The 260,924-nt window shown below is 42.7% G+C and overlaps 1 protein-coding gene across 1 annotated transcript; it reads left to right on the top strand.

Annotated features, from left to right (window-relative positions):
• Nucleotides 1–80,546: 80,546 nt before the first annotated feature.
• On the top strand, nucleotides 80,547–222,019 carry CLRN1 (clarin 1). Its single transcript, XM_078666494.1, has 3 exons — nucleotides 80,547–80,799; nucleotides 197,979–198,158; nucleotides 221,754–222,019. The coding sequence occupies exons 1-3, from the start codon at nucleotides 80,547–80,549 to the stop codon at nucleotides 222,017–222,019; spliced, it is 699 nt and encodes a 232-aa protein (XP_078522620.1).
• The last annotated feature ends 38,905 nt before the right edge of the window (nucleotides 222,020–260,924 follow it).

The following is a 260,924-nucleotide window of genomic DNA, read 5'->3' as shown; positions in this document are numbered from 1 at the left end:
ATGCGGAGGGAGGAAATCAATTTCCGTTACAATTGGGACGTGGTAAGAGATAACCATGGGTTCAATGGAGGAAGCCAGTAAATGTTGACACAAAGATTGAGAAAGAAATATATAGTCTAGACGAGAGAGTGATGCATGAGGAGGAGAGCAAAAAGAATAGTCAAGAGTATCAGGGTGAGAAAGTCTCCAAGAGCCAACGAGATGTGTTTGAGAAATAGTATCAAGGAATTGTTTGTGAGTCTTATGGGAAATGAAACCGACTGTAGACTCGCGATCAAGAAACTGGTCTACAATTTGGTTGCAGTCACCACCTAGAATAAATAAATCATCCCGAAATTGAATACATTTTTATGTAATCACAGGCCAAAAAGAACAAACAGGTTGTGTAGGACCATATATATTAAAGACAGTTAAAAGCACAGAATTAATTGACAACTTGGCTAATATCCATCTACCTTTCTTGCAATAAGACTTTGCATTTCAATTTCTTATGACATAGAATGACAACACCATTTTTTTATTAGTAGATGGCGAGAATAAAACCGTACCCGCCCGGCTTCTTTTTAACTTAAGTGACTCAGCTTCTGTAAGATGAGTCTTCTGTGAAAGAGCTATGTCAGGGTTATACGAAGCGAGGTGGAAAGGATTCTCTGTCGTTTAGTAAGGTTGAAACAGCCCTTTACATTCCAAGAGATAACCCTGAATGTAAAAACCGTAAACATTTAAAAGAAATAGAATCTGCAAAATCTATAATGATAAAGAGATAAACGAGAATGCCAATGAATAAAAGAAAAAAAGGATAATGAAGGAGGACTAAAAGTTAGAAGGAGAAAAAAAAACATGAGGAGAAACAGGTTAAAGAATTATACATGGAATAAGATGGATCTTTTTAATCTGTCTCCAAATTGCTGAAGCCGCTATCAAGATTTTAAATTTGGTTTTTTTATAATAGCTGGGCTCTAATATCCTTAGTAGGCATTGAGGAGTTTCTTCTCCTAGAATCATTTCAAAGATCGAAGGGCTAGTCGTTTCTTCCGTAATAATGTCTGGAAATATTAATATGCCCATATATCCAAGTGATATAACTCAATAGTACAATCGGAAATTGGGAATCCCCCAGCCTCCCTTCATTCTTGGAAGAGTACACCACTTCAGAGCTTGTCTAGTTCGATGATAACCCCACAGAAACCTAGATGCCATTCTATCTATCTTAGAGAAATAAAAAGCTGAAAACAAAAGAGGTATTGTACGAAATAAGTACAAAAATTTTCGGAAGATCATCATTTTTAATATATTTGCGCGGTCATAAAGTGAGAAGTGTGAGTTATTTAACTTTTCCAAAGCTCCAATATTTTAAACTCATTTTGTGAAATAATGACCGGGGCAATATCAACTTCTCTTTCCAATTTGCTGAGATAGGGGCCCAAGTATAAAGCAAACAACAAGGGAGAACAAGGGCAACCTTGCCTTGTTCCCCTTGTTATCCTAAAGCTCTCCGATAGTGCACCTGTTATCTGAATAGCAGCTTTCGGATGAAGATAAAGCGCCTTAATTGCCACAATATATTCCTTAGGTAGTCCCATCCAAGCCATTACAGACCACAGGAATCCCCAGGTGACCCTTTCGAACGCTTTTTCAGCGTCCAACAGGGCCACCGCAAACTGAGATTCCGTAGCCCAATCCAGGAGTGCTATGATTTTCTTCACATGGTCCGTAGTATCTCTCTTCGAGATAAATCCGTGTTGTCTTATTGAAACAAGAGTTGGCATAAGCTCGTTCAATCTGTTTGCCAGGATTTTGGAAAAAATCTTGCTATCGGCTGTAATAAGAGAAATTGGTATATATGACCCCAGCTCCTCACCAGCCTTTCCTTTCTTTTTAAAAACAACAATAGTCAGTCAAGAGGTCTTTATTCGATTTGCATCATAAAAGACAAATACATATACATAAAAATAGCATTTTACATATAAGATAATAAATACTTTACAATACAATTTAAAACCATGATAAGAAAGTATTTAATTTATAAACAATGATGGGCGAAAAGACCCCTTGCTACATAAGAACATCTTACTTTAAAAACAGTACAATGGAGAGTTCATTTGCCAAGGTTACGGGTTCGGATAGACCATGCCCAATCACAAATTTTGCTACACCAATAGCAATGGAAGGGGAGGTATCAGTTTTGAGAATTCTAAACGCTTCAAGAGCAGATCTGGTCCCTAGTAACCGACAAACTGGAATAAGCCAAACTTTCCTGGGTAGCAAGTACATGGGGCAGCAGAAAAAAAAATGTTCGATATTCTCTACTGCTGTTACACAGAAAGGACACTTATCACTGCCTCCAGCCAACCAAGAGTGCGTTAGCCCCCGCACGGGTAGCGAGCCCACTCGTAGTTGGTGGTACAGTTTGCGATCATTTGGCTTGGTGATCAGGTCCCAATAAGCTTCGTATTTAGGAACATCTTTTACAACCAAAAATTCCAGTGTCATGGTCTGACCATTGGACATAGCAGATCTCCTCTCAGCGATCCAGTGCCAGTAGATATCCTTGAGTGCCTTTTTTGTAGGAAAAGTCGCACTTGCTGGATCAACCCATAGTGCCTCCAGGTTTACATTTTTCAGGAGTGTCCTGAGGTGGCAAAACCAAGGTACCCTGTGAGACCCTTCAAGACCCCTCACATCTTCGATGGCTTCAGCAAACAAGGATAGTTCCGGTGTAGTCCACAGACGCCGCCAAAACGCCAGTGGTCTAAACCGTACCATATCCTCAATGGACTTGACACCTAGGTCTAACTGCAGGGGTAAACAGGGAGTCGATTGTGGGAGGCCAGTTGCCATTCTCAGGAACCTATTCTGGGCCACCCTCAAGGAGGAAAGTTCACTATACCCCCACAGCTCAGCCCCATAGATAGTTGCAGGAATTACCTTGGAACCATAAATTTTAACTAGCGGTGCCATGGGTTTAGTGAGGGATTTAGCATACTCCTTCAATAAGGCTCCCCCAAGTTGCCCATGTTTCAAGGTCATAAGATCCATTTGTGGTTTCCAGCTCAAATTCTCACTTAGTGTGACACCCAAGTATGTGAAGACCTCAGTTTGATCCAGAATGGCACCACACATTGACACCTTGGCCTTCACGGCCTTGGGGCCTCGCAGAACCATAAATTTGGTCTTATTAACATTCACCTCTAACTCATGATCGCTGCAAAAACACTCAAACCGAGCCAGGGCGGACTGCAATCCCTGCCTCGTTTTCGAAATAATCAGAGTGTCGTCCGCGAACATGAGTAGGGGAATTTTCCTTCCTGCAAGTGTGGGCGCGTCCGTTGGAAAGTTTATAAAATACTTGGTCACCCCATTAATAAATAAAGAAAACAGGGTCGGGGCCAACACACACCCTTGTCTGACCCCCTTGGCAACTTTAAAGCTGTCAGTAACTTCCCCTGGGCCACCCCATCTTACTTTGGCGTAAGTATTTGTATGCAAATTAATCAGCAACACCACCAACTCTTTGGGCATACCAAGATCCAGCAGAACTTCCCATAGCTTAGCCCTGGGTACAAGGTCGAAGGCTGACCTGAGGTCCACAAATGCCGCAAACAACAGGCCTCCCCCAAGAAGGACCACCTTCCAATATAATAGCACAAATCTAAAAACTTGCTCCAGGGTCCCCATATGTTGCCGAAAACCCGCCTGTAGAGGGCTTAAAACATCATAGTCGGAAATCCAAGTCTGGATCCTGCCCAAAAGGAGGCGGGCCATAATTGTTTGTACTGCATCGATGAGGCTTATGGGTCGGTAATTGGCCGTTACTGAGCGGTCCCCCTTCTTATGAATGGGGAGGATCTCCGCCCCAAGCCATGAATCGGGAACTTTCGCACCCCTTGCCAGTGCATTCGCCAAGAGAACAATATATGGGACCCAGAGGTCCGGTTCCTGCTTAAAGATGTCAGCTGGTATGCAGTCAGGACCTGGCGCTTTGCCTCCCGGGATAACCCTTAGCACCGCCCTCACTTCGGTAGGCGTAAAAACCAAGGCTTCATTGGTGGTGATGTGCATCGGATAGGCGGGACTGAAACCATTCGCTTTGAATTGGTTCCCATAGTACTCAACCCATTCCCTTGGCTCAACACTATTTGCGGGGGAACTATCTTGTGGGCGGTTGCCCCATTTGAGCTGCCGCCAGAATTTGGTCATATTATTACTCTGGCAAGCCTCCAGCAGTTCCTTCCAGCGGGTCTCATCCCAATTCTTCTTAGCAGCGGCCTGCACAACTTTATAGGTGGCCCTGCAACAGCGAATTAGGGTCTGGTCTCTTGACCTTAAAGCCGCATGTAGCGCCTTTTGTGATTCCCTACAGGCGCTATCAAACCAAGTTAGGGGCTTTTGCTTATTCTTACTGGGGTCCATGGGTTTAATGAAAAAGGTTTTAAGATTTAAGAAGAAATCCCTGTGTAGTAATGTAATATTATCCAGAAGGGCCGACTCCTGGGTAAGCCCGCTGATTTGGGTCAATGTATCCCTCACCATGCTTCTAATCCTTAACAAGACCTCCTCATCCAGGGCTATTTTGGGCCAACTAACCCTTCTTCCATTGTTGTTTATTACGACCTGTGGCGGGAGCGCCTCTGCCGCCATGGGGGCTGCAAAGGCACCTTCTTCAATTGATAGAACCAATGGGTTATGGTCACTTTCAGCTCTATTAACAACCACCATATCCAGCAAACTGGGCCACATTTCCACGTTCACCAGGATATAATCAATGCGCGAGCCGGATCTGCCATTATCAAAAGTCATTGCCCCCATCCTATCAGACTTCAGACGCCCATTGACTGCACGCATTCCCTGGTTCAAACAAAGACCCTTTAGAAAAATGGCTGATTGAGACCATTTCTTAATTGGTTGCAATTCCAGACCAGGGATACCCCACAGGGAGTCCTCATCCTCGGTAAGCAGACCGTCGTCCAACCCAATGGGTTCAAAACAGGTAAAATCACCCAGTACCACCCTATTTGTGTTCACCGGTAGTGAGCTTAGGAATCCGTCCAAAACCAAAGCAACAGGGGAGCATTTTCCCCCTTGGACACCCCGCATATAAATATTTACAATTACCATATTTAATCCAGAAGACGAGGTTACCCGTATGGCCAACATGTCGGGATTAACCAATGGGAACTCCTCCACCATTACACCTGCGTGTTGGCGCACCCAGATAGCTAGGCCACCCACTGGTCTACCCCTTGCACCCTTCGTAGCGGGTCTAGAATAATTCAAGTACCCAGCACGAAAAATTGGCCCAGAAGCCCAAGTTTCCTGAAAGGTCCAAATATCAGAGAGGTCAATAAAGGTCCCCCAATCCGACAAGTCTAGCTTTGATTCGAGACCCGCAATGTTCCAAGAACTTATCCGTAGCTTTGACAAACACAAGTTGGATGCCTCCAGCCCCACTCCTGCCGGGCCAGAAGTGGCAAGGTGTGGCGTACAAGGAGTGAGGCTGGCATCAGGGCGAGGAAGTAGAAAACTTGCAGGCGGGACTGGAGGAAGTAAATCACCAGGGGTGGCTTTAGCCTCGTTTAAACCAACCAATGGCCCCTGTTTGGCTCCCTCGGCAAATAAGCAACAATCAACAGAAGGGAGATCAGATATGGGGTCAGTAGGAAAGCCAGATAAGGGCCAGTCATATACTATTTCTGTTAATGGGTTTAATCTGGGGGTGAACGTACCCGAAGGACTATCAACAGATTCCCCCAGCTGTCAATCACACCCACCGAAACAGGAGAAGATATTAAATCTGTTAGATGTTTCTAGCGGGGTGAAAGGAATCAGATGGTCCATTCTCCTGTCCCCATGCTCTTGTTCCAACCTCCCTGGTGGCATACCATAGTTTCTTGCAGGCACTGTATTCCACCCAAGGTCTATCCTGGTGGGCAAGGGTCTAATGGCCTGTCCCATGTAACTGTTAATGGATGGCATGTACATATTGTGTTGTGTATCAGCTAAGCCTCCTGGAAAGAAAGGGGGGCACACAAGTGATCTTGGATAAAAGAAGGTTAAGTCATGTGGAACTATGGCACTGCTCGATTTCCCCGAAGACCCATTCAATATGAATCTGACTGCCTCAGGATCGCTAAAGTTTATAACTATGAGGTCTCATTTTAAGTTTTTTTCCTTACTACCCAACCAAGAGATACGCCTAACGTGAACGATCTCTCCATTGACGTAGTATGGGAGTGGTCTATTTAGTCCCAGCCAATGCAGTGTTTTGTTTTTTAGTTGGGAGTATCCCTCCCTTTTTCCATCCTCCAGGGTTGGGACACCAGTAAGCACGACCACAAAGGGCACAGAATCAGGGGGCAACTCAACATTGGGGCCCTGCGTTTTATCTTTAGTAGGTCGACTCGGCCTGCCCCATCCCGCATGTCGGTTAGGGGGTAACAGACTATCCCCAACCCTCACAGGTTCTCTAGCCACCAATACAGCTGATGTTTCTGCTGTCACCAACGGGACCTGTTGAACGGCTTGCTGGGTAGCTGGTACTCCCGAGTAAATGTAATCTGGGAGAATGTTAACTCCAGCAATGCCCTTGGCAGGGCCCTTGTTGACAGCCGGGGGCTGGACTGGGGCTGTTTGGGCCTGAACTGAGACCTTCGATGGAGGGGCTGGCTTAGCATTAATCTGTAGAGGCCCTACCTCTACTTTGTCAATAAACAAAGACTCAATGTTCCCCAGCCTTTGTTCCACCCTCTTCAGAATGTCCAGAATTGGATGCATAAAGGATCTAAGAAGGTGCTCAAATGGTTCACATGATATATTGGGCATTAAATCTTTCTCTTGAGAGGGGAGGGGTGAACTCATTTCACATACTAGATCAATAGCAGACTTTGATACTGGTGTGTCTAGGACCTCTATGGTCGGTGGTGCCAGCACCACAGGGGCAGGAGAAACTACCACAGGGCTATCTTTGGCCTTAGGCTTGGATCCAACTGAAACATTAGATTTTAATGATTTGCCAAACTCTAAGTGGCTAAGCTCACTTCTCTGGGGTCCCCCCCCTTCTCCGTTTAGCCGGAGGGGGACCATAGGCTTTGGGCACATTGGGCAACTTGCCCTTCTTTTTGGGTAGCTCTCTGGCTGAAAGAAAAGGCATGTTAGATACATTTGAACCTGGTTTGGAAATACTTTGGAGCCCCGCAAAAGGTGTAAGAGTGGTATTCACAACGACTGGGTTGGGAGAAATGTCTCTTAAGAGTAATAGAAATGTGTCCAGGGACAGTGGGTCCTCACTAGAGGGAACAGAGGCAAAATCCTGCAGAGTGGAAACAGGCATCAGTTCCAACAGGGGTCTAGTTTTCAGTGTTTCGATGGAGCGACGTCGCTCAGACCTACGCTCAGCCATCTCTATATCCTTATCCAACTCCGTGGATGTTCTCGTAAAATAGCCCTCTAGTGTTCCTTTACTGCTACTCCCCGCTGAAGACGGTTTGTCACATATGGAAGTCATGGTGAAAGTGTCCTACCTTCCCGTCAGCCTGGGTAGCTATCGAAGGTGAAAGAAGGGTGTCCCGTCCCGTCCTCCTCTGTCCCCGGACGGCCACAGACGGTCCCTCCCTTGTCCCGGGCTTCTCCCGGCACCCTCCCGCTCGCTCCCGCGAAGCGGAAGGACCAGACACCTTTGTACAAGACCTGCAGGTTGCTGATAGGCGGGTGGGCGTGGCCAGCGGGGAGAGCAGCCCAGGTGTGTTCAATCGGGCGCGCAGGGACTCCTGGACACTGGAGTCCCTGCCTGTAGGCTCGCAGCCCCGCCGACGCTGTCACCGGCCCGCGTTCCTTCTCCCACACAAACAGCAGCTTCCAGGAATTAGAGCGCTGCGGGACCCGCGAAGCGGGTCCGGCGAGGCGCTGAGGGCTTTCTGAAAATGCAGGGAGTCACTGGGTGATTGTAGATGACCGGATAGCCAGGTAAGGAGCAAAAACGATTCAACACTGCTGAAATGGTCCCGCTGACTCGGAGGGAATCACTGGTTTTCAGTCCGTTGGCGGGGGCGTGGCCAGCGGGGAGAGCAGCCCAGGTGTGTTCAATCGGGCGCGCAGGGACTCCTGGACACTGGAGTCCCTGCCTGTAGGCTCGCAGCCCCGCCGACGCTGTCACCGGCCCGCGTTCCTTCTCCCACACAAACAGCAGCTTCCAGGAATTAGAGATCTGCGGGACCCGCGAAGCGGGTCCGGCGAGGCGCTGAGGGCTTTCTGAAAATGCAGGGAGTCACTGGGTGATTGTAGATGACCGGATAGCCAGGTAAAGAGCAAAAACGATTCAACACTGCTGAAATGGTCCCCAAAATGGACAACAATAGTGACTAGCGACCATGAATCAGGAGGATTGCCTACAAACGCTTGTTGAAATACTTTTATTAATTCTGGCTTAAGGATATTCCTAAATACATGATAAAATTCTAAAGGTACACTATCTGGTCCAATTGCCTTCCCGGTAGCCAAGCCCAAAATTGCTATCTCGATTTCATCCCATACAATAGGAGCACTCAGTATGCTTTTCTGCACCTCTGATAGACCAGTTTTATTTATGCTTTCTAAGTATTGCATCTTTTTAATTTCTATGTCCGAATCGTTATCAGGTTGGTGATATAATACCTGGTAAAACTCACTGAACGCCTTTGGTATGCCTTCTTTAGACGTCCTCATGGCCCCACTCATATCTCGAATTTTTAATATTTCGTTAGATGCTGCTTTTTGCCATAACCTATGGGCTAGAACTTTGCCAGTTTGTTCATTTAGTTCATAACTTGTTGTCCTATATTGTCTAAACTTACAAGCTACTTGCTCAGCTATATGGGAATAAACTTTACTACGTTTAATGGACAGATCTAGTTGGGCTTCTTCTATACACTGGCAAGATTTTATATTATCAGCTAGTTTTCTCTCTGCCCTTAGTACCATATCACAGTCCTTTTTAAATTATTCGGTTTGGCGATTTAAATTATTATTCTCCAGTGCTGAACAACCATATGTTATCGGATATCTTTAGGGACCAAATAATGACTAGATGGCATTCTGCCAGGATCCGCCTGATAGGCGATCTCTATCAAGGTACTCAAATACCTTCTCTTTCTTTTTTACAACAGGAATATAATTTACCTAGAAACTATTTCTTTAAATATCTCCAAGTACGGAGTTTCTTAGAATCTAAGGGTCTACTTGATCATATCAATATGAGTAAAAATAATATTTTAGAAACTAGCAGAAGGGTAAAAAAATTGGTGTAGTTTATCAGATGATGTTAAATCAAATTCATAATGATTTATGTATTGTTGAGAGTAAATGGCAGCGGAAACTTGATTTAGAAAATGTTGACGTATGTAGAGCAATTGAATTATCTGACAGAATGTTATTTAATGGCTCACTTCAGAGCCAACACTACATGGCTATTTTTGATTTATATTACTAACCTGCTAAGTTGGCAAAATGGAAAGTTAGAAACGGTGACAAGTGCAAGCGATGTGATCATGTAGCTGCTGATTCGATACATATGTTTTTTAATTGTCCGAAACTTTTTCAATTTATTAAGGACATTGAATATTTTTTAAATAACAGTTTGGGGATCACTATAAAATTAACTGCTGAAATGATTATTCGGAGTCTTCAAACGAATCAAATTGGAAACAAATCAGCTGCTGAAGAAGGTTTTTTATTTATTTGTATGTATGTTTTCCGTTTTTGTGTTACTTCTCGCTGGCTAGATTCTGAGCCACCAGTTTTTAGGTTTCGCCTGGCGTCCACTGCGCAGCAGTGTTCGCGGAGGCGAAATCTTTTGTTTAGCAGTACGGGGCTTTGTCCCGCCTGTCTCTTCCATTGGCTAGCTCCATAAATGGAGGCTAGCCATTGGAAGAGAGATCTGTCCGTTATTCTCCGAGCAGATTCGTGGGCGTTCCGTAGATTTGTTCTCATTCCGCCCCTTTTAGAACGTCATGCGGCGGTGGGCGGTAGTTATTATTATTTGTTTTTACGCCATGTTTTTCTCATTTCCAATGTGTCTGTTGCCGGGATGGACTGCGCGATTTTACTGGTCCTGCCCCACGCTGCAGAGCAATGTTCCAAGGTCTCCCGTATTGGCCAATGTCAAATGACCACTGGCCATTATGAAAGAATGGTGGCCCAGTAGCATTTTAGCCACACTACAAGGTCATGACGGCATTTAAGAGTGTTCCGGCGAGCCTGAGAAAACATCCGACGAACCGCGGCCCTCTCCGTCCCCATGAGGCCGAAGGCAATGTGAAAAGTACAGTGGGAGTCACTGCTCCCCAAACAGCTTGCCTTACAAATGGACACAAGCGGCCACAATCCCTAGAGTAAGGGCCTGTCTTACCCCCCTCGCTTATGGGGGCAGCTGCCTCGCAGCGATGATCCTCATGATGCGCGAATGCGCTATTAAATGTTTAGCACCCAATAGGTCTGCTCCACGCGCCATAATTACCGGGGCTGGAGAGCGGCGTAGGAGGCAGAAACAATTCAAGGGGGGAGAGGGTTGGAGCGCTGTGGTCGCGGCTTAACCTCCCTCTTCCCCATTAGTGGCGTGGTCGTGTAGTCTGCACCCACCAGGCTCCCCAGGAACTGCCGAGGGTCACCGGAGGGTTCATCAGATCCGGCCACCCGCCCCCACTACTGCTGGGGCACCCCACCTCCCTGTGGACTGCGTTTCGCCCGCAGGGGCATCCCTGTCCTGCTGGGGGGGTTTGTGCAGTGTTAGTTGGCAAGTGGCTCACAGTGCTCTGGTCGTTCCGCCCCCCTCCCTCCACATCCTAGTGTCGGGTCAAAGCATTTAGCCAACCCGCGCCTGAACGTGTATGCTAATAAGGTGCTCAGGCGAAGCGCTCCAATGCCTGTGGATTGCCTGAGGGACCCGACCATGGGAGCAGTTATGGCCACCCGCCGAGGTTACCGCTGGCGGGGGCCGCGGGCAGCCGCAGACCTCACATTGCGGACCCCCCACCTGATGAAATGGTCTCCTCATGTATCAGTTCTGTTCCTATTATGTAGCGCTCTGACACCTTCGGGAAAAGTCTGCGCTATAGAAAAACACGTAAAATTAATAAATATTGGTGTGGAGGAACTTGGAGTCTTGCGAGGCCTAGGAGCTCCAAACATGTAAATATCTTGACTGACACAGACCAGGAAATATTTCAACAAAATCCCTACATGTCGCAAATTCACAGCGAACGTTCTAAAGTATGCGGGAACCATCCGATCAGAATGTTAGATTTATGGGTAGACTCAGGATTTATGTTAAAAACATATTTCAAAGCTTCAAATGGGAATGTACTTTCAGCAGCATCCACCGCGGAGTTAAACATGCGGCACAATCGGGCTTTCAACGACGAGCCCCCGCCGCCCCCCACTGGCGGCTAAAAATGGCTTGTTGTTTGAAGTGGGCAACAAAAGCCAGTTAGTTTGCATCTTCTCGAGCGCACTGATATTCAGCGGGATCTTGTCGCGCTATATAAATAATGGGATGAGGGTGCCCACCCGCAAGCCATAATTAAAATCCCAATCCGGCCGTGTGCGTGTCTGAGGGTGTTCGCGGGCCCCACTTCTGCAGCCGTTGTTTGATCTTCAGACACGAGTAATACGGAGAGCTTGTCTCACCAGGCAGTTGCCTCTCACGTCCCACATCAGTGTTAGTTTGCATTGGCTTTTTCTGAATGGCTCTGTTTGTTTGTGCTACTTGGAATGCTTCAAGCGTGGGAATTGTGCAGCACAGTTTCATAATATTACCCTTATCTGTTTTGTTCAATGAAAGTCATTATTTTACCTGCTTCAAAAAGTCACTACTATCTCGTTGAAAGCATAGCGGCCCCGGTGCATCCCATTGGTAAAAGCAGGAGTTTTCCTATCAAACGTGGGAAAACGTTACCGACTTTTGTCTGCACTGTCGCTATTAAAGTGTAATAGTTCTTGTCTGCTCCTTTTAAAATGTTAATAATAGCCTACCAACTTTACCAGAAAAACCGAGTACGTGTGAACTATGTGGCAGTACTGCGAGCCAGCCACCCACTCTCCATGTCCAGCACTGTCTTGACCCCTCCCCCAACCACCACCTCCCTGCACCGACGGTCCGCTGCACTGTGCATTCCCATCATCTCACCCCCGCTGCAGTTTAGCCCCCCCTCCCGATGAGTCAGAATGTGACTCCCATACTCGAGCCCGTGTTGCTCTGTTATCTTGTTAAGACATGTTTGCCTTCATCACCTGATCTCATCCGTGCATTCCTGAATTTACTGCCTTTAAATAACTCTTTTCGTCTGATCAGGGAGGCTAATGGATGAGTCTCTTTCACATGGCTGGTCCTTTTGCAAGCAGTAAACAAGATCAGAGAACTCTTTTGAACGTATGCAAATCGTAACTGTGTGAGCAATTGAAACTCATTTGTACAAAGTGTTGTAATGGGCTTATTGTAGAGTTAGAGAAACATGCTCACAAGTTACATGTTGATGCAAATCATCTGAGTAAATAAACAATAGCATGGTGCCGTTTGCGTCCTTGACTTGATCTCGTTTTTATTTTTATTTTGCTAGGATTCTCACAAAGGCTAAGGTCTGCCTACTTTAGTAATAAGTGCTATACGCTAACTGAATTGTACCTAGACAATATCCTGTATCTGCTTTGCCACACAATGCAAACACTGTCATGTATATAATATGACTGATTGTTGTTTGCGTCCCTGCAGCGCAGTGTTCTATCGGTATGACGTCACATTTTGTTGTCTAGGTGTGACTTTCCCGCTGCTGATTGCAGACTGATTAGGCTAAATTAGGTGCTTCAAGTAGTATTTCTCATATTAGGCGAATGTGTCCACTTCTGTGGCAGTGAATGAATGGGTGAATGCAGGGCTTTGAGTGGGATGAAAAAACTGGAGGGTCTCTCAAAGGGGCGTGGCCAGTGTAATTAAGAGCGTGGCTTAGCATAGTGGTCCGCCGAACTTGTATTTTGCTGTTTGTCATTGCATCTAGATACACGATACAAGAAGTCAGGACTTTTGGCTTTGTCTATCGTTGTTAGTTGCATGTGACACCACGACGTGTGTGTGTGTGGCTCTGTGTGTGTGTGGGTGCAAATGTAATAGGTCTCACAAATTTCGAGAGATTATGTTATTGGGATTGTAAATGACAATGCCATTTATTTATCTGTTTTCAAAACCAACGCATAAATAAAAATGTGTCATTTACAATGCCAATAGCTCTAACTTTTGCAAAGGCGAGACCGTTGCATTGTAAATGCTTGTTAATCACTGGCAATCAAAATTGCTATCCATATACCAACAAGAAATGGCGATTTATAGATCTAAGGGGAAAAAAAATAAGTTATTTGGTCAAAATGTATGGGCCCCTATTTCAAATTGGATTTGATTTTGTATGTTTAAATGCTTTCTGTAAAGATTTTGTTGTCATTATCAATTTATTCACTGTATACATTTTTTTTCTCTGCTATGTACTGTGTAACATTTACAACTGATTGCTGAAATAAAATAAATAAATAAATCAATAAATAAAAAAGGAATGAGATGGATCAGACATGAGAAGAAAAGGGAAGATTAAATCCATTTGGAGAATGGAAGAAGGAAGGAAAAGAGGGAAAGGGAAAGAGAAGAAAAATACAAGAATAGACAGTACATACCCAAAAAGGATGACTGAGAATAACATACCTGAAGGGAACAAAAAAAAGACAATGGGGCAATGACGACACACGACAAGACGAAGCACCCGAAATTGGGAGTCCGGACTGCATCGGGACGTGAAGGAAATAGGGAGGGAACCATATGGATTGAAGGAACATAAACGGATCTGAATGAGATAAACAAAAGAGACGATTAACATTAGAATAATACATAGAGAAAAAGAAAAATACGCCCAGCTTACGTGCAACAACAAATATGATAAACATGAACATATGCTGCTTAAAATTAGCAAATACAAGAAGAAGTGAACAATAAAAACAACATTGCTAAATCTATAGAAGAAACATCAAAAGGCAGAACTGCTTTATAACAAATAGAAAAGAAAAGATGAGAAGATATCAACAGGAACCCTGTAAAGAAAAGAGGTTAAATGTCAACCACTTGGAGAACTAGTAGTATCCATACCATTGGTAGTGTGGCTGTGAAAAAAGTTCTTAAGTTCAGCAGGTTCTTGAAAGGTCCATGTTTGGTTTTGGTTTGTCACTTTGAAGATACATGCGTGAAATAAACCATATCTAGCACCAAGAGCCCGGAGAGGAGCACAAAGATTCAAGAACTCTTTTCTTCTGGATGCAGTAGCATTAGAGATATCTTGAGACAAAAATACCTTCTGACCCAGCCAGGATATTTGTTGTTTAGATCTAGCTGCAGAGAGGACTGAGAGCAGATCCGTAAACTTCAAAAAGAGGATGATGTCACCTTGTGGTTTAGCTGGAGCTGTTGAAAGTGATGAACGAGGACCGGGCCTGTGGGCTCTTTGGATGCTGAGGAAGGTAGTAGATGGCATATACAGGAGTTTCGGAAGAAAGGAGGAGAAGAAGGATACAGGGTCGTCACCCTCCAAGGATTCCAGCAATTCATACATTTGTAGGTTATTCCTCCTATTTCTATTTTCTAAATCCTCAGTGTGTTGTTGAAGGCTGAGGACCGTTTTTTTTTTAAAGATGAAATTCATTGAGAATTAACCTGTATCTCTGAAACTTGCTGTTCCACTGAAGCCACTCTATTATCCATTGTAGATCATTTTCCCTCCAGAAATTGCATTTTGCTGTTGTTGTCCTCCACAAACGGGCGCAAAGTGCATATTTCCTCTAAAAGCAACTCCGTAGAAATGGGAGATGACGTTTTGTCAGGAGACGGAGGATCAAGTTTCAAGCGTTTAGATGAGGAAGTAGGTGGAGAAGATTTGTTTGAAGTAGATTGTATCGAGGAATTGCGGTTAGAAGCTACTCCAGCCATCTGACCTGTATTAGAGGAAGAGTCTGATATTGAGGAAGATGGATGTGTTACCAATGGAGTGTGTTGCGACGGTACAAAAACAAATTTGGGTTTGCGCAGCCTTCCCATAAATATCCGTCATTCAGTGAGCACAATAAACGTTGCACAAACTTATTGGAAGTCGTGGATTAAAAACTCACCAAAAGAACTACCAATTGACGTGAATGACAGAGTCCTTAGAAGAAAAGAGTCACAAAAACGTATGCAGCAGCAGCAAATTATAAGATAGGCAATAAAAGAGTTAAAGTGTTGACCTTGTGGCGAAAAAACAGAAATGAAGCTGTATTGATGGAGGAAGACAATGAAGGCTTGAATTATGTCACATAAAACCAGGTGTTATTTTGAAAAAGCAAGACTTCAGACAAGTGAAGAGATGTGCTGGCCACAGACAATGACAGGCATCCCGAGCAGCATATTGAAGCAGGGATAAATAGCCAAGCATCGCGCTGCATATAACAAATAAATTCCTCATTTGAAGAAAATAGTATACATAATTAAGTAGTCTAACTTGTTGAAGTGGGACTGTCGGCAAAGCCGGGGTTTAGTTAGCATTCCTGCCAGTGCGCGGGAAACAATGCTGCCGAAGCGCGCGTTTAAAATGGCGGGCGCCCTGAGGTAAAGAATGTGGCAGTGACAAGAAGATTAAGCACGACGCACTTAAATCCAAAAATTGTCTCACCGGAGTCCCCACACATTCCGGTTAATGATGCGGGCAAATTCCATTTGGGGGCTGTACGCGAAGCGGGCCTGTGAGTACAGAATAAGTCCCGGTGCGGCGGATCGGATCCTTTAGACGGCCATCTCGTCCGGCGCCTTAGCCACGCCCCCTCCCCCCCAAAGGATTCTATCTCTGCATTTTCTCCCTCCCATTCATTGGGGGGGGGGGTGGCGGGGGATATTGCAAGTTGCATTTTGTTACTCTGCCACAGTTATTTTAATGAGCAGAAGGTTGGTTTTACACCCTCCTACAAATATCGCTTTTGTGAAGTAACAGATTTGTACATGGGTCACAGCACAAAATAAAGACCAGTTCACAAGCTTGTTTGCACACTCTACTTCGAACTTCGGCCCAAGATTTCTTTCAGGTTACTGACAACATAAGAATTTCTGTCACAACTCGCCACTTTTTGTGGTACTGGAAAAATAATTTCAGATTCCTAGAAATGAGACCATCTTTTTTACTGTACGCAAAGGTCATAGCATATGCTTTTGGTTTGTCGGTTTACCAGATTCATACTTAGCTATTGTGTGAGGGGCACGCCCATTGATAATGAATCTACGCAAACATTCTTTAAAAATACATTTTGGGAAACTGCTTTATCTTTTTGTAGGTGTTAACATTTGATAACAATTCTGTAGAGGAAATTGTGATGCAATAAAAATTATAATGTTGCTACAAACAAGAGCATATGTTTTAGGATTTTAAAAATATGAAAACCAGCATATTTATGTGATACGTTTAATGCTAGCATACTATAAATGCGAAGTCTGATGTCTTCAGTCAATATAGGTTATATCTGTAATAGCGGAAATGTTCATGCTATGATACAAACATTATGAAGAAACTGTTTTATGCACTTCATTGAGTGTGACAAATTTCTCATCTTGTAAACCTGCTGAGAAAACCTATCATGACTGCAGGAAATAACAAGTTGCCATATGTGAGCAAAGAGTGGTTTCATTCTTTCCTGTTCAAACTCATCATCAAAATCTGGCTTAGAAATTCTAGACACTGAAAAAAACAAGTATTTCTATTCTCAGAATTTAAAAACTTAAGCACCAACCTCAGGTTATATTTAAGGTCCCCACATGTATGCAAAGTGAGGGAGAAAATGAATCTCTACCTTATCCCTCGTTAGTTATCTCGTTAGTGTGGCGATGGTGTAGAACAGCCCACTAACCTCCATTCTCTATTCGCCATCAGTTGGACACCATTTCCATACCCAAATGCAGAAGGCTCCATCACCTGGGTGTGTTTGGTTCACTTGGAAAAGGCTGTCTAAAACAAATTAGTTCAGAAGTATAAAGATTCAATTGTGGTTTTAGGAACTACACGCATGAGATTGTGATATTTATTTTTCATTTTATTATCTATCCCTGCCCTGATTTTAAGTTTTCTCTTGTTTGTTAGCTTTTCTGTCCTCTTTCCCTTTTAATTGTTTTTTGAAGTCTTCCATTTCGGTGCAACCTGCTTCTTGTAGGCTGCAACTCTCAGAGACCAGTTAATGCCACGCTATCTACTTTGTTATTTAGTATTTATATGTCCTATTTATTCTATGCCTGCACTCTGTTGGAACATGAATAGCAGTATAAAGTTTGTTAAAACAAGAATTTGGGAGTCACTATAAAACCCTCTTCTAGTACTTTAATTCAGTGATATCTGTAGTGTCTTGTGAGTTAGAGATGACGGGACCTGTTTGATTTCCGAAGGACTCCGGAGAACAGTAACATAAGTGCGTGGGTGTGGGTAATAGAATTCATGATATAGAATGTTCAGTTCACGGTTACACGCTGATGAATAAAGACGTGTTATAAATACTAAGCTCCTTGTGTGGTGTGATTATTCACAAGTACCCGGGATGAGGTAGGAGTATACAACTGGAAATGTGTCCACTGAGGATTGTGACAGGTAAATGACACATGGTGACTGCTCACTCTCCTGAAATGTCTATTACGTGAGCTTCTTCATATTTCAAGCACCTCCAGATGTCAGACGTGACCCTTTTCCTCCTCAGAGTCCAGAGAGCCCAATACTGTAACACTGTCTCTAACACAGATGCAAGTCATGGACCCTTCTCTGGTATGTCCGCAGCCTCACTGAACCTGATCTGGGTGATTAGTTCGAGCGCCAAAAGGCTTATTGTAGAGTTGTAATGTATATATGTATTATTGGTTCTTTTTATTTAACAAAAAGGGAGATGTAGTGTCTTGTGAGTTGTGAGTTAGAGATGACACGACCCTTTTGGTTCCTGACAGTTTCCATTGAACAGTGGCGTAAGTGCGTGGATGTGGGTAAGAGAATGTTCATTTCATGGTTACATGCTGATGAATAAAGGTGTTTAAAACCAAGCTCCTTGTGTGTCGCGATCATTTACAAGTAACCAGGTTGGGGTGGGATGATACAATATCTACCAGATTCCTCTGCACAACAACACAACTCTACCCTCTTACCCTCCTATGATTACAAAAATATGACACAACTTTACCTCTCATGCTTACGAAAATATGCTTTATTAAATGTTTTAAGTATTTATTTATTAATGAGCATGGTTAATTCAAACCTTTGCATCAATAAAAACACAATATTACCAACATGTAAAATAGTTCCATAGAACGAAGTACAGTGGATAAAATTTAGGAGTATCACTACAAATAGATTAAAAAAGGATTCTTATGTACACAGTAGTGACAGGTCCACAGTATAGGGTTCAAAACACACACTAAATGACATTGTCATTACAGAATCGGTTAAAAATACTTATATGCAGAGCAATATATTTCTCAGAATAAAAAGAAGAGTAGATCAAGGAGGTGACTCAACACTTAAGGTTCTATTTGTGGATGTATAATTAGTTGTTAATCAGGTTCAAAGTATGCAGGGTATACCCTGTTTCAAGTCTTATATGCACAAGTATGCAACCATTTGTTCTTTGCCCTTCTGTATCTCGGCCATGGGAAATTCAGAAGACTGCAGTTCAATTGTGTGAAACAGGACAATAATGTATGTCAGCATGATCTAATTCCTCTTTGGTTGAAGAGTGGGCATAGTATTATTTTTTCTCTCCCAACAGTTCCTTACAAGTGCATACCAAGAGCAACATGTCTTCTTTCCCCATTCCACATAGCTGGCAGTCGGTTGGGGTGGAATTGTGTTTCAATGGAAGTAGGTTTAGGAGTGATGGTAGGATGCCCAGTCAATATCTCAGTAATTTTTCTTTTAGAAAGTTTGAAAAGCCTGTATGAAAGTAGGGTTGGAGTGAGACTTTGTCATAGCTTTGCAGCACAAGCTAAGCATGTGCTGTGGCCGCCATCGCTGCCTTGTCTTAGGTTAGCAAGACAAGTTTGATGGTTTTGTTTACCTTTTTTTTAAGCTGGCATGGGTGGAGCATGTTGCTCAGAGATCTTGTAGGCCAAGTTGCGTTATGGATTTGATGAGGTAGGCCTGGGTGGGTGGACTGCTTCTAGATGTAAGTTCCAGCCATAAATGCAAATTTAATGTGTTTGGTTCGGGGTTCTTAAATTTGTGGCATCAGGTAATGTACACACTGTTCCTGACAAAGGATTTTTTCTGAAGCCCAAACTCCAGTCTTATCTGAGATGAAGAGGTGTATTTGGGGAGGTCAAAGATCATTCTATATGTGCTAGACGCAATCCCGTCCAGTGTTGATGGGTTCCTTCCACGTAGCCGCTCACTAGCAAAAGTTACTGTAGGGATCAATTTTTCATGAATTACTCCAAGCAGAGGAGTTAGGTTAGGGCCTGCCACTTTTCTTTTTAGATTTGTGGTACTGAAAATTTTGGACCTGTGTCAACAAAATCGTCGTATGATGACGATGTTGGTATCAGCAGACCGAGAATGACGAGTACACTACATACTCCAATTTTTGTCATATTTGGGCGGCGAAGTCACCATTAAATCAGGGACTCCGTCCTGAACCCTCGGGTTCCATTTTGTATACGGCATCCATTTTGTGATTGCCCTCACATAGGCCGGTGACTAAGGCCAAAACCGAGTCTGAAGGGCACGTACACCTTCGCTGACTCCTGCACGACCTGGGCAAGCTGACTCCACTGCCCAAGGCAAAACCTGTTTGGTCAGTTTCTCTCCCAGTGGCCGGTCGAGATAGTATCAAGGCACAACATGTCATAAACCCTCCATCGCACACAAACCCTTCCTAATCTTACACACACCTGCCTCTGTTTCTTTCTTTATGACTTGCTTTACGAGGAGGAGGCGCCCGTTTTTATTGGGGTTTCGTCGATATCTGATGAAAATACTGGGCCTTGCCGGGTAATTGATTGTGGGCTGAACAAACTGAAATATGGGCTTGTCATCATGACTCTGCTTTTTCATTGTATTGAAAATATGTGAATGGTCAACTGTAAAATAAGGAATGTTTGCCTGAAGCATAATATTTTGTATAAAAGGAGAAGGCTGGCTTTGTAAGATTGAGCAGTCTCCTGAGAATATACACCGTGTTGTACTTCTAGGACGCCTGTTACTTGGTTGCAGCCAATAAAATCGATCTTTGACTTCACCTAGAAGACTCTGAGTTTCTGTAGTCTGGAACAGGAAGAACCCGAAGTCCTAGGGTGTGTCCCTGGCACCGCTGGGTTCTGAAAAACCCAGTACTTCAGATTCCTTAATGCCAAACCTAGGGCAATGCCCTTTCTCTTCAGGACATTATTCTGCAGTTTGAATGACCCCTTTTTATCAATGATAATTCCTAAGAATTTTTATTCGGACACTGACTCTAAGTGTTGAGAGGTGATGCACCAGGTTGATATTTATCTTTTTGCGCTGTTAACAGACATTGCTTTTGTTTTATCAAAGTTGATTTGTAAGCCATTCTATATCGAATAGGCATGGGTGGTGTCAAGAAAGCATTGCATATTGACCAGTGTGCAGCTTATTAGGACCAGATAATATGCATGGAGGAGATGGGAGAGGGCGAGTCCTCCTTGCTTCAGTGCAAGAGAATTGCAACAGTCCAATTTTATCATTAAGTCAGCGAGAAAGAGGTTGAATAACATGGGGGCTTCAGGTCTTTAGCTGTTGGTATGCGTCTCCAGAGATGCGTCCCCGTCCCTAACTTAACCTGCACCTAGGTGTCTGTGTGCATTGTGATCGCTATCTTCAAGAGGATTGGTAGAATATTCTGTTTGGCCAATTTTGTCCATAATTTGCTGCGATCGATGTGGTCAAATGTGGCCCGGGAATCAATAAAGCAACAGTATAGGGCAGTCTTAGCTCCTTTGGCCCCATCTACTAGCAAAGACAGGGCCTTTTGTTAGTTGTAGTCCCCACATGCTTGCCGAAACCAAACTTATTTAAAGAGATGCTGTGGTTGGCAGAGGTCCAGGATGTTAACTCTTCTTAAAGAGGGCCAGAAAAAAATGTGGTCGCATTGTCAATTTATTTATATTTATTTATATAAAATGTATAATGCGCTCAGTTACCCAGGGGCATCCCGGCGCAGTACAGAACAAGAAGAAGCGCACTTTATCACTACACTGGAAACAGATAGGTCTTCAGAAGTTTCCTAAAAGGTAGGATCTTAGGCTCTGAACGGATCTTAAAAGGAAGCAATTCCACAGTGCCGCCACTTGCACTGAGAACCGCCTCCCCCCAGAGCGAGCTCTCTTTATTCTGGTTGACTGCAAGAGATGTCTTTGGTCTGACCGCAGTAGACGTGTGGGCTTATAGGGGCGAACCATGGGGGCAAGGAGCGGAGGGCCCTTACCATGCAGAATTTTATGGGCCGTACACAGCGCCTTAAATTTCACCCGTTCCCTAACGGGAAGCCAATGAAGCATTTTCAAGGCCGGGGCAGCTGAATGTCTTCTGGGGACATCCATCAACACTCTAGCAGCTGCATTTTGTACCTGTTGGAGGGTCTTCAGAGTTGCTTCGGGGGCGCCAAGAAACACCACGTTCCCATCATCACCATAAGCTGATAGTTTTTTTCGCTGCTGTTGCCACTGTTTGTGAATCAGTGATATGATGGTCCCTGTCCAAGAGGCCGGAATTACAGCATCTTTTGAAATCTTCTGGAATAACAGCTCCAGTTCCTCTGACCAGTAGCCGACATCCTGCTTGAAGAGTGCTGGGGGTATGCCATTGGGGCCCAGAGCCTCCTCCCATCTCCCCTTCATAATCTGTCTCTCTTTATCCTGTCTAGTTGCTGTAACGGCATCCATGGTCAGATCCTGTGGAGACCGATGACCTTAGGCTGGCCTTTCCTCTTCCTTCTTTTATGTTCTTTTGAAAGGGACTGGTGAGGTTTTCTCTGCCGCACTCGTATGGCTTTTCCCCTCCTTGAGGAGATTGAAGTACTCATGCAGAAAAGTTACCCAGGTTTCCTATGTAAGAGGGAAGCTTTGCTAAGAGCATGTCTTTTCCTTCTTTTTTAAATGTCCAGATTAGCTATTTTGGTGCTGCCTTATTTTATCTAAGTTCTTGTTGCAGGTATTGTCACGCGGGTGTCAACTAAGTTTCCTGAGGGTTAAATTTATGACTCTCTTCTGTGACTTTACTTGCTCTAGTTGTGGAAGAGTGAGGTAGCCCCTCCCTTGTGGTTGCTTGTTCCTCCAAGTCACTGTAGTAGCAAATGTGTCTCCCAGTTCTTTAATGAAGGCCTCCATTGTGACTAATGGATTTGAGGTCCTGTTTTGCTGTCATTGTAGGATGATCTTAGAGGATGCCAATTGTCCATCTGTGGAAGTGATTTTACATTTAATTATTTTGTTGTTGTTGGTATAGGCAGAGCATGATACTTCGGTCGTGTTACGGGTGACTGCAAGCCTTGTTTTAAGCGTGATCACCCATGGGAGATGATCCCTGTATTCTTCCTCTACCAGTTAGTATGCTGAAACTTTATGAATCATTTCACAGTAGTAAAGGTATAGTCTAGGGTTGAGATGGCCCTCGTGCAGTGAAACGTTGCTGCAGGGAGGGTTATCTACAAGGGAGAGGCCATTTACGGCCCGAAAGCCAAGAAACTCTAGCTCTCTCAACAACTGCTTGCCTGTTTTGTTTTCCTAGCTTGTCCTGTTCTCCCTCTGCTCTGGAATATCCCAATGCAATGATTGAGCTACTATGAGTTCTACCTCCTCCGATATGCCCAGTTGGCATAGATTGAAATCCCCCAAAAGAACAAAGTTAGGGTATTGGTCTTCTCTCAGAAGTCTTTTTATTTCACTAGTCATTAGTACCATGCCCTTTGCCTTGACATTGGGATGTAAATATGCGTTTAGGACCAATTTCCTTCAATTTGTTTTTTCTCAGCACACTGTCATACTCATTGTCTTCAGCTCAATATATTCTGATGACTGCGCCTTCAATTCCTTGACTGTGCTGGATCTTGTTGAGGTGTAGATTGACATGCCTCCCTTCAGATGGCTGAACCTGGCTCCTTTGTGGGCTGGGACGTGGTCTCCCACAAAGCTCTCCATTGGAAATAGCTGTTCCAGCCACATTTAGTGCAATAGGCTAATGTCAAACGCTTGTGAAAAGTGTAGTACATGACCATCTGTTATTTTGTTTCCTAGTACTTTAATGTTCCAGGAACAAATGTGGGGGAGCTTGAGTTGAGCAACCAGTTTACCAAGGCTTGTGAGCTTGATTTGATCAGCAGTCTTTTTGTAGCTTTTGAGCTTGGTCATGAGGTTTTGTTTTCACCATTTATTGTACTTGATAACCAGTTCCAGTTTTGAGAGGAGGTGACAGTTATTTGTATCTTTGGACTATGTTGGGAGTTTTGCCTTGCTCTGCTCATGGGGGATGTGCACCTTGTCCCCTTAAGAACTGAGAAGGTGGTTTTAGGGATTTGAGGGCCCTGCTTGGGCTGCTTTGTAACTAGCAGAGGTTGCAGGTAGCCAGGGGGTGTAGTGAGCATTCCCCAGGCTTCAAACAGAGCCTATTCTTTCACACTCTTCCTGACTATCTCTGCTGTTGCCCATGTGGCCTTGGTTGCCTCATTTCCCGTTGGGCTGCCGGCGTGTATAAATTCAATAGCCGCCAAATCAGATGAATTTAAGTGATCCATGCTGCCAGTTGCTGCTAGTACCCTTACAATGTTCCACCTGTTTAATATGTCTTGTCTCCCATGTGATTTGTATTCATGTAGAAGAGTGTGACATTTGTATCAGGCTGCGCATTGGGAGTAGGTTTCAGACCGTCTTGCACAATGCTCTGTTGCTCAGTATGAAAGTTTGCACAGGCTCTGCTGTTGGATTCCCTGTTAGGGTAGTTTGAGAGGAGTAAAGGTCACATATCTGATCATGTTGCTGCTGTCTGGACTGCCCACAGGAACTTCCTCTCCACTGGGGTGGCAGGTGGGTGGTCATTGCCCGGTCATAAGGCCTCCACGTCTACAATCGGGGTCATGGTTGTAGCTTGTGGGGACTCTTGTTCTGGCATTAAGTTCCCCCTGGAAGGGGGGACCACTTTATTACCTATTATTGATACCCTGCCAATTGGCCCATCCTCTGCCTCTTCTGACTCTGTTGATGTACCTGTTATGTTGCCGTCCTGTGGCTCCCTAATGATGTTCCTAGTTGAAGTATCAGCTCTAAAATATTCAGTGATTTCATTCTGTTTCTGCCTTTCCTTTTTTGCTAGCTATGGGGGAACCTGTGTTGGTGATACTTCTGTGCCGAACGCTGGTGCTGCAGCTGCCTCAGCAGCTCCTTCAGCATTTCACTTGTTTTGGGCTATGGAGTGCTCCTTTGAACCACTAGCTGCCTTGTTTTCTTCTGTGCCACTGGTCTCTATAAGTTTAGTCGGGCTGTTGGTGTGATGTGGAGGAGCACAGCCTGAATATCCCACCAGTGTTAAGTCTATCACTTCGGGCTACAGTGATGATGGGAGCCCTGTAATCCCATCATTACTAGAATTAAACACTGATCCGGTATTCTTTAAGAACGTACACTTTGTGTATATTTTTGGTTGGTGACTGCAAGTCATGGCTTTTAGCGTTCCCCCTTCTGTGCTGATTTCGACCGTTTTTCTTTGTGCCCCGGGTTCTGTATGGTCACCACTAGGGGAACTTCACCCTTTTGGCCCCTTATTTCATTGGCAGCATTAGTTCTCTGTCGACTTCAGTTCTTTTTACTGGTTGTAGTGGAGGTCAAACGACTCTCCTTGCCTGACCTCATGTCCTGGGTGTCGCTGGGTTCTGCTTGGCATCTATTGGCTGCAGGGTGTGTAGGAATCAGCCGGCCATCAGTCAATACTCTGGCACCTTAGTCTATTTTACTCTTTGCTGTTATGCCTCTGTATCGGTTAATGAGAGGCAATCATAATTAACAATAGACCTCAATAAACCTGCTGACTCCCTCTGTGTGCTGCCTCACCCCCTTTGGCTGACCTGTAGCCTTGGGGGGCATGAGCAAGCACACATGTGTCTGTTCTGCTCTTAGCTGTTGATTCTGTGGCCCTCTACTGTCCGTCAATTTTCGATTGGGCCTGCGGGCTCCAGGTACGAGCCACCTCACCCCTTGTTTCCAACCTAAAGCCAAGAGGGGTACGCACAACTTGTTGGCCGAAGAGCAAGTGTGGGCCCAAGGAAGCTTTGACTGTTAGTCCTGGAGGGTGCGATGGCAGCAGCTGCGCCAAGTTCTGACATGATCGCCTCAGCTGTCACTGGGCACCCCACCAGAAGTGCCCTCTACAGGGCTTGCCTTCCATGAGAGTTTGCCTCATTAACCAGTTTTTCCTTTTCTAGTGGCCAGACTTTTCAAGCTAGTTCTGCATGTGGTCTTGTTGATTGGGCCAGAGTAGAGCAATGAACCTAAGAGCCAGTGGACCAGAATGCAGGAGCTGCAGGTGCAGGTGCGTGCGGTGTGGCAAGGTGGGGGGGGGGGGCTCAACTGACAATAACGAGGTAAAATAATATAAAAAAATAAAATCTTGTGCTCACCACATCGCCGATATGCCGACTTCAGGTGGCGCTGCAGGTAGCTTGCAGCGGAATGCAGGGAAGCCTCTGTACGGCTCTGTGAGCCTCCTTGAGCTGTGTGCTTCTGTGTGATTTCGCAGTAGGAAAGAGCCCATTCATCTCCAAGCTTCCAGCTCGCCGCACTTCTCAATGGTGTCGAGTGTATGCTTCCAGCATCGGGAGGAACACTCGCCCAGACAACAACAGAAAAATATCACTACTCTACTGTCTTATATTCACAAAATTATCACACAATTCTATTCTTTGGAGTTACAAGGTATTCCCCAGTTGCTGACTCACACTTACTAAACTATATAATTCACCAGGTAGGGCTATGGATGTACTACTTAGCTAACATTGGGGACAAGTAAAAAACTCACACGTACTGGTAAGAGGTAACAAATTGGGAGCTAATTCTGAGGATAGAAATAACAGGCAAAATATTGGCAGAATACCTCCATGACATTCCACTACTAAATTGTGAGCTCAAGGAGGAGAGCTTCCTGTGTTGATGTGCCTCAAATGACCTTGCCATTGCTAGCTTTATTAGGGTAGTGGACAGAATATCTAACATGGTATTGAATAAGCGTCCCAATTTAGGTTGGCTGGCATGAACTACTTTTGGAGGTACCTACTTCATGAAAGACTGCCATGTAAACAATGTTGGTCTGTCATATGGTGTTTCCCATGCAAGAGTGCCTAACATTCTGAAAGAATCCTGGCAGAATTTCAAGAATGCAGGCAATGCGGGTTGTGGCAATGCACTACCACATTGGGGTTACCTTTCCAAATCCCACATATCTCGGTGGGAATTCCACCATGACCTACAAGTATACTTTGAATTACCCGTCATTGCCTTTTCCCTAGTTTGCTCTGCCACTATGTATGAAAGAACTCAACACCCTTCCCTTCTTTTCTCCATACTCCACACCATTAGATCTAATATTCCCCCACTTGTTCTGCCTGTGTATATCAAGTAATGGTTTGCCCAAATTATGGTCACCAAGGGCCTGACTCACAAAGGTAAACTTACACTTTTGTGTAAATTTATGATTGTTTGCTATTCACAAAGGGATTTAATAGTAGTATCTTTACGAGTGCAGAGTCTCCACACATAAAAAAATAGGACAGTCCTACAGTTAAAGTATCGGTTCCCGCTCAGATTAAGAGAAACCATGGCACTCCAGAAACTGCTATATCCAGTTAACGCTTTATTAGGAGGAAGCATCAAAGCATTTCGGTGCCATTGCACCTTGGTCATGATGTAGATCTTGTGTACTGGTATTGTATTTATCTCATAGGTCACTTGATTAACAAATACATAAATATTAAGGAAGGACAGCAAACAGGCTATTATACACAATGCAAGTATTTTTGGCTGCCATTTTGAACATGTTTAATTTCACATAATTTTAATGCACCAGATTAAGGGCTAGATGAGGTGGGCTAATACCGGTCGGTAACGGACGAAAATCGGTAAATTTGCCGTTACCGACCGGTATTTAGCCCTTTGCGATGTAGGAGGCTGGATTTAAGGATTCGGTAATTTACCGATTCCTTAAATTAAGGAATCAGTAAAATACCGATTCCTTAATTTAAGAAATCCGTAAATTACCGAATCCTTAAATCCTATGTAGGGAGCACTCAAGTGAGTGCATTTTTAGGTTAAGGATTCGTTATTTACCACCAACTACAAGTTGGTGGTAAATACCGAATACCTTTTAAAAAGCAATTTTGTGCCTTTTTAAAAGTGCCATGTGGCAGACAGGGCATGTATGTGCTCCACATGTGCACACATGCACGATTCAGGGGTGCAACAGGGTCTCAATGTGACACCCTGCCACCATTGAATATGCTCCCCCTATTACCGATTCGGTATTTACCGAATCGGTAATAGTGAATGGCTTCCCATTCATTCCTATGGGCCTCCAGGCCCATAGGAATGAATGGGAAGGTGATTTCTTATTAAGGAATCTTACCGAATCGGTAAAATTTACCGAATTATTTCCTACATCACAATTATCGATTCTTGAAAACCGAATCGGTAAAATTCGGTATTTAAGAATCGGTAATTTGTGATTATCTACATCTAGCCCCTAAATTGTTTACAGTGTGGATAAAAACTTGCCAGTATAAGTACTTTTCTAAAAAAACACTCTAAGTAAATTTGAATATACAAGATATATTCATCAAACAGTATGCTCAAATGGGCTATACTGGCATCTAAACTAGTTTACACTGGATTCATACTCTTTCGAACAGGAATTTCTGTAAACACTACAAATATATTAGAATAATCATTCTGTAATTTCCCTGTTCTATAAAATAAACTTGACAATACAGTACAAGAAAAGCCATATGTTAACTTTAAAGGGTGATATGTTTCTCCTTCAGCAACTGAAGTAGGTAATTTCATACAAACATAACAATCACTTATCTCCATTGTGTCTACATACTGAAATAATAACTTTGTGAAAACATTTAATGATCTATCATCGTCAGTTACTGTGCGATGTAAATCTATCTCATCTGATGCTTCTAATTCTACTCTATCTCCCTTTATGTTAGCTCTTTTCTCATTAACATTAGTGTCATTCTTTGTATCTGTTATTAACAAATAAGGGACTGCTATTGTTAGAAATAACCAAACTAATGCCACTAACAATAGACTACATATACAAACTCTGCAACATCTTTTTATACAACTTCTTTTCGGTCTTTCAGTAACTCTGGTGTCAGCCATTTTGATTCAAGAAGATTTCTCTTCTTTCTTTTACTTTGGAATCAGTATTTTAAGTATTTCAAGGAGGTCTCACTTCCTTTTCGTTAATCTGCTCTACATTTACTTATTCTTCATATTCTCCATTCATGTAAAAATTCTCAAATTCTTCAAGAATCACATAGGTCCACTCGGGTCCTTTGAACTTATTACTTAACACTTTCAATCTTGGACTTCTACGGATATTTTTAGCAATCAACTGTTCACCCTGTGTCTGACTTGTAACTTCGTTTACTTATTCTGGATCTTCATTTCTTGTTTTTAAACAATATTTTAACCTTTTGACCCCACCTGGCCAATTGTGACCTTTTCTGAACCTTTTGATTTGCACTGCACTTTCACTTTCTTGGTCTCTTTCAAGAGCCCTTTTATTTTCGTTCTGTTGTGGCACAACTTTATTTTCTTCATTTTCTCTCTCTAACTTTCCTTGTTCAGGACTTGTCTGTGTTGCTTTCTCAGCCTGAACTCGTTCTTCTACTTCTACCTGTTCCTGTTCGGGTATTCTGTCAGATTGTTTTTTCACTTCTTCTTCCCGAACGTGTTTTTCCATTCCTAACTGGTCCTGTTCAGGTCTTCTTGCACCTTTGTCTTTTGCTGCCTAAACATGTTCTTCTAAACCTTTCTGTCCCTGCTCAGGTCTTTTGATTTCTTTACTTGCCTGAGTGCTTTCTTCTGTCCCTATCTGGTCCTGCCCAGAATTTTCAGTTTCTTTGTTCAATTCCTCCTGAGCATGCTCTTCTATACCTATCTGGTCCTCACTATTCTCCTGTTCTTCTAACCTTGCCCTTCTCTGTGTTTTGATGTCGACCTCAGGTATGTCAACTCTTGGTACCCAGTCCTCCTGACTTGTGCTTGGTTGTTCGTTGTCGAACTCTCTGGAATCTCTTGTTCCAGGCTCTTCGACAGTACAACCTTCAGCAGCCTCAACTGTTTGTGTCAGTTGTGGACTTTCTTCATCAGGGGCTGGCACCCTTTTTGTATGATTAGCATGAACCCAGTTTGGCAAACCTGCACACTTCACTGCACTGCTGTGATTGTAACCAGTATGATTTGTCGTGGCTCATCCCATCTTGCTGCTAGGCAAAACTCTCTGGTGTGGTTCTTTAGGACCACCCAATCTCCAGGACTGAAATCATGAACTTGATCCGGATGCCTGGTCACTTCGTCTTCTCCAATTGGTGAGAGATAGACGCACTAGGTCAGCCAATCCTTTGAAATAATCTAATCCCAGATCATCAGTTATACTCAAAAATCTATTTCCTGGTATAAATGCCTGTCTCATTGCTCTTCCCATGATAATTTCATGGGGACTCAACCCTGCTTTCCTGTCAGGAATACTCCTGACTCCCATCAGAAGAAGAGACAATGCATCTGGGCAATTCATTGAAGTGGAGGTACACATCTTTGCCAGTCTCTATTTTATTGTGCCATTCAATTGTTCCACCACTCCAGAAGCCTCTGGGCAGTATGCTCAGTGCAGTTTTTTGTTCAATCTTAAATGTTTCACAGATTATTCAAATCATTTTATTGTTAAAGTGAGTTCCTCTATCTGATTCCAAAGTTACTGGAAAACCAAATCTAGGGATGAGTTCCCTCAGCAATAACCTGGCAACAGTTATGATGTCATTTCTTTTTGTAGGATATTCCTCCACCCACCGTGAAAACAAGCAAACAATTACAAGAACGTACTTCAAACCCTACAGGGTGGTAATGTTATGAAATCGAGTTGTAACCTCACAAATGGTCCTTCTGCTTTTCCAATTTTTCCCCAACTGACCACTGTCTTTCTTCCTGGATTTATCTGCTGACAGGTTAAACATCTCTGGGAAAGACTCTCTGCAACCGCCCTAAATCTTGGATTATACCAATCTTGTCTGAATAATCAAATCATTGCGTCCCTGCCTACATGTGTGTCTCCATGGTACATTCTTGCCATTTGTGAGAGTAAACAATCTGGCATTGCTGGTCTGCCATCATAATACACCCACACACCATCTGCTTCCCTTCTTTCGCAACCCTGTTTTATCCAATTTTCTCTTTTACTTTCTTCCAATTGTTCCTGCAACTGTCTCACCTCCTCACACGTTTTCAAAATTGAAAATTACATAAGATGGCAGCTGATTCCACTAGTTTCCATTTTCCTATTTATTGACATGTTGTTTCTAGCACAATACTGAGCAATTCGGTCAGCGTAATGATTACCAGCTGTCACTTTGTCATTTCCTGACTGGTGAGCAGCACACTTGACCACTGCAATTTCTTTTGGCAATTGTATCACTTCCAGCAATTCTTTCACACATTGTCCATTTCTAATAGGGGATCCTGAGGAAGTCATGTATCCCCTTTGAGGCCACAATTGTCCATAATCATGCACAACCCTGTAACCATATTGGCTATCAGTAAATATGGTCACTCTCCAAATTTTCCCCATTTTACATGTCATAATTAACCCTGGGCGGAGGAATCGGCTACGCCCACGGAGTAGGTGTAGTGTTGCCTCCTACGCATTTTGCGTAGACAGCGTAGCCGGCAACACTACGCCCACTCCGTGAGCGTAGCCGAGTCGGCCGCACCCGCCTCCCTCCCGCCCTCCCCTACATACAGTATTTTAGCAACTACCCTTAATGAAACTATTTTAAGGCACTTACCGTGTCCGGGGGCTCGTCCGGGGCTGCCTCTGGGAATAGCGTCCTTTCCTGGATGCCAATGCGCATGCGCCCGCGCATGCGCATTTCTCGGGAGAAATGCGCATGCGCGGCCGCCCGCGCATGCGCATTGGTATCCAGGACAACGCTATTCACAGAGGGAGCCCCGGACGAGCCCCCGGACACGGTAAGTGCCTTAAAATAGTTTCATTAAGGGTAGTTGGTTAAATAATGGATGTAGGGGAGAGCGGGAGGGAGGTGCGTAGTGGGGCTACGCGGAGTGCGGGAGTGGGCGTAGCTTCTCGCCCTCTCCGCGTAGCTCCGCGGAGCCCCACTACGCCCACTACGCCCACTACGCCCAGGGTTAGTCATAATTTAAGTCTATCAATTCAGCTACGTGTGCAGATTTTACTCCAGGTAAACAAGATGCTTCTACAACCCCAGTTAATTTGCATACAGCATAGGCTGCACTCAGTCCGCCTTCCACAAGCCCAAGGCAGGAACCATCAACTAATAATTTGTGTTCTGGTTCTTTCAGTGGTTCTTCTTAAATGTCAGGAAGTGGTTTGGTGCACATGTCGGTAACATTTAAGCAGTCATGTTGTACCTCATCTTTTACTTCTTCACATTTGGGATCTGGTAATAGAGTGGCTGGGTTCATCACCGTACATCTGATTACTGTCACATTTTCTGCTCCTAGTATGATCTCTCATACTTTGTCATCCGACTAGGGGTAAGATGCTGTGCTCGGCTTCTTGTTAACAAAATTTCTACTGAATGTGAAACATACACCTTTACTGGATGTCCCATCACAATTGATTCACTCTGTTCTATGCTCATACAATCAGTAGCAACTGCTTTTAAGCAGCCTGGTAATGTTGAAGCCACAGGATCCAAAGTAGCAGAAAAATATGCTACTGGACGTCGGCTTAATCCATGTCTCCATGTCTATGTGTTAAGATTGCACAACCTGCTCTTTCACAACGGAACAGTGCAAATTCTTTTGAATAATCGGCATTCCTAGGGCTGGGGCTTCACATAAACAGCTTCGCAATTTCACAAAGTCTTTTACACTTTCATCATCCCAAACTATTGGATCTTTCGCTCTTTTCCGTGTCATTTGGATAAAAGGATTCGCCAGTAAGGATAACCCAACAATACATTATTTACAGTATCCTACCACCCACAAAAACATCCAGATCTCTCTATGTGTTTGGGGTAGTTGCATCTGTCTAATTATTCTGATTCTCTCTGTGGTCACTTTCCTCACTCCTCTTTCTATTTGATGTCCTAAATATTTAACTCCTTGTTTGCAAAATTTTAATTTTGTGGGAGATACCTTGTGTCCTCCATCAGCCAAATGATTTAATAGTGCAATTGAATCAGTGACACAATCATCTCTGCATTTTGTTGCCACAAGCAGGTCGTCAATGTACTGCACTAAGATGGAATTTCGGGGCATTACTAACTTTTCTAGACACTTTTTCAAAATCTGATTAAAAATAGATGGACTTTCAGTATACCCTTGAGGAACGTGATTCCATGCTAAAATACGATACACAAATTTAAAGGCAAAAAGGTATTGCCTGTCAGGGTGTAAAGGAATTGAGAAAAATGCTTGACACAAATCAATTACAGTGAATGAGCCAGCATTCCAAGGTATGTGATACAAAATTACTGCTGGATTTGGCACCACTGGACAACATGGTACTACAATTTTATTGATTTTCCTTAAATCCTGCACTCTACTGTATTCCCACTAGGCTTTTTAAGACCTATTATAGGCGAGTTAAAAGGACTACTCATTATTTCTTTTAGAATGACTTGCTTAATCATTCGATCAATTTCAGAAGCTACTCCTGCTTTAACTTCTGAACTCATTTTGTATTGTCGAATATTTGGATAAACTGCACCTTCTTTTACAGTCACTTTCACTGGGTCTACATTTGCCATTAGACCTATTTCTTTTCCTGTGAAATCCCATACTTCTGGATTTACTGTAGTCTTCAGCTCTTCTGGTAAGTCATTTTCTGTCATTAATGAGTACATCTCGTCAACTTCTGTACCTTGCTTAGCTAGCATTATTTTATAAATCATGTCTTCATCAGGAGTTTGGAAAGCAACACCATCCGGTGTGCAATAAATTACGCAATTCATTTTGCACAAAAGGTCTGTGCCTAACAAATTCACTGGACTTGAATCGCAGACTACAAACTTATGCATATCTTTGAAGGTTCCAATTTGTACCTCCATAGGCTTTGTAATTGGGGTTCTGTTCTGCTGATTAGTAACTCCAACCACTTGGATTGAGTCTCCCTAGAGGGATAGGTTTGGGATGTCTGCTGTTCTCACAGTAGAATGGGTAGCACCAGTATCCAAAGGAAAAGTTATGTTAATACCTTCCACTTTCCCATCTACAAATGGACCTGACTGATTTACCTGTAAGAATGCTCAAGTACGCATTCCTCTTCCTCCCCCCTCAGGCACCGTCATTGCATACATACATCAGCTTTCTGGTAATCTGGTGTCCGCACTGTAAAGTGCCTGATTCACAAAATTTGGCATAGGGGCAGGTGGCAACTGATAATCCTGATTAACTACCAGTTGCTGTTGTTTCACAAAACCCTTATTCTGCATCTGTGGATTTAAGTTTGAATTTGGGCAGTAATTATTCTGGATATTTTTACACTCGTTTTTCCAATGTCCAAGCTTTCCGCATCCATGGCAAGGAAACGTTTTCTTTGCATCCTCTCTGCTCATTCGTCCCTTTTGTTTACCATTACTTGCCACATTCTCACTCTGACTCTGTTCCTTAGTCTGTCTGCTGGTTTGACCATCTACCTTTAGTCATTGCTGCTCTGCCAACTTTACTTGTACCCACATCATCTTTTCTTTCAGTTTCTTATGTCTATCCTCAATATTATCCCCATAATACTTAGCATATCTCATATATGGTCTTACTTTGCCAACAAATCTTATGCTGTTGAATCATCTGGCTAATTTCTGGTTTCAGTCCGGTAACAAATCAATACACAAAATGTCCCATATCCTTGTCTTCAATACTTTCAAATCCACTGTACTGCTTAAATACTTGCAATAGCCTTTCGTAATAGGCATGAACAGATTCATTTGGTTCTTGAGTAGTTCTATCTATTTTTATCAATCTGTTTATTTTGGCTGTATCTTTCCTTTCAAAAATTTAATTACATGATGATATTTCTTCATCACACAATCTGAGGGTCATCCTGTTTTTGATTCTCTCGGGAATTTTTCACTAGGCCAATCAACTGTGATCTTACATTCTGTCCACAAATCTACAGGTACCACTAGACATCTAAATCTTTCAACAAAACTTTTGAAACTTTAATGAATCTTTCAACTTGCCAATACCATTCAACTGGTTCCTCCATCAACTTTGAAAACTCGTTTGTAAACAACAAAATTTCCTGTTGAGTCCATGTAACATGCATGTATCCTCCACCAGGCACCTCCCTCATACGACACCGTCTTTCTACTTTCCCTGTTTCTTTCATTAAATATGCAGTAGATGCTTCCTTTGCCTGAGCTTCTTCCTTTTTCTTTTGCCATCTCACTCTCCACTAATCAATGTCTCTCCATTTCTGCAAGATATTCAACAACTTTTTCACTTGCGTTCCTTCCTTTTGAACAAGTAATTAATTGACGAGGATAAATCCTTATTGTCAAATATTTCGCTGATCAAGGGCTATTTTCCATTTTCAGTAGTTTGCCACTTAGTTAATCCATTTCACCCTTTATTTATTTCATATGTTTTTATTGACAGTGTGGAAAACAGCCAGTTTTTATTGACAATGAGGAAAGCAGCTGACACATATTTCGCCCTATGTGGCAGGTCACGCCAGGGCTTTCTCAAGGTTTCATCAATCTTATACTTAAGTCGCGTGAACAGCATTTCAATAGCTAGAGTTGAACATCCACATTTTATTAAGAATAGATCTGCAGAAGTCCTCGGGTAAATGCGATTAGGCAAAGGTCCACTGTTTTCTTCAATGTCAATAAAAACTGTCTCATCGATTAATTTCTTGTTCAAAAGGAAGGAAGATAAGCTCCTACATATATAACCCTACTTGACTTTGTGAAGCTATCACGGTCCAGAGCTTCGAGCATAGTTCCTTCACCTCCTAATTCTTTAGGAATCATTATCTAGACCTAGGATCCCTGGACCTGTTGCCTTTGTTCCAACTTTTTCACTTGCAACTTTCTTCCAGACACATTCATATTTTCCAAATCCTTGTCAGTAAACTCCACTCGGTAAGGCTTCTGTAATTCCTTTGATCTCCCTATATCCATTCCCATTTCAGAGGATATTTCTGTCAATTTCTCATGAAACAGCCTTGCATTTCTGGTTATGCTCCTGCAGACAAACAACAATTCTTCTTCATCATAAGTGTTTAGTCAATCTATTCCCACATTTCCAGCAGTCAATTCTTCCAATTCTACTTTTAATTTGTTAATATCTAATATTTTAGGAGGGGAACTCTGATTTTCAATCCCTTGGGCCCATCTCTCTAGATCTTCTTGGGTTACTGATGTGGCACTCCTTATCCCTGAGGATGTCGCTGTCCTTCCTTCCTTTGAACTGTTAGGTATAACTCTCTTTTGGGTTTAGCTTATATTGTCTCTTATTGGTAGATCCATTGGTCATCAGTTATTATGATTTCATTTCTGGGATTATTTAAAGGAGTCGCTGCAACTTGTGGCTTTAGACAAATTACTGTGTCTCCAAACAAAGGAACAACTGGTCCTATATTTACAGACATTGTCAATGCTTCAGGATTCACATTTAATTGGGTTATTTTCTGTATTAATTCTTCTCTATTTGTATTCAAAGCTTCTTTTTCCTTGTCATACAGTACTCTATTAACTGTTGGGTCATGTACAATCTTTGGAATCAATGGAGTTCCTAATACTGGAGCACTTGGGATAATTTTACTTGCTCCCTCTTGATACGGTGGAGGGTTTTTATTCAAAATATCCTCTAATAACTCATCCTCTGATTCTCCATACCCATTTGTACTCAAATGTTTTGATTTCTCTTTACACTTACTCCCTGTTTGTTCTTCAGCCATCAATACAGGATCCAACTCTTCTGATACCATTGTTCTTCTCCATTGTTTCATTTGTTCTTCACGCGTCCCATGCATACCTCTGTTATAATATCCTGAAAATGTTCACCTGAGACCCCTTTCTCTCTCAATTCTATTAATGCCTCATACTGGGTTAATCTAGGTCCTGGCTCCAATTCATACATCAGCATTCTCAAATTCTGTAAAATTCTGCCATTAAAAGTATCATCCTCTAGAAAAGCTAGAACACCATCATCTTTTGTGTATTCCATTCAATTCTCCATCCATACACATGTATGATAACCTCTCTCCATCATCATAAATGAAGCAGGCGTTTTAGGTGGCGGAATAGAAATTCCCTCCCTAGTTAAAATGGGGTTATCTTTCTTGAAGAAATTCTTAATTTTCTGAATAAATGACTTTTTCCTCTTTTTACCATACATTTTTCTAGACACTCGGTGAATAAAACAATAATCCGCGAAACCTCGATTTCTCCTGACAGGGCTCCTCGCACCGACAGACAAATGTGAATCGAGCATACACATTTTCACTAGCCAATTAAAATTTTGTTCCAATCAGGCTTCAGGTCACGCTCGTAATCTGACCAATGCTAGCGCGGCCTTTCGAATGACGTTAGTTCTGCTCCTTACTACTGACCCCTCCTTTACAATCTGTGTTTGTCACACACCCACTGTTTCCACCAATCCCAGCTCTGCTCACTGTGACGTCAGTGCAACCTCCGGCAACTGACCCTCCCTTCACAAGGTAATGCGTAAAACTTCTTTTCTTTATTTCTCTCAAATTAAATCCATTAAAGACAACATATAAACATTCGCTACTCTGTCTGCTTCACTAAACCATAGGATAGATTATTCTTTCAACTGCAAGTAAAACCTTCCGCTCACTCTTCTTTGAGTAAGACCTTCTATTTACTTTTCATACACTGCGAGTAAAACTTTCCATTTACCCTTCAATCAAGCTCAGAAGAACCTGCTACTCCTTCAATGTTACCCCTACTAGGTAATATAACACAAAGTTTCACCAATGAACTCTTCGCTATCAATCACTCTCAATTTTCACACAAAATAGTCCGTAGTTCAACACTGCCAGCCCTACCTAGCTTCTCAGTGTTATTCCAACAGATGAGTAACCTCACTGCAATGTGGTTTCTATCGCCACCCGCTATTCAGTTCCCCTGGAGTTCTGGACAACATAAAACAAAACGTAACACAAACAATTTTTCAAGAATCAATATTTGTCACCAAACTAGTCAATAATACCCATAGCTCTGCTACCAGAAAACTGATCCAGTGGGTTACCAGCAACAGGTAATCTAACACCACGTACTGACCTGGGCCTATAAATTCATTCACAACACACTGGCAATGTCAGCTTGGGTCATGTTTTGTAATTCACTTGATTAGTTATCTTTTTAGTCCCTAACTAGTCCCTAATGATGGTGAAATGACTTATGATTTCAATATACTTGCACTTTTGGAAATGAGTCGGGATGTCTTTTAAATTTTTATCCGAGATTAAATTCATGTGAACCACTTACACAGTACAGAGCAAACTCGGTTTCTCACAGGAAGGAAGATTCAAATAATCAATCAAATTTTTATTCAATTATACTTTGCAATGACACTGCATGAGAGAGAGTGAGGATAGAGAGAAAAGTACATAAGTGCATATACAGATATAGATATATTTACCAAGTATGGTATGGAAACCAACTCCCAGGCCTAGGAATTGGAAAGGGTCCCCAAGGAAAGGTCTGGTGAACAAAAACTTCAGGACAGGATTCTGGACAGGATAGATGACCTCTCTATCACCGACGCTTGCGTAGCACCCCTCTCTGACACTCTCTTCCTCCTCGAGATTCCTCCGCGATCTTCTTCTAAATTAATTTTCTCAAGATAATTGGTTCAGCAATTCAGCATCTAGGACTTCTTCATGTTCTAGGACAGCATCCCGGTCTCCCGAGCTCTCTGGAATCTCATCTCTCTAACTAATTAAAAACGACCTCAATTATACCTTTCTGTATGCTAGTGCCACCCATAAAAGTTTCAAATTTATGAACCTCCTAACTCTGATTGGTCAGGCAAGGGGAGGTGATCATCACATCATGCTTATTTTCTAATATTTGCTTTCGATTCTTTGTTTGAAATTCCACCCCTTTAGGTTTATACTTCAGTCCGTATTCCCACCCGTATTCACAATGTAATTGTCACATATTAGAAGAAAAAAACAGTAGTTCTCATGCATTTCAGTGGACTGTCATTCCGGTTCCCATGAAAGTTGCAACTTGCAACCTTGGACGAAGTTCAAGTTGACATTGCGTCTTTTAATTTGGGTTCACTGCGCATGTTCAGTAAAATGAGAGGGAACAGACTATAGTTCAAGACATAAGGCCCATAACATGCACTATTGTAAGAGTCAAAAAGACAAATGTTAAAATCAAAAATAAACGATTTCACTGTATACCACCTATCTCTACTCTAAGCCCAATTACTTATTTTTATTCTTCCTGCATTAGCATTAGTACAATAGCAGAGTTTAGTTTTCCAGCAAGCAGGTGGCAAGCATGTGAGTTTCAAGCGGCCATCCTATTAGCTACAGAGCAAGTGCAAAAAGTTTCCATCCAAGCATAGTTACATCATACTACGTAGATGCAGTTGACGCATGCGCACTAAAGAATTTTGGTTAGCGGCCATTATAGCATTACTCTTGACTTACTGGCTAGTAAGACATATATGCAATCTTCGATCTTATACTGAAGTGTCATGTAAATGCATGTTATTTCCACAATACAAAATATGATACAGGGATAGCAGTTATCGGGGAGGATTGTTTCCAAGCACGTCTATTTTTCACGAGTCCTTGCTCCATCACTATCACAAAAAAGGGTCTTGGGAGCCAGGAGAAAGGGGTTTAGGCCAATTTTTGGAAGAGGAAAGGTAATGTTATCTTCCTGGATAGAGCATGTTATGACACTTTAATTAGTAGGTTGGGAAATTAGCAAAATGTCTAAAGGGCATTGGAATGGAGAGGTGAGATTTTTTTCTTATCATGCTGAGGGGTAGGTGTGACTTGGACAGGAAAGTCCGTGCATTTGGCAATATCTCTATGTCACTTTGATGGGATAATAAAAGGGCAGTGGGGAGGTGGTTTGAAACAGAGGAGGGCACAATCCCACAGTGGGGAAGCTGAAAGAATGAATGACTGATATGATATAGTAGAAGGAAAAGGGAGAGCAGTCAAGGTCTGAGAGTTGGATGTTGAGATTTCCAGATTATTGCTGGTTGCTTATGCTACATGGGAGGATAGTGATGAAGATTATGACTAGTTTGCATCTGCCGAATGGGTACATTTATGTGGGAGAGAGAACAGGACTTCTAAATTTGGTGTTTAAAAGGGTAAGAGAGGAGAGATCTTCTTAACATGATTATGTGAGTCTGACCTGTTCTCATCTTTCTTCAATATGAAGCTCAGTTAAGAGGGAAGGCAAGTATTCGATGCAGAGAAAGGCTTGTAAGTGTGGAGGTTAAGAACAGAGATAAACACATGCCTAATTACATATTTCTTTTGTATTCTTGATAGTATTATGCTATGTCTTAGAAGCAACTTGGATAAAATATTCATTCTGTGTTAAATACTGCACAGTTTCTGGTACACATTTTCTTTAGATGAAAGGTATGTTTCCTTTCAGCTGTTTTTAAGTCTGTCACTGTACGAGCATTTATTTTAGTCAAGAAAATTACATATCAGAAGACATTTAAAAAAGCACATGGCTGCGGGACCTCTAATTGCATCTGTACTTCCAATTTATATTTAAAAAAATCAAATGCGCAAAATACCATGACCATTAAAAAAGTGTGTTCTCTTTGTCATGCAAGAAACATCTTAATTATCTTTATTGCAATATATGGATGTTGGGTTAGCTGTTAAAGCTAATATGTTTAAGCCCTGTTGCTAAATATTACTTTAATAAAAGAAAAACAGTACCCTGTTCTTGTTTTCCATATAATTTGCTGTTACCGGAAATGCAAACTATTGATTCTGAACTTGAACATCCTGTGATCAAGCTGACAATTATGATCCACTTCTCTGAAAATGGCATGCAGCACAGATTTCTGTCATGAAACTGGATTTCACTCAGTTGATATCATAGATAATAATCTCTTTAAAAGTCAAGCTGTGTTTTCAGGTGTCTATCTTCCAGCTACTCCAACATTGCTCTCATTTCTGTACTTTTGATGTGGAGGGTCAATGGAGCTGGCAGATCACCTGCTGAGATCTGATTGGCTGCCACCGTATCAACCAGGAAGTGATGGCAGCCATCTTGGGATTCGCGATAGCCTGACATCCTAGGCCTGGATGGGAGTTTCCAGAAGAACCCAACTGGGAACAAAATCTTTTTTTGTTAAAATTGTTGACACAAATTTACAGAGGATACAGGAATCTTTAGTGAAATTATAAAAAAGTGGGCTTCAAGGTGGTTAAAAAAAATGACCCCCATGTGGGCCAGGGCCTGAGGGGGTGATGCATTGGTGATTTTAGGGTAAAGGGGCACATGCCCCTTCCCCAAACCTCTATGAAGCCTTGGGACCCCTACACCCAGGGCCAATATCTTAATGAAGGGGATGGGGTTGCATGGTCCCCTCCGTTAGCCTTAAAAGGCCCCTGGGACCCCATCCCATCGTGGAATGTATTAAAAGTATATTTTAATAATGTTATATATTGAAATATTTAAAATTTACTGTATATTGTATATATTATACTATATACTGTATACATTAAAAAACTATATTTTTGTATGTTATGGATTATATTAGTGTTAATCGATATTTTATTTCTGATATTTTTGTACCTATTATTATAAGTATAGGGACACAATATTTTTTAAACAATATTTTGGACACAATATTTGTGTCAACATATATTTTTTACCTCATTATTGTGTCATGTGATCCCTCCTCTGTAAACAGAGCTTGTCTTCCATCTTGCTAAAAGCAAACAGCAAATTAAATGTTTGCGATCATCTGAGGATAACACTAAAAACAGGATAGTGAGTGACGCTCAGTAATCCTTATATGCTACTTCTATTGTACTAATGTTGACAAAGGTTTAGGACAGTGATGACTGCGTGTAAAGTTTGCAAACATTACATTAATTCATTCACTTGCTGCTAATATCTTTTAAACTATTTGTAAAGTTCATTTTCAAGTATTTCAATTTTGTTGTGTGTTAGAAAACATTTGACATACTACAGCCTTCTCCTTTAACACTCTTTTTACCCCAAGAGATTTGTCTTTTGGTGGAAGAATTCACTCACTTGGCAGTATGAGAAGCTAAAAGTAAACACAAGTCTTCATACTAAAAAGAAAAGATTAAAGAGCAATTTGTCAGAAGAAATTGTCTCGTGTTTGACCTCTGTCTTTGAATACACATTGCATGCACCAAGATAAAAACAAAGTTGAAAGGTCTCCTAGTTGATAATTCTCCTATTTAACTTCTGCAAATTAAGCCTGGGGGTCCTGCAGCACCTACAGCACCCCAGTTCATGTGCCCATAATCTTATTTTCTACACTGATGTCTGACAAAATACTTTCTGCCCATTCTTTAACACATCAGACAACCTCTATATTCTGTCTGGAAAAGAAATGGTAGTTTGGGATGTCACAATCAGAAATGAAGACTGCATAGCAGGATACCAACAGTGAGAAAATGATGCTCCTGTCCTATGACATAACCTTTAAATTTTCACAACGGTTTTCAATAAACTAAAAGACCTATCCTCTTTCAAATATATCTATAACTTTGGGCTCGATTTATATGTAGGTGTAGAGGGAACTCCATCACAACAGCAACAGTGTTCCCCCTTCATCCAATATAGGTGTCCGTCCCCACCCAATTTAGATGTGGGCAGACCCAAAGTTTGGCTTGGCGGTGACTACTCAATCACAACGATGGTCAAACTTCTCTAATGCCCTGTGGATTTATATAGGTGGAATTGGAAATCAATCTTCACTGCCTGTCAACACCAGGAAAACCCTGGAGGTAAGGGGCAGGGAAAACTGCTAAATGCTCCCCTCACCATGTGGGTGGACTCTAATGGCAAGCGTGGCATTTTCTTTTAAAAAAAAAATAATAATAAGTAAACATTTTGGTGCAGAGCTCTGATTTGTTGATGGAGTCCTGCACCAAACTGCAAAATGCATTGACAGGAGCTACCATGATGGTGGTTCCAGCCAATGCTTTGTAAGTGACCGCTTGCATGGTGGTCATTTACGAATTAGGTAGGTGGCATCTTCATCATGGCAATAAAGAAATTTACTCTGTCATCCTGGTGGAGAAATGGGCTGCCCGCCTAATTATAAATCGGGCCCTATGCCCCGGTTAATGAAAAATTGACCAATCTGACCAACAGCTACATCCAATTGACTCTTTCTAATATTTCAATCAGAATGCCACTGAACATGCTGTACAGATAGCTTAGTCTTAGATCCACTCACCATCGCCTCCCCTTAGTGATACAAAAATTTGACACCCACTCTTTTCCCCTCCATACCAAAACTGCACACATTCATAAACAAGAAGTTCCTCCTCATCTTGTCAACACTTCCTTTTTATCTCTACACTACAACATGTAATTGAGCTTCATTCACCACTCAACTGTAAGGAAAATTTCCACATCTCTTGTCTAGATCCTGTCATGAGAAAACCTAGATGGCTCAATACATGAAATTACTACTCCCATTTAATACCCTCACAAGAACACACACTTGTACAACACCATATTCCTAATACACCTGTGGGAACAGAACTCTGAACCCTAAAATGTAGACACCCAAAAATTAAAATCACACCAATATTGCCCTTTAGTAATTCCATTTTAACCCTTGTTCTTGCAAAAAAGACCACCCTCCTCATCTTAAATCTAGCAGTGTAATAACATAAATAACAGTCCACTCAATAACAGAGTTCTAGATCAGAGAAAACGTAAAGGGTTTTATTACAAAATCTCAAAATTGCAGATTAGTGCAAAATATGCCATGAAGGCTCCAACGTAAAATACATAGTCAGAAATCAGAATTATTCTAAGTCCTGAATGAACAGCAAAATCAGAAAAAAAACAAATTCTAGGTGGAAAAGGAAAGTCATCTCAAGATCAAATGGATAGAGTCCCAGTAGAATAGGAAAGCAATATGGATCACTCCTTAAACCAAGGGGTTTTATACACATGTTCAGCAGAGGTCATGAGCGAAATCTGTAGTCTTACAGTGGCATGATTAGAGATAACACATTTCAGACACATCAGAACCTGACACATAATAATAAAGTATATAACACTAACACACTTTAGCCGCATCAACGCGGTGCAGATTTCCGCGATGCGCTGAAGATTTCAAAAACCCGAGGTTCATGACGAGCTCAGCTCGTCATGAGCGTACGAAGGGGTTAAGAAAACCTCTACCTTCTGCGCTATTGCTGTCTGGAGATGCCACTACAATATGATGCATTCATTAAATAATGACACCAGGGTTAGTTGGCAGGACACATTGGAAATACAGCAAACGTAACCTTGTGAACTAGATGCATTTAGAACATGAAGAAAGTCTATTCACAATACAAGTACTCTAAGGAAAATAACTAATTGTGTCACAGTGTCTCTTGTTCCGTGATGTTCCGTGAGGACAGTGGAAAGAGAAGACATGCAGGGTGACATGATGGGAGGGAAGATGAGTAGGAGCAACATCAGAACAACATCCGTATTGATTACATTTGTGTCTTTGTGAAAATGTGGCGTAATCACATTATTAAACACACTTCCAAATGTCCAAATAAAATCTTTTCAAATGCAATGTTATTATTTTATAATTTTTATCCATGATTCATCATGAGAATCAGTAATATTTCATGCTTATTGTCACCAAAACTTATGCATTAAAAAAACTTTAACATGCCCAGGAACACACACACTACATTGAACATCTGCATTTTCTCCCACGAAGAATACCTATTTCCCTTACCATAATTCTAAATTGCATCCAAACAGGACCGGATTTTAGTAGATTCTAAAGAGTACACTATGCACTGCATTTTTCCTTCCACCCTATCTGCCTGCTGCTCACTTCTACTGAAATCCCTTGAACTTCATCACAGGCTTGAGATACTATCAGTGGTGAGGTTATAGGTAATAAGTTAGGATCTGAACCTCATAAACTGATACAATTGAAATCTCACTTTTCAAAGTTTCGATTAGATCTTACCTCTACATGTCCCCCTCATATCTACAATAACGTGAACAGATATAATCTACTGACTGCACTCACCAGTGTGGAGAACTGATGAAACCATTCCACGCATATCCCCCAAAATACCAAGTCTCTCCCCCAGTCATAATAGCTTTACTCAGCAAATGCAGGTTTTTCCAGTCCCTGTTAGTCATCAACCAAGAAGATCTTACATCTCCATTAAGAAGCCTTGCCATTACGAATGTCTTCCACAAAATGATTCCAATACCTCCTCCTCCTTACTAAATTATTTATTTCAGAATGGCATATACGTGTGCATATGTGTGTGTGTATGTGTGGTGTGTGTGTGTGTGTGTCTCTATCATCACGGATATTTACCTAAAAGAAATACTCTAATTGTTGAATGGTTCTACCAGCTTATTACATCAACGGAGGGACATCATTTACTAATAAAAATGGCAGTCTGCTTGTCCATAACAACCCACATTTTTCCTTCTTTCAAACTTCATTGAGTAGAACTCACCATCATCCAAACGACAAAGATAAGAACCCTTCAAAATCAACATACCCTAGGAAAATCTCAAGGATTATAAAGAGACTTTCATTGCTGAAACTGACGTTATTCCCATTGACACCATCTTCCTGCGAGATTTCAACATCAAATGAAAGAAGCCTTAAAACCCTGTCTTTCCTCTTAGATGACAACCTTGTACAACATTGCGATAAACCGAAGCTTGACAAAAGTCCAATTGTTGACCTTATTATTGCTGATTAAGATGTTATTCAAACTTTAAATTCTATTCTCAGTCATTGATAATAGTGCCACTCTCACCACCACAGAGGTTAAAAGGAAACTTCTAAATGGATCTCTGAAGGTCTCAGCTAAAAGACTCTCTCGGGAAACTGAAAGTATTCAAAGTGACACTGCCACCTCCCTTCTGTTTCTTTCTCTCTCTCTTACTCTCTCTTCCCCTTTTTCTCTTGGCAGCTACTAATTTATTTGTGCTTCCTTTTTGTATACCAATTATACAAAATGTGTAGCTTTGCAAAGGATATCTCATATTCAAGAAAATATACTCCACAAAGTGGTCTTCTTGACATCTTTCAATCTGGAATTAGATGAGGCCAAAAAACGGAGTAAGCGACATTAGTGGAAATTAATGCCATTTGGTATACCTTGGACTGTGTTTCTTATTACTGTTTGACCTTACAGCAGCTTATTACACTGTCAACCACCAAATTTTACCTGACACACTTAAACTGAGGATGTCCACAATTGGGACTATATAAAATGGTTTACATTATACCTCTTAGACCGTACTGTGGTAAATAAAATATTACCCTGGCAGAATTTCTAGGCATTAACAAAGTATCATGCATCAAATGAGAGACAGGATCCGTGGTGTCCAAGTTAAATGGGCTTTATTCCAATAACTCGAGTCAAAGGGAGAATCAGTTCCATCACCACAGAGGTTCAGGAAGGGTCTTCTAACAATTATTTTCTGAACATGGGTTATATACATTTTATCTTGTACATAGGACGTAAGAAGGAACGCTCGAGGCAGAGCAGAGAGAACATGAGATAAGAACATGTGGGTGTACACTTTGATGAGTCATAGGTAGGTGATAGGTAGGTGTCATAGGTGGGTGGGTACTTAGAGGAGGAGTTTGGATAGCTAGCTGGAACTATGCCCTAATTGTGCAACTTCGAGCATGACGTGCAATTGACGTGTAACTGGGAGGAAGCTGACTTTCAACCTAGTAGAGAGATCTCTTGTGTCAAGGCGACCAGCACATCTAGTACAACTGATATCTAGAGTCAGGGGATGTATTATCTGAAGCAATAGTTGTTCATCACTAAAAGACAGAGAGGGCATATTTATTCGTTCATTGCATGAGGGCTGTGAGCTCTTCTATGGATGCAAGCACTGTGATTTACTTAAATGGAGACAGAATGGCTAGGCCCTATCTCAATCGGACGGGTTCTGTGTACCTTCTTCACCAGGCTGAAACGTGATTCTGTAAAGCAAACAGATAACTGTTATTCATAATACTGTCTTGGCAGGCCTCTTGCTGGGCTTCTCTCGGCTGAGCTAGAAGTATGCGAGGTCGGAGGGACGTAACTGCAGCTTCAGTGTGTCAGGAGTCATGAAATGCAAATACAGGGGCCTTATGCTACCTTAACGTTTGGGAGACTTTGATGACTGGCATTTCTAATGCAGGACATGAATGTAGAGGCCTAGTGATTCAGGCCACTACAGGGAATATGCATGGATGACATGCACACTCATGTAACATAGGGTATACGTAGGGGGCATCCTGGTCAGGCAAAATTTCATTTTCCTCATTCCCTCCTTGTCCCCTACGTAACCCTTTAGGATACATCTATATTCATGAGACCGTATAGTTCATCATACAGAATCATTTGTTCATCTTTAACTCTTTGTTTACGTGGATGGGGAACACAGGCAGTGGCACACAGGCCGCAAATCGCCGGGCCGCACTGCAAACAGAGACAGCAACCAAATATCATAAGTAGGATCATTCCTAGGAAGGTCAGCACTTTCCATCCCCAAGCAGATATTATACCCCAGAGCCAACTGGACCAGGTCCATGTGCCTTGGTCTTGATGTATGGCATGAGCAATCTTGTGGAGCCTGGTTATTGCTTCGTACACAGATGGTGCATTATCTGGGATGAAAATGCAACAACTAGATCGGATGACTCTACAAGCTGCGCCCCTATCCGCCAAGTTGACGTCTAGAACGAGGCGGTTTTGAAGAACGACAAGTCTAATAGCAGACTGTTCCTGGGTCAAGTTCGCCAGGGCAGATGCAGTTATATTTACAACTGTTTCAAGAGTCCTTGTTAACCTGCGTATCAGTTTACTGTTTTGGACGGGACCTATGAAGAAAAAGAATCCTTTGTTGAAATCTGTATATTGCTCCCAAGCTGTTTCAGTCTGATCGATCCCTGCAGAAACTGTCTCTCTCTTTTGTCTAACATGTTCTAGTCGTGAATCTCTATGATAATTTGATGGGGCTAGAAAAACGGGTGGCAATAAGAATGCTATATAACAAGTCCCACCCCAGTCTAAGGGCAGATGTACATAGGCTGTCTGACCACAAATGAAATAGGTATGGTGTGATGTTTTGAAAGAAGAAAGTCCTTTATCGTTAAACTCTACTACAGTGTTACACTCGCTGTGTCCCATATGTACTGAGCCTTTCTTTTTAACACATAAATCACCTTTTGCTGGCAGGACTGAAATAAACGGTGGACCTGTATTTTGCTTGGGCTGAACGTTTAACATTATAAAATTAACAGATGCATTTCCCTGTTCGTACTCTTCATTCTCTAAATCGGTTCCCTTTCTTTGGGGGAATCCGTCTTTGTCTGGAAAGCATGCTTCATTCATTACTTTATTCAGGTTTCCATATATCCAGCCACCTGGATAAGCTATGTACCTTCTATCTATTGAGGTCATTAGAGCAAACCATGCTCCACATGAACCATTGTGTGAGAACGGTAAAGGGTAGAAGGGCAGAACTCCCTTCGTTTCTTGATAAGGAGGCAGTTGGCCACATACCCAGCAATCAGTCGCATTGCTGGTCTGGTGAGAATGGTGTAACATTCGAATAAATGTATTGTGACGTAGTGCAAGTCGATATGACAATTCATGAGGCGGCAGGTCACTGAATGTGTGCTCTGCGGTGCTGTTACTGGAAGAATGTATATGTGAGGAAATGGGAAAGAAAACATGTAGCACTAAACTGATACCAGTTATAACGATGCACAGAATAAAAAGAATGATCAAGGTAACTATACATCTACTGCGTAATATCTTGCAGTATTTTTCCTTCTTATCTCTCTTCTTGCTATTCTCATATGTGATCTTATACATGTCAGAAATCAAGTCTAACCGATTCACCACCGGGTGGGCTTAAACAATTAAACTACGTCTGACTTACTAGATCGCAACTTAAACCTATACTCCTGCTGTGGAGTCTTTTCTAGCAAAGGTCAGTGTTCTTTATAAAAGTTCCAAAGTTCCAAATAGTCCAAAGTATCTTTTGTAGTGATGAAGGTGAGTTCGGCCTTTACGTCCTTCCACCAACTTCGGCGTCTTCCAACGTGGCTCAAGGGGACTTGAACGATCAAAATTCCGGATGCATACAAACTTCTCGGGGACAATGGCGTGTTCCTTGACCTGGGTGTTGTCAGGGAAGGCAGCAGCAACCTGTGAACAACAAAAGAGTAGTGTAGACATCAAGGAAGCCAGGTAATCTGTCAGCATGTTACTGTCAACATCAGGTATTTTCTTTGGCATAGGCGTACCTCACATATTTAGCGGTCTACCGAAAACTACTTCATAAGGAGATAGGCCTGTTCTGGAATGAGCTACCATACGCATGTAAAAGAGGGCAACCGGCAAGGCCACCATCCAATCCACGCCTTTTTCTGTACAGATCTCAGCAACCTTTGTCTTAATTGTCTGATTATGTCTTTCTTCAAGGCCTGCTGCTTCTGGGTGTCGTACACAATGGAACTTCTATCCTAACAGAAGTGACACTTGTTTCATTAATTCAGAGGAGAATGGCTGACTGTTATCTGAATAGATCACACGAGGTAATCCATACCTAGGGAAGTACTCACGCACTAACTGTCTGGCTGTTGTCCCAGCAGTATAATCTGGAACTGGATATGCTTCTGTCCATCTAGATAGTGCACACATAACTACTAAGACATATTTGTAACCTCTACATCTGTCCATTTGGATATAATCCGTCTGGAGAACCTCAAAAGGGTGGTCAGGAGGATGAAATCCGCCTTGTTCCACCGGAATGCCTTTACCTGGATTGAACTGGCAACAGATCATACATGTTCACAGATCATACATGTTCGCACTTTCTGTTTCGCTGCTGCACGTAGGTGCTTGTTAAACCAAATGTTCTGTAAACTGTCTAACATTGCTTTTTCTCCCAAGTGTGCTGGACTATGTGTTGTGCTTATGATTATTACTTGTACCATAGAATCTGAAAGAAACCATGTGCTTTTCCCTTAGTCATCCAACCTTGGTTAGTCTGGACCCCTCCTTGTTCAGTCCATTTCCTTATCTCATCTGTTGTGGCATGTGTCTGTATGTCGAGTACATCTTGAGTGGGATCCCTGACTGTCATACATGTTGTCAGTAATGGTACCTCTGTCCTTGTCGTGTCTGTTGGTGTCTGGGCTGTCAGTTTAGCTGTTCGGTCTGCCAGGTCATTACCCTGGGAAATGATGTCTGTAACTTTGGTGTGAGCTTTGCACTTCGGAATAGAAATGGCTGTAGGTAAATGTATGGCTTCCAACAGGGCTTGATTAAGTTGGCCGTGCTGAATCATGGTACCATGGGAGGTCAAAAAACCTCTCTCTTGCTACAGGACCCCAAAATCAGGAACTACGCCATAGGCATATTGTGAGTCAGTATAAATGTTCACTTTCAAGTGCTTAGCTCTTATGCAGGCTTGCGTCAGAGCGATGAGCTCTGCTGCTTGTGCTGACAGTGTGTCTATTCTTTGTGTCTCTATGACTTCTGTAGCAGTGGTCACAGCATAGGCTGCTACTAACTCTCCTGCACTCGTTCTCATGCATGATCCATCTACATAGAGTGTTAGGTCTGGATCTGGAAGTGCAATATCTGTCAGGTCTTGTTTTGGTCTTGTCACTATATTCATTACTTCCACATAGTCATGTGGTGGTGCATTTACTGTACTTGAGGGCAAAAATCTTGCAGGATTAAGAATATTACAACGTCTGATCTCTATGTGTGGCTGAAATAATGTCAGTTCATATCCTGTCAGTCTCGCTACAGTCAAATGTAAAAATAAATAAAAATAAAAAAGCATAAAATGTTTACTGTAACATGGAATCGCTAAAACTGGCGCTTGACATAATGCTCTTTTTAATTCCTCAAATGCCAAGGTGTGTTCTTGTGTCCTAGGGAGTACAGTCAGAGTGGCTGCCTCCTGTGTAGTTAACTGTATGAGTGGTTTGGCTAGATACGCATACTGGGGAATCCATTGCCTACAGTAAGAAGTGAGGCCAATAAATGCACGAACTTCCTTTTGTGTCATGGGCTGTGAAAGGTTAGTAAGTAACTGGATACGTTCTTGTGTTAGCTGTCTACAGCTGACTACCCTCCTTGGAAAGCAAGTGTGACACCACTTGCTTTTCACAGAATTGCAACTGTCAGTGATGCATTCTCGCATTCTGTGTCTGATCGTGCTGTAACCAGGATGTCGTCTACGTACTGTATCAGTCCTGTGTTGGCAGGCATGTGAATACTGTCCAGCCGTTCCTTTAGTGTCTGACTATAGATGCTAGGGCTCACTGTCATCAATCTAGCAAAAATGATTTATATAACAATAAAAAATAAAATAAAAATGAATTTTCAATTCAAAAGCACAATTTTTATTTTGGGGAAACCTCTTTCCAAAAAGCTCTATAGTTTACAAAAAAATCCTACTCTAAATCTCGGGAATAGTATGGCCATACTACCTACAATATGTCCTCTAAATGTATTTGAATAAAATCCAAATTATTCTAGCATAGACAGAGGCTGGAGCCTCGCTACTCCTCACTCCTATTAGAAGCAGCCCCTCCCTCTAGAAAGATGTTCGCGCACGGAGTTTTGAATCAACTCCAAGCCGGGCTACACTGTGATCTAAAATTGAATGACTGCCAGATGCTGAACCCATTGCAAGAGCAAGACTCCTGCCAATTATGCTGTTTACACTTCTGAAGGAAAAACTTATTCATTTGCAAGCGTGAATTTATCTGAAGTCAATGAAGCTTTTAGTGTTGACTGTAAGGAAGAACAATTTTTTTGTACACGTCAGAGGGGCTGGGGAGGTAACTTCGCTACGAACTCACTCCTTGCTCACCTGCCCCTCCCCTCAGAGCCAGGAGCTGGCTCAGTGTCAAACATAACAAATAGGAGACAAGCCTCTCACTCGTCTCTTCTTCCCTAAAATTGGGTCGCTGCCAACGCTGAGCTCATTGAAAGAGCCAAACGTCTGCCAAGTTTCTTAAAGAGTGAGCTGCAAGCCTCCTCCCTCCACATTCGAAGGAAGCTAGTGTAAGTCGGAGCAGTAGCCCTCCCTTTACATAAACATTTCTCTGCGGCTCATCACGGAGGCTCTGAGAGCTGAGAACAGCTGCCAAGTTACTGAAGACAGAGCTCGGTCTCGTCCGCGGAAAAGAATTGGAGTATGGCCAATAATAACAATACAGGCACGGCAAGAGGGAAAAACCCTCCCTTTACATAAACATATACTGGAAGCCAGGACCTTCAAGGTCGAAAAACACATTCTCTGTAATTCAAAACATATCTGTACCCAGGCCAGAGGGCTAAACCAACATTCTCTAATTTCACTGAAGCCAATTTAATAAGGACATATTTTCTGTAACTAAGTGACATGCTAGCACATTAAAATAATCCTGTACTGCTACTTAAAAGCTCCACTTTCTAATAAACACTTTTGTCTAACTAATTCAGCTAGAAGGCAAGACATTTGAAACATGGGCATTTGTTTAGCATGCAAATTACCACACAAATATGGGACAATGTGCTTCTGCACACAAGGCTATGCATTTTGCATTTGAGAAAAAGAAACGACTTATCATGGACTGTTGGGTTGGGACTGTTCTCTGCATACATCAATTGAAGTGTCTCCACTAAATGGTTATCTGTAACCATCTGTGTAAGCATTGCAGCCTAACTGACCTCTGAATCAGACATAATAAACCCTATTTACAAAGGCTGGTGGACATATAACAGGCAGCATGTTAAATGAACACTGCGTTTACCGTGCAAGATATTACCTTTCTATCAGCAGCCTGTCAAAGTACATAGGTGAGCCTTGAAACTAAATGCAAATTAAACTAATGTAGGGGACACATAGCAATGCATTAAGGAGGGTAGTGTATTATAGCTATCAAAAGGGCCACGTTCATTAATTTAATTTTCAAATAGCCATTATTCCTAATTAAGTGTGCAAGCTCTTCTATTCTACCTATTCAAAGGGCCAGATTCATAATTTTTCAAACAAAATAAATACAAAAAAACATGTTTTCTAATTGAGTCTATTAACTGTCACAACGCTATTCTAAAGGGCAGCTTGCATTGGGAAAATATTCTGTAGAAACATTCCTATTTAAAAAAACACACGGTTGCAGTACACTAATTAATAGCACATTCTCTAATGGGTCTATTCTATAATGTCTTCTCAACCGTGAAAAACATTAAAGCACTCTCCGTGCAAAAACCCTTATCTCAATAAGACTGGCTTATTTACAACTACCGACCTCTGAGTCAAACACATTAAATCAAGTGTTCCAAGGCAAACCCTTTACAAATACACTTCTTTACTCTCCATGCAAGTTTTTACCATTCAATCTGCAAACTGACAAAGCACATAGGCAGACCCAGAATGAAAAGTCAAGGAAACCTTTATCTCAATTTTCAGAAATACGCCCATTGGATAACATGGCAAATCGCACCTCCACACAAAACATGCTTTTTCCACCACTTCCACTGCTCAGATCCCTTTCAAATTTGGCATCACAGTAGTCCAAGCTATCCCCTAAATCCTCACCAAAAACGCAACCAAATCCCTCCACTGGAACGGGTACGAATTTCCGCTCAAAAACACGCCCCCGCAAACACCAAAAAACGCCAAAATCCCTCAACACCTTGTTAAACAGCATGTTAAAACAAATACTGCCTACTCAGTACAAGATATTAACTCTTTGGCAGCTGAAGCACAATCATTCCCCAATGACTGCAGTACATGGGAAAGTCATGAACTCATTTCTCCACGTTATCACATAACACGTACGCACATCTTCAAAACGTTTTCTCCAAGTACTTGAAAGAGATCCAGCTCTCTCCTGACTAACGTAATGATAACAAGCTCTGCACAAAACATAACCACATGGCGCTATTCACAAGCCATATTTACAAGAAACTCAACATGTCACAAAAATGACACGCTATTCACAAGGCATATTTACAAGGCGCTATTTACAAGGAACTCCACAGTAAACTTATAGCTCTAACTCTAACTCTAGCTAGTTCTTCTGAGAGGACGTGATTCTTTTTCTTTGGCTTTTTCCTCTGCTAGTTTATTTCTCTCTACTTTGTTGAATTATTTCTCTGATCACCTATGTGACTCTTTGCGCCATAACTCAATGGCATCTTTCTGAGAGGGTCATGACCAGGTGTGTCTCTAAGCGGGATGTTAACTGACTCTTCTAGTATACCCTTTCTGGTCCCTATCTGACGTAACTTTGAAAACAGTGGCATGTTCGAAATCAATACAATGAAAACACAATACACAAAAATAGACTGAAACAATCAACAATCATTCATACAAGAAACATTATAACACTAAAACAGACACAGTCTAACCTGATACATGGAATAAAACATGTACTTGAAAACAATAAACTTTGTGCACTGGAATACAGTACAACCATACCGGTCCCAAAAAATGAGACACGTCTTTACCGGGCCCACGTTTAACCGTGGACCCGTCTTGACCGTTTCCACTTTTTACAGTGGACCCGTCTTGACCGTTTCCACTTTTTACAGTGGACCCGTCTTGAAACTTGATGCATTCCCCATAGTGGTACTCACCGGGAAGCAGAACTTGAAACTTGAAGGCCTCGGAAACTTGACTTGACTACGCTTGCGCCTTGGAACAGGTGGACCTCTGGAGACCTCGGACCTTGCTCTCTCACGGGCTGGGCTCTGGTTGAGACGATCCGCGTTCCTCACCGCCTCGCATGGATGCCTGGTCGCAGTCCGTCCTCCTCCTGGGCCTGAGAGAGTAGCGGGAAATCCCGATGGCGTGCGCACTTGAAGTCCGTCACGGCTGTAGAAGGTGGCAAAGACTAGACCTACAACTCCGGCGAGTGGGGAAAGGGATATGTCCCTGTAAGGGCGCCAAATTATGTGGTAAATAAAATATTACCCTGGCAGAATTTCTAGGCATTAACAAAGTATCATGCATCAAATGAGAGACAGGATCCGTGGTGTCCAAGTTAAATGGGCTTTATTCCAATAACTCGAGTCAAAGGGAGAATCAGTTCCATCACCACAGAGGTTCAGGAAGGGTCTTCTAACAATTATTTTCTGAACATGGGTTATATACATTTTATCTTGTACATAGGACGTAAGAAGGAACGCTCGAGGCAGAGCAGAGAGAACATGAGATAAGAACATGTGGGTGTACACTTTGATGAGTCATAGGTAGGTGATAGGTAGGTGTCATAGGTGGGTGGGTACTTAGAGGAGGAGTTTGGATAGCTAGCTGGAACTATGCCCTAATTGTGCAACTTTGAGCATGACGTGCAATTGACGTGTAACTGGGAGGAAGCTGACTTTCAACCTAGTAGAGAGATCTCTTGTGTCAAGGCGACCAGCACATCTAGTACAACTGATATCTAGAGTCAGGGGATGTATTATCTGAAGCAATAGTTGTTCATCACTAAAAGACAGAGAGGGCATATTTATTCGTTCATTGCATGAGGGCTGTGAGCTCTTCTATGGATGCAAGCACTGTGATTTACTTAAATGGAGACAGAATGGCTAGGCCCTATCTCCCTCGGACGGGTTCTGTGTACCTTCTTCACCAGGCTGAAACGTGATTCTGTAAAGCAAACAGATAATTGTTATTCATAATACTGTCTTGGCAGGCCTCTTGCTGGGCTTCTCTCGGCTGAGCTAGAAGTATGCGAGGTCGGAGGGACGTAACTGCAGCTTCAGTGTGTCAGGAGTCATGAAATGCAAATACAGGGGCCTTATGCTACCTTAACGTTTGGGAGACTTTGATGACTGGAATTTCTAATGCAGGACATGAATGTAGAGGCCTAGTGATTCAGGCCACTACAGGGAATATGCATGGATGACATGCACACACATGTAACATAGGGTATACGTAGGGGGCATCCTGGTCAGGCAAAATTTCATTTTCCTCAGTACTCTGGAAATACAAGTTGGGTATTCCATTTCTGATCATACTCTCATACCATTTGGGGTTCTTCTGAGTCCTTTCTCCCAAAAAATGATATTCAAGCAAGTCAGAAATATATCTTGTTAAAAAAAGTTTAAAAGCTAGAAAAAACGAATTTCCACATAATATCTTTGCAATGAATCAATTAGAACATGATGGGGCATATGTACTAGGAAGTGGCAGAGTGAGGCATTAGCCGTCATGGCTTAACGCCCCACTCCGCCACTTCAGAAACACAATGCTGCACCATATTTACAAGGATATCGTGCAGCCTTGCATTTTCCCCTGCACTGGCGCTACACTTAGCAGTGTAGCGCCAACTCAGGCACCCCTGCACCATAGTGCAAGGGTGTCTGCGTGCAGGGGAAGATTGTTTATGTGCTGGAAGGTCCCCCTTCCTGCACATAAACCATCTTGAATTGCCATTTTGTCACTGCTATGTGGGCTGCTTAATGCAGCACACATGGAAGTCATAAATCGTTAAAATAAAATAAGATTGTTTATATGCTGGAAGTGTCACCTTTCTGTACATAAACAATCCAAGGAGTTTTGCTTTTTCCATGTGTGTTGCGCAAAGCAGCCCACAGGGAAAAAGCAAAAACGAGGAGAAAGAAAGCAAACTTAAGACTGGTCTTACTTTTGGCACTGCCTCCTATTAACGCTGCCCTTGTAAATAGAATGCAACGTCAAAATCAATGGGTGTTGCAGTGGATCATTAACCGCAACACTCATTGCACAACCCTCTCACTCTAAGCATAGCATGAAAGGGGGCCTTATTTACAAGGCAGCGTGAAGCCACATTAAGTGGCTTAAGGCAGCGTTAAGCCACATTAAGTGGCTTAACGCTGCCTTGTAAATAAGGCAAAGTCCCTATCTCCACGGAAACATCACAAAAAGTGATGTTCACGAGTTGATAGGGGCTTGTACATATGCCCCGATGTGTCTTTAGTTAACGGACTAGCCAAAAATCAACTTCCACCATTTAGAGCTGGTTTCATGCTGCAACCAGATGGTTATCGAGTCCTAGAAAGGAATCTTATCACTTCAGTTTTAGCTTTCCTCAACTGGCTAGCAATAATGATGTATGCAGCTACAATGAAAAACATCTGCTTTATGTATACATCTCTAAACCTTAACACCCAGATAACTCACCCAAAATGTGAAACTATCTGCAGACTCACATTGCCAACGATGTAACAGCAAACAATCTATTCGCACCCCACCCTCAATGAATAGAGCTCTCTGCAGATATCCTTTTCACTTTTGCACTTGTTTTCTTTTTTTTCCATCTCACTCAATATATTTTTCAGTCCAGTCTGCTATGTTTTACCAACCAATGTACTTAGCATAATTTGGAACATTTTGCATATCAGCAGAGCTCTAATCAGGAATTCAAGCTCAAAGTGGTGACTTGTTTACTTGAAGTTAAAGACGCGTAATGTGCGCTCACTGCCATAGGTGGGTCAGGGCTGGTTTTAAAAGATCTGAAAACAGTATTGAGGTCACACCGTAGAAGTTACACACAGGTATTAAAAAGGAAGGTTTAGTCCTCCTAAAAGCTTTGTTATGCCAGGTCTACATGGCAGTTAAAACTACACTAATGGCTGCATTGGCGGGCCTAAAACATGTTTTACACTGTTACGTTAGTGGTTGGCACAATGTGGGCTGCAGTCCACTTGCAGCACTTTCTTTATGGGCCCTGGGTACATGTAGTACCATTTAGTAGGAACTTCTAAGAAAATTAAATGGACCAATCTGACATCAATTTTATCACCTTTTAAAGAGAGAGCGCAAGCATTTTACCACCAGTTTACCAACAGTTAGGAGGAGAGGAGGGCCTAAAACATGCTTTACACTGTTACGTTAGTGGTTGGCACAATGTGTGCTGCAGTCCACTTGCAGCACTTTCTTTACGGGCCCTGGGTACATGTAGTACCATTTACTAGGAACTTCTAAGCAAATTAAATGGAACAATATGACATCAATTTTGCCACCTTTTAAAGAGAAAGCGCAAGCATTTTACCACCAGTTTACCACCAGTTAGGAGGAGAGGAGAAAAATATGCAAAGTTCTAAAAGCTAACAAATATGAGTTCATCAAGGAACGCAAAAATATGGGGTGATCCTGAAGAAAAGGCCAGGCCCAATGAGCCTCAATTGGAGACATTTGATCTCCTCAACTCGGAAGAACCCACCAAGACATGGCTTAATGAAGTTTCATTCCCATATATTCTTGCAGACCTCCAAATAACTACCATATTTTATTTAAAAAAGAATTTCTAGATAAGAGAGGGTGAGTGTTACAAATTGGGGTTCTGGTTGGCAGAGGCATGCACCCTTTCCAAGCAGCAACCACAATCCTAGTCAAGGTAAGTCACAAACACTTCAAGCTGTAAGACAGTGAAACCACCACACAATAAGATTCCACACCAGGTTAGAACATAAGAGCTTAATTAATGAACATAATAGACTGAAATGACAAAAATATAATTAGTTGAACTTGTGTTATGAATTTTCAAAGAATAAACTGCAATACAGTGCTCAGAAATATAACAGGGTAAATCTGGTTGTTCTAGACCAGATAAAATCCAAACGTTCAGGCCAACCATCATGAAGCGTGTGTCAGTTACAGTTCCAGGTATGTCCAGCTGAAGTTTTACCTTCTCAAGAATTGTACCAAGAGTCTCGTTCATGGTGAAGAAGTTTGCGGGGAGCAAGGAGGCCATCGCTAATCCGTGGCGTACGATAAGCCGCCAGGTGTCGCAGGCGGACAAGCTGTGCAGAGAGACGAACTTGAGCCTGTTCGTTCTGGAATTCTGTACCAGTGACGAGGTTCCAAGGCAAACTGACCTGCTCGCATTCGCAAAAAGCGCACAATCTTGACTTAAAAGGCAGATGGACCACTTCCAAGGGCCATGGGACTGAGAGGTGCCTCTTGGGGGTCAGTAGCTCATTGAAGATAGGTCCAGGAGCTGTTATTTCCATGAGGCTCAAAAAAGGAGACTAGCCCTTTGAGTCATGCTAGGGTCCTGGGTTCAAGATGGGTTTTGGGTCAGTCCTTCTTCCCTAGGCAGCAGGTCAGCACAGCAAGGCTGCAGCTCCTTCAGAATAGCAGTTCGCCAGAGTGCCAGTTCTTTCAGCAGCACAGCAGTCCCTCTGCCTGGCAGAGTATCCACAGGTTCAGGAGTGTCATGGAGTTGAGGTGTCTGAGGTCCAATACGTATACCCAGTTGGACCTTTGAAGTGGGAGAGACATCAAAGAGATGTCTTTGAAGTGCACAGAGTTCCTGCTCTGGCCCCAAAGTCACTACAGGGAGGTATGCAGCCTTTTGAGTGTGGACAGAACACAACTTATTCAGGTGTAAGTGTAAGGCTGTTTCCAGCTCCTCCCTTCCATCCTGCCCAGGATGTCCCATCAGGACATACAGGGCCATCAGGTCACATCTAAACTCCCTTTATGTGTTGCTGTTAATCAATCAATCAATCAGACATTTGCATAGCGCATTAAATCACCTGTGAGGGTCTCAAAGCACTGGGCTTGAGACCTTGAGGCCTGAATACACAAAGCACAGCTGTCACGGGAAACATCCATTAAAACGCGGGCCTTACAACGCAATGCCTTTACAACGCAGTCAATATAACACAAGTTCTATTACACAACGCATGACCAGCACCTTCCCTGAAGTAAGGACCCAGGGTTGTTAGAATAGTCATTTTCGTTGTAATGGAACATGCGCTGTGATGGCTTGCATTGTTATGGTATGCTCTGTTATGGAAGTTGCATTGTAAAGGTATGCATTGCAATAGTTTCCGTAGTAACGTCATACATCCAGCAGTCACTCAACCAACCCAGACATGCAATCAGAGACAGGCAGCAGGCACAAATGGCTAAGTTAAGAAAATGGAAATGTTCTAAATGTGGCATTTTCAGAATTCCAGAGACACCAAACGTTGGGGTCCAATCTCTTCTCAATTACACTTATAAAATGTATTAATGTAATCCCAAAGTTATCCTATGGGAGAGATCAGCCTTCCAATTGTGAAAAAACTAATTTTAAAGATTCTCATTAACAGGACATGTAAAACTTAAAAGTGCATGCCCTTCTTTACAAATACATTGCACCGTGCCCTCTGGCTATTCAGGGCCTACCCTAGGGGTGACCTATATGTATTAAAAATAAAAATGTTTGGGTCTGGCAAGAGGTTTAACTTGCCAGGTCAACATGGCAGTATAAATCTGCACATGCAGGCTCTGCTGTGGCACGCCTGAGACATGTTTAAAGGGCTACTTAAATGGGTGGCACAATACATTCTACTAGCACACTAGTAGCATTTAATTTACAGGCCCTGAAGACAGGTAGTGCACATTACTAGGGACTTATAAATAAATAAAATATGGCTATTGTGGATAGGCCAATGTTCTCATGTTTTAAGCAGAGAGCACAAGCACTTTAGCACTGGTTACCAATGGCAAAGGTACCAGAATCCTAAAGCTAGCAAAACAAATTCAGCAAAAAGGGGAGGAGGATGGCAGGAATTTTGGGGGTGACACTGCAGAAAGGACCATTTCCAACAGTGAGGAGTGGTGGTCACCTTTCACCATAAACAAAGAATGTTGATGCTCCAAGTTGCAGATATTCAAGAAGCTGAAATACTAGTTTTAGAAATTGTTAAGGCAGCAAACCATTACCTCTGTGATCACATTTATTCTTCTAACTAATCCACAAAGATGCAGTAGAAAATTCATTTTTAAATCCTTTCACAAGTGGTATCAACTAAATAAAGAAAACTTTAGACATACCTTCTCTAATGATGCTCCCATCTTAAACTTCAATATATATGCGACGAAAAAGAAATTTATCAACTGTCTGGAAGCAGCTAGCAATCAACATGCAACTCTAAAGAATTATAGAGTAAGAAACCATTCTGAGCTTGTTCCCTTGTTCTCCCAGGAATAAAAGAGACCAAAACAAATATTTGCCATTTGGAACAACAATGGCAGAAAGACTACACACCCAATAATCAAAGGATATTTAAGAGTGGGATGACAGTGTATAAAATTAAACTTACTCAAATAAAGCCCCTTTATTATATGAATATATAGGGGAAGTTTTAAAACTCAGTAGGAAATTTTTGAATTCTTAAATTTACTTTCCACATCAGACTGAGTCACTCACACTATCATTCATTAACAAGAATGGTGCAACAACTTGAATTGTTTCTTTATTGATAAAATAAAACTAATTGAAGAAAGTATTCCCTCTAGTGGCATGTATAGCATTCTAACTTCACAGGAGAAGATCCCTATTAATTTGCACTTGTTCTCTGTGATCAACAAAGAATGGCCCTACACGCTGATGTCCAAAGTAAAATTGGGATCACCACTTGATCTCTGCCACCCTAGTATTCTGAAATCAATGATCTAGGAAATGAAAAAGCTGATACTAACACTTCTGTAAAAAGGGGAAGGTACAACTGTTTTGAAGAACTATCATCCAATATCGTCCCTACCATTTCCATCCAAAATCTTGGAGGCCCATGTTGCTGGCATCTTCAGGAGACAAATTAACTTGATCCTCTTCAAGGTGGCTTTCGTCCAGCACATAGCGTTGAGTGTGTCATCCTCTCTGTACAGGATGATATGCTTATGCATGGAGAGACAGGACACTCATATGCACCTGTCCTACTATATCTGTCAGTGGCTTTTGACATGGTCAACCACAATATTTTGGATGGCTGTGTGGAGGCCACTGGCTTGCACGGTCCTGTTCATTATTGGATAAAGTAATTGCTTCAAAACAGCAGACAAGCAGTCGATCTGGCCCCTTTTAAGGCGCCAGTGTACCATTAAACAATGGAATTCCCATGGATCATCATTGCCTCCTCATTTGTTCAACAGCAAGATCGGCTCTAGGGTGACGTGACATGTGCCACCGCACCGGGTGCTGACTTCGGGTGCATATAATGTAAATAGGTCAGTGGGTTACTGCTTTTGTCAGAAAGATCTTTTTCTTACTTATAGTTTATAAATGAAAATACTAACAAATAATGGTGAGCTATTAACTGTCATTAAAAATATTAGAGTGTTATGATTTCTTCCCGTCTTTCATTATCCTAATGTTGCAATTTGGGTAGAAATCAATTCTCAATATTAAAGAGAACTTTTAGGCATGGTGGTACATTTTATATTCTGAGTTTGTGCTTCTCCAGACCAAGCACTCAATCTATACTACCTACCAGTATGGTAGCCTTGACATTATAGATCTCTAGCGCAGGGGCCACCCTTCGAGAAATTGTTTGCCAATAGATTTTTGTTATGCTTGCCGTAGGTTGCACCAAGGACAGCTGTGCCCTTCCCACTTGTGGAGACCAGCATAAGTTTCTTCTGAATTTTATAACTAAATTATCAAACTCAGCCACTTCTTCTAGAGGGGTGTTGCCCACAAACATTCGTCTCTTACAGTGAATCGTTGTCTGAGAGGAAAAGATTATATATTTGGTCTTGGAGCTATTAAGCTCCAAATCCCGCAAAAAAACAAAACAACTGAAAATCATTCAGCTACTGAGCCCCTGGGGTGACTTTGAAAACAACAAAGGATTATCTGCAAAAAAGAGTGTGGGCCCTCCAATTTTGGTTGCATCACAGCCATCCTTATTCAAGAACTCACTTTCACCATTAATATATAAGGTAAACAGCGTTGGTGCCAGTACGCACCCCTATCTTACCCCTTGGTCTATGTAAATGGGCCCCATCAATGCTCGTTCCTCTCCCCATCTCACTTGAGCCATAGTGTCTGCATGTAACCTCACCAAAATGTTTAGGAGAGGAGCAGGAACACCTGTGGAAGTGGATTAGTAATAACCCACCGGTGCAGAGTCACACTTAGCGCACGGGTTCTTAACAAGTAAGGAGGAATCAACAGTGAAGTGAAGTACAAACCACAGGTCATTTATTTATCATTCATGAATGGGGCTCCGTCTGACAAGCACCATAGAGATACTCAAGGAGAGAGCACACTGAACGATGGTTACATGGATTTTTATAGCAAGAGATCACAAACAAGGGACACCCAGAGGTAAATAGAGTTTTGGGAAAAACACACAAATGAGGTAAGGCAAAAATCAACAGCCTCAGTGTCTTGTGCAATTGCTACGTCCTAAGGCTGAACAACAAGATATGCTATCTCAGTAGACCCTACTTGTGGGTTAGCCATTGCCTGAAAACCCTCGAGCAGATTGCCAGCTGTTCTTTTGCACTGACGTTGCATGTTTGCACAGCCTACAATGTCCTAATCTAGATTCTTTACTAATGTTTATGCAAGTGCGGTGTCTAGGAGAGAGAGCCAGGCTGAAAGCAGGGCAGGGGTGAAAAACGAATGAGGCATAGCTTAATCAAAAAACAAGAGAATCTGACTTTACATTTCAACACACTCATTTCTTCAAGTACTCGCCATAACTTGTCTCTAGGGACCATGTTAAAGGCAGATCGAAGTAAGATCGACAAAGGCAACATATAGTTTACTCTTGTCGATGAACACTTCCTTCTAATAAACACATACAAACTAAAAAATCTGATCCAACGTGCTCAAATTGTATCTAAATCCTGCCTGCCAGTCCAAAAAGACATTCTCTTCATGCATTCATTCTTGAAGATGCTCTAACACCTGCTTGCAAATTTTTTTTTAGAGGGAGTAAATCAGGCTGATAAGCCTATAGTTGCTGGTATTGCCCCATCACCCTTCTTGAATATATTAACAATTTCAGCTAGCCTGCATCAATGGGGAATGGTCATACCAGATAGGATACCAATAGAGAGCAAGTTTATGAATGGCTCCCAAATTTCTGGATTTTCTCAATACCGATCGCTTGGTATTCTGTCGGGTCCTGGGTTCTTTATTGTTTCCTTTAACGAAAACTTCAGACTCTTGTAGGCAGAGATAGCCCCATGGCCTGTTGGCATGCTTTTAACCTTCACCGTCCTGAACTGAATCAGAATATAGCTGGCTAAAATGCACTAACCACTCGTTGTGTTGAATACAGAAGTCCAGCATTGGTTTGCGGCTGTTTGTAGTCACAGCAGCTGACCTCCAAAATGCCTTTGTATTCTTTTGGCCTCTCCAACTCTCTCTTTTCATTAATAAGCACTTTCCGATAGTCAGCCCTAGATTTAACTATCTCTGCTTGAGATCTAGGGACCATATTAGCAAGGACTTGCGATGATTATCGCAAAGCGCTGTATTTTTTATCGCTGGTTTACATCGCGTAGATGGCGCGTTATTATCAACGTTTATCTACAAGGCGATAATAAACCAGCGATAGCAGCGACTCTTGTTGTTAGCAACAGATGCTGATTGGGCGATAAAAATATCGCCGCTTTAGCGGCAAAGAGTGCCGCTTAAGCGGTGATACTGCCCTTGCTAATATGCCCTCAGATTTGATAACCACAAGGAGCTCACCTTTGACCACTCTGCAATCGTCATCGTACCAAGCATCGGGCTTTGGAGAAGACTTCCCTTTCTTCCTGTCCTTACCCGACACTTCCCTTATTTTGTTAGATAACTTATCATGGTTACATGCCCACTCCTCGTTTCTTAGCTCAAGGAAGAGTTTGGACAGATGCTCATAATCTGCATTGACACTTTCCTTTACAATGTCTATAGCTGCCAGGCTCCTTGCTACCCAATCCCACCTGATATGTCTTAGAGTATTAGTGGGTGAGAGTTCTCCTAATGCAATATTTCCCTTGCCTACGTACTCTGGAGCTGATTTGGCAAATATTGTAATACTAAGGGTCTGCTGGGTCTATCACTTCCATACCCAAGATGGTAGGCCAAAGCTTGACGTCAGCCAAAAAGTAATTAATTCTGCTGCAGTGGTCTGGCCTATTGAATGTAGTTTTAACCCTGTCGATCTGACAAACATCTACCATTTGAAGATCTAAGATCAAAGTTTAATGTTAGTGACATCAACTGACCAGCTTTGGGTGTCCATCTCACCATTTGGGAGAACTTTCTGCGGTATACCCCACTGATTGTCCAACTCACAGGTTAGATCGAGGGGGGGTAGCAACTATTGGTTTCAAAGGTAGAGTAAATATCCCTCCACAAAAATGAGATCCTTCCCTAGTTGGTTGATAGTAATTGTCTCCTCATTTCGGGCACCACTCTATTGTATACATTATACATTTTCAGGGATTAGCCTGAGGGAAACACCAACCTAAGTGCTAAGATATCTGAGGAGCCACTGTGTATTATGTTAGTTCTGCATTGGAGTGCTTTTTTGACCCAGATACCCAGTCCCCCTGAGGATCTACCCTTTGCAGTCTTAACCTCTTCCACATAGAACATTGTATACCCACTCCTGTGAAAGGAAGAAAAACACCATGTTTCCTGAAATAGGAATATATCAAAAGTTTCAATTAATTTTCCCCCTCAAATCAGACAACAGTTTAACTATTCCTGCTATATTCCATGACGTAATTCTTATCAGTGCTTCCGGCACCAAACTATTTCATCAGGGAATTGGGGAATATAATATTGGTATTCCTATTGACACTAACATCTGGATGATTAGCCACCTGTGACAGTTCTTGCACTAATGGGAAGTTACTATAGGTCCTTGAATGGTTTCCCCCTATCCCTGGAGTGTTTTCTTGCTAAAGGCGGGTGAATCAGCCTGCTTCCTTTCAAGCTCCTACACCCCTAGACAAACAACAAGGGGTCTTGGACTCCAGACACAGAAAAGCTCTACTAATTTGGCTGCTCCCTTCTTCAACCCCTCTGCCTACTCTAGTGCACTGTGAGGCCAAAGACTCTGCCGGGTCACAAAATGGAAGCTGTGTATCAGTACTTGCATTAGAGATTATACAGGCTTCAATTGCCATTAAACCCTCAACTATGTCTCTACTTGAAAAGGAGACCTGCATCTTATCTTGCAAACTATCTAGAGTTGCAATCCTATCTGCTTTTGTAATGTCACTCCTAATGATGAAACAGCAGTGTCTGACCTCACGAAACCAGTAAATAACTTTATTTACCAAGGAATCCTTATCTTCTCTAGAACCGGGAGACAACTTAGGGACATGGACAAGGTATACAACTGCTATGGTTTACGCTCTCTTACTGGGAGCATAAATGCTGTTTTCAGTCGTCCCTCTGGAACAGGATCACCAAGATTTATGGGGGGGGTTACACAAGGCACTCGTGTCCCCGCCACCCTGAATTGTCAACCACTTCCTTCTCATATCGTCTTCCTCTACTTGCAGAGTATCGTAAACACACCCTTTCCACATTTTTTCCCAGACAATTGTGATTTATTGGTAGGTCTGAGGGGGGCTGAAAAGAAGTAATTACAGAAGGGTAGCACAAATCAAATCGGTTTGGTGAATATCCCAATGCCTAAGGCCCCCCTCCTTGCCACCCTCCTCCCCACCAGTGTAGCAACACAACTGTCTATTGTTATTACCTTCTCTAAATTTCTCCACTGTCCTGAGGAGAATCTTAACCTGCTCCCTTAGTTCTTCAATGACCCCTATCAAACTCTGCAATATTAAAATAGGAGAGATGATGTAGCCTTATGGCTAGAGCCGTCGACCTCAAAGCTGGGGAACTGGGTTTGAGTCTCGGTAACAATGCTCAATATCCTGTGATTCTGGGCAAATCACTTAATCTCACTGTGCCTAACAAAAAAAAATGAATGTGTCCTTCTGTAACGAAACTGGAGCTCATGTAAAGCGCTCTGATACCCGATGTCTCTGGTCTAGTTCGCACTATTTATAACTGGAAAAAAAAAGAAAATAGTGTCAGGATTCATAGAGTTCAACCTTGCAACCGGGTGTCTTTCAATTTCAGTATCATCAATAGATAAGATGGAATATCGATTGCTGCACTCAGCTCCATGTACACCCTGAGTTGCTGAGTTTTTCAGGACTAGCAACGAGCGATGGATCCTGGGTTTCCCTAGGCTCCCGTAGTTGAGGGATCATATACAGATCATCAAACATTTTATGGACCCACTTTGCTGGCTCTCTAGGAGGGACCATTGGACTGGACTCAGTCGGCCTGGGGTTAGAGTTTATAATGTTGGTGCATTCTAATAGTAAAGTATCCTATCTAATACACATTTTTCCCTTTCACGTTCTGGGGGCTTCTTCCCTTTCAGGGGCCCTAGGAGCACCATCCCCAGTCTTACGTTTACCCATCTCGCCAGCCAACTTCAAACAAGGCTTCCTGCCACTGCACGAAAAAATATGAAAAATTAGGCTGCACTGCAGCACCGAAGTCCAGAGAAAGTCAATCACAGCAAGGCAGGGATAAGGGGGTGGTCCTGCCCTGCCTCTTTCTGGCACTGACAGGCGCAGGATGGACCCACCCTTGGTCCTGGGGGTGAGGCAGCGCTATAAGCGAATTCACCACGCCTCTCCCCAGAGCGGCTGCTGCTGGGTTAATATCTGGTGCACCCTGGGACAGAAAGTCACACCAGGGTGAAGTTTGGCAAGGAGTGCAGTCCAGTAGAATTGTGTGTGGTAGCAGCAGGCACAAAAAGGAGGATCTGCGTTCCATTAGTAAGGGACTCAAATCACAGCAAACCAATCCCACGTGCCAGCTCTCACAGGCAGCCCCACAGCACAGGACCAAATAATTGGCCAACTCAAGCAGGTAGATAACGCCAATAGCGGGGGGAGGGGAGAAACCCCTGCCTAACCTTCTGCAAAACAGACCCCGGAAGGTGGCAGGTTCACACCTGAGAGAAAACCAGGCTGTAGTGATGCCAGAGAGACAAAAGGGCCTCACAGTTATAGCCCACGCAGCCCGCCCACACCAAACATGATGAAAAAGGAGGCTGGGGCGACCTGCATGCAGACATCAATTCAATCCCCACCGCAGGTATTGACTGACAATGTTCCCTCCAGGTCTGTGCCCCAGTGGCACAGCCAAGCACTCACCTGGTGAAGGCTGCAGGAATCAGGTAGGCTGTAGCCGCAAAGGTCACCCACTCCGCGCTGAGACACTAGGGTGCGGAGCACAGCAGTAGGGATCTGGCCCCAAGCTACCACTCACAGCGCAGTCCCACCCTCAGGCTAAAGACTTGTCTGACTTCTATCTGGGAGCTTTGCTTTGCTTTGCTTTTCCTCTAGCAATATCCTAATAATTTCCACATTCAAGAAAACATGTTTGATAGGATGCAGTATCTCAGTTCAAGCTCCTGTCCTATGGAACTCTTTACATTTACATCTTCGCATGGAATCTGCCTTCACACTTTTTAGGAAAAATTTGAAAACTCTGCTCTTCAAAAAAGTATTTAATTTAGCTGCAATAATGAATCTGCTATATAAAAAAATATTTAACATAAAATAACATAACTTAACAAAAACATACCCTAATGCTTGGTGCCTTTATGTAGGCAAGACCTCCAGTTTTAGTGAAACCTTTCCAAGAATGTGAAGGGAGCTAGGTGGATAGGCACTTGAATGGATAGGGATTTTCTCTGATCCTTTGAAGGCATGAGCAGATCAATCTTGGACTGAGTTTAGGGAGAGCTGTACAGGAGTGACAGAAAGCACAGTGTTGTCATCTTTGTTGGCAGTGGTACAGAGGACTCTGGCATAGCTCTTGTACTAAAGCACCTTTGTCCATGAGGAGGTTTTTCCTCCAATTCAGATACGGGACCCTGCAACTATTTGCAACAACTAATAAGTGGTCAGTTGAGGCCCGTTACCTTTGCCCCGGATGTCGAGTGGCTGAAGAAGCAGAAATTCATGTATTTTTCTTCTGCCCGGCATATAAGCAGGCCAGGTCTAAATGGATAATACAATTATGTAAGAACTTGGGCATTAGGGATTATCATGTCTTTTTTAGAATTCTAAAATCTGATATGGACCTGGTGTATGTGGTTGCAATTGCTAAATTTCTACATGGAATGTGGCTGAAAAGAAGGCACCTTATGGAAATTGATATCTAGTGAGCTCTGTTTGTATTATTTATCTGTGAACACTTGGAGCGCTTCTTAACCATTTTCTACAATGTTAATAATGTTTTTAATATTTTTATCTTAATTTATATTTTTAAAAATTGAATATAATTTGAAAACTGTCTTACCATTTGAAAACCACTGGTAGTCTGTGTGCCAAACTATGGTCTACGCTGTAATTGGTCTTCAGTATTTAGTTATTACGAAAATGTTTTGTCGATTTTTTATTAACTTCTGTGTTTTTATGACTGCAATAGTAGCAATAAAGTTATTATGATGATGAAAGCACCTTTCTCATATAGTGACTGATTAACACTTTTAAAAATATTGGTTTTAAAACCTCTGTAAACTTTAGTTTGATCTGCTTAGATGTTCTCATCAATTACTGGCTTAGATTGCTTATACAAATCTCTCAATAGAAAGAGAGATAACAGTTAGTAATAAAGAAACGATGACTGGCTGCATTGCTGGAAGAAATCCTATCTGCCTGATGGAGGACAGTTGCCAGAATTTTGAGATCTTGAATCTCTACAACTGGAAGGTTGCACCAATAGTTAAAGTGGATATAATATTGCTCAGGTTATGCACAAATATTTCTGGGACCTGGTCGTTGCAAACTTCTTGTCTGTGGACCGTTTCTCTTGAAGCTTTAAAGTGTAAAAGTTCAAGCAGACAGAGGAAGCAATGGCTGCAAGGAGAACAGTCAGAAGACAAGTTGCAAGTACAGATTTCAGCTACCAGCCACTGTGAAATATCTTTTGGGTCTTGGGAGAGGAGAAGGTCCTACTACCAAGGTAGTTGGTGCTGCTGGAAACCCAGGAACTAGTTGCACAAGATGCAACTGGGCATTGAACTGTGGCTCATAACTGGAGTCTGGGGAAACATCCCACAACTTGACCCTGATATCAAAGAAGACTTTTTCCAAATGTTTAGAGGTCCAAAAAGGAGGATAAATAACTTTTTGCCAAAGGTTTGACTTAACAATGTTTCATCTCAGGAAGACTGGATAACAGTGTAAAGCTGACCCAAATAAGATCTGACCTTGCAGTGTCCTATGCTACTACTACTACCAGACTCACCCATTTGAAGATTTTCAACTTTAAGAACAATTCTAACACCGAAGGTGAAACGTCTGGCTAGGACAAACTCCCAATTATTCCTCAACCTCACTCTATCACTAGTCTCCATCCTCCATGAGCTTTTATCATGATAAACCAATTTGTTTCTAACCTCATTCCACTGCTTGTCAGCCACAGAAGCTACCTATGTGCAAGTCAGTTGCACCCCACTGGCATAGATTGATTTTTTGGTTTTCATTGTTACTTGTGGAGGGTTTTTATTTTAATATCGAGGCTTCTTCATTTAGGTGTTATTTTAATCTATATTTAATTATGACATTCAAAAACAATGTTTTTTATAACTGTAGTGTTGCGTTGGTGCTATTTCACATGTTTCAACCCCATGCACTTTGCTCTTACGTAAGGCCTCACTGCTTGGTCCAAGCTCCTTAGAATACAGAAAGCACAACACAAAAAACAGTACCCGGTTCATGACATACTGTACTAAGCATGTGGTGTAAAATTCGCTTTTCATAATATGCAGAAGTGTATATACTCAGGCTGCTTAGAATGCACAGTGCACCGCTAAAACTACTCATCATGCAATGTGAAGCACATGGTACTGTATGTATTGTGGATTTATGTAGTGCTTAATACACCTGATGGAGTGTTGAGGTGCTTTGTGGACAGGTAGCATGCTACACAGTGGAGCCCAGAGTTAGTTTGTAGTGTTGACTGTAGGTTTTTCAGTTAGTTTTAGATTATGCACCATTATTAGATTTGATAAACTGGATAGATACATGCAGTTTCAGTCTGAGGAAAATGTAGTGGTTAATTGCTGGTATTGATGCAGATGTTTTAGCTAAGTATCAATTTGCATTCCTAATGTCTGCAGATGGCTACCTTGCCTATGGGCGGTATTCAGTAGTGCAGTCTGACCCACAGAGATGTTGCTCATGAGGTCAATAGCCTTCTCACTCTGCAGCAGGGGTGACAGGGGCAGGGGCTGAGGTGCCTGGAGTGAAGGATACGGCTCCTCGTTTAGGGAAGTGGGCCTGGACAAATGGTTTGGGAAAAACAGGGAGGGTGATGATGTATGTGTTGGTGAGACATGGTTGTGATCCTAAGCTAAACGTTGCATATATGCAACATGTCCATGCTTATACAAGTTGATATTTTGGCATTGTAAAGTTCTGATGGGAGTACATTTATACATTGCTAGATGTGAGATATACTACAGCAGGCAATGAGTTTCAGACTAGTGGATGTATTTAAGTGAACAAGGATAAAATAAACTTTGCGCAAAACCAAACAGGAAAACAGAAAAGTGAAGAAGTCATTCTTGGTGAATGAAACGATAGTTGTAGATGTCAAATAGTTTGAAGTCCAATGTCCAAAATACTATTCCCATCAGAAAGGTATATGTATACTGAAATAGTCCACAGAATAAATCTGTTAAACACACTGGAGGAAATTTGATTTGAGGTTTTTATTTCTGGCGGTGGTGGAGGTTTTGATATCTGCACCTCCTAGTTATTTGCGTGTTGTCCCAGCTTGCCAGTGCAGGGGGGATCCACACCTGCGGGGTCAGGGGTGTCTGTAGGTGTCATCCTCTGGCAGGGACTGCCTTCCTGTGGCTGCTGCAGATGTTAATGCGATTGATGTTATTGGACCACATGAAGAGTTCGAAGGTGCTGGAAAAACCCTGCAAAGGTGTGTGGGAATGTCCAGAGAGAGCTAAAGAACGGTGATGGATTAAACCCAGAACTGTTGACTGGGTGTGAGTGTTTGATTGGTTCAGATGCTCCGTCCATCGCCGCCCCCTTTTGTACCACTTTGTTCGCCATAAGTTGGCAGGGTATGCTCAGACGTGAATCCCTTGCTCACTTTGCCACTGGATTCAAGCAAGCTGGGCTGAAGACGGCTAAAATGCCAGAAACCGGTCCTCGGAAGCTTGTTTCCGGTCCAGGGAAGGCATGGCTTGGCAGTTCGGGCTGGACTGTTCTCATGAGGCACAGGGTCAGACTGATTTGCATATGGCCATGTCTGAACTGGGGTGGCAGAGTGGGCTAAAGAATGGTGACGGATTAAACCCAGATCTGTTGACTGGGTGTGAGTGTTTGATTGGTTCAGATGCTCCGTCCATCGCCACCACCTTTTGTACCACTTTGTTCACCATAAGTTGGCATGGTATGCTCAGACGTGAGTCCCTTGCTCACTTTGCCACTGGATTCAAGCAAGCCGGGCTGAAGACGGCTGAAATGCCAGAAACCGGTCCTCGGAAGCTTGTTTCCGGTCCAGGGAAGGCATGGATTGGCAGTTCGGGCTAGACTGTTCCCATGAGGCACAGGGTCAGACTAATTTGCATTTGGCCATGTCTGAACTGGGGTGGCAGAGTGGGCTAAAGAACAGTGATGGATTAAACCCAGATCTGTTGACTGGGTGTGAGTGTTTGATTGGTTCAGATGCTCCGTCCATCGCCACCCCCTTTTGTACCACTGGGAATGTCCTGCAGCACCCAATTTAGACAGCCCATGTTGGTGTAATGGGCTTGCATTTCATGGTGTATGTCCCTCTGCAGCTGTTTCATCTCCTGGATTTCGATGAGTACCTGGCCCATCATGCCTTGGGACTCATAATAGGTTCCCACGACTTGGTAGATGATGGCCTGGGTGTGAGGGGCTCAGTGACCTCACTCTGCTGGCCCACAGTTACCCTGCCATGACCACTATCTGCATGAGCCTGTGCCTTTCGTTCATGGTGCCCTCTCCCACTGGCTCCTGGCTCCTCTCTAGTGGGGTGATGATTGTCACATCAGGATCCAGGAATAGGGGTACAGGATGGTTGAAACTGTGCTAGGTACACAGATTGTGGGAACTGAGGTTGGCTGATGTGTTGCAGCTGTGGTGGGAGGTGTTGTTGTGAGAAGAGTGAGACTCTCTGTGGCTGTCTGCCCAGGCTGACCAGATGGACCAGCACCATCATCCTCATCCAGATCACCAAGAGTACTGTCATCCCTGACGGCTTGGTACTGGAGTGGAGTGGGTGTCTTTTCAGTAGGCAAGCTCTGGGCATGTGCTCTGCCAGATCGACCTGTTGTCAAATAGGGAACATTGTTATTGATGGAAGTGTGGTATCTACATTCAAATATTTTGTGCACAGTAAGTAGAAACCAAGAAAAAACAAAATAGGTAGAGATTACTATTGTGATATATTTCAGTGGTATTGAACGTATTAACAAGACCTTTGTAGACGTTAAATACCTGAAGCAAAGTAGGCAGAAATGTCTCTGAGCAGAACATTGCATGCAGATTGCTCACTTCATAAGAAAGGAACATCAGTTTAAATATCTCAGACAAGTAAGAATGGGCAAAATCACAATTACATCTTGTTTTCACAGAAACAGGGCCTCATAGTAGTCTCAATCTCTTCAATCTCTACTTCCCATGACTTGCAAAGTGGTTAATGTAACATACCTGTTACCGAAATGCAGTTGGAATCAACCATACATTTACATATGAACACATATCATGACTCCTGGAATATTTTTATAGTAATTCACTTACAGACACCAATACACCATTACAACATGTGGCATTTAATGGAGATTAACACATGTGATCTTAAATGCAACAATACACATTAAAACAGACAAACCAAAATCTCTGATACTTTGAGGATTGCGTATTAGGAAACAACACAATGGTAAAAGCTTAGTTGAGGGCAAACAGGACATTGTAGTATTGTGACCGTTAGTGAGTTGTAACATACCAGAATAACCTCCCCCAGGTATTCCTGTCAAGCCTTCAGAATGTAGTATTGCCAAGACCTCCTCTCAGGGTAACATTTGTATTGGGAATCTGGGAGGACCACCGCCAGTCCAGAGAATGCACCTTCCCCCTGAGATTGTTCCACCTTTTCCTAATTTACTCCTGTGTGTGCAGCATGGTACCTACAGGATTCATTCTGTCTACTATTCTGGACCACATTTCCCTTTTCTGACTGAGATTACTATGTTGGACCTTGGGCTCTACTCTTATGATTTCATCCACTATGACTGACAATTCTGAAAAATGTGGATTTTTTGCCTTGCCATTTCCCCAGTGAAAATACAAACAAAAATACACCAAAGGTTGTAAAGAACATGTGCAGAAGATGTGTGTGGAGAGTGGTAAAAGGGCTGGGGAAAAAAAGGCCTGCCTTATCTCACCAACATTTTTGCTCAAAATAGCTGTGCTGCAGTGGAGCGGAAAGGGATCATGGTCTGAAATGGGGTGTGCTTTATAGTGTGATTTGCAGGTGTGTCCACTTGGCCAATCAACATCAGGTGTGTTGTATTTGTATCCATTCAATGGCCACTGTTATGGTGCTTTGCTGAGAGCATACCATGACGGACTACTGTCATCTGGAAACAGCCGGGAGAGGACTGCCAGTACAACTGTGTTTTCGTAATCGGCGATAGAGTATGAATCGCCAAAATTGCAGTCTGCCATGTAGCAGGTGGGACACACTCCATTGACGCAGTCGGTGGCTCTGGCTGCATGCATCTTAATTGGACAGGCGGAAGACAGCAGACTCCACTGTGTTTTTAGGACTGCAGCCACATTGTTATGGCAGTAAGATCCCGAAACTCGTAATCGTGCACTATGAATGAAAATTGTCAGAATTTCATTGGGTGCGGTTCCGTACACACAAATTACACACCATAGAATGTGCAGCACATAGTGCTAATTATTTTGTTAAAAGTATACAGCATTGAATGCGCAGTATAAATTGTGCAGTACCAAATGTGTAAGAAGGTCATGGTACATTGTTCCAAAACACTTGGAGAAAAGAGGTGGGGCAGGCATCATGCTCCATCCGACATGAACATCAAAACACAACAGGCACAGTGAAAACCTTAAGTAGGAAGGATCATTTCCTGTTTTAATTCACTTGTCCCTAGACGCCAGGCCCCTTGTGGGTCTAGATATATTTGGGTGAGTTGGCCTCACCCAAATATTGTGGCATACCGTCAAATTCTGAGATATTGTGTCTGTGATATTCATGTTTTAGATGCTCTATATGCATTGTATTTGTAAAAATATTTTCTTTGGCATAGCGGTTGCTTTTTTTGAGGCATGCAGGGAGTAGTAGTATGCATGGGTAGCTTTCTATATTTTATATCATGCCGTGTTCGACAATGACAGAGTCTGTTGTTTGTTTCCTTGATGAGCAAGGGTGTGTCTGGACAACTGCAAGTAATCAGACGCACAGGAGCTTTAAGCAGACCGAGATGCACTGGGGTTCATCTGAATACAGTCACTAACGGGCCATATTTACGGCGGTCGACTGAAGGACAGCATGACATATGGCGACTCAAGTAGTCAGCCGCAGTCTATGGAAATAGGATATTGTTGCACGGGGAAGATTCGGTAAGCACACCGGTTGATATTGGCACAATGGTGTGTTTCTTTTGGAGCCCAGTTTGAATAGTATGCCAGTCAACAAGGCTGGCATACTATTCAAACTGGGCTCCAATTTGGGGTTCCCCGGGGCTCCCACCGTGTTTGGGTGACAACCTCTCGACGCCATTAAGAGAAGGGGGGATCACGAGATGGGGAGACTTGTTAGCTGGTGGGGCATTAATTTCATGGGATAAGCTGCTTGAAAAGGTGGGCCCAGGGCTATCAAGGTTTAAATACATGCAACTAATAAGCTGGTCTAGAGAACTCTTCAAAAAGAACGCCTTGGTGGGGAGGTGTAGCATGTTAGAACAACAACTGGTGGAGAAACCACAGGGAAGCAAAGAAGTGGCACATTGGTACTGGGCAATTTCGGAGGAGGTGGACGGAGACTACGACCTTCCTGACGAAATATGGGCGGAGGATATGCTCCTTCAAGGAGAAGATTGGTGGATAAGATCATTCACACTTTTATATAAAATTGTCAAATCGGCATGGTTGAGGCGAAACCACCTCTTTACACTACACCGAGCCTACTGGTCACCACAAAAGCTGGCAAAGTTCCAAGCTGGTAAAGGTTGTAATAAGTGCGGTCTTCAGGGCGCATCAGACGTTCACATGTTCATGGACTGTCCACTAATCAAGACTTTTTGGGCGGAAGTCCTGGAAACACTGGGCTCGATACTTAAAGTATCTTTAACCTGTTCAATAACCCTGATAATTTCAGGAATGGCTGATAATGTGACTGGTGCAGCAAGGCCGTTACTGTTTTATGCAATTTTACTCGCCAGACGTCAGATATGTAAATTTTGGATTGACTCGAAGGCGCCAACACATGCCAGCTGGCTATCATCTTTAATTGAAACATCAAAAGTAGACCTGGCTAGATCTTGTAGTAGACAAAACCTCTCTTTTTGGAATCTGGTATCTTCGTGGTGTTAGAGTACCGGGGTTTTTTTTTGTGGTTTTTTTTCCCTGGTCCTATGATTATGCCTCCAAACTTCAGAGTCCACTGTGGCGGTTCCGTTAGACAAGAAAAGGACCTCGTGGTAGTCCCTACCTTGATGGAGTCTGTGTCGTGTATGGCTGTTCGCCACTCGTCACAAAATACCTCAGTAAACCCAGATTCGGTCTCCCGCCAGAATGTTTCCCAATGAGGTGGAGATTGTGAGTGCGTTCTATCCTGAGTCGCACGAATAGGTGGTTGGCTATATAGTCTGCGGGTAAGAGGTACAGGCAAATGAGGACAAAAAAAAGAAATGGTGTGTTTCTTTTGTTGGGTGCAGGGGTCTTATTTGCATAAATAGATTCTTGTTTTCACAGGACATACACATTTGTCACATGTATTTAGTAGGTAGATATTGACTACACCTTCAAAGAGGATTTTTGGTCTCACGCATATATGGGTGGATTTAAAATAAGGTACAATTTTGAGAGGAGGTTTTTCGGGTCATGAATACTTGGTTGGGGGTAGTGTGGTATCGTTTGTGAGAATCGAGAAATTGCTTTATTGAACCAGGTGTAATGTGAGGATGCATTTTTAAGTTAAATCTGTTTTTTTAGTTGAAATTATGTTTTAGTGATAGTGCTGATGGGCTCTTTTACATATCTTGTGTTTTAGTCAGCCCTGAGGAAGACAATTATCCCGGAATGCTTTGGATAGAAATTAAAGACACAGTGATATGAGGAATTTGGACCTCTCTCTGCTGCTTTTGAAAGAAACCCAAATAGGCATCGTTAAAAATATTGTTTTGAAGAATTGAAGTAACATTAAAACTTTGGATTGAACATATGGTGAAACTTTTTGGTAAATAGAACATTAAAATATGAGGAACTGGTTGAAGACTATGGATTCATTTATACATGTGGATGTGCATCTTGTTTGGGGACCAGACAAGGCTCTATTTCTTTCACATTTGAAAACGCGTGTGTGGATTAGCACGTTTCAAGGTGGCACACCTTAACACCCTTGAGCAGCAGTAAAAGTTGCAGGAACAATTTCGAGTGCATTCTACCATTTCTGGTTTGCATGCTTCATTTTTGGCCACCTCATTCCACCCTGGTAAGATATTACTACCAGGGCGGTCTCAACCCCAATCGATGATGGAGTTCTAGAGATGTAATAATCACCTGGAAACCTTAAGGTATGTCCTTATTTGGTGGTAAATTAGATATGGTTAAAAATTATCAAAAGATCAATCATTGATGTTTTTGGGGAGCAATGACCCAGCCACCTTTTAAAAGTGCCAGCATGTTTCTGCCCATGCAGCTGCCAGACAACCGGTCAGGGGCATTCCTCAGGGATATCAGGGGATACCTACCTCTACTATTCTTGAAATTATATTATACAAAAGAAAGGTATTTCCTACCTTCCCTTGTAGCACCTTTCAACCCTACTTAGGAGTATACTTTACTTCATTGTCTGATGGGGCTGAGCAGCTCAACATTTGTCAATTAGACTTGGCTGGTCCCATACCAGCAGACATCAGATGAATAGGTATCAGTCCAGGCATGTCTCCTTGATGTATGTGTGTCTACAGGAGCTACATACGCCTACCAGAGCATGAAGTAAATTATACCCCTAAATAGACATTTTTTATTCTGACTGGATCCCTGCCTTATCTAGGTGATAAATAGATCTCAAGAATTACCTCATCATTTGGGGTTGAGTTCCCCATGGTAGCATTATCGTTCCAGGGTGGGATGAGATGGTCAATGATGAAGCATCATATCATCAAATCGAAACAGAGAGAGAGGACTAGATAAGCTAGTCCGGATCCCCTAGGTTATATGTAGATTATCAAGGAGGACTAGCTAGGTTGTGAAAGGAGACTCAAAAGGGTACGTATGTGGGAAAACCATTTGGTTTGGTTATGAAGCCCTCACCCACCAACCTAGTTGGTGGCATGCTTCATCATCGGGCCCACCACAGTGACACCGATGTGTCCCGGGTGTGCTTCGACTCCAGATTACTGAGGAGCTGGTATACTTGCTGAGTGTGCAGTGTTGGTGAGTGTGAACTATGATAGTTAAAAGCTATACAGTGGGTCCCAGTACCCCAGGGTAAACGGATAGACTTTAATCACTGGGCCCCTGTTAGCATCTAAAAAGGCAAACGGAGTAAATTATGACTTCCTTCGTCCTGTGTGGTCTACATGTTTCAGCCAGGCCTTTTCTTTACAACTGGCTTTCCTCAGGACCAATGAGTATGTGATAGTGCAAATAAATATTTTAATTTTTAAGTGGTTGTGATGTTGTTTAAAAGTGTTGCACTCGCTAAGGTGTGTTATGTGTTAGAGGGGGATTCCGTCTGCTTTACTGTACACATAACATAAATGACACAGACAGACGTACAGGGTAGAGTCAGTTAGCATGATAAGTTTTGGAACACAACGTATTACCGGCTGCTAAGGTGATGAAGCATGCCACATAATGCTGATGAGGCCAATTCATTTAATTATATCAAGAACCACAAGGGGTCCTTCGCCTAGGGACAAGTGAATAGGAAAAGGAAATGATCCTTCCTACTTAAAGTATTCACTGCACCTGTTATGGTTTCATGGTCCAATGTACCACACTTAGGGGCCGATTCTGATGTAGATTGGAAACTCTTCTGACCAAATCGGTTTCGGAATCGTTTCTGACCGACTCGGGCTCTGCGAGTCCGACCAACCGATTACGATGACTCCGAACACTGTTCGGTCGGACTCGCTTTGACTTCAATGGGAGCTTGTGTTCCGAACGAGAACACAGGCTACCATTAAAACAGCGGTGGTTGGGAAAACCATGAACCCTGTGGCAGGCACCCCATGGTGCCTACCACACTGTGCATGGTTGGAAAGAGGGGTCCCATTGGTACTTCCACGGGTACCAACCGCAGGCCTCTAGGTCAAGTGGCGGCCTGCTACAGGCCCCCAATGTCATATTCAAATAACCGTTTTGTGTTGTGCAGATCGAATTGGAGCAGCTGTCTGAATCAGTCATTGTAATTGCTCGTTCAGAAACCGTGCCCATAAACCTGTATGAATATGCTCCGAGCGACTCTGGCTGTCCGAATGCAGTTCGGAACCGGTTGAGACAGCCTGAGCAGTCTCCTTGCATCGTAATCGGTCGTCCAGAAAGGTGTCCGATTCGGTCGGAAACATGGGTTCCGAAAAGGATTCACCATATCCGAATCTTGTTCGTAGCCTTTCCGGACAGCATCGTAATCGACCTCATAGTCTACAAAACTGAATACACAGAGCGGGCTGTGCTTATTGTGCAGCATAGTATAAACCAGATGTAAAACATAGTATTCAATGCACAGCACAGATTAATACAGCACTGAATACAGGGCTCTAAGTGGGCACTATACAGTATGTGTAATCACAGGCTTTTCTCACCATACTGTATATCCATATTCAAACCCATGATGTCCACTTCTACAGGTCATCTACGGACTAAATTTCCACTTAGGTTATTGAAAATCTAAAAATGACTGAATTTATTACATTTCACTTTGTGCTACAGGCTGTATGGGTGAGGTTGCAAAACTTTACAATGCAACAGTCCAGAAACAATGGCAATTGGACGATTATATCAAACATCTGCACATGTAGCTCATACAATTACTATTTTTGCATCAAATGTATAAATGTATGTAAATTAACACAAAAACCAAAAGCTACACATATGTGTAACCTTTGTCAATATTTTATTTTTATGAATCCTGTCCATCAATTTCGACAAAAATATATGTATTTATATTACTTCCCTCAAAAGCAACGATGGCATAGCCAGATATAAAAAGCAAAGATGCTTACCCCCTTTAGAATGCTACATACTTCATGCATTTGTGATCAAGTACTTTAAGTGGCCAACATTTTTAATTTGTCGAACTACAGATTTTTTCCCCAAAATATGGAAATGTTGGAAAGGCCTTTCCTCGCGAATCTCGTTGCGGGATATTTGGTTCCAGATGCACAAACGCTTCGCTTTTCAAGCTGCTGAATGGTCAGATCAACGCACGCAAAGGCTATGGCCCAGCAATGAATAAACAGGGAATAGTAATTGCAAGTGGCACTTTCATGGCTCCCCCGGGGAAAACAAAATCCAGTGGAAGAGACTATCGCCTTGGCCAGCAGACAAATTACAGAGGGAGCGGGGGTGCCCGCTCGCCCAACCACGCAGAAGGGTTTTGGCGAGAGCGGAGACATCGATCGCCTTACAGGAGGCTGCATCAGTTACCCGAACCCTTCGTTACCAGGCGACAGGACGCTTAAGAGCGAAGGACCATTTTGTACCATATCCTCTTTGTTGCTGTTTTATGATACACAGGACAGCAGAGCACATTCTACAAGTGCTGCACTTTAAGCTTCAGAATTAGTTTTGTGAGCAGCCCTACAGACAGCAGGCACGCTTTTAACATGGGAGAGTAACCGGAAGCGTCGCAGTTCTGACCTCGGGGTGATAGTGTTTTTGCTTCAGGATGGTGGCCTGAGCTGCTGGACCGCTGCGTGTTCCCGTCAGCGCGTGCTCTGCTGAATTAAACGTACTTTCCGGAGATGCCAACCCGGCAGAAGAAAGTGATTTTTTGCCTGGCCGGCGTGCTGAGCTTCGCCTGTGCCCTCGGGATTGCCGCCGCCATTGGCACCCAGTTGTGGGTTCGAGGCACGACTCTCTGCAAGACCGGTGCCCAGCTGGTCAACGCCACAGGGGAAGAGCTCGAGAAGTTCATCGGTGAGATCCAGTATGGGCTCTTCCGGGGTCAGAGGGTCAGGCAGTGTGGGCTTGGGACCAGGCCTTTCCAGTTCTCATGTGAGTAATCCGAAAATGTAAAAATTATTTAAATATGCACATTTGTATAGTGAATATATCTTAAGATAATTGGCAATGTGTTTAAGTTCATTTTTAATATTTGCAAACTTAAATACTGCAATTGTGTTTCCGACATATTTCGCGGTTTTGGAGCACCGTTACCCATGAACATAAAAAATGCATGAACATAACTGACACGATTACAAGCTCAGGTTGCAGGGTGCCCCTTTAATTATGCATGTGTGAATAGTTACATCAACAAGCAGGCCACTAGATCGTCAGCAGCCAGGGACAATAGGTGAAAAGGGCCAATGTGAAGGGGTTGGTACATTAGGGAACATTCTTTGGTAATTAGAGTGGAATAAAAATGCTATCAGGATGTGATCAGCTAATTGCAAAACAGAGGCTCAAATTTACTGAGTTTTTGCGCAGGGGCATCAGAGGCGTTTTAAGGCGTGAGCAAAGTGGGTGTGATGAAATGGGCCATTCGTTGTGTGGTGTATACAAGTGATGGATCCAAATTCACCCTCCACTGGGAATCCAACACCCTATCGTAGCGCTTCACTTTCTCAGGGTAACAAGCAGAGCAGTCCAAGGCCTCCTCAAGGGAGGTGGTGTGGGCTGGTAATCACATTCACTGGTACGCAATAATAACACTCAATAAATAAAAGTCCAGTCTGTGTTTTCCCTATGAAAAGTAAAAAAGACATTTATGACACACAACCGACTAAATACTACACAGTAATTTACAAATATACATAAGATGGGCGGAAATAACTATGGCAACATTACATTTGCCCCCTAAAGAGTCATGACCCCAAAATACACAGTACACCCCATTCATCTACCATATAGCACATAACCATATATGAGGGTGTCAGTTTACATTAGGTCAGTGTTGTCTCATTTCAAGATTGGAATCACATGTTATGGTAATACTTATCAGTAATAAAGCATGACATCCCTGCATTATGAGTAGTAATGCATGACATCCTCTTCTACACTCATTATGAGAAATAAGGCAATGCAAAAGGTGCTCACATCAGCATTGCTGAAACAAGGCAGCCTCTCAGGAATATGGGTTACTGTCAGCATTAGCAGCCCTTTGTATAAAGCATTGTCATTGACATTTTTTGAAAAAAGCATTGCTTAAACTTTTGGTGAATAATTCTTTGCAAGAAGGCATTGCCAAACTGTAATGTGGAACACTTTTTCAATGAAGTATTTGTCAAATCCTCATTACAACTATCTTAAATAATTTTTCAGCACACCATATTTTTGAGTCTTCTTTAACCAACTTTAGACCACAGAACATGCAGCCGTAAGCTCAACCCAGAGAGGACACTGCTCTCACAGCTGTAGAGCACATGCTGCAGTCTGGGTAGTGCTTAAAAAAATCCTAGGGTAGCCATCTTTGCTCAGGCAAATCAAATGAAGTCAGTTACCTGGAGAACATCCTCTTGGGCCTCCTTGAGAGGTGCTGTGGCGCTCCTGCATATCCCCCACACTCTTTTTATGTTGTTGGTTGAGGCCCCAAACTCCTGGAGTCACCACAAGGAGCAAGAGTCTGTTTTGTCCATAACCAGCACCGTAGGGCATTTTGCGGAACTCTCTCATTAGCATGAATATGAAATTAGCAGCTCCAGCTGCTTACCTTTAATGTACCTCAAAGACATGTGCACCTGGTTTGCCTTTTCTCTTTGAGTTTTTTTTTTTATCCTGGGGGAGCCCGGCCCCCCTAGGACACCACCACGTGCTTCCATGCATTGGGGGCATCCCATGGATCCCGCCCATGCGTGTCCTAGCTGGCTCCCCACGTGAGCAACACGTCCTAGCTGCCCATGGGAGCTCTTCTTCCCTTCTTGCTCCTGTGGGCTCTCTCTAGACATAGGCATGGGGAGTGGTGCAGGCACACCATGAATGGGAGATTGTAGAGGCATTACCCTGTGCCCCTCCTTGCTGCTGGCGCCCAGAGTTGTGGATCCCAGAATCCTCCTCCCTGTTCACACAGCAGGACACTTCAGGGCCTGGAGTTGGGGATCCTGCACTCCTGGTTTACCTCTCTGGGAAACAACAGAACTCCGCAAAGTCTTGTGGTGGGGGTCCTGGAGTTGGGGATCCCAGGTTCCCATAATGAAAATCCTGCTCTGGAGTTGTGATCCCCAGACCTTTGGAGCTCTGGTGAGGAGGCCCCACTCATGCCCCCTCCCAGGGCAAATCTTTGAAAACCCTCTTAACGGTAACCCCCGGGTCCTGGCACACCTGGGGATTTGAAGTATTTGGGCTGCAGAGCTCCACTAGCTCCAGGTCTGGCTTGGGGCCGTCAAAGGTTGAAACCTTTTCCTGCCAATATCTCGGGCCCCATTGCGCATGCTTTTGGGTTCGTTTTGCTCCTGGTGGTGAGCCCTTGCCACCCAAAGCACTCTCCTTAGGCCTCCTGCCCTCTACAGTTGCAGACTTTACCGGGAGCTGGTTCCACTGGCTCCCTGCAAAAGCCTTTCACCTTTTTATTTTCTGGGGCTTCTGTCTTCCTTGCTGCAAAAGCCCAGTTCTTCTCCCAACTAGTCCTCAGAGGTGTAAGCTCCTCTAGACCTGGGGTCAACTGTATGGCCTATCCTGTTGTGCACCATCACCTCTCTACCCCTTCCCCAACCTTTCTGCTTACTATGCTGGGACAATTCAAAATGGCATTACTGATGTGCCACTGGTCACATCTCCCCTGGGGCCTCAGCTTTGACCCTCACTGACATCATTGCTTGGGCCTTTTCCACCAACTCTTCAAAGGGGAGACCCCCTGCTTTTTTGGCTCCAGAGATCTGTACTCCCTCCTTTGTTCAGTGGACTTGTGCTGGCCCATGCCCACTAGTATAGTGTTACAGCTGGCTGACTGACTGATGCAGATCCTTCATCCTTTAATTGCTATTACTTAGAGTGTAGTGTAGTTCCTATATTCCCAATAGGCTCTGCGCATTGGAATAATATAAACAGCAGTGTAGACGTAGGACTGAGGTCGACTAGGTCTCTACTGACTATATTAGACTTAATTAGTTTCGCCAGCTAGCTCAGAGGTCACTAGAAACTTTCTCGAGTAAACAAGGAGGAGTTTAACTTCCCTGGATAGACAAGAAGAGATTAGCTTCTGACAACCATAAACATGACAACTTTGCTCCCTCAGAATAAGAGTGTATCTCTAGAGTTGTGTGAAAACAATAGACAGCTATTTTGCTCAGTCAATAGTGCATACTTAGTTTCACCAGAGTGCAGAGAAATAGAGAGATGGGCGTTTTCAATAAAAGGTGTTATTTATTGAGCAGTCTTCTTTCTCATGCAAGAGAAATGAAGTCCCGGATACTTGGCTGGGCGCAGAGGTGGTCCAAATATTTAAAAAGGGATCCCCTCTGCTCCCAGCCATTTATCGCCCAATAAGCCTCATCGATGTATCCCAGAAGCTTTTCGGTAGGCTGATTCTGGACCGGTTGCAGAATTGGCTTCAGGAAACAGATACCCTGAGCCCATACCAGGTGGGTTTCAGGAGTGGGGTCTCTACCATTGACCAAATATTTAGATTAAACCTCATGTATTGGAAGACTGCATTGATCGAGGGCGGCACCTTGTACACGGTTTTCGTGGACCTACGTGCCGCCTTCGATCTGGTGCCAAGAACAAAACTGTGGAGGGTAATGGAGGAGCTAGGCGTCCCCTCAGATATTCTCGCAATCTTAATAAAACTACATCACTATAACTTCGCACGCGTTAGGTGCGGGAGAAGTGGTATTCTAACTGATAGATTCCCCGTTCGCAGAGGGGTGAGACAGGGCTGTGTGCTCGCACCTACCCTGTTCTGCCTTTTTGTGAACGGGGTAATCGCGCACCTGGTGGGGATTTCAAACACTGATGCCCCAAAACTGACTGGCAGCAGGGTGCCCGCAATCATGTTTGCGGATGACACCCTGCTGCTGTCCAAATCCCCGATGGGCATACAGCGAGTGTTAGACGGCTTCCTGGAATTCTGTACAGAAAGGGGACTTGAAATCAATCGACAGAAAACAAAATTCATGATCCTAAACCCCACGTCCTTCAAGCGTTCAAACCCCTTGCTCGGTACAGTGCGCTTGGAGAGGGTTCACACAATAGAGTATTTGGGGATAACTCTTAACCAAAACTTTACGTGGGGGGAACATCAGACTAAGGCAAACATGAAATTAGCCCAGAAGGCCAGTGGTATTATGAGAATTGCGACCAAGTCAACATATCGCCCTCTCAGCCCTGCTATTCAAATCTACAAAGCACAGGCACGGGGGGGGTGTTACCTACGGGGGAGAGATGTGGGGCTATATTACATCGCCCGCTTTGCTAACCACAGAGAACAAATTTCTGAGGCAGCTGACTGCTCTTCCCCCAAGCACCCCACTCCTGCCCTTGAGGCTGGACCTGGGCCTGAGGCCCATTACGGAGGAACTAGGGCTCAGGCCACTAACATTTTGGCGTCGCCTTTGGAGTAGCCAAGATCTCCTCTCCTATAGATCTGAGTTGCAGGAATTTTTATCCCTACCTAATGCCACCAAGATCCCTTCGTTAAAATATATCAAGAGAACCTGCAAGACCCTCCGACTACCAGAACTATGGTCAGATCTGGGATGTACAAGCACCAGGATTTCGAGGAAAACGCTGTCCAGAGCATACTACGACAAAATGCTTTCCAGAGCTCTGGATGGTGCACGCGAGGGCTCTCTGACACAACGCTTCATTACAATCAAAGACTCATATAACCTTGAAAGGGTTTTGGATGGCATGACTCCTGCCCTAACTAGAACATGATTCCTGCAATGGAGGTACGGGACCCTTCCTTTAATGTCTTTTACCAAAGCATGGCCCTGCCGGCCGCCCACGGAGATGTGCCCAGCTTGTGACCACATAAAGGAGAATGAGGCCCACATGATTTTCTTCTGTCGAGCCTACCAGAGAAGCAGGAAATTTTGGCTCGTCCCTCTTCTTAAAAACTTGGGTTTTAGAACATTTTTACCCGCGTATAGAGTTTTAAAGACAGACTTATCTCCGCCAATTGTGTTTGCTGTGGCAACATTTTTAACTGCAATGTGGCACACTCGAAACCGATTGATAAAGATGGCTGGAGAATCTTGAAAACTTTATACCTTGATCCATTGCTACCTCTCCCATCACCATTGTCTCTCCGTTCTGTCTTTTTCCCCTTAATTCTTAATGCTTTTAATTCTAATGACTTACTTCTAAATTTAGATTTTAATCGAATGCAGTTATTTTGTATATCTTTTATGATCATGTGATCGAAATAAAGATTTGAAATTTGAATTTGAATTGCCATAATTGCAATACTTATAGTAAAGTAAAGTGCGTACAGTAAAAGGAGTATTATGAAATAATACTGTAAAAGCATTGATACGGTTTCTTAGCCATATGATACTTTAAAATGAATAAAATATATACATACATATGTACATTGACTAACGAACTCAACTGGTGCTTCTAAATACGCCTACCCCGGTGTACCTGACCTAAGCCTAATACGTGGGAAGGAGTAAGTAAGTTGCAGTTTAAGTTAAGTTGGTTTTGCCAAGAATCTGAGTCAAGAATTCTCTTTAAGGGTTTAGTCAGCTCCGTACCTGGGTAATAGAAAGCAGGTCTGTTATCTCTTTCTCAGGACTCGATATCCCAGCAACCCGCAAGGGCGGCTGAAAACACCGGAGCTGGATTTTCTCGGCTGGAGAAAAAGACAGCGTCTTTCTCAGTGCGTCAAAAGGGAGGGGCGGCGTCCGTGGGCTCTCGCATCAGCTAGGCTCTAGGGCAAGTAGATAGCCGCTCTGCTCCAAACCACCGTGTGTTTGCTTAAGGCAACGTTGGTATATTTATACCTGAAAGGTGCCGGGTTTGACGTAAGGTTGGACATAAGACGTCAATAAAGATGTCACTAAGAACTGGCCATTCTTTCAGTGTTCGCAGGAGTTCTAGGACAAATCAAAACAGAAGCATGGGGATTTCCCAGGTTGCTGGAGGTTTGTTTTGTTTAAAGAACTTGTTGTACTCTCTAGGAGCCTGGGGAAGTAGCCTTGCTTAATTTGGATTGCATGGGCTACGACTAAATATGGATATGATTCTTATGCCTTTATAAGGATATTATTTATTATAACCACATAAGGGCATAAATCAGGAATATCGAATTAGGGTCCTAGATAGAAATACAACAAGAGATCAGCTGACTATAGGAGTGGGAGCAACCCCCTTAGGTCCTGCAGAAAAGCCTTGGGGTAGGGCTTGAAACTAGTTGACCAGGGACTCAGTGAGTCATATACCCTTGGAGCTTCCCAACATCCCCATATTTTAATCATATCGGCTAGGGGTGTGAGCAAACTAACTTTTTCCCGCTTGTTAAATATTTCAAACCCTCCTTTTATGCACAATTAAACCCACTCCCATACCATTTTAACCAGCATAAGTGTATAGAGACATCATACAATTAGTGCTCCAGTGGATTCGCTGGTCATAGAACACCCCTTTCCGTAGCAGGTTAAGGATGAACCCTATGATAAAGCATGCAGCATGCCACCAAGGGGTAACAGTGGTGGTTGAGGGTTACTTAAAAGGAAATTGTTTTCCTTTCCACGACGAGGGTGTTATTTCTTTCCTTTGGTTCTTCTTCCCCTAGAGGGACTCTATTTGGTTATTTTGGTTATTTACAAATAGTTTGGAGGACGAGTCAGCTTCTTTCTCCTCTACCGCCTCCATTGATTTTTCATGATCTGTCATCCCCACCACTATCCTCCTCAGGAGCTGAGTGAAGCACTGTTAATTGTGGGGTGGCCTTTGACCTGCTGCTGGAGTGAAATGTAATTAACTTGGCACAGCAGGGGGATAAAATGCAAGGGCTGTGATCCTGAGCTGAGCCAGAGAAATATGACAATCCTGATTAACCCATATGTTGTACAGATATCGTATTAGAACTCTCGAATTTGGTTTTAGCATACAAGGTTTATCCACTTTTGTTACGTCATAGGTCTGTGTAGGCCCAGGGGAAGCAGCACTTCACTCTAAGGTAGTCTTCCAATAGGTGTATATGGAGTGTTACTGTGGACAAGACAGTAAAACACACTGACTTTCCCTATGAGTGTAAACTAACATAATGAGGCCCTAGGTCAAAATGCAATCCTGCAGAGTCTCCTGTATGCCCGGCTACCCATGTGCAATTACAGGGCTGTGCACAACAGGAGTTTCAGGTACGTAGCCCTCATGTGTGCATTCATGTTCATGTGTAACCAGCCAAAGGTCCCTTAACCATGCTGTGTCGGAGTGGCCCTATCTAAAAAGGCGGACAATGTTGGTAAAAATGCTCAATCCATTTACCTTGCATTTACCGTGGGTGAGTCACCAGTTGTGAGACTCACCAACAGTAAAAAGGGCAAAAAGCAGATGGACAGATGTGATGGCCGAATCCATCCACTTACTGTGGGCAGTTGCCCAGGGTCTCTACATTTGAAGAGCGTCCCTGGTAATGTGAGATTTCTCTCTAGCTCCCTTCTGTGTATTTTTGTTTCTCAACCTTTAACGTATAATTCAATATTGATCAGCAACGTAGCACTTAAATCAGCAGAACATGGGTAATAAAATGCAAAGTTGCACCAAAAAGGGGCCCCCAAAATATTTCTTGCCCGGGGCCCCTAAAATCCTTAGGATCACACTGAGGTGCATATGTAAAGCAGAGCTGAGAAAAGTTGCACAAACTGATGTGCTGAAGTTCTATTATACATTATAAAAGCCAGGAGGCGCAGTTCACAGTTAGGGTGCATCACACAAATGCCCACACACACTTTTGTAAATTTGGGCCCTCCTTTGTTCACAAAATACCTGGTCTTATGCAATTGTCTCATTGTAGCTTAACTGATTAAAATAGTTCACGATTGCCCAAAAAAACCACAGAACTTTGACAATGTATGCCTAAAAATTTGCTAACTATATTTGAGAATTACTCACTGGTACTTTTTCATGAGAATTTTGTTCATTTATGATAAATTGCTAATATTACCCTCTATGGTGCATTATCTTGAAATTAACTTTGTTGTGGTTTACAGTAAGTCAGGTAAAGCTTTCTCTATTCTGGAGTTTTTAAAGTTATTTCAAAGCTGGGTGCGCTGTGTGAGATGGACACTAATGCAGGTCTTAACTATGTTATTGTTAAGTTTCAGAGAACCAGTTAGAGACTTAGGGCCTGATTCACAAAGGCAAAATTACACTTCTGACTCCGAAGTTGTGGCGTAGAACTCCGTTCATGAAAAGATATGCCTGTTGTCTGTTCTTATGTGCTTAGTTCTTGCCCTAACTTTAGAGTCTCCGAAGTCATAAAATTACTATTAAATCGTAGTTTATGAATTCTGAATTTTCTTTTTTTTACACAAAAGTGTACATTTATGTATGTGAATCAGGCCCTCCTAGCTTTAGTTTTGTGGAAGGAATACTCCATCTGCAGCAGATTTCTGTCCCTGGCAAAAACTCCATCCACAGCATATGACTCACCCGTCATATAGAAAGTGCATAATTGCCGATAGCGCATGAATTATGATGGACGGGCTATCCACCACATTTGACAGAGTATCCCATAAACCAAACTCTTAATACGTTCTTTAATGCATACATTATTTTGGTGCATTAATGGAGAAAGAGAAAAGAATTGTGCAGAATTCCAAATTTGAAAAGTTTAAGAAGGATGTGGAACGAGTTGTAGATTCGCTAACTTCTTTGATGATAAGTGTGTCTTTAAAAATTGGAAGGTTTTTGGAATCATTTTAGAAAACAGTGCTATAATGGGAAATGTGATTGTAAAAGCCAAGTCTGAAATTGCTTGAAAATGTTTCATGTAGTAGTTAAAATTAATGAGATATTGAGAAGTTATATATTATTAAGAATGGATTTTACATTTGTTGCAAACTTAACATTTTTAGCCATACAAAACAATACTAATGTGAGTGTAACACTATAACTGAAGTATTGCCAGCATTCCACGGTACCCTATTGTGGGTAGCTGGCCTGGTATATGATGTCCACTAATGTAAGAGGGCACCTTGCACCAGTCCAGACAACCCTTAAGATGATTTAAGAGGTCTTAGACAACCTCAGAAAGCTCTCTAAGTGGTAGATGTGGAGAGCAGCCTTCAGGCTTAGTCCATAAGGAGTGTAAACCAGCTTTAGTATAGATTAAGTGAAAAAGAACCACACCAAGTATTTATAAAAATATATATCATACTTTCTAGTACGTTCCAATATCTCCTACATGGAGATAAACACAATGCACACAATACTTTAGCAAAGAAACACAGTTAATAGCACGAAATACACAGTGGCCCCGGGGGGTGGGGGCGAAACCATATACTACGAAAGTGGTATAAGAACCACGACTCGAGTGAAGACAGTGTTGAGAGGACGTTGAATTGCTAGGGACCCAGAGAACCACCCAAGATAAGTAGATAGGGACCCCACGGAGATCATGTGTAGTGTGGGAACACAATCATGTGCTCCTTACAAGTCTATGTGCAAGTCGAGTTTGATTTGTAAAGATTAAGGACCCTTCCCAGTGGACCCTGAAGAAACCCCAGGGAAGATAGAAGGTTGGAGAGCCACCCCACCCAAGGATACCCTAGTACCCATGTTACCTACACCAGGGAAGCTGCATGCATACATGTGAATGAGTGTCAGAAAAACGCTGTCAAACCAAATGGAGTACTTCAGGAAAGTTGCGTTGCTGGAAGAGGAGAATGTGTCTGTGGGAATCCAAATGTGGATTCTAGAAGAGGAGTACCTAAAAGCAGAGGGGACAGAGTCTATGCCACTCATGAGTGACCAGGAGTCTTGGAAGACGAATGCCCTCGGATGTCGGGTGCTTCAGGAAGGAAGACAATGTCCTTGACGCTGCAGCTGTGAGAACCAGGCAACGCTGAGAAAGACCAGGAGCAATGCACGAGCTGTCCCACGAAGAATGTCGAGTGCTGAGGGGTGGGTGTCTGGCAGGAAAACCACCAAGCCATGGCAAAGGCAAGCCACGCAGGAATAAAAGAAGGAGCAATGTCGGGACCAGCAAGGTCCAGAGGACTCAGCAAAGTCAGGGGTGTCTGGCAGGCCATGAGCAATCAGGGGAGCCCAAAAGAAACAAGCGTGACCCTCAAGTAAACCCACAGGCCGGAGGCACTGGAGTCGCGAGAGGACCTCAAGCAGCTCACCAAAAGATGCAGGCCACAATGCACCCAATGCGGTGTTGCTGAAGATTCTGGTCACAGGAGATGCTCGAGGCTGGGGCTACTTGGAACCCGAAGAAGAAGCCAACAAGCCTTTGCAACTGCAAGTTGGTCACGGTGCACAGGGGTTCGGTTTTTGCAACCCCCCACAAGGAATACTGGCCTTAAACTTGGTGAAAGGGTAGAACAGGCTTTGAAAGCTGTGGAAAGCCACCACCTGTGTTGCAAAGCCCACGGAGACCGGAGGAGCTCAGGATCTGCAGACCTGTTGACTTAGTTGCAGTGCCTGCAAATGCAGGGGAGTGACACCTTCACTCCAAGGGAGAATAAACTGGAAGATGCATGGGGACACCAAGTGTGCCCCTCATGCAGTGTTTCTGGCACTAGCAAGCGCACCCACCCAGTCCCAATACACTAAACCTTGTCTCGGAGGTGGTCCCACCTTCCTGTGACAGGATGCCTATGGTACCTCCTTCTCTGCTCGAGCTAGGCTCAGCAGCAGGAGGGTAGAAATGTGTCTCTGGTTGGCAGCAACCATTTTGTGCTGTCCGGGACTAGAGGGCTGGTACTGGGAATACTGAGAGCCTAACGGAGGGCAGTGCTTGGAATCATACCTCCCACACTGTTTATGGTGTGGGGGTATGATTCCAACATGTTTGATACCGGACATGATAGGATTCATTGCAACCATTTTTGAGATGGTCATCACATGATTACATGGTGCCCCTCTATATAGTATACTGCTGCTTCACTGACAACCCGGGAAAATGGACTCGGTAGACTGCAGGATTGTCCTGATCATGCAGGGGCACCCTCTCACTTAGAACCAAGCACCCTACCCTCAGGATTGTAAAGGCCTGCTATAGGGGTGACATAGGTTTTAAGTGCAGTGACCCTTAGATATAGTGAAACTATATCTTTATTAAGAGGTGCATGCACCAACTAACACAGGATCCAAGGCAAGCCTGTAGTTCCATTTTGAACGGCCTCTCATGGGTGGCATAATACATGCTTCAGCCCATGGGAGACCTCTGAGGTACCTATGCCCTGGGTATATGAGTACCATATACTAGGGACTGAAAAGGGTACTCCAGTATCCAATCTGGAGTGTACCTAAGTACTCAACACAACAATTTAGGGAGAAAGAGGGTAGACCGGGGTCCTGATTAGCAGGATCTCAGTCAGACTAGTCATAATACAGCTTAGCACCAGGCAAAAAGTGGGGGTAACCATGCAGAAGGATCCTACCTTCCTACACATATGATATTGTAATGTATTGTTCAGTTTTTAAAAGTTGTCATAGTTGTCAACATACAGCTAAAATCTGTTTGTGGTAATTTAATCAAGTTTTCAGTCGATTTTTCAAATACATTCTACACAAAGTGGCATGTGCCCTGTTGTGTGCCTGTTCTCACTGAAACGTTAAAGCAGCACTGCATATCCGCAACTAATAATAATCATAGTTTTCTACAAAACCTTTAGAATTAAATGTACACCTTTAGAACGAGTGAGGTAACAGGAATGTCATATTTATATTGAGTTAGTACATAACATTTTAGTTGTAAGACCCTTTAGTCATAATGCCATATTTCCACAAATTAATGCTGGGTGTAATTCACTTATCTGCAATGAATACATGTCAAGTGTTTCACAATATTCTAAACTTCCAATTACACAGCTCACGAAGACAACTAGCAGATGTGAGTGATCCAGGTGCTGCTCATTGAGAAAGTAGAGTTGGTCGGGACATGCGGAAAAGAGATCCACATGGGTATCACATGGTAGAAAGTATTTGGCACTGACATGAAAGTCATACTTATGATTCAACTTATGATTCAACCCTAAATGATGCAACAGCTGGTTGGCATCACGGCAGTCTGATGTTTTTGTTGGTCAAAGGTTTTGCAGACCCCCCAATCATGAACAAACAAGTCAGGTCTGCTTTTTTCAATAGAATGTATTTTGTAATAGGAGCACAGGGCTCTAAAAACCCCAGTGCCTGGGACAAAGAGCCCCAGCTACCCTCCCCTTGTGATGGCTCTGCTCAACATGGACAATTTTCTCGATAATTATTTCTGTCTGAGACTCAAATAAGTAACTTTTTAGTTCAGTTGGCAGAGTGCTTGTATCTCTTTCAACAACAAAACCTAATCTCCTGTTTCAGAAATTAGACTCCAAAGCTACATGAAACGCATGTCTTCACGTATACCTGAGCCTACCCGGCCACTGCCTGTGTACGCTTCCTCCTATATGTGCAGTGTGTGTATTTGTGAGTGTGTGTGGATGTGTGGTTTTGCCTTCACGCTATAGGGGCCTGCTCATGTATGTGTTTAGGTACTTTCCAGCAAGTGCACTAACTTAATTTGCAGTTCTGATGGCTGTCAGAACCCTGTTCAGAGGACCACAAGGCAAAAAGGAGCTACTTTGCCCAGCCATGGTGTTTGAAGCCTTATACTCCAGATGTCCTATTCCTAGATGCAATGGATCCTTACCAGCTGGGCCAAGTACCCCTTCAAGACTTGAAGACCCGCTAGTAGTCTGAGCCTCAGGAGTCCCACTCATAGTCTTTATTATGCCCCATGAGTCAGCCTGACCTGCACCTGCATGATCAGAATGACCAAAATCTCTGAGCGCACCATCTTTGTAGGCCCTGAAGCTGCAGTAGCTCTCTCCGTTAAGTTCTTCACATGCAGCCAAGGAGGGGCAGGGGACAAGTTACCTCGAGTTCCTCACATGCAGTCCTACAGAGGCAGAGGCTGGGGAGTCCTCAATAGGCCTAGGTGGAGTTAGTGTAGTTCTGATTTGAAGAACTCTGTGAAGTGCCAAAAAAAAGTCTGCATAGCTCTGCAAGCGGCAGAGTGTGGTAAGCCACGCTGCTTGTACTTATATTTAGCACCAGGAGTTTGTCTCATGCTGTCTAATCACTACAAATGGCTCTACGCATCACACCAGAGGATACTGCTTCTTTCTACCGCTAGAGTAGATATTCTATTCAAGTGGCAGCTTCCTCAATGTGAGTGGCAGATTTTTCTACACAAGTGGTCATGACCTGCCATGACCACCTGCACTGAGAAATCTTGCAGGGAGGAGGTCTAGCATGCAATTTTTCTTGCTCTCCAACTTAACCTTGGTGAGCCTCGTGAGAGAAAAAAGCTCCACTCCGCCTCACATTGCAGAGTTTTTCAGAACTTCCCACAGAGTGGGCAAAACTCAGCGAACTCTTTCGGCGGAGCGGAATTATTCATCCACCCCAAGTCCTCAATGCTCTTTCAGTGCTGGTAAGAATCCTCCGCCAGGTGGGGTGTGCGATCCTCCTGGTCCTCAGTTGTGCCTAGAGTCCGCTCAGGTAAACATAGCAGCTTGCTTCTCACAACAAATGTCTCGACCAGCCCGTGCCCTTGTCCCCTGGCACATGGGGTCACATTGTTACTCTGTACACAGGCTACGGCACGATTGACACAGCAGCAACCTTCACGGCGGACCTCCTGGCATACAGGGTTTCGGACTTCACACCACACATAGGATACAGCCCGATTGACACAGCAACAATGTTCACGGGGGCCCCGTTTACCATACGGAGTCGCCAACTTCGAACCTGCATATATGCGATTATCCAGTCGGTGCAGCACAGGTCACGGCTCACTTCACACTATACTATACAAACAAGTGATTGATGGAATGCTTGAATTAACCACAGTCCCTGGTATTTGATCGGGCCGCATCTCAATCCATCGATATTTTGCCCACCATGTCACCTAATTTTGGACCTAGCTAAATGTAAATTAGTCTTGGCCCTACTCTAATCGCATTCAAACTATAATGACCTTTTCCTGTTCAGGCAATACTCTTTTATTGTATACAGATGTATTAATTGTTTCAGAATTTTACAACTCTCTCCCCTATCTTCATGGTTCCCGGGGTAGAAAATACACCGTTATTATGCCCAAAATTATAAAACCAAACCTTAGTCCCTTATTCGACAGTCGTGTTGAATGGACAACATACCACAAAGTATAGAGTGAAATAAAATGTGAGAAAGCGAGGTGACCCCTCACGGGCGAACCACCAACGGGGAACCTGGTAGGTACTCACCAGTGTTGCCCTGCTCTCATCATCGGCAGTCACCAAGCTTAAATGAAAAAGTGTCCAAAAGGAACATACAAGTGTATGTGCAAGGAGAGATGCAGTGAAAAGAATGATGAAAATTACATACAAAGGACAAACAACAACCAAAATGATGTGAAAAGATAGGGAATGCACGATTATACGACCTTTATTCTTATTCTTCCGTGCACTCTATCGGCTTAAAAAGCTGGGCTGGGCTATTATTCATATAGCCACATACCACACGCCAACATGTTTCATTGCCTGGTTTACTGACGGAAAATTCTTCAGGGCATCAACTATTTAGCCACTGCATAAACAACTGGACACACCAATCTTCACAACCTCACACAGCCACAGTGACTCCTACCGGCCGCGAGGTACACGTAAAAACTGTTAGGACCACCCCTCCTGTGAGTAGTCTCAAGTCTCATATCGTTTTCTTAACGGGATTCAGAGACCTACACCGGCATTTACTCAGCCTGCACCCCTCTACTCTAATCACAACAGTCCAGCCCGAACATTCAAGTCAGATCCTCCCTGAAACGGAACACAAGCAACCCAGAATTGGTTTCACCCTAGTAATGGGCTCATCAACAGGGTACAGCTTGGTTCCAGTGTCACAGTGTGCACGGAACCCATGTCTGGGCCTATCTGTCCCACTTAGGGTGATACACTAGAGCATGGGTACTCACAATCTTTCAATCGGGAGCCAATATTACAGTGTGGTTTGTGGCCGAGGGCCACACTGGTGAGGGTGGGGTCACTGGGGGCAGGGTCAGTGGGGGGGTCGGGGCTAGAGTAATAAAAATCAAACCCGTTTCAAAACATTACACAATGCGACAATGCTGTGTTTCAAAATCAGATGTAACTACAAAGAGCACATTTTGATAATACATTTTATTAGCAGACAATAGCAGACTTAAGAGGCACTGCACAGCTTCATACTCACTTTGACCCCAATTACATCACAGTCTCTCTCTCTCAGTCAGTCAATCTCTCTCTCTTAGTCATTCTCTCTCTCTGTCAGTCAGTCTCTCTCTCTCTGTCAGTCAGTCTCTCTCTCTGTCAGTCTCACTCTCTAAGTCTTTCTCTATCAGTCTCTCTCTCTCTCTGTCAGTCTCTCTCTCAGTCAGTCAGTCTCTCTCTGTCAGTCAGTAAGTCAGTCTCTCACTGCCAGTCAGTCTCTCTCTCAGTCAGTTATTCTTTCAGTCAGTCTCAGTTAGTCAGTCTTTCTCTTAGTCAGTCTCTCTCTCTCTCCCTGTCAGTCTCTTTCTCTCAGTCAGTCTCTCTCTCTCTCTCTCTCTCTCTCAATCAGTCAGTCTCTCTCTCTCTGTTAGTCTCTCTCACTCTCTGTCAGTCAGTCTCTCAACCAGTCAGTCTCTCTCTCTCAGTCAGCCTCTCTTAGTCAGTCTCTCTCTCGGTTAATCTCTCTCTGTCAGTCAGTCTCTCAGTCAGTCAGTCTCTCTCTCTATTCTCTCCATTCTTTCTCTCCACTCTCTCTCCACTGTCTTTCTCTCTCCACTCTCTCTCCACTCTCTCTCCTCCCTCTCTCTCCACTCTCTCTCTCCTCTCTCCCTCTCTCTCCTCTCTCTCTCTCTCTTCACTTTATCTCTCTCTCTCCACTGTCTTTCTCTCTTCACTCTCTCTCCACTCACCCTCTCTCCTCTCTCTCTCTCTCCACTTTCTCTCTCTCTCTCCACTTTCTCTCTCTCTCTCCTCTCTCTCTCCACTCCTGCTCCCTCTCACTCCACTCTCTCTCTTTCCTCTCTCTCTCCAATTTCTCTCTCTCTCTCTCTCTCTTGGGGGCCATGGGTACATTACCTGCAAGGTTCGCGGGCCGCCAAGGAAGGCCTGCCAGGTCGCTGGCGGCCCGCAGGACGTACTATGAGTACCACATCACAAGAGTATGATAAAAAAAAGTGATGGAATGCTTGAATTAATCTCAGCCACAACCCAATCCATCACTATTTTGCACACCATATCACCTAATTTTAGACCCAGCTATATGAACTTCAGCCTTGACTCTGCTCCAATCAGAACAGTCAAGCCCAAAACTGCCAAGCGTGGTCCTCCCTGAAAACGAACCCAAACAAACCATGATCAGTTTCACCCAAGATATGGACTCCTCAGCCTAGTTCAACTTGATTCCAATGACACAGTGTGTATGGGACCCATGTCTGGGCAAACCCATCCAACTTTGGAGGCACCGTAAATTAAACAAACAAGCAATGGATGGACAGCTTGAATTAATCTTAGCCACTGGTAATTGTTTGGGGTCAAACCCAATCCATCGCTATTTTTCACCTTAGTTTGGACCCAGCTATATATAAATCAGTCTTGACCCTGCTCCAATCAAACAGTCTACTAAATGTTGATTTTGGAGCAGAAACTGCCAAATGTTATGCCCCATTTTTAGAGTAAAATCAAGATAGTAGCGGTTTTCTGGGGCAATCGTACTCGAGGTTCTATGTATTGTGTTGAAGTCATATTTTTGCATCTAAATTTTGTTTAATCTAAGAGCACTTGAATTTCATAATGCAAACTTGTGAAGTGTGTTTTTTAATTCAAAATATAATTGGGAAGCAGTACAAACATTCTGTAGTTATCCAGTGCCAGATATCTTGGACTGCCGATCCGTAAAAAAGGCACTGTTGTTCAGTCGAAGAGCCAGGTCATGAGGTCCTTACTGAATTGAGGCAGTGACTGTGATTGCCTGAGGTGGAGAGGCATGGTGTTCCAGGACTTTGCTGTGAGGTAGAAGGATCTCATCTGGGTGTGGTCTTGTGGCTATGTGGGTCAGTGGGCAGGGGCAGTTGGGGGGAGTGGAGGTCTCTGGTTGGTGTGTGGATAGCGAGGCGGTGGTTGAGGTATGCAGGTCCCGCGTCATGTAGGGCTTTGTAGGCATATGTGAGGGGCTTGCAGTTGATTCTTTCATTGACTGGGAGCCAGTGGAGGTCTCTCAGGTGGCCAGTGATGTGCTATAGCAGGGGATATTGAGGATGAGTATGGAAGAGGCGTTCTGAATGTCAGAAACTGCCAAATGTTATGCCCCATTTTTAGAGTAAAATCAAGATAGTAGCGGTTTTCTGGGGCAATCGTACTCGAGGTTCTATGTATTGTGTTGAAGTCATATTTTTGCATCTAAATTTTGTTTAATCTAAGAGCACTTGAATTTTATAATGCAAACTTGTGAAGTGTGTTTTTTAATTCAAAATATAATTGGGAAGCAGTACAAACATTCTGTAGTTATCCAGTGCCAGATATCTTGGACTGCCGATCCGTAAAAAAGGCACCGTTGTTCAGTCGAAGAGCCAGGTCATGAGGTCCTTACTGAATTGAGGCAGTGACTGTGATTGCCTGAGGTGGAGAGGCATGGTGTTCCAGGACTTTGCTGTGAGGTAGAAGGATCTCATCTGGGTGTGGTCTTGTGGCTATGTGGGTCAGTGGGCAGGGGCAGTTGGGGGGAGTGGAGGTCTCTGGTTGGTGTGTGGATAGCGAGGCGGTGGTTGAGGTATGCAGGTCCCGCGTCATGTAGGGCTTTGTAGGCATATGTGAGGGGCTTGCAGTTGATTCTTTCATTGACTGGGAGCCAGTGGAGGTCTCTCAGGTGGCCAGTGATGTGCTATAGCAGGGGATATTGAGGATGAGTATGGAAGAGGCGTTCTGAATGTCCTACAGTTTCTTGAGGAGTTTCTGATTGATGCCGGCATAGAGTGCATTGCCGTAGTTGATCGTAGATGATGAGTGCATGGGTGATCATCCTTCTGGACTCAGTGGGGATCCACTTGAAGATCTTTCAGAGCAGGCATAGCATGTAGAAGCAGGATGATGAGGCAGCGTTGATCTGTTGGTTCATGGTGAGCGAGGAATCCAGGATGATGTGAGGTTTCATGCGAGGTCTGTGGTTGTGGGTGGGATCCAAGTTCTGTGGGCCAATATGAGTTGTCCCAGGCGGAGGGGTGGAGCCCAGGGTGAGAACTTTGGTCTTCTATGAGTTTAGCTTGAAGCAGCTGTCCTTCATCCAAGCGGCGACAGCCTTCATCCTGTCATGGATGTTTTTTTTTTTTTTTTGTTTTTTTTTAAAAACCTTTATTGTGCAAGAAGAAAAGAACAAATACTGGCCCACAACCGTCAGGCCGGCCACAATACTTTGAAGCACAAGTGCAAGCAATACAGTTCCTCAGCGGCAGCGAATGACATAGCAACAATCAACGGACATTACACTGAATAGAATCATGTCGCCGAGGAGAAGGAGCATTTAAGGTTAAGTTTTAAGGTTTTTTCGATCTAAATACAAAGCAGTGAAGAATAAGAAATAAGGAGAACTGAGTCCATACAATAGCATCACGGCATGGGCAGGCGGCCTCACCACTGGAAACAACAATGGAAGTTAAGACCTCGAGCAATATGGCGGCACGAAGGAAAACAACCAAATCATCAGCCATCATTCACACACCATATACAGCGCCACCCCCTCCCCATTAACCCCTATCGCGGACCCAGAACAGAAACAGGTTAAGAAAGCGCAAAAAAATAGAAAAAATAAGGCCCATAGAAACTAAACAAAGTAAAATAAATCCCACCCCCCACCCTACACCAATGCGGAGGCTACGGCCTACCCCCCCCCGGCAGTGTGTCTGTCGCCCATTAAAGAACCCGAAATACAGACAAAGAAAAAGGAAGGAAAAAGGAAAATGGAAAGAAAAAGGAAAGAAAGACCCCTCACACTTGAAATATAGGGAGTAAGAAAAGAATAAACTAATCCACTACTCCCAGAGAAAGGAAGGTGGGGAGGAGCCCACACAATATCAGAGCTCCCGGACTTCCCAGCCATATACAACCTCTACACCGCGCATAACAGTAGATTCGGAGGACCGAGAACCAAAAGAGTGTCAGAATCAGGCATACCCAGAGCCCGGGCCAGCACAAAACAACATACCAAAATACGGTGCAGTCCGGGTCCTCGCCAGCCGAGCAAACAGTACCAAGGAGGGAAATACCCACAGCCCGGCCTGAACGACAAAATCCCACCAGGCATGGCCGTCGCTGAGAAGAGGGTCAATTCCATATGCTCCCGGTCTCCCCAACCACAAGTAAACCTTCCACCCCGAACACAACAGTACAGCATGAAAGACAGGAGAGAATGGGGAAAGTCATCTCACAGAACAGCAACATACAATGAAGAAGCGCCCCATCTCGAGTCCCACCCGCCGATCAAGCACACGTCCATAGAGAAAAATTCCCCCTAGCCCCGGCCAGTCCGAAAACGTATCCCAGAACATGGCTCCCTCGGAGGGCCCGCCCCAATCAAAACAAAGAGACAAAATGGCCGCACACGACAGAAAGAAGATGCCCAGAGACAAAATGGACTTCGCCAGTCCCAAACAGCGCCAACAATCAAAAGGAGCTGCCCCGGAGGAGGGCCCTAATGTCCGAGTCCCGGCCTCTACTACCAGCACCAGACCTAAAACACACCAATTATGCCAAAGCGAATACAAAAGTCATCGCCACCAATGCGAAGTGATATCCCAAATAGAGCCCCTGCGTATATCAAGATAGCGCTCCAACCCGAGCCCCCTCCAGCCGGACAGCAACAAAATTCGAGACCCCCAGCAATATCAAGCACCCCCGGACCCCCAGCCCGCAAGTACATCCATCCCGTTAGGAAGGGACAAAAATCAGACATATCAAGTGCAGCCCAAAATAAAAAAGACCATGGAAATTAGTAGGAATTGCATTCTGAAATAGGGAAGCACACATATGCAGTATAAGCAATATATCGACAAGTGTTATAGTCCGGGCACAGCCAGTCGATCAGGCCAAATCAGAGAGAGAGACAACATCAGCCCTGGCCGGAGCGTTGGAACCCCTCCAAGCATGGCCGCCGCTGCGAGTGCATTGCAGGCAGAACAAAGGAGCAAGATGGCCGCCCTTGGAATAGAAGAAGCAGAGGAAGAGGAAATGAGTGTTCCCAATCACCGACCATCACCGTGTCCAAGTTGACGAGCGCTCGTTGTAGGCAAACAGTCCAACAATGTAGAAAAACCCACGGTAGCACTCGCAGTGGCAAAGTCTCAGGTTTCGGAGTGGAAGGAGACCTCGCAACTGTAGCCTCGTCAAGAAGGGAACCCTCGACACTGTAGCCAAGGACAGAACGCTCCACAGTAGTCTCATAGCGCAACCTTGTATCCACCGCAGGAGAAATGAGAGGCGTTAGGGGGCCAGCCAGCCACAGTCGTTCCTTGTGAGGCACCACACCGTCAATCTTACGCTCCAGCTCACGGGCGTGTCGTCGCCAAGTCGCCCCCAGGTCTGCAAGGGCTGCCAGGATATCGCCATAATTCAGATCGTTCCCCGGCATCGGCCGGGTAGCAGTGCGCAGCGACGCCACCAGAGCATCCTCAAGCTCGCAAAGAGGCAGGGCAGCAGGGACTGGGGATACGGGAGCGACCGCTGTATCGGTTCGGTAGTCAGGCGCCAATATCACCCCTGCAATGAGCTCACAGCGGAGAGGGGGGGGCGACTCCATAACCAGGAGGGACGTTAGGCAGGGCCACCAAAGGAAACACGGCTCGTAGTCCGAGGCCAGCGCGGTGTGAAAGCCCCCTTGTTTTCTGTCGATGTGGATGGCACACGGCGGAGGGGGCGCTCCAAGATGGAGGCAGCTCAGACTGCCGGCCGCAGAACAAAGGAAGTGTCGCTTGCACGGCCACAGCCTCGCAGGGACCCACTCCGTCGCCGAAGAAAGTTAAGCCAGTCAGCCCACCTCTGCAGCCGGCCTCGGTATATTAAACTCCAGCCCTGCCCCAACTTGTCCCACCGAACATGACCAGCAGCGTCCGGCGGGGACGATCGGGGCAGAGGCAGGGGGCAGAGTCGGAATTCGGCAAACTTTGCAAATCCTCAGCCAAAACAGCCGGCGGGGATGTCGGAGGAACGCGGGTAGCATCAACTCGTTCGTGGCCCTAGTTGCACACGTTGTAGGCGAATATAAATGCCAGGATTTCTTAAAAACAGCAGACGGTTTGCGGAGCCGGGAGCTCACACGTCCGGTCCGTCCGCCATCTTGGCTCCTCCCCCTGTCATGGATGTTTTTATTGTCGACTGTGAGTTCGTTGGTGAGGATCAGCTGGGTGTCGTCAGCGTCCGTGATGATGTTGATTCTGTGGTTCCTGACAATGGTTGCAAGCAGGGCCATGTAGATGTTGAAGAGAGTGGGGCTCAGGGAGGAGCCCTGAGGCACTCTGCAGCTGATCTCTGTAGGTTCAGAGTGAAGCTGCCATAGTCTGACTCTCTGTGTTCAGCCTGTGAGGCAGGAGCAGATCCATTCAAGGGCTTTGTCATGGATGCCAGCATCGTGGAGTCTTGTGCATGGGGTGTGGTTTGACATGGTGTCAAAGGCAGCCAAGAGGTCCAGGAGGAAGAGGGCTGCAGTTTTGCCTTGCTCAAAGAAAGTGTGGACGTCATCTGTGGCGGCGAAGAGGGCGGTCTCTGTGCTGTGGCTGTTTCGGAAGCCAGATTGGGAGAGGTCCAGGATGTGGTTTGCTTCGATGAACTCGGAAAGTTGGGCATTGATGGCCTTCTCGATGACCTTGACTGGGAAAGGAAGCAGAGAGATGGGTCTCAATTCTTTAGTTCCTTCAGGTCAGCAAAGGGTTTCTTCAGCAAGGGGTTAATCTCTGCGTGTTTCCAGTCTTCCAGGCAGGTGGCAGAGTTGTTGGAGCAGTTGATGGTGCAGCAGAGTTTGGGGGCGATGGACGTGCCCGCTTTGTTGAAGATTTAATATGGGCAGGGGTCAGAGGGTGCTCCAGAGTAGATGCTCTTGAGGGTGTCATCAGCAGTGAGGGAAGTCCAGATGAGATGGGTCTGCTGGAGTCCAGTGTCTTTGGCTGAGTTGGATGCAAGTGGGTTGAGAGAGTCTTGGGTATATTGAGGCTGTTGAAGCTGTCATAATTTTTTTTATCTTGCTGTGAAAGAAGGTGCTGAGGTTGTTGCAGAGGTCTTGGAAGGGTAGAATGTCTGCTGTCTCTGTGCTGGAATTCTTTGACTACAGCGAAAATGTCTTCGCTATTGAGTGCATTGGCCTTGATCCTTTCTTGTACGGCCACTTTCTTTGTTGTTCTAATGAGGTTTAGACCGAGGTTTTGAAGGCTGAGCAGTCTTCTGGGTCTTGCCCCTCCTCCATCTCTTTTTGAGTTGTCTACAGGTGTGCCTGGACTCATTAAGGGCGGGAGTGAACCAGCTGGCTTTTTTGGTGGGTCGCTTGCCTGGTGCTTTCTTGAGGGGAGCAGTGTCTTGGCGCAGTTGGAGATCAATCGGTGGAGGTTTCGTGCTGAGGTATTGGTGTCCGCGGAAGTCAGAGGTGGGGTTTTGCTGAGGTAGGTGGTGAGCTGTACTTCGGTGACCTTGTTCCAACTTCTGCGAGGATAGCAGTGGGCGTGATTGTGTATGGTGGGTTTGGTCAAGGAGAAGTGGACGCAGCAGTGGTCGTTCCAAAGCAGCTCAAGGCTGTTGCTGAAAGTGATGTTGTCACTGGCGGAGAAGAAGGGGTTGTGCGTGTGTCCTGCTGAGTGGGTTGGGGAGATGACCCATTGTTTGAGCCTAATGGTGGCGAGGTTCTCGAGCAGTGACGATGTGTTCTTGTCATTGGGATTGTCCAGGTGAAAGTTGAGGTCACAGAGGAGGATGTAGTCTGAGGAGGCGAGAGCTTGGGGTGCAATGAAGTTGATGACGGAGTCCCTGAAGGGTGGACGGGGTCTGGGGGGAGGGTCTGTAGATGAGGGTGCCTGGGAGGGTATTGTACGGGTTGGTCTGGACCTGGAAGTGGAGGTGCTCCATGTTGGCCGAGTGGTCTTCCAAGTGGGTGGTAAGGTGGACGGTGCTTTTGTGTACGATGGCGATGCCTCCACCCGGGTTGTTGATGCAGTCTTTGTGAATTATTTTGTAGCAGTCCAAGATGGTGATGACGATGTTCAAAGCCACTAGAGAAAAAATGGAATTGTGTATTGTGATATTTAGTGGATACTTTTTATTTATGGCACAAGTGGGACGTGGAATTATCCAATAGCCTCTTTTGAGAAAATATTATTTATTAACATATATTAATATTTATGTGCTGCTGTGCTTTACATTCAGACGCTTAATGTTGATGCTGATCATGCTCTGCACATTCGAATATTTCACCCCTTGGACCCACTAAAAGCAACAACAATCACACCCTTTAATTAATATCTTTGATTGCCTCAAGCTCCAAGCCACCTGCCACTGTGTCAATTTACTGCTATAAACAAAGTGACACCCGTACGCCTGCTGCCCACATGACACGGGAAAACAGCCAATGCTGCTGGCACGTTAAGAAGTCATAGGTCGTCATTCTAAGTAATATAGGATTTCCAATACTTTTAACACTGCAGCCAGAACTTCTCATACTACAGGGTTGAGTAGTTTCAGGATGTGTTAGCGCAGTCTACTATGAATTGGGGAATACCAGCGGAAATAAGTGTTTCTGGACTATTTTCGACAGGTTATTTCTGATTTGTGAGCCATTTTCCAGGAACATATTCCACCAGGGTATTCCTGGTGAAAACCTCCTCAGAAAACTCCAAGGGTGAGGAAATAGCCCAAGCAGAAATACAACACATCTCAAAATTTGCAATTCAGGTAATATCTTCCATTACTAAGATGATCTAGATATAGAGTAACTTTAAAAGGCGGGCTTTAGACGTGCCTTCCCATAGAGCGGGCCATGGACATCATTGGCCTCAGATCACACATTCCTTAACCTGTTAGATGCTTGGTAATGACAAACAACAGAAGGGGTATATTTGAAGATTCAGAGTGGAGGATACATTCGTTTATTAAAACAATACTCATGCCAAGAAGAGAGACAGTCCCATTCCATGTCTTCTGTTGGGCATAGAGGGCACTACAGTTTTTCTTGTGCAGTAACCCATCAGCACAATATTACATTGTATTGCCCAGGTTTGCCTTTAGGCACAAGTAAAGGGCTGTCATGTGTGTTGTATTCAAGGGCTGTCATGTGTGTTTCATTTGATGACTTAACTATGAACCACGGATACAGGCAAATTACCTGCGGAGGTGAACTATAGCAGAGCGTGCATGTCAAGGCTGACACATTAAAAATGTACCATTCGTTTTTTAGCTCTGTTTTCCTTTCCATTATGTAATTCAAACTGGCCACAGAACCTCATCTAATCGTAAGCACATTTCATTCAGCCAGAAGACTTTGTTGTGCAGGAAATGTTTTATGCCTCACTGACCCCATCTGATTCTCATCAGTTTCTGGGTCAGTGGTTCATTTTGTAAAGGTCACCAATATTCATTCAGAGCACATAGCATCATTCATTTTGGCAAAGACTGTATTCTCACTGAAGACATCGCAATATTTTAATTGAATATTTGCGGATGTGCCAGTTGCAAAAGTTCAACGGATTTGTGATTATTTGAGGCAGATTGACAGTGAAAAATATTCTGCAGAACAGTATGCAAGTGTGGGGGTGGTGGGGGAGTGAGTTTTACTTGTTAGAAAGCAGAAAACGTGTCAATCTATCGCTGACTGTGGTGGAGGCGACGAAAAGTCCCAAAGCGACACCCACTTGAAAGCCTGACAACCCCACCCCCCCTGACGACAGCCATCTTGAAGTGGTCAATTCTCTTTTTATGTTTGGCAACAGACAACTTTTTTCTGGATGACTTCATGTTCTCAGGTCTTCAAATAAGTGCAATAAGAAGCGTAGAGATGGAGTGGGGTTTCGGTCAGCATGCTTTACCTATTGGCTTTCTTTCATGTGTTTTTTATACTTTGCAATTTGTTAGATGGGCTGTCCATGGCATATCGCAGATGGTTACACAGTCCCATTTTGTTCCCTTCATTATTTGCTGACGAGGCATCGAGAAATCTTTCTGTTAGACTGTAGATGAACAGCCGACTGTATCTTGAAACAAAGCCAGTGTGTGTCCTTTAATGTATTTACTTTGTTCACATGACAACATGTTCATTACTGGTTTTTGGCATTGTTGTTTGGGAAGCGCTTGCTGTTTGGTGGCCATTGCCTGTGATTAAGACACTGTACTATTTATTCACTAGTCAGCATTGCAGAATAATTTCTTTACCTTGCTGCCATAATAAAAATGTGTTGGAGTCACAACTTGGTTGCAAAGTAAAGACGTGCACTTCCTTAAAGATGCAACAAAATGCAGGTGCTTAGTGAAAAGTATATATGATGCTGTGTATTCCTTTCAAGTGCACTATTTGCAACAGAAACCTCATATTCCGAGCCCTTTTCGAAACACTCTTCTTAGATTTACAGATGGTTCTTTGTTTATTGGATTTTCTTTCTTGAACAGCTCAGATTAACAGATACAGTGTCACTAAACAAAAAACTGTCAGACCCTACGGGCTTCGGCAATGCTTGGTCATGGTCAATACAAGTTTGATTATATGCCCAAGGACGTATTAGAACAAGAACAGCAGTGTCACACAGGGAACATTCGCAAAGTCTACTGTATCTACCAGCTCTTTGTAAAAACACATTCTTGCCACAGTGTTCATCATTTTTATCAGAAAATACTGAGCGCGCACAAATGGGCTGGGCAGAGAAAGCAATATGGAATTAAAAAAATTATTGACAAAGCCAATGGGTATGGCTTTTGTAAAAATGCTGCATTTTGGGTCATAAAGCCTACGAGTGCACATGCGCACATGCAACATGCTCAAAAGCACAAAACCAGCACACGTTCAGGACATTTTTCCAACTTCCAACAAAATACAGAGAGCAATTCACATAGACCTGAAAAGATACAGGCACCAATACACATAGACCAGAAGTCTTAAATAACCCTGTGCAGCACTGAGCACAGGGGTGCACGTCAGCAGAACACAAGTGATGAGCAGTAAGGAGAACAAGATAAAGTGCATCAAGGTGCACAAGTCAAGTGTACCTTGGGGGCACTACTTGTTGTGTATGAGATGATCAAATGGTGTTATTTGCGAGGGGATCATTGGCTGATGTAACTGGGTCATGGGCATTATGTGAGCACAGGATCATGTGCAACAAGAGTCGCTGTGCAATGCACAATGGGTGCGCATGGTGATGTAGAACACATAGAACATGTTGATGTGCACCATGTCGTATTCAAACCCTTCAGCTCGTCATGATTTTGTTTTAGCCAATTTTTCCTGCAGTCATATACTTAAAATCAATAGTAAAGGCTCGTTTAGCTACAAAAGCAGAGATGTATTAATGTGTGACACATGCCGTATGCCACTTGGCAGCTACACAAATGCGTAGATGGATGAACAAAATAAATTAAAAAACATACATATACTCTTCATTGCGATTTGACTTGCTTATATTTTCCTGAACACATATATTTCCTCTTTAGAATTTTATTTTTCTTTAAAGTTTGCTCCACATATTTTGTGCTCCACATTGTAAACAAAAAGTGTACCTTAATTAGCAAAAACTTTCATTTACCATATTCCGAAGAAACCTTTTTGCTCCATGCTCAAAGCCGACATGAAATAAATCCTTGTAATGGTATGTATTAAAGATAAAAAGAGGCTTGCTGAATGACCCATGTTTTCGTAAGACAATGCATTATGTCACTCAAATGCTTTCTGTAAAGGCGTGTGTAGTAAATAGGTCCACGCTTGAAGGTAGTTTTCATGTAGTTTTATTGAGCAGATAAATTAAGTCAGGTACAAGCTCAATAGGAGACTTAAGGGACTTAGGGGAGACCTAGTTGAGATATAGTGGAGACCATAGGGAGACCTCACCAGGAGCTCCTATCCAGGTGCTCAGCCCATCCAAACTGTCACTCTCCAGTCAGAGTACTAACATTCTGACTGCTGCATTTATTAACATTCTAAAGATGGTAGAAATGCATCACATTGGGAATGATAGGATATTACATATCCCCCTTTCTTATATAAAATTTAAAAGTTAAAAACATCATTTCAGAAACAGAGAAATGAAGTCAAGAAAAGTGAGCACAAGAAAGAAAGAATTAGAGAAATAGTAATAGAAGAATGGAATTAAAGCTAGAAACCAAAGAATGGAATGAATTATACAAACCATCCTCCTTTCTTAAACAGCAGAAAAGAAAAGAATAGATTAAATATGAAAAGCAACTCCATGCACACTTACTGGCCAGAATAGGAATGAATGGAGATTGAAAATATTAGAAATTATAGGATTCAGAAAAGTAGAAAAGAAGAATAAGTAGAAAAGAAGATGAGTAACAAAGAATAAACCTCATCTAAACACCATTAACCTAAAACAAAATACACATTAGTAATGCAAAGGTAATAGTGCAAGAAAATTTTCAAAATACGATAAAACACAACATATTTAGCAATAAGTGCATGGGAGCACCTAAATAGAACTAAACTCAAGCTAAATATGACATTAATACAAAATCTCATTTGCACAGTGCACCAGACTAAGAAAAGAACTTATAGGCGTTGCAAATGTGCACAAAATAAAGCTGGACAACCAGCAGATTTGAGAAAACTTAAAACAGGAGAAGTAAAATGAAAAAAAAACTTTAAACTTTTCAATAAATTTTCTCAAAGTGGATTGAAAAGATACAGTATGGATAGGAACCCATAACGATAATGTCAAGGGACAGTATCCCAAGCATAATTCCTTGTAAGTAAACGAAATTGGCACCTAAGAATACCAATGCGGTGTTGATAGAAACTAAAAGGACAATGATCCTTAACAAAACACAGATAAACAAAATTATGAAGGAATCTGCGTATAAACACAAGATGTACTCAGATAAACTAAAAGGAAAATAACCCTATATAAACTACAGACAAACTAAATGCAGTGGAAACTGTGTATGGACTACTGATGTGCACAACAAAAAAACTAAAGGGATTAAAACCCTACGTACCACAGAGAGTGTCTGTTTAACCAAAACTGTCAAGCAATACTGAAAACCAAGTCACTGGTGCAACAAGATCCAAATCATTGTAAAACAAAAAAACTGCCCAAGGGAACAAAAGTCACGATGTGAAAAGTACAGACTACTCATATGAGGAATACAAAAGGTGTGACTAGTGAAAGAGTGTGCGCATCACTCAACACTAAAGATGAACTAGGGTAAGGAGACCAGCTCCAAAACACTTTTAAACTGTCCCCAAATGACATTAAAATGTGACATTTCATCTAAACACCACACAAAAAGGCAGTTAATGGTAAAGAACATTGCTAAATGGTAAAGAACATAGCTAAAGAGACACTACCATTTTAAATGATATTGGATAATAAATATAATGCTGTGAAAAGGTATATTACTTATTATGGGTACTTACTTTATACTATATAACAATTTAATGTATTATAAATACTTAAGTTTTGCACTGAGTTTATTGTACACTATAAATATTTATTTTAAGAGCACGCCGGTGAGCGAACTGTCTCACCCGAAATTTTGTGTATACTGTTCTTCGTCGACGCAGATGAGCATACAGATGTCGACATGGTCCCTGGTCAGCTGAGTGTAAAGTAATAGTTACCATGAGTGAAGATTCCTCCACTCTACCGTTCTTTGAATCACCCAAGTGAATTTCCACATCTAGTATTTTTGAAGTAAATTCAGACATCCAAATATACACTGGTGTGTACATCACCGTAAGAAAAGCAAATGTTCCCTGATTCACGCGTTGATTGCAAACATCACGAGCATGCCGTTGCTATGACAATCCAAACATACACAAAATGGCTGTCACGTTGTTAGTAGTGGCGTGAGAAGCGTGAAGAACGTCTTCAAGGGTCGGCGTCACAAGCGTCAGGACTTGAGAAGAATCTGGTATCGCTAATTCCCTGAAGCATTCTACATACGTCATTAAATGGACGGCAGGAGGGAAGGAGGGAAGATCGCTTGTGATCAACCGTCGTTTAACGGACGTTCATGAAGGTCAGCAAACAAGCCACGAGTGATGTTGGAAATTGAGACCATTCAGAGTCTTAACTCAGCTGTAATAGCACTGCGCCTTCCTGAATGCTCTAGAAGGTACTTCAAAACTCACTGTTAATTTATTTCCACAGTGCTTTCCCGAATGCGCTAGCAGGTACCCCAAAACTCACTGTCAATTTATTTCTAAATCAGTACCATACGTGTTAGGGCCGAAAACAAAACAAAATATTTGCGTGTAAGTTTCCACAATTTATTTTGCTGCTATTAAAAAAACTTCCAGTAGATGGCAGTGACGCTGTGCTCATGGTAATGAAACTGCCTGTGATAATAGAAGCATGAATAACGAGGCAGAGAAATAGCACACAAAGGCCGAATGACAAGCTATGTCTAAATCCTTGTATTTTTAAAACAGTCAGACAAATTGCGATCAGCCCAATTGTTGCTAGAGGTCGTGTAGAGGCTTGACGCAGTACAAGATGAGACAAGGCTTGTAAATATAAGGTAATTTAGTGGTTGTAGCTTGTAGAGAAATGTACTATAGTCAGAGAAGTGACTCACCAGACACTTGTACAACTGGCAGGCTGCTGTGGGCGATCGATGTCGGGTCACTGGTGAGGTCTCGGTGCCAGTTGGGGTGTCTTGAGCGAATTTCAGGATAACTTGTTCTTGTAACTTGCTTGTAACTTGCTTGTAGAAACTTGCTTGTAGGTCTTGTAGAGGTGAGTTGACAAAAAGGTAGGCAGGTTCGTAATTAGGATCGTCGCCAAATTAATGTAGTAAATAGGTCCACGCTTGAAGGTAGTTTTCATGTAGTTTTATTGAGCAGATAAATTAAGTCAGGTACAAGCTCAATAGGAGACTTAAGGGACTTAGGGGAGACCTAGTTGAGATATAGTGGAGACCATAGGGAGACCTCACCAGGAGCTCCTATCCAAGTGCTCAGCCCATCCAAACTGTCACTCTCCAGTCAGAGTACTAACATTCTGACTGCTGCATTTATTAACATTCTAAAGATGGTAGAAATGCATCACATTGGGAATGATAGGATATTACAGCGTGATTTCTTTTCCTCTAGTGTTAAGCAAATTCAAACAACAGATTATGTTAAAAGAATAAAGTAAAAAAACCAAAATCCCACCCTAGAAGTAATATATTGTCAATTCAACCAATCAAAACTCCAGCAATACCACTTCTCTCAGTTATGCTTACAAACAGTAGCACGGTCCTTGTCTATATAGCAGGTCCACTAACATAATTAGAAAAGTAAATCATCCAATATGTATCTACTACGTGTTCAAATATTTGTACTTGAGTGGTTCAGTCTTCTACCCTTATATCAATATTATGGTCCATTGTAATGCAAAGTCACTTAATTCCGAGGGTATAAACACCATTATATCGAGGTAAGCAATATGTAAGAAATTGGGATATTAGTTGTAAAACAAGTGAGTCGTTCACAAGTAATAGGTCTGCAATTATCTCATTATTGGGAACCAAGTACCCAATTATAACGCTTGACTTTCTCATAGTAGCAAGGCAGAGCTGTCCAAGGCCTACACAAGGAAGGTGGTGTGGGCTAGTAATCTTGATTCGCTGTCATGCAACCACTTGATAAATTAGTGTCCAGTAGGTCCTTTTTCTTTTAAACAGGAAAATGACTGTTATTACACACTCAATGCTAAGTACTATGCATTAAATTACAAATATATAGATCATGTAGATGGAAATACCTTTGGTGAAACTTTCATGTCACATTACACTTCAAGTAGGCCCGAAAACCCATAGTCACAATACACTAAAAAAATGCAGGCCTACTGGCTTTTTCAAGAGATCAAACATTAATATTAATAACCACATGTGATACTTTGTTAAGTTAATGCATAATAAGGGCTGCCTGTCAGTATATATAAAATGGGTCTACTGGTTTTGTCATCACATTAGAAACAATAACCACATGTTAGAATTCACTATTGTATCACCAATAAAAGCAATGGAGTTAACCCTTTCTTTGCACTCATCGGCCAACGGCTGTCGCGAGTACTACCTCAATAGTGCTGCGCATGTCCAATGGCCAACATGGCCCCGCCCACTCAATGGAACGCCCTGCACCGCAGCGGAATTGCCGCTGCGGTTAAGGTGTTAATACCCACCTTCAAATCCACTCATAATAAGTGTAAACACGACATTGTCCATTACCAGCATATTTATAAAGTGTTTAAATTCATAGACAACATGTGTCAAGAGTCTTTCTTAACTTTTTAGAGGTCACTTAATGTAGCCATAGGACCAAGCACTAGGGTTCCCTGCACTCCAGGCCTAAGAGCAAAGGCTCCAGATCTAGGAGTGCTTGAAAACATAGAACCTTACCTGGAGTCCCGAATTTACTATGCCCTGAAACTTAGGATGACAATTCAGGGTCACTTCTGGGACTGCAGTGAAAACAGTGGTGGTGCCCCTGACCTTCCTTAGGGCCACCACAAGCAGACATGTAGGTAACATAGCATTGAGGAGGCATTATGGAGTGAACCAGGCCTGTGGAAATGCATGAGGAATAAGAAGTTCACTCCACTCTTTCCTTTAGTTGATGCGGCCTCGTGCCACTGGTTTCTTTTGTTTTTATCATATTTTTCATGGCTCAGTCTCATCCTTTGTTGGGGGCTGCAGGGAAGGCCTGCCAGCACGCCAAGCTCCCTGTACTCCAGCACGTTTGAGCCGGCATCTTGATTTCTGCTCCCATGTGCAGGAGAACATCTTTTTTTTGCTCTTCCGCACATGATGTCCGCCTGCAGATGGCAAAAAAGCTGATAGTCATCTCCTTCCAGCCCGCAAGGACCGCAAGCTGGCGGTGGTGTAGCTAGGTGTCTCTTGGCCCTCCCCACTCTTCTGGCTTCTCTGTGCTGGGGGAATGGAGTCCCCTGTGGATCCTAATTTGTGATAGGCCCTGGGGGATGGGGTGCCCCAGCACCAAAAGAGTCTGTGGGGAGCAAAACTGTACTTTCCCATGCAGGTTTCGCATATATGTATAGTACAATTAAATCACTACAGATTTTCCAGCAAGCCCAACGGATCTCTCTATGAATGCCTACTCATATTATAAGGCCTTCCTCAGGTCAGCAGAGTTCCTAGCAGTGCCTGTTCTGTGACAGGCTACCTATGCTATGCACAATAGTAGCCTGTGTTTGAGTGTACCCAACCTAGCGCCTCCCACCCTAGCTGTGCAGCAGTGGCCTTATCTTAAATGCAGATGCTGGTGGTTAGCATGCTCAGTTCAATTACTATACATTTACCATAAGCGAGACTCAGGTAGTGAAACTCACTCATAGTAAAAGTAAAAAGAATGGGTAGCCAATTGCGAAAAAACTTGATGGACTAAACAGGTGTAACTTATTTGCTACACCATTCTTACCTCCATTTTACCTGTTTAGAAATAACTAAATCTTTACATCTTGCTTAAATGTTTCTGGGCTCTCAAGTGTCATAAATCACCTGAAATATAAAATAAACATCTAGAGCAATGGACTCATCCAAGTACCATAACAAGTCTGAGGGTGACTGTGAATATTAAAGAGGTTAAAAACACAGTATAGAAATAAGCTCCACCGGTACCCAAATACGTTCCCAGGGTTCTGTATTAAGCAGGACTAGTAACAGAGGAAGACAATCCACTCATCTAGCTCTCATGCATAAGAAATCGCACCCAGCCTCAGGAAAACATCATACTGCCTTAACCAAGATGAAAATAAAAAAGGTGAAGTCCCTGTGAATTATGCTTAGTCAGATGAAACAATAGAGGGCCAACATGGGGCAAAGAAAATACCTTGCTAGGAACAGGGACTTAATGATGGTGGATAAATAATTGTATTTGTACAATTGTGACTAGCTTATGGGAGGTGGTCGTGGTGTAGAGTGCATTTGGAAGGGACATTTAGCAATTATTTTACTGAATTGAACAGCTGTTTGTGGGCATGCATTGTCTTGGATGTCTCCATTAGCGATGCACAGTTCTAGTTTGTTGGTTGATGGATAGGCCCCTAGCGTTCTTCATTACAATATAAGCTGTCTAATAGAAGTCAGAGGCAAGTACCTATTGTGGAGTTAGCAAGTCAGTACTCTCGGAGAAGGAGGAGGAGAGTCAAGGAGAATGAGTAGACACTATGGTATACGGGGAGAACTCAGCATGTTGCTTGGACAGCAGTGCCATTGATTGTCATATGCAATTAGACACCCAATCATAGTACATTGCCTGCTTTACCCTTTAAAGTGCCTGACACCTGAAGACCACATGCCACCCCCCCTGAATGGCTCCCTTCTTTAAATTGTCGGAGTCCTCCCCTATTGCGACAAAGTAGAATCCTCTACCAACTGATGACATTTTCAATTATTACTGAATGGGAGGACTAGCTAAAGACCTATGGAGGGGAAAACTCTTGGGAGCCTGTTGAGTTGGCATGCAGTCTGTTGATCATTCACATGATGATTATCTTTAGGTACAGAGGGCTGACCATGGATGCTTATTTTGTAAGGGTTTACAAGGCTAGTCAAAAGCACAGAAGGCAATGCAGACCTCTAAACCTGAATATAGTATAGCTGTACATGAACATATTAGACCAATTATGAAGATATGAAGTTTCACTGAGTCATACTATACTAATCTGTTATGTCCATGGGGCTTTTTCATTTTTGGAACACAATTATAGCCCGAACCCCGGAACAGAATTACACCAAATTTTGCAGAAATCTAGATGTTGGTCCAGAACGCATGCTGATTGTGATTTAGTGTAAATCCGTTCAGCAGTTTCAGGGATATTAAAATTAAAAAAAATATAGATAACTGGGGATGTGAATCCTTGCAGTGGACTCGAGGATCATACTAAAATTTGATTGGCTGCTAACACTTCAACTAGAAAGTGTTGGCGGCCATCTTGGGATTTGGAGTGAAGCCAAGTCCCACAAAAAAGTAAAAAATAATGAAAAGTTGGCAGGGTAGAAATAACCTGCCCCCCTCCCAGATATGCCACTGGAAACCCTCATGGGTGGACTTGCAGATCTGTGGCAAATGATGGTTTATAATGAAGGAGCCGGCTCATGGGGCCCCCTCAAAGCTTTAGAAAAAGTCCTGGGGATCGCCACCTCCCTGCGGCACTGAACAATACAATTATGGAGGGCCCACTCAGCCCCAACCCCAGGGAGTGCCACCTTAGTAAATGGAAATAACTCGCTGCCCTGGGGACCGACACCTCCCCAGGGCACACACATTTATTTTAAAGTAATGCGGGGGAGGCCACACAGCCTCTCCCGCATCCACAGGACTATCACCTTCCCAGGCAGTAATAATATGAGGGAAAGCCGCGCAGCTCCCTCACTGCCCCAGGGACCACCCCCTCCTCTGGGCACATACATCATTTTAAAAAGAATAACATGATGATGGCATCATCCACAGAATCTCTGACTCACCAACTCACACCATCATATAACCTTTCATACACCCACCCCAACTTCCACACTTCCATTTTCAAACACATTCACACACCCATACCAGTACATACACAGCCACTCACTGATTCTTGGTTAACACACACAACCACTCATTCACCAATTCAGCCACTCATACACCAACTCAGTCACTAATACAGCCACTGAGATACCCATTCATAAAGCCATACAGCCACTCACACACTGATTCAGTCACTCATAGAGCTACTCACACACCTGCTCACTCACCCATACAGTCAATCACACAGCCACTTTCTCACCCATACACTTACACACATACTCACTCACTTACTCATACAGACACTAACATGTACTCACTCACCTATACAGTCACTGACACAAGCACAACATCACCCATATAGCCACTCACATTTACTTACTCACATACCCCATCACTCATATATACTGACTTTCACATACCCAGTTACCCATATACCACTGAGAGTCACTCTCTCACCGACACAGCTATACACACACTCACTCCCCCATAGAGCCTCTCACACATGCACTCACTAACCCATGCTGCCACTGACTCATCCACTACCTCATCTATACAGGCAGTCACACACCCACCCACACAAACATTCAGACAACCATACAGGTACTTAGACAACCAATCACTCTCTCATAAAGAAACTCACGTACCCAAACAGCTACTTAGACACCAACAGACAGACTGATGCAGACATTCACACAACCAGTCACTCACCAATACATTCACTGAGACACCTGATCATGCACTTATACAGTCAGTCACACATCCAAGTGAATCATGCAAACAGGCACTCATATAGCCACTGAATCACCAATACACCATGGTATATATCATAAACATTTTAAAAACACTCATATCACTGGATGATATCATCAGTGATGTCATTTGAGGTATCATCAGTGATGTCACTGACCATGCCATGAGTGAGTAATATGTGAGGTCATAAGCACTGCATTTCGTATTGCGAGGGTGCAAGTTATAGTTAGCTCACTAACTATAACAGCTGAAATTCACGAGTTTTGCACAAGTGACACCTGAGCCTAACTATAATGACCCAGTAACCACTGGTTTTTTAAATATAGGCTGGTAATACCCTACTCCACGCCAACAGCAGTCACCCTACTCCTTTGTAAAACAGTATACCCTTTGGTGAGTTCATTGCAGTACAGAAGATAAGTTTGTCACAGAACAGAACACCATGACAAAAAGATTCAGAGACAGGGGCTACAAATATAAGACAATTGCGGCATCAGATGAGAAAGCCAAGGGCATCACATAAAATCAGGCACTTTTCTCTTCCAGCAAGAAAGTAACCCACAACGGGGGGCAGGGGGGGTACCAAGGTTGATCACCAGCCATAATGTAAGAGCAAATTTGTTAAAAACACTATGAGAAAACATTGGGGTCTGTTGGAAATGAATCCTATAATTGGTCCTGACATGGGTAAAGCACCATCGATAACATAGAAAATCTAAATCCTTAAAGGATCTGTTGGTTCACAGTTATCAACAAACTTCCACAACCACCACATGGTTAGGAACAGCTAAGGGCTTCAGGAAATGTAATTTCTGTAAGGCCTGTAGATACAGTGAAAATCAAGACAGTTTTCTTGTAGGTAGGAACAAGAAAAAGAAAAAAGAAATCAACAAATTCATAACATGTACCAGTGATCCTTGTATCTGTGTTCTGGAATGCCCATGTGGGTTAAAACTATGTGGGCAGCACCATGTTACAGTTAAAAACCCGGGTGCTACAGCACATGTGGGCTGTAACCAATGTCGACTGCAACTATCCTGTTGCAAGCCATTTCCAGGACAAGCATCAAAGTAATGCTAATCTACTCAAATTTTATGGGATTGATAGGATACCACCACATCGCAGAGGTGGGGACCGTGAGAAACTGCTATGAGTCACCGAATCCAAATACATCCTAGAGCTTGACACACAAATTCCTAATGGAATGAATTTTGTGGAGGAATTGGCCACGCATATAGGCTATAAGTGAAATGGATAGGATTCACCACTCCTCCGAGTCTCCGGATATGTTGATCAGCTTGTCTGTTTTTAACGTAGTCACTTTTTAAGTTAGGGGTATATCTGGGTCTTTATTGTGAATTGGGTGTAAGCGTCCCCAATTTGCTGTATATTTGAACAATTGTATAGATTTCTGTCCTCTTGTTCCTCACTAGGTTTAGTGAAGGAATTTCTAAACCTATGATGCAATACGGTTTTAATATCCACTTAACACAGTGTTTTTGACCCCGTGTTCCCCTTATATAAATTTCTCTTTAATTCGTATTCACCCCTTTTAGTATGGATTGATATAGATTCTTACACAAACAGAAGTAGACCTTTCCCCTGCTATATGTGATATAGACAATGAGAGGCAACCCGCTTCCATTTCTCTCCTTTCTTTCTTTTTTCACCCCTGTTTTCCTGCTTTTCCCACCCTTATCTCGACCACCTCCTCCTGTTCTTCTTAACTTCTCCCTCCTTTTTTTCCCTTACCCTTCCCTTCCCTCCGTCTTCTCCTCCTTTTTTCCTTTTTTCTGCATTCGCCAGGATAATAGTCTTAAGTCTTAAGTGACTTGTTTATCATGCAGGGTTATTGTATAGGTACATTACCTGTCATTTATGAATCATGTATGTAACTGTTTGATTCAATCTGATGCGCATTTGGGTACATTACCCAGCAATCCACAATGTATACAACATTATTGGTAATATATACAGGTGTATCCACACACACTTGGGGTTGTTATTTATGAATTTTTGTCTAATAACTCCTTGATCAAATTTTGTGTACGGGGTACATTACCCGATGAGTTGCCATTCACGTTTTGTAATTTCTGATTTAGTACATTACTGTCTAATTAATTATTGTGTTTATTATGCTTGATTCACACATATTATAGGCTGCTCCATCGTGCGATCCTACATGTGCCATGTGGTTTTATTTTTCATTAATTGTCTCTTAATGTTCAAGTGGACACAATGTGCTGAAAGGAGAATGTCACTTTTCGTGTGGTTTCAGGATGCATTTTTCTAAAAACGTTTTATAAATTGTGATTTGTATTACACGTACAATAGAAATTGCAATAGTAAATTTTTAACGAAAAAGATGAAATGTATTGACATTGATGCATTTGTGTCTTTATCCTGGCGTGTATAGTGGATAGTGTTTTCTCACTGTCTATCAACTATGACCCTTATTTCTGTGGGAATTTGGGCACAGGTCACATACTTGACAAAGGCTTCGCCAATCGCACTGTTGTGTTTTTGAGACACAAAATCATTATTGGACTCGTCCTGTGTGGTGCCACTTTGGAGTTATTTCAGATTTCCTGAAAGAAAAACTTTGTTGTGTGAAAAAAAGAAAAAAAAAAAAAATATATATATATATATATATATATATATATATACATATATATATATATATATATATATATATATATATATATATATAAATTACCTACTGGCAATTGCCAGTAAGTAGTTATAGTTAGGATGTGGTTTCCATCGGAAGAGTGTTTATTCATTTGCCAAGATCTTTGGCGCCGTTTGACGAATCCTTGCTGAATTATCATATTGCCACTCACTTCAACTGTTGTCTTGAAAATGTATGCATGATCCGTCAAGCGGGAGTTGAGAAAAAGGAGATCCAAAAACACACTTTCCGCATGTTAATTTCATAGGAACTTTAGACACAGTTACAGCTCGAGCTGCTGAACGAAAACACAACATTTGTTAAAAGCTAGCTGTTGGATCAGAAAGCACCCTTTTTGTTAATTGGTGTAAATCGGTTCAGTAGCTGTGGAGTAATTTAAAGATATTTCCAATTGTTTATATAGGGACATGGAGGATCCTCGACCCTTCCCAATCTCATGCTGAGATCTGATTGGCTGCCAACACTTAAAACCAGGAAATGTTGGCAGCCATCTTTTGACTCAGCTTGAACTGAGTCGCACAAATAACATAAACAAAAAGAAAAGGGGGCAGAGTAGAAACACCCTGACCCCCTAGGCCTCTTGGGGGTTCTCACAGGGACCCAACAGGGCCAAAAAAGCATTATGTTTTTTAAATGTTTGGTGGGAGTCATACTGGATCCGCAGCTCCTCCTGAAAATTAAAAAAAAAAAAATCACAGACTCCATCGTTTTCGTTAATAATTGGTCCCCGAGTGGGTCAGGTCCCGGGGGTACTTGCATAGTTTAGAAGGGGTGCACGCCCCCTCCTAGGGCTTACTAATGCCCAGGGGACAGGCCCGTACTGCCTCTCTTGCTGCCCGAAGACCACCAAAACCCTGGGACTTATTTCTTCTATATTGGGGGGCCTCTTGGAACCCCCAGCCCAGGGGACCGCCACCTCCCTGGGGCTTTAACTAGGAAGAATGCGGTGGGGCTATGCAGACACCCCTTGCGGCAAAGAGGACCACCTCCTCCCCGGGGTAACATTCAAGAACAGAGGGGGCTGTGCTCCCCCCTCCTGGAGCTTACTAATGCTCAGGGGACAGGCCTGTACTTCCTCCCTTGCTGCCCCGAGGACCAACAACACCCTGGGGCTTATTTTGTTTCTAATGGGGGCCTCTTGGACCCCCCAGCCTAGGGGACTGCCACCTCCCTGGGGCTTTACCTGGGAAGAATGCGGTGGGGCCATGCAGACGCCCCTTGCAGCAAAGGGGACCACCTCCTCCCTGGGGTAAAATTCAAGAAAGGAGGGGGCAGTGCGGCCCCCCTATTGGAGCCTTAGATGGCACTGGGGACCGCCACCCACCAGGGCCAGTTCCTGCTATGTCCCGTGGTGCCCATCCCAGGGATCTAGCCGTTTGCTATGGCTTGGCAGGAGCTTTACCACTCCCGCCAAGCCATAGCAAACTATGTTCCACTTCTAGCAAGCGAGAGCATACAAAATGCTTGTGCTTGCTAGAAGCAGAGCATTTGCGTTTACACAGAGGGAGCTGCATGTTTAGCAGCTCTCTCTGTGTAAAAGCAATGCGGACTCCTGCTTGAGGTGGGGAGCTGGCATGGACTGTGGGGGCCTTGAGGCTCCCCTGTGGCCCCCAACAGGGGTGGGTTGGTGCTCTGACACCCACAATAGATATCGGGCCCGGGGGGATGGGGTCCCCAGGTCCTTCTCCACAATTTCAGAAAGTCCAGGCCTCAGGGGATGGGGTCCCTGGAGCTAAAATTGGTGTGTGCAGCCTCCTCCCTAAAACAATAAAAAATAAAAGGCTGTGCCACGCAGGATGGGGTCCCTGGGCCTGAAATCAACACAGAAGCAATGTAGAACAGCCCCACCCCCCCATTAAAAAAGGCCTGGCCCTTATAGATGGGGTCCCTGGGCCTAAATTGGTCCAGGGAAGGGGCCCACGGGCGCCCTCCCCAAATGAATAAAAAATAAGAAATTGGTCCAGCAAGTCACCGGAGGCCCCACTCCCTTTCACCACCACTCTGCAAATGGGCTTCTTGGCGCACAACTGGTTGGGGGATTAAATCTACTTGGCTTCAAAGGGTCCTTGGGGGCCAACAAACTCTCCTGTTACTTCCAGTAAGTCCCACACAGCAGGATTGAATAGAGGTCTTTGGAGGCCATGCCCCCTTTCTTCACCACTCTGCAAATGCACCTCCTGGTGCACCTCTGGTAAGGGAATGAAGTCTTCTTAGCTCCAAAGGAACTTTGTAGCCAACTAGCCCTCCTGTTACATGCAGTAAAGTCCCACAGAGTGTGATTGCCGAGAGGACTTAGGAGGCCATGCCCCCTTTCTCCACCACTCTACAAAGGTACCTCCTGGCACACCGCTGTTTGGGGGATGACGTCTCCTTAGCTCTAGAGTGTCCTTGAGGGCCAACAAGCCCTCCTGTTACCTGCAGTAAGTCCAACACATGAGGATTTCTGAGAGGTGTTCCGAGGCCATGTCCCCTTTCTCCACCACTCAGCAAACATACCTCCTGGTGCATTGCTGGTTAGGGATATAGTCTTCTTGGATGCTGAGGATTCTTGGGAGCCCAGAAGCCCTCCTGCTACCTCCAGTAAGTCTAACATAGCAGGATTCCTGAGAGGTGGTCGGAGACCCCGCCCCTTTCTCCACCACTCGGCAAATCTGACTACTCATTAAAAAAACATAGAAATTCACTTAAAAAAACAACGGTTACATGGACGTTATTGTTAGGAAAAAAAGAAAAACAATTTGAACAACCTTAGAAATTCACTGAAAAAAACTAAGTTTACAGAGAGGTTATAGTTAGGAAATGAAATTTTAAAAAAACGTAGAAGTTCACTGAAAAAACATAAGAATACAGGGATGATATAGTAAGGCTCAGGTTTCATTCATACAAAATCAGTGCAATTCAGCAGTCACTCATGACATCATCCACTGAATCACTGATACATCCACACACACCCCGTAGAACCTTCATACGCCTACTCACACAGAACCATTCTCAGACCCATGCCAGGACTTGCACACCCACTCACTGAATCATAGATCTACACACACATCCACTCACACACCCATACAGCCACTCATATACCCACTCACTCACTAATACAGCTACTGACATATCTACTCATACACCCTTATGACCACTCACACTGAGTCAGTCACCCATAGAGCTACTCACATACCTAGTAACTCACCTATACAGTCAATCACATGGCCACTTACCCATACAGATACACACACATCCACTTACTGACTCATACCGATATTAACATGTACTCACTCATCTATACAGTTACTGACACAAACACACATACCCATGCATTTATTCTCACATTCACTCACCCATACAGTCTCTCACATAACCCATCACTCACTTATACACACTTTCATATACCCAGTTACTCACCCATATACCACTGACACATTCACTAACTCAACCACACAGCCATTCACCAATGCAGCCCTCACACATGCCCTCACTAACACATACACAAAACTGGCTCATCCATAGAGACAGTCACACAACCCCTCACCCACCCACACAGACACTCCACCAACTATGCAGATACTCAGACAACCCATCACTCACCCATGCAGCCAGTCACGTACTCACTCACACACCCATACAGTCACTTAGACACCAACTGACAGAATGATACAGACATTTACACAACCAGTCACTCGCCCATACGTTCTTTGAGACACCTAATCACACACTTATACAGTCAGTCAAGCCCCCTACCTAATCTTCCATTGAGGCACTCATTTATCCACTGATTCACCAATATACCTTGATATATATATTTTACACTCATAAACCTTTTAAAAACACTCACATTCACTAAACGATGTCATCAGTGATGTCATTTGCGATGTCATCATTTATGTCATTAGTGATGTCACTGACCATGTCATGAGTGATGTAATATTTGAGCTCAAAAGCAGTACAGTGTTGGGGCGCAAGTTATAGTTAGCTCAGCTAACTATAACTGCCTAATTTCACAAATTTTGTACGAGTGAAACCTGAGCCTACCTATAACGTCCCTGTAACCTTTGATTTTTTTAGTGAATATTTATATATATATATATATATGGCACATTAAAGTTTAACCCGAAGCCAGATCCTGTGGTCCGTCTCTCCCTTCTTGCTTCGCCGATCGTGGGAGGTTGGAAGTGGCGTTTTGTGGAGTTGCTGGTGTGTAATATATATATATATATATATATATATATATATTCACTGAAAAAACCATAGGTTATAGACCATATATAGTTAGGAATTAGCATTTACAAAACCTTGAAAATTCACTGAAAAAACCATAGGTTATAGACCATATATAGTTAGGAATTAGCATTTAAAAAACCTTATTTTACTCACACAAAACCATTGAAATTCCAAATATAGTTAGTTGTACTAACTATATATCGCGCACCCGCAATCCACTGCTGATCATGTCACATATTACATCATTCATGACATGGTCAGTGACATCACTGATGACATCACTGATGACATCTCAAATGACATCACTGATGACATCACTGATGACAATAAGGTTTTTTAAATGCTAATACCTAACTATATATGGTCTATAACCTATGGTTTTTTCAGTGAATTTTCAAGGTTTTGTAAATGCTAATTCCTAACTATATATGGTGTATAACCTATGGTTTTTTCAGTGGATTTCATTGGTTTTTTAAAAGCTAATATCTGTAGCTGTAAAATGTATTCTTCTTTAAATCCAAAAATATATTTTATATGTTTATTAATCATTTTTTTTTAAATATTTTTTTTTGTTCGCTTCGGTTCGCGAACCGGGAAGCTTCCCGTTAGCTCAATTTGATGGCGCGACCCGGTCCGCGAACCGGTAAACGTTCCGTTTGCGCAACTGCCGCGTTAGAAATCAACATTGTGACGAGTCGCGGAAGCGCGACGTATCACGTTGTCGCGTAATGCGTCTTATGACGCGCCGCGTTAGCGCACCCGGAAGTGCTCCGGTACGCGAACTGAGACGCGAAGCGCAGCTCCCCGGAAGCGATCCGGGGCGCGTCGCGAAAGCGCGACGTATCGCGTTGCTGCGTAATGCGTCTTATGACGCGCCGCGTTAGCGCACCCGGAAGTGCTCCGGAGCGCGAACCGAGGCGCGAAGCGCAGCGACCCGGAAGCGATCCGGGGCGCGTTCCGCAGCGCGTAACATAAGCGTAACAGGTCATGTGACTTGTTAATAAAACTTTTCATTGGTTCATTTCACTTTTGGTTTCATAATGATGTAAGGCTAGGTCAGGTGACCTAAAAATAACACTTTTCATTGGTTTAGAACTATTGTTTTTCCCAAATGATGAAAACCCCTCCTTCTTTCCTCACTCTGACTTTCATCTTTGTGAGAGGAAGACCTTTTTTGATATTTGAGCAATGGCTTCATTGGTAGCTTCAGCTGGTGGACCCCCACCACCACCACCACCTCCTCATGGGAAGAGAGGACCACCTCCACAGTTCATCAGCAACACAGAGGAGGAAGAGGATGAACAAGAGGAAGAGGAGACAGAAGGACCACAGTTTTTACAAGAGGAGCCCCGGGTTTCTCATCGTAAAACCAGTTTTATTTGGCAGTTTTTTTCAATCCCTGAAGGGCAGAAGAAAGTTAATGCTAGATATGTGACGTGCCTCATATGTAAAGAGGCCTTATCTAGAGGCACCTTAAAAAAGTATAGCTTCGGCAACTACACCATGCATCGTCACATGAGCAGGTGGCATCCATTAAACTACAGCCGGGCAGAGATGCGTGACCTGCAGGACAACCCACCAACTCCTGTGGCCACGACATCAACACAGGTATCTTTGACAGGACCAGAGGCACGGGAAACCGTGCCAAACATTCAGGACAACTTTGTCCATATGAAGATTACCTGTTTGTATTGCGTATTACCTTAATCAACCGAGCTTATGAAAATCACAAGTGCTCTAAACGCCCCAGAAAGTAAATTTTTTTTTTGCTCCTGTTGAGCCCTTTTCAATGCCTGTTTTTTGTTGTTTCCCCTCCCAAAAAAACAAAAAAAACATAAAACTGTTCAAAAAATACAAAAAAAACAAAAAATGTTCAGAAAAAAAATATATATATAAAACAACAAAAACATTTAAAAAAAAGTTCTTTTCAGAACTACCTCCCCTTTCAAAAAAAATTGCTAGAATGTTTAGCACTCTGGCAAGCTGTATTTCTTTTGGTTCGCTTCCTGGTTCGCTCACCGGTACGCGAACCGGGAGCGAACCAAAACATTTAAAAAAAGAAGAGTAAGTATAAGGGAAGTAAACAGAGAGTAATGTTAAAACAAAGACAGTTATAGGGTCTAAACCAGAGATAATGTTTAATAGATTTATTTACCGAAGAAAAGAGGGAAGAGGATATAATTGTGAAAAACAAAATAGATAAGGAAGTGAAAGGAAAAAAAGAGAGTAGAACAATAACAAAGAAGAGTTTCTTAGAGAATATGAGTGAATGTTCAAAATAAGATTAAAACATGTGGAATAACAGAGAGAAAAAACAGAAAGCAGAAAAGAAGAAGTAACAGAAAAAGAATAATTGAAACAGCAAAGAAATGTAAATAACATAGGGCCATATAATCAACATAGGCAATAAAAGTTTTGCAGCTTTTATCGGCAGAAATGTGTCGCTTAAGCCGCTTTTGCGGCAGAAAACTGCCACTAAAACCACTTTTGCAGCAGTTTTCTGCCGATAAAAACAGCAATAATTTTATTGGCTGTGTTCATAATATGCCCCTTAGTGTGCTTCAACTACACAGAAAAAGCATAATGAACAAGTAGTGAAAGAGTGATCAGTCAAAGACACTAAGAGTAATAGAGACGGAGTGAGTGAACAAGAGTGAGGAACTATGAGAAGAGAGGGACTGAGAAAAGGAGTGGAAGGAGTAGAGTAAGTAGGTAATAGAGAAAGGAATGAGGGAAGTAGCAAAGGCAGCAAACTGAGGGTTAAAGAAATGAAGCTGTGGAACTAATAGTAGGTGAATGTGATAGAAATGTAACGAAAAGAGTACAAAACATTTACCTTATAATTGTCGTTAACTTACTCACTTGTAATTTTTATACTTTCAATCTGTGAAAGAGATAACAAACATTTGAAAAATATTAAAACATGTATTTAAAAATTTGAAAAGACAAGGGAAAAGATTGAAGGACAAACAGTTTTTCAACAACTTTGACACTTACAGAAGCTTTTGCTTCTCCAGGCCCCCTACACAGTCCTAAAGATATACATTTTAAACTAACAGTATCTTGATGCAGATGAAGTGAGGCCTATCTTGGAACATGGTGCATCTTTTGCACTGCTGTTGTCTCACAAAAGTGACGCAATGGCAGCGCAAAAGAGGTGCACAATCATCATAAAACTGTTCCTAACATTTTAAATGATTGTTTCAGGATGGCAATAAGGTGTGTCCTATCCAGACGTTTGTTTCAGGTGAGGCCTACTCAGGGTTGCAGATCAAATTTAGACTTGTTCAAGAGTACAGAGGAGATAATACATGTGCAGGCCAACCAATAAAGTTCAGACTTCCTCTGTTTCCCTGGACAGGCCTAAACTTCATCTGCACAATGTGATTCGTAATGTTAGGAAACACAGGTAATGTATTTGAAAAACGAGCAATTTCTTTTGCTCATTTCACAATCACATCACTTGTGTTTCCTTTGGTTAGGTATCTCATTGTACAGATGTAGTCCAGCATATGAAAGAGTACGCACTGCATGCAACAACTTTGACATTTACTGAAGCCTTAGCTTCTCCATACCCCCTACACAGTCCTAATTATATACATTTTAAACTGACGGTATCTTGCTGGAAATGAACAGAGGCCTATCTTGCAACATGGTGCATCTTTTACACAAAAGTGACAAAAGAGGCACACAGCCTTCATAAAACTGCCCTTAACATTTTAAATAATTGTTTCTAGATGCTGATAAGGTGTAACCTATCCACAGATTTGTTTCAGGTAAGTCCTACTCAGGGTTGCAGATGAAATGTAGGATTGTTGAAGAGTATAGAGGAGATAATACATGTGAAGGCCTACCAATGAAGTAAGCCATGTCCACTTCACTCTTGAACAAAGGCCAGACCTCTTCTGTGTCCGTGGACAGACCTAAACTTCATCTGCACAATGCCATTCGTAAACTTAGGAAACACAGGTGATGTAATTGAAAAATGTGGAGTTTCTTTTCCTCATTTCACAATCACATCACCTGTGTTGCCTTTGCTTAGGTATCTCATAATGCAGATGAAGTCCAGCATATGAAACAGTACCCAGAAATGCACACTGCATGCAACAACTTTGACACTTACAAAAGCTTCAGCTTCTGCATGCCCCCTACACAGTGCTAATTATATACATTTCAAACTGATGGTATCTTGCTGGAGATGAACTGTAACCTATCTTGCAACATGGTGCATCTTTTACACAAAACTGACCCACAGCGGCGCAAAAGAGGCGCACGGCCATCATAAATCTGATCCTAACATTTTAAATGATTGTTTCAAGATGCCGATAAGGTGTAACCTATCCACAGATTTGTTTCAGGTAAGTCCTACTCAGGGTTGCAGATGAAATTTATGTTTGTTGAAGAATACAGAGGAGATAATACATGTGCAGACCTACCAACGAAGTGAGTCATGTCCACTGCACTGTTGAACAAATGTCAGACCTCCTCTGTCTCCTGGAACAGGCCTAAACCTCATCTACACAATGTGATGTGTAATGTTAGGAAACACAGGTAATATAATTGAAAAACGTGCAATTTTTTTTGCTCATTCCACAATCATATCACCTGTGTTTCCTTTGCTTAAGTATCTCATTGTGGGAATGTAGTCTATCATATGAAAGACTACGTAGAATGTGAGCACTGTATGCAACAACTTTGACACTTACAGAAGCCTCTCCTTGTCCATGCCTCCTACACAGTTCTAAATGTACATCATAAATGCAAACAGTACAGAATTAATTATACATGTTAAATGGTTTATTTTTGCTGTTCTCAGAATGTATGTATCAAATTTCACTAAAAACAATGACTTGAAGGTATTCATCATATAACAGCGGGGGGAAAAAACACAATCAAAATGATTGTGTTTAAAAAACCCATACAACATAACAAATCAGAATTCAGAACTCCTTAAAGTTAACTTACTTTCCATGACGTCGAAGGATGTCCTATGAACACCTTACACTCTGTTGTGCTGTTATTACTTTCAGCCCGCCACTTTCTGAAAGAAAACCTCCATCGTTTTGAAAAATATGTTACATACAATAAATGACTTCTCGCTCTCTACCACACGTTTCCACAAGGCCAAATCATGTAAGAGCCATTTATAACTCTTGGAATTCTTGTAAGCCAATCCCGTCATTTTATATTTCCGCAACTTTCAGAATTAAAATGTTGAAGATCATTTTCACAATCCTGGACTACTAATATCTTACCCTTCTTGCTCACTCATGTTCTACATTTCCTATGACACTGATACTGCTTACTATGAAGCAGACTTACACTACCTCTATGACTACTACAATTATTTAATTCTCTACATCACTTGTAATCACAAAGCAATATAAAACAGTAGACAGCATTGCAGACTTACATTCCCTCTACTCCATGTTTTGATTGGCTGCTTGAATTAGCTTATAAAAAGAAATAGTTTTTCTGAACTCATTCAAAGTGCAGTTATTTTTCCATGACGTCCAGTGTTATGGTAAGAAGTTATGTCTCTGTACTACACTTATCCTCAAGGCCAAATCGTGTAGGAGCCATTAGAACTTCTTGAAATTCCTCAGAGCACATCCCGAGATTCTTTCCCTAAAATTTTGGTTTTAAAAACACCAGGTAAGAATTTTTAAGGTCATACGGCAATTTTTTTTTGAAAATTAAAACAGAATCGTTGCAGAATGACCAGCCATTTCTAGACTTTAAATAAGCTGTGTAATGTCCTGATGTTATTGAAGGACCGTCATGATATATAATTGCTGCAGTTACAAAAGTCCTTCCTGATATTGACAACTGTGAAGCCACAAATTTTTTAATTAAAGTTGTCAATTTTGTTCCATCAGGCCTACATCGTTGGAACATTAAAATGACATACTGGCCATATGTTTGTATAAATAATGTTGACATCATTTCAGATTTACATTGGCTACACTCCATGTTGTGATCAGCTGCTTTTACTAGCTTATAAAAAGAGACTGATTTACTGTCTGGCAAAGTTAAATATATAAATCTTTCTGAGTCTACACTAGTAGTACTTGATACCCTACAGTTCTCGCAGTCATGCTGCCATTGATAAGAAAGCCCAAACAGGTGATCTACATCTACACCTTCAGCATGCAATACATCAAGTATATACATTAAAAACTCCTGACAATCTTGCCGAATATTTTGAGAGAATTGTGTTTGACCTGAACATCTGTCTAACAGATTTCGAATTTCAGACACACTTTCTATTTTTGTTCTATCAGTGCAACATTTCTCTAACACAGAATTTAACAAACTGCAAAATCTTTGATCAGAATTGACCACAATCTCTTCTTTTACATTTTCTAGAGAAAACAAAACATTAACCACTACATTAGCATAGCAGTTGACACCAGAACTGTTTTCAAATTGAAAGCCAACAACATCTTCAACAGAATCCTTTTTGTTTCTGCTTATAATTTCAGGTTCATCGACTTTTCGTCTTTTTGCTACAACCTCCCTAGTATTGGTCACATTTCTTCGTTTCCGGCCTACCACACGTTTCTCAAACAAAGGATATTGAGGCAAATGTGGCGCATACTCTCTTCTTAACCTATTGTATTCCTTAACACAATCTAGATCCGCACAAATGTTTGTGACATCACACTCAATCAAGTACAATCCCGATAAAGTTCTAACTCGTGACAATGCCACATATGCCATACCCTCCTTGAACACAGAACTGCCAATATTCACCAATGCACTGTCTACACTTAAACCTTGCGATTTATGGATTGTCACCGCATATGCCAAGCAAACAGGAAACTGCTTACGGCGAACATATAAGTCTTTTACAAGCAAAAATCTAGCAGAACAACGACCAATTAGCTGTACTTCCTCAATGCCATCAAATTTAATTTTTAAAAATTCAATTCCATCTCTATTTCTGTATTTCACAAAATCAACAACATTACCCATTAATCCATTTACCAGACCTCTTTCAACATGTAAATTCCTTCTTAAAATTATACAGCAGTTTAAGCACACATTCAGAGTCTTTTCAAAACCTGCAGTTTTAGATATAGTCTTCTCTAATGAATCCAATTTTGTTTTCAAATTCTCAGACAAAATAATTGTTGATCCCATATGCTCTACTCTGTCAATAGCTTCCAGTTTCACAATCTCTTGCTTTTCTAAATGCAACATTTTGTTGTTGAAGATAGCACATTCTGCAAGAGTTGGCATCAAACATATTCCAGATTTCTTCTCAGTAATTTTCTGAAAAATATTCTCAGGCACAACATCTTGTTCTGGATATAAATTTGACAGTAATCGTGCATGTAAAGCTTCTTTCCCATGCTCGGTCACTTTTCCAATTCTAACATCTTGTAGAATATTCTTGTAAACTTCATCCTTCGCCTGACGCATATTTTCATGCAGTTCAGCATAATTGAAGTTTAACCATATATTGACGTTGCCAATGCTCCCTAGGCACTTCCTGGTATCTTCATGCGTGAGCATTTTGAACACAGGTTGTCCTTTTACTGGTGTCAGCTGCAGAAGATCTCCAAAAACAATTATGTGTTTGCCACCAAATAACACATCATACTCTGTTTTGAGAACTTCTTGCATTCTCAAATGTACAAAGGCAAGCATGACATTGGAAACCATGCTTACTTCGTCAATGATAAGAAGTTTCATTTTCCTCAAGATTCTTGAAACTTCACAACAAGCATCTCCAGATAGCTTGTGATATTGTAATTTGTTGTCATGCTCCACTGGCAGCATCAGTAAACGATGTAAAGTAATCCCTTTAATGTTAAGTGCTGACAGTCCAGTTGGAGCGGTGACAACACAAGACAGCGATGACTCAGTCCTTTCCTGCAAATAACATGAAATTGCTTTAATGAGGAAACTTTTTCCAGTTCCCGCTTCTCCACTCACGTACAGTCGGACAGGCTTCAACGACGTACATGAGCACTCTTTCTTCTCATGACTTAATCCATGATCAATGTGCTTGGTAACTTCGTCATATATTTTCCTCTGCTCAACGTTGAGTTGTCTTTCCAAGTCTTCTAAGTTAACTGCATCCTCCTGAGCATGTGCCATGGCTCTTTCCACTTCATTCATGGCAGTGGCAGCTTCATTTTCGATAACAGGTCCTCCTAGTGGATCCTGACTCATGAAGCAGAACTCTGACTGTCCTGAGAACTGTCTCTGGCAATCTCGGCTGCAATCGTTGCTTCCTGCTCGATTTCCGCATTCAACATTTCTACATATTTAGGAAAAGCAGGACATTCTATGGTCTCCTTGGCGGCAGTGAAAGAGTCTTCGTAACAGAGGAAATCTCCAAGCAGTTCCTCTTCTGCACGCCAAGGCTTGAAAAGTTGCAAAAGTGCTAAATAGAAAAACTCCTTTTTTTCAGGAGATTCGCCACTCAATTTTCGATGGTTTACCAAGTGGCATTTTCTTTGCTTGACCAGACATCCCTCACTTCCAATTACAGCATACACTCCTTTCTCAGTATCTTCTTTGATGTTCCTCTTGAATATGTAATTTTGTAGAACCTCATACAGACAAACATTCTCGAGGTGACTGCTTCGATTTGGATAATATGTATCCAACATGTTGGTCTTCAAAATGTCGGTACTGTTTGGCTCCTTTTCCGCCAAATACTCAATTTCCCGCACAGGTTTCAGAACTCGATTACGTGTTGCAGCAAGACCAAGACTCGCCCAAACGATACTCCTAGATTTGGCATAGAGACTTGCTGAAGACAACCGGTCAGAACATTCGTAAGCTCCGATTTCTCGATGCGACAACATCTTCAGACTGAAACTGTACAACTTCTTACTGAGGCTCTTTTCATGGGAAATGTCCTCCCACATATCCTTCAATTCTGTCTTTTCTTTTTTGGTGATGTAAGATGTCACATACCGAGCCACAGCCATACAGTTATCAGCCACAAACTGTATATCCATGTTAGCATTCCACATGGACAAAATCACTGGGTTGTAGTCGTTGATGTACTTGGACTCTTCGTTCCTCTTCAAATTGTATGTGTTTTAGGTGATTTCTTCATCACATTATGTTGCAGCGAAGACATCAAACTGTTTACTCTTCCTTTAGAAATCACCGGTCGTGGAAAGCCGAAACGACATTTGGTGTAGAACTTGTCCTTGTTTCGGAATTTACGACGACAGTACTTTCCACAACGATGGCTTTGGAAACGTAGAACTTTTTCTCTTAGGCTTTTCTTCTCCTTTGCGTTTGGAACAGCACACGTAGAAACTCATCACTGAGTCTTCTGGATCTGTTCCAAATTTAGGTGCATCCTTGATCCACAACAGCATATGTATGTGAGGAGCACCTCTTGCTTGGTACTCCTTTCTCCAGAAGAAATCCAACACCTCTCCAAGAGGTGGATTCTTCTTATTCATGATGAAAGACATCATAGCTTCAAATCTATGATTGAAGTACCGGCATACATTGACTGGATCCAAAGAGCACAGTTCTCCGGGTGTCTTGAATTCGATGTTTTCGATGTTTCCATTTGCCTCTCGTAGAAATTCAAGTAAGGTTCCCAGCCATACTCGGCACAGCTCAGAGTGAGGAACCATGTGGGAGTTCCTAAGTTCATCAGCATACATTTTAAATCACCATGACGATGGTACCAGTACTCATTAGTACCACGCTGACACGCCATGAGATTAATCAGGTGAGAATCCAAAATACTGTCTTGGACATTGACTTTATCCATAAAGTCACTTGCCGAGATGTTTTGCATGTGTATACCACTTTTCAAGATGTGGTTCACTGCATATGACAGTCCAGACAGATCGCTTTCAAACAGGAGATGAAACAAATAGGGAATACATTGTCGAAACCTAGCATCTCCTGCATACAATCGCAAAGTCCGGTATTCAGAAGCAGGAATTTGATGAGGTCGCTCATCATATCTTCCTCCCTGACCTGTTGGAAAAAGCTGTGGGAAACACCGAGCTTCCAAACTTTCCTCCCAAACACTAATGGGACTCCCTTTGGCTTGTTTCATTTGAAACAACTCAATAGCATTCCCCATGACTTCCTTGGAATGCAAAGGATGAACACTATAATGTTCATATATTTCTTCACTAGTAGAGGGTTCTACTTTCTCAATTTGACCAGCACACAAATCGCTATCCTCTTCCTCACTTACTTCCTCTTCTGAAACATATACATTCTTATAGTACTTATTATTTTTTTTCAAATACAATGTTGCCTTTTTGACTTTCCTAACATCCACTAAATCTTGCCATATTTTCTTATTCTTTGTCGGAACCCCATTAACCAAGATAACCAGAGGGTCCTCTTCCACTTTTTCTACTCCAATTGTGTTAATGTTTTTCTTCAAATCTAGAGGCAAATAAACAACTCTTCCCTTTAATCCTCTCTGTAAATCTGATGGAGGCAATTTCCCTGTCTTTGGCTCCATTCTTACAATAGCCTGAAAGGGATGGATACTTTGAATCAAAATAGATTCATAAGTATTTAAATCCTTCAATTCAGAAGGAATCTCAACCAATTCCAGATTATTATGAACTGCTCTAGCAGGCATCTGGTTTTGATTTAATTTGCTACAACAATAAGTACACACACGTTGATCCGATCCCAAATCAAAACAATTTTCTACCATCAAGTATGTTGTGAAATCCTTCCATTCACTATTATTTTCCCTTTCACTTTTTGCATATAAATCCACTAACTTAGTCTGATTCTTATAATAAGTGCGTCGACAACACACACAAGTGAAATTAGGCCTCTCACTTGATTTCACCTGAAACGTCGCAATTTCCCTCTGAAAATTATCTGTACTGGAAACCTGTACACTATCTTCCACATTACCCTCTTCTTCTTGGTCAATTTCAACATTCTCCTCTTTACTTCCAAAGTAACAAAACTCAATTTCTTCACAAATATTCTTCACATCTATTTCAGAACCATGCAAAAGAGCAGCGCATAATTGTTTAAGCATAATTGCTGGACTCTTAGCATAATACAACATTCTAACTAATTTACTCACTTTATTATGATGCACTGCTAGCATCCTGAAATGATGAAAAACACTCTGGGATATTCTCCTGGAAAGACAAGCCAGTGAATGACCATGCAAACCTGTCACTTCTCTCACTCTGCAAGGATCTAATTCTTGCAACAACTTCATTTTCTGCTTCAAACTTTTCTTATTAAATGTCCGTACAAATCACAAAGCAAATTGATGGAATCCTGTCGCACACTGCAAATACTACTACACTTCCAGGTGTACACAGGACCCTTAGGACGTCTTCCTAAAACCTCATTACCTAACACCTCTTCTGTCTCTGTTGTCACAAGTTTTTCTTTTTCAACTGGACAACCATCTTTCACTTCATAAGCTCGACCACTGGTGTCAACTGCAAGCACCAAATCATTATCCTGGAAATAACTCTCCTCATTAAAAAATGCCTCACAACTTGAACTATGCATCCATTCTCCGGAAAAAACTTCACAAAAATTACTACGATTAACTATTCTCTTCCATCTACTATTTCTTTTGAAATCATAAATTGCCTTGTTTAGCTTCCTAATTCTATTGATTATAAAAATAAATAACTTACATTTAATTTCAAATGCCTGATCAATAACTTTCTCAACTTTTTTTTTTCTCTTATAAAAAACCACTTTCTGTTGACCTTTCTTAATATTTTTTAACAAATTGCCAATTATCCTGTTGCGGAACATTCGTTTACGAATGTCCCTAAACTGTTGTTTCCTTCTACTATCATGCACAGAGTTATCTCTTGCTCTAGCAGTAACATTTTTGATTGGCCTTTCCTTTCCGTTTAAATTGCTTCTCTTTTTCTGGACTGAAACATTTTCTGTAGTAATACTTTTTTTACTACAAATATTTCTTATGAATGTTTTTGTGGTCTTACCCGGTGCTTTCTTGGTGACTTGACAAGTTTTTTTGGTAGAGGACTGCTGCATTATTTCATGGACCTGCTGTCTTTGACGTTTTGCAGCCTTTCTAAGTCTATCCTTGGTTGGCATGCTGAAATCTTGAAATGATCTGCAGTTGAATCTGTGGTAAAATATAATAAAAAATGTTATTAACCACTATTACCAAACAGTAAATCAATAACAGTCATCAAAAACTTAACACACTACTTCACATTTTTACATAGAATATTTTTTAGTGCTTGGCAAATTTAGAATACAGAAATAGCAGAAAAGAAATGGAATTCATATTCATTTTACCTGTGCTGTTTTATATGTGAATCTGTTCTAATTTTATGAGCATATTTTAATATTTTATTGAAGACACTACACATAACCTGTTTTTGAAGGTGTCTTTATTTTTAAATGAAACGGTTTACATTTTTACTTTTCATTTATTATAAATGTTTATATGTTTATAGTTCCATAGGCTCAAGCACGTCAGCTTCCCACCCTATATCATACAATTCTGACAAATCGGCATCCTCATCATTTTCTTCATCATCCTCAGAATTTAAATCATCCAAGGGATCTACTTCCACTGACGTTTCAATTACAAGTACAATGATAATGTCATAATCAACTGATTGCTGATTGTCACTCATGGTTGATGTTGTCGTTATCTTTAAAGAAAGAGAACAACAATGAGATGTTGCAGAGTAAGAGACAAATCTCAGAGATTATAATAGTAAAATTGTTCAACAAGAGTAACATTTTGCAGCTATTATTTAGCCATGTCCAGCGATGCTGAGGAAGTGAAGCCTATGTCCAAGTTTTCAGTGAACATGACTCATCTCTTCTTAACCTTGGATAAGCCTCACCGACTCTGTGTCCCCTGCTCATACTTAAATGTACAGGGGCAGATTCATGCTAAATGGCGCATCCCCACGGATGCACCAGTTAATGTGCACCGCTGCTCTGCCAGCCATAGTGTGCCGAATTTACAATGTGGAGCACCATTGAGCAAAAACAGCACAGATGCGTCACACATCTGTGCCACAAAAGCAGCACATTGCAGGAATCACGTCATAAGCGTGACATGTCTACTGCAATGCACAGGAGGAACCCTCACATTGCATGGTGCATCACTTCGTATGCGTGTTTCAAACAGGCATAAGCATTTGATTCAGCAATGCTATAAACTGACTCAGTGAAATCTTCTAAATTTCACTGTGTTAGTTTTACAGGGCTTTCTTGCAAATTAATGCATACCTTGCAACAAAACACCTATATGAAAACTGACGCAGGTTTCATGTGGCACAGGACTTTACAGCATGACACATCTGCCTAGATGCATCAATTTTTAAATATGTCGCCACATAGCAAATCTTTTGCACCACCGCTGCGTCACAAAAGTGATGCACAGCAGCGCAAAAGAGGCACACGGCTATCATAAATCTGTCCCTAACATGTTAAATGATTGATTCAGGATGACGATAAGGTGTGGCCTATCCAGAGGTTTGTTTAAGGTGAGTCCTACTCAGGGTTGCAGATCAAATTTACGCTTGTTGAAGAATACAGAGGAGATAATACATGTGAAGGCCTACCAATGAAGTAAGTCATGTGCACTTCACTCTTGAACAAAGGCCAGACCTCTTTTGTGTCCGTGGACAGACCTTAACTTCATCTGCACAATGTCATTCGTAAACTTAAGAAACACAGGTGATGTAATTGAAAAATGTGGAGTTTCTTTTCCTCATTTTACAATTACATCACCTGTGTTTCCTTTGCTTAGGTACCTCATAGTGCAGATGGAGTCTAGCATATCAAAGAGTACACAGAAGTTGAGCAGTGTATACAACAATTTTCACATTTACAGAAGACTCAGCTTCTTATCTTCTTGGAGATGAAGTGAGGCCTGTCTTGCAACATGGTGCATCTTTTGCATCACTGCTGCATCGGTTTCATGTGGCACAGGTTTTTTACAGCATGACACATCTGCCTAGATGCATCAATTTGTAATTTTGTCGCCACATAGCAAATCTTTTGCACCGCCACTGCGTCACAAAAGTGACGCACAGTGGCGCAAAAGAGGCATACACCTATCATAAATCTGTCCCTAGCATTTTAAATGATTAATTCAGGATGACGATAAGGTGTAGCCTATCCAGAGGTTTGTTTAAGGTGCATGAAGCTCTAACAGTACATATCCAGAAATGTAATTGATTTCAAAAAACGTTTTTAAACACAACATATAAATCAATTGTATACCTACATTCATGGGGAAATGACTTAAAATGAAATTAAAATTGTTTGTGAGGAAAAGGAATGCTTTTAAAATTTATGACTAGGAAATAATGGTGTCTGCTTCTTCATTTCATTTCTCTTCAGCATTTTTGGGTCACTTTTAACATGGCTATGTAACTCAAAGACTCAAAATCTAAATTTGCCAAGCACAGGTGCGAGCATATTTACAAGGAATTTGCACCACGGGGAAAGGTCTTAAATTAAAATGGGAAAAATAACATCAGAGACACTCAAATGCCTTATAAAGAAGCAGACACCATTATTTCCTTGTCATAAATTTTAAAAGCATTCCTTTTCCTCAAAAACGATTTTAAAGTCATAATTTGAAAACACTGCACAGCTCCTATGCACAAAAACACCCTGTCAGTACTAATACTTCACATTTTCTCCAATTACAAATTCTCAAAGAAACATAATCTATTTGTAAAACACTTGAGACAAAGCAACATTTTAAAAACTCAACTTTCTTCATAATTTTCTCCTTAAAACACACTATTCTCTATCTAAATTAAATAAATCTTTTCTCACCTTAGCAAATACTTTATGAGTTTCAAAACAGTCTCAGAAATACACCAATTTGTCTTCAGCAGAACAAAGGGTATGCACTCCAGAGGCTGCAGCTATAGAAAGCACAGAAATGCTGTAATTCATCACACATATCTCTCATGTCACCCAATCAAAACTCTTCCCTCACTTTTTTCAAATCAAAACCCTTCCCCCCTCTGCCCTCTCTGCCTTTTTTGCATAGCAACCACCTCCTGGAAGACCTCTGGTGTTCGCAAGTTCACACAACAATGTTTCAATTGAACTCTGAACTCTCAGTGCACCTGCATATCCAGTGCAATCTTTCATTTAATGATTTTTTATTGACCATTCAAAATACATCTTTCAAAGAACTCATCCATGCACCCTAACTTTCTGTTTTCAGCAATCAAAATCCACCAATCACTGTTACTGCTTCATTAACACAGAAACTCCACAGTTTTTTTCATTTTAAACTCTTATTTTTTCAACTGCCATTTCATTGCCACACTTCATCTGACTGCAGCAGAACCTTCTCTCACCATGTTTTCTGTCTGGATTGTTGGACATAGTTACATCTATTGGGCTCAGAGGTATGCTGAGAACAGAAATTTACCTAACCTCAATTTACAAGATGTGGAAATTAAGTGGTTTGGCCACAGAGGATTAAAATGTCACCAATTGATACCATTGGTGAAAACCTTTATGCATTTGCCAAAACCTGACCTGTTAATTGTGCACTGTGGAGGTAATGATTTGGGCACTTTGACTGGGGTAGGTCTGGAAATGCTTTTAAAGGACACCTTTGAACAATTAATGGCACTTTTTCCTCAAACTGCCTTGGTATATTCAAATATATGCCAAAGACAGAATTGGAGGTGGTCGAACCAATTTTGTCCACAAATTGAGAAGTCGAGGAAGCATGTAAACAAATCTGTTTCAGCTTACATGAGAGACCATGGAATGGGCTCCATGTACAACAATAACTTGCATTACTACATGCAAGATATCTACAGAGGAGATGGAGTTCACTTCTCAGATGAAGGGAACAGAGTTTTCATTCTGAATTTAAGACTGTGCATTGGTACCTACTTATAAGTACCTAAATGTACCATAAACCCAAAAGCTCTTCTCAGAGCTACCCTACATCTGATCACTCACAATTATTATTTTACTCTAACTTTTTTCACTAATTTTCAACAAAGTACGCTCCCCGGAGCGCTACCCGGTACGCGAACCGGAAACTAACAGCGCGAATTTTTTTTTAAAAATGTGGTTTTTTTCACACATATGGGCCTCCTCAGCCATCCTCAGAAAACCTAGGGGGTCAAAATACGTCTACCGTGTCCCCTTCTACCCATTCTGAACATTATGTGCCCTCCATCTTGTATCTTAATTCGACCGAAACACAAAATGGTGGACTCCCGTAATGCTTCAGGTTCGCGTACCGGGGCGCTCGCCAGTTCGCATACTGGGGCGCTCCCCGGGAAGCGCTCCATCAAAAAAGGTGGGAAAGTAATTTACAGAAAAACGACTGGAGACACTTTCACCAAATATAGATTAGCTCATACTACATACCAATCCCTACCATTTTCACAAATTTGATTGAAATTCCATTTAGCCATTTAGCCTGTAGACCTTTCTAAATACCGTGAGGTAAATTACTTCACAGAACACATCTGAAGTGTTGGAATTGACAACCAATGAAAATGTTACTTTCATTTTCTACTTTTTTTACCTGACATTTGATTCGTTATATACCTGAATATATTTAAAGGAAGAGAAGGGAACACAGCCATTTTGACTACTACTTCCTGGTGTACATTTCAATTGGATTTTCACTAATCACTTCAACTTCTTTGTAAAGGTAAGTTGTTATTTTAAAAAATGAAGTATATTGTGCACTAAAAGTTAATATGGTAAACTTTTTCTGATAGTTATATACTATCCCTCTGTAGTAGTTATAGATTTAGATAGACTTCTCTGTTATAGTTATGGATGGAGTTAGGTTTCTCTTGTATAATTATGAATTTACTTACGTTAAATCACATACACTTTTTTATATTCCTACTTCCACTCTGATACTATACACTGCCCAAAGATAAATTCACTGATAAAAACTGCCTATCTAAAATTAATCCCAACAGTGCCCTATCTGTACTAATATATTTTTTTTATCCAAATTTCAGGCAAAATGGAAGGCGAACAGAAAGTTTCATTTCAAATTGTCCTGCAAGAGAGCAACCAAGAAATAATTGATCCAAATTATATAGAATTTATGGATGAAACTTGGGACCAAGAACTACTGCAATGTGTGCAAGCAGTAGATGTCCTCCTTCAAAATGAGGACATTTTACACACTCAAACATTACAAGCTATGTTCAATGAAAATAACGACATTTCAGACAGTGAAATGTTAGACATTTTATTACATTTTGAAACACAATCACAATAATAAATAATTGCTTAAAAAATAAAGAAATTAAAAAATAATCAACAAAACAAACAATCAATTAACATACAATATTAGAAAAGTCTATCATTCTTTTTTCCTTTTAGTACGCTTCCCAGAACGCTTCCCGGTTCGCGGACCGGGCGCTCCCCACGCAAAAAAGCAAACATTTTTTTTTTTTTTTTTGCCCTGCGGGGCCCTTTTAAAGCCTCTACATCAAACCTAGGGGGTCAGGGAGGATCTACTATGCCCCCTTATGGTCATTTGCCCCTTCGCTTTGGCCTCCTCTTGTCTCTCGATCCTACCGAGAGACAAGATGGCGGCCGCTACGGACTGTTTGGAATGTTTACAGACACCGGAGAGCCAATCAGCTTCGCCACGCGAAGTTCCGTTACGCATCAAGTACGCGAACCGGAGCGCTGCCCAGAGCGCGCTTACAGATATATATCTTTTTTTTAACGTTAATTTCTCAAAATCCACTGGAGCACATATATTGAGACCTAGCAAAGGCACATCGGGCTACCAGTCCCTACAATTTTGCCAAGTTTCGTGCAAATCCATTCAGCCGTTCGGGCTAAAAGTGAGGCCAACCGCCCTATGGAAATTAACATGGGAAAAACGTGTTTTGGGACCCCCCTTTTTTCTCGGCCCCCCCTTGACGAACCCCCCCCCCCAAATTTTCAGGGGCTGCTCAGAAACAAAATGTTCCATTTTCCTGAAAATTTCAGCCAATTCCGTCCACAAACGCCAAAGTTATTAGACATAGAATTTTCAAAAATCCCATAGAGAAAAAATCCTAACTATATATACCTACTGGCGACCGCCAGTAGGTAATATATATATATATATATATATATATATATATATATATATGTATAACAAGGGGGTTTGTGAGTGAACGCTGACTTCTGGAGAGGGGGTCCGTTACCGGAGGCAAACCGTCTTCCGCCGTCAAATGCACAAAGATACTCCCCAAGCAACCTCGAATCCCTTTGCGGCGAGGCATAGAGAGGAGACAGTGAAGATTGTATCTCCGTGCGCGTCACTTATTTGTAAATGTTTTTTTAAAGAATTCAGGGTATCGCTATCCTTGTCACACTGTGTCTGGCAGTGCCTTAAATAATTAGATAAATATGTGATATATGAATCACAAAGGACGCGTTTATTTCACATGAAACTCAAGGGTTTCTTCACCATTTATGAATCATTTCAACGTTGATTATTAGTGAAGTCAATCAAATACATTTCAATGAAGTCAATAGTATCGATTCCAGATTTGTCGAATGTTTTTATTTTCATTCATTTGCAAGTAATTTCATCATTCCATTCGCATTTAATCCTTTTAAAGCATTACATCATGCCCAATGCATTTCGGGTTTTAGGTGACCCTTCATCAGGGGCCTGTATCAAATGAAAACATACAGGACCTTAGCAGTCAGCAAAAACCAAACGATGATACAATAAAACAAAATTCTATACTTTTTCAGAACATTAATATGTTTAAAGAAAAAAGTTATGATCACAACTTGGCACATTGTTCGAAAATACTCTGATACTTAGGAAACATTATATGCATAACAATGTTCGTACTACTACTGAAAAGCGTCATGAACAAACAGTAAAGTAAGTGGCGTGATGAGGCTTTGTTTAAGACAGCATGAAAGTTCATTATGCTAAAGTGATCTATAGCGAGCCTATCTGGATTGAGTAAGTTTAATGCTAAACCGAACATCATTCAATAGTTACTTACTAGAAGAGTAACGCGTGAGGCTCGCGGTAGAGAAAACGCCGTGTTGGACTGAGTTTTGGAGAACCAATCAGTGAGGGTATTGTAGCTGAGACTGGCGATCACGTGATTGTGATGTTCGCGGTAAATGTCAGCGTTAAACACATAATTAATCAAACGGTGTGGATACACTCATGTGGAAACATTCAGTGTTGCTTGAACGAAAGCGTGTAAATTAAAACTACCGAAGAAATAAACAAGTAGAGGGGATCGGTCAAAAAGACCTGACGATTTGTAAGGCGTATAGTGATTGGTTGGAGATTTGGCCACGTGATGTGGGTCAAGTAAATAAACAAAGGGAATGCGCCGAATGTGCAAGGAATCGATCGAATCTTAATTCGAGGTACAACTACAGAACTTTCAGATTGAGATCTAAATCGGGTAAATCTCATAAGAGTGTGAATGTCACGTGTTTGTTAACATACATAATCATTAAATGACTGAACCGATGACAACGGATTGCATACTGTTGTGTATTCCCATGCTTAGCGTCTAGTGCACCATTCACTATGTGCATATTTAAAAGAGAATAGATATGCAGTGTATAAACAAAAGGAAACAATATATAAGTAGTACCAGCATTATAATACAGTTTCATAATGGAAAAATTCTTATGAGTCATATAGAGGACGGAGAAGACCTCAAAGATCAAAGTTGTGTCAATAGTTCAAAGAAAACATGTTAGTTCAATTCTGTCATTAAGCCCCAATGGTTGTAGGGCATTACGTTTTTTGATCCAGCGGAATTCTGCCTGTAAACGTTGTTTCACAGGATCCATGTCGCAGCGCTGTGGTAAAAGCTCCAGTATAGTAAACTTAATTTGCGCTATTTGGTGATTATTTTCCAGCCAATGAGTGGCTACCACTGATTTAGTGTTCTTTGTGCGGATGTTGCTTTTATGTTCTGATATTCTTACTTTTAGCTTCCTTTCCGTTTGGCCAATGTATATTTTGCCACATGGACATTCGATGGCATATATAACATTTTTAGAATCACAAGTACCGTTGTATTGTAGATTGATATGATACCCTTTCGTGGGGTGCATGAATTTATTCCCTATCATTACATTGTTGCAATGTGTGCAATTGAAACATTTCGACATGCCTTTCAGTTGCAGTTTTTCAGCTTTTCTAGTGGTTAGTATTTCCTTCAAGTTTCTTGATATTTTGAAAGCGAAAGTCAAACGCTCACTGTACAAATTTGTCAAATCTGGTTCATCTTTTATGAGCATCCAGTGCTGGTTGATTATTTTCTTGATTTTGTTAGCTACTGTCGAATACTTTAATACACATACTGTTTTGGGTTGATCTTCAGTTAGAACTGATGGTGTTAACAAGCTCTCTCTGGAAAAAATTTCCACTTTTTTCTGTGATATATCTAAGATCTCCTTGAGGTATCCTCGAGCTAAATACTGGTCTTCTTGTTCTTTCCATGTTTTTTCCAACAAATGCACATCAGAGGTTATTCTTTTCAGTCGGATGAATTGGGATGTGGGCAAATGTTTTTTTAATGTTTCAGGGTGAAAGCTTTGGAACAGTAAGCTTGAATTACGGTCAGTGGTTTTCTTGTATACTTGCGTTTGTAGATGTTGGTTACATATAGTAATTTGTACGTCAAGAAATGAGATAGAGTCTCCATCTATGGTGTGAGTGAACATGATTCTTGGGTTCACCTGATTGAGTGCTGTGATGTTATTGAGTAACATTTCTTTGTCGCCTTTCCAAATTAGGAATAAATCGTCAATGTATCTTTTGAAGATCACTAGATTATTTGACCAGTTCTTGTTCTCCAGGATGTTCTCATGTTCAAATTTCGACATGAACAAATTGGCGTATGAGGGGGCCCCCCAAAACCCATTGAGGTTCCATTACATTGGTTGTAGTATTTATTGTCCCATTCGAAGTAACTATGATAAAGTGCAAAATGCATCAATTCAATAAGAAAAACTTTATTGACCTCACAGTCTTCATCACGAAGTAGATTCCATTCAAATGCCTCTAGGCCCTCATTATGAGGAATCGATGTGTATAATGACACAACGTCAATAGTACATAGCCAGTATTTGTCATTAGCCTGAAGTTGTATCGTTCTGAGCATATTGAGGAAAGCTGTAGTATCCTTGATGTACGTCTTACTTTTTTGTACGATTGGCTGTAGATAACAATCTATGTATTTTCCAATACTGTCAGATATCGACCCACAGGCTGATACGATGGGTCTGAATGGAGGTTTTTCAATGCACTTATGTACTTTGGGTAACATGTAGAGCTTGGGTCTGTGTGGATATTTGGTTTCCAAGAATTTCCGTGTTTTTTCATCAATCCATTTCATTTCCATAGCGTGTTCGAGAATTTGTGTAAATGTTTTTTGATACTCTTCTGTTGGATCCTTTTCAAGAGGAATGTATGTGTTGGTGTCATTCACATGTTGGTTAACGCTATTCTCATAAAAAGTAGTATCCATGATTATCAGTGCTCCTCCTTTGTCGGCTCTCTGGAAGGTTAAGTCTGGATCTTTGGATAAAATGGATATCGTGCTTAATTCAGCTTTAGACAAATTGCTTTTGGTGTTCTTATTGAAATTTATTTTGTGTATGTCAGAGACTATTGATCTTTCAAATATTTCGATGGTCTTATGTGTATATGGTGCACAAAAAGTGCTCTTGGGTTTGAACGTTTTAGTGCTAGGTGTCAACATTGGTGGTGAGTCTTTGAAAAAGTACTTCAGTTTTAAATTTCTGAAAAATTTAAATAGTGCAATTTCTGTTTCAGCCAAGTTGGTTTTATAAGTGGGTACGAAAGATGTACCTTTATTTAACACAGCCAATTGAGCCGGAGTGATGTGTTTCGATGAAATGTTGATTACTAGGTCGTTTTTGATAGCTTCTGACTCCTTGTTCTTTTTGCTATTTCTTCTGGGGATTCTTCTCCCTCTTCTATTGTTACGGTAGGTGGTGCGTTGGCTGCTGGGCTGATGGCTAAAGAAGACTGCTTACTAGTTGAAGTACTTGGTTGTTGTGTTTTGCTAATTGGTTGTCTGCTTTGTGAGATTTCTGATTCAGAAACAAGACTCTCTTGTGATGAGTTGCCAGCTGGTCTTGGTTTGGGTTGTTGCCACTTTTTTTGATTATAAATTTCTGCCCAGGTGTATACTTCATCGTATTTATAATCGATTGTATCTCTTTTATATTTTCTCACTTTTCTGTCGTTAACTTCTTTAGCATATTTATCTAGTTTTCTGTTGACATCTTCAAGCATGGTCTGAATATCCGGTAGTTTATCCAGCTCTTTTTTCATGTTATTGAGATCACTTTCTATTTCCTTTAGAACTTTGGAAAGTTCTTGTATTATTAGCAAAATTAAGTCAAGTGAACATTTGTTCAAAATTTGATACCATTTTTCAACAAATTGCTTATTATTTTTACACAACATTGGTTTGAGGGCAATTCTCAATCCTCTGGGAATTCTTTTGTTCTTGTGGTAATGTATCAAAGTAGTTGCGTGTAATCTTTGGTTAATTTCTTTTTTGCTTAGGAATTCAAATTGTCTGATTAATTGTGCAGTCGTTGATACATTCGGGCTGAATGCTCTGGTCTCCTGTATGAGTCCATAAATTTCTTCAGCTGACTCTGGTGAGAAAGCTAGAAGTTCAGCTTGTTTGGTAGTAATTTGAGCTATATCGTCGAATTGTATTTTCTTAAATATTTGCGGGTGCAACAGGAGATAAGGTAGACATGAAGTTAAATAGATACTGAAGATTGTATCTCCGTGCGCGTCACTTATTTGTAAATGTTTTTTTAAAGAATTCAGGGTATCGCTATCCTTGTCACACTGTGTCTGGCAGTGCCTTAAATAATGAGATGAATATGTGATATATGAATCACAAAGGACGCGTTTATTTCACATGAAACTCGAGGGTTTCTTCACCATTTATGAATCATTTCAACGTTGATTATTAGTGAAGTCAATCAAATACATTTCAATGAAGTCAATAGTATCGATTCCAGATTTGTCGAATGTTTTTATTTTCATTCATTTGCAAGTAATTTCATCATTCCATTCGCATTTAATCCTTTTAAAGCATTACATCATGCCCAATGCATTTCGGGTTTTAGGTAACCCTTCATCAGGGGCCTGTATCAAATGAAAACATACAGGACCTTAGCAGTCAGCAAAAACCAAACCATGATACAATAAAACAAAATTCTATACTTTTTCAGAACATTAATATGTTTAAAGAAAAAAGTTATGATCACAACTTGGCACATTGTTCGAAAATACTCTGATACTTAGGAAACATTATATGCATAACAATGTTCGTACTACTACTGAAAAGCGTCATGAACAAACAGTAAAGTAAGTGGCGTGATGAGGCTTTGTTTAAGACAGCATGAAAGTTCATTATGCTAAAGTGATCTATAGCGAGCCTATCTGGATTGAGTATGTTTAATGCTAAACCGAACATCATTCAATAGTTACTTACTAGAAGAGTAACGCGTGAGGCTCACGGTAGAGAAAACGCCGTGTTGGACTGAGTTTTGGAGAACCAATCAGTGAGGGTATTGTAGCTGAGACTGGCGATCACGTGATTGTGATGTTCGCGGTAAATGTCAGCGTTAAACACATAATTAATCAAACAGTGTGGATACACTCATGTGGAAACATTCAGTGTTGCTTGAACGAAAGCGTGTAAATTAAAACTACCGAAGAAATAAACAAGTAGAGGGGATCGGTCAAAAAGACCTGACGATTTGTAAGGCGTATAGTGATTGGTTGGAGATTTGGCCACGTGATGTGGGTCAAGTAAATAAACAAAGGGAATGCGCCGAACGTGCAAGGAATCGATCGAATCTTAATTCGAGGTACAACTACAGAACTTTCAGATTGAGATCTAAATCGGGTAAATCTCATAAGAGTGTGAATGTCACGTGTTTGTTAACATACATAATCATTAAATGACTGAACCGATGACAACGGATTGCATACTGTTGTGTATTCCCATGCTTAGCGTCTAGTGCACCATTCACTATGTGCATATTTAAAGAGAATAGATATGCAGTGTATAAACAAAAGGAAACAATATATAAGTAGTACCAGCATTATAATACAGTTTCATAATGGAAAAATTCTGATGAGTCATATAGAGGACGGAGAAGACCTCAAAGATCAAAGTTGTGTCAATAGTTCAAAGAAAACATGTTAGTTCAATTCTGTCATTAAGCCCCAATGGTTGTAGGGCATTACGTTTTTTGATCCAGCGGAATTCTGCCTGTAAACGTTGTTTCACAGGATCCATGTCGCAGCGCTGTGGTAATACCTCCAGTATAGTAAACTTTAGTTGCGCTATTTGGTGATTATTTTCCAGCCAATGAGTGGCTACCACTGATTTAGTGTTCTTTGTGCGGATGTTGCTTTTATGTTCTGATATTCTTACTTTTAGCTTCCTTTCCGTTTGGCCAATGTATATTTTGCCACATGGACATTTGATGGCATATATAACATTTTTAGAATCACAAGTACCGTTGTATTGTAGATTGATATGATACCCTTTCGTGGGGTGCATGAATTTATTCCCTATTATTACATTGTTGCAATGTGTGCAATTGAAACATTTCGACATGCCTTTCAGTTGCAGTTTTTCAGCTTTTCTAGTGGTTAGTATTTCCTTCAAGTTTCTTGATCTTTTGAAAGCGAAAGTCAAACGCTCACTGTACAAATTTGTCAAATCTGGTTCATCTTTTATGAGCATCCAGTGCTGGTTGATTATTTTCTTGATTTTGTTAGCTACTGTCGAATACTTTAATACACATACTGTTTTGGGTTGATCTTCAGTTAGAACTGATGGTGTTAACAAGCTCTCTCTGGAAAAAATTTCCACTTTTTTCTGTGATATATCTAAGATCTCCTTGGGGTATCCTCGAGCTAAATACTGGTCTTCTTGTTCTTTCCATGTTTTTTCCAACAAATGCACATCAGAGGTTATTCTTTTCAGTCGGATGAATTGGGATGTGGGCAAATGTTTTTTTAATGTTTCAGGATGAAAGCTTTGGAACAGTAAGCTTGAATTACGGTCAGTGGTTTTCTTGTAGACTTGCGTTTGTAGATGTTGGTTACATATAGTAATTTGTACGTCAAGAAATGAGATAGAGTCTCCATCTATGGTGTGAGTGAACATGATTCTTGGGTTCACCTGATTGAGTGCTGTGATGTTATTGAGTAACATTTCTTTGTCACCTTTCCAAATTAGGAATAAATCGTCAATGTATCTTTTGAAGATCACTAGATTATTTGACCAGTTCTTGTTCTGCAGGATGTTCTCATGTTCAAATTTCGACATGAACAAATTGGCGTATGAGGGGGCCCCCCAAAACCCATTGAGGTTCCATTACATTGGTTGTAGTATTTATTGTCCCATTCGAAGTAACTATGATAAAGTGCAAAATGCATCAATTCAATAAGAAAAACTTTATTGACCTCACAGTCTTCATCACGAAGTAGATTCCATTCAAATGCCTCTAGGCCCTCATTATGAGGAATCGATGTGTATAATGACACAACGTCAATAGTACATAGCCAGTATTTGTCATTAGCCTGAAGTTGTATCGTTCTGAGCATATTGAGGAAAGCTGTAGTATCCTTGATGTACGTCTTACTTTTTTGTACGATTGGCTGTAGATAACAATCTATGTATTTTCCAATACTGTCAGATATCGACCCACAGGCTGATACGATGGGTCTGAATGGAGGTTTTTCAATGCACTTATGTACTTTGGGTAACATGTAGAGCTTGGGTCTGGGTGGATATTTGGTTTCCAAGAATTCCCGTGTTTTTTCATCAATCCATTTCATTTCCATAGCGTGTTCGAGAATTTGTGTAAATGTTTTTTGATACTCTTCTGTTGGATCCTTTTCAAGAGGAATGTATGTGTTGGTGTCATTCACATGTTGGTTAACGCTATTCTCATAAAAAGTAGTATCCATGATTATCAGTGCTCCTCCTTTGTCGGCTCTCTGGAAGGTTAAGTCTGGATCTTTGGATAAAATGGATATCGTGCTTAATTCAGCTTTAGACAAATTGCTTTTGGTGTTCTTATTGAAATTTATTTTGTGTATGTCAGAGACTATTGATCCTTAAAATATTTCGATGGTCTTATGTGTATATGGTGCACAAAAAGTGCTCTTGGGTTTGAACGTTTTAGTGCTAGGTGTCAACATTGGTGGTGAGTCTTTGAAAAAGTACTTCAGTTTTAAATTTCTGAAAAATTTAAATAGTGCAATTTCTGTTTCAGCCAAGTTGGTTTTATAAGTGGGTACGAAAGATGTACCTTTATTTAACACAGCCAATTGAGCCGGAGTGATGTGTTTCGATGAAATGTTGATTACTAGGTCGTTTTTGATAGCTTCTGACTCCTTGTTCTTTTTGCTATTTCTTCTGGGGATTCTTCTCCCTCTTCTATTGTTACGGTAGGTGGTGCGTTGGCTGCTGGGCTGATGGCTAAAAAAGACTGCTTACTAGTTGAAGTACTTGGTTGTTGTGTTTTGCTAATTGGTTGTCTGCTTTGTGAGATTTCTGATTCAGAAACAAGACTCTCTTGTGATGAGTTGCCAGCTGGTTTTGGTTTGGGTTGTTGCCACTTTTTTTGATTATAAATTTCTGCCCAGGTGTATACTTCATCGTATTTATAATCGATTGTATCTCTTTTATATTTTCTCACTTTTCTGTCGTTAACTTCTTTAGCATATTTATCTAGTTTTCTGTTGACATCTTCAAGCATGGTCTGAATATCCGGTAGTTTATCCAGCTCTTTTTTCATGTTATTGAGATCACTTTCTATTTCCTTTAGAACTTTGGAAAGTTCTTGTATTATTAGCAAAATTAAGTCAAGTGAACATTTGTTCAAAATTTGATATCATTTTTCAACAAATTGCTTATTATTTTTACACAACATTGGTTTGAGGGCAATTCTCAATCCTCTGGGAATTCTTTTGTTCTTGTGGTAATGTATCAAAGTAGTTGCGTGTAATCTTTGGTTAATTTCTTTTTTGCTTAGGAATTCAAATTGTCTGATTAATTGTGCAGTCGTTGATACATTTGGGCTGAATGCTCTGGTCTCCTGTATGAGTCCATAAATTTCTTCAGCTGACTCTGGTGAGAAAGCTAGAAGTTCAGCTTGTTTGGTAGTAATTTGAGCTATATCGTCGAATTGCATTTTCTTAAATATTTGCGGGTGCAACAGGAGATAAGGTAGACATGAAGTTAAATAGATACTGAAGTTTGTATCTCCGTGCGCGTCACTTATTTGTAAATGGTTTTTTTTTTTTTTTTTTTTTAAGAATTCAGGGTATCGCTATCCTTGTCACACTGTGTCTGGCAGTGCCTTAAATAATGAGATGAATATGTGATATATGAATCACTAAGGACGCGTTTATTTCACATGAAACTCGAGGGTTTCTTCACCATTTATGAATCATTTCAACGTTGATTATTAGTGAAGTCAATCAAATACAGTTCAATGAAGTCATAGTATTGATTCCAGATTTGTCGAATGTTTTTATTTTCATTCATTTGCAAGTAATTTCATCATTCCATTCGCATTTAATCCTTTTAAAGCATTACATCATGCCCAATGCATTTCGGGTTTTAGGTAACCCTTCATCAGGGGCCTGTATCAAATGAAAACATACAGGACCTTAGCAGTTAGCAAAAACCAAACCATGATACAATAAAACAAAATTCTATACTTTTTCAGAACATTAATATGTTTAAAGAAAAAAGTTATGATCACAACTTGGCACATTGTTCGAAAATACTCTGATACTTAGGAAACAGTATATGCATAACAATGTTCGTACTACTACTGAAAAGCGTCATGAACAAACAGTAAAGTAAGTGTAGTTGTACCTCGAATTAAGATTCGATCGATTCCTTGCACGTTCGGCGCATTCCCTTTGTTTATTTACTTGACCCACATCACGTGGCCAAATCTCCAACCAATCACTATACGCCTTACAAATCGTCAGGTCTTTTTGACCGATCCCCTCTACTTGTTTATTTCTTCGGTAGTTTTAATTTACACGCTTTCGTTCAAGCAACACTGAATGTTTCCACATGAGTGTATCCACACTGTTTGATTAATTATGTGTTTAACGCTGACATTTACCGCGAACATCACAATCACGTGATCGCCAGTCTCAGCTACAATAAACTCACTGATTGGTTCTCCAAAACTCAGTCCAACACGGCGTTTTCTCTACCGCGAGCCTCACGCGTTACTCTTCTAGTAAGTAACTATTGAATGATGTTCGGTTTAGCATTAAACATACTCAATCCAGATAGGCTCGCTATAGATCACTTTAGCATAATGAACTTTCATGCTGTCTTAAACAAAGCCTCATCACGCCACTTACTTTACTGTTTGTTCATGACGCTTTTCAGTAGTAGTACGAACATTGTTATGCATATAATGTTTCCTAAGTATCAGAGTATTTTCGAACAATGTGCCAAGTTGTGATCATAACTTTTTTCTTTAAACATATTAATGTTCTGAAAAAGTATAGAATTTTGTTTTATTGTATCATGGTTTGGTTTTTGCTGACTGCTAAGGTCCTGTATGTTTTCATTTGATACAGGCCCCTGATGAAGGGTTACCTAAAACCCGAAATGCATTGGGCATGATGTAATGCTTTAAAAGGATTAAATGCGAATGGAATGATGAAATTACTTGCAAATGAATGAAAATAAAAACATTCGACAAATCTGGAATCGATACTATTGACTTCATTGAAATGTATTTGATTGACTTCACTAATAATCAACGTTGAAATGATTCATAAATGGTGAAGAAACCCTCGAGTTTCATGTGAAATAAACGCGTCCTTTGTGATTCATATATCACATATTCATCTCATTATTTAAGGCACTGCCAGACACAGTGTGACAAGGATAGCGATACCCTGAATTCTTTAAAAAAACATTTACAAATAAGTGACGCGCACGGAGATACAATCTTCAGTATCTATTTAACTTCATGTCTACCTTATCTCCTGTTGCACCCGCAAATATTTAAGAAAATGCAATTCGACGATATAGCTCAAATTACTACCAAATAAGCTGAACTTCTAGCTTTCTCACCAGAGTCAGCTGAAGAAATTTATGGACTCATACAGGAGACCAGAGCATTCAGCCCGAATGTATCAACGACTGCACAATTAATCAGACAATTTGAATTCCTAAGCAAAAAAGAAATTAACCAAAGATTACACGCAACTACTTTGATACATTACCACAAGAACAAAAGAATTCCCAGAGGATTGAGAATTGCCCTCAAACCAATGTTGTGTAAAAATAATAAGCAATTTGTTGAAAAATGGTATCAAATTTTGAACAAATGTTCACTTGACTTAATTTTGCTAATAATACAAGAACTTTCCAAAGTTCTAAAGGAAATAGAAAGTGATCTCAATAACATGAAAAAAGAGCTGGATAAACTACCGGATATTCAGACCATGCTTGAAGATGTCAACAGAAAACTAGATAAATATGCTAAAGAAGTTAACGACAGAAAAGTGAGAAAATATAAAAGAGATACAATCGATTATAAATACGATGAAGTATACACCTGGGCAGAAATTTATAATCAAAAAAAGTGGCAACAACCCAAACCAAAACCAGCTGGCAACTCATCACAAGAGAGTCTTGTTTCTGAATCAGAAATCTCACAAAGCAGACAACCAATTAGCAAAACACAACAACCAAGTACTTCAACTAGTAAGCAGTCTTCTTTAGCCATCAGCCCAGCAGCCAACGCACCACCTACCGTAACAATAGAAGAGGGAGAAGAATCCCCAGAAGAAATAGCAAAAAGAACAAGGAGTCAGAAGCTATCAAAAACGACCTAGTAATCAACATTTCATCGAAACACATCACTCCGGCTCAATTGGCTGTGTTAAATAAAGGTACATCTTTCGTACCCACTTATAAAACCAACTTGGCTGAAACAGAAATTGCACTATTTAAATTTTTCAGAAATTTAAAACTGAAGTACTTTTTCAAAGACTCACCACCAATGTTGACACCTAGCACTAAAACGTTCAAACCCAAGAGCACTTTTTGTGCACCATATACACATAAGACCATCGAAATATTTGAAAGATCAATAGTCTCTGACATACACAAAATAAATTTCAATAAGAACACCAAAAGCAATTTGTCTAAAGCTGAATTAAGCACGATATCCATTTTATCCAAAGATCCAGACTTAACCTTCCAGAGAGCCGACAAAGGAGGAGCACTGATAATCATGGATACTACTTTTTATGAGAATAGCGTTAACCAACATGTGAATGACACCAACACATACATTCCTCTTGAAAAGTATCCAACAGAAGAGTATCAAAAAACATTTACACAAATTCTCGAACACGCTATGGAAATGAAATGGATTGATGAAAAAACACGGAAATTCTTGGAAACCAAATATCCACGCAGACCCAAGCTCTACATGTTACCCAAAGTACATAAGTGCATTGAAAAACCTCCATTCAGACCCATCGTATCAGCCTGTGGGTCGATATCTGACAGTATTGGAAAATACATAGATTGTTATCTACAGCCAATCGTACAAAAAAGTAAGACGTACATCAAGGATACTACAGCTTTCCTCAATATGCTCAGAACGATACAACTTCAGGCTAATGACAAATACTGGCTATGTACTATTGACGTTGTGTCATTATACACATCGATTCCTCATAATGAGGCCTAGAGGCATTTGAATGGAATCTACTTCGTGATGAAGACTGTGAGGTCAATAAAGTTTTTCTTATTGAATTGATGCATTTTGCACTTTATCATAGTTACTTCGAATGGGACAATAAATACTACAACCAATGTAATGGAACCTCAATGGGCTTTGGGGGGGCCCCCTCATACGCCAATTTGTTCATGTCGAAATTTGAACATGAGAACATCCTGGAGAACAAGAACTGGTCAAATAATCTAGTGATCTTCAAAAGATACATTGACGATTTATTCCTAATTTGGAAAGGCGACAAAGAAATGTTACTCAATAACATCACAGCACTCAATCAGGTGAACCCAAGAATCATGTTCACTCACACCATAGATGGAGACTCTATCTCATTTCTTGACGTACAAATTACTATATGTAACCAACATCTACAAACGCAAGTCTACAAGAAAACCACTGACCGTAATTCAAGCTTACTGTTCCAAAGCTTTCATCCTGAAACATTAAAAAAACATTTGCACACATCCCAATTCATCCGACTGAAAAGAATAACCTCTGATGTGCATTTGTTGGAAAAAACATGGAAAGAACAAGAAGACCAGTATTTAGCTCGAGGATACCCCAAGGAGATCTTAGATATATCACAGAAAAAAGTGGAAAATTTTTCCAGAGAGAGCTTGTTAACACCATCAGTTCTAACTGAAGATCAACCCAAAACAGTATGTGTATTAAAGTATTCGACAGTAGCTAACAAAATCAAGAAAATAATCAACCAGCACTGGATGCTCATAAAAGATGAACCAGATTTGACAAATTTGTACAGTGAGCATTTGACTTTCGCTTTCAAAAGATCAAGAAACTTGAAGGAAATACTAACCACTAGAAAAGCTGAAAAACTGCAACTGAAAGGCATGTCGAAATGTTTCAATTGCACACATTGCAACAATGTAATGATAGGGAATAAATTAATGCACCCCACGAAAGGGTATCATATCAATCTACAATACAACGGTACTTGTGATTCTAAAAATGTTATATATGCCATCAAATGTCCATGTGGCAAAATATACATTGGCCAAACGGAAAGGAAGCTAAAAGTAAGAATATCAGAACATAAAAGCAACATCCGCACAAAGAACACTAAATCAGTGGTAGCCACTCATTGGCTGGAAAATAATCACCAAATAGCGCAACTAAAGTTTACTATACTGGAGGTATTACCACAGCGCTGCGACATGGATCCTGTGAAACAACATTTACAGGCAGAATTCTGCTGGATCAAAAAACTTAATGCCCTACAACCATTGGGGCTTAATGACAGAATTGAACTAACATGTTTTCTTTGAACTATTGACACAACTTTGATCTTTGAGGTCTTCTCCGTCCTCTATATGACTCATCAGAATTTTTCCATTATGAAACTGTATTATAATGCTGGTACTACTTATATATTGTTTCCTTTTGTTTATACACTGCATATCTATTCTCTTTAAATATGCACATAGTGAATGGTGCACTAGACGCTAAGCATGGGAATACACAACAGTATGCAATCCGTTGTCATCGGTTCAGTCATTTAATGATTATGTATGTTAACAAACACGTGACATTCACACTCTTATGAGATTTACCCGATTTAGATCTCAATCTGAAAGTTCTGTAGTTGTACCTCGAATTAAGATTCGATCGATTCCTTGCACGTTCGGCGCATTCCCTTTGTTTATTTACTTGACCCACATCACGTGGCCAAATCTCCAACCAATCACTATACGCCTTACAAATCGTCAGGTCTTTTTGACCGATCCCCTCTACTTGTTTATTTCTTCGGTAGTTTTAATTTACACGCTTTCGTTCAAGCAACACTGAATGTTTCCACATGAGTGTATCCACACTGTTTGATTAATTATGTGTTTAACGCTGACATTTACCGCGAACATCACAATCACGTGATCGCCAGTCTCAGCTACAATACCCTCACTGATTGGTTCTCCAAAACTCAGTCCAACACGGCGTTTTCTCTACCGCGAGCCTCACGCGTTACTCTTCTAGTAAGTAACTATTGAATGATGTTCGGTTTAGCATTAAACTTACTCAATCCAGATAGGCTCGCTATAGATCACTTTAGCATAATGAACTTTCATGCTGTCTTAAACAAAGCCTCATCACGCCACTTACTTTACTGTTTGTTCATGACGCTTTTCAGTAGTAGTACGAACATTGTTATGCATATAATGTTTCCTAAGTATCAGAGTATTTTCGAACAATGTGCCAAGTTGTGATCATAACTTTTTTCTTTAAACATATTAATGTTCTGAAAAAGTATAGAATTTTGTTTTATTGTATCATGGTTTGGTTTTTGCTGACTGCTAAGGTCCTGTATGTTTTCATTTGATACAGGCCCCTGATGAAGGGTTACCTAAAACCCGAAATTCATTGGGCATGATGTAATGCTTTAAAAGGATTAAATGCGAATGGAATGATGAAATTACTTGCAAATGAATGAAAATAAAAACATTCGACAAATCTGGAATCAATACTATTGACTTCATTGAAATGTATTTGATTGACTTCACTAATAATCAACGTTGAAATGATTCATAAATGGTGAAGAAACCCTCGAGTTTCATGTGAAATAAACGCGTCCTTTGTGATTCATATATCACATATTCATCTCATTATTTAAGGCACTGCCAGACACAGTGTGACAAGGATAGCGATACCCTGAATTCTTTAAAAAAACATTTACAAATAAGTGACGCGCACGGAGATACAATCTTCAGTATCTATTTAACTTCATGTCTACCTTATCTCCTGTTGCACCCACAAATATTTAAGAAAATACAATTCGACGATATAGCTCAAATTACTACCAAACAAGCTGAACTTCTAGCTTTCTCACCAGAGTCAGCTGAAGAAATTTATGGACTCATACAGGAGACCAGAGCATTCAGCCCGAATGTATCAACGACTGCACAATTAATCAGACAATTTGAATTCCTAAGCAAAAAAGAAATTAACCAAAGATTACACGCAACTACTTTGATACATTACCACAAGAACAAAAGAATTCCCAGAGGATTGAGAATTGCCCTCAAACCAATGTTGTGTAAAAATAATAAGCAATTTGTTGAAAAATGGTATCAAATTTTGAACAAATGTTCACTTGACTTAATTTTGCTAATAATACAAGAACTTTCCAAAGTTCTAAAGGAAATAGAAAGTGATCTCAATAACATGAAAAAAGAGCTGGATAAACTACCGGATATTCAGACCATGCTTGAAGATGTCAACAGAAAACTAGATAAATATGCTAAAGAAGTTAACGACAGAAAAGTGAGAAAATATAAAAGAGATACAATCGATTATAAATACGATGAAGTATACACCTGGGCAGAAATTTATAATCAAAAAAAGTGGCAACAACCCAAACCAAAACCAGCTGGCAACTCATCACAAGAGAGTCTTGTTTCTGAATCAGAAATCTCACAAAGCAGACAACCAATTAGCAAAACACAACAACCAAGTACTTCAACTAGTAAGCAGTCTTCTTTAGCCATCAGCCCAGCAGCCAACGCACCACCTACCGTAACAATAGAAGAGGGAGAAGAATCCCCAGAAGAAATAGCAAAAAGAACAAGGAGTCAGAAGCTATCAAAAACGACCTAGTAATCAACATTTCATCGAAACACATCACTCCGGCTCAATTGGCTGTGTTAAATAAAGGTACATCTTTCGTACCCACTTATAAAACCAACTTGGCTGAAACAGAAATTGCACTATTTAAATTTTTCAGAAATTTAAAACTGAAGTACTTTTTCAAAGACTCACCACCTATGTTGACACCTAGCACTAAAACGTTCAAACCCAAGAGCACTTTTTGTGCACCATATACACATAAGACCATCGAAATATTTGAAAGATCAATAGTCTCTGACATACACAAAATAAATTTCAATAAGAACACCAAAAGCAATTTGTCTAAAGCTGAATTAAGCACGATATCCATTTTATCCAAAGATCCAGACTTAACCTTCCAGAGAGCCGACAAAGGAGGAGCACTGATAATCATGGATACTACTTTTTATGAGAATAGCGTTAACCAACATGTGAATGACACCAACACATACATTCCTCTTGAAAAGGATCCAACAGAAGAGTATCAAAAAACATTTACACAAATTCTCGAACACGCTATGGAAATGAAATGGATTGATGAAAAAACACGGAAATTCTTGGAAACCAAATATCCACGCAGACCCAAGCTCTACATGTTACCCAAAGCACATAAGTGCATTGAAAAACCTCCATTCAGACCCATCGTATCAGCCTGTGGGTCGATATCTGACAGTATTGGAAAATACATAGATTGTTATCTACAGCCAATCGTACAAAAAAGTAAGACGTACATCAAGGATACTACAGCTTTCCTCAATATGCTCAGAACGATACAACTTCAGGCTAATGACAAATACTGGCTATGTACTATTGACGTTGTGTCATTATACACATCGATTCCTCATAATGAGGGCCTAGAGGCATTTGAATGGAATCTACTTCGTGATGAAGACTGTGAGGTCAATAAAGTTTTTCTTATTGAATTGATGCATTTTGCACTTTATCATAGTTACTTCGAATGGGACAATAAATACTACAACCAATGTAATGGAACCTCAATGGGTTTTGGGGGGGCCCCCTCATACGCCAATTTGTTCATGTCGAAATTTGAACATGAGAACATCCTGGAGAACAAGAACTGGTCAAATAATCTAGTGATCTTCAAAAGATACATTGACGATTTATTCCTAATTTGGAAAGGCGACAAAGAAATGTTACTCAATAACATCACAGCACTCAATCAGGTGAACCCAAGAATCATGTTCACTCACACCATAGATGGAGACTCTATCTCATTTCTTGACGTACAAATTACTATATGTAACCAACATCTACAAACGCAAGTCTACAAGAAAACCACTGACCGTAATTCAAGCTTACTGTTCCAAAGCTTTCATCCTGAAACATTAAAAAAACATTTGCCCACATCCCAATTCATCCGACTGAAAAGAATAACCTCTGATGTGCATTTGTTGGAAAAAACATGGAAAGAACAAGAAGACCAGTATTTAGCTCGAGGATACCCCAAGGAGATCTTAGATATATCACAGAAAAAAGTGGAAAATTTTTCCAGAGAGAGCTTGTTAACACCATCAGTTCTAACTGAAGATCAACCCAAAACAGTATGTGTATTAAAGTATTCGACAGTAGCTAACAAAATCAAGAAAATAATCAACCAGCACTGGATGCTCATAAAAGATGAACCAGATTTGACAAATTTGTACAGTGAGCGTTTGACTTTCGCTTTCAAAAGATCAAGAAACTTGAAGGAAATACTAACCACTAGAAAAGCTGAAAAACTGCAACTGAAAGGCATGTCGAAATGTTTCAATTGCACACATTGCAACAATGTAATGATAGGGAATAAATTCATGCACCCCACGAAAGGGTATCATATCAATCTACAATACAACGGTACTTGTGATTCTAAAAATGTTATATATGCCATCAAATGTCCATGTGGCAAAATATACATTGGCCAAATGGAAAGGAAGCTAAAAGTAAGAATATCAGAACATAAAAGCAACATCCGCACAAAGAACACTAAATCAGTGGTAGCCACTCATTGGCTGGAAAATAATCACCAAATAGCGCAACTAAAGTTTACTATACTGGAGGTATTACCACAGCGCTGCGACATGGATCCTGTGAAACAACGTTTACAGGCAGAATTCCGCTGGATCAAAAAACGTAATGCCCTACAACCATTGGGGCTTAATGACAGAATTGAACTAACATGTTTTCTTTGAACTATTGACACAACTTTGATCTTTGAAGTCTTCTCCGTCCTCTATATGACTCATCAGAATTTTTCCATTATGAAACTGTATTATAATGCTGGTACTACTTATATATTGTTTCCTTTTGTTTATACACTGCATATCTATTCTCTTTAAATATGCACATAGTGAATGGTGCACTAGACGCTAAGCATGGGAATACACAACAGTATGCAATCCGTTGTCATCGGTTCAGTCATTTAATGATTATGTATGTTAACAAACACGTGACATTCACACTCTTATGAGATTTACCCGATTTAGATCTCAATCTGAAAGTTCTGTAGTTGTACCTCGAATTAAGATTCGATCGATTCCTTGCACGTTCGGCGCATTCCCTTTGTTTATTTACTTGACCCACATCACGTGGCCAAATCTCCAACCAATCACTATACGCCTTACAAATCGTCAGGTCTTTTTGACCGATCCCCTCTACTTGTTTATTTCTTCGGTAGTTTTAATTTACACACTTTCGTTCAAGCAACACTGAATGTTTCCACATGAGTGTATCCACACTGTTTGATTAATTATGTGTTTAACGCTGACATTTACCGCGAACATCACAATCACGTGATCGCCAGTCTCAGCTACAATACCCTCACTGATTGGTTCTCCAAAACTCAGTCCAACACGGCGTTTTCTCTACCGCGAGCCTCACCCGTTACTCTTCTAGTAAGTAACTATTGAATGATGTTCGGTTTAGCATTAAACTTACTCAATCCAGATAGGCTCGCTATAGATCACTTTAGCATAATGAACTTTCATGCTGTCTTAAACAAAGCCTCATCACGCCACTTACTTTACTGTTTGTTCATGACGCTTTTCAGTAGTAGTACGAACATTGTTATGCATATAATGTTTCCTAAGTATCAGAGTATTTTCGAACAATGTGCCAAGTTGTGATCATAACTTTTTTCTTTAAACATATTAATGTTCTGAAAAAGTATAGAATTTTGTTTTATTGTATCATGGTTTGGTTTTTGCTGACTGCTAAGGTCCTGTATGTTTTCATTTGATACAGGCCCCTGATGAAGGGTTACCTAAAACCCGAAATGCATTGGGCATGATGTAATGCTTTAAAAGGATTAAATGCGAATGGAATGATGAAATTACTTGCAAATGAATGAAAATAAAAACATTCGACAAATCTGGAATCGATACTATTGACTTCATTGAAATGTATTTGATTGACTTCACTAATAATCAACGTTGAAATGATTCATAAATGGTGAAGAAACCCTCGAGTTTCATGTGAAATAAACACGTCCTTTGTGATTCATATATCACATATTCATCTCATAGAGAGGAGACAGACCACAGGATCTGGCCTCAGTTGTTTTTAATAGCACAGGTGAACAGCAGCAGCAATGACGCATTTCGGGCTCGTGGGCCCTTGATCACATGCAAAGTTGCATTTAAAAAAAAAATTGTAGGATGGGGCCCCTTCACCAAGCCGATTTCAACTCTAGAAACCCCATCCCCTGGGGCCCATCCATTTTTTTTTAATTAAGAAAAGAGAACAAGGCATAGTGGCCCCACTTCCAGCCCATTTTTGGCACTGGGGACCCCATCTACCGTGACATGGCCACGACACTGGGGACCACGGGAGAGCCCCAATGCCCACGCAGTCCCTGCCGGCTCCCCGCCTCCTGCAGCAGCCAGCATTGCTTTTGGGTAAAGAGAGCTGCAAACATGCAGCTCCCGATTCCCAAAGCAATACTGCTTTGCTTCATGAAAGCAAGAGCAGTTTTCCTGCTCTCGCTTCCATGAAGCGAAGCAGAGTTTGCTATGGCATGGCGGGAGTAGGGCTCCCGCCTTGCCATAACAAACTGCAATTTCCAGGGGCCGGGCACCCCAGAACATTGCTGGAGCCAGCCCTAGGGCTGGAGGTCCCCAGGGCCAAGGAGGGCTCCAGGAGGGGGTCCATGCAGCCCCTTTCATCTTGTGTGCAGCCCCGAGGAGGTGGAGGTCCCTAAGACTTAGAGGGTCTGTGATGCCCCTGCCCATTAATTAATAAAGGCCTCGGAGGTGGTGGGCCCCGGACCAGCATGGGGGGCAGGAGCTCCCCTACGCTTTTTTTTTAAATAGCCCCAGGGCTACGGGGCCCTCGCATCATGATTAAGCATTGCCCCCTGGGACCCAGCCCACTTGGGGCATCAAGAAAATGAGGGGCGGGAGACTAAGCTTAGTTTTGTAAAAAATGTATGCAGGATTTGTGGACTCTACGTCAATCCAGCTGAAAACGTGTTTTAAAAAAATGCTTTTATGGGCCTTTAGCATCCCTGCGGGACCACCTGAGCAAGCCTAGGGGGTCAGGGTGTTTCTACCCTTCCCCCTTTTCACATTTTTTCACCTTTTTTCTTGTGACTCGGTTCAACTGAGTCACAAGATGGCTGCCAACACTTCCTGGTTGGAACTGTTGGCAGCCAATCAGATTGCAAGGCTCGAGATCTGAAGGGTTTGAGCGTCCTTCATGCCGATGAATAGATATATGTAATTTTTTAATTTTCTCAAAAACTAGTGAACGGAATTACACGGGCTGTAGCTGCGTCAACAGTATCCTATGGAAAGTAAGATGGAGATGACACGTTTTGGCATCCTCCTTTTTTCTTGGCCCCCGCTTGACGAATCACCCCAAAACTTTCAAGACAGGATCTGACCTGAGAGCCCCATTAGCGTTAAAAATTTTGTGAGGATTCGTCATACGACACCAAACATATTAGCAAAAGAAAAACGCTTTTCCTATGGAAACTAGGTCCTAACTATAACTACCTACTGGCGACCGCCTGTGGGTGATATATATATGCATATATTTTGTACCTACTGGCCAGTAGATAGTTATAGTTAGGACGTTGTTTCCATACAAAGAGTGTTTCTTATTGGCCAATAACTTTAGCACCGTTTGACAAATCCATGCAGAATTTTCAAAATTAGTACGACGCACACTTCAGCTACATTCTTGAAAGTTTTGGGGTGATCCGTCAAGTGGGGGCCGAGAAAAAGGGGGGTTCCAAAACACATTTTCCCCATGCAAATTCCAATAGGGATTTTAGATACATCTACAGCTTGAACTACTAAACAGAATTGTAAAGGTAGCTATTGGTTCAGAAAGCGACCTTTTTGTGAAATGTTGTAAATTCGTTCAGTAGGTTTTGAGATATTACAAGAAATCCAAATTTAGATATAGTAGAACAGGGATCCTCGGAGGATCTGACAGTCCCGTGCTGAAATCTGATTGGCTGCCAACACTTCAATTAGGAAGTGTTGGTAGTCATCTTGGGAGGCAGACAAAAAAAATAAAAAAAATAGAAACGGGGCAGGGTTGGAGGGTTGTATGATGGAACAACGCATGGAAATACTCTGCATGCCTTTACCATGCATTTTTCACCCCGCATTTTCTTTAGAACACATATGCTTTCACAATGTATGCCTTTACCAAGCATTGTTTATATATATATATTTATATATAAACAATGTATATGTGTTGGGAGACCCCCACAACCCTGAACTTACTTTAAATGCGTGGTAAAGACATACATTGTAAAAGCATATGCGTTCTAAAACCATACATGATGAAAAATGGGATATAAAGGTAAAACTTGGTAAAAACCTTGTTGTAAATGCTGTTTCCCGGTAGGAATACCCTGACCCCCAAGCCTCGGTCTTGGGGTCACAGAGGGACCCCAGCATGGCAAATAATAACTTTTTGAAAAAAAATTGCAGCAGAAACACGATGGTGCTGTGAATTCACAGCTAAAATAAAAAAAATTCAAGTGCTGTTTCCTGCACTTGTGTTTAATAACACCCGCGGGTGGGTCAGGTCCAGGGAGCATGCAGCATATAGTAAATATAAAAAGAGGGGGGCACACGTGGACCCTCTCCAAGGTCATTTTTTTGCCCCTGGGACCACCACCTCCCCAAGGCTACTTAAACATATAGGGGGCAAGTATAGTAGAGAAGTGGAGAAGTGTGGCTCACTGGTTAGAGGAGGCAGACCTGGAAGCAGAGGTCAGCCCGGGACCAGGGTTCAATTCCCGGCTCGGCGGGGTCTTGAGTCCTAAAATGTCCATGGACTCGACAATTCTCGCTCCGGTGCCTACTCGATTCACGGGTTCACACTCTGCGACTCTGGGCAATAGCTTGCTTAATCTCCACAACGGCCCCTCGCGGCGGGATGCCTGGCTTTCACCTTGCGGATACCCTGCTGGGGTTATCTCACAGGGGAATACCAGGACGGGTTCCCTAAGCAAGCGCTTAGAAACCGCTTGGTGATTTGCGCTATATAAATTCCTGTACATTTACATTTACATTTACATTTAGGGGGCCACATGGACCCCTGGGTCTACCACCTCCCCAGGACTTTTAAAAAAAAATAGGAGGGAGGCTGCACGGACCACCTCCTAGAGCTTTTAGTAGTCCTGGTGACTACCACCTGCCGGGGCTAAATAAACAAAAGGATGGGGGGTCCACGTGGACACCCGCCCCTGGGGGCCCAGCAGCTCCCCGGGGCCAAATTTAAAATTTACACATGGAGGGCCCCAAAGACCACCACCTTTCTGGGACAGCCTGTACAGATCAAAGGAGAGGGGCTGCGCCACCCACCTCCTGGAGCCATATGGTACTGGGGAACTCCACCCCCCCCCCAGCGCCAGTTCCTACTTTATTCTAGGGGAACCACCCCAGGACACAGCTCTCTGCTTTAGCTTAGTAGGAGCTGTGACAGCTCCCACCAAGCTAAAGCAAACACTCCAATTCCAGCGCGTGAGAGCTATCAAAATGCTGTTGCTTGCTGGAAGCGGAGGTTTTATTTCTTTCTCTGCCCGAGAGATGAAAGATCTTGGGCAGTCCTCAGGTGCCCACACCCGGGACATAGCATAACTCTCCTTCCAGAAAGCTGGAGCTGTCACCCCACTCCTGCTTGCTAGAATCAGAGTTTTCATCTGTTTCCCTGCCCGCTGTCATGGAGGCAGAGGAACAAATTAAAGAGTGCTTCCACATGCAGGGAGCTGCATTTCTAGTAGCTTTGTATGTGCAGGAGCAAAGCCTGCTCCTGCAGGACTGACTGGGACAGCGGGCCCTTTATATCATTTAGTTAAAGGGAAGCACCCCATGTTTGATGAAGATTCACTTCTTTGTAGTGTTGTCATCTTCTCTTCATGAGGAGTCATGTTACCACAGATTTGTGGATGAAGACGTTCGAGGAACAATCACATAACCAAAATTACATGCACACAGTGTCACTAGAGACATTTATGTAGAATATGCACAAGCTATTTACCCAATAAGGTAGCACTTACTAGATAGCCAAATTAAATCACTCCAGTTGGGTAGACGTTTTTGGCAAAACTGGGGACTCTTCCTGGAAAAACTGAGGTTTACAAATATAAACACAGCAGGTGCCCCCATTGAAGCTCCACTTCAGTAAAGCATAAACAATCATAACTTCTTTGGCTTGGCGAAGGCAAAGCAAGTGTGTTTCCTCCCACATTTCACATTGGAAAATTATATGAAATCCTTAAAGGAAGTGAATTCTTTGTTGATCTATTGGAGCACAGTCTAATGTGTAGTGACTGTGATGAGTGGTTTCTTTCTCGCCATATCCTGCTGAGAGCAGAGTCCATGGTTCTCCCTTTCAAGTATTCAAATGCCCAAAATGCATAGCATCACTCACACACCCACTCACAGATATACACAGGCATTGACAAACCCACTCACAGTCCAACATAGGCACTCACACACCCACTGAGACACTCACAAAGGTACTCACAGGCACACTCATAGACCCACACATGCACTCACAGACACACACAGGCACTCACACACCCACTCACACAGGTACTCACACACCCATTCACAAAGGAGACAGTTTACAGTTAGGATTAAACGTTTTTAAAAAAAATTAAAAATCACTGAAAAAAACAAAGGTTCTAGGGATGTTATAGTTAGGTTAAGATTACACTTGAATAAAGCCATTGAAATGCAGAAGTTACAGTTAACTGAGCTAACAATAATGTATGCCCCTGCAATGTGCTGCTTATGACCTTCCATATTGCTTCACTCATGACATGGTCAGTGACATCACTGCTGACATCACTGATGACATCTCTAAAGACATAACTGATGACATCACTGATGACATCATCCACAGAACCACTCACACACCCACTCACACACCCATGCTGCCTCTTATACATCCACTCACACATCCACACAACCACTCACATACCCATTCACAAGGCCATTTAATGATACCCACATCCACTCACTCACACAGTCACTAACATAGCCAAATCACCCACCAATACAGCCACTTACACATCCACTCACTCACGCATATAGTCACTCACACACCCACTCACTCAGCCACTTACACACTCACTCACACATATAGCCACTCACTCATACACTCACCCATCTATATAGCCACTCACACTGGCATGCACTTAGCCATAGAACCACTCACCCATTCATACAGTCACACACACAACCACTCACTCACCCACACAGCCACTCATGCTAGCACTCCCTCCCCATATAGCTACTCACACAGTCACTCACTTACCCATACTGGAACTCACACACCCACTCCCTAATCCAGTTATCCACTGACATACCCATTCACACATCTATACAAGCAGTCACACACCCACCCATTCACCTACACAGCCACTCACACAGACACTTACCAATATACCCAAAAATATTTAAACAGCAAACCACTTTAATTAAAATTAAACAGTAAACATCATATATTCTTTACAATTTAACAAAAATAATCTACAAACAAAAAACATTATAAATTATAAATATTCTTCTTCTAAATAAACAAAACATAATTAAATAAATTAAAACAATATCAAATAAATTATTACAAATTAAGATGAATGCATATAAATTCCCCACTAACATTTAAACAAAAAAAATACATTCTTATACTAATAATATATAAAGTGTACTACTCCCACCTCACACAACACAACAGTAATAAAGGGCCTCATTACGATGGCGGTGAGACTACTACCAGCAGGCCGTCTGTGGCGGTCCTAACGCCACTGTACCCTGCATGACCGCCTGCCACATTATGATGGTGGGCAGACGGAAAGTGGGTGGAGAGACCGACTGCCATGCATCCGTCAGGGAGGGAATGCGATCCCTACAACAGTGGCAGTGCCTGCTCAGGCACCCCGTAGGGATTACAATGTCCCTCTCTGCTGGCCGTTTCATGGGGGTAAGCCCGCCATGAAAAGGCAGGCGGAAAGTGACTTGGAGGCCCGTAGCGGGCCCACCTTCCCCCCTGGCCATCCAACATGCAGCCTGCAGCACATGCCACAATACAAAATATACAGATTGCGACCGCCTTGAGGGCGGTTGCATCCTAATTCCAATAGCGTAACCACTGCCTGCTAGTCAGTTGATCCCATTCGTGACAGGATGGAGGCCGGACGCCCATTGACTGCCAACATAATCAGGCCTAAAGTTGTTACATCACATAAAAGTGAAATGTATTATTCTCACTAGAATAAATCCAAAATAAAATAAAATATTATATTGCAGAGTGCTGAAATGTTCTATTCCCACTACAATGAATGCAACAATAATACACATTTTAGATTGCAGAGAAATAAAATGTAATACTCCCACTCCAATAACAATAGGGAAAGTGTTGGATTGAGGAGGGGTAAAATTTACTATTCCCACCCTAGTGAGTGCAACAGTAGGGAAAGTATTGGATTGCAAGGAGTACAATTTAATATTCCCACTACAGTCAGTGCAACTGTAAGGAAAGTGTTGGATCGTGGAGGGGTACAATTTACTATTCCCTCCTTAATGAGTGCATCAGTAGGGAAAGTGTTGAATTGCGGAAAGAAAAAAATATATATTCCCACTGCAGTCTGTACTACATTAGAAACAAACAAATTGTCTACAAGCAATAAAATAATTTCATAAAACAAAATAACAAAATAAAATATGAATATTTAAAAAGCGAATATATTTCATATAATTGTTTTTTTAAATAAATACATTTTATAATAAAAAAATCATAAATCATTATAAACATTATTAAAAATTGAATCCAAAACAAATTGTCATATACATTTTTTTATTTATTAAAATAATTATGTATTATATAATAATAATAATAATAATAATTTATAACATACATTTTATTTTAGTTACCTCCAACCATATACCCCTGCAAAAAATACAACCAACACCTAAAACTTCCATTTAAAAAGCTAATTATTTGCACTATTAACATAAATATTTATCAACAAGCTAATTATCAATAATTATAAATTAATTATTATTTAAATGACTTCATTTTAATTTCAACGATATACTCCAAAAATGTGCACTAATAACATAATTATTTTTCAATTAAATAATTATTAACTAACAATTATTTATTAATGAATTAATATTACATTACTTCCCACCCTAAACACCTATAAACAACACAACCCAGACATGAAATTAACAAAATTACACTATTAACCTAATTAATTAATAATGAAATAAATAATATTAATTATACAATAATTAATTATTTATTATATTTAAATTAATTCCCACACTGTACCCCTATGAACCCGCTATGATACTATAAATATAAAAAATTACTTAAATTACATTTAATAACTACCCAAAAAATTACAAATACTTTAAAAAATAAACAATAATAGATTAAATCACATACATTTAAAAAATATATTCCAAAATACATAACAATTATTAAAAAACAACTATTCTAATCATTATTAATAACCTTGATATTTTAAAAATCGATATTACTTACTTTAAAATCGATATTCTGGACAGCGATATTCTTGCTGACAATATTTCCATTTCACAATAATTTTCACTCAATATTTGTGCAAGTCGATATTTTGTCTCATCACCTTTTGTGATATTTGTGCACATGTGACATAGTCATTGCATATAGACTAGTACCTGAGCATAGGAGAATGTACCTGTAAATATGAGAATATCCCTGTATGTTACATTCTTGAATCTGAGGGCTGGAGGTTGTTCACAAGCAGATGAAGATTGGTCATTGGCTTATCTTGATTTGCATGGGCACATTTTTTAGATAATGAACCTGTGATGCAGTATCCACCAATTTAGTGGTATAGAAGAGCTTCTTCATAGCTAGACTGTCCAAAACATGTGCAACAACACCATTCTTCTCAGCTGAAAAGAGCATTTGATAACTATACATGGGCATAGAGGTTCCTCCTGAGCAGTTACAAGTACTCAGCCCATCATTAGATGAGTCTGGCCAAAGGAGCAGGCCAGGTGGGGACCAGATAGTCACACCAGTCAGACATAACTATCGGCACTTTTATCTTACTCTTGCTGCTGGTACTCTGTGGTCCACAATGTGTCTCATAGATCCTCTATTCCTGGATACAGGCCAGAGTGCACTCCACATGGACTAGAACAAACTACATGGTGTGTGTTGGACTTGACCCTTTTGGCAGGTTCACCCCAAAACTATTTGCATTTGCCTAGCCTGTTTCTGTAACCTGGTGTTGGTGATTTTAGGCCTCTGCGCACTTTTCCCTGTGGTCCAGAGTAAAGTGCGTGCGCTCTCTGTGTATGTGGGTGAGAGTGGCCTGCCCTCCCATAGGAATGCATGGGAAATATGTGTGACCATGGTAGTTCCTGGTATGTGGGGAGTGCAGGGTCGAGTTTGGTATGTGCGAACTCGTGTGATTAAATGTTGCGCAATGATGTGCACAGATTTATTGTGTCTAGTGGAGAAGTACCACTTCTAGAAGTTGGCATGGCTGTGCAGTAAATGTGAATTGACTGTCTGGCTTGTGATTGGCTGGAGCTGGCTGGTGTGCCTGGCTCCAGGAGTCAGGATGGGTCTGCCCCGGTGGTGAATTGAGAGATCTGCATGTTGATGGAAAGGTGGAGTGCACCTGGGACCTGAATAGGGCTGGGCCGTCCCTCCACAATGCTGGCTCCACCCCCTGTAGTGTGTCTGATGTCCCTGGCCCATCCTGTGAATAGGCAGAGGGGCTGAGCAAAACAAAGTACTCAAGAACCAGTTGCATCTGGTTCGCCCCTTGCCTGTAAATTTGGAAACAAACGCTTTTTATGGGCATCCTTCGTATCTTTTGAAAATTCCTGAAATTTGATGGAGATCTCTGGCATGTAGTAAAATTATAAACAAACAAGGTTGGACCCCCCAGTGTGGAACCTGGATCAATTCACAGAAAAAACCCAGAGGCTCCACGGGTAGCACTTCCAACCAAAAGCTACTGTACTCATAATACATCTTCCACAGTAGATATGAGAGTAAGTGAGATTAATGAAATCGAGACAAGAGCCTTTCAATGTGATATTCCTTCAATGTGATATTTAGTCCCAGATTTGGAGTCTCCCATGCTCCTGGATGCAGAGTCGCCTTGCCGGGTTGCTGTTGAAATTGCTTTAGCCACAACGAGATCTTCAGTTGATCGTGCGGAGGAACAGTTGAATTGTGTTCACGTAGGAGACTAGGGGTCAGCCTTTTTATTCATGGCCATTTGTTAAATGGTGCTGTCCTGAAGAGACCCGTGGATTGTTTACTGTAGTGTCGAAATGTCAACATCTTCTTAGGTTTTCCTTATGAGCATTGCGTTTTACATGGATGCATCCATCATTGATCTAATATATGATGTGGATACTCCATACGATCAGGATGTGTATATATGTATATATATAAAATTATTATTTGGATTTCATATTGAGCACCTTTTGCACCATGTGCTATTCACATTAATTGTCATATGCGGTATATAATTAGTGTGATATTACATATCAAAATGAAGGAATATTTTGGGCCCTTGTCTTCATTTCATTAATTTAACATGCTATCATATCTACAGTGGAATCTCTATTATGAGTAAGGTAGATTTTGGTACCCACGGGAACATTGTGTTTGTTTACTGACATGTAGTGGCCATCACTGGCATGTAATAACTATCTATCAAAGGCATCTGTTGAGTGCCACTGGAATAGGATCACTAGAATTAATGCTCAGGGGGCATATTGCCAAGCAAATAAACTAGAGATTAAAAACTGCAAGACAAAAGTGTTACCACTTGTAAGGTTCAGCGGTTCTTCTTTCATGTGGAGATTGAATGGGAAACAGCTGCAGCAATTAACATAGAATAAATCTAGAGGTTAATAAACAAGGGCAAAGCTCTATAAAAGCTCACCTTGCTTCTAAGGAAAGTATAATAGCACCCCTATTGGTCGCATTTCAGAACTCGCTATGAATATGACAGGCACCTCAATGCAACCATTAACAGAATAGGAAAGTGAGTGGGAAATTTCTACCAACATTTTGCTTTAGTTGCACAGAGCACAGTCCAACTTGTTCAGATTGTTGTTTTGACTGTCACGTTCACAGCGGCGGCCGGCACTGATCGGAGGTAGGGGGATGGGCGAGAGGGGGGAAGACCTGGGAGGTAGAGGAGTGGGGCGGTAAGGGGCAGGACGAGGGAAGTGGGAATTAAAAAAATAGTACCTTCTTGCCGCTTCCTCCTCTCCATAGTCCTACCTCGCTCCGCCCTCTCGGAAACACACCCAGACGACCAGTCAGCCAATCACAACGCTGACTTAGCAGCGTTGTGATTGGTCTGTGCACCATGTTTTGGCATTCAGACACTGACTGGGGGCCTAGACATGTTCTCCATGTAGCTTGTGATGCAACCTGCATGGAGAAGATGCAAAGTGTGCAAGACTCTCGGGCTGGCCAAGCAGCCACTGCACGCTTTAGGAAGGTGTTACCACTCCTCCCCTGACCCCGCACCCTAATGCAAAGCAGGCCAAGTAAGAGAAAAAATTGATGATAATGCAAATTATTATCATTTTATTTTCCCTTCATGTCACTGCTAAAAAGCAGTGGGGCAACGCTCCTCCACCTGAGAGGAAGAGCCGCCACGGCACGTTCAATAAATCAGAAACATATCTAATTGGAATTTCAATTACATGAGCAATATTTTACTCATAATGGGGCCATCCTTGGATTTTGATCTAGGATGAAACAATCAGAGGCGGAGTCTTTTAAGGAATCTTTATAACAAAATTAGAGTTGCCTCTGCAAGATGAAGCATCATTTGACTAGAAGTTCTTCACTGTAGTGGTTAAATATGCCCGCAATATGAGACTAAGGACTATTTTATGCACGTTTTCAGAAAATTACAAAGTACATTTGCATTAAGTGCTAAAGATTTAGCGCTAATTGAAAAATGAGCACATATAATTCGTGAACCTGCCAAATATGACATCACTCAATTTTCAGGTTTATCGCTATCTAGGTAGGTAAAATATTTACTATTGTTTAGACATGTGTCTATAGAACAATGAACACACATTCACAGTAAAAAAAAAAACTGCCCCGTCCGCCCCAATCCTTTAAACATTAAAACAACCTTGTCCTACCCTCCTCACCTAGCTGCAATATAAAAATACCACATAATATCACACATTATCAAGTTTGCACACATCAACCTTGCTCCAGCCTGCCAATATAATCTCTACAGACACTTCTAAGAATAACTCTAGCCAACGCTTGAAATTTGCCAACGCACAAGCCACGACTAAGAACTCCATGTTTGTGAGAATTGCCAATGCCTCATTGCGATGACTAGTATTATATTTTAAAAAGAGCAGTGTTAATATATGGCATCCTATTTTGTAAAAATGCAAATAGTCGAAACAAAGATGAACATTTACATTTTCGTACCGTAACCCACTGCTACAATTGTTATTAGAATCAAAAAGTGCTTCAAACACCTCCAGTTTTAAAAATTACAAATGAAATGCCACCCGAAATTTTAATAACAGAATACACATATGGGGGTTCGGTAATATGGATATATAGAGATACATCCTTAGGTTATCCCAGGACTTTAGCACGTAGCTCGTTGAAGGTTTTCTTGAAACATAATTGTTAAAAAGATTGAAGTTCCAGAGACCCAAGACAGATTAACAGGTCTGTTTATTAATCATCCACTCTCCTCACTGGAGAGCTTCACAACATTCCATGGCAAGCTCCAGGGCCAGCCATACCAACAGGGTCAACAGGGAAGGGGTGGTGGGACATACCAATGGGGGGAATAAATTACAACACATCTCCCTTCCATAGGGTGACACAGGATAACTGGGCCCACTGCGGTGGGTAGCATATATCATGTGAATAGAGAAAGAACAAAGGAAAATAAGAACTGTTATGCACATTTACAAATCTTGTCAAAACTCCACCATTGACCATTCTCAAATTGAACCACATTCTTGAGAACCTTGGCAATTTTACATGGCATGTAGTATTTACTTTGGGTGACTCCCACTTTGGTGTTCTTCCTGACTTGCACCCTGTCGCCTATTTCCCACTTGGGATCCCTCACCCCATGCCTAGTATCATACCACAGCTTGTACTTGTCTTGGTGGAGTCAAACCTTCTCTGCCCTTGCCTCCTGATCCACTACTGTGGGCTCACCCCCACTCATCCAACTGGGATTAAACTTGGTGCTTGGTTCACGACCACGTAGTGCCACAAAGGGTGAGATGCCAGTGACGTTATTGGGAGAGGTGTGGTAGGCCCACAGACACTTCCTAATAGACTCTTCAACATCATGCCCATTGGTTGTCGCTAATTGTATGTGTTCCTTGATGATTCTGTTGGCTCGCTCCACCAGCCCATTGGCCTTAGGGCAGTATAAAGCGGTGGTCTCATGTTTAATGTTCAAATCTTTGAGAAATGTACGCATTTCATCAGAGCAAAACTAAACTCCATTGTCAGTGACCAGGGACACTGGTATGCCCTCCTCAACAAATACTCCATTTAAGAACTCAATCACTGCCTTCGTGGTGACAGAGTGGACAAACTTTTGCTTAATCCAATGGGTCGTGTAATCAATTAAAACCAGCATGAATTTTCTCTTTTCTCCTAATTCGACCATGGGGCCGATAATGTCCATAGCCAGCTTGCTCCATGGTTTACTTGGCACTTCTACTGGAGATAATGGAGCTTTTTGAATTGTCTTCGATTTGTCGCTTTTTGCACATGCCCCACAATCCTTAACAGCTAGTTCGGTCATTGCATCCATCCTAGGAAACCAGTAACTGGACCTGACTCTAGCTTTTGTAAGGCTACGCCCTAGATGGCCTTCATGCGCCAATTCGATAACCTTCTTCCTGAGGCCCTTAGGTGGAACCGCTCTCTGGTTGCGATAGATTCTTCCATTGATGAGGCTTAGTTCATTCCTCACATCCCAATACTCCTCTACGATAGATTCAAGTTCACTCTTCCTGCTCGGCCATCCATCCTCCATGTATCCCTTCAGGGCATTTATTTCCTTGTCTTCCTTAGTCTCCATTTGCCACTCTTCTTCTGTGATGGCGGGCGTCACCATCAAAAGTACCGGACTGTCAAGAGATTCTTCTTTCTCTCCCACTTCCGGTAATGGTGATCTTGAAAGGAAATCAGCGATTTTATTCTCTTTCCCTGGCACATACTCCACATTGAAATTGTAGTGTTCCAGGCCCAACATCCATCTGCTGATGTGAGGAGTACAATTCTCTAGTCCTTTCACAGAAAATATGAAGGTGAGGGGTTTATGATCTGTCCGGATGGTGAACCTTAAACCCCACAAGAAAAACTTGAAATGTCTTACAGCCCAGAAACAGGCCAGGGCCTCCCTTTCAATTACGGAGTAGTTCTTTTCTGGATTGGTCAGACTCCTGGAAGCAAACGCGATGACTTTCTCCTCTTTACCATCCTTTTGTATTAAGGTTGCACCCAGGCCTTTGTTTGAAGTATCAGTTGCTAGGATGGTCTTCTTTGAGGCATCAAAAGGTCCTAATGCTGGGGAGTTTAATAATTCTTCTTTCAACGATTTTACCACAGCATCATGCTCCTTGTTCCACAGGAAATCCTTGTCCTTCTTCATTAACTCCCTCATAGGCTCACACTTTGCCGAAAAATTGTCCACGTACTTTGACATATATTCCAAAAGCCCTAAAAAGGATTTCAGTTCTTCCTTGTTTTTGGGGCTGGGTGCTTCCTTCACCGCGCGGATTAAAGTGTTTTTCGGCCTGAATCCTTCTTCTGTAATCTTGTGGCCTAAATACTCCACCTCCTTCACCTTTATTTTACATTTTTCTTTTTTTAGAGTCAGGCCTGCCTCCATAAGTCTGCTAAACACCTGTCTCACGACTCCATCATGTTCTTCCTCAGTCTGGCCGTACACTAGGATGTCATCCTGGAAACACATGGTGTTCCTCACTCCTTCTAGTATTTTCTGCATTGCCTTCTGAAAAATAGCTGCTGCAGACGCCAGGCCGAATGGCATCCGTTTGAACATAAACGCTCCCATAGGTGTGATGAACGCCGTGAGGGGCCTGGATTCTGGATGGAGTTCTATTTGGTGATATGCCATGGACAGGTCGATCACGCTGAAGTACTTAGCTGGACCCATGGTACTCAACATCTCATTGATTATGGGTAAAGGATGTCTTTCCACCCATATACTGTCATTTAGGCTGCGCAAATCCACACAGAGACGAATACCTTCTCCATTGGCTTTGGCCGCGATGACAATAGGAGCCAACCACTCTGTGCAGGTTACTGGTTGTATTATCTCTAACTCACACAGTTTGCGCAATTCCTCTTCTAGAGGTGCCTTCAACTTGAGGGGTACAGGGCGAAGTTTATGTACAACTGGTTTCGCATTATGCTTCAATTTAATTCTGTGCTGGAACATGTGCAAGCACCCAAGCTCATCTCTAAATAGTTGCCCAAACTCCTCACAAATGTTTCCACCTCCCTGATACTTGTCAGTGAGTAACACCTGTTCTGCACTATTAGGATCTAGGATGATCCCCAACTCCTTTTGGTGAACCCAACCCAACAAATTGGATACTGATTCTACTACATACACTGGACCAAAGGTTTCTCTGTCTTTAAAACGTAGTTGAACATTTTTCATGCCCACCAAAGGTATTTTCCCGTTGTTATATCCTGTGGGAGAAATATCAGGCATTTTCAATTGTTTGACATTGCAATTTTCCATGCAGACAAAATCATCTCTGTTAAGTAACGTATAAGGAGAGCAGGAATCTGCATACATTTCTACACATTGGCCATTAAGGAATACATCACATTTAGGATAGATGGCATTTACAGTTCCTTCTATATCTTTTACCTGTAAAATAATGTTCTCCAATCTTTGTCCTATGCACTTAACTTCCCTGGCTGTATTCTTTTCTGTACTCTTGCTCTCACTATTAGAATATTGTTCACCATCCCTACATACTCTCGCAAAATGCCCTCTCCTATTACATTTTTTGCATGCAACAAACCTGGCTGGGCATTGATAAAAAGTGGCAAAATGATTATTACTTCCACACCTGTAGCATTTTGGTCCCTTCTCTTTCATTTCTCCTCTGATGCTGAGATTATCCTTATATCTTATCTTACATATTTCGCTGACTTCTTCTTCATCTTTTATAGAAGCTACCTCCTCCCCATTAATTTTCATCTCCTTAATACATCTGGCTGTGTGTTCAACAGACTTAGCTACTTCAATAGCTTCTTTTAAACCAGGGTTCTTCGCTAATAACTTTTCCTGGATGCGGGGGTTATTGGTACATCTTACGAGTTGGTCCCTAATGAGGGACTCTGTCAAGCTGCCAAACTCGCATAACTGTGTTAAACCCCACAAAGCAGCAATGTAATTCTGTACAGACTCCTGCTTTCCCTGAATCCTTTTGAAGAACTTATGGCGTTCCAACACCACATTTACCTTTTCTCCAAAGTGTTCCTCTAATTTCACCATAGTTTGCTCAAACTCATCCACTCCTGTTTCCTCCTGTGCTTCCTGATCTAGCCTAGGTAAAGACTCATACACCTTGCGCCCATGCCTACCCAAATTGTGTAATAGAATATGTTTTTTCCTTTCGGGCTTGTATTTTTCTCCACCTAGAGCTATTAAATAAGACTCAAAAAGTTTCACCCACTCTTTCCAACTTATTTCAGGCTCTCCTAACTCATTCAGAAAGGGCGGGGGTTGACTCATGCTTGCTGCTGCCATATTTAATCCTATGCAAAAGGACTCCCTGGGAAAAGATGTACAATATGCTTAAAATAGTATAAAGCAGGATAACCACACTAGCACAACTCCCAAGGAACGATTTCTAAATATATAAATATATAAATACTTCAACAATAAATGTATTTAAAGAAACGTGTTGTAGAATATTAGGACGTCTTATGAAAAACTCAACCACAAGCATCCGGGAACAGACAAGTGGCTTGGCTGTCTTTCGATTAGATGAAACCCACAAGGTTGGAAACACGAAGCAGGCAGCTGAGGTAACAAAGAGTTAATTTCCTCAGAAGAAAGACCGGCCCTTTGCTGCTGGCGCGCCGGGAACCTCCCCGCTCTCCAGTTACCAGGAAGTCCAGGCGCTGACAGAACTTCTCGGCTCCACAGCTCTTCCACACCGATGGCACTAGAAATCAGCTGCTCACGATCATGGAGAACCCCAGGAACAGCACACAACGTGAGGCTGTAACAAAACGAGTGGCCCTCCACAGCTCCCACGCACCTCGGTCGCTCTTCACTCAGGATTGCAGATCGGACTACACTCCAGGAACTCCAACAGGCAACGCCACAGGCGATCAGCACAACTTCAAACCAGCACAGCTTCTCCTCGAGCACGGTAGGTTAATTCTTACTTCTACCAAGGTTGCTCGGTCAAATAGAACAATCGCTCGATGCTTTCACCCTTAACACAGCCCATCCGATGGCTAAATTTCAACAGCTCAGGGTCACACAGGATGCATGATCTCACCTCCACAAACAAATATATTCGATAACAGCGGAAGCCGGTTGCATGAGAACTCAGCTTTGGAGCACAGCTTACATCCCGAAATCCGTCAGCTGACGATTCAAATGGTGTCCAATGTATAATACTTCCTAGAAATCCTCGTTTCCTCTGTATGGAGAGAGCACTCAAAGGGGAGATGATTAATTCCTGCCCCCTGCCCCCGTCGCCAGTGTTAAAAAGATTAAAGTTCCAGAGACCCAAGACAGATTAACAGGTCTGTTTATTAATCATCCACTCTCCTCACTGGAGAGCTTCACAACATTCCATGGCAAGCTCCAGGGCCGGCCATACCAACAGGGTCAACAGGGAAGGGGTGGTGAGACATACCAATGAGGGGAATAAATTACAACAATAATGTATGTCAACTGCTCTCGATTCTCTCTTACAAGCCTCTCTCAACTCCCCCTCGAAATGTGGGATCAATCAATCAATCAATGCCTCCATTACTCTGAATTTTACCATCTTCAGTATTGTCGCAAATTTAAATCATCTATTTCCAACATACCCAGCCCACTTTAGTTCACTTTTTGATCTTTCCTTAGTGCAAAGGCTTGACACCGTTTGAACCCCTGAGGTCCAGAGCTTATCCTACAATCAGATGGTGGCTTGATAGGCTAAATAATCCCATGCCTGCATGTTCCCACCAGATGAATCGCCAAACTCATTGTGCTTTGGGCAGGCCTAACAGTTATTTCTGGCTGTTACCGTCACTTATACCAGCTTCTCTCTGTACTTAGAGTCAGCAATTCAGCCGCATATAGGCATTCCGTTGCCACCATAGCATTTTAAGCATTAGGTACCGAAGACAGAGATGGTCCACCAAACATGTTTTTAAATTGTACTAGACCTCCTGTTGTGGAGAAGGTATGAGCCTCTACCATTTCTTTATGCGAGGTCCATTGTAACTTATTATTCAATATCATTCCTAAATATTTATGTAAGTTTAGCACCTCAACTGTATCATTGCCTAGCACCCACGTTCATGCTTTTGTTTTTTACCAAAATTAACTACTTTTGTTTTTACCAAATTAACATTTGATTTATTAGTCAAATGTCTGCAGAGGGTTCAGAACGTGGCAGCACGTATGTTAGTGGCTCTACCTAGATCTCAGTAGGTGGCACATGTGCTTTCCGCTTTCCAAACTGCACTGGCTGCCCATTGAAAAACGTATTCAGTTCAAGGTGCTGTGCATCTCCATAAAATCTTAAGTCACGAAGCCCCTATTGGGCTATGTGGCTTATTGAAGCCCTATATGCCCAGGCGTGCTCTGAGATCCGCTAATCTTGGGCTTGTTTGTGTCCCTTGAGTCTGGAGAGCGAGGGCTGGGGGCCGTTCGTTTGGCATCTTGGTGGCCAAACTCTGGAACTCTCTCCCAGCGTACTTTTGTGATATCTCTAATATCCTGACATTTCGTAAGTCTCTAAAACCTGGCTGTTTCCCTCCATCTGATGTTTAGGCGCTTTGGGTCTCTCTGCTTTTTCCTTGGTTTCTGGTTGCGCTGGGACGCCTCGTTGCTGAGGCAGCCATGCACATTACAAATCTTGTATAAATAAATTATAAATAAAACTGTACTAATTAAATGTTTCAAGATTCCTCTGGAGGCCCACTTGCGTCAGATCCAGAATAGCCAAATCATCCGCGTTGAGGAGACACAAGATGTGGATACCCCCCACTGTAGTCGAAAAATAATTAGTACTATTAAGGGCAATAAAGAAAATAGCTTGTGAGCCAGAACGCATCCATGTCTCAGCCCTTTACCCAATGCGATTCATGCAGAAAGAGTCTCATTTAGATCTAATTCTACCTGAGCCCAGTTCTAGTGGTGCAGTTCCAGGAGGATTGCCAATAAGCTCCTGGGAATATACAGTTGTCAAAGTTTATCCCACATGGTAGTACGATCTACAAGGTCAAAGACTAAACTCAAATAAAAAAACCAACAAAAAAGATTCCCTGTCATTCCCATTGCCTTCTGTCCAAGAGTTCACAGACTAAAGCAGTGGTCTACTGTGGAGTAACATTGTTTAAAACCTCCTTGTTCCATCAGTACTAAGGGTCTGATTTAGATCTCGGCGGAGGGGTTACTCTGTCACAACGGTGATGGATATACCGTTGAAATATGAATCCCCTTATATCCTATTTGTCTAAATCCAATCTTTTATGGACAAATCACCTTGGAGTACAATTTAGCTCGAACATCGAGAAAAGTTATTAAACGATAATTTCTTGGACCATCCAACTCCTTTTTAGGTCGAGTCTAGCATTGCAGCGCATGTGCTGTTCGCTTTGCAAGGCATGCAGTATTCAGTATAGCTGGAAGCTTTGTGGAAGCTCCGCCCACTCTCCGTCCATCTTTTTTATTGGCTCATTTACGAAATGCAGTCTTCCGATAGGTTTTAGGCTTGTTAGTTCCGCCTGATGACGACCATGTCGTCATTTGTATCCTGCCATGGCTACTGGCCCCTTTACTTCGGGCACTGTTTTGTTCCCCCGCCTCCCTCCCTCCTGCAGTCTGTGCCTTCTTGGCCCCCCACCCACACACCCCCACCCACACTCCCATTCGTGCTTTTTCGTTCGCCTGCACTCCCCTCTCTCAGGCTCTCTGTACTAAGGCTCCCGGTAACCGCCATCTTTCTGCGGCAAAACAAAATGACTTCACTCACAGTCGTAACCCTACACTGTGAACGAAAGCGAGTCAAGCCACAACCACACATATGGGATTTACTTCCATTACGCCTGGTTCACACAAAGAAAGTAATAGAGGGGGCCATTTTACATTGGGAGGATTCAACAATTTAAATGCAGAGACCACGAGCTTTCAGTTCACTTGGGGAAAGATATTTACCCATAAAGAGTAGAGATGGGCATGGGTATTCCGGTCATTTTAAAATGGGATGTTCATGATATTTCACTGAAACGAAAACACCCATATCGATAATCTTGAAGCAAATTTGCGAGATGAAAGTCAGTACCTCTTTTATAAACCCTTTACTTGCAGGCGGCGGCCATTTATTTACAGTATCATTTGTGGTTTTACTTTTACAAAGAGCAAGAAGGGCAGCCATCGTAGTGCGTGAGTACGGTTACATTTGTTATAGCACTCGCTGATTCTTAAATACAAATTCCACCTGAACACACTTTCAGTCTTTTGTAGTATCCAACAGACTCTTGATCCAGGTCCAGGTTCAGTTTGTATTTGTAAATTTCACATCACAATGCAGCCAGGTAGTTTTATTCTTCTAAACAAAGGTTGATCAATATATTCTTAATTACAGAAAAAAACGACTACACGTGTTTCATTGTGCAGTATAATGCACAGTAGACTTCTTCAGGGCATAAAATCCAAAGTCCGTCTGCTTGTATTTTTCTGTAATATTCTAAAGATAAACACTCCAAATCATAGTGTATTAAGTACTCCAAAATAATAATAATAATAATAATAATAATAATAATAATAATAATACTGTAAATTGTAGAGCGCGAACAGCTACCACCTAAGAGGTGTCCCGGCGCTGTAGCAACTGGTGGTGTGCCAGGCAGCATGCGTTACACAGAGAGTCCAAGGGATTACTCCTGGCTGAAAAGCCAGGTTTTGGCAGCCCTCCTAAAAGTGGTTTCAGAGGTGATTGGTCACAAAGCGTTTGGCAAGGCGTTCCAAACCGTGGCAGCCCTGAGCGAAAAGGATCAGCCCCCTAGCCGAGCTTTCCTGACTGGTGGGGTGCATAGCAGGTTCTGAGAACCTGAACAGAGAGATCGAGGCTGCTTATATGCGCCAAGCCTCTGCTTCAAATGGCAAGGGCAGGATCCGTGGAATGCCCGAAAGGCTAGGGTTAGGGCCTTAAATGTTATTCTATTAATGACCGGCAGCCAATGCAGTTCCTTGAGATGCGGAGAGATATGCTGCTTGAATGGGATGTGTTTAATCAATCTCACAGCTGCATTCTGGACCATCTGCAATTTCTTTATCTGGTACACTGGGAGGCCTAAATACAGGCCATTCGCGTAATCCAGACGAGAAGTTACCGTGGCATGGACCACAGACCGGCGACAATTTTCTGTCAGAAGATGTAAAATTTATGCAAGTTTCTTAGACTGCCAAAGCATGCGCCTGACACCTGTTGAATTTGGGACGAAAATGATAGGTCCGTCTGCCACTTTACATCCAGGATTTTTTGCGCAGCCTGCGGGAGTGGGAGGGCAGCCCATTTCCTTAGGCCACCAAAGGTCTGCGGCGGGGGGGGTTGGCTGTTACCGAAGAGCAGCACCTCCGTTTTGTCGGCATTCAGCTTGAGTTTGTTGTTGGTCATCCATTGTGCTATATCTTTTAAGCAGTTTTTGAAATTCTCAAAAGAGGCACTCGGCAGATCTTTAAAAGGAAATACCAACTGGGTATCATCGGCGTAGGAAATCGCCTTCACCCCCCAGTTGGCAATCAGTGAAAATAAAGGGGCCAAATAAATGTTGAATAGCAATGGACTCAGGGCCGAACCCTTACTTCACAAGTTTCATAGACAGCAAAATAAAAAGTATCCCCACTAAATAGTATTAAATTGCTACGTGCCATGAATAAATTCCGTTCATAATGAATTAAGCTTCTGAATCATATGGAGTCAAAGCAAAGAGCGTAATAAGCTGTATTAAATCACAAGTACGTGAGCTGTCCGAAATACAGCGCCCTATTCTACTCATGTTCCCGACGGCGTGCACCGATGATTCTTACAAGTGCTACGAAAGGGGACTTAACTGATCACGTCAAATCATCACCGTACATGCTAACATGTTCGATTCAGACTGGAGACTCTACATTTTTAAAGACAGAAAGGCTGTATTTTAACTGTCTCCTGTCGAAAATTGCCCTTATTCCAGTGTTAGTTAATGGGTAAAGAACATACATTCCCCCAATTACCTCCTTTTTTGCCGTTTTAGATAGCACAAACTCGACCCGAAGGTATTGGAGCACTTTACATCAGCACCAGACAGTTTACATTATACAATAAATGTTGGCATGTATGCAAGGCTTTAAGTGGGCCGGGTCTTGCCAGTGCTGAAGATTTAACAAGCATTTGCAATGCAATAGGCCTCGCATTTACGCAAGTATAAGCTATTGGCATTGTAATTGACAATGCCTTTTATTTATGTTTTAAAAAACAAAAATAATAGTCATTGTCATTTACAATGCCAATAGCTTAAACTTGTGTAAATGCGAGACCTAATTCATTGCAATTGCTTATTTTTTATTGCTCCCTTCCAATTAGGCAGAAAGCCTTTGCCTTACTAAACTATAACCTCAATATACATCTTTACTCACCCACAATAAATTACCCCATGTAACGGGCCCCGTCCCTTGTACCAATACCATGAGGGTGAACGAATGGTGGCATGTTCCTGACAGGGGGGATCCTCGCCTCTCTCCACAGCCAGAGGAATCCCCAGACTGGTTTGTTTCACGGAATTCCCATCTGGAAATATACTCACCCACATCCATGCAAGTTCCCTTTAATTGGCAACTACTCTCAGAAGACCCTGCCCGCAGGTCATGCGTCATCTGCTCTGATCCAATTAAAGAGGATGGACGAGAGGACGGACTCCGGAAGATGCCGGGAGAGAGCAGACACCGAAAGCCGAGCCCGAGAGCTGGAGACGGGAGCCACAGGAGAAAACACTCCGTTACTGGTGCTGGCAGCCAAGGACGAGTATCCAGAAGTGTCAGAAGAGCCGGGAAGCCAACGTCCCCATGCTTCTCCCAGTCAGGCTCCAGGAGGAGCATGGCTCTCACAGGTGTGTGCACAGTTTGCGGGGTTGGCCGGGAGGCTGGAGAAGGTCGATGATACAGAGCCAAGAATTCCCCATGCTCCTGACCGTCCAGACCACCCTCGCCTCTCACCTACATGCCCATGACAAACCACCTTTCTTTTGTGAGCATCGGGTGTCTCCTCACTCGTTTTTCCCTATGGTGAAGGTTAGGAAACAGAACCTTTCGCCAACGCTTTGTTTGTTTGTTTTTCTTTCTCTCGAGGGAGGCCTGAGTCCCAAGGATCCTGCCGGGAGTGCCAGAACAGCCAGAAATCAGAAATCACGAAGAAGTGAATACTGGGATAAGAAGTATTACCCCTAAGTAAACTCTGGCAACACTGACCCATCGTGTTTATAGAATAAAAACCTCTAAAACGACTATTGTTGGGGACCGCACTCCTTTAACCCGCTCACACCCCACTCCAAAATTAACCCTCCCAGATAACATCTTCAAACTTGAATGACATACTTGCATCCAAACTGCTCAACTGAGAGTGGGACCTCTAAAAACTGTTCATTTTTCTTACCTGAACTTCCCTTTGAAGCTCATTGAACTTCCTTAACTTCCTATGTTGTCGAGGTGTGAACTTCCTACCCGGTCCTCTTCAGTCTAAACTGCAGCTGACAAACAATAAAGTTCTGTAAACCATGGCAACTTCTCAACCAACCGCTAGTGATTGCGAGTGAGGGTGGATGCGGCGCTGAGCACTGAAGGCGCTTTGTTTTAAATATTTTAATCGTTTAAAATTGTGACTCTACTTTGTATTTGCTATTTTTGCACTGTACCTGAAGCACCTTAAAAATTACTAGCACCCTTGATTTTGTAGCGTCCTGAGGCGGAAAGCCGGGACCTGCCCCTAAGACTAGGAAGAAAGCCAAAAACGATTTTAGGGTTTTAGGGCTCTCTGTCACTTACCCCGAGTGTAGTCGAGGTAGGACTACGCGGGGCGGCCATCTTAGGTGAGGAGAAGGCTGGTGGGCGAGGATTCGATTGCTTAGCCACGCCCGCACTCCCGCCCTCGAGCACATAAAACAAACTTCAAACATCCAGTTCCCACTGATTGCGAGTGAGGGTGGATGCGGCGCTGAGCACTGAAGGCGCTTTGTTTTAAATATTTTAATCGTTTAAAATTGTGACTCTACTTTGTATTTGCTATTTTTGCACTGTACCTGAAGCACCTTAAAAATTACTAGCACCCTTGATTTTGTAGCGTCCTGAGGCGGAAAGCCGGGACCTGCCCCTAAGACTAGGAAGAAAGCCAAAACCGATTTTAGGGTTTTAGGGCTCTCTGTCACTTACCCCGAGTGTAGTCGAGGTAGGACTACGCGGGGCGGCCATCTTAGGTGAGGAGAAGGCTGGTGGGCGAGGATTCGATTGCTTAGCCACGCCCGCACTCCCGCCCTCGAGCACATAAAACAAACTTCAAACATCCAGTTCCCACTGATTGCGAGTGAGGGTGGATGCGGCGCTGAGCACTGAAGGCGCTTTGTTTTAAATATTTTAATCGTTTAAAATTGTGACTCTACTTTGTATTTGCTATTTTTGCACTGTACCTGAAGCACCTTAAAAATTACTAGCACCCTTGATTTTGTAGCGTCCTGAGGCGGAAAGCCGGGACCTGCCCCTAAGACTAGGAAGAAAGCCAAAACCGATTTTAGGGTTTTAGGGCTCTCTGTCACTTACCCCGAGTGTAGTCGAGGTAGGACTACGCGGGGTGGCCATCTTAGGTGAGGAGAAGGCTGGTGGGCGAGGATTCAATTGTTTAGCCACGCCCGCACTCCCGCCCTCGAGCACATAAAATGGCACCCTCATGCAGGCAGCACAGCGGACGGGCGCAGCGGGGGCGCCGAAGGCGCGCCAAAGGCAAGCCCGTCTGCGCCCGTCCGCGCCTGGCCGGGACCAGGGGCCAAGACCCCTGATCCGACACCGTGGTACTCCAGGGAAGACCTGCTTGCACTAAATTTAAAAAACGGTCTTATTAGCCCGCAAACAATGGAGGCACTAAGGCGGGAGGAACTGCTGAAATCTATAGCAGATCCACCTATGACAAAAACCAACACTAGGAGGGAAAGAGGAACAATAACATCTCAGAGCGTGGCTCTGCTTAATACACGCTCTCTCCAAAAACACAATTTGGAAATGTTCTCCTTACTCCATGAAGGAGTCACAGAGACGTGGCTAGAAGATTCTTCTATGCCCGACTTAGTGGCTGCACTCCCGCCCAACTTCAGTGCCACCACCCATAATAGGAAGGACGGCAGGAAAGGGGGGGGAGTTGCCGTCTTCTATAAAAACTCCTTCAAATCAGAAACCATTTGTGCAGAAAGTATAGAGGGTGCGGACATCTTGGGGGTCAAGCTCTGCTCTGCCACCAATTGCCTGGCGATACTTATCGTCTATCGCCCTCCTGGAACTTCCTCAGCCTTTCTTGAGCCTTTTTTGGGACTGGTCCACGATCTTCGCACAAGGTATGAGGGGCTTGTGGTAATGGGAGATTTTAATCTCCATTGGGAGAAGTCCCCTAAAGATGCAATGTCTAAACAGCTAGATGAGGCTATGACCACGCTAGATCTAACCCAGATAGTGACAGGCTCGACACACAAGAAAGGTCACACACTGGATTTGATTTGGACCTCAGTCCCGGTGCTGAGCCCTGTCACTATCTCACCTTGCATATGGTCAGACCATCACCTGTTGCAGGGTAAATTAGCATTTGCAGAGCAAGGAGAAACCCCCACCGCCGAGTGGCGGGTGGTGAGAAGGTGGAACTCAATCAATATTGATACTCTATTATCTTCATTAGAGAAATCCTCCCACCTTAACAGACCAGCGGAGGATGACGTGGAGAGGGCCAGCCTCAAACTGTCACTAAAACTGAAAAATGCCATTGAGACAGTGGCACCTGCACGAAGGATAAAAATCCGGGATAAAGGAAAAGGGGCTCCCTGGTTTAATGATGACCTAAGACTACTGAAACGCTCCCTGCGCCAGAGCGAGCGAGCATGGCGAAAGGAGTATGATCCTAGTTCCCAAGCTTTGTACGAAAAAATCTCACCACCTATAAACAAGCGATTAGGACTAGGAAAGGTGCGTTTTACGAAAGCAGAATTGCGACAGCACCCAATCCCCAAAAAGAAATTTTCAAAGTCCTTACAGAACTGAGGAAAAAGAAGGAACAACCCCCTTCCTTCACGCAAGAAGACTGCCATAACTTCCAGTCATTTTTCACCACCAAGATATCTGCCCTACTAACAGAAATCGAGTCCACCCCTAGACTGGAATGTCCAGGAATTATTCCAATACCTACCCACACAGTCACCCAGCCCCTAACTTCACTACCCTTACTCACTAAAGAAACTTTGGAAAGAGTGATGAATCAAGTCAAATCAGGCTCACCGCCGACCCTTGCCCTCCGAGGGTCTTCAAACAAGCATGGCCAGGCCTGGAGGATGACATATTATCACTCTTAAACAGCTCCCTCACCTCCGGACAGGTTCCTTCTAACCTCAAGGAAGCCCGACTGATCCCTCTCCTAAAAAAGGCAGGGGCTGATACCAAGATCTTAAAAAACTACAGGCCCATTTCACAACTGCCTTTCTTAGCCAAAATACTGGAGCAGCACGGTATGTCTAGCCTCTCTCACCATCTTGAGATCAATTCCCTGCTGGAGCCCAACCAGGCCGGCTTTAGAGCCCACAATAGCACGGAATTGGTCATGCTTTCCGTGCTAGACGACCTGCGACTTAAAGCAGACAAAAAAGACCCGTGTGCCCTGGTGCTGCTTGACCTCTCCGCGGCATTTGATACGGTCAATCATGACCTACTTCTGTCGCGGATGTGGGACTTCGGTATCCAGGGCACAGCCCATGCCTGGCTGCCCTCGTTCCTTGGTGAACGGGTTCAAAGAGTACAACTGGATGATCTGATATCAGAGACAGCAAAGATCACTTGTGGAGTCCCACAAGGCTCGGCCCTGTCACCTTTGATGTTCAATGCATATCTGCAGCCCCTCATTTCATCACTGAATCAAATGGACTGCAGTATATACAATTACGCTGATGATACCCAGATCATCATTCAAATTGGTAACACTCCAACAGCAGATCAAAAATTGCAAAACATTTTAAAATTCACCGTCAATTGGATGACGGCAAACTCCTTAAAGATCAATCCTGATAAGACCGAGGTGCTTGCAATTACAACATCATATAGCCCTTGGAGTGACCTCTTATGGCCCACTGAATTAGGAAACCCCCCAGTACCAGCAGAATCAGTTAAAAGTCTCGGCATAGTCGTAGATGCCAACCTCACTATGTCAGCCCAGGTCTCAGCTGTAGTGGGCACCTGTGTGGGCCTAATGCGACAGTTACGCAAACTGTCGCCCATCCTGATGGTGGACACCCTCAGGAAAGCAGTATCAGCCCTAATCCTGGCACGGCTGGACTACGGCAACGTCATGTATGTCGGTACCCCGAAAAACCTAATGAACAGACTCCAGATCGTTATGAATGACGCGGCCAGGCTCATTTTTAACAAGCCCAGAAGGACCCATGCCACCCCCCTTCTTCGCAAACTCCATTGGCTGCCAATAAATCAACGGGCCAAGTTCAAGGGCCTATGCATTACGCATAAAGCCCTATATGGGCAAGCGCCTAAATACATCAAGGAACGTCTTGTCCCGTACGCCCCTTGCAGGAATCTACGGTCAGCAGAAGCCGCACTAATGGTCTGCCCACGATTTAAAATGTCCTCTATAGGAGGTCGCACGTTCTCCCACACAATCCCCAGTGCATGGAACAAACTACCTGAGAACCTGCGCAAGGAAACAAGTTTGATGCCTTTTAGGAAAAAGCTAAAAACCGTGCTATTCCAGGAGGCATGGGGTACCATCTAGCTTCCTCCTCTAAACAACGTTGTGTCCACCTGTATCCACCTCCCGCCAAGCGCTTAGAGACCCCTGGGTGATAAGGCGCTCTACAAATCAAAAATACAAATACAAATACAAAATAGTGGACCTAAATCAAGCGACAACTAAACACATAGCACCCCATGTGCAACTGTAGCAATGGAAACATCCAAACACGGGCAAAAATGAAAATCCCTCAATTTTAGTTGTACCCTCTAACAAAAGGGACGGGTGGGAGGGGACAAAAACTGCTACAGGTTGCCAGCGACCATGCTACCACGCTAAAATGATGGGCTAGTAACCAAAATCGAGTCCCAATATATGCCAGGTTATGTCATAGCCCAAAAGAAACCCAAACCCACTGTGCAGTCCCTTGGACCGCCCCACTTCCCTGAAGACCACTGGTGGCAGACCTTCCTCCGGTCGGCTGCTCCCCAAAACCCCATTGGGAAAGAGGGGGCAGTAGAGACCACTGACACCTGGGATGTGTGAAAAAGGCCGCTATATTGAAACAGGTGCATATTACAACATAATCTGGGCCTTTGCCTTACAAAACTATAGCCTCACTATACATCTTTACTCACCTACAATAAACTACCCCCACTCCTAAATTAACCCTTCCAGATAACATCTTCAAACTTGAATAAGATACTTGCATTAGAGCTGTTCAACTGAGAGTGGGACCTGTGAAAAACGTTCCCTTTACCTACCTCAACTATGCTTTGAACCTCATTGAACTTCCTACCTAACCTTTCATTTACTATATCGTCCAGGTGTGACCTTCCTATCCGTTCCCCTGCAGCCTGAACTGCTGCTGACAATCATGGCAATTTCTCAGCCCATAGCCACCCAAAGTAAGCAGTGTGGATACCCTCCTGACTCTGTCCTCCCAACCCCTCCCTCGCTGAAACCTGGCCTGCAACAAGCTAGGAGGGACATGTCCCATGTTACTCGACTCCATACACTTCAGCTAACAACAACTTCAACTGGAGCAGGTCAAGCTCCATTCCGATCAAGGACAAGTTTACTCCATCTCCTCTGAAAAATTCAATATCCTCATACCTCAAATCTGAATGTTTTATCCTGCCAATCCCATTGTCCCAGCAAAAAATCCTAATTTTTTTACTAAGTTTCTTCCTAGCTTTGGCTATTGCTGATGGTTTTGCTGCGCCATACTCTCCTCGGTATAAACTCCATCCACATGGTGTAGCAGCCTGCCCAGAGCTTGCAAGTCTGCTGAAGATCCTCTTTCATTGCTTTTATGAGCATTAACCCCTTTGGCACCACCTTATCGTTTTCCCCCCAAATGAATAATGAGCACATGTGGACATTTCCTGCCCACCAGCCGCTTGTTCATACACGGTGTAATCTCCTTCCAGTGCATGACGGCTTTTCCTACCCATGAGATAGAGTACAAGACTGGATTGAAACCCAAATTAATGTCATGAATGCTCGACCTAGCATGCCGCTCTGCCCACATAACGAACGAGTGGCCAACGATCCATATTTTCACTCCCGTCAGCAGTGGACCGGGAACAGAACCTGAAAAAGAAAGAAAGATGACAACCTGCCTGTTACTGATCCCCCAACTCCCGCCCCCCCAACATATGCCCAAAAGTAACCCGATTTCTATCTACCTAATTTTATTATGCATTGGGGACTCAAACTCCCTCTGCTAGCTTCCATCGCTGCCCTGATCCAAAAGGAATGGATTCCAAACTGCCTGGAAGTGAAGCCCAATGACTTCAGTGTCTTACGTAACACTGCTAACAGCTGAAAGGCTGTGACGGGCTTCCCATCACTGTGTTGGAAAACTTTCCCCCCTTCAACTGCCCCACCCGCACAGTCTCTGCTAAGCTTACTGGGCAAATGGCCACTATCAGGTAATATAACTAGAGAACTGCTTTTCCCATCTCCCACAAGTCTGTCTTAGACTTGTATGGCCACACCCATACCCCACATTCTAAGAAATACACTTTGTCCCAGCATAGGCCCCTATTACCCCTACCCCCAAAGAGCTCTAAAACCCGGAATGCCCCAAAGAACAATCAAGCCATGCTGGCTGAGAATAACTTTGTCTCCCGGACACTATTGCACACCATTGTGAGTGACTGAATCACCTTTGTCAGGATGTCCAACATTTCTTGTATTCCCACAGGGCCTGCCTCCCTTGCCCAACCCTCCAGGATTCTTTTCGTCAGCTCCCATGCCGAAGGGGCATAGCCCCACCAAAGGTTGCTCATTAAGGTTATTCTCGCTAATTTTCCTGAAATCATTACTCTGGACTGACCCTTCTCTATTGCACTACCTCTTCTATCCATTCTTCTACCCTTCCCACTCATGAGACCGCTTCCTAGCCCCTCCCTCCAGAAACTCCCTCCACGCCTTGAGGTATGCCTTCCTAGTAGAAAGAACTAAAGATCTTGCCAACAAGTGTAGCATCCTTGCTCTCCTACAGCCCATAGCTCCTGCAGCATGCGAGTCTTCTCCCGACCCGCCTCCATGGCCAGCTCATGGTACTTTTCCCACTGCAAATGAGACAAGCCATCAGCAATATCATTGTCCACACTGGGAATGTGTTCGGCTCTGAACGCAATTCCAAATTTCAGACAATGCAATACGAAGACTCGCAACAGCTGCTACAACTGCAAATCCCTTGCTCACTGTCTGTTGACCACTTGCACTACTGACATGTTGTCCGCACGAAAGAGCACTCTCTTGTAGGATAGCTGTGCCCCCATAGTATTACTAGAGGAAAGAACTCCAAAAAGGCAATACTACATCTACCCTCCCACCAGGTTGCAGGCCATTCCTCGGCGCACCAATGGCCTTGCCAATGAAGGCCGAAACAGAAAGCTCCCACTGCGTCAGAGAAAATATGTGCATCACAGTCCATGTCCACCAAAGATCTCAGGAGAATACTGTTAAAAAACTGCATGAAATCCCCACCCATGCGCAGGTCCTCCTTGACACCGGCTAACAACCTGACATGGTGGTGAGGTAGTGGTAACCCAGACAGAGACAAACCTTGCTGCCTACATAATGTTCTCCTCGGTCTCAACACCCTGCAGACGAAGTTCAAGTGTCCCAACAGCATGTGTATTTCTTTCACCGTCCCTTTCTTTTTACTCAACATTATATTCGATAGGGCCAGCAACTTGTGCTTCTTATCCTCCGGCAGCCGAGCCTCCCCTTCCACCGAATCAATCTTGATACTCACAAAAGTCAACACTGTCGTAGACCCCACTGTCTTCTCTGGGGCCAAAGGATCCCCAAAAGTCTGACATCAATATCTGAAAATTGTCCAGCGATCGCTAGGGGTCTCTAGATTTTACTGACCTCACAAAGAAGAAATCATCCAGGTAGTGTGTTATGTGGTGAACCCCCACTTGCCATGGGAATAGCCACTGCAGAAATGTGCTAAAATACTCAAACAGAGCACATGAAATGGAGAAACTCATCGGGAGTGTCTTGTCCACTAACCGTTGTCCCTCAAACTGAATGTCTAACAACTGAAAACTGGCAGGGTATACTGGGAGCAAACAGTAGGCTGGCTTGATGTCGCTTTTAGCTACAGCGCCCCCTGTCCGACCCATTCCACCAATGCTAAGGCCACGTCAACCGACAAGTTTGTCACTGTTACCTGCTCCATTGGGATAAAGTTGTTCACTGACTGGCCCTCAATCGGTACTGCCCTGGTTCTTTCCACTCTTGGCACTACTCCAATGTGGGATGCAATCTGCTGGTCCATGGGCCATGCATCAAACGGACCGGCCTTCCTCCCCTCGTGTATTTCTTTATGTAGTTTTTCCTGACCACCTGCAAATGTTCCGATTTAAGGTTGGGAGCTCAATGGCATTCTCTCAGGTCATCATACCCCAGCCTGAAACCCTCCTTGAAACCATGCAGTGTCATCAGTCAAGTAATGAAACGAAAGCTAAAATGCAAGTTTATCCAGATTAATGGGCATATAAGCAATTCCCACCTGATCCTTGTGCCTCCATACCTGACTTGAAGCCACTTGCCCGCTTGTCATGGTTCTCCTGCGCTGTGCCTTGCTGGCTACCACTATTAGCTTGTTGCTGCCCATATCCCGTGGTGGTACTAGTGCTTCATGCATCTAAGCTGGCGACCAGTGGGAGTCTGCCCGAGCACTTCGAGCATTCGTGCCGGAATTTGCAGAGGTCCCTTGTACACATGCCTTTGTTATAATCCCAGCCTGCCCCAATCTGTGCTCCATGGCTCTTGGTGTCACCTCCCACCCCGCCCCGTTGAGGTGCCCCTGAAAGGGCTTATACACTATTGGCAAACTTCTAACTGTGAATATGGTTCTGCCAAATTTTGCCAGGCCATTGTATGCTGCCATATGTCCGTATCTAGCTCTACCCATTGTGTCTCTGGGTCCACTGCTAACCAAACTTGGAATACCTCATTGTATAGGGCCAAAGCATATTCCCCAAAGTTAAGGCATGCCTTCCTAATAACATTTATGTATTTGAACATTGCTATAGCCCTCTCTGGGAACTTTTCACAGTAGACACTAGCGTATTTGAGGAAAGCCGCAGTCCAGTTTTCAATTGTCACCGTAACCTTTGGGCGCTAAGACAGTTCTAACTCCTCCTCCCTGGAGCCCTCTTTGGCCATGAGCTCCCTATGCAGTAGTTTTAACATCTCAACATGCTCCTCTCCCCAGATCTTCCCTAGTGTTGAATGTATGAGGTGTGGCCCAATGTCTTTGATGTCCCAGTGTATGGTAACTTCTTGAATTTCACTTCCTTACTGTCTTTTTGTCTCCTATTGTCTCCTATGTCCTGCTGGTCACCCTGTTGCCTTACCTCTTGTCCTAACCCTGCCTCCCCACTTTGTTCATCTGTTTTCTTTTCTGTTGGATCTTCCTTGTCCGTGCTCACCGGGTGGTCTTCTGTCCCAACGCCAGTGTCCAGCGCATAGGGTCCTTTCCCTAAGTGGGCCTCCTCGCTAGCATGGGGCTCAATGGATTCCACCCACACTGAGACCGTCTGCATGCAGGCCTCCCCACTGAACTGCCACTTGTGACCCTCTGTGTTTGCATGCACCTCCTGGTTTTTCTTCTTACTTAGTGCCAAAGTCAGTGCCCACTCAGGGGCCCCCTCATTTTGGTGCCATCTGTTGACTGTGTCTGTCTCGACCAGTCCCTTGCTGCTGGGCTCCTGTATCCTGCAACACACTAGGTGCACAAACATTAGACAACCTCCACTGCCCCCTCCTCCCACCATTGAGATTCAGTTTCCTCCCGCAGTCCCCCTTCTTCTAGGCTGTTCTCATCAAGTGTGGCTCAATGATTAGGGTCCACGACTAAAACACACTTGTGCCCTGTCTCTCCTTCCCTCCCTCTACCTCTCACCCCTTGTTGCTCTGTATTAGGTCACAACGAATTAATTTGATTCTAAGCCTGGCATCATTTTTAAAAAAACAGACCCATTGTGCATATAAACCAGACACAGCGGTCCAGAAAGCCCGATTAAAATAACGTTTTACCACAGTGGCAGGTAGATAGGACCACATAGCCATTGATGGGAGCTGGTTAAAAATTATATAAATACTGCAGATAAGTGACAGGTGCTTTATATGTTTTTGTATTTATAGATAGGAATGTGGATAAGTAAGATGCCCTGACGAGAGCACACGAAGGCAACTGTGTGTCTCGAAACGCGTCGGCACAGCGAGAGTTCCGCTGAGTTAAACTAAGAATAGGATTACTGATAACAAGAATATCATGGAGAATTAATTAAATACAAACAAGATATTAGAATATTGTGTAAACAAACGCAGATTGGCAGTGCAATTGATTTGTCTTGCTAAAAACATTTCTTGCGTTCCACATTGGATTATTGACAGTGATTGTGAATATTCTGTGTAATGATTTTTGAACTGATTCGTTTAATTGATTATGTGAATTTATTTTGTCTCACTGACTACCGTTATATGTAGGAAATAGTATGTTATTGTAAATGTTTGTTGGTAAAATTTTGTGTGCAAATCTGTGAAGAACAGTTGCCCCTTTTATTATATATGAATAAAATTGAAAGAATTTGGGTAAAATAAATAACCCAACCACCAGCAGAAAATAGTATGGTTCTTTCTCCTTTAAATGAATGGAGATGAAGTGACTTTGGAATCTAGGTTATTGTTGTTGTTGTACTCAATGATTAGAGCGGCAGACCCTGATGCAGAGGTCTAGCCCGGGACCAGGGTTCAATTCCCCGCCTCAGCGGGTCTTGGGCTCAAAATTCCACGGACCTGATAATTCTCGCCTCGGTGCCTATTCCAATCATGGAGTCCCACTCTGCAACTCTGGGCAATAGCTTGCTTAATCTCCACAATGGCCCCCACAGCGCTAAGGATGCCTGGCCTCCACCTTGGGGGTGCCCAGGAGTGGACACCTCACAGGGAAAGCCAGGATGAGTTCCACAGCGGTATTTGTACAAGCGCCTTGAGAACCTTGCGGGTGAGTAGTGCGCTATACAAGTATCAATTTACATATAATTTACATTTACATCATAATTCAGAATTACCTGCATGCAATCTAACCCGGGCTGGCCATGATCGCTGCTATCCCACCGACCCCTCGAGGGGATGTGATGCAATGTGACAATGTCTTTGTTATCACTATCCGGGTGGCTGTACTTTGCCCCCAACCTTCTTACCGCTGCAGGACGCATATTCCTGTGATCCAAGCTGGTGGAGTATGCTCTGAATCCTTTCAACCGCAGCAACGCTGGGGTCGTGCCGTACTCAAGTGTGGCAGTGATCTTGGGGTCCACTGCTGCATGCCAGATAGCCGCACTGGGCTTCGCTGAGTCTTCTACTCCCTTGTGCCCTGCATGGCCATAGACCCTGCCCCAGGACTTTACCACCCACAAACTGACCAGTGTCTCTAATCCCTTCCTGCCCTCAAAACTCCCCCCTCCTGCTCCTCCCCTTCGCTCCACTCCAGGCTGTCCAGTCCCCTGCCAGCTTAGTAAGGCCCACTACCTAGGACACCTCTCTCATTGCTCTACCCAGACCTCCCCAGTTGCCCCCAGTAATCCCCCTGCACATCATACCCTTGGCTCCCACCGCAGCTCTGTGTAACTGAGTCACTTCTCCATTCAATATCCTGCCTTTCCCCAAAACCTGAGCTCTAGGCCTGCTGAACCCTCCTGGCTCTCCATTACCCACAGCTATCCACTGGCTGTACACTTCACTAAAGTCTACCTCATGCCAAGGCTCCTCCTGCTGCCTCATGGCCCTTAACCGACCTATCTACTCCTCCAGCCCCCCTTCCCCGCTTCCTGCTCCATTACAACCCCTGCATCCCCCACCCTCCCTCTACCTCTGCACAAGGCTACACGCACATCGGCAGCGGCGCACTTGATTTGCCAAACGGTGAGGCCTCTCTTTCTTCTTGTGAGGCCTTGCGCTATTCCACTTGTTCAGTCCCGCCCCCTCGTCACGTCCCCTATGCCTCACTCATGGTTGAAGGGGCCTCACACTGCCTCAAGATAATCTGTGTACTGCAAGGCCTCCCCTTCCCCGCGTTAGGCCTCACTGACATCTAATTTCCCGCCTCTGCGGCACTGGTGACCGGGCCGAACCTGGCCTACATCAGCCCTCGGCCTGCTACCGCAGCCGGCCGTTTTACTTCCACAGGTTAGTGGGAGGACAGCTCTCGCGTACGAAGAGCGGTCCTCCCACTCACCTGTGTTTCAGAATTGGACGGCGGCCTGTGATCGGACGCGCAGGCCAACTCCACCGCGGCATCACCCCCAGCCGGTTTCCTCCTCTGCTGCGTAGACAATACTGGTGACCCTTCCCGCACAAGAGGTCAAGATGACCGGTTTCAACCAAGAGTCACACTGCCTTGGCCACCTGCTTGTTGCCTGCCAATACTATAAGGTAGGAGTCCAAGTTAAACGACCTGCCTTCTACCCTCACAAACCCGCTAAGGCCAAACGACAAAAAGTGCTACAGGCTGGCAGTCACCATGCTACCATGCTAAAATGGTGGCTGCAAACCAAAATGTAGCCCCTATGTATGTTGGGCTATGTAAGGGCCCAAAAGAAGCCCAAACCCACCATACAGTCCCTTGGACTGTACCACTTCCCCAAAGACTCCCAGGGACAGACCTCCCTCCGGTTGGCTGTCCCCCAAAAGCCCAATGTGCTGAAGCATATTTAAAAGGCAAAGATGCAAAACTTAAATATTTGAATAAGGGGATCATTATGTGGCTAAGAAAATAAGGACTAAAATATGGATACAGTAGTTTACTGCTGCAGACCACACACATTAGCCAAAGCACTTGAAGCGTTGGGTATTACAGACAAATTGAAAAGTAAAAATGATTTTCCTATATTCTTCCCAAAGCAATACAGTAATCTTGATCTCCACCATGCAACAAAGGAAGCAGCTAATTCAGGTAAAGAAGGAAATCAAGTGGGTGATGGGGAGAACCCCTTTTCAGAACAAGCACTGGCGAAGCCAGTAGGTCTTGCCTTGGAGGCCTACAGACCAATCCTTTTTGTCAATGCTGTGGTGACTCGGCAACAAAAATGGAAAAGGCATGATGACACGGCCACCAGCACTATGTGCATGCATACATTATCAACCATTTCCACCTCTATGGAATATTGTGAGTTCATTGTTTATTTGCCGATCCAAGATGGCAGACGCCAATTAGTACAGTAAATAAAAAACAAAATAGTTGTTTGAAATGGCATCTGCAATGCCATTCAAAGGAGAAAAAAATTACTCACAAAGTAATACAGACCGTGAGGGGCTCACAGAGCAACAGATGAGTGGGAGAGGGGGAGGCACCTTGGAGTAGGTATTGGAAAACAGAGCATAAGAGGCACTTGAGGCTGGGCCAGGGAAGGCCCAATATTTTATAAAAACCAAGGTTGGGGAGGGGAAAGCAGTGGACACGCTTATGGGGGGGAGGGAGCCACACGGAGTATGCAGGGGTGAGTGTTTAGGGAAGGATCGCAGCATATGAGTGAGAGAGATGGAAGACACATGCACTCTCATGGAGTTCTGAAAGAAAATGGAGTGCTGACCGAGAAAGAAAAAAGTATTTCTTAAATGTGAGCAATGGAAGGAAACAAGTCAGCCAATCCAACGAGGCCATGCTCCAGGACAGAAACAAACACAAGAGCAAGGCAAGACATTGAATAAGAAGAAATCAATGATAGTGACAATAATGCCAACAAATGGTAAGCAATGGGCGGATCTATAAGCCCACTGTAATGTTTTGGTATGGTGCACAAAAGTATTTGCCTACAGAGATCTAAAAGCTGTCTAGAACTGACACATAGACATAGCACATACCCTGATGTCAGAGATTCCTAATGTTGCTGTGTAATCTTCTTAGTAGCATTACAACATAATACTCATGTTTCAACACGATTACTGCTTCTTTTATCCTAATTGTTTTTTTGTTTCTGAAGTTTTTCCAGATTTACTTAGCACCATCCCAGCAAGTCTCCACATCAGTATCATTCTATTCTCTGCAACACTCATCGTGTTTGCATTAGTAGGAACAGGATTTTTCATGTTTAATGCATTTGGCCATCCGTACGAAACTATTCATGGTCCACTTGGGCTGTACTTCTGGAGCTTCTTATCGTGTGAGTATAATCCTCTTTTCAGTTGTATATTGCCAGCTGTGTATATTATCTTGTTTTTCATCCAATAGACTAGAATAACAATACTTACATAGCCATTTTTAGAACTTTTTTCCTATCCATCCACTAGTCCACTTGTTTGATTTATAGCCCTTAAAAACAACCCAAGAAAGTTAGAGGAATTAATCATTGATGACGTGTTGCAGTTAGATCAGAAATTTGAGAAGAGATAAGAATAGTTCCATTTGTTTAGACTGGTTTTCTGTTAACTAATTGTATATGTCAAATGGGTTTTAGATTGCAGTATGCAATAAAATGAAGTGCCTGTGCTGGTGGGCAATTCTTTCCATTGACAATGCTTTTTCTTACCATTCTCTAACGTTTTAATACTTTTTACTTTTAATACACGCTTCTGTGTTTAAACTATGTCTATAGGGTACAGTAATTCAAATACTTTAAGTAATTCAGTACTATAAAGAGGACTTTTCCTTTACACCAACAAGAATCATATTGTCCTGTAATATGTGTTAAAGCAATAAAGAGATTGTATTAGTATTCCAACTACACCTCGCTCTAGGCATGACACATATTGTTCTATTGAAATTATATTTGCGGGCTATGTTTTTAACTTTAAAATTGTATTTGAAGCATCTGCCACCATGTTTAAGTAGTGGTATATATTCTTTCTTTTTTTCTTTTGTGTCATACACTTGCAGTAAGAAATAATAAAAATGCATCTACTGTACCAGTTTGCCTAGGCCAGACCTATTTAATTTGCCACCAAATGTCTTCCTTATTTTTCTGGTTACAACTTCACAGGTGGTATCTGTCCCACCTCTGACCCATTGGCATGCTAGCTTGCAACCCCCCCCCCCCGATTTGTGTACTAATTCACTCATTGGTCTACAACTAGGGAATGATTAATATTTCGTCTACATAGCTGGCTGCATCTCGGCCTTGTCTTAGTAGCTCAGGTATTAGTATTAACCCCGTCTAGGTAATATGGCCCCCTTAAAGCATGACATCTGGCAAGCTATAATGGGTTCAGTAGACCTATTCAATGGGCCACTTATCCATTGGAGACCTGAGGAAATTGAAAGGGTGGGAGAAATGGCTTGTTGTGGTCTCTGCAGCACCTTTCAAGTCAGCTTCCATACTTCAAGTTCAAGGTTACTGGCTGCCAGGATTGCGCTGGTTTGTATACTAGTATAATATTCAGCAATGCAGGTAACGATAGGTATGAATTATGTTCTTCAAAAACTTTTGAAAGAAATTAGATCCCTGGTTGGCAGGAATATAAGCCCTGGTCAAGCAGTAACCACAGTCATCGTCAGGGTAAGGCACAAGTACATCCTAAATTAACTTGTGCTCACTCTTTGGGAGCTTGGCACAAAGCTGTCATTCTTAACTTGGAGGCAATGTGTAGAACTTGAGATATTGAGTTTTAAAGTTTAAAGTGAATGATATTGCCAAAAAGCATTATTGAGGGATAGCTGGTCGAGCTGTAAAGGGACAAAGTCAAAAGTTCAGGCCGACAGCGGTGGAGCACAGGCCAGGTAGGTCAGATGAACCAAAGTACCTTAAATCCTCATTCTGTAGTGGTGTTTGTATCTCGGTCAAAGATGTGTTGCGCAACAGAGGCAAAGCATTGGTTCTGAGATGCCACAAGGCTTTGGTGAAGTGTCCTGATGCGTCGATGTTGAGAATCCTGTTGATGCGTTAGTTCTGCTTGAAGATGCACCACTAAATCAAGAAGATGCACCGCTTCTACTTGGGGATGCGTTGCTCAGCAGAGGCAATGCGTCAGCTATTCTCAGGGATGTGTTGTTCAGCAGGGGATGCATTGGTTCCACTGGAGAACCACCTTAGGCTTCTAAGGCTCCAGGACTGGGGTGGCACCACTTGGCAGGGCAGAATCACAGATTGCAGAGTTCAATCATAGAACCATTGTGGTTGGAAGTCTTTTGTCTCCCTGAGACTTCAGATAAGGAGTCCAACCAGCTAGCCCTTGGAGTCACTCTGGGTTCAAGTGATGCATGTCCAGTCTCTTCACCCAGGCAAGAGGGCAGCAGGCAGCATATCAGCAAGGCAGGAGTTCAGCAAAACATAGGTTCAACAGAGTGGCAGTCCTTTCAGCAGCACAACACTCCTTCAAGACGGCTGTAATGCCAGAAACCGGTCCCCGGAAGCTTGTTTCCTTTCCAGTAAAGAATTGGCTTGGTAGTTTGGTCTGCCCTGTTCCCATGATGCACTGGGCCAGGGTCAGACTAATTTGCATGTGGCCAGGTTCTGAGCTGGGATGGTGCAGTGAGCTAAAAAACGGTGATGGATCAAGCCCTGATCTATTGACTGGGTAGGAGTGTTCTGCTTAATTCAGACACTCTGTCCATCACCACCCCCTTTATGAATCGTTTTGGCCACCACAAGTGTGGAAGGGTATGCTCAGATGTGAGTCCCTTGCTCACTGCACCATCAGAATTCAAGCAAGCCGGGCCGAAGACGGCTGTAATGCCAGAAACCGGTCCCCGGAAGCTTGTTTCCTTTCCAGTAAAGAATTGGCTTGGTAGTTTGGTCTGCCCTGTTCCCATGATGCACTGGGCCAGGGTCAGACTAATTTGCATGTGGCCAGGTTCTGAGCTGGGATGGTGCAGTGAGCTAAAAAACGGTGATGGATCAAGCCCTGATCTTTTGACTGGGTAGGAGTGTTCTGCTTAATTCAGACACTCTGTCCATCACCACCCCCTTTATGAATCGTTTTGGCCACCACAAGTGTGGAAGGGTATGCTCAGATGTGAGTCCCTTGCTCACTGCACCATCAGGATTCAAGCAAGCCGGGCCGAAGACGGCTGTAATGCCAGAAACCGGTCCCCGGAAGCTTGTTTCCTTTCCAGTAAAGAATTGGCTTGGTAGTTTGGTCTGCCCTGTTCCCATGATCAACTGGGCCAGGGTCAGACTAATTTGCATGTGGCCAGGTTCTGAGCTGGGATGGTGCAGTGAGCTAAAAAACGGCGATGGATCAAGCCCTGATCTTTTGACTGGGTAGGAGTGTTCTGATTAATTCAGACACTCTGTCCATCACCACCCCCTTTATGAATCGTTTTGGCCACCACAAGTGTGGAAGGGTATGCTCAGATGTCAGTCCCTTGCTCACTGCACCATCAGGATTCAAGCAAGCCGGGCCGAAGACGGCTGTAATGCCAGAAACCGGTCCCCGGAAGCTTGTTTCCTTTCCAGTAAAGAATTGGCTTGGTAGTTTGGTCTGCCCTGTTCCCATGATGCACTGGGCCAGGGTCAGACTAATTTGCATGTGGCCAGGTTCTGAGCTGGGATGGTGCAGTGAGCTAAAAAACGGTGATGGATCAAGCCCTGATCTTTTGACTGGGTAGGAGTGTTCTGCTTATTTCAGACACTCTGTCCATCACCACCCCTTTATGAATCTTTTCCAGGCTGCAGCACAAGCTGCAATGGAAAAAGCATTTTCCGACTGCATACACAGCAGTCACATCATAATTGGGCAGGTGGAACTGCCGACTAAATGTCGGGCCGTTCCATTCCCGCGGCGATGGCAGTCAGATGCTCGTCAACCGCAATCGTAATCAGGACCTGAGTATCTATAATGATCTTTCACGGAAATGAATCCAGGCATCTTGGTAAATTGACATGATCAGTATGAATGTCAATGTGCTTTAGAAACAGTTTGTTGTCTCAGTATTTGTCATACCTTCCTCATGGGCGGCAACAGCAGCTGCTGTGAAGCAAAAGTGGCAGGGCAGCACAAGGGGAAGTTGGGGGCAATGCAGGGGGAGAAAAATACAAAGAAATACAATATATAAGCACTTACCTGCCGGCTGCTACCTTGGTGCTCTTTTGCATCTCTCCTTTCGACTCCCAGTAGTCAATGCAAGGCTGTCAGTCCCCTACACCAATCCAGACCCTGCTCTCATGCTGGTGATACTATTTACCAGTATGAGAGTTGCTCTGTGATTGGCCTGAGCTGGCTGGTTTGACACTCAGTTAGGGCCTGAGAGCTTGTGCTTGGTCTCCTCCCGGCTGTTCAGCACAGCTCAGATGGCAAGATCTAAGTGTGCATGTCGTTTGGTCATCCTAAGACGGCCAGCCAAACTGACATGCACCCTTGCAGCAGTGCCCACAACCCCTCCCCCTACTGCTGTCCATAAGGATTGCCCAGCCAAGCCCTGCCCTTGACTCAACTCAGCAAGAACAAATAAAATAATAATAAACTGTGATATAATTTTCTTTTTCATGTTTTCACTGCTGTCAGAGAGCAGTGGGGAAAGGCTCTTACGCCCTAACAGAGGAGCCACCGCTATTGGGAGGAACCCAACATGTTAGTCAAATATAAAATAATGGTGAGGCCTAAGTGCCCAATTCCTCCTCATCCACCTGCCCTGATCCAGTTCCCACTAGTGATATGTAATCACCATCCTGCAGAACCTGTTCCCTACCTGACATAAATTAGTTCCTCCAACATGACTGCTATTACCTAGCCACCCTTAAAAAAGGGAGGAACCACTACGTCATGACCTGTTCTTCTCTTTCCTCACCCTGATACACCGGTTAACGTGAGTAAGTGTGGAATATATTTGTTAATGTAATTATGTTTTGTTTTTTACTGTTGTGGGATTCACTATAATAATCTGCTTGTCAGTTGTACATCCTTACTATTTGCTGTAGCAGGTGAGGAGGTTGGGAGTCATATTTCCGCTCATACAGGACGTGCTTTAGCACTCCTGGTGGAGAGCAGTTGGGTTATTTAAACCCTTTTTCTTGTGATTCCAGTTTCTTTTCCTGGCTAGTAGTCATATGGTAAGCCTTTAGCACCAAGCACTATTTTGAGCAAATTTGTCTCTCAGGAAACAGGTGCCCAATCCAAGATTGTGTGTTGAGGGCCACCTTCTCACGGGAGCTGTCACAAGAGTTTGGTTGCTTAGAAACCAGCCACTACAGGAAGTATCTGCTGTTTTTAGTCACGACGCATGATTCTGTGAAAGCTCTACCTCTCTGGATTCTACTCCCGAAGAAGATGACTTTTTGTTGCAATGTTAGAGAATGGAGCCAGAGTCAATGCATTTGCATGGGTCTACCAGATGAATGCTGGAGCATGAGTGAAAGGAAGTTGATAAGACTGTATTTTTGACAGTTTTGAAAAGCATTAACCAGTAGACAAGTTCTCTGAGGAATTTCCAGTGGTTGTCAAGGTAGACAACCTAATGGCACGTCTTACATCACAGAGCAATGAGATTCCAAAGGATGCCTCACTTCAGGATTCTGTTGACAAAAATGTGGATTGTGCAGTGAAGCGATCAAATGCTGCTTCTAATTGTTCTATTAGAGCAAACATGTACACAGCAAATATGGTACAGTTACCATTAAAAGGTTTTTAGGCCTTGGCAGATTGTATGACGGAGGGCCAAGACTGTTCATCCCTCCTTAGCATCAAGGAACAACAATAATTGTTTTTCTCTGACTTATTGTTCAATGTCTTGTGTGCTTATGCAGTGGCTTCAGAAGTGGCAACTTCTGCCCGCCCTCACCTCCAGATGAGGTCATGGAAGGCTACCGCATGGAAAAAGCATTTCTTGTGGAAGTTGCCCTTCACTTGGAGGATATGATAAAGAAAACAGTGGAAACAGGAAGGTGGTGACCCTGGTTAAGATTTTTTCCAGAGGTAAAGATATTAAATACAGAAGAGCCATTCTGACTAGAGGTGTGAATGGGTCATCACAGAGTGTGCTTTCAAGGGAGCGGTCAGGGCTGGAAGATTCTGAATTCAGAAAAACTTTGGGGACAATCTGCTTCCAACACACAGCGCCTGTCTTTCAATGGAAGATATTGGTTAGGGGGGTTCTTTACTTTCATGGCAAATGGAAAATTCGATCCTAGATCAGTGGGCAGTCAGGATGGGAATGGAAGGTTACAGCCTGGAATTTCCTGACCTCCCGCCTTCCTACTTCAGACCAGCTCCTCTGTCAGGCAATTCCCAATGTAAACAAGCACTTTTGGCGATAGTTCAAAAGCTCCTCCTCAAGGCTGCAATTGTTCCAGTTCCTCCTCAGAAGCAGTGCCTTGGATATTGTTCAATTCTCTTTTCAGTCCACAAAATGTCAGGCGTCTTCCAGCGAGTACTAGATCACTATATCATCATGTTCCACTCCTTCCACCATTTCAGTAGTTTATACAATTCTCAGTCGGAGATCAGCACCAACAGTTCTTAACTTTTGGATTGACATGCCCCAAGAGTTTTTCAAAAGTTCTTGTGGGTATTGTACATAGTTGAGGTATTCCGTTGCGTCCTTATGTTGGTGAGTAGTTAATTGCCTCCTCTTCTTTCCTTAAAGCAGATTAAGATGTCAAAGAAGTGTGTGGTCTCCTTCGGGATTTTGTATTCCGCCTACATTTCCAGAATCCCACCTCTATCCAACAAAGGTACTGCAGTTCATTGTTGCTGTACTCTACATGGATGTAAGAAGAGATGTTTCTCTCCATAAGGAGGGAGTAAAATATGTTTTTCATTTATCACAGCTTTCAAAAAGGTGTCCAGCTTCAGCAAAGTAGTGGCTTAGGAGTCAAGGGGCAATTAATTCGGCCCTGGCTGTTTTCCCTTAGAGCAGACTCCACCTATATCCTTTGGTTTGTATTATCTACTAATGGCTCATTGGGACCCTCTATCGCAGAATTATGAGAATTCAGTAACACAGCAAATAACAACAGATCTGCAATGGATGCTCTCTCTGTCCAGTTGGTGGAGGGAATACCAACTGAATCAGCCCCCTCTAGTAATCATTGGTACAGATACCAGCCAGACGGGATGGGGGGCGGTGCAGGAAACAGCAACAGCTCAGGGCATGTGGAGCTTGCAGGAGTCCCATTTCTCTTCCTATCCTAGGGAGTTAGTGGCAGTGAGGGCAGCCCTGATATTCATCCTCGCTATGATCACGAACTCACCAGTGCGCATTCATACAGAGAACCAGGTGGTCAGAGCCTACTAAAATGGGCAGAGAGGGGTAATTATCTCTCTCTTTCTCCTCACCTATGAGAGCTGATCATGGTCAGACAACATCTCAACTCCTTAAGGGCATTCTACCTTCTGAGGAAAGAGAATGGGCCTGCTAACCAGCACATCAAGAGGTTTCCTTCCTTGATTCCCCGTTGCCTAGCTTCTTGGCTTTTCAGGAAATGTCTCAAAGGTTCTGTCACCCCTGGAGGGACCTGTTTGCCATGGAGGCCAATGCCAGTCTCCCTCACTTCTGCTCCCGGATTCCTTCTCTGACAGCTTGGGTATTGGATGCTTTTTCGATAACTTTGCCTTGAGATATTCTTTATTACTGTCAGGGTTCACGGGAGGTTTCCTCCACGTGACCCTTCTGTGACCATTGTCTCTGCCCCTCAAATCTACCGGCCAAGCTTGGGACACCACCATGCCCTTGGTTGGCGAGCATGCTGGCGGCGCTGGATTTCCAACATGGCCGCCAGCATGCCTACTGTTTAGCGGTCTAGACTTCCCCTGGTATCCTGGGTTTGGTGAAGCGCGCATCAATGTTCTATGGTGCACTTCACCAAGGATATCGACCTGTTCGGGTGCTTACCTGACCTCCGTCGTTTAAATTTAGTCAGGGTAGTTTTGTGGGTACTCCCGGCGGTTCCTCATATCCTCCTAGTCCAGGGTCAGTGTTTCCCTAGGCGCTTGCTCCTAATTTCAGTCATAGCCGAGTTCTGCACATGACAATTAGGAGTAGTGTTCTTCTAGTTGTTTTCTGAGGAGTAAGAGTGTGGGCATGTCCTGTCCTTAATGCCACACCGTCTTGTGTAGGGTTTGAAGGTTGCACTTTTGACAAGACAAGAGTTTGTGTACTAAAGAGTCCGTTGAATGCAGGTGCGTAATTTCCTTCACGCTGCATGTAGCCTTAGACTTGTGTATAGTTAAAAAAAAGAAGAGAAAAATAAACTGGCAAAGGCATAAAATGTAAATAGTTACGAAACTCAGTCCACAATAGTATTGTAGAGCTTTAGTTCTTAATAAGGGAAAAACATTAGAGTTTCATCTCAGACAAGGATATTCGAAACATTAAATATTGAAAACAAGAAGACTCAAGCATACAGTAGGTTAACCAAATATTGTATAGAAATAAATCAATAGTCTTTTACACAGTAATTCTAGTCAAGTATTATACTTACCTTATGTTTCTTCATATTAAGTACTGCATTAAGAAGGCATACATGCATCTCCTGCAAGAGTGAGAGAGAGTCAAGTCAATTCCTTCTACAGTTAGCAAACCAAAAGCTACTAGAGAAGTCAATAGAAGAGGGGCTTAACTCCAAGGTTGTTCTGTTAAGTCAAGATACCTTTATTTACTATGATATAAGTTGAATAAAGAAGTGGTATTTAGAAATGTACTTCATTACAGCTTAATAAGAGGAAAAAAGAAGATGAAGCAGAACAGGCAGAGCAAGCACTGAGCTGTCTCTTCTCTGTCCCAATTCCCTTTCTCCCTTGGTACTTACCTGTGAAAGATTATTAACAACCTAACAGGGGTGTTCTAAGAGGGGTATTGGGAACTAGATGTCATTCTGCTCCTGTGTTGTCATGGTTACTGGAGACTAGTCCTGACAATTGCTTCCCGTCTTTTCCTATAATTCCACAGTTCTTGCAGAAGACTCAGAAAGATCACACCAGGGTCTTGCTGGGGGTACCGGGAGGGTCAAGGTTGCCATGGTTTCCTCTCCTCATTCAGTTGGCCATATCCCCACACTGAATGTTTACTCTTCATTCCTCCCCTTTAATTTAGCTGAGTCTATCTCAGGAGTCTCTCACGCTCCTGAATATGGGAGTTTGGCTACTGAACGGGTAATTTTCCTGGCACAGGGGTGTTCAAGGAAAGTGGCAGATTCCATTTAACTTCATTTCTAAACGTCCAGCCACTTGTAAGGTGTGTAGTCGCCATTGGCACAACTTCGAGCACTGGTGTGTCAGTCAGTTAAAAATCTTTATTCGGCTGGCTATCAGCCATAAAAGAATGCATCAAAAGACATTTGAAACACGTTAAAACGAGTGATAGAGACAGTAAGTAATGTGTCTCAAAACAATAATGATTTCACTATCAGAATATCAAAGTTATATTCAACAGTTTAGCACAAGGTAGCACTGTGGGTGAGGGACAGTGTATAAATAAATTCATAACAATCCCCAGTCCCAGTGAACAATAAGGCCCAGAAATGATTCATTAAAAGAAATAAAATCATTTTCCAACAATATCAAATAGACGAACAACCGAAGAAATATATCTATAAATCATTAAACAGGTAAATTCATCTTTTAAAAGCTAAAGATGATATAATGCTGCCCGACACTTCCTGATATGTAAATTCTTTAAAAGGGGGTAATAATGTGCATGCCTTTGCTTGATATAGAGTTGACAAAAAAACATAGAGTGTAATGTGCACTGAGTGCACTTAGAATTACATGGCACAGATCCAGTTTGGCATCGCAGTAGACTTTGTGGGGATAAGAAACCAAAAAATGCCAAATGACAAACCTGAATCTAACAAGGTAGAACAATTCAGTGTGACTGAAATAAAAGTAAAGATAGGGCTCAAGCATAAAGAACAAGCTTGAAGCAAGTGTTCTAAGAAACTCTATTGTGCCATCTCTAAATGTCCTCTAGTTGCATATAGGCAAGTTAGAAAGTCCCTTTTCAATTTCGCTTTTGGGATCTTAGCAATGCTAGCTGGATTGTGAAAATAGTCCGCCAGCCCCAGGAACTCTAACTGATTTTTTATAGAACATCTTTGTCATGTAATCCAGTTTAAAACAGTCTGAAATATTTGCACGATATAGGGATGGTTCTTCCTTTGCCCAGATGGAGTGCCACAATAGAATCGTGCTAATTGTATACAGAAGGAAAAAGGAATCAAGCCAAGTTCGCTATGACAGACAGTAGAAGGGTGACTATTGGGGAATGTCAACAGGCGTCTCATAAAAATATTCTCGGCTCTTTGTAGTCACACTGGGTTACAAAAAACCCATACTCCAGCCCCATACAGAATAACGGAAGAGGAGTGAGCCTTATAGATGTTAATAATTGCATTAATCAGTCTTGAGCCCAACTTTTTGTGAATCTAAAAACCGCCTCCAGGTTTTAGTTAAAACTGCTAATCCTTGTATCAACTAGGTGGTGCCAGGTGCTTTTTTGATCAAAAAGGATTCCCAGATGAGAAAAAGGGGGACGTAGGACAGCTTTCCATTTTTTATATAACAAGATTTTTAAATGGTGGGGATTTACCCACCACCATAGTATAAGATTTCCTTACAGTAGTCTTTAGGCCAAGTTCATTCATAAAATCATTAAACCTGGTCAAAAGCTTCTGCAAGCCCATGCTGGTGCTAGACATTAAAACACAGTCGTCTGCGTAGAGTAATGCCAGGAGATTTCAGGTGCCTATCTTGGGGGCATCCACATTCCCATGATTATTGTAGCTTTCTAATTCATTGATGGTGTGTTTCTAAGAATCGGATCACTAACACAATATTGAAGTAAACAATATCATTTGACACAAATATTGTGTCAAAAATACTGTTCACCAAAATATCGTATTCCTATACTTATAGTGGTAAGTATACAAATATAGGAAATAAAATATCGATTCACACTTGTATTGTGCAAAAACATACACAAATATTGTTTTTTAATATATATATATAAATATAGTTGAAAGTAAATCTTAAATAATTTAATATATAACTTTTATATAATGTAAAATAAATAAAGGCTGCTACTATTCAATATTATATATAAATATATAATTATATAGATGGAGACACATCTCAATATATTTGTGTGTGTTTGAATGTGTGCGTATGTATGTATATGTTATTTTATGTTATGTTATGTTATGTTATTACAGTTTATAAAGCTCCATGGTTACTCCATTACGGAGTGTCCCCGCACTGAATTCCATTCAGAGGCTGAGATCATGAAGAGCATAAAGGATAGAGCTAATCTAATGTAGCGAAATGTTTCCTAAACAACCAAGTTATGAGTTGCTTCCTGAAAGCTGCTTCTAATGGCTCCTGTCTGAGGTAAACAGGTAGAGAGTTCCAACTCATTGCTGCAAAAAGTACCTAAAAGAGGTACCGCCAAAAAATTTCTTATTGAATTTGAAAATGCAGACCAGTCCTGTTCCAGGCTGCCCATGGGGTGGTAGGAGTGTATCATGGGACGAAGATATTTTGGGCCCTTACCCTGTAGTATCCTGTGGACATAGCATAGGGATTTAAAGGAGATCCTCTCCTCAACCGTGAGCCAATGTAGAGTCTCCAAAGCGCTATCAGTTGGGACGAGTCTTGGGATGTTTAAGAGCATCAGAGAAGCTGTTTTTTGAACGCGCTGGAGCATATGTGTGCTCCGCTTTGGTGCCCCCAGATAGAGGACATTGCAAAAGTCCAACCTGGATATTACAATCGCCTGTACCACTGTTTTCCTTGCATCGTCCGGGATGAGTCCTAAGATTTTTTTCAACATTTTTAAAATCTCTAAACCTGTAAGAGCTGTAATCTGTGCAGAGAAAAATAGGGTTGAGTCAAAACAGACTCCCAGATTTTTAACTTTCTGACTCGGGGAATGTGGAGATCCCAAAGCCTGGGCCACCATCTTCATGACCAGATGGAGGGTTGTTTTCCTACCACTATGATGTCTGTTTTGCTGGCATTAGGCCTAAGGCAGCTATGTTCCATCCAATATGCCATGTCCTCCAGGCAGAGTTTGAAATTCTCAGCTGCTTTGCCATTGTCCTGGGCCAGGGTAAGGATCATCTGCGTGTCATATGCATAGGACACCGTCTGCACCCCATGTTTGTTCAGTAGATTTGCCAGAGGATGCATATATGAGTTGAAAATGGTCAGGCTCAAGCCTGAACCTTGAGGCACCCCGTTTCAGATGTTGAATTGACGAGACATAAACTTGCAGAGTAGTTTGAAAGGTACGGTCTTCCAGAAAGCTTGCCAACCAAACAAGAACCAAGCCACCTTTGCCAGCACGGTGCAGTCTGTCATGTAGCTGACCATGGGAGACTGTATCAAAGGCGGTGCTTAGGTCAAGCATGATAAGGGCCGCCGTTTGATCATCATATGTAAATAATAAATCAGAGGCTAAAAGTAGTGCTGATTCCGTGCTGAAGAGAAGTTGTAGTGTAGTTCCTATATTACTCATACAGGACCTGCGCGTTGGGATAACATAAACTGTAGGTTTGGTGGCAGACTATGAGCACCCCCACCGAGTATGTTATCCTGTTTGCATTAGCTAGCTCACAGTGCCACCAGAATCTCTTATCAGGTAGAGAATAGTTTCTGGCAACCTTAGAATATGACACCCCTGATCCCCTAGGATCGTGGAAACAATGTACTACCTTACGTTCAGTCACTCATGCTCACTTAGATTCTCTCAGAGAGTTACACAGAAGAAACAGTTGGGTGTGTTACAATAAGTATTTATTGCCCAGTTCTTCTAGTGTAAAATATATGTGCTGCGACAACCATTAGACAGTAGCAGAGATGGTACACAGACAAAATATCGAGATTTAAATTTCGATATACAATTATATCGAAGTTTAAATATCGAAGGGACATAATATAGAAGGTAAGTAATATCGACACTCTTAATATCGATATTAATAATATCGAAGTTTTAAATATCGATGTCAGTAATATCGAAGTAAATAATTTCGATGTTACTAATATCGATTATTTTGTGTATATTATATTGTATTATGTTTAATAATTTATTTTTAATGTAATTTAATTATGTTAAATTAATTATTAATTAGTAGGAATTATAAATTAATTAATTGAGAATAATTTTTAAATAATTATAATTAATTGAATAATTGATAAATATGTTCTGTAGCGGGTTATGGGTTTATAGGGGAATAGGGTGGGAAGTAATTTAATTATGTTAAATTAATTATTAATTAGTAGAAATTATTAATTAATTATTTGAGAATTATTTGTAATTAATATTAATTAATTGATTAATTGATAAATATGTTCTGTAGCGGGTTATGGGTTTATAGGGGAATAGGGTGGGAAGTAATTTAATTATGTTAAATTAATTATTAATTAGTAGGAATTATTAATTAATTAATTGAGAATTATTTGTAATTAATATTAATTAATTGATTAATTGATAAATATGTTCTGTAGCGGGTTATGGGTTTATAGGGGAATAGGGTGGGAAGTAATTTAATTATGTTAAATTAATTATTAATTAGTAGGAATTATTAATTAATTAATTGGGAATTCTTTTTAATTAATATTAATAAATTGATTAATTGATAAATATGTTCTGTAGCGGGTTATGGGTTTATAGGGGAATAGTGTGGGAAGTAATTTAATTATGTTAAATTAATTATTAATTAGTAGGAATTATTAATTAATTGAGAATTCTTTTAAATTAATTTTAATTAATTGATTAATTGATAAATATGTTCTGTAGCGGGTTATGGGTTTATAGGGGAATAGGGTGGGAAGTAATGTAATTATGTAGAATAATTATTAATTAGTAGGAAGCATACATTAATTCTTATTAATTGGTAAATAAATATAATTAATTGGTAATACATTTTAAATAATTAATTAATTGATAAATGTGTTCTGTTGCGGGTTGTGTGTTTATAGGGGAATATGGTGGGAACTAATTTTAATGTAATTAAGTAATAATAAATTATTTCTTATAAGTATGTTATTTCAACCCCTACGCTATCCAACACTTTCCCTACTGTTGCACTCTCTGGAGTTGGAATAGTAATTGTTACCCCTACGCTATCCAACACTTTCCCTACTGTTGCACTCTCTGGAGTTGGAATAGTAATTGTTACCCCTACGCTATCCAACACTTTCCCTACTGTTGCACTCTCTGGAGTGGGAATAGTAATTGTTACCCCTACGCTATCCAACACTTTCCCTACTGTTGCACTCTCTGGAGTTGGAATAGTAATTGTTACCCCTACGCTATCCAACACTTTCCCTACTGTTGCACTCTCTGGAGTTGGAATAGTAATTGATACCCCTACGTGATCCAACACTTTCCCTACTCTTGCACTCTCTGGAGTTGGAATAGTAATTTTTAATCCTACGCTATCCAACACTTTCCCTACTGTTGCACTCTCTGGAGTTGGAATAGTAATTGTTACCCCTACGCTATCCAACACTTTCCCTACTGTTGCACTCTCTGGAGTTGGAATAGTAATTGTTACCCCTACGCTATCCAACACTTTCCCTACTGTTGCACTCTCTGGAGTGGGAATAGTAATTGTTACCCCTACGCTATCCAACACTTTCCCTACTGTTGCACTCTCTGGAGTTGGAATAGTAATTGTTACCCCTACGCTATCCAACACTTTCCCTACTGTTGCACTCTCTGGAGTTGGAATAGTAATTGATACCCCTACGTGATCCAACACTTTCCCTACTGTTGCACTCTCAGGAGTTGTAATAGTATTTGTTACCCCTACGCTATCCAACACTTTCCCTACTGTTGCACTCTCTGCAGTTGGAATAGTAATTGTTACCCCTACGCTATCCAACACTTTCCCTACTGTTGCACTCTCTGGAGTTGGAATAGTAATTTTTAATCCTACGCTATCCAACACTTTCCCTACTGTTGCACTCTCTGGAGTTGGAATAGTAATTGTTACCCCTACGCTATCCAACACTTTCCCTACTGTTGCACTCTCTGGAGTGGGAATAGTAATTTTTACTCATACACTATCTAAAATGCATTTAGAATTTTTATTAGTATTATGTTGTTATTAATTGTTATTTATGTGATTATTTTATGTATATAAATGTATTAGTAATTTATTATATTTTTATTTTTTTATAAGTTATGAAAATAATTAATTTAGAGTTAATATTAATGAAAAATATATTATGTATTATATATTTATTAATATTAATTTTTATTACATTATGTATTAATTTTAAATATTATAGTACATTTTTAAATATGTTTATTACATTTATAAGTATTATTTAGTTAATATTAGATTTTTATTTAATTAAAAAAAACTATATTTTACAAAAAACGATATTTTTGTCATTCTATATATTTTTTCCGATATATTTGTACTTACCTTGTTAGGGATAGGATTCCTATATTTTTGACTTCGATATTTTTGTTCCGATATTTTTGTATATCGATATTTTTGTAATCGATATTTTGTCAGACATTCAGCAGAGATATATGATCAGCAGTACAGTGAATATAAAAGGATAGTACAGTTCTACCATTTAGCAATAGTCATAAACACATACATGGATATGAAATGCATGGTAAAAGAAAGCGTGCATACTCCTTTGATGCCTTTCTGGGTATACCTAAGTGTACCTAGCATGTGAGTAGGTGTGAAGCCAAGAATGCCTCTAGGTTTAGTCTAACCTCATTATCTGAAGCAAGGAAGTGTGGACCCCGTCCTGGTCTCGAGTTGGACACCCCACAAGGGATGTTTAGACCACTGTCAGCTGGAGCGTCTGCATGCAGGAGCCTCAGCGTCTCTGGTCAGTGTGTCGGCATGGAAGTCTCAGTTCCCTCTAGCTAATACTAGCAAAAGGTGCTGTATTTATACTGAAAGTATCTAAGGTTCATTTGTCCCTTGTTTCTTGTATTAGCCATTGTTGGATTTGAGGATGACGTATGGGATGAACGGTGTACGTAGATATTATGCAGGTGGATGTAGCCCCAGCCTGGTTTCCAAGAACCCTTATGAATATTCATTCATACTGAGTCAGTCTAAAGATGGAGTCATAGAACGCTATTGTTCTGGGAAACCCTCCTTCTGCGCCCAGGACTAGAACTAGGTAAAGGTTCAATCCTACAAAGCTTGTTACTGTGTAGTGTAGGGGAGGTGATGTAGGTGAAAGGAAATGATGTTACCCGGGCCTATATTAGGATACCTACATGAAACATAACAGGGTTTGAAACCAGACTGTGTCTTATGGAGGAGATTGTAATCCTCTACAAACTGCATTATTTGTTGATTGACAAACTTCTCAGCCTCCTTTGCAAAGTAAGGAAGTAGTAAGATAGGTCTTAAATTCTCAGGTTTTAAAGGGTCTAAGTTAGGCTTTATGAGCAGGGGAATTACCATGGCATGCTTCTACTCTTTCAGAACTATGCCAGAAAAAAACGACAGGTTGAGCAGCTCTGTTAGTATTGGGACAATGGCATTATTGCCTTTATCCAAGATGGTTGGGGATGCAGGTTCTAGAGAGGATCCTGATTTGATTCTCAGCATGAGACTGTGAGTATCAGCCTCAGTGATAGGTTGTAAGTTGAGGAGCTTAGCCAAGGTGTCTGGCAGGGTATTGGACAGATGCAGCATCTTAAAAGTCCTAGCAGGGGTAGAGGGGTAGGTGCCATTCCTGCAATCTGATTACAGCACTCAGTAGAGGGAGGGAGTATCGCTTTGCTTCGTTCTAGGGAGGTCAGGGATTTAGGTCCCTGGAAGAGCTCACTGGTGGAGTTTTTGGAGTGTTCAATGTGACGGGCATGATACATTGTGCGGGCCTGCCTATGATCCTTTTGGTACTTTTTTAAGGCTGCCAGGTAGGTGGATTTATGATGTTCATGGTACTCTTTGCGCCATATTTGTTCATATTTTTGCATGATCTCTTTGTTTTCCTGGAGTTCCTCTGAGAACCAGGGTGCATAGGACTTAGGTCGCCTGCTAGTGATTGGCATAGATGATGCTAGTGTATCCAAAGCTAGATTAATCCACCTCTTAATCTGAGTATTAGCTGTCGATGGGCATTCTACGAGAGTTGTCTGTGAGAATTTGAAAACCTTCCTGAATGCAGAGGGTGTAATCCGTGCCCATTTGCATGAGGTAGGTTTAAAGGAAGGTACAATTTCCAGTGAGGGTACCTTAGTTCCAAAAGGAATCAAGTGGTGGTCTGACCATGCCACAAGGATGGGTTCGGCTACTGTAAGTAAAGGTGAGTTGGTAAAAATGGGGTCCAATAGAAGGCTCAGCTCATGTGTAGGGACATTAACTAATTGAGTGAGTTGGCACATACTCAGATTACAAAGTGGTGTAGGTCGTGCATATTCCCAACTCCTGAGAGTCTCTGACCCTGAGAAGGCCACCAAACAATCCGAAGAGTTGTTGCAATGTTTCAGACACAGAGGATATCCGTAAGATCTACTTAGACATGCTTCAAATTGAGTAACCCAAAAAGAAAGATCAGAACTACTGAAGACACAAACCTCTTCCAAGACAGAACAAACCACATGCGTATGTAAATATTCTCCTATGAGCCAGCACTACAAAAAAAATCATTAGAAAACATTGGATGCTACTAAGAATGGAACCAGACTTTAATATTATCTTAGAGCAAGAGCCAATATTTGCGTACACAAGAGCAAAGAACATAGGTGAGATCATAAAACAGAAAACCAAACCCATTGACAGGTGATCGTACAAAGGCACGACACCATGTTGGAATTGTAATAACATAATTAGAGGAAGATGTATCACACATCCCATGAAACGACATAAGATCAAGTTACAAGTGAATGCAACATGTGATTCCTCCAATATTATCTACATGCTCAAGTTCCCATGCAGGAAAGCTTATATTGGCCAAACTGAACGCAAATTAAAAATACGGATGAATGAACACAAAAGTAACATAAGAACTCAATCTTCCAAATCTGTGGTAGCAGCCCATTTCATCGAAAAGCAACATCACAACAGCCAATTAAAAGCATGCGTATTGGGAATTGTAGATAAAGAAGAGGGAAGAGATAACAGAACTATGTTATTGGAGGAGAGAAAATCATTGGATTTTCCATTTGAACACTCTTAAACCCAATGGGATGAAAGATTGAATTGAATTTTTTGTGTCAGCCGAGAATCACTGCAAAGATGTGAGAAAAACAATTAGGCCCTGATTCCAAGTAGCACAGTACTGGTATTGTGATATAAAATAATACTAATTTACAGCTTCTGTCTACTAAAATCACCCCAGTACCAAGCAGTTATGGGATAAATCCTATTCGGTAATTACCACAGAGGTCCAATATTTCCAGTCATAAAATTACATGGAAAGCCCTGTTCCAGGCATCTTTACTGCATACATTTACCACCTACTTTGAGTGGCTGGTAACTGTATCCATGAGCTTGTGGGAATAGGGTAAGGCAAGGTAGAGTGGGAGTGGGAGGACTAGGGGAGGGAAAGGGGTGTTTTTGTCTATGCTACTCCACTCTAGAAACAAAAAACTGGAGTGTGATTAGTGTGCTGCTTCAACCACAGCCTCATGTGATTTTTCCATCTGGAAATACTGGTCGGAAAAATCATGTTTGATTCTCCCACACCTGGCAAAACCAGGTGAGGAAAAAAACAAACACAACAGAATAATGTAGTGATGTCTGATTTCCAGGAGGCCTTAATTTCTTCTTGACCTGTACTAATGGAGAAGTCGCTTCTGATGACATCTCAGAGAGTAAATAGCTCACTGATGCAGCTGATGCGGTCGGTGGTTCCAGAAGTAACCACCTTGAAGAGTGGACAATCGTGTTTACCTTGCTGGTCCTCACATGAACTTCCCTTGGAAAGGAAAGCATGTAAAAAACTAGAAAGATCCTAGAGACGTCAATGTAAAGAGAAAGACAAATCGCAATATATACAAGCCCTTCATATTTACAATAAGAACTTACACGGAGCACTTTTTACTCCCAGAGCATTAAGGAAGCAAATAATAGCTGTAAGGAGATTTTTAACATTGTATCAAAGTTCAGGAACCCCAAGATGATGGCCCTGGATCTATGTATGAAGTTGAGGGATTTTTTAGATTACAAAATCCAGTCAAATTTGCTGAGGCTAAACACCACTGAGCCTATAAAATTAGCAGATATTCAATTTTTGCCCATTGCAAATTGGAAGCTTGTGCAATTTCTGCCACCCAATGAAGAGGAACTAAAGAACCACCTTAGAAAGTGTAAGTTTGGCTCTCCTTTGGACACATACACTCTGCACATTATGAGTCAAATAGCCAGTCTATAGCCCCACTGTACTTGGAGTTAATCAAGGCCTTGCTGCAGTCAGGGATGGTACCAGAATTCTGGAAAAGGACTAATGTTGTTCCCCTCTTAAATAAAAAACAAAGGCTGACCCTAAGATCCTTTCAGATTTTAGACCAGTTTCTCTGCTACCAGCCACCTCAAAGATCGTACGGCAACATCTTTGCTAGAAATCATGGAATCCATTAAGAAAAGTTTAGATATTAGTCATTATGTCACTGTGACTCTGCTGTATCTATAGGCGGCTTTTGACACCGTATCCAGTGAGATCCTGCTTAAATGGCTGGTAACAATTGGGGTGGGAGGAGTGTCGCTGAGTTGGATTTGCTCTTTTTTAAATCACAGAGAACAAGCAGTGTGGATGAATCCCTTTTACTCAGGTGTGGAGCAGTAAAGTGTGGGGTGCCACAGGGCTCAGCATTGAGTCCCATTTTAAAAAACATTTATATGTCACCTCCGCTCGACTGATCGTCAACGTCCCCCGCCACAGCCACATCACCCCCCACCTGAGAGACCTACACTGGCTCCCCGTCGACAAGAGGATCACCTTCAAGCTCCTCACCCACGCACACAAAGAACTCCACAACGCCGGACAAGCCTACCTGAACAGCAGACTCAGCTTCTACACCCCGACCCGCCAGCTCCGCCAGCCTTGCCCTCGCCACTGTCCCCCGCATCCAATGAGCAACCTCTGGCGGCAGATCTTTCTCCTACCTCACCGCCAAGACCTGGAACACCCCCCTACCCACCTACGGCAGACCCAAGACCAACTCGCCTTCAGAAGACTCCTCAAGACCTGGTTCTTCGAGCAGGACCAGCACCCCCTCCCCTCAGCACCTTGAGACCCTCACGGGTAAGTAGCGCGCTTTACAAGTACTCTGATTGATTGATTGATTGAGTCATTCGGCATTAAAATTGTTTTGTATGCAAATGATATGCATATGATTATTGCTTCAGGCAAATAAACTTTTTCAGCATGTGTAGAGGTAGTTATGGGATTGCTCAGAGGGAATTGCCTACAGTATAATTGAGATAAGGCAGAAATTTTGCTTTTTGGCTGCGACCCCCTACCTGGCTGGATGGGCACATAGCTGAACAGCGGTATGCCACCCACTCCTAAGGAAGTGATGAGGAGGTAGGAGTTCCTTTTGATAGGTAGCTTTCCTTCAAAGCCCAGATAGTCGCAGTTGTGAAATCATGTTTTTGGATATTAGGAATGTTAAGAAAATTCTCGGATTTTCTTCCATGGGGCGAGCAGAAATCAGTGGTCAGGGCAATACTTGTATCCAGATTGGACTACACCACTGTCCTCTACCTTGGAATTACAGATCAATAAATACATCAACACCAGGTGGTACAGAACACTGCAATCCACCTTCTGTTTAAGTTGACAAATCTTTCCTCTGTGCCCCACTTCCAGGAACAACTGCACTGGCTAACAGTCAGCAAGAGAGTGGTGTTTAAGGCCTTAACTATCGCATACCACGCTTTCCACAAAAAGGGACCCAGATATCTCAATGATAGGATTTTTTAATATTACTCTGTTAGGATCTTGCAATCTAGGAATACACAGATGATATTTGTTCCCTGATTTAGAAGAAAGAGACAGGGTGGTGCCTCCTTTGCTGTACTAATAGCTAAGACTTGAAATAAGATTCCTTTTCAACTCAGATCTTTACCAGATGAGGCCACTTTCCGTAAATATTTAAAAACGTATCTGTTAAACTTATAGCCTAGTTCCCCTTCCCGTCTTTTCCATCATAACCGGGACACTCGCTGAGTAGCTGTGAGCTTTATAAAACCATTCATTCATTCATAATAATGCAGAATCAAATGAATGCAGAAAAGCTAGAGCTAATTTTACTTTGAATTACTTGTGATCAGAACCATACAGGGAAACATTTGGTCCTCCTGTCACCAAGTAAGCCATGCAATCCCACATTCATTGTTTGCCCCGAACTTTGCTGCCGAGTTCAATCTGAGTGGCTCTCCTGAAGCCCTCGCCCACCTGCTGGGCTGCCAGTGCTGCTTCTATAGTGTGCTCCAGTGAAATGTATACTGCTTTGCTGCACCACGTCCTCCGGTAGGGCATCACTTTTGGGTCTGAGAAGCTTGCATTTCTGTTGTCTATGATGTGTCAGCCCTATATATGTCAGTGAACCTTGTATTATTCCTTTTGTACTAAGCTGTCCTATGTTTGATTGAAACTTGGTCGTTATTGCTAAGTTTAGGAGTGGATCAACCCCTTGTAGATGTCCTAAAAGCCCTACATTGGAATACGTCTGCAAGTGTGAGATACAACCAAGAGGGAAGTAGGACTGATCCCTTTTTATGTACCAGTGGAGTGAGGCAGGGCTGTATTTTAGCGCCCTTCCTGTTCTCTATATATATTAATCTCCTGGATAAAGAACTACTCAAATTACACGTGGATTCACCCCAAATTGGCCATCGAGCGGTGCCGGTATTACTCTATGCCGATGACGCGGTATTGTTAGCCAGAACCCCATTGGGGCTACAGAAGTTGATTGACGGTTTTGTCGATTTCATGGCCAAACTTGACTTATCGACAAACTTGGAAAAATCTTACATTATGTCAACAGGAGCAAAAGCAAAAGAAAAAGGAAAATTTATATACAAAATTGGGTCACACAAGATTGGCCAGGTTAAGATCTTCTCATATCTTGGTGTACTGTTTGACGATCAATTGAACTTCAACCCCCTAGTGGAGAAACATGCAACGAAGCTGGCAGCGTCATCAGGGGCCATTATGGGGTATGGGAGAAGACTGGGTAGATGGTCCCCAGAACAAATATTAAATCTGTATAGATCGATATGCTGTGCCAAGGTTACCTATGGAGCAGAAGTATGGGGCTTCATAGATAAAAAATTGCAACAGATCCAGGTGGAAGAAAATAAATTCCTTAGAAGAATATTGAAACTACCGCAGAGTACCCCGGCCTTCATCATTCATGAGGAAGTTGGAGAGCCTTATATTGAAGACCGAATTAAAACTAAACCTCTTCTCGCTTGGGTTAAAATCTGGATTAACCCAGAAGCGGTCCTTACAAGACAAATTATAAAAGACTGTCTGAAACGTGACAAAGGGGGTCACATACCCTGGCTAAAGTACATAAAGGATTCTATGGAGGCAATTGGCTGTAAACATTTCTTCACAGACCCAGAATCCTTAACTGGCCAGAACAAAACAATGGTTAAAAATCTTTTTTCAGATTGGTCACTTACGACTAGGGCCGAGGTGGAAAGATGTAAGCCCACTGTTTTATCTTATTGCCAACTAACAGTGAAGCAAGGAATGGAACCATATCTAAGGGTCATGCATAATGCTCAGGACCGATATCATATGACCCGATTCAGACTAAATATGCTCCATCATTTATTTGCGGTTCCCTCTGGGTTCACTCTTACAGTGGAGGCGAAGGGTACCTGCGGCTGCGACGCTAGGTCTCCGCAGGATACCCTTCACTTTGTTTTGTTATGCCCCTATTATTCTGCCCCAAGACGTAAGTTTTTAGTAGGGATTCTGAAAGAAGCGAAATTTAGACAAGCAAAAAAGGCCCTGAGGTTTCTTCAGGAGGCTGCAGATGCTCACACGTTGTTTTGCATTATAAACTTTATCCGGGTTGCATTGCAGCTAAGGAATACTAGAGAAATTACTGACTATAATGCTATTTAATTACGTAAAGTAAATTCCTCTTTCCCCTCACTCATGAAATGCGTTTTTTAGCTAACTATTTTAAAAAAAACTCATACTTTTTTTTAAAAACTGTATTTAAAATATGTGTATATTGTGTATGTGCTTTTATGGTGTCTTTTTAAGTGCCGAATAAATATTTATAATTGAATTGAAATTGATTGAAACTTGCACTGCTGATAGCCATGCTGTGCCTTGTCTGTGTGTTGGAGCTAAACCAGTGCTTAATTTTTGCCAGTGGTTTCCGGTGCATGGCAGAGGCACTAAATTCTCAGCACCTGCTCTAATGACAGTTTACCACATGATGGCGCTGTTGGTAAATTTTGAGATGAGCATGACAACAGTTGTTTAATCATTCAATATACATTAACAATAAATACTACCTGATGCAGACAGCATTTTGTTATACTTTTGGTGGCAGGAATAGACTGAATTGGCTCACTTGTAGGAGTGTGGTGGTTAGTAGTTGTGTTGGTACTGTCATTGGCAGCACTGGCAAGGGCAATGGGTGGAGCAGGATGCCCTGGCCTCCTCAGAAGGGCCCTGGCACTTACCTTTTTACAAATTCAGATCTGATGCGAAACAGCATTATTACATTTGTCACAGCTTGTTTCTTGTGCCACTTGTAACATGTCTCCATACATGTGTCAGCAGTAACGCTTTAAGCAGCATGTTGAGTCCTACAGTATAAAAGCCCACCACAAATAGCAGAACGTCTTTTTGGCTATTTAATGCATCCGTTTAAAATCGGCTTTAATAAAATAACTTTCACTGTTTTCATTGTTTTTCAGGTTTTTGTGGTTGTCTTATCCTAGTCTTATTCGCTTCAGAAGTTAAAATCCACCATCTGTCGGAGAAGATTTCCAACTACAAGGAAGGAACATTCACCTTTAAAACCCACAGCGAGCACTACGGGAGGTCCTTCTGGCTCATCCTGGTTTGCACTGCTGTTCACTTCTCAAACATCCTTCTTATCCGCCTGGCGGGATTTGAATTTCCTTTCTCCAAGTCCAAAGAGTCAGAAACCGCGACTGCAACAATAGACATTATGTACTGAAAAAATACCTAGATCAATGTATAACAAGATAGTTAGGTTAATAAGCTGAGTTCACCGGCTGAACTTTTTCAGTTTTTCATGACTATTATTTGGATCGGAAAATTTAGGTAACATAAAAACAGACGGGGGAAAAAACCGCAGACAACATATACGTCAAGAGCAAAATATCGACTGCCAAGATAACGACCATCCATAAACATCTTCCAACTATAATTCGACATTGTATTGTTTTGAAATGTATACAACACTCCACACTCCAGGTGAGGCTTACAGTGCTATCCTTGGATGTCCAAATGTGATAGGTTTTGTATTGGTGTATAACCGTGGCGAGGTCATAAAGTGTTTTAATATTTTAAGGTTTGTGGGTGCCCTACTGAGGGTGGTAAAGTGATGTTAGTTATCAGGCCTTTATGGTTTGTCGTGACATGCTGTAATCACAGTGTGACTGCCTTCACTGCGCATAAGCATATGGTGCGGTACAGAGTGTGAGATCAGATGCTGTCACTGGATAGAATAGAATAGGATAATTCTATATAGTTCGATTATTTAAAATCATTACAATAAAACTAATAGTTAATGTGTACACATCAGCAGAATAAGGGAGTTAGTAGTTCCCATGGAGATCTGAGCCCTGGGCGCGGGATAGACCTTAAGATATCATAGAAAAGTATATTTAAAATTGGTCAATATGCTTATCAAGAGTACATTTATCTAAAGCCCTCGCCGCAATTCCGCGCATCCATAGATCCACTATGGGGGGAAGATCCTTCTCCTACTTAGCGGCCAAAACCTGGAATTCCCTCCCCCCCCACCTCCGCCTTACACAGTACCACCTCTCCTTCAGAAAGCAACTAAAAACTTGGATATTCGATAAGTAAAGTACCCCCCCTCCCTCAAGCGCCTTGAGACCCTCTGGGTGAGTAGCGCGCTATACACATTTTTGAACTTGAACTTGAACTTAAAGTGCGAGCATTTAAGTGCAAAAGTGTGACTAAAGTGCGATTATTGCCTCTTGATGGATTACGGGCATACCCCCAAGGCCCCTGTGATATGGCTTGGTGAGGCCCCAGTTAAAATACAATTGCTAAAATGTTATTCAAGAGCTAGTCTTTAAACTAAAACAAGAGTCTTCCAGAGGTGTCACCTCGTGGGATTTTGATGCGGTCAAAAAATGTTTTTGAGTGCCGTCAAAGCACAATATTTCAAGAGTTTTATTTAATTTGATTAAGACCTCTGCTGAGGTCAACAACTACATAACAGATATGTTTAAAACAGTTATAGTACAGATTTAAAACATCTTTAAAAACTCTTTATACAAATTATAACAGACAAATTCATCAGGTGGCCATTTACAAAGTGTAATGAAACCTTGTGCAGAGGAGACATTATATCTAATACAGATGGGCTTTTATACCGATGCCAGGCCTCTACAAGACTCGAATTTGGTCAAACCAACAATACATGATGTAAATCTGGCACTCCCTCATCACACAAGTCACCGATTCCCATAGTATTTTCATGATTATTCCATTTCGATGTACATACTTTTAATGGGAGGATTCCTAACTGCAGTAAAAGAATACAGCGCCGGGCTCTGTGTTCTAGTAAATAGCATATGTATCACTGCGGAGATTTGTATTCTATACTTTCTACAAATTATGCGTAATGTTTTAATTGAGAACAGTTCTCTACATCCAGGTCGAAGCTTATTCTTGGTGTCAAATTCTTTTAAAAATGCTTCAAATGTGCTGGTGTCCAGGATTTTAAAAGTGCTAAGTTCAATGGGACATATTAAATGCAATACTAAGGTTCTTATTAAAAGTATATTGCAACGCCTCATCTCTAAAAGTCTCCAATTTTAAAATATTCCTTGGAGATCCAGGGTCAGCATATAAGAGATTATATGCCCATTTTATTATGTTAGAGATAGTTCTAGCATAATAGCTAGCTAAAGATAACTCTAAGCGTAATGCTTGGACTGGGACTGCTTGGTTAACTTTTAACAATTTACATAATAGATTCCCTTCTCTCCCTTTTACAGGTTGCCATCAGAAAGATCACTACTGGTGCTTTTTATCACTGCTAGGCTTTCATTGACCCTGCAATTAAGCCGGGAGGAAATCATTGAGCTCCTCAGGAAAGTTGGACACTCTATTGTGATGTGCTGTCATTTTCCCCTGCTGGCAATGCTAGAACTGCTCTTGTGAACTTCAGGAATCAAGCCACCAGCTGTGAGGATTCAGCCTTTAGGCATGATTCGACAGCTGCACGCCTTATTGGGCACAGACAGAAAATCCTGAGGTGGAGCAGCTTTTCGCATAAATAGAGCATATGAGTTAGTGATTCTTCCTGTTTTGCACAGAATCTGCAGCATCTGTCCTTCTTTTCCCCAATTCTGCAGCCATACCAGTATGATTTTAACAAGATTAAGCCCAGTCGCAGTCTCAGTAGCTCCTGTTTAATTGCTGGATGAAAAGGCAAGGAGGGGTAAGTCAGCAACACTCCTGGTTCATATAAAGGAAATGCCCAGCAGCAATGGGACAGGATCTTGATCGTCCGGAATGTCCTATCCTAGGAGATAACCTTTGCTAGCTTGGTTATTAGTCTTGAAGCTGTTGGTATTGGAAAGCCACTAGACCAAATCTTTCCCACCTCTAATGAATCCAGTGCAGAGCTGAAATACTTATGCTAATTGGTCTGGGGATTCTTTATAGTTTCCCAGCTAATCCTCTTTAGCATGTTTTCTTTAGCTTGTTCAGCTTTTATGCAATATATTAGAAATTTGGCTTTGAGTGCCCAGTGCTGTGAGATCATGCAAAACTCCTCTCTTACCTGAGCAAATGCCATGGAATTCAAGAGTCGTAAAACTCTTTGATAGCATATTAATTGGGCTCTATCTGGCCAGTTTTTCTTTCTTTCTCTGAAGTTGATTGCTCCATGTGTTATTTTCACTATGATATAGTCTCCCTTTCCTGCTTTTAATATCTAGGTTGATGCCTTTACGTTGTTTTTAACATACATTGATACCCCACCAGAGGCATGTCCACCAGCTTGTGAAACCTTTGCAAAAGATTTGTATGCTGTAAAGTCTGGCCAGGGGAAGAATTTAGTACCCAGGTTTCTTGAAGTACAATGATGTTATGTTTCCGCAGTTCTTTTATTGTTAAGTTCATGATTACTGACTCGGTTACCCATCTTATGTTCCATGACCGTATTTTCAAACCAGGCCCCCATTTATGATGTTGTGAGGCCCTTTGCTAGGTTGGGCATTTAATATGCTTGAGATCCATGCCCAGTTCATTGGTGCTGAGTGACTTCACCTATGCCCCCCCCCATTTTGCTACTGGGGTAATTTGCGGTGGGTGATGGTCAGGTGACTCATCTGGTTGCCCCAGCCTTCCTCTTTCCGATTTCTTGGCGCTGTTATTGTTTCCATTCTTTGTGACACAACTGAAGATTTAAGGGGGGCTGGTGGGTTCCTTCACTCTCACTCAGCTGGCTGGTTTATCAGAAGTATGCGGATGGCAGTTAAGGGGTACTTTATCATATGCTGGGCTGGGTCACTAGCATCTTCTGGAACGGAGCCCTTAATGAGTGTTGATATGGCTCTAGGTGTTTCTTTGGAGGCCTTTAATGGCTGTAATTTGAAGAGCTCCTGGGTGCCGGAGTTTGTCTCTTGACTAAATGTGCTTCTCTTGTTGACATTTGGGATATGTGGTTCCACTTTCCCATGCTTCTCTTCTGGGTTTTCTCGTAACCATTGGATAAGAAACAATCTTCTGTTATAGTTATTGCTTTTATGTAGGTTTTAAAAACATTTTCTTGTTGTTCTTTGAAATGGGATGTCTCCCTTTTACATGTGTCTTCGAATTCAAATCTTGGTTTTGCGGTTGCAGCATCCTCTGCCCAGGGCATAACTAATTTGATATTACTTATCTGTGGGGGATCATTTTAATTTGAATTAGGTTTGTCAAGTGGAGCTTCTGCATTGGTCCTTTCCCCTTCACAGTTCTTAGGGGATACATCCTTATCCATCTGGGTTTGGTAGCATGCTAGCATTGAGGCTGTTTTGGGGGGATTTCTTCTCATGGATTTTGATTTTGAACCAATCTGTAGTTGGGGTCCTGGGAGATGGCTGACATTGTCAGGTCATCAAGCAAGGTTGTCATCACTGCATGTAAAGTTGCTAGTTTTTCTATTATTGGTCCATAGGCACACATGTCTTGCTTTTATTCCGCGTTGACTGAATCTTTGACTCTAATGAATAGATTGTTTAAGGTGTCCAGCTTGCCATCCATTTTTATGATTCATGTGGCGATTGTGTATGGAAATTTGTACTTTCAGCTTATCTGCTGTGCAAAAGTGCCACATTGCCCATTGCATTCAATGTTTTGTTGATATTTACGATTGCCGCCATTTCTTGTATTGCTGCTATTTGCTGTTCTGTCATTCTGACTGGTTGCTCTGAGTCCTGATTATAGATGAAACAGGTGCTTGACAAAGAGCACCTTTCTTGAGTGACCTCTTCTGGTCGTGCCCCGCTAGTTTTTCTTCCGGCCAGTCTTTCAGATGTTGCCAAGGCAGCTGTTGGGGGGGCTAGCTTGGGGGTTTAGTTGTGGACCTTCTGACTTAATTTGTGACCAGCGGTGTGCCCATGGTGAGATACCGGGCCCTGATTTTTTTTGCCCATTGTGGCTTCTTGGTGGTTTCTGAGACCTTACTTGCGGGTGTACAGGCACCTCTCTTTTTGTTTTTTTGCAGAATTTATATGGTTAATCTCTGGGTTGGGGCTGATGCTGCACTACAAGTCCTCATTTATTGATATAGCAGAAACGGGTCTTTAGGGATTTCGCTTTTGTTTTTCAATTTTTGCTCAGGTGCTGCCTTTAGTTTTCTGGTAAGAATGCGCCGCCTCACCCCTCCACCAGACTTCCTTGTTGCAAGGCAGATGGGGGCATGGGCATGCAGGTTCAGAGACCACGGAGTATCTGGTAGAAGTTTGATACATTGCTGTTTTTCCCAGGCCCTTGGGTTACACCAGCAGGTCTCGGTGCTGTCTCTTTGAGAGGCTGAAGTGGACGGTGTAGAGGTTGAGATGGAGTTGAGGAAGGACCCCCGATGGCAGCCAGATGGAAGGAGTGGCTGGGAGCCAAAAGAGGGTTGACGCTGAAGCTAGTCCCTCGGGAGAGGAGCGGTACAAGGCTAGAAGCTGCACCAAGTCAAACTCAGCTGCTTCCTCTGCATGTGTGCTCCAACCTACCCTCCCCTTCTCTCGATCGGGTTGCTTTTTGCTCACCACCTCCTCTTTCTTTACCTTGCTGTTGGTGTTGCTGGTTGGGGTTACTTGCGGCATCCCTCAGCCACTGCATCCTCTGGGGTTTCAGGGTCATTGTGGCTGCCTTTTGATGGCAACTGCTGGGCGGGAGAAGCAGGAGTCTGAAGGCTGGAGAGGCTGTGATAGGCTATACGAGGTAACCCCCCCCCCGACGGATCCGAATCAGGTCCAATATCGATGGCTGTGGCCCTGCACAGGCACGGTAGGCTGTGCGGGCTGCAGGGTGCAGCTGCAACCCCCCTCAGGATGTGGCAATATGCCTACCAGCATGGGTCTCCTGACTTCTGCTGCAGCCGGTATCAGGGGGCTGATGGCTGAGGGTCGGGAGTTGAAGCTTAGGCACACGTGACTAGAATGGCGGGCTCTTGTATCCTGGTGCAGCAGCTGTTGGCTCACTCTGGCCGTGCTCCAGTACTAGAGATGGGGCTGATGGCTAGGGGCTGGAAGCAAGGGCATCAGTACTCTAGGGAGGAGTAACAGGCTCTGGAGCCTTGACGCCCCTGCTACCACTGTGCTGCGTCGGCCTCACTCCGTCCACACTCCAGAACCGGAAATTTCAAGACTCTGGAACCTTCGCTCGACTTGGATCAGCAGCTGATTTGTAAACATTTCACTACCTGGCAAACACTCAGCCCACTCTTGACGCAGGTGTTTGTCCCGTGATGATTGCTGCTTTTTTTTTTACTGGGCGGTGTCCTCCCATACCATACTCCATTTCTCAGCCTACTGACACGCCTTTCCCCACATACTAAATAGGTGCTGTTTTATTAGGAGCTGCAGTGCAGGCAGTGAAGTGCCAGTCAGCAGGCAAAATGCAGAACAAAGACCACATACCAGCATCATGTATTCATCTACCTACTACTACCTTAGGGTGGATAGTGATTCCACCCATTTGCAAGACTCTAAAAATATTGTCAAGCATTTGTCCTCAAAAATGGCAGACGTGGAGTTAAATTAGAATATTAGCCCACTCACAAGAAATAAGTTTGATTAGACTTAGACATTTAAAATAGACTATCCTTTTTTGTAGGGGCATATTTAAATAAGGATGACATTTTGGTCGTCCATATTTTCGAATCTGTGTGGCATATTTACAAGCCCCTTGTGCCACTTTTGCATCTTTTTTCCCATGTTAAAAATGACGCAAAAGTGGCACATGGGGCTTGTAAATCTGCCCCCTGTGTATTTTTGCCGTCTGTAGCCTCGATTAACAAGTGCCCTTGTGTCTGATTGGTGACATTGAGGTGTTTGGAGTACGTTTGGAGTAATAATCATTCATTACTTTGAGTTTTAGCAGAAAAATAGGGCATAAATTGCAATAAAAGGCACATGACCCAGTTTTTACTAGCTGTTTTGCTCACAGTAAATTCCAGCTGATTTGACCTGCCTAAATGTATCTGAGGAAATGTGCCTGGGTGCTGTGTTTGCAGCAAACCTCATAATTCCTATATGTATGGTAACATAGTTACTCTACAGATTGGAATTAACCAGGGCACTCATAATCGGAGCCTTTGTGTTTTTAATCTGCATTTTCTTGTGGAACCAAGATTTACTGATTGGTAATATGATATGGCAGAAAGTATCTATGCGCTACAGGATGTCATTGGGTCGAAAAATGCCCTTGTGTTCCTAGCTCTAAATAGTGTTTAATGTTTGCAATGATTCCTATGTAACACTGTTTTCTTCCCAACTAAGGGAAGCCACCAAGGTTCTTTTTCATCTGGAGCATGTCATCAGAAAAGGAAAGGAAGGCCTGACCATTTAATTTGGTATAAGGTAGCTAAAGTCAACTGCACTTCTAGACGCTGCAAGATACTTTAGCTATCTGGTAAAACAAAACTGTTGTTTTGATACAGACAACCATTTTTTTAACCTAAATCAAAGACGAAAAGGGGTGCCGCTTGTGAAAATTTCTTAAATGTTCCTCAAAAAAGTTTCTGTCACTCGAGACTGGGCTTTTGAACAAAACATTTTATTGAAAATTTCAGATTCAGATTAAAATCTAGGGAAGCACAAAAACCCTATATACAAATGTTATAAGTGAAAATTATATTACGATCCTAGATTGTAATCAAATATTAACAGACATAGTTAGACTGCAGTGCAATGGAAATGTTTACCCAGGAGTGATAGTAGAAGCAGTATATCGTTAAGCACACAGGAGGTGAGCTTCATCTAAACCTAGAAGCGGGTCATCATTCTCTTTGAACAATAATCCTATTTCAGTCACAAAGAGGAATTTGTGCTCAAATCGCGGTCATAATGAGTCCAAACTTCCTGCAAAATTACAGCACATGGCTTTCTTCTTAGTAGTAGTTTCAAAGATGAAAAACGAGTGAGATTTCTAGGGGCTTATTTACAAGCCCCTTCCGCTGCCGTAATGTCACATTGCGTGACGCACTTTGCGTGTAAGGGGTGTGACATGGATGTTGCTGTGGGTGTTTCCGTACAACACCCATGTATTCAGATGCATTTCCAGATTAGCAAGAAATCGGAATCTTGGAAATGCGTCAGAATACTACGCCACCCCAGGGGTGGCGCAGCGAAGCGCACAGGGAAAGAGGAAATCACCTCAAATGAAGGTGCCCCTTCCTGCAGAAAATCAATCTCCCCATGACGCAGGCATCCTTGCACCATTGTGTAAGGTTCGCTGCGCTGGTGCATGGTAGCCTTTTGTGCACCAGTGCAGGGGAAAGCACAGGGATGTGACATATTGTTGCATAAATGTCGTATCCCTGTGCTTTGAGAGTGACTCTGTGCGGTGCAGCCTAATGGCTTGCTGCACCCACTGAGTCACTTTCATTGTAAATATGGCCCCCTGTATTTAAAAATGTAGCATTCCAAGTCCTGCACCTCAGAATTGGGGTATTTATGTGGACCTAGTAATTGAGAGCTAATATCACACCTGGTAAATACTGCACCCTGGAATATTGGTATTTGTCCCGTGCACTGTTACAAATCAAATAATGAGCTAATTGTAAGTATGGTGATAGCCTAATTTCTATAGCTGCAAGGCAATGAAAACCAAAGGTGTTTAGCTGCCGAGCCTGCTCGCGTGTCCATGTAACAGTCACCAGAGGATATTCAGAGAGATAGAAATTAAGAAGTTATCAATCGTATGCTCCCGTTCAGTATTCAAGAAGGATATTTTCCATGAGATCCTATAGCATGCTAATTTCTCATTGGTGATACATTAATAATGAAATATTATAATGTTATATGATGCTGCCAAGGGCTATATGAATTGTTAAAGGCTGTGAACCCAAGTAATAGGTACAAGACATAGGTGAGGTGCTATAATGAGGGAGAGAGTCGTTAACAACTTGGGCAACCCGAGGCAGAATGCATATTAGAACATTCCAACCACTGAGGGTAGAATTTTCTAACCTAAAAAGCCTAAGACAAATGTTCATAATAATTTTATGCAAGGAGTTTCCAGCAATTCTACGGCCAGCTCAGGCCATCAGCCATTTAAGTTAATCAAGATAAGGTGAGGATGTAGAGGCTGATATAATTATGTGGGACTATCCAACACTGGGGTTGCAGTAGGTGAATACAATGTAAGCATCGGCAAAAGTTATTTCTGTTGTGTGGGCGAAATCATGTGAAACTCATGCATTTTGCATATGTGAATTTCATGACATTTCAAAACAAATCCCCAGGTATAAAACTTTGCATAACAGTCTCCTATCTGACATTGGTTCGAGCAGAAAATGTCTTGGAAACAGTGAAATCTGAGAGACATTTTATCCTAAAACTAGTCTCCTGCCAATATCTTGCATAAATTGTGAACATGAACTGTGATCTCACATTCAATTTTCTCAAGGGCTGGTGTCCACGAAAATGTTATGAAATCCGTCTAATTTTAATAATTTGTATGAACATTGTTTCACCGAAAAATGCAATTTCACCATTCCTATTATAATATTGTTGAGATCACTATTACTAAATTGCCCCTTGTTGGCACCAGTGCACACCAAATACATACAACAACATGGTATGAGCCAGCATCTTTTCTATACCTGTGCACAACAGAAGACAGTAAACATGGGTGCGCACATACACTCAATACAATTCAAAGCAGGACTTTGAAAGGTGTGCCTAGATCATTGAAAACATAGGCATATGTTTTTTGGGGCTATTGTAGACCTAGAGCAAATAACAATTTCACATTTAAGGAAGTTTCAGGAACAATATTGAATTCTTGATGAGGTTAAAAAATTGCAAACTTTATACATATAAAGCAGTATTCAGGAGTATTTTATAAACATGACCTTCTTGTATTTTATATATTGGTATGTGTGAAGGAGGCTATCTTTTATGTACAGTTCTCTAAATTTAGCAAATGACAACAACATGGATGAAGGACATCTCAACACACTAAATTGGTTGGTTTTGTTAAAACAAAAATATACTGTCATGATTTTAGGAAACATCTGTTAATAATGTGCAAGTAAATAACAGCAATATTGATTTTAATCCAATAAGTGCCTCGCGCTCTAACAGGCATAAACCATAGACCATAACCTGATGTTAACCCTGGAAGTGTTGTAGGATATATCAAAGCAAAAGGTTTTAGAGGATCATATCTGTCTACAATTAGGGGTTTCTGCCCTTTTAAAAGCTCTCATGGTGCCTGGAACTCTTTCCCATTTCAAGCCAACGTTTGGGAAAAATAGTTAAAGCATGGTTACTAATTTAAAAATGTACTGAAGACTGAAGCGTACTGTTTTGTGCAACCCGCATATTTGGCACTTAATATGTATGGCCTTCCATAGCATGATCAATATTCTTAAAAACAAAGACAATTTACCATGTAATGTTGGGTTGGTTACGTATAGGACTCATTGGGAATGTTCCTTTGCATGGCTATCCCTATACATGCCCCTTTGTTTTTTTTTATACAGTTCAGCATCTAGATTAGGTATCCCTACATTGAAGGATCATTACAACATGCTACTTTGCCTTCCCGCAAGACAGTAGCACAAACTTCTCGCATCAACACAAGAACATGTTCTGCAGTAACTTTTAAGAATACACTAATAGCAAGAAAACATTTTATTCCTGAATATATATGTGCAAAACTTTGACATATTGAATGTTTCTACATTTTGGAATGTACGCTAAAGAAATGTATACCTTTTTGTAAAAAACAAACATTTTATCATATGTGCTACAAAAAGTACCACGGTTATCAGTATGCCATTTCAGATATTTCATATGTCATTGGGATGATTGCCTTTTTTTACCTGTCGTTTCAGATGCTTGTCCTGTAGTGAGTGTGTAACTGAGGTTTATTGGGCATTGCAGACACAGGGGAACCTCCGTTTCAGAGCAGAGGACTGTTCAGCTCATCCAACCCTGTAAGCAGAGGGCCATACAAAATGTTTTAGAAGCACCTACCTGTTCTGCTACTGTCTAAACATATTGGGGCAGATGTATCAAATGATTTCTTTGTCGCAAACGCTGCGATTCGCAAAATAGCAGCGTTTTGCGACAAAAAAATCGGAAAATGCGATGTATTATTGAAATTGCATCGCAAAATTTGCGATTCCTTAAGTTTGCGTCAGCATTTAAGGAATCGCAAATTGCGATTCCTTAAATGTTATGTATGAAGCACCCAAGTTGTGCGATTCCTAATTAAGAAATCGCAAATTACCACCAACTTGAGGTTGGTGGTAATTTGGATTTCTTTCACAAATGCACTTTTGCCATTTGTGAAGGTGCCATGTGGCGCACATACATGCCTTAGGGCATGTATGTGCGCCATATGCGCACACATGTAAATTTCAGGGGTGCATCAGGGGGTCCTTATGACACCATTGCACCCTTGAAATTATTCTCAATTTGCGATTCTCAAATTGCGAAGCGCAAATTGAGAATAACTTCACATTCATTCCTATGTGCCTCCTGGCCCATAGAAATGAATGGGAAATTATTCCTTCATTGCGATTAGCAATTTGTTAATCGCAATTAAGAAATTTTAAGAAATCGCAAAAAAATTGTGATTTTTTATATACATACCATTTTGCAATTCTCAAATAACGATTCTCAAAAAATCGCTATTTAAGAATCGCAAATAGTTATTTTAATACATCTGCCCCCTTGTTCCTGAGCACTGTACCAGACCATGAGGTGGAATCTTTTAGCAGTTTCCTTCAGATTTATCCATAAACATGAACTTGCCTTGTATTCATTTGTTCTTCAGTGAATGTGAGAATTACCAGGCGATCACCATGTATTTTTCAATTGACATTGTATTGTGCCAATTTGTTTTTTATTATCTCCTTTTCATAACAGACATTTTAGATGGTAATTTCTATCTCAAAATCAATTGCATTGTAATAAAGAACATAAACATTGTTCAGGAGTCTTTCTTTTTTTTCATTGTTCTACTGTGTCTGCGATGTTGCTGGTGAAACGCATCATAGTTCCCTTCTGGTCATACTAAATGTTGGTTTGATTGGAGGAAGCCCCTGGAGTAAGCCCCTGGAGTAAGTACCAATCTTCACCTACATTTTGTGGGTGGTTTTGTACTATCACCTGCCCTGGAGCTACCAACACAAGGGGCATCGTAATTCTGAGGGCCCAAAATTCCCCAGATTATGGACCATATGGGAACAATTTGAGGGAAACGGTGCATCAACACACAGATGTCTACATGTTTTTGCCTTTTATTTAATGAGAGGGTTTGGGTGCCTTCAATCCAAAATCTTTCCGATAAAATTTTCCTGACCTGTAGAGTTACGGTAGTTCTTGGAATATTAGTGGGCCCTATAACTTCCATTAGCGGGCCCATCCGATTACTGGTGCTCTTGGAAGGAGGCCCTTCGTTCCTTTAACCCCTCTCCATACTTGGGCTTTCTAAAGTAATTTTTATTAACATTGAGCTGGATTCATTGTTTCTCAATAAAAACAATTTCCCTTTGATCTTGGTTCGCAAGAGCTAATTGGCTGTTTATATCTCTGTGCTACACCCTATGCACCAATATCAATTTACAGCGATAGACTCCAGATAACTTTTAAAAACGTTGAGATTATGCACAGACAATTATAAAAAGCAACGCTAGTTGTGGAAGACTAAGGGGCATATTTACAAGAAACTGGTGGAGGGCAAGTAACGGCAAAATTGATAACGCCGCAGTATGACAGTTTCAAAATGCAGGGATGTGCCCTATTCACAAGAATGAGGCGCACCCTCGCATTACCCCTAGTGCTGGCTCTGAAAATGCTGTCTAGGGCCAGGGCAGGTACCGTAGCTCCATTTTGCTAGGGTGCCTGCACTGCAGGGGCAATTGTTTAGGTGCAGGAAGGGGCACCTTCCTGCACACAAACAACCTTTACAGGCGATTTGCTCTATGTGTGCTGCAGAATGCAGCACACGTAGAAAGAGCAAAATATGAGGAGAAATAAAACCTTAAGACCAGATATTCCCAGGCGGTATTTATGGTGCTGCCCCATACCTTGTAAACATAGGGCAGCATCAAAAAGCAATGGCTGTTGTGGCAAAACATCCACTGCAACACACATTGTCCGCCCCTTTCACACTAATTGCTGCATGAATAGGGGTACTATTTACAAGGAGGTGTTAGTAGCTTAACGCCGCCTTGTAAATAAAGCAAAGGAGTTAGCGCCATCAGAATGTCGGAAAATGTGACGTTCTGGTGGCATTAACTCCTTGTAAATATGACCCTAAATCTCTAGTGACGGAGTGCCAGAAATAGATGTTAAGATGTAGTTACTGAAAGAAGGAGGAGAGAGCACACTTAAAGAAAAAATGTGCTTTACTCTAGTAGAATTTATAAATATTTATGAGAAGCTGTTAAAGTTTATTGAAGTTTGCAGAGACAATAAAAAAGCCCTACCATAAAACATGAAGCTTCAAAAATATTTGCCACTGCTGAATATTAGTTTGGAACCATGAAAGAAAGAACTGATTTGGTATTATTTATTCACACTGTGAATGGAAACGTTAAATGACCTCCATATTCTCTGAAAGTGCTGAAGTGTGCCTTGTGTATATAGTGCAAAGCCGTTAATTATCTCAGCAACTTAAACAAGCATTAGCAAAGCCAATAGGTCTAACTATAACATGGTGGTGCAATAGTTATTTCTACTTTTACAAGCTTAAGTCATGAAAAAATGGAAGAAAAGAAAACATGCCACGTAAAAGGGACCATCATAAACTTGCAATAAAGATGTTCAATTTAGAACGCATTCCCTGATGTAGCTGATTTACTGGCAATGTTTTTTCCAAGTAAGAAGCCTTTCAGTTGTGCCATGCATTTTACTATTTGTTGTGAAGACGACAAGACGAGTTCAGCTCCCAACCAAACACTAAAATACAGGCTGCAGTCTTACAATGAATCTTGAACTCTTTATAGCAGAAAGTTTAAAATGTGGACACGAAGTAAACCACCATCTAATTGGGAAATCGATGTGCAGGCAAAATAAAAAGCTGGTATTTAAAAATAATACAAAAATAAAATTAAAAAACACACTTTGGACAAGCACTGTAGAAAAATGTACTATTTTTAAGTGGATGTAAACAATGTGCACACTTAGAGTGAAGGGAGATAATGGGTAAACCGGGCTGACTCATTTTCCCATGCTGTGGGGGTGGAAGCAAAATGTAAATTACACTCTGCTGATCAAAAGCCTCTCTATATTTAAAGTGTATCATTTATGGATTTTTTTTTAAAAACATGCGTGTGTTGCGCAGTGAAAGCTGCCCCAAAGGCCACACTTAGAGAGTCTGGTGAGAACAAGGTAGTGAGAATAAGGCTTTATCGATACACATAGCTTCACTTGAAAGAAAACACAATATCATCTGTCACAGAAAATTGATAAACGCCCCTAAAATATGTGATGTGTAATTTGTGGTTGGAGGGTACCTTAGTGTCCTTTAATAAAGGGGAGAGATGCTAAAACACAACCTAAGACATGTTATTGTTGTTAATCCTGAACATGAGATTTTATTAAAATACATATAGATCAATTTAGTAATAAGATAGCCTAAGTATGCAAATTCGTTGACTTTTATGATTTTTCTATATATCACTTACCGTTTTTCTCTAAAGTTAAGGGCCCTTTGGGCACTGTATTACTGAGAGTGTTGGACACATATACATTGGACAATTTGCTATGTCTGTTTCAATTATAGTAAAGAAAAAATGACTTTCATTAAGAAATATGTGGATGCTGGAAAATACTGGGGCTAAGACACGTGGCATACTCCACTATGAACCTTCAGCTGCTCATTTAATGTATCTTGGTACATTCTACCCCTTGAGCACATATTCTGAGTAAAGCCAGAGGCGCAGCTAGAGATTGTGGCGCCCGGGCTATACCTCAGATTGCCGTCCCTTGCATCCGCAGTCCTGTGATTGTGTGAGGTAAAGTCTCTACTTTTACGTTTGTGTTTATTCAGTGGATGTATTTGTTCTGAGTAAACTTTTACGTTTGCCTTGTATATTTTTCATCATGAATCACAAACTCACGTGTCGCCGAATGTAGTAAAACACCCACGCTGGTAACTACCACGCAGGCTGGTGGAAGCCGCGCCCGGTCTGGGGTGGGACAGGACCAGTACTGATAGACCGGTGTTCAGGTCTTCATTCTTTCTTCAACAGGGAGTGGAAGAACGGATTCTGTTAAGCACCGAGATAAAGTGCAAACTCTGACCCATGGTGGTCGATATATCTACTGGGAAAAGTATTGTATTGTATTGTAATTGCATTTATATAGCGCTTACTACCCCTGACGAGGCGCCGAAGTGCTTTTTCGGCGAGTAGCACGCTACTCTGGGACCCATAGAGGATTAGTGTTGAATTAGTATAGTGAAACATGCTAGTACATTTAAAGTGATGGATAGGTTAGTCAGTTATTTGGATTTAGAATGATAGCAGGAGGATAAAGGATAGAGGAGGACAAAGGTTTGTATTTATTTAGCACTTGTTGACGCACGCTATTCAGGAAGCCTATAAAGGATTAGTGCTGAATTAATATGGTGAAATATGAAGTAATTTCAGTGGTGGATATTAGTCTGTTACTTGGAGTTAGAAGGCTAGCGGAGGGATAAAAGGGGAAGTAAGATTTTGCAGCTTTTGAATAAAGGCTAAAAGAGGCACGATAATACTGGGCTGTTACTCAAAATGAAAAGAGACTGGAAAGGCGGGATTTTCATTTCTGGAATCTGCTTAACTTCCTCCAGAATCCCGTCACAGGTCGACTGGAACTTTTTATCTGTCATAGAATGAATTTAGGCAATCTTTCCACCATTAACAAATCAATTTCAATGATTCCCACTGTTTCCCCCAAAGAACCACCAACTAAGAATCAATTTTAAAGGTTTATTACAAAGCCAAAAACAACTGCAGATATATGCACCTCAGCAAGAGGTTCAAAAGATAGACTGGCACTAATACAAACATAATCCTACGGAAAAGTCTCAAACGGCTCAAGAATATTACAAGAATCAATTCGAGAATCATCAGGCTAACAAGAATTGCTATAACCTGAGTTTTAGTAGGCATTTAAAAGTAAAATGTTCAGGTTAATCTGTCCCTACACTATGCTAAGTGACATCCCTTCTCAACGATAGCCCAACCTGATAAAGGTGTCAGCTGTGGTGACTTCCAAAGAAGTTCACTCACTTTCTCTCTGTTGATCTAGAGTCTTCTCAATCCTAGCTAAGTTCTCTGCCTATCAACCGCTTCCTTCGCCTCCAAGACCATCTGCTCTGCCTCCACCCTCGGGTTGCTGTCCCTAATACGAAACCCCACAATGCGAGCGACCCGCCCTCAGGTACGCCCCTCTAGAAGGTGTTGGGTTTAAGAATTTTCCATCATGGCACCTCTCCATCCTCGTCCGTTGAGACGTCCTTGGGTCCCAGACTCTTCTTTGCTTCAAGTTGCTTCCATGAATTCCTCGGCTACTCCTCCATGTCTGGGTCTAGCATTCTAACATTCACACACAATGGGCCCTTCTACTCTACTATCTACTTGGTCCGGCACCTGCAAAAGAATACATGTGACTCGGCTCACATTTCTTAATGTTACAATTTACTTTAACTAAAAGCAGATTTTATAAAAAAACATTTCCACGATTTAATGCTAAGCAAGACATTTTCCATCAGGCCTACACAAATCCAATTGAACTAGGCCTCTGCACATTTACAGGCCCAACATCTTAACATGAACCATCTTCTAGTTCTTTAGGCCTCCGTCTTTTAAATCAAAATACTCTCTTCTATTACAACTTTTACATTATATATAAAAGGCACACTATGAGTTTTAATAAAGCAGATCTAAATACACAATGGCAGCCTATTTAAACACATCTCATTTTAGTGAAAGCCTTCACATCAAACGACATTTCTATATGAAAGCGGCATTCATGATTTTCAACCTCCTAACATTAGTTCTACATGCATTTCTAATACCAATTACATTAGTCTTCAACCCTACATGACATTAAACACAATTAATAAATCCTCTAAATATGCGGGTGCTAACTACTTGTAAATATGATACACCCCTACAATTTTTCACTTCTGTTAAGCGCTCTCTCAGTTCCCCCCTTTGATGACCTGTGTCATCACCACCATCATACCCTTACCCAGGGGCAAGAACTGAGCTAAACAGAGCTTGTCGCCTCCTTCCCTCGCTTGAACATCTCCAACGCTCTCAAGCTCCGATATTGACTGTCCTGCAGTCTCTCCATTCTTCGGTCTTGCAACCGCATCGATCTCTCCAATCTAGTTGACCGATACCACTTGTACACTCTTACCAACCCCCTCAATCCAATCACACATGCCACCACTATGATGAGGGGTTTCAGTACAAACCCAAGGAAACTCCTTCCCAGATTTGCAAACCATCTTTCCAACATTTCCAAATCCCTTGCCAACCTTTTCCCACACGTTCTCTTGCGTCAAATCTTCAATTTCATAATGAATTGCGGTAATGTTGCTTATATATCTTTCCAGATCCTTAGAATTGTCTGGAATATATGTGCAACATTCCTGGACCTTCAAAAGTTTACAGACTCCTCCCTCCTTTGCTAGAAGGACATCCAAGGCAAGACGGTTTTGCAAAACCATCGTCCTTATCGACAACATCTCACCCTCAACCAACACTAATGACTTTGCTGTACTCATCGACAGTTCATCCACTACAGTTGCCAACCGCCTTATCTTCACATCATTCAATATGACTCCCAGCATGGGTATCACTGCTCCAAACACATCTCCAACTATTGCACCAGCGCTCTCCCCTCGCTTCACCCTCCTTTGAAGTCCTCCCTCTATGAGGGCAAAATCTTCAGTATGGTAAATCTTAGGAAAAATGATCGCTAGGTAACACGTTCCATACCATTTCTCCGGCAATCTCACGTACGCATTCCTTCCGCAGACGAAGTACACAGTAGGAATCACCTGCACCACACTCTTCAAGAAATCTTTCGTATAATACTCCAGTGTGAAAGTATGCTCACATGTAGTATGACCCACATACACATTTTCATAATACGTCTGTGGCCTGTGAATGCACAACTTCCCCTTCTGTACCTCATCTAGAGCTATCGGACCATAACTCCCTCTTGACTTATGCTGCTTCTCCTCTTCCGTCCAATCTACTTTGCCTTGCCCGGAATCTCGCAACTGCTTCTGCTTTTTGTACCTGTCTTCCACTTGCTCTATGAACCTTTTCTCTGTCTCTGATAGCAAGCATGTCAAATTGTGTCAGTGCGCATATGTGGTGTCAAGCTCTTGTGTTGGAATGAACAAATATCCAAGTCTGTCCTCTGACTTATAATAGTCGAACTTGTTCAAGTGTTTATAAGCAGGGACTTCTGGAAGCACAGCATCATAATTCGAAAGGAAATACTCAAAATGATTTCGCCCATAAAATATGCTATGCAGCAAACTACATGAAATTCCATACGTCAATGGAAGGTGATGGTATCTAATACCCTCATCTACTGAAGCCGGCAATTGCATACACACATAGCAGTCTTTCGCATCCATCGCATCAATATATTCATACAACAACTTCGCATAAGCATTCTGCCCAAAATTGCCCTTAGACAGATCGGCGTGTAACCTACGGCTTTCTTCTGCTAGCAAAGCTTTTTCTGCTCTTACTTTAACCTCTTTCTTGCTAGGAGTGGTAGGTGTCGGTGTTCCCTCAACCTTCACTGCCTGCTCTTGTGGTGCTAAATAGGAGACTATAACTACTACAAAAATAAGGAGTATCACTCCTCCTACAAGGGTGCCTACAATGCACTTAGCTCTACGAGTCGGGTTTCCAGCCTCCATGGTCTCAGGACAATGCAGTTCGTTCTCGGCAACAATCCAAAGTCACTTTCTTGGTTATTTGAGTCTCTCGAACCACACCTCTGAAAGCAGAAATCCCCGTTTCAGTTCTTCAATTGCATCAACATCAGACAGCCCTAACCCTTCTCCGTCCTCTGTGGAAAGTCCCTAACTTTCTTCTTCTTCCACTTGGCTCTAGGTTAGTTTCAACAGCTATTTACAAAAAGTCTTTAGTAATCAATAATGATATTTGCTCCAACTGCACATAGCACGTAATCCAACAGTTCCATGCGAAGGACAACCACTTCATAAGATGGTATTTCTGGACCAAATGTAGGAAAAATCAGTTGATCTAGAATTAAATCACGTATCTTGCTTAGGTAAGGGTGATTGGGAATGGTAAGTGTCAGTACGCCTTCGATCTCAAGTCCAGGTACCAACAACATCACTTCCAACTTCACATTAGGGATCGTGCTGGTCACCACCACTGACCTCACCCTCCCTGATCTCAGTACACTGGGCATTTGTCAGAGGGTAGATCCACTCAGGAGTGGCGTATCTTCGACAAGGCCCTCTCACCCTCCTTGACCTCCTCGGGCCTCTCTGCTCCGTCTCTCGCTCCCTCTCTTCCTGATCTGATTCTTCGGATACAGGGGCAAGATTCCTCTCGGAAGTCAGTCTCACATTCAATCGCCTCCGTCTCTCAGGCCAATGAGCTTCCGCGCTTCTCACTCTTCTGCTTCTCCTTTGCACACCCAGCTCATCATTGCTGTCAGCTTGCTCTGCGCTTAAATCACCTTCACAGCAACTTTCCCATTCAGAGGCAGACTCAGTGTCACTGTTGTCGTGATTTTCTTCGGCTTGATCAGATGAGTTACCGGCTTCTTCCGACGCCCCCACAGCTTGACTTGTCCCCTCTAGTGGATTTCCTTCCACGTCCGGATTTTCATCTACGAGAGGAGCTGTTTCTTCCAGGGGTGCTGGAACTTGTCGGGTGTGAGAAGCATGGACCCAGTTTGGCAATCCACCGCACTTCACAGCAGTGTTCGTCACCAAGATAACTTGAAACGGTCCTCTCCAGCGCACATCCAGGTAGCTTTTTCTCACGTGTTTCCGCACCAGAACCCAGTCACCCGGGCACAGGTTGTGACAAAGGTCTCTAGAAGCCGGAATTTCAGCAGCCTAAACCTGAAGGGACACAGAACGGATGACATCAGAAAGTCCTTTGCAATAATCAAGAATCAGATCATCTGTGATATTTATCAAGGCGGTTGAAGGAATAGACGGTAGCCTCTTAGCCCTCCCCATCAAAACTTCATGAGGTGAAAGTCCTGTCCTCCTGTCTGGGGTACTACGCATGCTCATTAACACCAGTGGCAGTGCGTCTGGCCACTTCAGGGATGTAGACGAGCACACTTTCGCCATTCGGGCCTTGAGGGTTCCATTTATTTGTTCCACTATGCCAGAAGCCTCTGGGCGGTAGCTACAATGCAGTCTCTGATCAATGTTCAGTGCAGAGCAGAGCATTTTCACAATTTCGCTATTGAAATGTGTTCCTCTGTCCGATTCCAAAGAGGTCGGAACCCCGAAACGTGGCACCAGTTCCCTCAACAATATCTTTGCTACTGTGAGTGTATCGCACCTACGAGTTGGGTATGCCTCAACCCACCTGGAAAACACACATACAATCACCAAGACATACCTAAGGCGATTACACCTCGGCATCTCGATGAAGTCCAGTTGCATCCTATAGAAAGGTCCGCCGGACCTCCCAATGTGACTCAACGTGACTGTGTCCTTTTTCCAACGTTCAATTGTTGACATGTAACACATCTCTGACACACTGCTTCCGCAGCCGCTCTGAAATTTGGATTGTACCAAGTTTACCTGAACACACGCATCATCGCATCTCTTCCTAGATGTACAGGACCATGTATCAGTCGTGCCATCGGACTCACCAATTCATTCGGCAACACCGCTCTTCCATCAGCTGAAATCCACATATCCAATTCTCCTTTGACACAGCCAGCTGTCTCCCACACTCTCTTCTCATAATCTGACGCCTGCTCCTGCATCCTCTTCAATTCCTCCCAGGTATCTGCCACCTCAAGCATCATGTTGAACTCAGTTCTTTCCTGTACCCCTTCGACAGTTTGTTCAGTAAACGAATATACCTGCTCAGCACAGTAACGTGCAACTTCATCAGCATAACGATTTCCCAGGGACACGAAGTCATTGCTTTTGCTATATGCAGTACACTTCACAACGGCTATCTCTGCCGGGCCCTGCAAAGCCTCCAGCAGTAACCTGATAAATTCTCCATTCCTGATAGGGGAGCCCGATGATGTCATGTAACACCTTTGAGACCACAACTGACCGAAGTCGTGAACCACACCAAACCCATATTGGCTGTCTGTATAAATGGTGATCCGAATCTTGTTGGCGGCCAAACAGGCACGCGTCAACGCAATTATCTCAGCCACCTGAGCGGAGTGTACTCCTTCCAGGCAAGCCGCTTCGACTATTCCTGAAATAGTACAAACAGCAAAAGCTGCTCTCAACTGACCAGTATTGTCCCTTACACATGAGCCATCAACAAAGAAAATTTCATCTGGGTCTACCAGTGGCTCATCAACAATATCCGGTCTGGGTTTGGTGCACAGTTCTGTCACATCAAGACAATCATGGTCTTCCCAATCATCATCTAAGGCATTTGGTAATGGTATCAAGGTAGCAGGATTCAAGACCGAGCACCTCCTGAGGGTCACATTCTCCGCGGCAAGTATAACCTGCTCGTAGCGTGTGAGCCTGCTGTTGGTCAAGTGCTGTGTCTTGGTCCTGGTCATCAACGATTCCACTGAATGAGGAACATGTAATGTCAGTGGATAACCCATCACAATGCTTTCACACCTTTCAATGCTGACACCGGTTGCGGCAACGGATTTGAGACATCCGGGCAACACTGCGGCTACTGGGTCTAAGGTAGCCGAAAAATAAGCAACTGGTCTACGGACTCCTCCGTGGTCTTGTGCTAAGACAGCCAAAGCACATCCTTCCCTCTCACAACAGAACAGTGAAAATGGCTTAGTGTAATCAGGCATTCCCAGAGCTGGAGCACGACACAAGTCCTCTCGCAACGAAAGGAACGCCATCATACATTCCTTGTCCCATGGTACCGGATCACTTACATCCTTGTGCATCAGTTTCTGCAATGGTTTCGCTTTCAGGGAAAAGTTTGCAATCCACTGGCGACAGTAGCCAACCATCCCCAGGAACATCCTAACCTCTCTCTGGGTCGAAGGCACCATCATTTTCATGATTGCCTCGATCCTTTCAGGTGACACCTTCCTCTTTCCTTTCTCTATCCTGTGACCCAGATACTGCACTTCTGACAAACAGGACTGTAACTTGTTGGGGGACACCTTGTGTCCATTCTCTGCCAAATGGTTCAACAAAGCAATGGTGTCTATCCTGCAAGCATCTTCGTTCTCTGACGCTACAAGGAGGTCGTCTATGTACTGCACCAAAACGGAGTTCTGCGGCAGTACCAGACCCTCGAGATTCCTCTTCAACAACTGATTAAAGATCGATGGGCTCTCTGTATACCCTTGAGGGATGCGACACCATGTTAAAACGCGATTTTCCAGCTTAAAAGCAAAAAGAAATTGGCTCTCCTCGTGCAATGGGATCGAAAAGAAAGCCTGACACAGATCAATCACAGAAAACCATTCAGCATGGAACGGTATCTGAAAGAATATCACTGATGGATTCGGTACCACTGGACAGCATGGAACGACTATGTTGTTAACCTTTCGGAAATCCTGCACAATCGTGAACTTCCCGCTAGGCTTCTGTAAGCCCATGATCGGGGAGTTGCATGGACTGCCCATTATTTCCTTCAATATTCCCTGTCTAATCATGGATTCGATCACAGGTTTTATTCCTTCAATTGTCTCTGGAGTCAACTTGTATTGGGGTGTTCTAGGGAACTCAGTGTCCGGTGTCACTTGAATCTTAACTGGCTCTACTCCTTTAATCAGACCAATCTCCTCTCCTGTAAAATCCCACACTTCATGTCTGACTGTATCCCTCAAATCCAGAGGGAGTTCCTCCACAGTTAAAGCAGGATACAACTCAATGCACACATGCGTATTTGCAACCTTAAAGGCGGCATCATCATCGTTTGTTTGCAACTCCACTCCCCGGGGGTACAATAGATGGTACAATTGAGTTTACACAGAAGGTCTCTCCCCAACAGGCACACAGGACTGGAATCACACACTACAAATTGGTGCTTGTCCCTGAAACTTCCGATTTTCACTGGGACTGGCTCAGTCAGTGGGTTTGTCATTCTTCGGTTTGCAACGCCTACAACTTGAATGGTCTGTCCTGAAAGGGGTAAATTTGGGACTACTGCAGACCGCACAGTAGAGCGGGTAGCCCCAGTATCAACCAAGAAGGTGGTGGAATGTCCAGCCACATCAGCCTCTACAAATCGTCCCCTCTGGTCTACCTTCAGGACCGCCCCGAGGGTACAGTCCTCCTCCCCACTCAGGCACCGCCCTGTCACTGGGTCAAAGTAATAGTACTCGTCTCTCTCAATCATGAAAGGCATCTGCTTGTAAACCTTGTTCCCTGCCGAGATCTTCGGTGGCTGGGGAACCGGAGCCCTAGGGGCTGTAGTCCCCTTTCGCCGTCTTAAACTTCGTTACTGCTACCTTCTGTACTGGAGGGGCTTGTACTTCCTCCTCTCCTTCCTCCTGTACTTGGTTTTCTGAGTTGTGGGGACACTCGCGTCTCCAATGTCCGACCTCATGACACTGATGACACTTGGTCGTCTTTTTCAGAGTCGCCAGATCTACCCTTGGTCTTGGGCCTTCCTCATTGTCCCTCTTCTGTCCCCCCTGTCAAGTTTCAAGTTTATTTTATTATGATAAGGAACTCTTTATGAGGTCCACATAAAACAGCATATACATACAAACAAGAAATATATTAAAATATTATACCATCAAAATTACAGAAGACATCTTAATATAGGTCTAAAAAACATTTAAAATAGTTGTACAGTTGTCCCCCCTGTCTTCTCCCTAATGTCCCATTTCCTGGCTGACCCTGTCCTGGTTGCATCTGGACCAGCATCAATTTATCCTTAAGCTTCTTTGTCTTGGAGTCTATCTCGTCGCTGCAATACCTCGCATACCTTAAGATCTCGTCCAGAGGCTTGTTCTGCCAACAAATCAAATGTTGTTGTATCTTGAGACAGATATCAGGCCTCAGTCCCAGAACAAACTTAGACACAAACTGCCCCATGTCTTTTGGATCCATCACATCCAATCCACTGTACTGCTTAAAGATCTGCAATAGCCGCTCATAATACTCGTGTACTGTCTCCTTAGGTTCCTGCCTAGTCCGATCTATCTTCACCCAGTCAATGTCCTGTGGTGGTACCTTACTCTTCAACCACGTGATCGCCTGCTCCGACTTTATCATTACCTTGGGCGAGGGTCCATTCGTGGCAGCATCTCGGTCTGGCTCCACTGTGGGCCATTCAACACTAACCTTACATGCTATCCACAAGTCTCCTGGGACCACAATGTCAAACAGTGTGTTCAAATCAATCCACAGTACCTTTGAGATCTTAACAAACCTCTCTACCTGTTTGTACCATTCTACTGGACTCTCACGCAACTTTGGAAAGGAGTTCGTAAAGGCAGCCAAATCTCCCCTACTCCAGGGTACATGTACATATCCCCCGTGGGCCACTTCCCGCAAGGGGTACGCCTCCATATTCATCAACCCTCCTCCCGGAGATGTCTCAATCGCACTTCGCCTAACAATCTTTTTCTTTGACCACCTTTCCTCCCATTTGTCCAATTGGTTCCATGTTCGGATTCCCACAACCAGTTCCCTGATGTGGGTTTTTAATCCGATCAACCTCTTCTCTTCCAGATCTTGGTCAGAGTACTGCAACCTATGGCCACCCTGTAATGCGTTAGTCTTTGTCAAATCCACCGCATACTTGTTCGCTAACTCAGACAATTTCTCATGTGCCGTCCTAGCCCTTCGCGTAACGTCCTTTGCCGCAAACAACAGTTCATCTGGCTCATAAAGTTCGATTCTTTCGAGTGGCAAGGTGCCTTCCACTATTTCCTCCACTTCTGATTTGAGTCTTAACACATCAATCCTCCTTGCTTTTATCGCCGCCCTCAATGTACCTTGGCTAGAATTTCCATTAGAGTCCCTCCCGCCACAGTCCTGACTCACTCGTCTGTCTTCCTCAGGTGTGTTAGGGGGAACCCTTCGGTTTTCCCAACCTTCTTGGTCCCACTCCTGTCCTATATCTCTAGAGGTGTGGTGGGACGCCCCCCTACTTCCCACACTTCCGCGATTCCATTCCTGCCTGTCTTCGCTAGGCGCACAGTGAGACACCCCTCTATTTTCCTGGGTTCCATTGTCAAAGTCATTCCTCGACCTGTTGCTCTGAGTATCAACAATCGTATCCCAAGTTCTCAAGTCAGGCCTTAATTCTGTAATTGACCTTGGCCGGGGTCCTCTCAAGTCCATCGGTCCCCTCAAACCCCCCTGCTCTCCAGAGGAATCTGCCGATGCTGCCAAAGGGGTGCTCCTTTCTACCGACCTTGGCCATTGGCTCCATCCATCCGCCCCATTAGTCCTTCCTTCACTGACACTTCTCTGGTTGTTGGAGAAGGTTGAGGTGCCTTTTCTCCCTCTACCGAGCCGAACTTGTCCCCTAAGGAGCTCAAGCCGCTCTCCCTCGGGAGGTCACCGTCTATGACAGAGGCTTCCTTGCTCACCGCTGGTGCTGACCCCCCCCCATCTCTCGATTATATGGAGGTGGTCTCTCCGACAACAGTCTCTCTATCAGGCTGTCGTCTGTCTCACTGTCCTCATCCTCAGTGCTCCTTCTCTGCACGTCCCCTCTATTGACCAACAACGGGTACAACCTGTCCCCTTCAATGGTCTGCACTCTCCACCTCTTGGCTAATGCATCCCATCTCGCATCTTGAACCGCCCTAACTGATCTTTTCACCCTTTCTTGTCTCCAACTCTGTTCCTTTCATGGGCTGCCCTGATCCACGCATTTAATGCTTCAAACTGTGTCGGTCTGGGCAAAGGCCGCAAAGAAGTCATAATCGCTTTTAACTGATACAGCACCTCCAGTCTAAATGTTCCATATTTAGGAAAAGTCAATTCCTCGTTTCCGTCAGCCATCTTACACCAATTCTCAAGCCACAATATGGTATGCAACCCAACATTCGTAGCCATATAATAGGCTGGGGTATCCTCGGGTGGAGCCTCTTCCCCACCCCAAGGTTCTAACTTCTTCTCACCTCTAAAACAATCTCGCAACACTTTTAAGCATTTCATGATGAAAAACGGCAACGTTTCTTTGTTTACAGCGCTCTTTCACTTCCAATGCCGATCCACCAATCCCAGCGCGGCTCTTCACTAACCGCCCTATCCCAGCGCAGCTCCTTCTGACGTCACTCTCCTCCGTTTCGCAGCAGTTCCCCTCCTTTCTCCGCTCGTCTCCCGGTCACGCATGCATCCCACTCATACACTGGAAATGGTCACTTTCCGGCCAAGCAGCCACTTCCTTGACTGTACGGCCACAGTCTAACTGTAATTGTCACCAAACTGGCAAATGTCTGTCCACGATCGACCGGACAATCGCCTTAGCGGATAGGTTACAAACACACGGCAACTTCCGACCAGCGTCCGTTACCCACTCACTCACACATTCGTTCCCCCTATCTCGGTCCAGCGGGCGATCAATGGTACCTCATGACCCCCTTTTCAATGGTCGACAATTACTTATGGGTGTTCGATACACCCGAACCACTTAAACTCCCCTTGAGCTTAAGATTTTCTCTGGTTGCGCGCGCTCACAACCTGTTCCTCTTTCACACTACAGGCACTCAACTCCGCAAGACAATACAACACACAATACAACATAACACCGCAATCTAGCAACGCATGACCCTTTTCATACTCACTCTCTTATGACCTGCTTCTTTCTGCCGCACCGTCACTCTCCGTCAGTTTCCATGGACCGCCATCCTCCGTCCGCAACTCTCTGGACTCTCGTCATCGGTTCTCTATGGGCCTCGGGGAAATCTCAACCTACTCTAGATTACCCTCACTCCAGAAGATAAACCATCCTACTCTGCTACCAACTGGAAAGGCGGGATTTTCATTTCTGGAATCTGCTTAACTTCCTCCAGAATCCCGTCACAGGTCGACTGGAACTTCTTATCTGTCATAGAATGAATTTAGGCAATCTTTCCACCATTAAAAAATCAATTTCAATGATTCCGCCTGTTTCCCCCAAAGAACCACCAACTAAGAATCAATTTTAAAGGTTTATTACAAAGCCAAAAACAACTGCAGATATATGCACCTCAGCAAGAGATTCAACAGATAGACTGGCACTAATACAAACATAATCCTGCGGAAAAGTCTCAAACAGCTCAAGAATATTACAAGAAACAATTCGAGAATCATCAGGCTAACAAGAATTGCTATAACCTGAGTTTTAGTAGGCATTAAAAAGTAAAACTTTCAGGTTGATCTGTCCCTACACTATGCTAAGTGACATCCCTACTCAACTATAGCCCAACCTGATAAAGGTGTCAGCTGTGGGGACTTCCAAAGAAGTTCACTCACTTTCTCTCTGTTGATCTAGAGTCTTCTCTATCCTAGCTAAGTTCTCTGCTCATCAACCGCTTCCTTCGCCTCCAAGACCATCTGCTCTGCCTCCACCCTCGGGTTGCTGTCCCTAATACGAAACCCCACAATGCGAGCGACCCGCCCTCAGGTACGCCCCTCTAGAAGGTGTTGGGTTTAAGAATTTTCCATCATGGCACCTCTCCATCCTCGTCCGTTGAGACGTCCTTGGGTCCCAGACTCTTCTTTGCTTCAAGTTGCTTCCATGAATTCCTCGGCTACTCCTCCATGTCTGGGTCTAGCATTCTAACATTCACACACAATGGTCCCTTCTACTCTACCATCTACTTGGTCCGGCACCTGCAAAAGAATACATGTGACTCGGCTCACATTTCTTAATGTTACAATTTACTTTAACTAAAAGCAGATTTTATAAAAAACATTTCCACGATTTAATGCTAAGCAAGACATTTTCCATCAGGCCTACACAAATCCAATTGAACTAGGCCTCTGCACATTTACAGGCCCAACATCTTAACATGAACCATCTTCTAGTTCTTTAGGCCTCCGTCTTTTAAATCAAAATACTCTCTTCTACTACAACTTTTACATTATATATAAAAGGCACACTATGAGTTTTAATAAAGCAGATCTAAATACACAATGGCAGCCTATTTAAACACATCTCATTTTAGTGAAAGCCTTCACATCAAACGACATTTCTATATGAAAGCGGCATTCATGATTTTCAACCTCCTAACATTAGTTCTACATGCATTTCTAACACCAATTACATTAGTCTTCAACCCTACATGACATTAAACACAATTAATAAATCCTCTAAATATGCGGGTGCTAACTACTTGTAAATATGATACACCCCTACAATTTTTCACTTCTGTTAAGCGCTCTCTCAGTTCCCCCCTTTGATGACCTGTGTCATCACCACCATCATACCCTTACCCAGGGGCAAGAACTGAGCTAAACAGAGCTTGTCGCCTCCTTCCCTCGCTTGAACATCTCCAACGCTCTCAAGCTCCGATATTGACTGTCCTGCAGTCTCTCCATTCTTCGGTCTTGCAACCGCATCGATCTCTCCAATCTAGTTGACCGATACCACTTGTACACTCTTACCAACCCCCACAATCCAATCACACATGCCACCACTATGATGAGGGGTTTCAGTACAAACCCAAGGAAACTCCTTCCCAGATTTGCAAACCAGTTTCCAACATTTCCAAATCCCTTGCCAACCTTTTCCCACATGTTCTCTTGCGTCAAATCTTCAATTTCATAATGAATTGCGGTAATGTTGCTTATATATCTTTCCAGATCCTTAGAATTGTCTGGAATATATGTGCAACATTCCTGGACCTTCAAAAGTTTACAGACTCCTCCCTCCTTTGCTAGAAGGACATCCAAGGCAAGACGGTTTTGCAAAACCATCGTCCTTATCGACAACATCTCACCCTCAACCAACACTAATGACTTTGCTGTACTCATCGACAGTTCATCCACTACAGTTGCCAACCGCCTTATCTTCACATCATTCAATATGACTCCCAGCATGGGTATCACTGCTCCAAACACATCTCCAACTATTGCACCAGCGCTCTCCCCTCGCTTCACCCTCCTTTGAAGTCCTCCCTCTATGAGGGCAAAATCTTCAGTATGGTAAATCTTAGGAAAAATGATCGCTAGGTAACACGTTCCATACCATTTCTCCGGCAATCTCACGTACACATTCCTTCCGCAGACGAAGTACACAGTAGGAAACACCCGCACCACACTCTTCAAGAAATCTTTCGTATAATACTCTAGTGTGAAAGTATGCTCACATGTAGTATGACCCACATACACATTTTCATAATACGTCTGTGGCATGTGAATGCACAACTTCCCCTTCTGTACCTCATCTAGAGCTATCGGACCATAACTCCCTCTTGACTTATGCTGCTTCTCCTCTTCCGTCCAATCTACTTTGCCTTGCCCTGAATCTCGCAACTGCTTCTGCTTTTTGTACCTGTCTTCCACTTGCTCTATGAACCTTTTCTCTGTCTCTGATAGCAAGTATGTCAAATTGTGTCGGTGCGCATATGTGGTGTCAAGCTCTTGTGTTAGAATGAAAAAATATCCAAGTCTGTCCTCCGACTTATAATAGTCGAACTTGTTCAAGTGTTTATAAGCAGGGACTTCAGGAAGCACAGCATCATAATTCGAAAAGAAATACTCAAAATGATTTCGCCCATAAAATATGCTAAGCAGCAAACTACATGAAATTCCATACGTCAATGGAAGGTGATGGTATCTAATACCCTCATCTACTGAAGCCGGCAATTGCATACACACATAGCAGTCTTTCGCATCCATCGCATCAATATATTCATACAACAACTTCGCATAAGCATTCTGCCCAAAATTGCCCTTAGACAGATCGGCGTGTAACCTACGGCTTTCTTCTGCTAGCAAAGCTTTTTCTGCTCTTACTTTAACCTCTTTCTTGCTAGGAGTGGTAGGTGTCGGTGTTCCCTCAACCTTCACTGCCTGCTCTTGTGGTGCTAAATAGGAGACTATAACTACTACAAAAATAAGGAGTATCACTCCTCCTACAAGGGTGCCTACAATGCACTTAGCTCTACGAGTCGGGTTTCCAGCCTCCATGGTCTCAGGACAATGCAGTTCGTTCTCGGCAACAATCCAAAGTCACTTTCTTGGTTATTTGAGTCTCTCGAACCACACCTCTGAAAGCAGAAATCCCCGTTTCAGTTCTTCAATTGCATCAACATCAGACAGCCCTAACCCTTCTCCGTCCTCTGTGGAAAGTCCCTAACTTTCTTCTTCTTCCACTTGGCTCTAGGTTAGTTTCAACAGCTATTTACAAAAAGTCTATAGTAATCAATAATGATATTTGCTCCAACTGCACATAGCACGTAATCCAACAGTTCCATGCGAAGGACAACCACTTCATAAGATGGTATTTCTGGACCAAATGTAGGAAAAATCAGTTGATCTAGGATTAAATCACGTATCTTGCTTAGGTAAGGGGGATTAGGAATGGTAAGTGTCAGTACGCCTTCGATCTCAAGTCCAGGTACCAACAACATCACTTCCAACTTCACATTAGGGATCGTGCTGGTCACCACCACTGACCTCACCCTCCCTGATCTCAGTACACTGGGCATTTGTCAGAGGGTAGATCCACTCAGGAGTGGCGTATCTTCGACAAGGCACTCTCACCGTCCTTGACCTCCTCGGGCCTCTCTGCTCCGTCTCTCGCTCCCTCTCTTCCTGATCTGACTCTTAGGATACAGATTCCTCTCGGAAGTCAGTCTCACATTCAATCGCCTCCGTCTCTCAGGCCAATGAGCTTCCGCGCTTCTCACTCTTTTGCTTCTCCTTTGCACACCCAGCTCATCATTGCTGTCAGCTTGCTCCGCGCTCAAATCACCTTCACAGCAACTTTCCCATTCAGAGGCAGACTCAGTGTCACTGTTGTCGTGATTTTCTTCGGCTTGATCAGATGAGTTACCGGCTTCTTCAGACGCCCCCACAGCTTGACTTGTCCCCTCTAGTGGATTTCCTTCCACGTCCGGATTTTCATCTACGAGAGGAGCTGTTTCTTCCAGGGGTGCTGGAACTCGTCGGGTGTGAGAAGCATGGACCCAGTTTGGCAATCCACCGCACTTCACAGCAGTGTTCGTCACCAAGATAACTTGAAACGGTCCTCTCCAGCGCACATCCAGGCAGCTTTTTCTCACGTGTTTCCGCACCAGAACCCAGTCACCCGGGCACAGGTCGTGACAAAGGTCTCTAGAAGCCGGAATTTCAGCAGCCTGCACCTGAAGGGACACAGAACGGATGACATCAGAAAGTCCTTTGCAATAATCAAGAATCAGATCATCTGTGATATTTATCAAGGCAGTTGAAGGAATAGACGGTAGCCTCTTAGCCCTCCCCATCAAAACTTCATGAGGTGAAAGTCCTGTCCTCCTGTCTGGGGTACTACGCATGCTCATTAACACCAGTGGCAGTGCGTTTGGCCACTTCAGGGATGTAGACGAGCACACTTTCGCCATTCGGGCCTTGAGGGTCCCATTTATTTGTTCCACTATGCCAGAAGCCTCTGGGCGGTAGCTACAATGCAGTCTCTGGTCAATGTTCAGTGCAGAGCAGAGCATTTTCACAATTTCGCTATTGAAATGTGTTCCTCTGTCCGATTCCAAAGAGGTCGGAACCCCGAAACGTGGCACCAGTTCCCTCAACAATATCTTTGCTACTGTGAGTGTATCGCACCTACGAGTTGGGTATGCCTCAACCCACCTGGAAAACACACATACAATCACCAAGACATACCTAAGGCGATTACACCTCGGCATCTCGATGAAGTCCAGTTGCATCCTATAGAAAGGTCCGCCGGACCTCCCAATGTGACTCAACGTGACTGGTGTCCTTTTTCCAACGTTCAATTGTTGACATGTAACACATCTCTGACACACTGCTTCCGCAGCCGCTCTGAAATTTGGATTGTACCAAGTTTGCCTGAACACACGCATCATCGCATCTCTTCCTAGATGTACAGGACCATGTATCAGTCGTGCCATCAGACTCACCAATTCATTCGGCAACACCGCTCTTCCATCAGCTGAAATCCACATATCCAATTCTCCTTTGACACAGCCAGCTGTCTCCCACACTCTCTTCTCATAATCTGATGCCTGCTCCTGCATCCTCTTCAATTCCTCCCAGGTATCTGCCACCTCAAGCATCATGTTGAACTCAGTTCTTTCCTGTACCCCTTCGACAGTTTGTTCAGTAAACGAATATACCTGCTCAGCACAGTAACGTGCAACTTCATCAGCATAACGATTTCCCAGGGACACAAAGTCATTGCTTTTGCTATATGCAGTACACTTCACAACGGCTATCTCTGCCGGGCCCTGCAAAGCCTCCAGCAGTAACCTGATAAATTCTCCATTCCTGATAGGGGAGCCCGATGATGTCATGTAACCCCTTTGAGACCACAACTGACCGAAGTCGTGAACCACACCAAACCCATATTGGCTGTCTGTATAAATGGTGATCCGAATCTTGTTGGCGGCCAAACAGGCACGCGTCAACGCAATTATCTCAGCCACCTGAGCGGAGTGTACTCCTTCCAGGCAAGCCGCTTCGACTATTCCTGAAATAGTACAAACAGCAAAAGCTGCTCTCAACTGACCAGTATTGTCCCTTACACATGAGCCATCAACAAAGAAAATTTCATCTGGGTCTACCAGTGGCTCATCAATAATTTCCGGTCTGGGTTTGGTGCACAGTTCTGTCACATCAAGACAATCATGGTCTTCCCAATCATCATCTAAGGCATTGGTAATGGTATCGAGGTAGCAGGATTCAAGACCGAGCACCTCCTGAGGGTCACATTCTCCGCGGCAAGTATAACCTGCTCGTAGCGTGTGAGCCTGCTGTTGGTCAAGTGCTGTGTCTTGGTCCTGGTCATCAACAATTCCACTGAATGAGGAACATGTACCGTCAGTGGATAACCCATCACAATGCTTTCACACCTTTCAATGCTGACACCGGTTGCGGCAACGGATTTGAGACATCCGGGCAACACTGCGGCTACTGGGTCTAAGGTAGCCGAAAAATAAGCAACTGGTCTACGGACTCCTCCATGGTCTTGTGCTAAGACAGCCAAAGCACATCCTTCCCTCTCACAACAGAACAGTGAAAATGGCTTGGTGTAATATGGCATTCCCAGAGCTGGAGCACGACACAAGTCCTCTCGCAACGAAAGGAACGCCATCATACATTCCTTGTCCCATGGTACCGGATCACTTACATCCTTGTGCATCAGTTTCTGCAATGGTTTCGCTTTCAGGGAAAAGTTTGCAATCCACTGGCGACAGTAGCCAACCATCCCCAGGAACATCCTAACCTCTCTCTGGGTCGAAGGCACCATCATTTTCATGATTGCCTCGATCCTTTCAGGTGACACCTTCCTCTTTCCCTTCTCTATCCTGTGACCCAGATACTGCACTTCTGACAAACAGTACTGTAATTTGTTGGGGGACACCTTGTGTCCATTCTCTGCCAAATGGTTCAACAAAGCAATGGTGTCTATCCTGCAAGCATCTTCGTTCTCTGACGCTACAAGGAGGTCGTCTATGTACTGCACCAAAACGGAGTTCTGCGGCAGTACCAGACCCTCGAGATTCCTCTTCAACAACTGATTAAAGATCGATGGGCTCTCTGTATACCCTTGAGGGATGCGACACCATGTTAAAATGCGATTTTCCAGCTTAAAAGCAAAAAGAAATTGGCTCTCCTCGTGCAATGGGCTCGAAAAGAAAGCCTGACACAGATCAATCACAGAAACCCATTCAGCATGGAACGGTATCTGAAAGAATATCACTGATGGATTCGGTACCACTGGACAGCATGGAACGACTATGTTGTTAACCTTTCGGAAATCCTGCACAATCGTGAACTTCCCGCTAGGCTTCTGTAAGCCCATGATCGGGGAGTTGCATGGACTGCCCATTATTTCCTTCAATATTCCCTGTCTAATCATGGATTCGATCACAGGTTTTATTCCTTCAATTGTCTCTGGAGTCAACTTGTATTGGGGTGTTCTAGGGAACTCAGTGTCCGGTGTCACTTGAATCTTAACTGGCTCTACTCCTTTAATCAGACCAATCTCCTCTCCTGTAAAATCCCACACTTCATGTCTGACTGTATCCCTCAAATCCAGAGGGAGTTCCTCCACAGTTAAAGCAGGATACAACTCAATACACACATGCGTATTTGCAACCTTAAAGGCGGCATCATCATCGTTTGTTTACAACTCCACTCCCCGGGGGTACAATAGATGGTACAATTGAGTTTACACAGAAGGTCTCTCCCCAACAGGCACACAGGACTGGAATCACACACTACAAATTGGTGCTTGTCCCTGAAACTTCCTATTTTCACTGGGACTGGCTCAGTCAGTGGGTTTGTCATTCTTCGGTTTGCAACGCCTACAACTTGAATGGTCTGTCCTGAAAGGGGTAAATTTGGGACTACTGCAGACCGCACAGTAGAGCGGGTAGCCCCAGTATCAACCAAGAAGGTGGTGGGATGTCCAGCCACATCAGCCTCTACAAATGGTCCCCTCTGGTCTACCTTCAGGACCGCCCCGAGGGAACAGTCCTCCTCCCCACTCAGGCACCGCCCTGTCACTGGGTCAAAGTAATAGTACTCGTTTCCCTCAATCATGAAAGGCATCTGCTTGTAAACCTTGTTCCCTGCCGAGATCTTCGGTGGCTGGGGAACCGGAGCCCTAGGGGCTGTAGTCCCCCCTTTCGCCGTCTTAAACTTCGTTACTGCTACCTTCTGTACTGGAGGGGCGTGTACTTCCTCCTCTCCTTCCTCCTGTACTTGGTTTTCTGGGTTGTGGGGACACTCGCGTCTCCAATGTCCGACCTCATGACACTGATGACACTTGGTCGTCTTTTTCAGAGTCGCCAGATCTACCCTTGGTCTTGGGCCTTCCTTATTGTCCCTCTTCTGTCCCCCCTGTCTTCTCCCTAATGTCCCATTTCCTGGCTGACCCTGTCCTGGTTGCATCTGGACCAGCATCAATTTATCCTTAAGCTTCTTTGTCTTGGAGTCTATCTCGTCGCTGCAATACCTCGCATACCTTAAGATCTCGTCCAGAGGCTTGTTCTGCCAACAAATCAAATGTTGTTGTATCATGAGACAGATATCAGGCCTCAGTCCCAGAACAAACTTAGACACAAACTGCCCCATGTCTTTTGGATCCATCACATCCAATCCACTGTACTGCTTAAAGATCTGCAATAGCCGCTCATAATACTCGTGTACTGTCTCCTTAGGTTCCTGCCTAGTCCGATCTATCTTCACCCAGTCAATGTCCTGTGGTGGTACCTTACTCTTCAACCACGTGATCGCCTGCTCGTACTTTATCATTACCTTGGGCGAGGGTCCATTCGTGGCAGCATCTCGGTCTGGCTCCACTGTGGGCCATTCAACACTAACCTTACATGCTATCCACAAGTCTCCTGGGACCACAATGTCAAACAGTGTGTTCAAATCAATCCACAGTACCTTTGAGATCTTAACAAACCTCTCTACCTGTTTGTACCATTCTACTGGACTCTCACGCAACTTTGGAAAGGAGTTCGTAAAGGCAGCCAAATCTCCCCTACTCCAGGGTACATGTACATATCCCCGTGGGCCACTTCCCGCAAGGGGTACGCCTCCATATTCATCAACCCTCCTCCCGGAGATGTCTCAATCGCACTTCGCCTAACAATCTTTTTCTTTGACCACCTTTCCTCCCATTTGTCCAATTGGTTCCATGTTCGGATTCCCACAACCAGTTCCCTGATGTGGGTTTTTAATCCGATCAACCTCTTCTCTTCCAGATCTTGGTCAGAGTACTGCAACCTATGGCCACCCTGTAATGCGTTAGTCTTTGTCAAATCCACCGCATACTTGTTCGCTAACTCAGACAATTTCTCATGCGCCGTCCTAGCCCTTCGCGTAACGTCCTTTGCCGCAAACAACAGTTCATCTGGCTCATAAAGTTTGATTCTTTCGAGTGGCAAGGTGCCTTCCACTATTTCCTCCACTTCTGATTTGAGTCTTAACACATCAATCCTCCTTGCTTTTATCGCCGCCCTCAATGTACCTTGGCTAGAATTTCCATTAGAGTCCCTCCCGCCACAGTCCTGACTCACTCGTCTGTCTTCCTCAGGTGTGTTAGGGGGAACCCTTCGGTTTTCCCAACCTTCTTGGTCCCACTCCTGTCCTATATCTCTAGAGGTGTGGTGGGACGCCCCCCTACTTCCCACACTTCCGCGATTCCATTCCTGCCTGTCTTCGCTAGGCGCACAGTGAGACACCCCTCTATTTTCCTGGGTTCCATTGTCAAAGTCATTCCTCGACCTGTTGCTCTGAGTATCAACAATCGTATCCCAAGTTCTCAAGTCAGGCCTTAATTCTGTAATTGACCTTGGCCGGGGTCCTCTCAAGTCCATCGGTCCCCTCAAACCCCCCTGCTCTCCACAGGAATCTGCTGATGCTGCCAAAGGGGTGCTCCTTTCTACCGGCCTTGGCCATTGGCTCCATCCATCCGCCCCATTAGTCCTTCCTTCACTGACACTTCTCTGGTTGTTGGAAAAGGTTGAGGTGCCTTTTCTCCCTCTACCGAGCCGAACTTGTCCCCTAAGGAGCTCAAGCCGCTCTCCCTCGGGATATCACCGTCTATGACAGAGGCTTCCTTGCTCACCGCTGGTGCTGACCCCCCCCCCATCTCTGGATTATATGGAGGTGGTCTCTCCGACAACAGTCTCTCTATCAGGCTGTCGTCTGTCTCACTGTCCTCATCCTCAGTGCTCCTTCTCTGCACGTCCCCTCTATTGACCAACAACGGGTACAACCTGTCCCCTTCAATGGTCTGCACTCTCCACCTCTTGGCTAATGCATCCCATCTCGCATCTTGAACCGCCCTAACTGATCTTTTCACCCTTTCTTGTCTCCTATCTCTGTTCCTTTCATGGGCTGCCCTGATCCACGCATTTAATGCTTCAAACTGTGTCGGTCTGGGCAAAGGCCGCAAAGAAGTCATAATCGCTTTTAACTGATACAGCACCTCCAGTCTAAATGTTCCATATTTAGGAAAAGTCAATTCCTCGTTTCCGTCAGCCATCTTACACCAATTCTCAAGCCACAATATGGTATGCAACCCAACATTCGTAGCCATATAATAGGGTGGGGTATCCTCGGGTGGAGACTCTTCCTCACCCCAAGGTTCTAACTTCTTTTCACCTCTAAAACAATCTCGCAACACTTTTAAGCATTTCATGATGAAAAACGGCAACGTTTCTTTGTTTACAGCGCTCTTTCACTTCCAATGCCGATCCACCAATCCCAGCGCGGCTCTTCACTAACCGCCCTATCCCAGCGCAGCTCCCTCTGACGTCACTCTCCTCCGTTTCGCAGCAGTTCCCCTCCTTTCTCCGCTCGTCTCCCGGTCACGCATGCATCCCACTCATACACTGGAAATGGTCACTTTCCGACCAAGCAGCCACTTCCTTGACTGTACGGCCACAGTCTAACTGTAATTGTCACCGAACTGGCAAATGTCTGTCCACGATCGACCGGACAATCGCCTTAGCTGATAGGTTACAAACACACGGCAACTTCCGACCAGCGTCCGTTACCCACTCACGGTATACACCTGTTACAACGCATTTTTTACTCCGCACTACCATTACAACGCGACTTTTACTCCGCATACCATTACAACGCATTGCGCTGGGGGGCGCTCTAGGATAGGGAATAAGTATAATTTACTATCCAACACCTTCCCTAGGGTCCACGGGGACTGGAGTTAGAATAGTAAATTATACTTACCACTATCCAGCGCCCCAAGGCGCTATGCGTTGTAACGGTATGCGGTGTAAAAGTCGCGTTGTAATGGTCTGCGGAGTAAAAGTATGCGTTATAACGTCATACATCCCCCACTCACTCACACATTCGTTCCCCCTATCTCGGTCCAGCGGGCGATCAATGGTACCTCATGACCCCCTTTTCAATGGTCGACAATTACTTATGGGTGTTCGATACACCCGAACCACTTAAACTCCCCTTGAGCTTAAGATTTTCTCTGGTTGCGCGCGCTCACAACCTGTTCCTCTTTCATACTACAGGCACTCAACTCCGCAAGACAATACAACACACAATACAACATAACACCGCAATCTAGCAACGCATGACCCTTTTCATACTCACTCTCTTATGACCTGCTTCTTTCTGCCGCACCGTCACTCTCCGTCAGTGTCCATGGACCGCCATCCTCCGTCCGCAACTCTCTGGACTCTCGTCATCGGTTCTCTATGGGCCTCGGGGAAATCTCAACCTACTCTAGATTACCCTCACTCCAGAAGATAAACCATCCTACTCTGCTACCAACTGGAAAGGCGGGATTTTCATTTCTGGAATCTGCTTAACTTCCTCCAGAATCCCGTCACAGGTTCACTGGAACTTCTTATCTGTCATAGAATGAATTTAGGCAATCTTTCCACCATTAACAAATCAATTTCAATGATTCCGCCTGTTTCCCCCAAAGAACCACCAACTAAGAATCAATTTTAAAGGTTTATTACAAAGCCAAAAACAACTGCAGATATATGCACCTCAGCAAGAGATTCAAAAGATAGACTGGCACTAATACAAACATAATCCTGCGGAATAGTCTCAAACAGCTCAAGAATATTACAAGAAACAATTCGAGAATCATCAGGCTAACAAGAATTGCTATAACCTGAGTTTTAGTAGGCATTTAAAAGTAAAACTTTCAGGTTGATCTGTCCCTACACTATGCTAAGTGACATCCCTACTCAACGATAGCCCAACCTGATAAAGGTGTCAGCTGTGGTGACTTCCAAAGAAGTTCACTCACTTTCTCTCTGTTGATCTAGAGTCTTCTCTATCCTAGCTAAGTTCTCTGCCTATCAACCGCTTCCTTCGCCTCCAAGACCATCTGCTCTGCCTCCACC

Source organism: Lissotriton helveticus, chromosome 11 (assembly GCF_964261635.1).
Source record: "Lissotriton helveticus chromosome 11, aLisHel1.1, whole genome shotgun sequence".
NCBI classification, from domain to species: domain Eukaryota; kingdom Metazoa; phylum Chordata; class Amphibia; order Caudata; family Salamandridae; genus Lissotriton; species Lissotriton helveticus.
Note: the sequence above shows the minus strand (reverse complement) of the source record. Positions and strands in the feature narration are given on the sequence as shown.

What these genes read in the sequence shown, in the direction of transcription:
- CLRN1 (XM_078666494.1), top strand. Translation starts at nt 80,547, where the DNA reads ATGCCAACCCGGCAGAAGAAAGTGATTTTTTGCCTGGCCGGCGTGCTG. An exon ending in CAGGCCTTTCCAGTTCTCAT is followed by an intron (nt 80,800 to 197,978) that starts GTGAGTAATCCG and finishes TTGTTTCTGAAG; the next exon opens with TTTTTCCAGATTTACTTAGC. An exon ending in CTTCTGGAGCTTCTTATCGT is followed by an intron (nt 198,159 to 221,753) that starts GTGAGTATAATC and finishes ATTGTTTTTCAG; the next exon opens with GTTTTTGTGGTTGTCTTATC.